The sequence below is a fragment of the Chamaea fasciata genome, unplaced genomic scaffold (assembly GCF_029207755.1).
Source record: "Chamaea fasciata isolate MVZ Bird 193981 ecotype frontalis unplaced genomic scaffold, bChaFas1.0.hap1 SCAF_4, whole genome shotgun sequence".
NCBI classification, from domain to species: Eukaryota; Metazoa; Chordata; class Aves; order Passeriformes; family Sylviidae; genus Chamaea; species Chamaea fasciata.
The window spans coordinates 50722451-51010808 of record NW_027094089.1 but is presented as its reverse complement, the minus strand read 5'-3'; the positions used below and the strand labels follow the sequence as shown (position 1 = coordinate 51010808).

Genomic DNA, 288358 nt, shown 5'->3' with positions numbered 1-288358 from the left:
AAGACCTGATAAAGGGGAGGAAGGGAGCTGACATGTGACCACACAGTCACAAGAACAGTTCTTTGCCATATTAAATGGCATTAGTCATGCTAACCATATTTCCAAGTGTCAGGAGCACAGAAGTGGGGCACCAGAAAGTGTGTAGGGAAAAAACAGACCCCTAGATTCAATAATGAGGGAAATTTTTGATACAGCACAGGAAAAGATGCAAGATCCTGCTGGCAGTGATACTGTTGCATTGCTTTAGTTGTGTTGTTCAGGAACCATAATTTCAAAATCATTACAGTTAAATTCCACAGTCTTCTGACAACAAAAAATTAAATGAATTTATTTTAAAAATCCCTTTCTTTCTGAACTTATTTCTAGTTTCTGTGGACTAAATAGGTTTTCTTATTGGTTTAAAGGGTTTCACATCATATTTTTGGAATGTGTGGAAGCAGCAATTTGGAGATTCACAGAGAGGTCCCAGATTTGCTGGAATATTGGAAAAAATTTCTCTCTTCCTTTCAACTCTTGTTCACATCAGGCTCGGAATACCTAATTACTTTTTCAATATGATAATGAAGAAGAAAGAATAAGAAATAATAGGGAAAAGAATATAAATAATAATTTACAGGCATCAACTTGTGTACTTCTCAAGAATATTATCAGAATAATATCAGAACATCAAGATAATTCCTCTTCATCATTTATTAATGACCAACTTCCACTGGTCAGAGATTGGAAAGATTTCTTCATAATGAGCGTCTTAGTAGAGAATTAGAACCGAAGCATAGACAATTCTGCACTAAAACACATTTAACTGCCTTGATCAATTGCAGGAAATTGAGGTATAGCTCAGTACAGAGGCTCCAGAAAATTAAAATATGCACCCATAAACATCCCTCTGAAAGGCTGAAACGGACACTGCAGCACAGTGAGTACAGCCTCAGCAACTGGGCAAGTAATCATACCTCTGAAATACATTAGTGGCAACTACTGGGACAAGAGATATGAGAAATTTCATAATCTTCTTTTCAAATTGGTCTGTATGAAGCAGGAAAGAAAAGTGATATTGAACTCAGGCTTCCAACAAGCAATCCATACAGCTGGTGCAGTAATTGGGACTGGATTCTATGAAAACACAAAACATAATTCTGTATTTAAAGGGTAAATCATAACAACTAAGTATGCTAAATCATGCAAGTAAGAAATTGAATTAAGTTTCTGCATGCCACTTTGACTCTAACATTTCCAAATCTACAGTACAGAGTATTTATTATGTTATTTGTTATTTTTTAAACATTTCCCTAGTTCAAGCAGAACAATGAATTAATGACTCTCAGAAGACTTGTCCTACCTCATTTTCATGAAGTTACCACAGAAAGAGGAGCAGTTCTGCAGTTCAATTTTTCAGATTGGCCGTACATGTACCCTCATATTACTATTGGAAGATGGGCCTGCAGATTTTGCTGTTGATTTCTTGCTCTTTGTGGATCTAATGAAGAAGAATGCTGCAGATAATCTGTGTCAAGTGTTGCTTCATGCCTCTGAGAGTCAGCAACAGCCATTTATAATGTGTTTCTTTATCTGTCTTGATGCTCTTCTGTGCAGTAAACAGCCCCTATGCTCCCTGTCTGGTTCACAAGTTCCCTGGTTCACAACTTTCCTGACAGGTTCTGAATATCCATCAGGAACGCAAACTGTGTTTGTAGCTCCTGATTGCACTCTGTTGACAAAAAAGATTTTGCCTCTCAAGATTTGCATTTTCCTACAGGTACATTTTGAAGGTAATTTTTCTTCTGTAGCTTGTACAAAAGAGGAGAATAATCTGTAAATCACATCAAATACTGAGGAATTTCATAATAATCAAGCTCCTACAATGGAAACATACACACAATAGTTGCTGAAGCCTGAAATTCTGATTCTATGGAGGGTGATAGTTTGGTGACTTGTGCACTGGCACATGCTGCAAGGCAATCAAGACAGCTCTGATTCTTTAATAAATTACTCCCGTGCCTAGAGTCACTGTTGTCTCTGACATTTCATTCCACTGGACTCAGTATAAGGTTAATTGCTCCCATTTAGTGTCTACTAGCTTATGGATGTCCAAATGTGGCCATTTTACATAATGCGAGATTTTGCAACTGCCATGCAAGTAGTCTAGATGCAGATTTTCATTTTAGCATGGTTGGAAACCATAAAAGGAGCTTTAAACAGAATCAGACTGTTCAAATGCAGTCAAACAGCTGACTTCTCAGTTAGGCTAGTGTAACACACAAAAAATATAACTCATCCAAATGCCAGGGATTTTTCTGCACACACATATTACAGCCTTTACACTTGAATTTGGTCTGTCTGAGGTGGAGTTCATTTTCCCACAGCAGCCTTCCCCGTGCTGTGCTTTGCATTAGTAGCTAGAAAGTTGCTGACAACACAGCAGTGCCTTGGCTGCTGCTGAAAAGCCACAGCTGCTCACAGAGGCTGGCACAGCACCAGCCTCTCTCTCCTGCACTCTAACCCACACAGGCCAGGAGGCTGGGCTGGGCACCATCCTGGGAGGGCACACATCTGGGACAGAAAACCCAAACTGACCAAAGGGGCTTTCCACATCCTAGGATGTCTGTCCACGTACAAAACCTAAGAGAAAGAGGAGGAAGGCGTGGCCTTCATTGCTTATGGTGTTTGCCTTTTGGACCATCTCCTCTGTGTGTTGAAGCCCTACTTCCCAGGAAGTGTCTGGATATCATTCACTAGTGGGAAATAAAGAATAAAATCTTTCAGGTTTTTTTTCCTCCTTTGCTTGCACACATGCAACATTCTCTTTTGCTTTATTAAACTGACTTTATTTCAACCCATGAGAGTTTGTTTCCCATCTTATTTTCTTTCTGCTCCCACTGTGCTGAGGAGAATCATAGAGAAGTTTGTTGGGCTCCTGGGTCCCAGAGGAAGTCAACCCACCATATCACTGTCCTCTTGATGCCCCCAGACTTCACCAAGTTTTTGAAGCATATTCATAGTTTGAGCCACAAAGAGACAAGCGGCTGCTGATTATCCGCTGAGGACTTCTTAACAGTTCATCTTTGGCAAAGAAACCTGCCGTTTTTGTGAGAAAAAGTGCTAGTGACCCTTGCTATCTCGCTTTAAAACATTCATGCAATTTCAAATGGAGGATGTCTGTGATCTCTTTTAATAAAGAATGGTGAAATGCAGTGGCCTTTTAAATATAGAACAGTATTTTTAGGGTGTTGTATACTTTTCCCCTGAAACATAAATGATACTTTGGAAGAATTCAGGTTAGACTTTCTTGTTCAACAACACAACAGGAGGTACTGAGTCATTTGAATAGTTTAGGTTTGAAGGAACATTAAAGGTCATCTAGTTCAATTCAGCCCTGCAACACACCTGAACAGGGACATTTTTCAACTAGATCAAGCTGCTCAGAGCTCTGTCCAACCTGATCACTTCTGGAATGGACCCAAGTTAAAAAACCGCAGCATTTGCAAAATTTTCCTGATGACTTCATCTCTTTAAACCATCCCAATCCCCTATAAAATATTATGTGTGGAACAGTAAGCAATGATAATTACATCAAATATTATAACTTGGCAAAATTCCATCTGTCAATGCCAGCAGTCACCTGCTTTGAAGGAACAGACCTACCAAAACTAGAGTTCTATCTACCTGTTGTTAGCCATGAGATATAATGTTCTGTGGAGAGAAACAATGGGATAACAGTATACATGCACTCTGCATTGCTCTAAAACAGCAAATAATTTTCTCATTCTTAGTTTCTCAAACAATTGGTCATTCATCTTCTTGAAATGGGGAGTAGGTGCAACAGAAAGTTTTGAAGTGAACCGACAGAGAAACTTTCTCTGCAGACTGTGAATCTCATGGAGTCTTTCCTGTGCCACTGGTTCTGACATTACTAGATGTCTGCTGGGAAAAAGAAATAAAGATTAGACTTTTCTACTATTCCCACATGAACAGACATGAGAAATGTGCCATTTGTCGCCCAGAAGAGACAATGTCACAACTGTGGCCATAAAGCAGCTGTCTGGAAGAGGGAATCTCATGCATATACAGATGCTTCCTCACTTTTCGGTAGGCAGTGTAGTGGGCTGACCCTGACTGGATGCCAGGCGCCCATCAAAGCCACTCTATCACTTCCCAACTTCTCAACTGAAAAGAGGAGAGAAAACAGAACCAAGGGTTCATGTGTCAACATAAGGACAGGGAGAGATCACTCACTAACTACCGTCAGAGATAAAATAGAATTGAATTGGGGAAATTAGTTTAATTGATTGCCAATCAGAGTAAGATAAAGACAAATAAACTCAAAATTTAAAACACCTTCCCTCATCCCTCCTTTCTTCCTGAGTTTAATTTCACTCCCTATTTTCTCCATCTCCTCCATTTCCTAGAAGCACAAAAGGATGAGGAATGTGGGCTGAGGTCAGTTTTTAACATATCTCTTATGCTTCCTCCTCCTCACAGGAAGGACTCCTCAGAGTCCTTCACTGCTCCAGTGTAGGATCCTTTGCAGAGGAGACTGTTTTTCATGAATGTCTCACACGCTACAGTTCATCATGAACTGTTCCAGCATGGGTTCTTTCCATGGGATGCAGTCCTTAAGGAACAGACTGCCCCAGCATAGTTCCAGCATGGGCTCCTCTCACATTCTTCCAGCCAACCTGCTCCAGCATAGGCTCCTCTCTCCACAGGGCCACAGGTCCTGCCTGGAGCCTGCTCCACTGCAGATTTTCTGCAGGGTCACAGCCTGCTTCAGATATATCCACCTGCTCCAGCATAGATCTGCTGTACTCCAGCACCAAAGTGAACCAGCACTGCTAAAGGGAAGGCATGTTCTGCATCCACACTGCACCTTTCTTCTCCTTAACCACACTTCTACCACAGGAAAGGTGGCTGACCACATGCGCAGCAGCACAACAGTAGTGGCTGAGATTATGAATCTGCTTTCTGTAGGTTACAAAGAAGATTTTGGTAGGATTTTAGAGTGTGTCTGGATTGTGGACCACCACAGAGTTCCTGGTACAGACTTTCCGGCTGCTGAAAAAAGCATCATATGTGCAAGTCTCCAATGACTGAACCAGCTTTGAGGAATAATTCTTGCCATAAAAATGAACTAGAAAGTATAGATATATTTCTTTTTCAATACTCAGCTTGTAAACTTCTTTAACATGTTGAGCAATTTGTTAATCACTCACTCATGAAATTACATTCCTTTACGAACTGCCAGTCTGCCTTTAACCCAGACTCAGTAAAACATTATTATTTTGGGTGCCAAAGCTTAATATCCTTTTAATTCCTGGCCCCAGGTCCAGATGGTTGTTTTCCAGGAGTTATTCAGTTATGACCATAAATTTACTTGACTCAAGGCATGTAATAGCCATTATGTCTTTAATTAACATTATTTTCCAGTAATTCTAATGGAGTTTGAATATTTTTTTAATTGAATTAAAAAAACCAAAGAAAACTTTTCTCATTGTAATCTCATATGGTCACGTGCTGCTTTCCCAAATTGATGTGTGGTATTATGAGGGGAGAAGTATCCTTATATAATTATAAAACTGCAATATGGATTGTTGCAGTGAACTGCTGACTTTCTAGTAATAGAAGAATGGTGAAAAAAGAGAAGAATCTTTTCATAAGAAACACTGACATTTCCTAATTGTATTATTGGTGAATCATCATGGAAAGCCAAAGCATTCCTGAAATATCAAAGGTGAAAGGTAGGTTATTTATTTTGCAGTGCACGGTCCTACACCTGGGTCATAGCAATACCAGCCACAGCTACAGACTGGGTGGAGAAGTGATTGAGAGCAGCTCTAAAAGGACTTGGGGTGATGGTTGACAAAAAAAGCAACATGACCAGCCATGTGTATTCACAGCCCAGAAGGGCAACAGGATCCTGGGCTGAATCCAAATTAGTGTGGACAGCAGAGCGAGGGAGGGGATTCTGATTCTCTGCACTGCTCTGCTCTGGTGAGACCCCAGCAGAAACACTGCATTTAGCTCTGGGATAAGTCCAGAGGAGGGCCATCAAGTTGATAAGAGGAGTGAAGCACCTCCCTCAGAAAGACAGGCTGAGAAATATGCATAAGTTCATCCTGGAGAAGGCTTTGTAGACACCTCATGACAACTTTCCATTATCTCAAGTGTCCTACACAGAAGCTGGAGTGGGATTCCTCATGTAGTAGTATAGTGATAAGACAAGAAGTAATGGGTTCAAACTGAAAGAGGGGAAATTTAAGTTAAGATATTAGAAAGAAATTCTTTATTTTCCAAAGAGGAAGTAAAGGAGGAGATGAGGCACTGGAACAGGTTGCTCAGGGAGGTTATGGTTAGATAAGACCTGGACTAAACTGGTATATGGAAAGTGTCCCTCCCCATGACAGCAGGAGTTGGAACTAGATGATCTTTAAGGTCGCTTTCAACCTTAACATTCCAACATTAACATAACTAGTAAATTAAGTAAGTAAATATATTTCATATGGCATAGCTAGTATAAAAATTATTTTCAAAGAGTAATAATATTAATTGAAATAAAATTACAGAGAAAAGAAACAAACTTAATCCATATTTTCCTGCAGAAAATTTTTCTTCATAGAAATGGAAGTAATTCTGTAGCATGATTGCCTTTTTTAGCTGAGAACTAGACTTTGGTGACCCCAGGAACTTTATATGTATCTGTCTTAATACCACATCTGGCTGGACAACAGTCTTGCCTGGGAGACTGGTAAGAATGAGAAGGTCTAAATGTTAATAGTATTCATTTGAAATTTTCTTGTAATGAGTTGACCCTAGCTCAATGCCAGCCACCCACCAAAGCTGCTCACTCACTCCCCTCTGCAGTTGGACAGGGAAGAGAAGATATAACAAAGGGTTTAGGAGTTAAGGACTGGGAGAGTTTGTTCATCAAATTCTGTCACAAGTAAAACAGACATGAATTACAGATATTAATTGAATTTATTACTAACAAATTCACAGCACAATAATGAGAAATAAAAAAATACCTTAGAAACACCTTTCCTCCCTCCCAGCCTTACCTCCTCCCACTCAGTAGCACAAGGAGACAGGGAATGGGTGTTGTGGTCAGTTCATTACATATTTATGCTGCTGCTCAGGGATAAGCATTTTTCCCCTGCTCCACTCTGGTGTCTCTCCTACAGAAGCCACCTCTCCATGAGCTTCTCCAATAAGAGTCCAGCCCATAGGCAACCATTCTCCACATACCACTGCAACGTGGGTCACTCTTCTACAGGATGCAGTCCCTCAGGCACAGCCTACGACAACGTGGGTCCCCCATGGGATCACAAGTCCTGCCAGGAAACCTACTCAAGCATGAGATTTTCTCTCCACAGGTCTATAGGTCCTTGCCAGGACCCTGCTCCAGCATGGGCATCCCACAGAGTCACAACCTCCTCTCAGGCATCTACCTGCTCCAGCGTGGGCCTTCTCCACAGGGTGCAGGTGGATCTCTATATCCTCATGGATCTCCATGGGCTGCATGGGAACAGCTGCTTCACCATGGTCTGCACCATGGGTTGCAGGAGAATGTCAGCTCCAGTGTCTGAAGCACCTTCCACCCTTCCACCTCCACTGACTTTGGCGCCTTCAGAATGGTTCCTCTCACATATTCTCACTCCTCTTTCCTCTGTCCACAATTACATCTGCACAATAACATTTTTTTTCCTTCTTAAATATGTTACCACAGAGGCATTACCACCATTTTTTTTTGTCAAGGCCTTGGCCAGCAGTGGGTCTGTCTTGGAGACACAGGGCATTGGATCTGCTAGACGCAGGGGAAATTTCCAGCAGATTCTCACAGAAGTGGCTGTACCTCCCCACTACCAAGGCTTGGCCACACAAACCCAGTACACAAGCACTGACTCGTGAATCAAAACCAATGCAAGTCTTCTCGCATCTCATACCATAGAGGCTTGGCGACACACAGTCTCATGAAGGTTTGCTTGGACCATTCTCAAGCCATTCAGCCCAGCCAAACTGATTTTGAGCTCTTGTCTTTCTCGATGACAGGCTTTCTGGGTCACAATATCTTTTAGCATATGATCAGTTTCTGGGTGTGCTGCACCTCCACCCTTTCCCTCACTCTCTTCCTCTCCCCCCACCTTGCATTCTTCCTGTCCCCTCGCCCCCCTCTCCTCCTCTTTCTCATTCTTTTTTTTTAATTAAAAAGTTGTTTTTTCAGTAAGTGGACTGGAAATTGTGTGAAATAAGGTCTTCTACTAGGTGGTTTACTTTTCAAGCAGTCAAAGAGGTGTGTTAGTAGGAAACCAATGAGAACTATTTTTGTATATGTGTCTTAATTATAATTAGATCAAAATATCATATATTATCATCAAAAACTTTTTAGCAATTTCTTTTTAGCATTCATAATTTTTCTTCCTGCTTTCCAGTGTTCTGGAGTACTTTTCCAGATTATTTGGAGTACTTGACTGGAGAGTACACAGATATCACATATAACTCTTTGGGGTTGAACCAAGACCTGCTACCTCAGCCCTGTATCTGTAAACTGCAGCTGCATCTTAAAAGTCATGCATTCTTGTATTTCTCCTCTTAAGTATTTTTCCTATGGCTTGTGGATTTTTCTGTTAAGGTAAAGTACATAGATTTTAACCATGTAACTACTCTTCTCATTAGTACACTATGAATTATGTAACAGATGCCTGGAAAAATTATGACAAAGGCAAAGCAAGTAGAAAATTACTTTTTAGGAAGAAATTTAAAAGAGAAAAGAGAAAAATTAACATCTGGTTAGCTAGGCAAGGAAATAACTGGCCTTCTGTTAGAAGGTAAGCTGAATTTGCCAAAGTGGTTACAGTGCAAAAACTGACATTTTGGTTAATATTTAATTACAGCTTGTCCTTAGGTATAGTCTTATTTTCTCCCATCTCTTGCTTGTCAGCTGTAATAATATCAAACAAGGCTACTTCCAGTGTCACATATCTCTCTGATTTGCAGTTCTTATGCTTGCCATGTAACTTAGGAATGCAAATGCCTTCGTTGACCTTTCTTATTCCTTGATTCTGCCAGCTGGTACATTTATATAGTAAAGTGTAGCAGTTCTGCTCCTTGGTGAGTGATGAAAACTTCTCAGGTATTTTCTTCTGTCCACCACTCTGTTTATGGACCAGAACACTTCTTGCCTCTGTGATTTCATGTACTGAGAGGCTTTAGCTTGTGTGTTAATATGAGCTAGCCCAGCTCAGCAGTGAGTGCCATAGTTGGTTAACAATTAGCTTGCTCAGGAAGGACAGACTGTCAGAAAGGCAGAGTGATAAATAGCCAGTGAAATCATCTCTGTCTTGTATATTGGACAGATTTCCAGCTGCTTGAAATAATGCAGTATGCATGTTCATTCAGCTGTTAACTTGAACTAGAATCATTAGCTTCTAAAATGAAAACTTGGCTGCCTTTTGTATTAGCCAAGTGTAAATCCATTGGAGGATTAATTATGAGTGAAAATACGATCTCGTTATATACATGTGACATATTTACATTGCAGATTTAAAATTCTGAGTATTTTCTTTAGTTTTTATAAAACCCATATTATTTTCATGAAAAAATTCCACAAAATCATAGACAGTCATCTCACTGCAAGCTATTTTCTGAATGAAAACATGGACTTTTATAATCCTTCACCACTGAGTCAATATGAGAGAAAAATATCAAGTACATTAAAGTGCATTAAATAAAATCACAGCAAATATTATGTAAGATGGTTGTCACAGACACAGTTGACGACCACCCATGCCTTTGTTCAGACTAAGGAGCAACAAGCCTCATGCCCTGTGGTGAACTTCCATGCTGTCAAGCTCCTGGCTCGTGTATAAAGGAGTGAAAATGCCTCATAAAAATATTTCCAGAGACAGTTTCAAACCCCAAAAGTACAAGATAACTAAAGCACAGAACAAGATGGCACAGCCGAAATGGAGACATCTGTCTTGTCTTTATTATTGAGTAGGAGCCAACTACTTCACTCTGTAAATCAGGATGGGCCCAATTCGAGCTGTCCCTGAACTGCAGCTGAACTGCATGCCAGGTGACTCCCCTCTTCAGCAGGGGTGCCTCATGAGGACTTACCTGAGACTAGGATAGTCTTTCTTACCCAAGGTGGACAGATCCCTTACATTTGACAGATCCTTGGTTAGTGATTGAAATAATGCTGATTTAATAGTAATGAAATTTTACTAATCCATGTAGCTACCTATTATTATTATTATTATTGTTATTATTATTAGCATTGCATAGGTTATTTCATTGCACATAAACCCAACTCTAAGACTGGATTTAGCCCTTCCTAGGATTTCTAATGAATTTAGAAAGGAAGGTGGCCTGTTCTGAACTTTGAGACTTAAAAAGGGGGTCTCCCTTGTTCTTTGTCTTTCTGGTCTCTGTGTGGCTTGTTCTAAGTCAATTCACTTATATTTTAGTAAAAACATTTTTTTGCTTCCTCTAATACTGTATGCTTCTTGTTCCTTTAGCTCAGCAGTTAAAAAATCTGGAGATGACTAGTACCAGCAAGAACCTGTACTCTGAACTGCTCAGTAAGTAGTCCTCAATTGCATCTGTTCTTACCTGATTTAAGTGATTTGCAGCTCTTTGAACCTTCAAAGGAAAACTACACTTGCAAATACAGGTTTCTAAAATGATGTCAAATCTCTAAAATCCTGTCAACATAAGAATCCTCTGATTATCACAGATGCTGTTCATGTCTCCAATAAAACTCACAGGAAGGTGTAGGTGTTTCTCTTCTCCTTATATCACCTCTCAGAAGCAATCTAGTGTTATCCAAGATGCATCAACCTTCTGGGACAGCCAGATAGCTACTGAGCTAGCTACAAGCCAGATTTACTACTGAGATATGCTTCTCAATGTGATTCTAGCTTTATTTTTTTTGTCATAAGTCAGGTTTTAATAAACTGTATTTTCTAATCTTTTTTCTTTTGCACTTTTTAAAGTATCAGTTATTCATAATGTAAATAGCTGTCATGACCAAGGAACTGTCTCTATCACAGAGGCAGAGAGAAATAAAATACAAAATATGGGTGATTATCTACTGCAACTGCAGAAGAAACGTAAGCATTAAGTCCACACATTTTTGGGGGAAATGAACGAAGAACAAGATAAAGGCAACAGTTTTAACTTAATTTACAGGGAGACTAAATTAGTATAGAGTCATTCTTCTAATAGCAACAAACAGATAAATTTTACAAAAAGTTTTTCTAACAAGTCCCTCTTACTGGCTGTCACAGTAAAAAAGTGCTTCTAAATGAAATTATGTTGCTGTACATAAAAGGAAATTTAAAAGAAATTCAATTATGAGAAACACTGCAAGGATACAGTTCCAATATTATAATTATTGCTGAAAAATATTTATATTCATCTTCACACATTTGAATCAGCTTTTTTCTCTGTTAGAACTAATTTTTCTGGGAGTGCATTTTACTTTTTCTGGGGGTGAGTTAGTAGATGTTTAGACATACCAACAAACTAAAAGCATAGAATACCATGAATAATCCCATTAAACTTTTGTCTTAGAGTACTGGAGCATGACAGGATGATTAGAGGAAAGAAGATGAGGTAAAGTTTGGATATTTAGCTAATCAAGGGTAACAGTTTAACCCAATGTCTGTGTTAGTTCAGTCTTCATCCATACAATATGATATGAGCTAGTGTCCTCCAAATGCATTGCCATAGCCAATATTTCCTACTACGGCAGTATGTGTAGCCCTTCTTAAATTTTACAGAAAGAGATTTCATCTTCTGGTAACTGTGTTTGTGTTCAGGCTTTACTTTGGAAAACATACACAGCTCACAAAACAGACATGCATATGACCAATAATTACTGTCTCACACAAGTTTTCCAGAAGATGAAAAGTTGTGTTTGTATTTATTCCTCTGTTTCCTATACTTATTTATTAAGCACTGGCAATGGGCTACCTTTAGAGACAACATATTGTGCCAAAGGATTTAAACCAAATGCAATTTTAACACTAGTAAGCTCTTATTAAAATCAAAGTGATTTTTTTTACTGAGAAAACTGCCCTAGAAAGAGTTATTTTAATCACTATTAAAAAGTTCTACAAAATTCAGTTAGTGCTCTATTCCATGATAGGATAACTTCCTCTGTTCCTTGATATAAAACCTGTCTCAAGAAAGATGTAGTTAAAAGACATGAGCAGAACTTATTATAAATTAGAGCCATAACGGGCTGGAGCATTGCTTTGCAGAAAAACAAACTCATCCTACTCCTGTGATTTTACGGATTTTCACAAGTCACTAGTTAGGAAGATGCAGCCTCTCCTCATGCACAGCCTTACAAGTCAGGATAAGGAAAACCCACAACTCACTAGTGTGGTTACATATTTTAAAGTCATATTTTACCTAGTGTACTGTGTTTGACAGGAAATGTTCTTCTGGTAGAGGTGCTCGACTAAAGCTGACCCAGATCAGGCACTGATTAACATGTCTATATTTAGTACTCTGTAAGCCCCAGGAGAACCATGGACTGTGGCTGTAAACCAGTGGGATTGTGTCAGTGTCCTAAGTTGTAGTATAGGATTTGCACAAAGTATTCTATCACCATCTTCATGAACTGTTGAATCCAGGTGGGGCAGTGTTTTCCCAGACCCCCTCCCTCTGGGCCCTTATCTTCTGTTAATGGCCCATCAAATGCCTTGCCCATGACTCATAGATAACTCCCTCCAGGAGCTATCTCTGTTTAATGGGCCATCAAGGACCCCCTTGCATGACCCATCATCCCATTGTGAGATGCTCCGCCCAGAGGGAGGAACCAAGCATTCTCACCTAGATATAATCTGGGGTTTGGGACAGTACAAGCAGCCCTTATCCACTGGATTCCCAGAGGACCAGAGCTACCAGACCTTTCTACAGGATCACTGCTTCAGGAAGACCACCTCATCTGGACTGCTTCCATCACTCTGCCCAAGTTGTATTCTGACTCTGTCAGTGGTCTTTTGTATTATTGCATCTATTTTATTTTACTTTTTTTTTTCCCTTTCTTCCTATTAAATTGTATCTCTGACTTGGAGCCTCTCATTTGTTTTGCTTTCAAACTGCTACAGTCAGATATCATCATTAGAAGAATCACACAGCTGGGCAAAAATCTGAATCCAGGTTGAAAATGATTGATATGATGTCTGATATATATGATCTAAGTGAGAAATGATGTAAGTGCTTCTCTTTTCCAATGGTGGTCATGATTTGGGTATAGTGTTCCCTCAGAAAGAAACTCTTGGGGCAAATAGTCAAACCTGGTGAACCTGGCAACAGCAAAGGTACACAAGCAAACTGGCAGGAATCTTGAGAAGTTTTCCCTGTTTCAAAACTGGCCAATATATTTGGAAAAAGCATGGGCAGTAAAAAACACAAAGGGCTGTGAAGATATTAGAGTGTTTTCATGATACAGTACTATAAATATTGGCCTGGAGATATACTGCTTAAAAGTAGAAAAATGAGTAGATATTTTTTCCTATTTGCTTTTATTCCTCTCTCCAGTTATTACTTTTGTCTTTTACAGTTTTGGTAACAGAAAAAATGAGTGTGGTATTGCTAAAAGCTTTTGGGTACAGGCTGAATCGACTCAACTGGAAGGATGTAGGACTGAGAAAATAGATTTATTAGGTATTCATTAAATTTCTTTATTTCTTTTCTGGAAGCACCTTTAAAGGTGCTTCCAGAACTTGCCACAGGGAATTAGTCCAGTAGAAAATACATGATAATGGGTCAGAGGATTTAATTCTACTTTTGGCTGTCAGTGAGCTGCTATCTGACTTTATATCAAATTATTTCAATTTTTCTCACTCCAAATTCTCTCATCTCCTTCTGTTAAGATTGTACACTTCACTGAAACTTTCTACTGAAAGCTTTCTTTGCAACAGCGGTCTAAAATGGAGTCTCCTTTCAGTGAGTCTCCTCTCAGTGCTAGTCTGAAAAATTCTCTAGAATAAAGTCAGAAACCTGGGAGAAGAGTGTCTTGGTTTCATCTCTCTTCCTAAATGTCAAGTTCTTGATTTGGTTTCTCCCCTAGCTGAAATTGCATTTCTTTACTTTGTTATTTTAGAGTATCCAAAATGGCTAAGGCACTAATAGGTGAAATAAATGGTGTACAATATCACAGCCTGTTTTCCCCCATTTCTATGTCCCCCAGATCAGTGAGCAACATGTTAAAGCACAAAAAGACAGGAAGCTCGTTTAAGAAACTATAACACAGCATTTTAGAGGGAGTTTATTGGTATTTTGTTTTAAAAGCATTTAGTGAACAAAATACCCTATACAAGCCATTCAAGTTAGTCAGCAGTCACAATGCTTTGACTCAGATTACTTCTAAGATTGCAAAAAAAAATTTTATTTACATTTTGGATGGAAAAAACCTCATTTATTCCTGTGAAAGCAGACTCCCAGGAAGCATCTAGCTGTCTCACCCAACGGGAAGGTAAGACTGTGTAGCTAGGTTTCCACTGTGACTTGTAAGAATTTTACAAGACTTGGATAATCAACTTGAAACGTACTCTGGCCCGAGCCCTGAAAACTACATCCCAGTCTGGGGTTTCTGGGAGCTGAGAGATTCTGTACCTGGCAACTGATCACACATTATCTCTAGCTGGTTTTTACACCATTATATATAGTTCATCTTTCATATTCACTTTTGCTAAAGGCATTACTTCTCTGAGGCCTTGTTTTAGCCACATCCAACATAGAAACAGTGTTCTTTAGGTGCTTTCCAAGTTCATCTGCCTTTAGCTTACCTGAAATTTCCAGCATTGGGTAGAAAGGGGTGAGAATCAGCTACTCTTCAGTGGTTACACATGATCACAGTCCCTCTCCTTCCTTGGAGAACTGCTTTGCCACTAGAAAGTAGAGGTATGTAACTAATGTAAACCCTTACACCTAGTTATTGTATCTAGAATTCATCTGAATGCCCCAGAGAAAGCAAATGGATGAATAAAGTGAAGAACTGCTCCCTGAGAGTATGCGATATCTCCCTTTCCTACAAAGGTCAGGGTCCCAGATTATGAGAAACTGTATACAGTGAGATTTTTCTTTACATTTAATAAGATGAAAATTCTACAACAAATTAAATTCTGCTAATACTCCTAGTAATTATCTGTGAAAGAACTAGAAAATACATTATTCAGTGCCTATACAAATTGGCTTGTTGGGAGCTGTTCTTTCTGCACAACCACTACTACCTTGGCCTAGCAATTCTTTCAAAATGAGAGGGCTTGTTATTGGGAAGCGCCAGCCATTGTTAGTTAGGTAATTTACCTTAATTTTCTGTATTTGCTTTGTTTCATGATATACTCCATGTTTTCCTTGTGTTATTTTGCACAAAATAACTGTAGAACGATGTATTTGAAGATGATGAACTCAGTTTCAGAAGAAAATACTTTCACAGACAATTGTACACCTGGCTAATCTGAAGTCGTAGAGAAAAGAGATCAAACATGAGATAAAGTTACAATCGTGTAATGAACTACTGTTGGAATCATTGAGTACAGTACAAATGACTACATGCAGACACAGTCTGATGAATAAAATTTATTATGTGAACCTTGTCTGCAGGTAGATTGTTACGCTACTCTGACATTTCTGATTTAATTGCATTACTACTGATGAATTTTTCCCATCCACTTTCTTTCCAGCAAATTAATAAGGAATTTTTACTAAATGTGTAATGCAGGACTAAAAGGAGAGAAATTGGAATGACTGCTTATCTGAAAACGGTACTGGGGTTTATGTAAAAATGAATTTAGGAATGTTTAAAACAATTTTCTGCCTGCAGAAAAGCAAGCCAACAAAAATTACCAAAACAAAACAAAAAAACCCCAAACCTCAAACCAACCAAGCAAAAACCAGACCAAACAAAAACCAACCAAACAAAAAAGTTGTAAATGAAACAACAAAAAGTGTCCACAAAAAAAATCAAAACACAAAAGAACTCCAAAACAAAGTCAACAAGACAAAATTTTATATTGTTCAGTTGCTAGTAGTCAGGACACTTGCCTAAGGCTTTATTATTGAGATTACAGTTCTCACTTTACCTGTCCTAGAGGTGACAGTTGCTCAGGCCTGCAGAATCACACCATCTGTCTCACCAGTGACCTTAGCAACTCATCTGCTAGGGAGAGATTTTGACCTTAACACTGTCTCAGCCATAATATGTACTATGTGTAAGATGAGAATTAGTATGTTTACTAGGACACAGAGACCTAAAATCAAGTCCTTGCTATCTTCAAGTTCACTCCAACATTTCAGGACATATAATTGAACTTCACTGTATCTCAGTAACCTCTTGATGAATCAGCTGACTCTCTAGATTTAGAATGAGCTATTTTCTTGTGAGTATTTTACAGGCATGTGCTAAGCCAGAGAATACAGCTGATCCAAGTTCTACAATTCTCTGTCTCCAGTCATCCTGCTCCCCAGTTTCTGCCTCTAGTGATATGACAGAAAGAGGAGCAGAGTGGAGCACCTAATGTGAACAGAACAAATCATTGGTACCTCTTACTCAGTACAGGCAAGGATTGCCTTCTTCAGGCTGAGTTGAAGATACAATGCAGATATATCCTAACACACCTGCATTTTTGAAGACTACTGTAACTCCTAAGTTACAGTATTCTAATTCATTAGATTAATTTCTCTTTAAATCCGTCTAGGAATTCCACATCTGACGTCAAAACACTTTGCCAACTAACAGTTAATTGCTAACAGCACATTTCTGGGGAAAAATTGCAGTTTGGCAAGCAATACTTTTCTAAACTGTATACTGTACTCTAAAAGCTCTCAACTGTTTCCAGGAAATGCCTGAGTTTTCCTTGAATATTTTGCTATTTATCACTCTCAGTATTTCCAAGCATAAATGTACAAGATGTATGTCAGTGTAACTACAATTTTTCAACAGCTGAAGCCTATATTTGTTCTGTAGCTTAAATACATTGTCCATAGGATGAAATATACCAAATAACTGCATCTCAAAAGTAGTCAGGGAAGTAGGAATATTTCACTATTATCAGGCACATGACACCTTAAATTTGTTCTAAGAATATTGTACTTCTGGCCTGTTATTCATCAGTCGGTGTTTGAAAGGGGGATATGAAAAAACCCGAATGTGACATCATATCATCTTGCTGGTATGACCTCAGGGTTTTGGGTTTTTTTTTAGTTTTTTTAAATCTAACTTCAAGCTGGTATCTTATCACAACTGAATGAAGAAAAAGTTCTTTTCCTTAGCTTGGCCTCTGTTTTTTGGCAGGATGGTATTTTCTGGTGCTTATAGCAACAGCAATTGAAGCAAAATTAAATAAAGCTAAGTATATTCAAATCTCAAACAAATATACACCTTGTAAAACCAACTAACATCACACAAAAAGAGTACATGTGTAAAATATCTCATCATACATAGAGAGTTTAGACCTTTCACGTGCCTAAGAACTTTTTGTCTTTCTATTTGATTTCTTTTCCACTTGGATTTGTAAGAAGCTAAGCACCTGCATTTGCAAGACACTTTTGAAGGGGAATCTGGATGCAAGAAAGTTCCTTTGCAGAAGACTCCATTATCTTCTGAGGAGTTTAGTCCAAATGTTAAATGCAGCTCAGGTGCCACATTAGTGCCATAAAGTTGACTGTCTTGGGGAGGCAGTATGCTCCTGCTGCTTCCCAGCCCCAGCCTGAATTATTTACGATTGGCTCAGATTTCTCCTCATGAGGGTGTGCCCAGAAACCTTTGCCATAGAAAGAGATTGTGTGAGGCAATGCTATTATTAGCTACCAGCATCCTTCAGGCATACACTCATCTCACACAATTTTTTGTTAAATATGGAAGTGACATCTAGTCGGCTGCCTATGCAGATTTTTTTTCTCTTAATAGCCTCCTCATATTAATGTGACTGGTTTTGTTTGCAGTTTGTCTTCTCATTTGGCAGTTGTTGGATGTTCAGCTGACTATCCCTGACATTGTTATGTGTTGATTATATTGCGTATTCCTAGTATTATATCCCCTCACAGAACACTGGTGTTTCAAAATGCACGCTCTTCATTCCAGACAGACATCCTATCAAGCATCATTCTGTTCTAATACTGTGTGCATCTCCTGGTATTCATGAGGGTTTTGTAAGATTCCCTCCAGACATGAAAAGTACTTTGAAAGTTTCACCTCCAGAATACCCCTATAAGCCTTCTTATAGCTTCTACACAGTTCTCTTCCTTCAAGACACTGGTATTTTTCCAAGGTAGCACTGATGAGTGCTAAACTTCTCAGAACAGTGATCACAAACAGGCTGCTGCACACACAATCCAAGTAGTGAATTCCTCAGAAACAGGACTGCAAGACTCTTGGATCTTATTCACAACCATCTGTTTTATTTTCAATAGATATGCCCTTCCTAAGACTGTTGAAGTAACTATAACCCCTATTTGGTCACTCTTGTTCTGTGTCACTGTGGATGACTTGGGGTGAGTACGAAAAAGTTCAAAATTGCAGGCTTCAAGTGAGCTGGTCTCCATACTCCATTCATAGGAGCTTGGTCCAACGTTTCTGAACAGTAGCTTAAGTTTTCTGCTTAGGTTTCCTATCCTATTGAGGTTAATGAAGTGGGTGGAGAGAGTAGGATAGAAAGAATGGCATTTTAATGATGATAGCAACTGGTAAGTGCAGACACGCTGTGGGTATTTTGGAAAATAAGCTAGGATGTTGCAACATCAGGCCAGTAATTGCATAAGCATACTCGCAGTTAGCTCTAGAGAATTATTGCCTTGCCTTGCCTTCTTCTAGTTGGAAATGTACTGGTGCAATGGAGTATCCTAGTTCACCAAATTGTAATTAAAACTACTGTGAAATGCAGAGCTCTGTTTCGCCTCTTCCTGGCAGGCAACTATGCCAGAGACATGCTATTGCATCCTAGTGGTGACGATTCTACACTTGCACAGAAGTCATCTGAGTGAGAACTGAGCATATTCTTTCAACTAGTGTGCAGGTATTATGTTTCATGTCCATGGTTTCATTTTCAGGAAAGATAGCAACATTTTTGCTTTCTCATACCAGTCTATGGGAAAGCTAGTCATCAGTCTGGAAATTATGGAGTTAAATCATCAGCTTTTGTAATTAATTGTGAAACTACTGAAGGCAAATTGATTTACGTCAGTCTACCCATTCATATCAGCAGTGTAACCCATTAACACTACAGTATACACACAGTCTTGAGAACTTGCGTCTATCTAAAAAGTTTTCAAAAATTGATGTATTTAAATTATTGCATGAAGGAATAAAAGTAGACAGGACTAGTTAACTCCGATTCCATAGGCTAACATTGAATGTTATTTGATTCTTAAGTAAGTTTCCTTTTTCTCTCTTTTGGGTTTTTTTCCCCCTCTGTGACAATATCTTTTTTTATTGTATGACTCAGTCTCAAAGGAACTACTACAGTGAAAGGTGTCAAGAAAATAAAGGGAGCACCAGCCACTTTCTAGGAGCATAAGAACTTCAGAAAAACCCCCTCAAGAAAGCTGAACTACATAATTACTTGTTTTTTTAGTTCAAGGGCTTGTCAATACTTGAAAGGTATTCCAGATAAAATGTGATTATTCAGTACTATGTCCTATGCCCAGAAACAGTTTTGTACATTAATGGTGTTTTCATTACTGGTAATTATTCCCTATATTTGGAGCCAGAAGTGGGATTATGAATTTCTAATCCATACCAAGTTTTGCTAAGTGATAGTGATACCTGTCCAGTAAATGATGTTGCTTTTCAGCTATTTGGATTCTCTATCAGTTCACATCAATATCATCTACTGGGTCAAAGTTAGCCTGACCAAATGGCCAGTTGATTTTAAATTAATGTTTTTGTACACCACCCAGAACTATCTTTCCTATCTGCCATCAGCTGCAAATTTCACATACCTGTGTGTACATGATCATATTTCTTAATCATGAGTATTCACACCACTATTTTGTGACTCAGACTGCATTTACTTTCTCTGCAGAAATCTTGTAAATATACTGCTGCTCTAATAAGAAGAATCACATGAAATCAGTATTTCTTAATGTGGTTGTGGACTAAATGTATGAACAGAGACTTTTCAAAGGACAGACATGGACTATAATTTTAATATCAGCAACAATTCTATAACTAGTTTCTCACAATAGCACATAGCTAGCATCAAGCAGCAGCACAAATGCCCCATTAAGTTCAATCTACTGCTTAGAATGGATAACAGGAATAAAAAGGGGCTAAAAGCATTAAGATTTAAGCATTAGCATTAGCATTTAGCATTAAAGCATTACCATTTAAGCATTATTCCTTAAAAGAAAGAAAAAAAAAGGATTGTATTAATACCTGAAATTGTTTTTAATTCAATTTCAATCAGAAGCAAGGATATGTCTCTTCAACACAGTGTTATCAAGTAATTTGCTACCTGCCTTTCTCAAAGATTTGTTTTTAAAGGAACACTGCCAACATCTGGATAGACTTTCAGTGAAATAAATACACCACTGAAAAATTCACCACAGGCAAGTGGAAAGAACTTTAGTTTCTGAATATGTACTTGAACTAGAACTCAAACACATTAGCCAGACTTTATGCTTCCTTGTCTTGAGATGTCGTAAGTCAGAGGACCGTGGCTTAACAGATGTCACTGCCATGTGCACCTTGTTTAGCGTATGGTATGTTCTCTATCCTTTAACATATGCTATCTGACTGAAGGCTATACTTTTGTTGCAAGTAAAAGCTCTACAGTTTACTAAATAATTTAAGACTATGAGAGAGCATCAGCAAAGTACACTATTTTGCTACACAAGTATTCGTCATGCTGTTTTCACACAATTTTCTTTCACAATCTTTTTCATGGGTGCAAGCGGTTTTGCCCTCATTTCCCTGTGCAAATAGAATCAGTCTACGGGTGTCTAAACTGAACACTTCAGAGAAGTATGTGTAGTAATATGGATGTGGTACACTGACCATTCCACAACACCTTGTGCTTACTTCTGCTTTATGGAAGATCAAGAACATATCAACCATCTTAGTACCTTATGGTAGGCATGATCACAGAACTCAGCATATCAGGAGCAAAGTTACTTTGGATAGTTCATATTTCTCATATTCAATACTTGCCTGATTCACATCACTTAACTTTGTAGTACTAGACAAAGATTAACAAATAGATTAATAAGAACACTTTAAATGAATAGTGCTAGTTTTTCACTGCACCTGATAGGCAGCTGATAATTTCAGATTACAGCTCTTTAGCAGCTCTCCAGTTTGAAAAGGAGAAAGTAATACTATTCAGTTGCTTAATGTGGTACTTCTATGCCATAAGCATAGATGACTTCTTAAATTCCAACATTATTCTGGCTATAAAAAATAGGATACTTATGCTTGTATCTTATTTATTAAGCATCCTGGTTTTATCTTATTTATTAAGCACAGTAATTGAAGTTCTAAAAATCCATAACCATTATTGCTTTATTAATGTTGATGTCAGTGTTGATTTCAAGATTAAATAAGTCTTGTCAATACTAAGTGCTTTTAAAATGCCCACTGTGGATTTATTCTGGGCAGACTTCCTACTTTATAAAACTTCTGCCTTAGTGAATCAATATATTACCATTTTTTTCTCAGTATTTAAGAATGGTAATTTTCAATGCTATTTAGCTTCAATTTATGGTGGAGAAGAGGAAGTGACTGCTTCCTGAGCTGAGCTGAGCTGAGAATGAAATCACTGGAAAGAGAGACAAATCTAGGGATGGTCTATGGATCAGCTGAAGAACAGAACCTAAGGGGCAGACTGGCATAGACAGTTTATTATTGGAAGCAGAGGAGAATTCTGAGTTGAGGTTGCTTAGCTGCAAGTTTATGAACCCTCTTGCTGTTGTAGCTACTGTGATCCACATACTTGCAGATTCTGATAAAACTCTGAAACCCAAAATTAAATTATCCACTATTTTGGTGAACTAGTTTTCTCCCAGATTAGGCAGCTGAAGAGATGAAATCAGCCTTTGGAGCAATACAACAAGCATTAGAGTTGGTGTAAGGTAAGCAGTGAAACATGAGGCAAGAACTGAGCAGGGAAAAGGACACAGCCATTTTGGAAAGTGCCAAGCTGTTAAATCTGCCTAAATCATCACACTTAACTGTATCCTAATTTCTCCTATGGAAAAAAGGAACTTTTGAATCATGCCCAAAGCATTCCAGCTATAAAAACTGGCAAATTACTTCTGTGCTACCTGGTGAATATATTTATAGTTCATGATAGTTTCTAGCTAGTACATGCTCTTTTAAAGAAATGAAACACTAGATGTAGATCTTTAGAACTGAGATAAAAACATACTAGCAATATTCCAAGAGAAAGAGAAAAATACACTGGCTTAATTTTAGGACCTGAAAGTTCTTACAGTAGCTTATTTATTTTTCTAAATTAAACAAAATCAGCAAAGCAAGAAAAGCATTTGAAAAGCATTTATGGTGAAGTGACTATACTACAATAAAATTTTCCAGTGTTCTAATCCTGTTATGACTTTTTCTTACAATAGCTTGGGGGTTTTTATCTGTAATGTAGCACTGTAATCCACCCAAAGGTTCACGTGCCACAGGTGTTTATTACTACATGACTATTGAGAATGGGACTGCAGCTGAGGCTGGGCACCATGTCAAACCCTTGCTCTAGGCCACAGAGAATAAAAAGGCTTTCTGGATTCTAAGAAAACACACAGAGGTCTTAAAGTTTCTGAAAAAGACATGGCAAGAGGCAAGGTAAGTAACAGTGTGACCTTAATCACACTCTATTTAAAAGAGGAATGTATATCTAGGAAGTATTGCTGAAATGTGGGTTGTGGACAACACAAAGCAGATAGAAATGACACTTACACAGAAGCAGCTGCTTCTCCTAGCAAGAACCTGCAATGAGTTAAGATATGCAAAACCGGCCATGCCTCATTTAGCTCCACCGTTCACAAAATTATTTACTTTAATTATTTAACTGGTTACACCTGTAGAATAAGAGACAAATAGATAAGGATATTTATTTTGCAAACATAGTGCTATGAATTGCTTGGGACAGTACTCTGTGCAAAAAGTGGTTACAAGTGGCTGTAGTTCCTGCTGGCAGGGGATGAGGGTGTCAGATTTGTTCAGAGTAGTGTGCACACCAAAGAAACAATTTTGGCTTTAAATACAAAACCTCACATTCAGGAAGAAGTTAACATATTAATCAGTAGTATTAACCACTTCAGTCAATGAATAAAAAGAACTTCCTTATTCCTTATCTCTCAGCTCAAACTTCAGGCACAAGTATTTGTTGGGACAATTTTTTCGTCTTATTTTAAGGTTGTCAGCCAAATGATTCACCAGTTCCACACCTGCATCTGGGCTACTTCTGACATGTTTTAGCAAGACTGATGAACCCTCACCTTCCAGCCCCTGGAGGCCTGGCAACTTCTCAGCTACAAAGCTTCACTGTGTGTAGTTGCTTCTTACGTGCAGATCTGATTGAAAACAATTGAAGACTTTCCACTGGGTCAAAAGCACCTATGTGTCTACTGACACTTGTACTGTTCATGAAATCTCTGTGCCTTTCATGAGAAAAATAAACCAGAAAAAGATAGTCTGAGTCATGTTTCCAGGTGTCTAAAAGCTGGAAGATCTAAAGCGTTCTTTACAGATGGCGTGTCTTCAAACTTAAAAAAGGGGCAGGGTTGCTGGCATACATATTTTAACCCATGAAAAGGTCTCAGTTAAGATATTGCTGAATGGATGCTATCAAACTATGGCACAATAGAGGTTATTGCAGATATTCTAAGGATATATTTAGGGCTTTGAGCAATCACAGAAATGTTTTATTCTGCATCTTAAAAAAAATCTGTGGTAAAACTTGACTAAAAATCTGAAAAAAGAAACAATTTAAAATTCTTCACTTCTACAAATCACTCACAAACTATAACTAAAACCGTGTTTGTTTTACAGTGGAAAGGACCTGCAATGTCTAGGACCTTTTTAAAAAAAATTTTGTAGAAATTCTAGCTTTTTACCAACATGAGTAAAGATGGACCTTCAAATTCACTCAATTTTTTTTCTAAATGATGTTATGCAAAAATACAGTGAAAGCCTTATTCTTCTACAAACAGTACAAACAGTGCTACTGTGAAATGAGCTCTATACCTGACTTTTACTGTTTGACTAATTCCTATTGTATTATCTTAAAACTTGATGCTAATAGGAAAATCTGGATATGGAAATCTCTGCACATAAAATGGAGCTTGATCTTATTTTATCTTTTAACTTCCCAAAGATGTATTATAATAATTAAGGATTTTTGATTGGCAGAAATAAAGAATAGTGAAAGCAAGTGGTGAGGTGCTCAAAAACCACCATTCAGGCCTCCCTTCAGACTCTGTATGACACTGTGTAGAATCCCAGCACAGTTAGTTACATAGGCATTGTTTCTTTAATATATTTAAATTCAGGCCAGACATGGTTAGTGCTTTGAAAAGAAAACTCTAGAGACCTGTCATCCTAGTCAAAGAACTGATTTGATGATTTAATAATTTAAATAAGTTTTTCTTTTGAGGATGGGCTGTTGTGATATGTTAAGAGGTGTCTGAGAAAATGTAAATGGTTATTAAAACTCAGTTAGCTCTGTGCCAACATTAGGGCCAGTGTTAAACTCCAAGGACTTAGTGTGAAACATGACTTCAGCCTAGATTGTGCTACAAGGTTGTCACCATAACTAAGTCTGTGAAACATGATCATGTGTGGAAAAGCACCCTTCTAGGTTTATGAAACACAGAGAAGAGGTACAGAGCTGCACTTGTGCCTGGGCTCTTGCGGACTCCTGGCCCTTATACCTTTCTTTACCCAAAGAACAATTAGCCTCAGATTTTTTTTTTAATTTTTAAAATAAGTATGGGGCATTAAATTTGTGTTCTTTGGGAGTAATCAATTTCCATTTTCTTCTTTCCCAAAAATCAGTGTTTAAAAATCTCCTGTGTTAAGAAAAAAGGTTAGCCAGTCAATCAGATGATGGCAGAAGTGTATCTATCGGGGAGCAGAGGGCAGGCAAGTCAATAATGAGGCTAGATATTGAACACATATAATTTATATATGTTCCTTTTCCAGGTTAACTATAGATGGCTTGGCCACCTTGATCAACATCACGAAAATTTTATCCCATATTGATGGTATGTGACATATCACACACAATTCTTTTGTCATCTCTACATACAATCCCTTCCTAATGCCAAGAGGATTGCAGTGGCTTTAGGTTCACCTTCAATCTTATGGCCCTTTGTTGATGTTCAGCCATAATCACAAGCTTTTGTCTATCGTGTCCACACTTCTCTGGGGGTAAAGGGGTTGGAAGGAGGTGTTACTGACACCTATCAATACTTCATTATAGGGATTAACACATAATAAACACAGTAGTACAAGATGTAATGTAAATATTAAATATTACAGAGTTTAAGATGATGCAATACTATGTGTTTTATTAGCAAACATACACAATATCCACAGAAGTAAAAAGTGCCCTGAAAACCAAATCATGGGCAGTCCTCTCTCCTCAAGGGTCTTCGAAAGCTCCCAGTTGCCATGATGCCACTTCCCTCGTATGCCAAGTGGAAAATCCATAAATACAATATTTGTAGCAATTTTTAGTTCTCAAATTTGTTCTTGAAGATGTTTATAGTTCTCTACTTTTCCCACAGCAGCCACTTCTAATATGTTTCAATACTTTGATATTTCATGATGACATCCACCATGGATGCCTGGTTCCCTTTCACAAATACCAGCTCCGGTTCGTATAATTAATTGTTTGGATCTCCTGTGTTTGGCTGGAAACCAAACACGATCTAGTCTTTCTTTGTAGCATAATTTGATCGCATTTCATACAGTCGGTTGTGCCTTTGATTCTTGCGTCTCGCACAGTATAACGCTACCGGATGGTAAGGGAATTGTTTAGTTGTTTAACTGAAAAGGTTAAATTGCGACGGAAAGGACACGGCAGGGAGATGCAGGCGAAGCCGGCCCGACGGCACCACCACGGCCTGCGCGTCCGGTGCGCAGCGGGACCGGGAGCCACCACGGCCGGGCCACCCCGCTCGGACCAGCCGCCCACGGGCCGGCACATTCCAACACCCGTCCCTCGGCCTCCGGAACCCGCGCCGGCATCCCCGGCTTGAGGCGGGCCCATGTGCGGAGGAGGCGGTGCCGCGGGGCCCAGCCAGGGGTGAGGGGGAAGCGAGCGCTGAGGTAGCGGCGGGCGGTGGTTAGCAGCAGCCGCCTCTCCTGAAAAAGCGGCCGGGCAGAGGGGGAGCCGCGGGCTGATATCGCTGCGGCCCCGGCGGGGCGGTGCTGGCGGTGGGCAGGGACTGAGCTTGTCCTGGGAGCATGCGGCGGCAGGAGGAGGAGGAGTGAAGAGCTGTGGGAGCGCCTCCGCTGAGAGGGGACTCCTGGAGGAAGATGGAGCCGTTTCCCAGCGGTGAGTAGTCGGGCGGCCGCTTGAGCCCGGGACGGGGCCGCGGGGCCTCCCGGCGGAGCCGCGTCCAGTGGGAGCTGCTTGCCCAGAGGAAAACGAGAGGTTGCGTAGTCTTGCTGCCGCTGTGGGCCGCGGCTTGAAAATTCTCTCAGGTTAATTAGGACTAGGTGTCTTGAACGACAGAGGTGTCAGGAACTCCCTCGCTTTTTCGGCGTTGTTGCGCTTCTCACTGCCCGGCCGAGGTCTTACTGACGCTGGGAAGCCGGGGCCGCTTGTACTGCGAGTGTACACTCGCCGTGTGTGGCACCATTGAAGGAGCCTTATAGGTGTCTGGAGTTCCAAAACCATCATGATTCTGATGGGAAATAGGAACCAGATCCTCTGTTCATGGCATGTTCCGGATTGAAGCGTTCTCGCCAGAGCGTCCCCCCCCCCCCCCCCCCTTCCCCTTAGCGAAAGGAGAAATAAAATACAGAATTGTCAGCCGTGTGCGAAATAGTGTTTCGGGGTGTTCATGAAAGCTAGAAAGCTTTCAGAGCTGTCCGTGCATTGACAGAAGTGCTTGGAATACCGACGTGATTGCATATGCTTAGAGATAAGCATACGGGAGCATTTGCTGGCATCGTGATACACCCGTGTGTATGCATCCTGTGCTTGTGCCTGAAGTGAAGCCATGAAAAGTCCGTGTTGCTACTGCCTCTACTAATAGTAACACATTTTACCCGTCCAGGACAGACAAGGAAATGAAGCTCTCCGATCAAACTGAAACTAAAGTATGTTTGGTTAGATTCACGACCATGACCAAATATGGAATTAGACAGTGTGTAAAGCAACAGCCTTCCTGCTGAAAACGTAGCACTTTTGTTACAGGTGGGATTTGGTCTGTTAAATGATAAGCGTGTTGGATAGCCATCGCTAAAGTACCAGGTAGAGTTTGCTGCATCATGTTCAGTGACCTGCCAAGTCAGAGTATGAAACTTACGTCAAATTTAGAAAATACACCCATGCACTAGAAAATAAATTTTCTGTCTCATGGCAAGGGATTTGGGACTAGATGATCTTTAAGGTTCGTTCCTTCTAATCCATTCTGTGGTTCTATGAACCATGTTACGAATCTATAAATATGTCTTTGTTACGTTGCACTTTCCTTTTTTCAAACACTTGGAATATCTTCTATCATTCGATGCTGCTGTTTAGAATCCGAAAGAAACTGAAAGTTATGAGCTCTGAGCATATTTTGGTGGCATAACTAGTAAGGGAGACCTCCCTATTCTTTTTCTTTCTCTTTGAATTTTCATGTTAAAATTACAGTTTGTACAAGCAGTTGATGTTTTGGTTCTCTAGTTAATCCTGGTCTTAGTAGAAGGTCTTTTAACTACAGCCTATTTCAGTCACATGGTTGTATTCTTCACTCTTGTACGCATGGTAAAAAGAGCTTGTCTTTAATAGTAATGCAGTTTGGGGGAGAATTTTATTTAAAAGTCATCTTGCTAAGGCCATTCCCTTTGAAAGATATGAAATGTTGTTTTAAAGGTCTGCTTGACATAATACTATTGCTATACTGTGCAACAGAATATTTAAAAAATCCTGCTCCATGCAACTGGAAGAAATGGACCTGTGGGCTTGAGCATGTAGCTTAAGGTACTGAAAAGCAATATTCATGCACTGACCTTCCTAATTTTGTTCCTGAAATTAAAAGCCTGCAGGTGGTGATAGGACTGGAAGAAAATTTGGAGCTGAAGTTGGTCAGTAAGTTTCTTCCTGAGAGCTTGCTCTGCTGGAATGAACACCACAGAGAATATGCAAATATTAGGGCAGAGATGTTGTACCTTATTTCTCATGATCTTGAGGCATGTTTGGTGCTCAGTAGCAGCTTCTAAAATCTGAAGAGGCTTTTTGAAAAGAACTTTTTTTTTCATAGCTGGTGGTCTGGAACCCTTTGTAGGCATCAAATTTTTCAAAATAAACTATGTTTTTGTTTAGTCTTAAGCAATAGTTATGAGTTCCGTTTGAGTCTGTGTTGACTTCCCATGTGAAGTGCTGTTTAAATTCAGAAGAAAGGATGCCTGTCACAGGAAGCTTACAATATTAAACTTGAAGGTCTCGCAGTTGTTTGGGGCTTTTAACCTTGTGAAACACGGGAAAGAGGGAACACTGTGGATGAAGATTTTGCAAAAGCATTTTAGCTAGATTCATAACTCTGATGCCCATTGGGCAAACTAGCAATGAGACAATTTCTTGTTTCACTTTAGGGAAGTAGAACTGTGTCAGAATGAGTATGTATCTTAAAATAGACTTTAAGGCAGCAAGTGCACTAAAGTGGGTATAAATCCTGGTTTTTCTAGTTCAGTATTTGGTGAGATTTTTTTTTTCTTTTCCTTAAATAAAAGAAAAAAACCACAGCCATAATGCATTTCAAAAGTCAAAGAAACTCTTACCCTTTCCTTGAAATCCTAGTGGGTGTTACTGTTTGAATAGCTTCTCCAGTGGAAATTCTCAGATAAACTAAAGGGGTTTTTTTACTTTACCCCTCACCCCTGTACTGCAAACCTTAGTTTTGAATCTCTTTGAAGAGATCTAGGCTGTGTCTTCTCCTCTGTCTAGGCATTTAGGTGGAGATAATACATGATGTCTGTAGCTCTGGGAGAACAGTTAATTGCATATTTATTTTTAGTGCCTGGAATAGCTGAGTTAATCATGGAATATCTCAAGTTGGAAGGAAACTATAAGGATCATAAAGTCCAACTCCCTGATCCTCTTAGAACTACCTAAAACTAAACCATATAACTGAGAGTGGCATCTAGACATTCCGTGATCTCTGGCAGGCTTGATGTCATAACCACATCCCTGTGCTAGTGACCAACCACCCTCTCAATGAGGAACATTTTCCTGATGTCCCATCTGCTCTTCCCCTTGAAAGTTATGAATGCTATAAATTAGTAAATGTTCTAGAAATGGTTACTGGTAGGATTTTTTTTGAGATGGATTCCTCTATTTTGCATGAGTGTTGTTAATTTGAGATTTTTCCCCAAGAATGAATAACCAAGTTTAATTAAAAGTTTGTGGAAGTCTTCCTTATTGTTGCATATATTTTTTTCCCCCTAAGTTGTATGATCGCATATTCCTTTGAATTCTGCTCTGAATCAATGAGCAGAATTTGTTTATTTTTACTAGTCATTTGTAACCTAAACAGTTTCACTAAAATTTAAAGAAACAAACAAACAAAAAAAAAACAAATGAAAGAAGTGAAATACAGACTAAAGGGAGTATGTAATGTAATTTTGGACATCTCTATTTTGGATATCAGTACAAATTGTTTTGCAAGTCTTGCTTATTTTTTAGATTGTATGTGTTTCTGAAAGGTCTTTTCATCATTTCCTGGTTACATTAAATATGTAACTTCTCTACTTGAGATGGAAAAAAGAGGTAGAAGTGAGCTATTACAGAGCTTCTCATTTAAGACACGTGACATGCATGAACTTGGGACTGCAGATGGGATAACTTGTGATGATCTGCTGAAGTGCAAGTAACACTCACTTTCACCTAAACTACACGTTCCTGAATTATTTTTATCCTTTTCCTACACAACAGATGCAATCTTTGATATCAATTTCATTACTAAATTTATGAACAAAATAAAAAGACTCTCATGGGAAGAAGTGGGATTTTTTTTGGAAAGTAGAAATAAATCAAATTAGGTAATTTCTTTACAAAATGAAAATGTTCTTTGCAAAGTCTAGTTATTTCAGGTAGTTCCTGTCAATTCTAAAATGTTTTTGTTCTTTTTGTTAGTTTTGTTCGATACTGAAATGTACTGGAGGTTGCAGGAGCATGTTCCTGTGTGCATAGCTTTAATTCTATTGGGGACAGCAGTCATAGCCTTGACTGCCAATGTTTTACACGGTTCTGGCATGAAGCAGAAGGGTTCCTGTGTGTCTTAAACTGCTAGTCAGTCCTAAACAACAGATTGAGTAATCTTTTTTTGGTAAGATGGTAAATAGAAAACATCAACGAGGTCTGTTCTTAATGTCTTTTTTTCTGCCCTGTGTTTTGCCTATCCCATCAATAATTACTGAAAAAAAAGCTGATTAATCTGTTCCTAAGTGTGAGTTTTATGTTGTCTGAGTGCATGGTGCTGGGTAGTAGTTTTCCACAAAGCCATGTTGTAGTATCTGCACTTGTGTTCCTACGTCAGCTCAGCTGAACAGGAACCTGTCTTTTCAATGTGCTGGGTCTGTGTTTACTTTTACTGCTTCACTGTGAACTCTCTGCCAAGCAATGGATATTCGAAAGGGGAATTCAGTAACTTAAAGAATGTTTAAAGATGAGAGTATAGGTGCTCACTATTGATCATTTGTTTGTATTTTTCCACTAAGCAGTTAGTCTTCCACTTTCAGAATGAAACCATGGAGTATCTGTGTGTTTGTCTCATAAGTAAAAAATTATGAAAGTTTACGCTGACCTCAGTGTCTATCTGCAAAAGTATTCCAAGATTGTCTTGTCATCTCTTTCAGGAAGATGATGTAAAGTTGAGCAACCATGTTTCACATTGTTAAGGCTATGTGAACGTGTTGATAAAGCCCTGTAATGACTGCCATAAAAAATGGTAGAAACAAATAAAAACAAGGATAAAAACGCCTCTGTTTGTTTCACAAGTTAGAATACTTTTTTCTTATAGATGGGCATTGGTGTAACAATTACATACAAAAAACCTGAATTTGTCTTTAATGCATCCTCTGATTTCCGTTGTGATGAATTCAGGGAATTCAGGTTTTTCTTTTCATCCTTTACTCAGTGGTTTAAGAAAGTTCAGTGAATTTCCATGTCTCCTGTGCAGTGTTTTTTTTCATGAAGTACAAAAGCAAAGATTGTGTAGAAGAGTGAAAACATTAAGATTTCTTTATGATTGGGAGCAGTATTATTCCTTTGTCTATCAGAGAGATATATGCATGGCAGCTGCTGCTTAGACTTCTGTTCAACAGTACCTTAAAATAAGATCATATTAACTTCTAAAATAAACCAGGATTTTGTGTCATCTGGGTTTTCATTGCCTCAAAGTATTTTGAAGAGTACATACGTACCTTTTGAAGTTGTCCTTTGACTACTTATGATACTGCTTTAAATAGTGAAAGTACATTTGCCTTAAATAGTAACAATCACAAAAAGATTGTGTGCCTTCTTGCACACAAAAAGATGGATACTCCTAAAGGAAACTTGGACTAAGAAGGGAAGGGAACATGTCTGGAAAAGGCATCCTATTGATCAAAGAAACAGGAATTTCAGGGTAATACGGTGTGTTTGGTTCTGCGCAGTGTCCCTAGGTCGCAGCAGGTCTTTTATTGCTTCATGAGTGTTGTCTTAAAATAGATGTTCAAGGAAGACCTCAGAGCCCAGCTCTTCTTCTGGATTATTCACAGCCTGTAGTAGTTGGTTAAAGCAGTATTCTTCTTTACTACATCTGGTGGAGAGTGAAGAAGTGGAATCCTAATTCCACTGAAGCACAAGATGCTTTCAATCAGCTGTTTGTTCCTGTAGAAATAAGGTGAGTTTTGATTTTGGGATTTGTTTTTTTAATTCCAGTCAAAACTCCCACCAAGATACTTGGAGGAGTGTTTCAGTGTGCTTTACTAAGCATAACTGTGTGCAGAGAGCTTTCTTTCAGTTGTAATCACTCTGACATTGAAGGAATATATTCTGTTCACTGGAGTTCTTATGTTACAATACTTCTAACACTTTTATGGAGAATCGATTGTGTTCAAAACTAAGACTGTCCCTAATTCACCTACTGTTCTGGGGCCTAATGGTGGTTTTTATTTAAGCCTTTCTTTGTATAAAAACTGACAGTTTCTTCAGTAATGAGTTAGTAGCACATTAGTAGAACCACTTTTACTATTTTTCATGCATGAAAAGCAAAAGTTCTGGACATAGCAAGACTTGTGTTAGTGGGAGACCAAAATGCTTTGATATGTTTTAGAGTCTCAAGAATAGACTGGCTCTTTACATATAAATCTAATTGGTAAATGGTGAAATGTAATTTATCCATGTAGTTCTTCGGCCTGAGGTCCTGCCAGAGAAAATGCAATGGTACTTTGAGGTCCTGCCAAAGAAAATGCAATGGTACTTTGCTTAAAAATCAGGAAGAGATTTTTAGAGAACCTTTTAGAAGCACCCAAGACTAATAAACGGTGACTTCCTTGAAACTACACTCCTTGCTCATGTTTCTTACAGCAACTTCAGATAAGAGAGTCTTAAAATATCTAATCACACATTGTTTTAATTTCCATGATACAGTGGATTGGCAGGGTTTTACTCCAGTCTGTGTGCAGAAGCTTGTCATTGCAGTATTTATCTCACATTCATTTAAAAAACCCACATAAACAAGTAAACACCAAAAGCAGACACTGCAGTATAGCTTGAAGGGGTGAGTGACATTGTAAGGCTTGGAATTTGAGTTCCCTTACGTATTTTGGAGTGGAAAGCAAAATTTGTCCTCCTTTGCAATACAGGAAAATCTATTAATTTTCAAGGTAGCTGGTTTTTTTGAGAAAGGAGTTTTTTTGTTTTTTCCCAAAACCAGCATCTGTTTTGAAGACCTTTTGTCTGTCCAGTGGAAGCTGTGATGTATGCTTAACTATACAGATTCCTGTAGACTTCTACCAGTTGTTTGTATCTTGAAATCAAACCCTTGGAGAGTGGCATATGTGCTTCAAGTTGTGAACTGATGTTAGGTACTGTCTGTCTTTTGATAAGAGTATTTATTAAAATCATATGGAGCCATCATTACTGTTCACATCTAGATGTTGACACTACAAAAAGCAAGATTCCCTCTTCTGTTTTACTGGAGTCTGTGTACCTTTTTTAATTAATTTTTTTTTAGTTGTGTTCAGCATATAAAAGTGTATATATAAGCATGTATATGTCCAGTTTTGGTCTATTAAAAATATGCAGTGCTTATGTAATCTTACTGCATAGTGGGAATTAAGAACATGTTCTTAGCCTACCTGTTGCTTCTGTTCTGTCTCTAAAAAGCAGGTAAATCCTATGGATGATTCAGATTCTTAAAGCAATCCTTCATATTGCCTAATACTTCATTTGTTGTTGTTGTGGTTGGTGGGGTGGGGTTTTTTTGTTGTGTTTTTTGGGGGTTTTTTTGGGGAGGGGGGTTGTTGTTGTTGGTTTTGTTTGTTTGTTTGTTTGTTTGTTTGGGTTTTTTTTTCCCCATTGGATTATTTCTTTTTTTAGTCTGAATTCAATAATTTGAGAGAGAAAAATGGTGACATCTATCTTGTTGCAGCCTATACATTTTTCCCCCAGTAATGTTGTTTGTCTGTCAAGGTTTTTTAAGTAAGGTTTAACACATTTAAAATAACTGCAGGCATTAAAGTTTTTGTTCCAAAATGGAAAGACTTTTGCTTTCCTGTAAGAAACTGTATATGAACCCTTTACACTGACTATACCAGTAAGTAAAAATTCTGCTTAACTGTTCTTCTTGTAGGTAAACCCTGATAGGCAGCTAGTCCCTGCATACTTAATTCCATGCAGCAGGGTGGTGGAGAGAATCAGAAGGGTAAGAAAGGGGAAGAGTCAGGAGCTGAGATGAAGATATTCTATAGGGAAAGCAAAAACTGTGTATGCATATGGAAAGAAAAGCCCCAGCTCCAGAGTGGTAGGTGAAACAATGGTGAAATGAAGGCAAAGGGCTTTCCAGTAGGACTTGTGATTTCCTTGACCTTCCAGTGGCTTGTTGTATCTTTGTTAGCTGAGTAAAGGTTATAACTGTTTTCTTACTGCAGATAGAAGCAGATTTGAAATTACATGAATGACATTGTGTACTGTCCTGCTTCAGTAAGAGCAAATAATTTTTCTTTGTAGTATTGAATTATTTTCTTGCTCAGAAGGAACTTAAAATGTATGGAATGTTTAGGGAGACACTGTAGAGAAAAAGGAAACATTTAGTCAGAGTCTTAACATAACTAACGTGTTTGTGGACATGGGCTTTGTTTGCTGAACAACCTTGTTGGAAAAGATAAGATAAGATCTTCATTCCCTCCAAACACAGAATTTTTAATGGATGAGTTGGAGACAGCCCAGAGCATAACAGTGCAGTAAGTAATTTGCATTGTAGAAGGAAGAGCTAAATTGATATGACAGAGAATAATAATCCTAAACAAACAAGTTTTTAGAGCATGCTGAAAAAATTATAAAGTTAAAATGCAGCCTTGTAAAAAAATCACTGCTTTCTTCAATTCAGTAATTTTTAATGTCTGATGTGATGTATCTGTTGATACTTACGCACAAGAAGAAATAGTGTAATTCAGTATTTAAGAATTAATACGGTGACCTTAATCACTGCTTCTACAAGACACAATTTTGCAGAAAGAATTTTGAAAATATGAAGATTTTTACTTTTTTTACTCTTTACTTATGTTTTACATACACACTGTTCCACTAGCAAAAATATCTTTCAAAAATTAGATTTCATAAGTAAATCTTCAGGGAGTTTGGGGGTTTTTTTGTCTGTAAATACGTGAACTCAAATTTGAGCATGTCTTAAATTTAATGACTTGTGGTTGTTGTCTATAAGATCCATGCAGCCAATCTTCAGAGTTTTTATGTTAAGTTCTGGGTCCAGAAATGCCATAAGGTGTGTAATTTGTCTTCATGAAGACTTGGAATAAGTATAACTCTTTGGTTGACTTTCCTCCTCACACTTCCTTTCCTCTGGGGGTGGGAGGATAGAACCAGAAACATCACTGCTTGCCTGACCCACAAAAGCTTGAGGTTTTAGTTAGGATTTTGGATAGGTTTCTTAATATATTCAGACATTTGGCATGTCATCATGAGGAGTCTGTGCCAGTACCCTTATACTTTTTCTGCAAGTGAATTTCCGTGTTCCAAAGAGCAAGCAGATGGCAAAAGGGATTATTTACTGACTATGCTGTATATCAATTTTCTATGAGCAAAATTCAACAAAACTGATATAACTTCTGTTGGGTGATATTTTAGAAGAACAGAAAAGCAATTTTTAAAATTAGTGTTTGTTAGGTAAGCATTTTTTCCACTTCAAAGTTTTTTTATATTGCTTCCTCCAAAATTTTGAGGTATTTCTTTTCAAGCTGAGACCAGACAAGACATATAGTGACAGAGCAGGAAGGGCTGGCAGTCAGAAAAGCTAAGTGAGTCCTATACCTTTGAGTGGAAACCAAGGTCAGGAAGGAGGTAGTTAAGAGTTTGTGACTGTCCCAAAGTTTCAGAATCAGGAACTACACTAATTCCGTGTTAACTGCTTCTCAAAATACGTGTACAATCCTACAGGGAATCAGTGAATGCAGGGCTCAGGGGAGAAGTAGGAAAAGCTTGCTCACATTTTTAATTATTTAATCTTCTGCTGGATAGCAGCAGCTGGGTGTCCAGAACTCTTATTCTGAAAGGAGAAAAAGAACAAAGGAGAGGATGGAAAACAAAGCACTGTGTGCAGTATCCTGAGCACAGGATGTCTGTCTGGGATAAAGATGGTGGGATGTGAGAAGCAGGTGATGTACTTTCTGTTAGAGGAAGTGGTGATTTAGGTGAGGGAATAGGCCCAATAGTATTAGGTGATGTTCTACCAATTCTAACAGCTAGAAATACAGTATGACATTAGCAAATAAATTGGGATGGTCTAGAAATTGTGCAATTTACTTAATTAGATCAGATTTATAGAATTTAAGCTAATATTAGAAGTCCCCATGCTAAGCAATTATTTATCAAATCATAGAATCATTTAGTTTGGAAAAAACCTTTAGAATCATGGAGTGCAACCATTAACCTAATGCTGGCAAGTCGACCACTAAACCATGTTTCTTAGTGCCACATCCATGTATCCTTAAATACCTCCAAGGATGGTGACTTCATTCCTTCCCTGGCCAGCCTGTTCCAAATCTTGATAACCCTTTTGGTGAAGAAATTTTTCCTAGTGTCCAATCTAAACCACCCTTGGTGAACTTGAGGCCATTTCCTCTTGTCGTGTCATTTAACTACCTAAGAGAAGAGACCAACATCCACCACACTAACCTCCTTTCAGGTAGTTGGGGAGAAACTAAGTAACTTGGGAAAATTCTTGTCCTACTTAAATGTGATTTGTTTTTGTGTTTTGATGTGGTTTTTGTTTTTCTCCAGATTTTGTAATTGAAATTTGGTGTAAAAATGGGAATTCTCTGTCTTGTATTGGAACTGGCGTACAGTTAAGTAACTTAACTCAGTATTTTGGCTCTAAATTTTTCCTTGTTATTTCAACTCACTTAGATTTAGACTAATTTACCCATTGATAGAGCAAGTGAAAAAGAAATCTCTCAAACCAGATTTAACCAAGTAAGAATTAAATTTCTGGATGGAAGACATTAAATCTGTATACTGACCTGAGTTCCTTCATGATAAACATCATTAAGCAATGGCTCTGTGAGTTGATGAGGTAATAACTTTAACCACAGTTCTGCTTTGTTTTAATCCCTATGAAGAGAAACTGCTTACTGATCATCCTTTTTTTTTTCCAGAAGACTTTTCATGACAGTAACTGGATGTTTTAAGTTACACTTGTTTAGGTGTTTTGACCCCAAGCCCATACATTAACTCAGACTGTCTGAGAACTAGGTATGGTAATGCAAATGGCCGTTGCCTGTCAAGCCTCCAAACTGTGGCTTCTGTTTTTCAGCAAGAAATTAATTTTAGACTTCTGTTTGTTTTTTCTTTTTAATAACCCATTCTTTACCCATATTTGATGTATTTGAACTGCAGAAATCTTTATGAACACAGCCTAGGTACTTTCATACAAGTTTTAAATTGAATAGCTACAAAAGAACAGCTGAAAAGTGGAAATGTCAGTAACAAATAATTTTCTGAGTATTTTTGTTGATGTTAGTTGGAGTTTACATATAATGAAATCGAAAAAATGGCTCTGTAGGCCAGGAAGAAAGGATCCACAAACATAAGACATTGCATGACTGTTTTGGAAGAAATCTGAGGACATCAAAATATCTGCTGCATAGAGGAGAGTGCAGATGAGATGCTGTTTTCACTTGGACTGCTGAGATTCAAAATAATTTATCCCAGAAAAGATTATTAATGAACTATCAAGTAACATCTTTATCTCTTTTTTAAACCTCTGTTTTATAAGAGGAGAGTGGCCTATGGTGAGAAAGCCTGGCTTTCCTTTCATAGCTGGTGATTGTTCATCCACACTGAATTACAGTTGAAAGGTTAAATACTATTATGGTTGCTTTTAGCCAGTTGATTTAAATGTCTCTTGTATAATTTTTGTTCAGATTTTGAAATGCTTGCCTGAGCAAGCAAGCTGTCATAAGCCTTACTGCAGAGCTGAGGTTATTTCTGATTTGACCAGTAGGTTTTGAAATTGCAGTAACACAGAAAGCAGCTCTGAATGTGCATCCAAATGTAACAGAAGGTTTTTGATAGTAGAAGGTTTTTTTGTCTTAAGCACTTACTTGTAGACTGAGGATTTGCTGGCATAAACTGCCAGGGATCAATCAGTGCTGGTTATTTGTATTCTTTGAGAATTTTGTGGGAAAAAAATAGAGGTCACCTAGTGATGAGATAACGTCATCTATGTGTTCAAATCCTGTGCCAAATATCTTTTAATACAGCATATAAATAGGACATAGTAGATCTATATGGATTTGAATGATGCCTAAATGAATAGAGTAGTGGGACTGTGAAAAACAAAAAAGCCTATTGCCTCAGTATTCTGCTGAAGGTTTTATTCTTAAAATATTTATCTTCCACAAAACTGTTGGTATAAAATACTGTCAGTTTTCAACGTTGTCCCTTCTCTTTTTTGATCTTTGTTTTTTTCTAAGTTGTCCCTTCTCCTTCTTGATCTTTGTTTTTTTTCTCATTTAATTTGCTGAAGTGGTTAAGTAGGGTAGATTGTGGCTTCCTTCTCTGCTGGATTTTTGAAACTCATTTCTGTCACTATTAGGTTATGCAATTCATAAACAGCATTAGCTAAAGTTTCCAGACTTACTTCATCTTTAGATTTAGAAAAAAATTAGGTTTATATCTAAGACAATGTTAACAGTGAATGTTTCAAGTGTGCATATTCAAAGTCTACCAATTCAGATATTTAACTGTCAATTAAACCTCTTCTTTGCAGGCCATTTTATTCCTCATCTGTTGAAAAAAAACCAACTGATAGACAATTCTATTTTATCTATGCCCCTGGCAGTTCTTATTTCTCTTTACTCTAACTCTAATGCTGATTTGCAGTAATAAAACCCCTTAACCCTCCCCCTATTTGAGGTTGAAGATGCATATTTGCATCAGACAATTAAGGAAGAAAAGTGTAAACCTTTAATAGTGTTTCCCGATCCTTAAGGCCTCAGACATTCTTAAACACATTTTAGATGACTCTTTAATATGAAAAATCACAGTTCTGTTTCTACAGTCAAGTCTAGCCTTTCTAGGAGAGAAAGGAGCATTAAGATTTTTTTTTTTTATAATGACAGCCTTAGTGGTTTGTGCATTTAAAATGTTATTTTAAATTTAAATAGAAGCTAATAATAGAAACACATAACATTTCTGAAAGCTTGCTGAATATTTGTTACACTGTTCACCTGTAGCTTGTTTTGTTCCTTCTTGCATGCAAAACTACACAATGCAAGTACCTCTGGTTTAGTTGTGTCTCATATTTCATCTCATTCTGGTCACTGGCTTGGGCTGACTGGAGATGTAAGACGTGAGAAATTTTTGGTTTCTTCTCTCATAAATATATATGAGTACTGTTCTGTGAGTACAGTAATAATGTGTTCATCTTTTCTCTAAAATAACAGATTCTATAGCAGGTACACCTATTATTTGCAAACTTTCTAGAGCCATGTCTGCACAAATCATATTACCTCTTAAAGACAGTGCAATTGTAGCAGAAAACTTCAATACGTTTGTCATGGCTAATAGGTTCTTTTTAATTTGTGCAGTGTTTCTAATTTTGTATTCTTTCAGATATGAGAAATTATTATTTCACTAGGCAAAATATAAATTCTAAGTTACAGCGAAAACATTTCTTTGATATCTAATTTTCAATCTTTTTTTTTTTCTTCTTTTTCTGGGAAGTAGTTATACTGAATTTAGTACTTTCAATATGAGAGAGGGCAGTGACTCCATATGAATTGTTATTTCTGCAGAATTCCTTCATTGACTTTTCCATGTGACATAATGTTAGTTACTAACAAGGACTAAATAAGTTAAAGAGCAGTAGCATTTGTACGCTTTTGTATCCATGGCTGTGTGTCAGTGACCTGCTTTAGTAGTAACTACCGCATTCCTTTCCTTTACTGCTTGTCCTGAAGGCCAAGTAAAGGAGAGAAGGTCATGTTCCATGTACTCTTACCAGTCTTACTATTTTTACAGTTGAGTTAGACATACATACAAGCATGCATCTCTGCTTGGAGCGTGCTTACATGCCATACACAAAGTATTTGCAAGTGCTAGTAAGGGCTTCAAATATTTTGTCAGAGTCCTGGGTACAAGGAATTTTATGCTGTTTGCTAAACCTTAAGAGTGTACAACTGGTTCTCCAATTCTTAAGTAATAGTGGAGCCTTTGTTCTTTTAGACTGTGTGACACAGTATTTGTGCCCAATAGCATCTTCTTCTCAAATTCACTTTGCCATCCTGGTAACAAGCTCATTCATGTGTTAGGTATAGCATACTCTGATCTTAGTTCCTGTGCTGAGATCTTGCCAGTGTTTCACCACTACCTCTAGCTGAGGTGGCATTTACACAGGTGCATGAAGATATAAAATATCTTTAAAGGGAAAAAATCCATCTCAGAGTTGCTTTTTGCCCTGTGGGATGGCCTTAGCCAGAGTAACCAGGCTTTTAATAGGAGCAAATTTATCTGGTTTGTTTTTGGAATTTACTGTTTTGTCAGCAACTGCTGCCGAAAAGGGGCCAATGCTTTCAAATTTGGACGTAAAAGTTAGGTATGCAAAAAAGTATTATGATTCTTAATAGCTAATGGTATTGTTAAACATCTGTTCGTGAAATCATTGGACAAAATTATTCTTTGACATAATATCAGTGAGTTGCTTGATAGCAAACTTGGCTCAGTTTTTCAGTGCTCTTTCCTGACCCACCAGGCACGGATGTCTGGTTTTGGGTAGGCCTAACTCTGCGCCTTCTCTCCCATTATTTATATGCTGCTGAAGTAGTTTACATTCAGTGAGAATCAGTTTTTATTCCAGTTGTTTGCCACACTTTATACCCGTGGCCTTGAGTTTTGGTCTGGCCTTGAGTTCTGCTACTTCTGCTATATGCTACCCAATAGTTGTTTTATGCCTAGGTTATTACAGAAAGGTTCTCACTTATCTGTAGTGGGAGTTTGGTTGCTAGAATGTGTTGGGTGTTACTGTAATTCCTCTAACATTTCAGCTAAAATATTGTATGTTATCTACTTACTATTTAAAGGTAGTGTTGTGCTGAATTTCAGTCTCAGAAAGCAGCAACAGTCTGAATTGGAGTGAATAGGATTTTTAAGTTTTTTAGTTTTAGCCTCTTAATCAGAATTGAGAAATTGCAAAATAAAATGCCTTTGAGCATTTTTTGCATATCTTTAAAAAAAAAATTAACTCAATGAATGGGTCACTTAGATTCATATAAGAATTTTGAGCATTGAGATATCTGCTCTGAGGTAGAATACCTAGACATGATAGGCAGAGACTACTGATTTTGTTTTGCAAGGGAAAAGTACCTACTTCTAGAACTAAAACGAGATATCAATAGCATTACAGGAAGATACTGTCTCTGGAAAATAAAGGAAGAATTTCTTTTTGTATTGTGCAGAATATTTATAATGGATTCCACAAACTAAACATCATGAGATACTTTGTTGTTGTACACAGTAAGTTTCAAAATAATTGTGTTGCCTGTTAAATTTCAGAGAAAAGCTTACATTTTCCTCATTAATGAGACTGGACCTCTTCAAACAAAGTAAATACCTGAAGTAAATGCTAGAGTACTGTTTTGCTCCAACACTTGATTGTTCAGTAGGATCATGTTTCATACTGAACTTGACTATTGTGGTAAAGTTGCTTTTTAAGTTTAAAGACTAATTTGTGAAAGGGTGTAGAAGTGCAGAATGTATGTCTTGTAGGAAGAAACTGTGTGGCTAATTAATCACTTGCCTTTGTGTCCTTAAGTCATGCCACTCTATACCAGCTAGGTCACATTATCAAAACCTGTGGGGATTACATTGTCAAAGACTGCAGTACATAATAGCAAGATCATTGAATTGTTGTCTTGGTGCAAACTGCACCAAGTTTGAAGTTCATGTCTAAGCATTCTGTCCTCTTCACAGAAAATAATAGACCCAGCTTGTTATGATCCCTGAGTATTGTGATGAGGAGATACTTTGCAATGGGTTCTTGGGAATCTGTGCTACAGGAGGCAGCTATAAAGAAACTTTCAGAACCATCAGTTTAAAGAAAATGTCTGCTTTCCTTCAGTTTTTCAGTATAAGGAAGATTAGTTTTCTGGATTTGTGGATCATATAGTAGTTAATCTCACATCTTTTCTCAGGATTGTTTCTAACTCTGAGTATTCATATTATTCACCATTTCATGTGATAATAGGTCATGTATTGGGGAAGATGTTTAAAATCTTTTGTTTTCAGAATAAAAATTTGTAGAACAATTGTGAAAAAACACTTTTATTTGGGTGTGTTTAAGCTTTTAGCTAATGTAGCTAAAAACTTAAGCTTTAACCTTTAGGCCCTTAACATTTCATTAGAGCTATTTAGAATGCAAGAAGACTCACCTCAAGACTTTTTTCTTTTACCTCTTGTTTACTCTCACACTGAACTTGTGTTTAGCAAATATTTAGATTTAAATACCCATGCTTAATGGCAGATAGCTTTTGTAGCGCATTTTAGCAGCTGAAATCAGTACTTCCATTATTGTGGGCTGGTGTGACAAATGTCTATACTGCACTTGCAACCTCTGGCATGACAGTGGTAGTTAACTAGAGCCATTCTTTCCAGATTAATTTTCCTACTTCTGCATTTATACTAGTTTGTCATGTGATATATTTGGAATCTGAAATAATCTGCTTTGAATGTGTTTTAAAATGGGAATCTTTGCTGGTTGGCTATACGTGGTGTAAGAGATGTCAGTGAAAAGTGATGCTTGCAACCATGCTCCTCAAGCTGCTTCTTACTCCTTGTGGCGTATTTCAGTTTAAGAAAACTGGGGGGTTTTTGTGGCTGCTTAGCTCACATTGTAGCAGCGCATGAGTTAAAACTGAAACGTCATAGAAGTTCAGTTCACTCACACTATCATGTTATCAATGTCAGTGAACCAGGAGGAAGCAAGGAGTTCAGAGTTTATCTGAGTGTTAAAGTTTTAAACAAATTTTCCATGGTTCATCCCCAAAAAATGTATTCTGTGACTAAAGAAAATGATAAAAATGCATTTTTGTTGGCATAAATAGCTCTAGTAACCTTTTAATACTTGGTCTATGTTCTTTCCAGTAAAGAGTTGTAGTCTGATGATGCTTTTGATATGCAGTAAAGTTTTGATCTTACAGATTTTGATTATTTCCAATTTATGCGAATATTTCTGTAGAAATTGTCTGTAGCTGTTGTTTTCCTAGAAATTAATGTCTCTAGGTGTTAAAACTGAATTGTCTTGAAGCTGACTTCTAGCTTAACTTTTCTGTCTTAGTTTGAGATTTTTTAGTATAATTCTTTTTGACTGAAAAATTTGTTAGTACCTGCATGCGACTTTGAAAATACTGTCTTTAGAAGAAACTTGTTGGAAAATAAGCTCTTCAATGAGCAAATTGTTCTCTAAGCATCAGAGCTGATGAAACCTACTTACTGCTAGATTCATGCACTTTATCTTTCTCCTCCTTCCCTCTGCAGTGCCTCCCCTGTCTTCTACCTCTTTTGCTGGCCATGCAGCTGCACATGCCATGGCTGGGGTTGGAGCTGTGTACTGATTGACTGCTACCTTTTGGAGTGGTTAAGATGTGAGTCTTAATACCTGCCTTTTCTACATAGCAGATATGGATTTGGGTGTCTTCCACCAGCAGCTGGTTCTTTTGGGGTGGGATTACATTGTGACTTGAAGAAATTTGGTCTTGAGTCTGTTTTTAAATTTGAAAGGCGCTAGTCAGCAGATTTCAAAAGCAGTCAGCAGAGGGGAGTAATCAAGAACTTCTGTTAGAAGTAGAATAGTGAATTCTTGATAAACTGTTCTTTGGGAGAGGAATTGTAAAAGAGTTTCTGCTGCACAATACTTCTTTCCATGTTTTTTTCTCCACTAGTTTGCCTATGTATTTTCACTTGTAATTTAGCTTAGCTCTCTGTCCTCTCTGTTCTGTGTGGCCCCCAATCTGACAAGTGCACATGCTCCAGGGTAGAGATCATAGTGCTAGACCACTGAATGCAACCACAGCCTGAAGGCTGGCATGTGAGCACTGTACTGGGAAATACCATAAGAATAGAAAATTCTGGAAGCTGCTTTTGCCTGGAGGTTGGTGCAGATGACCTGAAGTCCCTTCCAACATCAGATATCTTGTGACCCTCTGATCCTATTCCTTCTTAGAGCAGATTGATCCAAATTTCACCAAACTTCCTGCTTTCATACATCACTGTATCTCCTGTTCAGGTTGACTAGTGCACCTTTCTCTTACTGAAGTGTCTGGGGGAGGATTTTGTATTTTCTTTTTACCTTATTTTAAGGCCATTTCGTTGCTACAGCTACTGACATACCAATTTTTTTTAAGTTTGTGGCCTTGAAACTGGAAGTCTTGATAAACTTAGGAGTGAATGTTGAGGAAGTTACTATATCTGCTTTGAAAATATTCTTGCCATTTTTTCTTTAAAATGTTTTAAATTCACTTTTGAGGTTTTCAGCCATATAGAAACATGACTTTAATAAAACTAAAAATAAAATAAATAATACATTGGAGGAATAGTTATATTGCAGGTTGTTTATAGATTGGCAAAATGTACATTCTTGCCAGGAATTAATAAAAGTTAGCCTACTTTACAGTAAGTTTACATCCAGAGCAAAAATAAGCTTTCTTCCTCTGGAAGCAAATAATATGGAAGATAGAGGTGTGATGTGATATTGTTCAGTTGACAGTAGATATGCGTGCCTGAAAGAGATTAGTTTCATTTCTGAACCCTTGAAGTTGGCCAAAAGTACTGTCTAGTCCCTTGGATAGAACCTGTGATGGGAGACTAATTAACTAAAAGATAATCTTTTACATAATAAGCGATAGATATGATCAGAAGTTTAATTAAAGTATAACTGCATGTTATAAAAATGATTTTAAAATTTGCTATGAATTTCAATTCCTCATTTATATTCACTGGTTCATTATCTGTAAAGGACCAATTTTATTGAGGCAAACAGTCTGACTGGAACTGATTTGACTTCTTAGATGTGTGGATTGTTTCAACAATTGTATGAGCTAGATCTTAAATAAAGATGTCAATTGGAATTACGATTTTTATAGTGCTATTTTTATGTGAAAAAAATTTTTTGCAATGTTTGTGAAAAATCAAGTTTAAAAATGTCAAATGGACGTCTTGTTTGTGTGGCTGCCATCTCATTGGCAGATTTTTCTCCACTGCTAAAGAACTCAAAAAGTTGCATATTTGACACACTTCTAGAACTTTATTGGCTGCTGTGCTTTACTGTGCAATCTAAGAAATAATCCAACTTAAAGAATTTAGTTGAGTACAAATACAGTTTACTGGGGTAGAGGAAATGCAGCCAAGCCTGTGACATCAGTGGACTGGGAGAGCAGTGCAGTGGTATAACTGGCTTCCAGTTATGGTGTAAGATGCTTTTGATTATGCACAAGGGAAGCATCCTTTTGAAGATACTGAAAGCAGAATTACGGTAGGCAGAAAAGCAAAAATAAAAGCCAGGAAACAAACTCAGGAGAGGAAATGGGAGAGATCTTGATGTATATAATGTAAAGATGTTTCCCATTCTGTAATTCAGAGAAATATCTTTGAGGTGTCACAGTCAAGCCTGTTTTTTATGATGTAATATATGGTCACCTCTTTTTCAGATCGAATCCAGTTACCCAGGAATATGATTGAAAACAGTATGTTTGAAGAGGAGCCTGATGTGGTTGACTTGGCAAAAGAGCCTTGTTTACATCCACTAGAGCCTGATGAAGCGGAATATGAACCAAGAAGCTCCCGTCTCTTGGTGCGTGGCCTTGGAGAGCATGAAATGGATGATGACGAAGAGGATTATGAGTCATCAGCAAAATTGTTGGGGATGTCCTTCATGAACAGAAGCTCGGGTCTGCAGAATAACATGTCTGTATATAGGCAAAATCCAAATGGATCATGCTCATTGCCCTCTACGAGGACCATGGTGGTTTGCACAGTTGTTTTTGTGATTGCATTTTCATTAATAATAGTGATTTATCTTCTTCCCAAGTGTACATTTACCAAAGAAGGCTGCCATAAAAAAAACCATACAATGGAACTAATATACCCTTTGGCAACCAATGGAAAACTATTTCCATGGGCAAAAATTAGGCTTCCTCCTGATGTTGTACCACTGCATTATGATCTTGTCTTGCAGCCAGATTTAACTACTCTGAAATTTTCAGGCTCTGTAAAAATAATGGTCAACATCCTCCATGTAACTCAGAAGATTGTACTTCACAGCTCAGGACTTAATATCACCAAGGCAACAATTACTTCAGCACAAGGGCATCAAGCAAAGCCAGTTGAATTCCTGGAATATCCATTGCATGACCAGATTGCACTTATGGCTCCGGATGCTCTCCTTGTAGGACAGAATTATACTGTCAACATGGAATATTCATCTAACTTATCAGACACCTACTATGGATTCTACAAAATTTCTTACAAGGATGAGAACTCTAAGCAAAGGTATGCCCACTAATACAGCTGCTCTGTTTTGTCACTTCTGGATTATTTTTTGATAATAGAAGTAAAAAGGTTGCTTCTTTATTGGACATTTTATGCAACTTATTCCTGTTGAGAAAGATCAGTCTTTAATCTCTTGATTAATCTACCTGAAAAATGTCTTTCATGGATGAGTTTCTTAAGTCAGGGCAGCCTCTCATATGGTGAAATATACTTCAGTGTGGAGGTTGTAGGTAGTTGTAGTGTGGCTTTTTTGGTTTGTTAAATTTTTAGTTTCTCACTTTGGAAATTCTTCCCACATTTTTTGAGACTTTGAGCCTCAGGACAGGGACTGAGGATAGTCCTGTCATCATATGAAGAGGCCAGGTTCAGGACCAGAGGAACCCAGTGGGGTCCAAAGGGATGCATCACACAATCCTATGGCAGCTGGGAGATGTCATTGCCAAGACACTCTCAGTCATATGTGAAAAAGTCATGGCAGTCAGGCAAAGTCTCAGGTGACTGGAGAAAGGGGAAGCATCACACATTTTTTACAAAGAGTAAATTAGTGCTTTTTATCAAGAAGATTATTGAAAATTGGCCCTTGCTCTCTGCTTCAAATGGGCCTTATGCTGGTCATGTAGTTAAGAGTGTTCTTGCCTTTGTGGGCAAGTAACTATCCATGCAGATCTTCTAGAAACAGTATGGTGCAATAAAAAAGAGACAGAAAAAGCAGTGTAGGTCGGCTAAGCAACTTATTGCAAGCATTAAAAAAACATGCATTCCAGTGAAGTTAGCAGGCATAAGAGTGGAGTGGGTGTAGAAGGCAAAAATCACCTAAATGACTGAAACTCAGTGGGTTTTTTTGCTATTCTGATGTAGCTGCAGCTTTCTTTTCTTTTTGCATTTACTGTAGTAGAAAGAGAATGCATAATTGTTCACAGAGAAAAAATATGATCTGTGAGTTATTTTTTGAGGTTTTGTCCCCCTCCAGTCCAGTGCTACCTGCTTTTGTTCAGGAACAGGATGTAACACGTTTTAACCTGTATGTTTTTCAGTTAGTACTTTTCAGATAACTCTCCAGTGATTTCATCATTTCCGTTGCCTTGTCTGCCTCTTCTTTTTGCAGGGGCATTGTCTCTGTGTGCCTGTTGTCTGTGGTTTTATGAATGCAGACTACTCTGATTACCTCTTTTGTTACTGCACTATATGTATAAAACGCAAACTATCCAGCTGATTTTGCAAGAAAATATTTTTTCTTTAGTTTAGTTTTACTTTGTTTCGGATATTTTTTTATATCGTCACAAAAGTGTAGAATTACCAAATGGCAAAATAACTCACTTAAGTGGTTGCCAAGAGCAAAATAAAAAATAAATAAATCGGGCTTTATTTCTATTTTTATGCGGAATGGTTTTTTATTCTTTGGTTTCTTCTGAACAATCTTGGGGTGAAACTGCATTGATTTATCAAGGGGAAGGAAAGACTAAGACATTGAAAGCAGGCATGGCAGTTTAATCTTGTGATTTGTCAGCACTGTGGCTTCTCAGAAAAGCTGTATATCTGAAAATGTTCGAATCGTGGTGCAGAAGAAATAAACCCAAACACTTGTGGGTAGCTTTGCAGTACGTTATAAAGAAAAGCAAGGGAAAAAAAGCACAGTTTGTACCATCTTCTCTGTTTTGCTCCAGTAAATATTTCAGTTAATAGACCTGTTGAACTCTGTGTTGTCTTGCAGGTGCAGAAGTCAGGGATGCTCTCCATCAAAAACCATAATTTCCATGGCTAGTTAGTATAAAAACAGTGGAGAAGGAACGTAGACTCCTGAGAAGTCTTCCTGTGATACGAATAGCTGTTGGATTAGAGACAAAAGAGTGCATTAACTTGGACGGAATCTATCTACTAGCCAGCACAGGGAGCAGGCAAGCAGTTAGATGAACTGTGGAACATCTGCAGGAAATGGCCTGGCAATTAGATGAAAATGCTTCCTTGCAGTCCTATCTACTGCAGAGGTTTCCAAACCCTTACTTAGTAGGCATGCTCACTAATTTAATTTTTCAATCTTTTTCTTCTCTCTCTCTGGAAACTGACTGGCTTACATTTTGGCAATTGTTTTGTAAGTGTGTTATTCCAGGTGCATTCTTCTTTGTTCAGAAAGCAAAAAATAGCCAAGAAGATTGCTCCTCAAATAAGTACGTTACTGAATTTTAAAGAAAAAATTGTGAATTAAACATTTATTCTGAATAGCACAGCCTTGTCATCCACCGTTCAGAAAAACTGATTTAATGTTTGTGAGGGAAATAATTGTTCTATCCTAAATAAACTGACATTTGTGCTTTTAATAATTCTTATTTTGCTCTTCTCCGCTCTTCCCATTAGGTGGTTTGCAGCAACTCAGTTTGAGCCTCTGGCAGCAAGGTCTGTTTTTCCATGCTTTGATGAACCAGCACTTAAAGCTACTTTTTTAATCAAGATCGCAAGGGATGAGAAGCTTATCACTCTGTCAAATATGCCAAAGGTACCTGCTTTTTTGGGGGAATTTGAGTAAAGCTGCTGCCTAGGTAGTCTGTTTCAGTGGTTTTGACTGTGTTTTTATTGCAATAATGTCCAGGGGATTGACCTGAGTGGGTAAGCCATAAACTATATGATTTTATCAACTGTTTTGTTCTCAAAGACAGGAACTTTGTAGAGAAAACAACTGCTTAATGCATTGCGCAGTGTACCATGTTACTGACAGACAGTTGAATAACTCAAGGATTCCTGTTGAAATTAAATGAGCCATTATTTTGCAAAGGTTATGTTGTTGGTGACATTGGTCTCAGCAGCCCTTAAAATTTGCTTTTAAGTTTTCTGCGTTTGCTACTGCTGCACTTGTGCAGAGTACTTGAGTACCTTCAGCAGTAGTTTGTGTAACTAGCACCAGTGTATGTGAAAGATATGCCTGGTCTTGAGGGATGTGCTTCTGTGGCTAAATGAGGGGAGGTATATGAATACAGACAGAGTCTGCTCCAGAATGTGAATGAGGGATCTGACATTCCTTCAGCTAGAATTTTTCGGACAAAATCTTCTAAGAGCTTTGAGTATCTGAATTTCATGGTGGTATTTTATGCTATTACGCCTTTGGACAAACCTTTATGGAAGCCTAATTCATTTAGATACATGAGAAAGACAAACAGTACCTAGTCTGTATCTGAACTAGGTATTCTCTCATCAAAACATTACCACCATTTATCACCCAGCAGAAACTCAGTACTGACAATAGTCTAATCAGTAATGAGAAAATTACACCTTTGGTGTTGCTGGTACATTTATGGACACTGTACAGCTTGGGTTCCCAAAGCTGTCTGAAGCTCAGGTGCTAATGCAGATGCCTTGCTTTTGGAAACCAAGCTAATAATTTTCACAGTGTACGAACATTTATTTGGATTTGTAGTGATTCTTAGCAATTACAAGAAGAAATGGATTCTAGTGGACCGCTCTTCTGTTCTATGTAAACAGGAAACTCACTCACTCTCCTCTGCTAGGAGCTGGGCCAGTGGCTAAGGCATCTTTCAACAGCTTCTCAAGTTCTTGGTGTACAAAAAGTAGATGATGGTTTAGCACTGCTGCATACACCTACAATTAGCTCTGTTGGTCAGAGCAGGGTGCTAATAATGCCAAGGTTGTGTGTTAGAGCCCTGTTTGGGCCATTCACTTGGACTTTGATTCCATGGTCCTTGTAGGTTCCTTCCAAAGCAGAATGTTTTGTGATGTGTGCTGCAGACTTTGCTGTAATAATCATCTATACCTACATAAGCAAGAGATTTCAGAAGTCAGCCTTGTCAGCTAGTGTATGCATCACTAACTTGGCAATATGCAGTGTCTGATGTGGATTAAGGCTAGAAATAAACTGCGTATTTTGGGTCTGTGGAGCTACCTTTTGTCCTGTTCTTGGGGTGTTTTTTTTATTATTATTTGTCTGTTTTTAATGAGGGTAACTAATTTTTAAAGTAGTTTATCTGCAGCTGCAGAAGATTTCTTAAATAGACTGTCACCTCCTTATAAAACAAAAGCTGTAATATAGGCATAAATTTATGAATTCACTGGAGGAGTACAAAGATGGCATTCTGCTCATATGTAGCGGTCAGATTAAATTATTATAGTGATTATGCCTTCAGGTTTAAAAATCCATTTTCTCTTTAAGGCTGACAGTTACATTTTGTAGTGGTTTGAAAGCAAAACAAATGAGGGGCTCCAAGTCAGAGATACAATTTAATAGGAAAAAAAGGAAAGAAAGTAAAATAAAATAGACGCAATAATACAAAAGACCACTGACAGAGTCAGAATACAACCTGAGCAGAGTGATGGAAGCAGTCCAGATGAGGTGGTCTTCCTGAAGCAGTGATCCTGTAGAAAGGTCTGGTAGCTCGGGTCCTCTGGGAATCCGGTGGGTAAGCGCCCCTCTGGTGTTCAGAGTCTCAGCTTATATCCAGGCTGGAATGCTTGGTTCCTCCCTCTGGGCGGAGCATCTCACAATGGGATGGTGAGTCATGTGATAAGGCCTCATGGGCCCATTAATAGGAGGTAGTCCAGGAGGGGGTTATCTGTGAGCTGTGTAGCAAAGGTGCTGATGGGCCCATTAACAGAAGATAATCCAGAGTGGAGGAGGCAGGGAGCACTGCCTCACCTGGTTTCAACAGTTCATGAAGATGGTGATAGAATATACTTCAATCCAGGACACATTTTCAGTGACAGTTAAATGTCAAAACATTGTTTGGTTTCAAATGATCTTGTCTAAAACTAAGGTTATTGTTGTTGGTTTTTAAATGCTTGTGGGTTTGTCATATATGAAGTTCAGAATTTATAGACTGCCATCTCTCTCTCCAGACCTTTAGTATTCTGCACTATAGTCGTTTTAAACGTTTTTCTTTGTTCTTTTTGTATTTTATGTTTGCGAAGGAATACATAGAAAAGTACTTTAGGGCGTATAGCATGCTTTTCTAGGATTATTATTAAAGAAAACTGCACTAAAAGTAATTTGAGGTACAATATCTTCTTTCTGCATGGTATCTTACTGTATGCTCAGGAAACTGGGCAGACAGTTGCTTTTGTCAGTGTATGTTTAAGCTGGGCATGCTTTTGCTTTGAAGTAACTGAGATCTTAGGTTTTCCTGAGTTTTTAAAATGCATTCTCTTTTGATTAGTAAAAGCGCATTTGAGGAATATTTTGTTTGGTTTTGAAATAGTAAGGCTGTCTGGTTACCTAGTATTGCCGAGACTTACGGAAAGAGACAAATATTTAGTTCATGTAGCACCAGTATTTTTAGTAGGCTATACTGAACTACTGGTGTAGTTAGGTCTAGCCTAACACTCCCTTGAATTAATGCTGATCTCTGTTGACTTTGGATCATACTGGGACTTTAAATGCTAACAAAATTAGATTCATTTCTCCAACAGAGTTGTTGTTTGGTAATACTACATAATAAAACTGGAAAAATAATTTTTGTGTAAATAAGTGTAAATGTCTCTCATCTTCTTAAGTTTGTTTCATTGTTGTAAGTATCATCAATCCCACTGACATATAACAACAATGTAAAGATATTATATAAGATTGCCTATAAATTGTTCATAGCATAAAATAATTTTTTAAATGTTGATTTATTTTATGTCTTAGTGTTCTTTTGTCTGCATAAATAATACTTCGTTTCCCCTGTAGAAAGCTACTACACCTGTGACAAATGGAATTGTTCAGGATGAGTTTTTTGTGAGTTTGAAGATGAGCACCTATCTAGTAGCTTTTGTTGTTGCAGACTTGAAAAACATCAGCAGGGAAACTAATGGGACTCTGGTATGTGTTTCTTTCACTTTAATTCTACTTCACTTTTCCCAAGCTGACCAGGCTACTAAACAAACCAAAAAGATGCCCAAACCAACAAGCAAACTCTGTCTCTTTTAAATTTATTTATCTTCTTAGTTTCATTATACTCATCTTAGGTAGGGGACAAAAGCCATATGTTATAAAGTGGCTGAGGTGATACCAGGTTGAATATGCTTTTACAGCAAGGGGCTCTGCATCAGGTCTTGTTAACAGCAGAAGTTTACAAAATGTAAAATTCCTAAGAGCTTTCAGAGCTTAAAGCTTTAAACTCTCATTTTCACTGCTTCATCTGTGACTAGTAATGCCATGCAAACCAGGAGTTGTTCTGAGGATGTGAAGAAATGCGACAAGTTTCCAGGAACACCTACACATGGTTTCAAGCAATGCCACAAAAATTTTCTGTACCTGCCAAGGTAACACATCTAAAATCTCATGCCCTACAGTAAAGCAAATTTAGGCTGACTTTAAAACTGCATTTAATCACTTAAATACAATTATTTAATTTTGTTTTTCCAAAGGTTCCAAGCATGAAACAGTGGGTCCTGCTTGAGCTTTGTCCTTTACAAGGGTGTGGCATGTTTCTACAATGTGTGCAGTTAGAGAAACTAAAGAATAAACGTGGTAATATTAGTAGATGCTCCTTAATCTTATTTTAGAAAGTGCAGAAGTTTCATGTAAGGAACAACTTTCATAACTATAGCAGAAACTGCCCCCTTGTGGTGAAATGTCGGGAGTGCCCATGTATCTAGAAAAAGCCAGAGGGAATAGTGCTAGTGACATTGTAGAAGGAGAAGCCCACTCTTTAATCCAGTAAACAAACACATGTAAAGATACTAGACAGGCTTTGATTCTGACGTAGACAAGTATTTCTAGTGAAAGCTGAATAGAACATATTGTTACACTTTTTTTTTCAACCTTTTTTTATTCAGGTCTATGTTTGAACTGTACTCTGGTAAAACCATAGTCATTTCCTTGAGACAGATAACTTTTTAACTTAATAGGAATACTTCTTCCTTTTATTTATTATTTTTAATTTCTTTTTTCTCTTTAATTTATCAATATTTTAATATTACTATGAATACTTGCTACCTTGAAGGGAGAAAGCATAAGATTACCAAGTAAGACCAGAGTTTTAGTAAGTCCGAAGTAGTCTCATCAGTGTCTAGCAGGCCAAGAAAGTCAGTAAAAAGGAAGCATATATTGACGTTTCTCAGGAAATACAGACTTAGACGGCTTCCAGCAGTTTGTGGCTGGGAGATCCAAAGAATTTGAGCTTGACACAGATGTAGTTTATTGTCATGAAAGCTTTAAGATAGTGTAGAGTTGAAGTAAAGTTGCTTCATTGTTCATAATGCAATGAGATTTTTCTCAACTCCAGATGATCCTGGGAGGCTCTTATGTTTTGCTTTTGAGGTTAGAATTTGCAGCAAATAATGCTTTTGTACTCCAGGATCACTAGACCAGATTCTGATTTCAAACTCAAAAATTAAGAGGTGACTTTTCCACCTGTTTAAAATGTCGTTTGTTGAACTAATTTACAGCACAAGAAGAGGGACTCCTTTTTTATAGAACCGGAATGTGGCTCTCCATGTATTTATTTGTTTGTATAGGAATAGGTGTCCTAAACATGAATCTGCCTGTAACCGAATTGAAGATGTTTCCTTGATACAGACATTTAACATGAATAGGGGGAGACTACAACCTCTCAATTTTTGTAAATGCTTCTTACATCATGTCTAATGTGGCCATACCTTAGGTAAGGAGGAGCTTTATGCCAATTACTTTTGCATATGCCAATTTTTTGAGAGAATTTCTTGCAGATTATACTACTGTTATGACACTGTTAATGCTATCATAGCCTGAAGATTTGCTGAGGGTCCCTTAATAACTAATGAGGGATTTTAATATTTGTGTCATGTAGATCTTTCTTGAACAGGTTCCTAAAAGCAGTCATTCTTGAATTGTTCTTGCATGCACAGAGGACAGTGTCCCTGTATTTTGACTAGTTAATAAGCTCTAGTAAGAAAAATCAGCTTTTTATGAGCAGCTTCGTAACTACTGTACGTAATTTGTATATGTACTCACAAAAGTGTGTCTTATCTGTTTCAGGAATTCCTGCTAGCTCCTTCAATTCTAAATCTTTTGTAGCTATAAGTCTCAAAATATTTTCTCTTCTTTGTTTGGACTAGGTATCTGTCTATGCCATACCCAAGCATCTAAACCAAGTTGGGTATGCCCTAGACACAGCAGTGAAGCTTCTGGAATTTTACCAAAAGTACTTTTTAATGAAATACCCTCTTGAAAAATTAGGTAAGTTCTTTAGGGCTTTAAAAAAAAAAAAAAAAAGAAAGAAAAAAAGAAGTTTTTATCCGAAAAATGCATGGGAATTTTCATTTTTTAAAAAGTATTACAATTATTAAATTAATAAATAATTTTTAAAACTAATTACATGTTTGTCTGAGTGCAAATATTAAGTGAGTCCCATGTTGGAAAGCTTTTTTGAGCTTTTTGAACCAAATGGTTTACATTTTAATGTAAATTTACACAGAATAATTTCTTTGGTGTTGCTCAGCTTGGTAGTGAGGAAATTCTTAGTCTGTGAACCATGTTCACAACTGCAAGATCTGCAGCCTGACTCCTCTACATGCATTAGTTTGACTGGGAAGATAGTGAAATGCAGTCTTCTAAGACACTACCTTTCAGCAGTGTACTTTTCAGGGCATCTAATTTCCATGTTACTTTTGTTCATGCAGGATCCATAGGCAGGGTCTCTTTAAGTTGTTTGTGTCAGCATACTGCTAGAGAAACATTGCTGTAAATCTGTGTGGCTTCTGTACTTGAGATTTGAGTGTATGTCTGCACCAGAGGGTTTAAATCATGAATTTTTCAATGATTATATCAAATAATAGGTAAACTTTAAAGAGAGGATTGCTTTAAATAGCAATTTTCAAAACCTTCTTCCAAATCTTTTCCAGATCTGGTGGCAATTCCTGATTTTCAGTCTGGTGCGATGGAAAACTGGGGCTTGATCACCTTCCGAGAAACAGCACTGTTATTTGACAATAATACTTCTTCAGCAAGGGATAAAAAACTAGTAACTGCAGTCATAGCGCATGAACTTGCCCATCAGGTACTAGTCTGGCAAGGTTATTGTTTTCTTTTTTAATGTCTTTGGTCTTTAAGTGCAGTTCTGTCCTTAAATTCACGCCTCACCTCACTGTGACTGGTTTGTCCATTGTGTCTTTTCAGAAAACCTGCAGGTGTATTTTCTACAGCACAACAGGCAGAGTGCAACTCTCATGCCATGCTTGAGGAGTTGTTGCTGCAAAGGCTTTGTTGTGGTTTTGACTGACTTTCATTTTACCACAAGATAAGGCAGAGAATGGATGGTGTACTTCTCATTTGATTTTGATTTTAAGAAAATAATTGTGGCTTTGGTCTGTTGTAGTGGTTTGGAAATCTAGTAACGATGGAATGGTGGAATGATCTCTGGCTGAATGAAGGATTTGCCACATTCATGGAATACTTTGCCATGGAGGAGGTTTTTCCAGAATTACATTCAGTAAGTAATTTCTGTAATTACATTTACTGTACTTTCACTATTACCTCATTTTAGTGCTGCCTGTAAATGATTATAAACTGATACCGAAATTAATTCTGGGAACCACTGAGATCCTGCTGCATCTCTTCTTTGGCATTTTATTATATTGCAAGTGGCTTTGAGAAGTTTATGTTGTTTCTGTGGGTTTAAAATTTTTTTTGCTTTATTTTGGTAGTAATCTACATGCAGTCTACTCTGTTTTGTGAAGGTTAAAATATTCTGTGCAAAATAGCAGGTGTTAAAACATGTAGATGTCTATATATCAAATTATAACTTAAAATCTTTCTAGAACCAATCCAGATGTGTTGTTGAACAAGTTTGTCTACTTCTGCTTTTCCTAATAGACCTAGGAAGATTTAGGTTATTAAATATGCCTGAGGTTGCAAACGCATGAAAGAAACATGGTCCCCAGTTGCAGTATAACCAGAGATGTTTATTAAATTGTACACAGCTTTTATAGTATTTTCACCATTGGGTTAGAATAGTGTGAGCCTGGAAAGCCAATAGTATAATTGTTGATAAGCTTGCTAACCAACAATATTTGTGATCAATTCCCTAATAGCAACATCAGACTTTTCTCTTAAATGGTTATATAACAGTTCTTTCTGCAAACTACTGTGTACCTGTTAATTGTTATATTTTTTAAAACTTTGTTACATGCCTGCTGCCTGGACTGAATAGTCTTTTCTTTCTAACTAAATGCATTTTGTTCTCTCAATACAAGTGCCCTTCATTTTCTTTCCCTATATCTCCCCCTTTGTTTTTTACTAAGTATTGCAAAACCAGTACTGTGTGTCTGCACAAGCATTACCTGCTTTACATTCTGATGAATAAGCTGTTGAATACAAGAAAATACACGTTATAAACATAACATAATTATCAAAAATGATGTGAACTCTACTACAATGAAACTAACTACATGTTTGACCCAAGGTCTGAAATTAAATCTTCCCAGCCAGGAGAATAGGCTGAAAGGATCCCATCCCTGATTTTGCTGCAGTTCTCCAGAGAGCTCCTTCAATTCCTGGATGTTTTTGTGAATGGATTCGGGGTGGTCACTGAGGTTCATACAGCACATTATCTTGAAGTCTTCACATCCATGTCCTTGGGCTAACAGTAAAAAGTCTATTGCTACACTTTCTGCAGTGTTGCATGAGGTACTGAGTCAACGTATATTAACAATCCTGTTAATGCATTACTAGGAGCATTACTTTCTTTTGCAAGCCAACACCTAGTTTATAAATTTTTTTCAAGGCATGTGCAGTATCAATAGAGGCAACTAACCAAAGGAACTGAAAAGTCTTTTTTGCTCTATTCCAGAATTTAGCCTCAGAGTTACAGTCAGGGTCAAATGACTTGGCATCACATTTATTTTGCCCGTGTCATAGTTTCCAGTTGGTTAGAGTTTTGAGACTGGGATGAAACACAGTCAAACAACCGAAAGTACGTGAACCTTCCACTGTTACTTGGAATGCCTTTCCATGCTCTGTTGCCCCATATTAAAAATATGTTATCAGGCAGGCTTATTGCGCTTATTGCACAATCTGTTGTGATTTGTGAGGGAGTAGTAAAATTATACTAGGCAGAAACATTACGATAAATGCCAGTGCCACTTATGTCAACTCCTGTGTTGTATGGTTTTGGATCATTAGCATAATAAAGCTAAAAGCACACAGGAACTTCTATAGAGCCTAGCATATCCAGCTCTTGAGGCTGCAGTGAGAGAGCAGGGAAGTTACTTGCTTTTCTTGTGCCTCCATCAGTATTGCCCAGGTGCCATTCCACAGACTGGCCAGCACTAGACTGCTGTGATCCAAACGCCACAATGATCTACTCTTACCTGGAGCTGTACAATCACGTGTAGCTGTTTGATTGTATAACTTGTTCCATTCATCCTTTGTCAAAGGAATGCCAACCAGACATGTCTGAAATGGATCAGTAGGACTGTCCATGGGTATACAAAGGGTAGATTGGTTAATTGCTTTAGCTAACGTCGGCCAAACACTGGCTTATTGGTTGTGGGACCCATGTTTCATTCACATTTGTTGAGAAAACGCTGAGGATGATAAAAAGGGTTACATATGTTGTGCCTAAACCCATAGTAGCTGATTACCAAACTAAAATTGTGATGCCTTCAAGTCTTCATCCCTTCTGTAGTGGGTTTGTTGTTCTTTGCAGGTAACCATTGAGCACCTGTGGACAGAGTAACAGAACCATAACCACACCCCCATATTAGCAAAGGCACAGGGTGTAGCCATTGTCCACTCTGCAAATCCTTATAATAAACAAGTCATTGGGAATCTCTTAAAGCATCACAGGAAAACCTTTCTTCACTTGTTGCTTTGTTATCAAATCTGAAAATATTCAATAAATTCAAAACAAATGTTGCTTTGTCCAATTGTTCCTGAGGTGTTACAGCAAGAGGATCCTCCCTCTTTTGTTTAAGAAGGATATTCTTTAAAAGGGCATGTGTTCATTCCACAACTTGACCTGTTGAGGAATGAGGTATACCAGTTAAGTGATGTATACCCCAACAATGAAAAAAGGTTTTCATTGGTTGTGAAATATTTGCTGCACTATTATCAGGGACTTTTGGGACTCGTAAAATATCAATAGCTCACAACGTGTTTAATGACATCTCTTGCCTTTCCCCCTTTATGAGTGGAGGCAACAGAATATTTGGAATGTGTTTCAACTGATACATGCACATATTTTAGGGTGCCAAAAGAGGAAACGTGTGTAAACATGAATTTGCAAGACTTCATTGGCACCAGAAACAACTGACATCCAAACCTGCTGGATCTGTACCTACTGTGGTACATACGGGTGTTAAATGAGCACAGTTAGGGCAAGAACGAACAATTTGTCTGGCTTGAGAAAGGGGAAGATCAAATTGTTTACTCAAAGCTTTTGCATTCTGGTGATAAAAGTCATGTGACTGCTTTGCTTGTGTAATTTGATTCAGAACTGTTTCCATCATCATCAGAGCATCAGCAGCTGCATTGCTTCCACCAGAGGTCCAGGCAATGATGAGTGAGACCTGAGATGCATAACACAAAACCAGTGAGATCTGCATTGAACAAAACCATACAAAGTAGATAACAGCATAAACAAACCTGTGTTGAGTACCTGCTTTAAAAAGTACTGTTCAATACAGTTTAAAATGTCTACTACTTACAAGGAATCTGATATTAAGTTGAAAGGCTCATTTTGAAACAATCAAAAAGCTTCTACAGTGGCTGCTAACCCTACTAGCTGTGTTGACCTTGGCTGAAAAAAAGAATCACAGTTTTCCCAATCCCCTGTGGAGTTTTCCCGGAATCATTGATGGAAACTCTCTTTGCTCCGGACAGGGACTGTGACAATGTTAGAAAACATGGCTGTAAAGAAAGATCTTTTAAAGACTGCAAAAGTTTATTTTTCAACAAAGAATGAACAGTGCTTCCCAGGAAGTCTGTCAGAGCAGTCTGTAAAGGTAATGATTCTTGGAACAGATCCTGAAAAGCATTTGCAGGCAAAGGAATGTGGATTTGCCCACTTAGGGTCTGGCGTAATTCTCATACTATGGAAACAAGTCTAGCAATCATGCCAAGCAATGTAGTTACTGTTTTTGAAAATGTGTGAGTTAAAAATATCCACTCTATTATCCACAATTGTTGCTTATACACCACTGTGCTATTAGTGCATATGGTTGGAATTCAGACAGGATAAGAAAAAGCCTTGGTGGTAACTGCTTGTGGTCTGGATACAAGAGAGGTCTGAATTTTATTTGTTACAAGTTGCGATGCTTCAGGGGCTTCTGCATGCAGCTTGTGAGGAGATGAGATAGTAAATCTGTGTCTCCCTTAAGTAAGTTAAGCAAACGTGATAATTCCTCAGTGGAGATACTGAGGGTAGGTCTGAGCCAATTAATACTTCCTAATAATTTTTGCAAATCATTTAATGTTTTAATAGAGGTCTACAGCATAATGGGCTGAAGAACAATTTTCTGTTCAAATAATAGAAACCTTAGGTATTTCCGTGGTGGGACGGTTTGAACCTTGTCTGCTGCAATACAAAGACCAAATCTATCAAGAGAAAACACAGAAAAAGCAAAACAGTTTTGTAATACTACAGGGTCGTCTTCTGCTAGCAGTATATCGTCCATATAATGATGCAACGAAATGTTTGAAAAGTGCTGTTGCACTGGTTGTAAAGCACTTGCTACCACAAACTGACATTGTAGGACCATTTTCCAGTTCTTGTGGTAACACAATCCAGTGATGCCTTTGCATAGGTTCACTGCTGTTCAAGGATGGTAATGAAAAAACAAAACAAGGTGCAGCATCAGGGTGTAATGCAGTTGTGGAACAACAATCTTGTAAGTCACTGATTAACAATTCCCATGTTTCAGGGATCATTGCTGGATTAGGAATTCTGGGTGCTGAGTCCTTTTAAAAATTTGTTGTCAAAATTAATCCCCACTGTGGTAACAGATCTCTTCCCACAGTGTGTGTGTAGCAGAAAGTACATATGGGTTGAGCTGTGCTTGTTTCCCTTCTGGCCCATATACTATGAGTTCCTCAGCTGACTGCTGTGGCATCTGCTGACCTCTGATGCCTGTGACGATCACTCATGGCATTGTCAAGGGCCAGGTAGGTGGCCATTCATGTTCACTGATGATGGTTTTGTTGGCTCTGGTATCTGTTAATCCTGTAAAAGACTTGCCATGTACAACACAGGTTAGAAAAGGTTGCTGCACTGAAATATGTTCAGACCAATACATGTGAGGAGTGCTTGTGCTCCCTAAACTTCCAGTGCCTCTGTCAGCACTGGCAGATGGTATCAATTACGTGTTAGGTAGTATAGGGAGTGGTATCAGTTGAGCAATGCATGATCCTGCTGGAATAGTACAATGTGGATTGGGAGTCCAAGTCATTATTTTTATTTCACCCCTAGAATCAGATTGATGATTCCTGGTAAAATAGAAAGTCGACTTTAGATGATGCTGGTGATCTCCCAAGTAACAATGCATGACATTTAAAAGGAAGGGGTCCATTTAAACCTGTAGGTGTAAGGTGAACCAATATGTAATTTATTGTGGTTGTGGTGGAAACTGCCAAGTCAATCCCGGCACAGCCTGGGGTCCCCCGATGTTCCTGAGCTTGAGCCATGTGGGATTGCTGCAGCTGGATCCTGTTTCATTGCAGGGCACAGGATTTCCGAGCCCGTCTTCAAGTTTCCCTGCTGTGGCAGAGTTTTGCCATTTTGTCATACTTAAGAGTGGCATTCATTCCTCCAATGGTAACCTTTCTTGCATCTAGGGCATGGTTTACTAGGTTTTTTTCTTCCCTTGCTTATTCTTTGAGCAGTGCTTTTTCACATGACCTTCTTCACAGTCAAAACACTTGCCTGTTGCCCTCGCAACCTGTAGCTGTTGAGCTAAGGCGGTTGCTAGTAAATCTGCTTTGTATATTGTTCTGTACCAACATGTGCACAAACTTTGATAAAAGTCATGTAAGGAAACATCAGGTTTGTATTTAACTAGATCAAGTCCCTTGCGACAGACAGGATTAGCATTTTCATAAGCTAAGGATTTGAATAAAACTTCTGCTGCATCTGGTAGATCATTTTGCCTTGTCAGTTTGCAGACAATCAATAAAAGTAATGTAGGGCTCTTAAGGTCTCTGCCTTATAGTAGAGAAGCCAGGTTCAGTTCTGTTCATGTCCAGCACTCTTTTCGGAGCTCTTACAGCCGGCTCCCTTGCTTGGTTATGTGTTTCTGCTGGCATCCTTAACTGTTCTCTTATCATCGATGATCTTATCTCCAGTCCCTGTCAAATGATCCATTGTAATCGCAGCATTAGTACTGTTTATGTTAGCCTGTGCTTGATCTTCACAAAGCCAGTTGTACTCTGTCCACCATATAGAATATTGTGCTGCTGTCATAATCAATTTAAATAAAGCTTTCCAGTCAGCAGGTAGCATAACATAGCTCTCTTTGATAGCTTCTGTAAGTCTCAACGTATAGGAAGATTGCAAATCGTTTTCTTTCATAGATTTTCTTAATTCTTTAACCATTTCATAGGAAAGTTGCTCATTTCAAGGCTAATTGCCTTGATAAACCTCAGGCAAAGGATGGAGCAATTCAACATCCTCTTGAAGCAAAACTGTTTTTCTTTAGATACCTAAAAAGTCTTTTGGCTCTGGGAGCAGCAAAAATTCACTGTCAGTCACAGAACGCTGTTTTGGCACCTTTGCGTCAGTAGATGGTGCAGCAGCCATAATTTTCAGCTGTTGCGATGCTATTTTAGAATATGAATCACAGATTTTTTTTTTGTACCAGCTTGCTTTCTTTTTCCTCCCCAGTGGTCCCCTCCACATGCAAAGCAAGCGAAGTAAAGCATGAAAGCACTGCTCTGGGGGTGGGGGAAGTGTCTGCAGGAGAATTTGTGGCTGGGAGTACTATGTCTTCAAAATTATGAAAAGCTTGCAATGCAGAATATATAATTTTCCATGTCATAAATTCATCTGAGTTAATCTCAGGCATATGTGTTTGACGTGCTTTTAAAGCATCCCCCACTCACTTCCAGTGATTGAGGTCATAGGAGCCTTTAGGGGGGTACCAGGAACAGCTAGCTTTCACCCATAGAAAGAGTCGTATTAGTTTTGTTTTCCTGAATTTTAAGATTTTGCACCTTTGCTATACATAACAAGCAGTCTTTATGGCAGACTTTTAGTTTAGAGATACTGTGGCCCATTTTATGTGGGAATTACCCTGTTGGGATGCATCCCTCGACATTACCCAACCACATCACTAACCTGTTCATTAGCCAGCGATGAAAGGATGCCTTTGGTCATCCTTGAAGCTCACTGTTGGTACAGTCAAGATGCACTGCCAGTCCAGGATTGCCTTAGGAGATTGTTTGTCCCGTTCAAGGAGCCATTTGCAAGCGCAGGAAGGAAACACTGTCCCCAGTCACAGTATAACCAGAGACATTTTTTTTTAAAAGTGTACACAGCTTTTATAATATTTTCACAATCGGGTTAGAATAGCATGAGCCTGAGTAACCCATCGTATAATTGTTAATAAGCTTGCTAACCAATAATTTTCGTGATCAATTCCCTAATAGCAACATCAGAGTTTTTATCTCAAAGATAAATGCTTATATAATAGTTCTATCTGCAAACTGTTCTGTGCCTGCTACTTGTTAACATTTTTTAAAACTTTGTTGCATGTCTGCTGCCTGGACTGAATAGTCTTTTCTTTCTAACTAAATGCTCTTTGTTCTCTCAGTTACAAGTTCCCGTTATTTTCTTTCCCTACATGAGGTAACTGTCTTCCCATCATCATGGTACTTGCGTGTGTCTGAATCAGTTTGGGTTTCACAAATGAGCGGACCTGGCATAAAAGTGTCAAATAGTCCACCACAAGGGATTCTGATAGCATTGAGTAACGCGTAATACAAAGCACTGTTCCCACAGGCACATATATGTGGCTGAAGGATAGAATTTTTTTGATACAATAATGTAGTTATTGTTTACAAACTCACTCAGGTACTAAATGACCTAGCTTTTCAGACACTGGAAAACATGGTGGATTCAAATTTACTCTCTCTTCTCCAAGGAAAGGATATAATCTGCTGCTATAAAACTTTCTTGTTGCTAAGAATGACAGGCAGATAAACAAAGGTGAATGGAATTAAGTGTGGAGGATGGAGGCGAGACTAATTTTGCATTCTGGATAAAGGTATCTCCAAGGAGAAGACATACCTGAGCCCTGAAATCAATTTCTAGGAGTGTTTAGGTGATTTGCCTTAGTCATGGGATAAAACACCTGATTTGTACTGACTCTTTCTGACTTTATAGATTGTGTTCTTCTCAGCATTCTGGAGAAGTGTGAGTTTTGAGTTCTTAAATCACTCTTACTAGTATTAAGAAACTTGAGTTCCTAATGTGGTCCAGTAAAATTCTTTTACAGGACTGGATGTTTCAAAACTTCTTCATTTGGCCTAACTTCGTTGTTCAGTTGGATTGTCACCAAAAGTACATAGCCATTCTGCTTGTTGGGTGCATATGTGCTGAGGGTGGGACACAAAAGTAGTGTCCCTTTTTAACAAGGTATCTGTGTACTTCATTCCAAAAGCTGTCTGACAAGCTGCCTTAACCGATATATCATTTCATTGTTTGATGATGCCAGAATGTGTTTTGGTAAAAATTAAAGACATCATCCAGAACTTCTCCATTCAGGAGTAACAGCTGTAACATATTAAACTTTAACAGTTATTTTTATTGTATTTCACAGAGGGTTTTTGTGGGTTTGTTTTGTTGTTGTTATTGGGGTTTTTGGGGGTTTTTAAACTCTCTACTGTATAGACAACTGTTTGCTTGCCTTGATAAAATGAAATGAACAAATACTGATATGATCAGCTTTTTTTCAGTGTTTGGGGTTCTCTTGTTCTGGTACCGATGTACTAAATTCAAGTATCCTCATTCTAGAAGAAAATAAGTAAGAGACTTTGGTAATCACTACATAAGGTGCTGTTTACATTTTCCCAAACATTACAGGAGTGAATAATTTTTCTAGACTTCATGCTTTAAGCACATGAAAGTCATATTTTTGTATTCCATGCCTCCTGTGAATGAACTGAAAACAGTGGTGAACCAAATGGAAAATTTGACACACACTTACTTAGAAGGTGCATTTTTGTCTAGTGCCATTGACACACTTGCCTGAGACAGGGGCTTAAGGGTGTGTATAATGATGCAAACTCAAAAGTGAGATTCCTCTGCTGAAATGTGGCAGGGAAATAGTAGCTTTTATTAAAGATACTCTGACAATTTTTTTGCTGTCAAGAGCAGTGGGGGAGCAAAGCAGAGACAACTTTCACTTTTCTGCTTAATATGTATGTTTCAGCCTCCTAAACAGTTAAAAGTGTTTCTCTTCTAGGATGAAGATTTCCTTACTTTAATTTTCAAGGCTATGATGAAGGATACCTTGAATTCTTCACATCCAGTCTCTTCTGCTGTTCAGTCTTCAGAGCAAATCGAAGAAATGTTTGATACTCTTTCTTATATCAAGGTAACTGTAAAAATACTGCAAAATATTTGGGAAGTGATACATTAGCTGTTGAAAATATGAATGTGGAATCACAAGTAAACAGGCATGCTTGGCAAACCACGGTAGTGATGTGCTTCCATGTATTTTGGACTCTGTTTTCTCAACTGCAAGAACAGATATTTGTGATTTTCAGGTTACCTTGGTTGCCAAATGAATTTGGATTTTCTCCTTTTATCAAAAGGCATGGCTGTTGTTTCATGCTTCAGAGATGCTGTCTCAAGTAATTCCCTTTTTTGTGAACTTCTGGAAGCTATGCATATGGCACAGTCATATCTGTAGCCAACTAACTTTAGAGATGCAAATTCTGTCTGTCTTTGATTGAAACTTGTCTATGTAATTTTAATGGTAAAGTCCCCTAAGTGATTGGATTGGAGTTTCAATCAATTAGTATTAACATTTTATTCAGAGAATCACTTTATTATGTCATTGCTACTAATAAGTATGTGCACATTTCGAATAGAATTGTTCCAGACTACACCTTTAAGGGCTGCCCATTTTTTTTGCACATTGTCAGAAAAATGTTTTAATGGCTGCTTTCTGTGTTTCAGAGGATTTCGTTGCATATCTTTTCATTCATGCATGAGTATTCCACTACTCTGTCCCTGTAGCCTAGGTAGAATTCTTGGCAGTTCATGTGAGAAGACACATGTAATGTAGTCCCTAATAAGCAAAGGGTTGTCTGTTACTGAATTGTAAAACATAATTTGTTTTAATGGACTGCCAACTGACACAGATTAGTAGGTGACCTCTACATTGTACTGTCTGGAATAGAAATAATTTTACAATATTATTTTTAGTCTGACTGTTGTGCAGACTGTCAGTAAACCTAACACCTGTGGGTGGGACAAGATCCACCTGCAACAACAGAGTGTATGAAAGGATGTGACAGTAGGAAAAACAAAGGAGCAGAGCTATAGGTTAAGTATGGATGCATACAGGAGAGGAAATTGTGGCCATATTATTAAAAACTGTAGTAAGGGCTATTCCTGTTGAATAGTGAATAACCAGGCATCCTTCTGTTTCAGATAAGATGTTACTCAAATTCCAGAACCTGAATTTGGAATGCATAAGAACAATGCATTTTCTCTCCAAAATCTTCTCCTTTACTTCTTGTTTCTTTCCTAGAAATAGTTCAAGAAATATAAAGTGCACCTTTAAACTATTCTTGACCTATGGCTGTTCATCTGTGTTTAGTTCTACAGTATGCAAGTCCTCAGGCAATTTACTTATTGGTGTCTTTGACACAGAAACATTCATGGCCCTGTTGATACTAAAACTACTCAGTTACTACTTTTTTTCTTTACAAGACATGGCTGTATTTAAACACATCAAAATGTACGTGTTCTTCTGCAGTCAATTCCAGCCTACCAGGTCTATCTCATTTTTCCTGTATTTTTAGGTTTTTGATATAACTGCACACCATATGGCTGTTAAATACTGACTCACAAGTGCAGTTCTGTACCATATAGATGAATGTTGGTAATGAAAAATGGTAGCCAGTAGAGACATATCAGTAAGAAGACACATCAGAGTATTTTTCAGATTATATTAATTGGAAAAAAATGTCAAAATCTACTAGAACATTTTGTCACTGTACTTTTAGCCTTTAAAATACTTTTTTCCAAAGCAGCTGGGAAGAATTTTCTGTAACTGTATTTGGAGTTTATGAAATAGTAAAAGAATATTTTTTTCCCAAGGCAACTGAGTTGAAAGATTATTTGAAGGATATTATTTGGAATTAAATCTGCTAGCTTCTTACACCTGTACTGTGAAAGAGCTGTAATATGCATATGCTTTAAAAAGTTCTGTAACTTCAATATACTGATTCATTTTCTTTTTTCTCCATAAAGGGGGCTTCACTTCTTTTGATGCTGAAGCATTATCTCACTAAGGATGTTTTCCAAGCTGGCATTGAGGTATACTTGCATAATCACAACTATGGAACTGCTCAGAGTGATGACCTGTGGGACAGCATGAATGAGGTATCCATCTTTGACAGACTGTTCCTCTTTTTTTTTTTCTCCACTTCTTTAAGCCTATCATAAGTTTCTATTTATTTCTTTTTTAATGAAAAAAGTAGGATAATGGAATGCAGGTAAATACTCTGAATTTTTGCTCATCCTATTCCAAAGTTCTCTCATTGAGATAGGGAGATTACTGAAGCTTCTAGAGCTACGTTGAGTATCATCCCAAAAAAAGCACTGTCAGTGGGTGTGTACCACCATGCATGTCCATCCAGTATGGACATATCCTCTCTAGAATTACACGGGTTGTGTGTTAGGACTAGAATGAAAGTAATAAAATGGAGGATAAAATTTACTTTCAAGGAATAGCTAAATACAGCCTCACAGATGTCTTGGGTTACTCTCTACTAGTGAAACTCTGTTTGTGATAACTTCTGTTTTAACGAGTGTGTTGAAATTTTAGGAAAGCAGACTGTACAGGTAGCTCTCAAATTATAAGGCAGGCATAAGGCTGTGTCTAATTTCAAAATGAGTTTGAAGGGCTCAAGAAAGCAAGGGCTTGGGCAGAAGAGAGCAGGTGCTAGAGTCAGCAAGGCTGTGGGAGTCAGAGAGGCCAGGGAAAAGAGGGTGGAGAGACAGCAGGAAGAACAGGGGAGTGACTGAGGGTCTAGGGAACTACGGGCATATCAGTCTGAAGTGAGTGCCTGGGAAGGTCATGCAGCAGATAATCTTCAGTACCTTTACACAGCACACACAGGATAACCAGGGAATGAGGCCCAGCCAGCACAGATATAGGAGGGACAGGTCCTGCCTGACCAGCCTGGTCTCCTTTTATGACCGGGTGATCCACCTGGTGGATGATGGAAAGGCTGTGGATGTCGATGTCTGCCTGACCTTCAGTAAAGCCTTTGACACTGTCTTCCATGGTATTTTCCTGGAAAAGCTGGTAGTGCAGGCAGCTGATGGCCTGGACAGGTGCACTCTTTGCTGAGTTAGAAACTGGCTGCACGGGCAGGTCCAGAGAGTGGAGGGAAACTTGCTACCACTTAATTGGTAACTTAAGAAGAAAGTTAAGTATTCTCCATTTGCTATTTTATTGATATGTGATGATTGTTTTTACAGATTACCAATGGAACACTAGATGTAAAAAAAATGATGAAGACTTGGATTGTGCATAAAGGATTTCCTTTAGTCACTGTTGTCCGAAAGGGAAAGATTATTTCAGTGCAACAAGAGAAATTTTTGTATCGTGTGGAACCAGAAAATTGGACATCAGATGCAAGGTTATTACCTTCTTAATAATACCTTTTATCCATTAATAGCAAGCTGCTGTCTTAAACCATGTACATCTTTCTCACTTGTATTCAGTCCTTTTAGTGTTTCCTTTGAAGGCAGGTAGTAGAGAATAGAGAATTCAGCACAGAAATTCTCACATCTAGTATCTGCCTGAAGGTCCATGTCCTGCTCCACTGAAGCAACTGATAAAAATTCGGTGACACCCTTTCTAATGTGAATTTCTTACATGCATCATTTTCCTGAAGCTTTTAAACTTGACATTGAGTTGGTTTTCAGTACCAAAAGGCAGATCCCATAAATAAAGGTTTCTTTAGATTTGAGAAAGTTTTGTTCGTTTAACAAGACTCTGAAGAAAGGTAGGTTGCAGAAGTTACAGATTCATGTATCGTACTTTAGAGCCTCTGCTTCTTACTTCCAAAATTCAGTATCTACCTTGGACTTTGCTACAAGAAGGTAGAGAAACTAGAATCAATGCCTTCTTGACTCCGAAATTTTAAGATGACACTACTGCATGACAACAAAGGACTGCATATATAACAGAGGCAATATACGTTGTGCCAGAATCTAAAAGGAGGTACTGAAGAAGCAAAGATGTGGCAGTTGATAATTTTTAAGTTTCGTTTACTGGTAATGGAATTTACCTTATCACCCTCAACAGTGTCTTTTATCAAATACTTATAAGTGTGATTTCTTTTGAGATTTTTCTGGTTTTATTGAGTTGTTTGAAGTTTCAACAGGAGCTGAGTCCGTTGCATCATCTTGCAGAAAATTAGGTCTGTGAAAGAAATTTGTCTCTTGAAATGTAGAGAGCTCTGTTTTATGTTTGTTATGTGGAGAAAGAAAAGCAGGGTGGGGTTAAAAGGTAAGGGAAGAAGGGAAGGATTTTAAGCTAAGTAGTTTCTGTTTCTGTTGATGTAAATTTGAGGCATGCATGAAAAGGTTTTGAAAAAGAGCACTCTGTGTGAGTCTTTTATAGATGGGGGTCCCTGTCAAAATCAGATTATTATGCGCAGCTTCTTTCATCCCACTCAGATGAGTGTTTTTCTCTAAATAGCCAAGTCCTTATCATCATTATGAGCCTCCTTAGCATTTATCCTTCCAGTTTGCAGTTCACTTAAGAAAGTCTTTGTGGTATGCTATTAATTATGGTTTCTATACCATGATTTGGAATTTGAGTCTGGTACTTGGATAATTTTTTAATTTTAGTTAAAGCTTGTAGAACATCAGAAAAGCAATGTTGGACTTGGGTAAAAATGATACTGGATGACTTTCTGATGCAGAGATTTACTGTCTGTATGATTTTGGACAAGCTGGAACTGGGAAAGAAGTACTAGGAAAAGTGGAGTCCATCAGGGAGTAGTGTGGTGTAAGATCTTCATTGGTGACATATACAGTGGTATCAAATGCCCCTGAAGAGAATTTGTAGGTGACACCAAGCTGAGTGGTGCAGTTGGTGTGCCTGGGGAAAGGGATGTTATTCAGAGAAATCTGGACAAACTGAAGCAGTGGACCCTTGGTCAGGGCAAACCTCTGGTATCAGCACAGGCTGGGGGATGAACAAATCCAAGAGCAGCCTTGCAAAGAAGTACTTGTGGGGAGTGGTAGTACTGGGCATAGGCCAGCAGTGTGTATTCACAGCCCAGAACTCCAGTTATATCTTGGGCTGCCTCCAAAGCAGCTTGGGCAGCAGGGCAAGAGAGGGGATTCTGCCACTCTGTTCTGCTCTGGAGAGACTTGCAACCCTGCATCCAGCTCTGGGGTCCCAGCACAGGAAGGACATGGACCTCTTGGAGTGAGTCCAGAGTAGGTTCACAAAAACAATCAGATGGACAGAACACCTCTCCTATACAAGGACAGTCAGACAGTTTGGGCTGTTCACCCTGGAGAACAAAAGGCTCTGGGGTGACCTCACTGTGTTCATTAAAGTACTTAAAGATGGGGACAGACTTTTGAGCAGGTCCTGTTGTGATCAGGCAAGGAATAATGGTTTTAAAATAAAAGAGGATAGATTTAGACTAGATATAAGGAATAGCATTTTTACGATAAGGGTGGTAAAACCGTGACACTGGTGGCCCAGAGAGGTGGTCAATGCTCCATCCCTGAGAACATTCAGGGCCAGGTTGAATGGGACTCTGAGCAACATGATCTAGTTGAAGATACCCCTGCTCATTGCCGCGGATCTGAACTAGATGACCTTGAAAGGTCTCTTTGAACCCAGTCTTTTCTATGAAATTTACCCATTTCTCAACATGGTGGGATAGAAAAAAAATTTCGTTGGATGCTGTGCACATTTCTGTGCATTCTTTCATCATATTCTGATTATATGAATGATATTTATACTTCATTATTTAACGCAGCATTCAGTGATTTTAGTATTATTAGTATACAAAAATTCTTAAGCCATTCAAGGGAGAAAATATGTATATAACATGCCAATAAACATTTGTTTTCCTTTGCAGTTACCTGTGGCATATTCCTCTCACTTACATAACAAATAGGTGCAACTTTACATATTGTATTAATGCATATTTACTGGATCAGAAGTCAGGTACGTGACCAAAAACTTTGGTAGCAAGTTACGTGAGTGTTACAGATATATGATTTTTCTGAGAAGACCCTTGAGTAAGGTGCGAAGCTGATGACATACAGGGTAAAAAATAATTTCAGAGATCTGGAGCAAATCACTGCTGGTGTTGTCATCATCAGAGAGTTGGTTCCCTGTAGCATTGTCTGTATAAATACACGACAGCTACTGGAACAGAAGCACAAGTTTGAAATTTGTAGTAGCCTGTGCTTTTCATCACAGTGCAACACAGTCTCTCAAGCTGCATGTTCTTTAGAGAGCAAGTTATGTGAAAGTTGATCTGCCAGTTTGCTGAAATGTTAGGAAGTAACTTTCCACTGAAATGATTATTTTATTTAATTGTGTAGGAAAATACTGTATTTGGAACAGTGGATGGGGCTGTTTGAAAGAACAACTGGACGAAAGGAAAAAAAATTAACTGATGCAACCTGGGGCAAACTGTGACTATGTTCATTCAATCAGATACAGGAAAAAGGATGAGGAAGTAAACCTGGAATTTTTGAGCTGTCTTTCAAAACCTTTGTTCTGCCTTTTCCTTGTTCATTGTAGGGGGAAATAGTGTGAAAGAATTTACTGTCTCTCTGGTACTAGTCTGCTTCATAGACTTTGATTTGAACAAACACTTGTTAAATGTTTGTTTCTGCTGATAACATACTGTCTGTCCACTAGCTGTCATTGAACTTTCAGAAGAGGTGGAGTGGATAAAATTCAATGTGGACATGAATGGCTATTACATAGTACACTATGCTGAAGACTGGAAAACACTGATTGATCTGTTGAAAAAAAACCACACTGCTCTGAGTCCTAAAGACAGAGCCAATTTGATCAACAATATCTTCAACCTTGCACGGTAAGACTTCTATATTAGAAAAGGTATTTAATATGTGTTTCAAGTTGTTTCCAAGTCAGAGAAGATTAGGCTTAGCTTCTAGAGACAGTTGCTTTAGAGAAAGTTTAATTCAGTCTTCAATAGCCTTGTTGGAACTGTTCACTTATGCTCTAGATGTTATCTCCCTTTTCTTTATAGCATCATCTATTTATTTGGATCACAGAGAGCCCTGTGATAGTTTCCATTATTGGAAGACTCCTTTTTTATAGTGTCCAATAATCTGCCTGCTAGACTGTTTTCCTCTACTCTAGTGCTCCACTTTAGAAAAGTAAGCTATTTCCCTCTTAAATTATCACTGGTGCCCTCTCATGTGTTTCACCAAGCAGGCAAGGCAGAACATTATGGGCAGTCTGTTTGGAAGCTGCTATTCCATCTGAGTACCCTTATTTATGATAAATATTTTCAGACATCCTTGTCAAACTTACCCATTTCCAGTTTCTGTTAACTGAAGGCATGTTAGTGGCCATTGTTGCTGTGTTGTAATCTTACTGAAGTTAAAATATGAAGATTTCTACATGTAAATTGTTTTCCTTCTATTCACTTATCTCTCTGTTAGTGTAATGGAAAGCATCAGTTCTGATTTGTTTCAGGGAGTGCTTTTTGTAATCCATTTTAATGTTTGTGTTCATTGACCCATAGCCTAGGAAGAGAGTCTCTGGAAAAGGCCTTTGAGTTGATTGTTTACCTTAACAAAGAGAACAGCACTGCACCACTTACTGAAACTTTGTTCCAGCTGAGTCTTATATACAGCCTTTTAGACAAAAAGGGTGAGCAACAACTGGCAGCACGAGTCATGGTATGTCTTAGTTTTTCAAAAATTATGATTTTAAATAATTAGCTGTAATGTTCTTTATAGTTACATTCTCTTTTTACATGTAGACTGCTGAACATATTCACTAATTTCACTGAGTTGGATGGGAATTCTGGAGAGTTGCCGGTCTTGACAGCTTTTTCTAATGATCTCTTACCAAAATGCTACATTTTTTGGACCAGTTTGTTCCCCTCTCCTTCCCCTGTTCCCATACCATACCTATGTACCCCAGAATGTTTTCTAGGGAGCTTGGTGCAGTGGGAACACCATGATGCCTGGGGCTACCTAAAGGTGCCCATACAGGTCAGTTTAGTACAAATATGTAATTAAACAGATTCTATGTGCTTTCCTTGTACAGAAAAGTTATTTTCAAAAGTTAGAGTGACTAGAGATCATAGATCTTGCTTTGTAGAGAGACAAGAGAAAAACCTATAACTGTTTCCTGTAGAAATAGAAACACAAGGATGCTTGTCACTGTCCTGTTCCAGTTGTGTAGTAGAGTAATACAATATAGTTCTACAGACTTGACAATGAAATCAATATTGTACGTTCAGTTCTTGATAAGCATATGTCTTTGATTTCTCTGTTCACCTTCTTATTATGGAGCTTGTTCTCCATATTCATTTACTGGTTTGAAATGACCTTTGCTGCTTTACAATGTAAAACGTCAGTAAAGGGATTTAGTCTCTAAGAAAATGAATAAATGATTAGGTAAAATACCAGAAGATTTTTCTTTATGCTAGGTAGGGATAATTATTGAGTGCTTAAGGAAACACAGGGGAAAAAAAAGCACTATTTTAATTTACCCGAAGTTGTTTTGTATCTGCTGTAAACAGCCCAAGGTCTGGTTTGCAATGCAGTGTCTATGCAGTTTTATTTAAGTTCAAAAGTTTCAGCTGAGATGTGGTAGCTGATCAGGCATCCGGCTTTGGTTGTGGCAAGCTACAGAACTACAAAAGTGAAGGTGTTCAGCCTATAGACATACAAAAGTTGTTTCTTAGTGCTAAACTGTAGTGGTTTGAAAGCAAAACAAATGAGAGGCTCCAAGTCAGAGATACAATTTAATAGGAAGAAAGGAAAGAAAGTAAAATAAAATAGATGCAATAGTACAAAAGACCACTGACAGAGTCAGAATACAACCTGAGCAGGGTGATGGAAGCAACCCAGATGAGGTGGTCTTCCTGAAGCAGTGATCCTGTAGAAAGGTCTGGTAGCTCTGGTTCTCTGGGAATCCAGTGGGTAAAGGCCCCCTGTACTGTCTCAAACCCCAGATTATATTCAGGTGAGAATGCTTGGTTCCTCCCCCTGGGCGGAGCATCTCACAATGGGATGATGAGTCATACAGGGGGTCCTTGATGGCCCATTAAACAGAGATAGCTCCTGGAGGGTGTTATCTATGAGTCATGGGCAAGGCATCTGATGGGCCATTAACAGAAGATAATGGCCCAGAGGGAGGGGGTCTGGGAAAACACTGCCCCACCTGGATTCAACAGTTCATGAAGATGGTGATAGAATACTTTGTGCACATCCTATACTACAACCCAAGACATAAACAAAGGTGTATTTACTGTGACTTGGTGAAGTTGAAAACAGTTAAACATACAGAAGTTGTAGTACCTTGGGATTGTAAGCTGGTTACAAGCAGCTCTGAGCCATGGCTCAAGGAGTAGTCTTCAGTTTCCATGCGCAATTTAAGATGTACCTGGCCCATCTTTCAGATTTATGTGGCATCTGATACTTACTCCTACAGTTAAGAAATAGCACATGTAAGTTGCAATAAATAGATGAAAAACTACTGTGTTTAGCTGCCACAGTTCAAAAGCTCAACCTTTTCTTTTGCTTATTTTAAACTAATTTTATATATAGAAAATCCTCTTAGGCGGAATTAGCTATTGCTAGTAACTTCTTCCTCCTTTAGCATAGGATAGAGCACTTGTTTGGAGATAAAATTGATCAGCAGCACTGGACAGATGATGGGACCCTCTCTGAACGAGAGCTCCGGTCAACATTGCTGGCTTTTGCCTGCACTCATGATCTAAGAAACTGTAGAACAACTGCTGCTGAGATGTTTGAGACATGGATGAAGTCTAATGGAACAGTAAGGTACCACAAAAACTGAACTTCCACTTCCTTTACACTTTTGTTTTCCTGTTACATTGCCACCTTTGTGTTTGGGGAAAACACCCCAACAACAAACGGAACAAGAAAAAAAAAAACAAAACAAAACCAAAAAAACCCAATGCTGCACGCGGGCAGATTACTTAGTGGCAAAGCTGAAGCACACCCTCTGGAATGGAATTCATTCTGCTCTGGATTCATGTGCATTTTGAGCCATAGAAAATTCTTAATTTTGTGTACAATTTACTTTGTTTTCATGTGACTGAATGATTTGCTTTTTCTTAGGGACTGAAAATATTAGGTTGGCATTAATCCAGTCATGCCAAATCTTAACAATTGCTACAGAATCCAATTGCTTCAAAGAGAGGCATCTCCTTCAAGTTAATCTTTTGTGACTGCTTTCTTCTTTCGTCAGGTGACCATTTTTGTGCCCCCTATGTTTATTTGTTTTGTTGCTTTTGTTTTTCATTGCAGTCTGCCTAGTGATGTAATGAAAGCCATATTTGCAGTTGGAGCCAAGTCTAATGATGGCTGGGAATTCCTCCTGAAGATGTACTTCTCTTCAGTTTCTGAAGCAGAGAAAAACAAAATGATCAAAGCCTTGGCCAGCACAGAAGATGCCAGAAAGTTGATCTGGTATGAAGGAGCCAAAAAAGTTGTGTGCTGTATAAATAACAAGTGATAAAATCTTCTTGGAAAAGTGCATTGCCTTTTTTCTGTTGTTGAAAAAATATCTGATTGCTAAAAAAATTCTATCCAAATGTTGTGCACAGGCTTCCATACACACAAAGAACCTGATATTTTCCACTTAAAAATAACTTATGTAGCAGAGTAGCACAAAGAAACAAATTCTGAGTATGCATAAAGAGGCAATTGAACTTGAAGGCTTTGCACTACTGGTAACACAAAATTTCAGATTTTGCAGTGCAGGTAACAAAATTGCAGGCCGTTCTATAGAACCTTAAAAGACTGATATATTTTTATTATCAAAATAATAACTAGTTGAGGTATATTTTTTGTTTGGGTTTTTTTCCTCTTCTTTTTTCCATTTCTTTCTTTGGGTGAAAATTTGACTTTGCATTATGTTCCTCTCTGTAGACCATATCTTAATACTGCATGGGGAACACAAACTTGTCCTGCTAATTTTGTCTTAAGCTTTCCTCTCTTACCTCTTCAATGTATTGTTGTTCTTTTACAAGTTATTAGAATTTACTTCATCTTTTCCAACACCTGGGAAAATTCAGGTACTTGGATTAGAACTAAAGTCACTCTGATTGGAAATTGAAACTAAGAAAATACAGTTGCTGTAATAAAATGTACTGTTGATTTCTTCCAGATGCCAGAAGTTGCTTGCTTGATGTATTATATCATCTTTTGCAACTAATTGAGTACTTTCAGGAAACCCATGTGAACATACGAATAGATTTTTTTCCTGTCTCTTTGCACGTGCTTTATCTCCTAGGCTAATGCAGAACAGTCTAGAAGGAGAAATCATCAGGTCACAGGAGCTTTCACATATCATAGCAACTGTTAGCCAGAGTTTGCCTGGATATTTGCTGGCCTGGGACTTCGTCAAAGAGAACTGGGAAAAGCTTACACGAAAGTAAGGCTTTTGATGCAGCTGAAACTTCAGTCTCACAGTGGCAAAAGCACCTGTTTGTTTCTTTCAAACAAGACAATAAATAGTAGCATTCATATTAGAAGATTGATATCAAAATTCTAAATAATGTTTTATAATCAGAGTCTACAAATATAACTTGCTACATAAAATTTGAAATGTCAACAATCATTCTAGTGCCTCAGAGTAATTCTAAACCATCTTGATCTTAATTTCTCTTGCGAGGTTGCTGTCTCTAAGGTGATTGGTTCAGTTGCAAGATATTTATGTGGATCAAATGGATTCAAAAGGACACCTAGGGAATTAATTCAGCCTTTATTTTCTCTGAATTGTCACAGCATTCCTAAAACCAAGTAACCAATATTTTCCAACTACTAAACAAAAAGTAGAAATAGTAGCAAAGAATGCATGCATATACCAAAATTCATCTTAAAGTGTCTGCTAGCTGAAAATATTTATTTGTCTTTCAGGTTTCACCTAGGCTCATATACTATCCAGAATATCATTAGCTGGTCAACTTCTCAGTTTGCCACAAAGGCACATCTACTTGAGGTTGGTGACTCAATCTACCAGAAAGGGGTATTTTCTAATGCCAGTACTATTTTTCATTTAATTTAAGGATGAGGAAAACATATGTTCACATGTTATTTATATCCTTGACACGATGTTGCAAGTGTATATATAGTGTGTATATATATATATGTGTATATATATATATATATATATATATATATATATATTAGTTGCTTTCACTATCTCACACATGACAAATATATACATAGACAGTGGGAGATTATATACTGAGTCTGTGACAGAGATGTGTTGCAGAATTGAACCCAGTTATTGGTTAATGCTGTTGTGTTTTCCTGTGCACCACTGGAACACCCTGTCTCACAAAATAATGATTTGATGTATATGTAATTTTGGCTAGATTTTGTAAACAAGCAATGCTTTCTGTATCTCTGAAATGTTTATGAAATGTGCCATAAAAATTGCTTTATGCTGATTCTTTCCTTCAGCCATCCCAAAGAATTATTGCAGAAGTTGAGTATCAGCCCAGAGTTGTTTAATAGCTTTTAGAAAACTCCGTTGTCTTCCCTAACAAGGCCTCGAAGTTAATGTAGCAAGAATTGTTTACGGTTTAGTCTAATGTTTTCATTCAGATAATTTGGTAGAGATAGGTGTTAATGGTTTGGTCGATAGTATTTTAAATGTTAGCATTGACAGTTATTATGAGGATTGGGTGTGGGGGCTGTTCCAGAACGATGAAGTGGGTTGCTTGCAACAAGCAATTCTTTGTCACAGAATAGGACTCCTTTTCCAGAACTCCGCATATTCTCTGTTGGCTTTGTGATATGGTAAATTAATATCTGTTTATTGGTGAAATGATATATTGAAACCAAATGAGTTATTGCTGCTGAATCCATGAAAGATGCTTTCCTTGCATTTTCGGAACTCCTTTGAGAGGTTTGCTTACTGCATAGATACAAACAATTCTCAAAAATGGATTTCCTGTAACATGTGTATAGCCTTTGCTGCTGAACCTATTTACCTGGCTAGTGTTGATTTTAGTTAAGATTTCCTTCTTCTTTCTTTATTCTTGTTATGCAGGTCAAGTCATTTTTTGAGTCAAAATCAGAGGAGAGTTCTCAACTGCGTTGCGTAAAAGAGGCAATTGACACAATTCAGCTCAATATCCAGTGGATGGATAGAAACTTGGCAAAGCTACAAGAACTGTTGTAGTACATATAATACTGTGCTGTGTTGGCCATTTAGGAGCTCTGTGAGCAGTTACTGTGTTTCATTTGCAAAAGCCAGGGTGAAACCAGGCATCACTGCAACATTGCACTATTAAAGAATCTAGATAGCTCAGGGCATGTCTCAGATGAATTTTTATTTTCATTGAAGCTTTTTGAGCAATATGTAAGTATTTACCCTGAAACTGTTTTCATCTATAGACCAAACATCTGCACGAACAAACAAATATAATTTTATATGTGAAACTTACGCCCTTTCCTTTGGAGTTGTTATAGTGTCTTGTCAGTGTGTTAATACTGACAGGTAAGAAAGAAAGAGTTACCATGAACTGTTACTTCTTTGCAGACTGCTCACTGAGCAGTAGATTTTTTCTTAATGCAAAACTGTATGCGGTTTCCACATTTGTAGATACAGAAGCTGTTGTGAAACAATTATATTTCAGATATGTAAGTAGTAGTGAATGTTATAAAGTTCAAGAGGCAAAATAAATGCAATTCCAATTCTGTTTAAGTTTGGAGTTTTTATTTTCACAGTGTTCTTTAGGAATTACACATTAAAAAATAAATCTTATGCTAATAGTATACAATTTGATATATAAAAGTGGCTGGATGGTAGAATGGAAAAGAAGAAACAGATAGCAAAACCAAGAGTTTTAGAGATGGGATTTCCAGAAATACTGGTGTGACTGTGGAACTTCTACTCTGAGTTTATCAGATAGGTTTGAGAATCTCATCATTAATCGTCAAACTTTAACTGATTTTGCTGTATTGGTGTCTTGGTTTGGGAAGGCAGGTATCTGCCAGGTAATTAAAAAAAAACAACTGCAGTTTCCTTTGGGATGGAGAGTGTAAACTCCCCCCCCCCCTCCACCCCTTTTTTTCTTTTTCAATTATAAATTACAATCAGAGGCTCTTTGGCAAAGATTTGGGAAATAAGAATAGCAGTTCTTTACTAGTATGTATTACAAAGCAAACAAACACAAAAAAAAAACCCCACCAAACAACTACAGCATTAATAACAAACGAAAACAGTACCAAGAACCTTGAGGGCTTTGTTTCACAAAACCCAGGGCAGTTTGGTTTCGGTGTCCCTGCAGAATCCTCAGAGCACCAAGCTGAAACAGTGGAAAAGTCTCGGGCCGGTAGCTGGGATGGCAGGGTGTCCCAGCAGGCAGGGGCAGGATGCCCCGGCAGCGTAGGGGGTGCAGGGTCACACTGTAGCAAGAGGAGCAGTGCCAAAGAAGCCGAAGGCAAGGCAGTGCCTGGCCCAGCTCCCGCGGGTGGCAGGGAAAACTCAGGATTCAGGCTGAACCGGTGATAGTAGATTTCTCAGGACTGGATCTCTTTGGCCACAGTGAAACTCTTCCAGCCAGCAACAGCCATTCTCTCTCTCCCCTAACACCGGAAAAAGAAGAGCCCACAGCTGCCTCAAGCTCTGTCTTTTACCTGCATTATCTCCCCCTTCCACTTTTGTCCCTCTCTTTGTTTTGGTTAAGTACTCTCAAGTATCCAACACTTGGTCTCCTTGGTAACTTATGGGGAAAAAATTCTTTAGAGAAAGAAAGAACAAACTTAACCCCCAACAATTGGTGTCTGACCATCAGCACAAAATTGTATTATTTCAGGTTGGTTTACCTGTTAGACTGATACTGATTTGTGCCCTTTTGACTACTGACTTTCAATTTCACCACTTGTTGCAGAGGGTTTGTAGTTGATAGATTAGTCAGTCACTTCATTTTGTAAACTTCTGGGCTTTCATTGCCTGATAATTTGCAAATCACAGTGTAATATGTCATCATTGCTCACTCTTTATGGCATTAGTTTTAGGAAAGTTTGTAATTTAGATTTTAATGATTTGCTTTTCTACTGCTGTAAAAAATCTTGTGAGACAAATCCTCAGTCTTTTGAAGAGTAGGAGCTAAAACCCTAATGTGCAACACTAGAAAGATTAAATACAGCAGTGCAGTCTGTGTCTTTCAGAAGTGGTGAAAAAAGCCATTTTGGAGGTATAGTATATATATATATATGTATACAAACCATGAAAGAGGAAGCACACCTTTTTATCTTTTCATTTCACTACCAATGTGTCTTTTGTGAATTCATGCAAGCAGATTTAGAACTGTTGTTAAATCATGGAATGAGAATTGCAATTAAGCATATTCTTGGAGTTTTTATACTGTCATGTTATTACTTTGATTCCTCCTTTATTTTAAATCTTTGAAATTCTACAGAAATACTGTTTCCATCTTTGAATATTAATGTGTGTATGTATATCTATGTGCGTGTGTATATGTACACATATATATGCCATCATTTTCTTCCTAGTCACCTCTTAAATTAAATGAGAAGCCAGTTGCAAACTTCCACTTTCTATCCCTGCTGTCCCCTCACATGTATTTTATTTCTTCCCTGGCCACAGTATCGAGTCTTTAAAAACCTAAAATCAAAACTGTGAAAGAGGATTCCATCTTCCTCCTGATTTCCACTCTGGAATTTCAAAATTTCACTGTTCTATTAAAATGCTTTAGTAACAACTATGAAGCAATAACATAGAGCTGAATTTGAGACGGGAAAGTGTACCAAGAAAATCTGGAAAGTTGGGGAGTTTTTGTGCATTTTACCATTTGTTGCATATGCATACTTCTGTTATGTCAGTAGTAGAGGTTTTAAAATTGTTTTTCTGTTAGGGAGTCTCCACCCCTATTAATAAGTTATACTGGAGTTATCTCCTTCTTCCATGAGAAATGCGTAAATACAATTCTCCTTTTTTTTGAATGTCTTGGGAATTGATGAAGACTGAAATGGCTAAGACCTGGTGCAAGGTAGACAGCCTTGGCTGGCAAGGCTCACGCTGGACATGGGCTTAAGGCAGGGTGAGGGTCAAAAAAAGGATGAGGTGTCAGTGCAAGACAAAGAGCAGAAACCCCAGTGTTAGGGCTATGAGAAAGCCTCCAAGGGAAGGTGAGGACTGCCACTCCAGCATGAGAGACAGAAAATGTTGGGTGTCGCTAGTGTGAGTATGGCTAGCTATTCTGGCTAGTTAAGCTTAGCCATAGGTGCAGGACAAAAACTTGAACTGTTCAAACTAACCCAGGTAATGCAGAATTATTGAATTCTTTGTATAACTAAGTGATACTTCGTAAATGAGACTACCAACTGTAGGACACCAAGTGTTAGGGACTGTACAAAATGCAGACTAATAGGCTGAAGTGTGGTAAGCAAATGTTTCCTTGGATGCCTTAGGAATTGACTTAATGAGCCAGCCTTCGCAATACTAGAGAGATGACTACAGAATTTAAAGATATAATGGGACTTCTGAGAAAGGATGCATCTTCGGGGCAGGGTTGATTTGGGAGTGAAGGGCCATATGACAAACCAAGCTTGGCCACTCCCAGAGGGATGTGGCTCCCACATTACCTTCAGTGTCTTTGATGCTGTTGGCACAATTGTCCAGCAGCACCCTTTCATTTGTGGTGCAGCTCCTCAGTTCAGAGGCTGTGCAAGGAGAGAGTAGCCACATAGGGCATGATCCTTCACTTGATACTGTCTTTCATCTCCTCTTCAGCTCCAGGTCTCCAATTCCATTGCTAAAGCTCTGGGGTGGCAAGAGGAGAAGGCTGCTTACATCAGCAGCTGCAGAAAGTGTTCCAGACAGCAGAAGGCAGAGCCCGAGGGTATTGCCAGCATGGTTACTTCTCTCCCATTGCAGCCGGCAGCAGGGATTTACCTTGCCATTTCTTTGCACTCAGCATCTTCAGCCTCTTTCATACAGATCTCATCTGGCTCAGAGAATGACTCATGAAGGATGTGTTGGTCATCCTACTTGGTCCTGCGGATGAGCTGTACCCACCTGGGATTAGAAGACAAAACTCCATCCTGTTACTGTGACTATCATGTTCACATTCAAGGTGGGCATCAGGGGTGTACCAGTTCAGCCATAATTATTGGGCTAGGCCCTTACCCTTAGGTCTGTGCAGGCTTGCCCAGAGCCATGAAAGAGAAACATCTGTTTCACCTCTGCATAGGGATAGACTGCTTTCTTCTCCCACACTTCCATTTTTAAAGGCAGGATCCCTCTAAGGAAGATGCATTTAGCTAAATTATGCGCTTAAATGGCCTTAAATTTAAAAAAAAAAAAAAGTCTGGATAAAGGCGGTCTTGCTAAACAATGCCACTTTCCCTCAGAACAGCTAGCACACCTAACCTGCAGAAGATCTTATGCAGTGCCCATGTAGCCCCAAGGAGATTAGTGAGTGATGTGGATTGTTACAGTAGTAGTCCTGCAATGTCACAAACTTTTTAAAAATCAGAATGTGTGTTGCTTTTAATTGTTTTTACTGCAAATTCTGTAGTTTTGGATGTTAAGCAAAATCTTGTATCATTAGCACAACACTGGCACAGGTTTCCCAGAGAAGCTGTGGATGCCCCATTCCTTTTACCGTTTGAGGCCAGCTTGGATGGGACTCTGAGCAACCTGGTGTAGTGGAAGGCATCCGTGTGCATGGTTGGGGTTTGAAACTAGTCAATCCTTAAGGTACCTTCCAATCCAGACCTTTCTGTGGTTTTAGGCCTCTAAATTGTCCTTCCCCCCTGCCTGCAGAGGCCAGCACCATGTCTGGAACATGGAGCCAGTCCCTCTGTGACATCAGCCCTAGGGCCAAGGGCACTGCGGCAATGCAAATTCTGTTGGCATTACGTTGGCACCTGCCCTGGAGGTGTCAAGCTCTCTCTCCTTGCAGCTGACTTGCAGCTCTGACAGCAATGATTTTGTTGTGCATCCTCATCCTACTGGCTCTGTGCGGGCCCGCACATGGCACCTGTGGGTAAGTAGCCTCAGGCTCTTAGGGGGCCCAGGCAAAGGCTTAGAGGCTTCCCTGTGGGTGCCCGCTTGCCACCTGTGGCCATACCAGTTTCCAAACTAGGTGGGAGTCTCAGTTTATCACCACTGCCCAGGCTGCTGGCACCAGTTGTCTAAGGGGCTAAAGCAGAAATGGGCAAACATGTGGACATCCCAGGCAGTTTCCTGGCCCTGCTCACTTTGCAAACCAGAGCCTTGTGAGGAGGGAAGCTGGCTGACCTTCAGCACAGCAGCAGGCCTTCTCATGGGACACTAATGACTTTCTGCTTACAGACAGACTTGTGGGCTCCGGCCCATAGGTACTAGCTTCAGCTCATCACGCGTTGTGGGTGGCACAGATGTCATGTCAGGGTCTGGGGCCTGGGCTAGGATTGCCAGTATCCGCTGCGTCTGGAAACCACCGGTATCTGTGTATATCTGTGGAGGGACCCTCATCAGCGCCAAGTGGCTGCTCTCAGCTGCCCACTGCTTTGTCAACATCACAAAGTAAGGAGGACCTGGGCACAGGGATATTCCCACACCACCAGTGCATGCTATTCCCATCCCATTTCCTTGCATGTGCCTAGTGCCAGGACATTGCAGGGCCCAGCTCAGGGACTGCTCAGGGAGAAGACTGGGTTCATGCCACCGCTTCCTAGCAGCCTCCAGCTTAATATATCTCAAGCCTACTTTCACTCAGTGTAGTGCTGTTTTCCTCTCTGCCTCAGGAAGCAGAAGGCAGGAAGGGCTGGGGTGTTACAGCACATGATTCTAGCCCCCCTCACCCCTCTCTCCATCTGCCTTCCAGTCCCATCAGCGAGTGCGCCATCATTCTTGGGGCCACCTCATTGGACCAGTCAGGCCATGGTGTGGAAGTGCGCTGGATTAAGCGTCTGATTATTCATGAAAAATACATCCCTGACCTTGAGTATAACGACATCGCCTTGCTGGAACTGGATTGGCCAGTCCAGTGCAGCTCCACCATTCAGACCGCCTGCCTGCCTGGTCCTGCAGTGAAAGTGTCGGTGCTGAAAAACTGTTACGTTGCTGGCTGGGGTGACAGAATTGTGAAATGTGAGTTCCCATAAAGGATCTGTACCCTGAGGGCAAGCTTGGCCCACCAGGGAGAGATGGCTGGGGCTTCCTGACAGCAGAGTTAGGCTGTGGGACATATGCCTCTGGCCCGGCCTGCTGCCCAATGCCAGACAGCAGTGACACAGCACTCCCAACACCTCTCTAGAGGCAACCAAGCCTCTAGGGAAAAACTTCAACACATGGGCAAAGAGCTGCTGGGAGCTCATTCCTTTCTCTGCTCACAGCTTCAGGTAGAGATATCCTGCAGCAGGCCAAGGTCCAAGTCGTCCCTAACCAGCTCTGCAACAGTAGTGAGTGGCTGCATGGGTACATCTATGACTTCCACGTGTGTGCTGGCCAGGGCGGCGTTGGCACCTGCCAGGTAGGAGCATGCTGAGTCCCCCAGCCCCCAGCAGTGTAGGCAGCCCCATCCCACCACCCAAGCACAGCCCAGCGTGTGCTTTCCCTGACCAGTTGATCTCCCAGCCCCCGCTCTGCACTGCCACTGTAGCTTCTGCCCCCTTTCCCATCCATGGGTCCTTGCTCTGTGGGGTCCAGATGCTAACCCTGAAACATCCAAGCACAGGGGAGACAGAGAGCCTCACCTTACAGGCCCCCAACCTGCTCCCAAGGGTATTGAGGTTCTGCAGGTTCCAGCACTTGAGCAGGGCCTTGCTCAGCCAGGAGTCCAGTTCTTCTGGCAGGGGCTGAGAGAGTAAAGCAATCAACTCTGACTGCTGACAGGGGCACACAAAGGCACCTTAATCCTCTCTGCTCTGCTCCAGGGTGACAGCGGGGGGCCTCTTGCCTGCCAAGATAAGCGTGCTGGTTTCTTCTGGCAAATTGGTGTGACGGGCTGGGGAGTAGGCTGTGCTAGACCTAAACGGCCTGCAGTCTCCAGCTCCACTCAGTACTACTACAACTGGATCCGGACTACAATGGGAATAAGGCCAGTACCAGGAATTACACCAGCACCAGCCTACACCTCAAACCCCCTGCAGACACTACCTCCAAGACCAACTCAACCCTGTCTAGTTCCACATGCAAAGCTGCTCCAATTCTTCAATCTGCTGAAGGAGATCTTGCTGTACCTAAAGGGAAAAATTTTTTGAACAGCAAAATGGACCAACTGCAGTTCAAGCTATAGCAGACCACAACCCTTTCCTTCTGAGTTATATTAATTTGAATTTCATTAAATGGAATTAAATTGTAAGAAAAAGGAGATCTGTATTTTCTGCTCTGTGACAAATTTACATCCAAATTCTCTAAAATCCCGCTGCTTGATTTTGCCCAAGCAGCCCTGAACTCAGGGATCCCTTCATACTCATCTAGGAAGAATTTGGCTTCACACTCCCTTCTGTACAGATCAATGCCTTCCCCACAGATATTGATACATCTACAGCGGAAAAGTAGCTTCTGGCACCTTAAGTTTGCGAAAACAACAAGTTCAAGAAACACAACACTAGGAAAACAAGAGAAGAGAAAAAAAGGGTGCAGATGTTGCCCTGTCATAAAAAAATGTGAAGCCCTTCATTCTCCTCTGTGCCCTAAGGATGATTTTGTTCCTATCAGATGGCAACTGGGTTTTTTGGCCAATGTAGAAACCTAAGCAGTAAAGAGTTAATGCACTGCTATGCCCTGAACACCAACAGCCATCAAGCAAATAAGTTATAACAGCATGTGCCTGGAAAGGGGAGCTGTATTGAACGTAAACCAGCACCATTCTGGAGCTGAAGTTCCTGTTCCAGTCTGTAGTGACCACACAACATAAAGAACAGCTTAAGTGCAGGAGTGGGGTCAAGGAGCAAGCAAGACCAATAGATGGAGAATCAAGACCACAAAAAAAAAAGAAAACAAACCCAAAGCCCCCCAGCCCATTTCCAGAAAAGTCTAGAATACAAGGCTGCACATGCTAACTCATTTGTATGAAGAGTGAGGAACCTAATCCCAGAATGGAGAAAACTTACATATAAAAATGTACCACAACAAGAGGCCAGATGGCATTCTCTCAGGACCCTGGACACCTGTTGGCTGGACCAGTGCTGGACCCAGGACTTTAATCTTCTTTCCTCTCCTACCTGATTCCTCTTTCCCTTCTTCTTCCCTCTTTTCTTTTAGTCTTCTGTCTTATTATCAGAAGGTAATGGCAAAACATATACCAATTGCCGTGCTGAGTGTGTAGTTTGTTAATAAAAATTTGTGAGGTTTTTTTGGACCCTTTTGCTTTTTGCCATTCTTTTCCATCTGTGAACATCTACGAATCTCTGTTGCTCCCTTCCACATAGGAGTGGGATGTAAGACCAATGCACAAACACTCCAGGGAAGGTAAGAGCTGCATCTGCCTTCTCCAGTGCCAATCTCTGGGCCAAGGATCAATTACACATCTCACCCTCTCACAGCAGCAGTCTGTTGTACCAGCACATCTTTTATGATCCGATTATTGACACATGCCTCTACCTGAAGGTAAGAGGCATGTGCCGAAGTCAATAGTATGGATTTTATTTAACAGTAAACATGAGGTACAGAGATAGAAATAGGAAAGAGAGGAGGGCCAGAGGGAGAGAAAGAGTGAAACAGTTTAAGTAGAAAGCTATCACTGCACTTGGATCCAGAAAGCTTCCTCTTGCATCATTTCTTCACCCTGGTCTTCTTGCTGGTGTGGTTCCCCAAGGTATTCAAAACTTTTTGCTATTTATACATTTTAGCAAACAAAGGAATCAATGCTCATTGGCTACAGTTACCCACTCAGAGTTGCTTTTCAACAGAGTGGCTTTGTTGGCTTTAAGTGTGGATTCTTTCTGTCCAGTATCAGTGCTCCTCCAGTATCTGTTTTCCTCCTGCTAGTCTGAGATAACATCCAGTCCTACCTCACATTCCTCTCAGGTGGGTTAACTCACAGCCCAAGTTTCCCAGAGGCATGTTCAGGGAGGGGGAGCTTCAGTTGTTGCAGATGAGCAGTTGCTTCTTTGGAGAGTTTGTCACAGTGGGCAAAGCCTTTCAATAATCTTAATGCATCTTGGAGGGGCAAGAACCTCTAATCTTTATTGGATAAGGGAGGGAATATAGTTATCAAAGATGAGGAAAAGGCTGAGGTCCCTAGCATCTTCTTTGCTTCAGTTTTCAACAATAAGACAGGTTGTCCTCAGGACAACTGGCCTCCTGAACTGGTAGATGGGGAACAGGGAACAGAACAGCCTCTCCTGTTATCCAGGAGAAAGTAGTTAGTGACCATCTGAGCCACTTAGATGCTCACAAGTCTATGAGACCAGACAGGATTCATCCTAGGGTGGTGCAGAAGATGGCAGAAGACCTCACCAAGATGCTTTCCATCATTTACCATCAGTCCTGGGTAACAAGATGACTAGGCTGGCCAACGTGATGCTCATCCATAAGAAGGGCCATAAGGAGCCCATGGGAAACTACAGGCCTGTCAGCCTGACCTCGGTACCCAGTAAGGTTAAACAACAGATCATCTTAAGTGCGATTACACAGCACCTACAGGACAGCTGAGGGATCAGACCCAGCCAGCAGGGATTTAGGAGGGGCAGGTTGTGCTTTAACCAACCTGATCTCCCTTTGTTACCAGCTGACCCGCCAGGTGGAGGAAGGGAAGGCTGTGGATGTTGTATACCTGGCCTTCAGCAAAGCCTCTTACACCATCTCCCATAGCTCACTCCTGGAAAAGCTGGTAGCCCACAGCTTGGACAGGAGCTGTGCTAAGAACTGGCTGGATGGCCGGGCCCAGAGACTGGAGGTGAACGGTCCTGCATCCAGATGGGGGTTAGTCACTTAGTGCAGCCCCCCAGGGGTCTGTGTTGGGACCAGTCTTGTTTAATATCTTCATTGATGATCCAGACAAGGGGATCACCTTGCAGATGACACCAAACTGGGAGCAAGCACTGCTCTGTTAGAGGGTAGGAGGGCTCTGCAGAGGGACCTGGACAGGCTGGATAGGTGTGCTGAATCCAACAATGTGAGGTTTAACAAGTCCAGGTGCCAGGTCCTGCCTTTGAATCACAGCAACCCCCTGCAGCACCACAGGCTGGGGATGGTGTGGCTGGACAGTGCTCAGGCAGAAAGGGACCTGGGGGTACTGGTGACAGCAGCTGACCATGAGCCAGCAGTGTGCTCTGGTGGCCAAGAAGGCCAATGGCATCCTGGCCTGGATTGGGAATGGTGTGGCCAGCAGGAGCAGGGAGGTCATTCTTCCCTTGTACTCAGCACTGGTGAGGCTGCACCATGAGTGCTGTGTCCAGTTCTGGGCCCCTCAATTTAGGAAGGATGTTGAGATGCTCAAATGGGTCCAGAGTAGGGCAACAAGGATAGTGAATGGTCTGGGACACATGTCTTATGAGGAGCAGCTGAGGGAGCTGGGGTTGCTTAGCTTGGAGAAGAGAAGGCTCAGGGGTGACCGTACCAACTTCTATAACTCCCTGAAAGGAGGGTATAGCCCAGTGGGGGTCAGTCTCTTCTCCCAGGCAACCAGCAACAGAAGATGACAAAGTCTTAAGCTGTACCAGAGGAAGTTGGGACTGGACATTAAGAAGAAGATTCTTCACAGAAAGGATGATATTGGGCATTGGAATAGGCTTCCCAGGGAGGTGGTGGAGTCACCTGGAGGTGTTTAAGCAAAGATAGCACATGGCTTTTAGTGCTGTGGTCTGGTTGACAAGGTGGTGTTCAGTCATAGGTTTGACTCAAAGATCTCAGACTTTTTTTTCCAACCTAGTTGATTCTGTGGTTCTGTGATTGGTGTTTAAGGCAATTCTGCTCTTTAAGTGTCTCAAAATATCTTATGCAGCTCTGGCCATCAAGGGTGCATAGGTCCTTAGAGCCCCTAAGAGTCATCAGTGAGGAGCAAAGCCACACATCTACTCTTCCCTAGAGATCACCTGCACAGGTGATGCTTGACCAGCATACCCAGCTGATGTGCGCAGTGCCTGCTAAGGCCATATTAATTTTTTGCCCACAGAGTTTACTTTGTAAGAGAACCCCCCCTTATAAAAACTGCATTCAATTAATAATATTTTCTGATTCAAGAGTGAACTTAAAAAAGATAGAAAGAAAGGAAAAATCCAGCCTCCAGAGATTTAATTAAAAATTCAGGACCTCAAAATTGTTGAACCACTTAATCCCAATACCTGTTTTACACAGACAGGAGTCTCAACCCTACATGATTTCAGCTGCCAGAGACCATCTTTCAATGCTCTCAGAAAAGTCACAGCCTGTCAAGCATGCCTGTAAGACCTTGAAGGCTGAGTCTCCCCAGGGTGGTAGTGAGAAGGTCATTAGGGCTTGAGGAGTCAGGAGGATATTCTTCTCCAGGGGTTTGGGCATTTTTTCATCTGCTCCTTGGGACAGGAAGAGACCAAGGCTTCTCCATTTTGTTGCAGTGTGTGAGATTCTTTGGTAGTGCCAGTGATGGGGAGCAGCTTCTCAGGACTCCCTGAATTGCCATGGAGAACAGACAGAGCCATGGGGACAGAGTGGAGCTGCCCCATTTGCCATGATGAGCAAGAGGGTGTTGCTTATGTGATACCCTGTGGCCATGAGTTCTGCATGGGCTGCATCCTGCGTTGGGCAGAGAAGAAACCAGAGTGCCCACTCTGCAGAAGATTGATAGAGTCTGTCAGGTTTTCTCTGCAGGAACAAAAATACCTCGAGTGTGTCATCACACCCCGGGGAGAATCCCCAGAGACCAACAGACAGGCAGAAAGATCTCTTGGCCTCCTGGACTGGAAACAGCTGCCAGCGCCCAGGAGCGGTTCCTGTTCAAGGGACACCTTCCCCAGCTGAGCAGGGGCCTGCAGGGGCAGAGGCTGTGGGTAGCCTGCTGCCAAGGTCTGGGCAGAACTTTTCCAAAAAGAAGAGCATGTTCTTGACCCTATGCTGCCCTGGCTGCGCCAGAGGCTGGAGGCAATCTATGGGTCCCAGCGGTGGCTGGCAGTGAGAGCAGAGAACAGCATCTTGTATGCCCTGTGCCTCTGCGGTCCAGATGTGGAGGTCATGGTCCAGGTGCTACAGCCTCTCCTGGAGGAATATACAGAACAGCTGGTTGATGGCACTGTAAATTCCATTGTTGGCCAATGCAGTGAGTAGGCCCAGAGGCTGCTGTGCTCCCATGCTGCTAGGTAGGAGGCCAGTTCCCACTCTACCAGCTCCTCCAGCTCCCAGGGAGGGACTCCCACCTGGCATCCACCCCCTGCCAGCAGCCCTGCAGGCTCTGACATGGAGGACCAACCCAGCAGCTCAGAAGCTGCCCTCTGTGCACTCCGCATCCTCCAGCCATCTGTGCTGATTGGTACAGAGCAGGTGCAGGCCCTGAAAGAGGGAAGTGGTGGCAAGTTCCTCTGCCCAGGACAACAGCCACAATCCTTCTGTGCCTTGCCAGGGCTGGGAACACTCACACAGGGCGCCGCAGCACCCCACAGAAAGGTCAGCCCCCAGCCTCCAGGACTCACCGTGGAGTACAGAAAGGCCCACAGAGTGAGAGTGGAGCTGCCCCATCTGCCATGATGCTCATGAGGATGCTGCTTATGCAATGCCCTGTGGCCACCAGTTCTGCCTGGGATGCATCATGCATTGGACAGACAGGAAACCAGCATGCCCAGTCTGCAGCAGAACAATTTTGATGGTCAAATTTTCTGTGCATGGAGAAGATGACTATCTACAGTGTCTTGCCACAACCTCTGGAGAGTTGCCAGAGATCTGAAGCCTAGCAGGAAGAGCTCCCAGCCACCTGTCTGAAAACAGCCCCCATTGCCCTGTGCCATCCCTGCCATCTTCTCCACAGGGGACACTATCCCCAACAGAGAAGGGGGTTATGAGGCCAGAGGCTGTGGGGGGCATCCTGCCCAAGGTGTGGGCAGAACTCTTCCAAGGTCAAAAGCATCTCCTAGACCCCATGCTGCCCTGGTTGTGTCAACGACTGGAAGCAATATATGGGTCCCAGTGGTGGCTGGCAAAGAATGCAGAAGAACACATCCTGCAGGCCCTATGCCTCTGCCTCTGTAGTCTGGATGGGAACAGGTTGTACCAGATGCTGCAGCCTGACCTTGAGGGATATACAGCACCACTGGTCTATGGCCTTTATTAATGTCATTGTGCATGAATGCAGCATGGAGGCCCAGAGGCTACTACAGTCTCACACTCCTGGGGAGAAGACCCTACTAGCCAGCTCCACTAGCTCCTGGGAGCAAAATCCTGCCTCCCCTACAAGCAGCCCTGAAGGTTCTGACATGGAGGACCAAGTCAGCACCTCACAAACTGCCTTCTGCATGGATTCTGACTGTCCCTTATCTGTGTCCTTGCCCGCAGAGCAGGTGCAGGCCCAAGAGGAGCTGAGAGAAGTGGAAGAGTCAGGTTCTGCCCAGGGCAGAAAATGCAGACCCATCCAAGCCAGGAACTCCTCAGGCAGGGGGTCCCAGCAACCCCAGAAGAGGAGGGCCCCCAGCCCCCAGAGCTCTCCCAGCCCTACAAGAGGCCACTCTGGTTGTGGCATAATCAAGGCTCCAGCAAGTCTTTATTCAAAAGACAGAAAATAAATTGTTATTTCCCTGACACAGTCACTGAGTTCTGCTTTGTCTCCCTTCACCTGGGGCCTGTCCCTGATCCCACGTCCCTCCACAGTGCTGTAGGGCCCTGTTGGTGGTACCTCCTCCTGCAGGAAATCCTGCTGCAGCTATGACAGTGGAAGAGGTTCTGAATGAAAAGGGAGCAGTGCATTTATGTTGGAGAATGTGCCAAATAAAGGCCAATGGTGCCTATGCACAGATGGAATGAACATGGTGCTCCATACAATGCCTTTCTCTGTGGCCAAGGGGACAGGACGGACCCAAGGTCCCTTGGTCAGAAGGGTGTCTGGCAAGCCATGACAGGCTGTGACAGAAAGGATGATGTTCCTTCCAGGGTACAGGGCACTGGGGCTTCAGAGCAGCTTCTCTAAATCCAAACACCAATTTGTAGGGATAACCAGAGTACTGTGACGGATCACAGCACTCAGAACAGATTGGATCTGGCAAAAGAAAACAGTGGCCTTCATGCTGCTTGTAAAGCTACACTTGGTTGAAGAAATAGGCTTCAAGGAGGACACTCCTTAGCTGACCCCTTGGCTGACCCTCAAAATCAGGAAGTGTCTGGCTGATGGAGTGACTCTTCTTCCCTTCTTTACTTCCTCTCTCCTTCCCTACCTCCTTCTCTCTCTCCTCTCTCTCTCCCTTTCCTTTCTCACTTCCTTCCTTTCTGTGTCCCTTCCTCCCTTTCTTTTCCACTTTCCCTTCCCTGTCTCTCCTCTGCCTGTCTCACTGAAGAGAACAATTGATGGGACAGCACATCCCACGAAGACCAGGATCTTGGTCTTCCTGGAGTAGAAAGAAGGTTGTCCCTTGTAACTTATTCTGGAGAGACAATTATAGCTCCTTCCTGTATCTATGGGATGAGGTCCCATTGCTGGTGTTTTTGAGGAGCACCAATAAAACAGCTGGCCAGGCGTTCAAGCTTCCAGAAGCATTGCAGACAGAGTAAGCAGAGAGGGACCTGGCACTGTGGGCAAGTGCCAGTGGCAGTGGATGAGAAGGTGTTGTGATTTAACCCAAGTCATCAACCAAGCACCATGCAGCCACTCTCTCACTCCACTACCAGGGATAAAGAACTGGAAGAGTAAAAGTTACAGAACTCCTGGGGTGACATAAAACAGGTAATAGGTAAAGCAAAAACTGGACACAGAAGGAAAACAAAACAAGGGATTCATTCACTGCTTCCCATGGGCAGGCATGTGTCCAGCTATTCCCAGGAAAGCAGGACTCCATCATGTGTAACATTTACTTGGGAAGACAAACATGACAAATCTACATGTCCTCCCAGTCCTCCTTCCTCACTCTACTACATCATGCTGAGCATGATGCCATTTTGCAGTTACTGCATCAGAATTCATCCATTCCATCATTGCTTCTGTGTAGCTGAGTGCTCCTGATCACCCAGAATTGTTCTTCCTGTGTAGTGCCATACAATAATGAAATATTCTCCAGCAGAACCTCCAAACCTGCCTGCCAGCTACTGAGAGCATTGTCCAAACACTTCTTGAACTCAGACAGGCTTGGTACTTTAACCACTTCTCTGGGAACCTGTTCCAACCCTCAACCACTCTCTGGGTGTAGAAACTTCTCCAGAAATCTAACATAAACCTCCCCTCATACAACTCTATGCCATTTCCTTGGTTCTGTCACTGGTCACCAGAAAGAAGAGATCAGTGCCTGCCCCTCCACTTTTCATGAGGAAGCTGTAGGCTGCTAATGTTTCCAGCACTTCTTCTTTTGCTTTTTCTTATTAGGAGACCTCATTGTGTCCATCACTTTTCCTTCATAGATTGTATCCACACTTGGAGTTCTAGTCCTTTTTTACTTTTTGTCACACTTTGTCTCACTGCATGCTAGATACCCTGAAAGGCTGTACTCAGCAGTTTAGCAGTCACTGAATTATAATAGTTTTGATGAGGTCATTTTCTCTCACTAGACTTCTGAGTTCCTCAACTGTGCTTTCCATAGCAAGTTTTGTATGTCCTTTATCAAGCAGATTATTTACTTTTCATCCTGCTCTTTTCTCCAGAAGTGGCCCAGCGATCTGTTGTTTTATCAGTTTCTTAAACTGCTTCTTTTGTCAGAGCGGTAGCATCTGCTGTAATGTCCCCTCTGGCTCTACAGACCTCTCCATTCAGTAAAGCATTTTATTCTGTTCAATAGATTGCCATAAACTGTGAACAGTAGTCTGCGCCCTCCTCTGCAGAACGGCTAACAGTAATTTTCAACAATCTTACGAAAAGCAGAACCTCTCCAATATTTACTATGCTTACTGTCTCTTCTGTAATATTGATTGCTGTGTCTGCTTCTTTATCTCCTTTTGCCTTTTTCTTTACTACAAAATCCTGGTCTGCTTACTGCTTTGAATGTAGTGTTCTTAGGACTCATAGAGCCAGAGCCTCTCTGGCTCTTATGTAGAGAACACAGAATCACAGCGTGGTTGAGGTTGGAAGGGATTTAGCATTGGTGCAAGAGGATTAGGTCAGGGAATACTTTAGCAAACTAGAAATAATTAAGTCCATGGCCCCTGATGGGATGTACCCTTCAAATGCTGGTTGTTGAGGGAGTTGGCAGATGTAACTGTGAGGCCCCTCTCAGCAACCTTTGACCAATCACAGCAACTGTGGGCACTGCCCAAAAACCGGAGAAAGAAAATGTCACTTCTGTCTCCTATCTAGAAGGGTAAGATCCCTCTCCTACCTTTTCCTGTTACTTGGGATGTTGTAAACTATTCCTTGTAGAATAGAGTTATGTTCACTCAAGAAGCTCTCTTAATGTGATTTGAAAGGTTTTTCAGGTGGCGAAATAAACAATTTCCCATTTTCTTATGTGACAGATAAAGGCATATGATTCTGGTGAAAGTTAAATGACAATTTGACCAGTTCTGCTATACCATTATGTACCTTTCCCTGTTGAAATTCAGTAAAGAGAGCTGTGCAAAACATTTTTGATGTATTGATCTGGAGCACGAATAATATTTTTTGATAGTGAATATGTAAAAGGGTTATGTCTGTAATGCAAAACCTCAAAATTAGTTAGCCCAAATCCAATATTAGATATCTGAAATGTAAATATTGATGTAATTTAATGCAATACCCTGTATTCTTGATAGTTTTTTTTATCACTGTGACTTTACAAACCAAAGCTATTATGATGTAACTTTTATTTAGAGGAGATATTTTCACTGTTGTGTTCTGTATACTTATTTAGGTTGTTACCTCCAGACTTGCAGCATTTATGAAATAGCCCATTGATTTTGTATGGCACTTCTGAAATTATTCATTTTGCTTTGAAGCGGCAACAGCTGCTGGTAAATTGAAGAGCTGGGATTATACTTCGGATGTATTACCTGTATGTCAGAGAAGAGAAAGTTGTGTTTCTAGGTTTAACTTGTACACATGAAAATAAATTTATTCTGGTGATAACATTCTAAGTTTATGTTGTTTTGTGTGTATTAGTAGAAGATGACACATAACTCTCATTAAAAATTGGTATTTTGGAGTTCATGCCATTATATGGGTAAATGGATGAGCATATCCAAGAGAAGTTCACTGTAGCTTACTAAAGAGCTTAAATATAGTGTAGAAAAACTAAATAGTCCTAAAGTAACCTTAAATTTTAAATAAACTATCTTGAACCATAAAAACCAGAGTTAAAAAGAAAACTTCAGAAAACAAAGGTAACAGTTTTATAACTTGTACACATGATGTGTCAGAATTAGATACTCAAATCGTACTCCACTGAACACTGCTGTCCAGCAGTTTATTTAATGGAGACTAATGAGAAGAGATGATTGTGTCAAATGAAAACTGCTCAGTTGTTCAGATGTTTCACTTAGATAACAAATTTGTACTCAGTCATATTTTGTAAATTTTGGGGAGACCTCACCTTGATGCTGATCTGAGTGCTGTCAGAATATAGTATTACTTTTTACGCACATCATTTTTGTTCTGCATTTCTGTATGTGTAGCACAAGCAATACATTCACTTTGGCAGTATTAATGGAACCATGGTAATCACGGGAAAAGAGGCAGATAAATATTAAAGGTTAAGTTCCCTTAGTTCAATAAAGAGCTTTCACCTGCCACTAAATCCAACTATGGGTTTAAAATATGAGTATTAAGTTAAAGAAGGTGTTTATTCCTTGTAGTTCATATCATTCTAAGAAGGGTTCTTAGAAAAATAACTTAAATGAAAGGTTATTCAATTTCTTTGCCTTCTTATATTTCAGTGAGGAAATTATGCAGGTGATGCAACTAGATGAAAAATTAATAATTGGAGCGAATACAACCGAAAGACGATTTATGTATGTTTGTATTTCCGTTTTATTTATAAAGAAGAAATTCAAAAGAGAGGCAAGTTGTACACTCACCAGAGCTAGAATGATTAACCAATAATGCTGTGTTCTCTTTTAGAGCAATTATTCACTATTCAAAAAATACTCCGCACCATGTATTTGGCTTAAGGCACAAAAGTGGAATGGAGCTTGCTAGTTTTGGTGACTAAGTTGCCTTCCTAATATTTTTTTTTCTTTTAGTGCTTCTATTTATAAAACCTTTTCTGTTCATTATATTTCTTAATTATTTTCCAATTTAGAACATTATCAGTAGCAATGTAATAATTAGAGAGCTTAAAAAAATTGAATCATGCTCTTTATCCTGATTAAATTATTGCTTTGCTATATCATTGGAAAATCACTATTGGTCAAAGAGGAAAGGGACCTCACCTCAAACATGAAGTGACAGCAGTATCTGGAACAAGGAAAGCATATTTGATATTTCAGAAGAGTAGGAGATGCCAGGTGGCAAAGATGCTTTCATCTGTATTTTGCACTTCAGGGGGAAATTATTTCCTGCAAAACTTAGAAGGCTTTGATTCATTCTTCATTCTCAGTGAGAAAAAAATGTCAGCTTCTAGTAGCTATGGTTGATAAAGTGAGGCCTAGGTTCCCCTCTAATTCATACTTGGACATAATAACAGTATAAAAACAGTAATAAATGTTTGTGGTAACTTCAATTGCAGCTGTCTAAATCTATTAGCTAAATAGTTCATGCTTTAATTAAGATTTACTGCATGTATGTGATAAAACTGGATAACTCTAATTGCAGCATGTTCATGTGCTATCACACAGAGCAAGCCAGGTAAATAGCCATGATATTTGTTGCCTTGTGTAAAAGCAAAATTTCCTTTTTGTACAGAATTTATAGTGTTGTGGTTAGTTTTTGTATTCTTCAAAGACTGCAAAACAGTGCTGCAGCCCCTCAGCTACTGCTTCACTTATTTGTGCATATGGGTGTGATTCCTTCTGCTGTTTTATCCTCTCTCCTTTTTCTCTCACCTCCTTTATGTCTGTTCTGAGAGAGAAATATGTGTGAACCCCTTTCTGACCTGGAAGGTTCTTCTGCCTCTCTTCCCTGTCTCCCTTTCCACCTCTCTATAACGCTTTCCACTTTCCTACTATTGAAAATTCAACATTTTATACACTCAGGTTATGTGAATTTACTTCCTGTCTGGTCCTTGTATGGGGCCACAGTGTGGGTTTTTAACATCTAAAAACTGTGGTTCATAAGAATTTTATACTTATTATACCGCAAAACTATCTGCACTCAGCTAAATTGGGATCTATGATGCCATTGGCTGTCCATGTTTGGGTAACAATGCATAGTTCCAAAATCATTTGAGGACAAATAAGGAGAGGAGGGGATATGAAAATAATTTAATAAAGCATAATGTAACTGATTAGATGTCGACTATGTAACACTGACTATACAATTAAGTACTTATGCCTGCATCAAGAATGTCCTGGGAACTGAAAACGATGTAACATATTGGTCAATGAAGTCAGTAGTTGCTAAAAATCTTGTTCAATATACATGTTAAGTTGCTATTCATGCAGTTTCACATCTCTGTTCTTGCTGCTCCTCATCTGTATTCTAATTTTGACAGACATTGCCTCTCTTTCTCTCTGACCAGCTCATGATAGGGATGGAACTTACTTTGCTGCAGCCTTTCACAGCTGCCTTTGATCCTTCTGCTCCGTGGTGTCAGGAGGAATCCGAACTCACCTTTCTCTAATCACCAGAGCTAAGGCAGCAAAGTCTTCTGTCCCATCACCTCACCATTAGCTTTTGCTGTTAAGAAAACACTCTTCCTCCTCTATATGAGCACCGCTTCTCAGGTCATGAATGCTAGCTCCCTAACCATCTAAAGGTATTATTATTTTTTTTTAAATAAGATAGTGTAAAAAAATCACGTGTCTGCAAAAATGTACAACCTATACCTTCACCACAGCTATGCAGACTTTTTTTCTGACATAGATGATGTCAGAGAGACAAAGAATACTTGAGTACTGCTGTTGTCCTTTTGTTGGGGGTTATGTTTGTTCCTTCTTTCTCTAAAGAATTTTTTCCCCACAAGTTACCAAGGAGACCAAGTGTTGGATACTTGAGAGTACTTAACCGAAACAAAGAGGCAGACAAAGGTGGAAGGGGGAGATAACACAAGTAAAAGACAAAGCTTGAGGCAGCTGCGGGTTTTTCGGGTTTTTCTTTTTCCGTCGTTCAGTCGTTCAAGGAAAGAGAGAGGAAAGAAAGAACAGCTGTTGCTGGCTAGAAGAGTTTCACTGTGGCCAAAGGAATCCAGTCCTAGGAAATCTACTATCACCGGTTCGGCCTGAATTCTAAGTTTTCCCTGCTACCTGCGGGAGCTGGTCCAGGCTCTGCCTCGCCGTCGGCTTCTTCGGCGCTGCTCCTCTTGCTACAGTGTGACCCTGCACCCCCTGCGCTGCCGGAACATCCTGCCCCTGCCTGCCGGGACACTCTGCCATCCCAGCTACCAGCCCGGGACTTTTCCACTGTTTCAGCTTGGTGCTCTGAAAATCCTGCAGAGACACCGAAACCAAACTGCCCTGGGTTTTGTGAAACAAAGCCCTCAAGGTTCTTGGTACTGTTGTCGTTTATTATTAATGCTGTAGTTGTTTGGTGGGGGTCTTTTTGGTGTTTGTTTGCTTTGTAATACATACTAGTAAAGAACTGCTATTCCTATTTCCCAAATCTTTGCCAAAGAGCCTCTGATTGTAATTTTACCTGGCAGATACCTGTCTTCCCAAACCAAGACACCTTTGTAAGAATAATGTCTAGAAATGTGAATGTAATTTCTTATATGCATTTTTTATACCCTGAAATTGAACTTCTAGATTCTTCCCTAACTGTTAATGAAGGGCAGAAGACAATTATTTTCTTACAAGCTACATTGCTTCATATGTCTAGTTTAGTATAGATGACAGAGAATTCTTAATGACTGTTGAACTACATCAAAAGTATGGGGTTCTAGTCTATATCTGAGCCCCAGAGGTTCCTTATTAGTAAAAAGGTAAATGCTTGTTGCTTTGAGGCAGATATTACACATAAATCTGTTAGATAATAAATAGTGCCAATAAGATTTCCATTCAAGGTTAAACTTGTCACATATTTTACTAAAAGCTACTTTTATGAAAATACTTGCTTGAAGAGGTACCTTTGTATTTTTCCTTACATGGAAAAATAAACAGAGGGCCTCTGACAATTCTATTCTCTGTGTCCAAGTTAGTGTCTATCTGTATTTCTGAGAGAGTAATTCCCTGTCCATGGAGACAAAAGTAATGTAGAAATACCACAAAATATTCCTAATGTTAAGTTTAGACTTGTGCAGTTTCAGCCACATTAAACTATCATGTAAATATAAATTTTTAAGTGCTTATCAAAAATAGCTTATTCATGAGATACTAAAGCACTTGTCAATTTTTTACATTTCAACCAATACTTTTGTAGAGTGTAACAAAAAAAAGTGTTGGTCTGTACTCATGGCAAAATTTATGACTGAAGGATAAAAATTATAATTTTAATAGCCAATGAAGGCAGAAATTGGGGAATTCACCATATTTGTGATCTGTATATATTAACTCCAATTGCATATATATTTTCTAGATTAATTCTTCAGCAGCTTATGTGTAGCTATCATTAAAGCCATCTTGCACTTTTTCCTTCATAGAGTGTATACATTAATTGTGGCATAGCATGTTTTTCACTCCTGCTTTGGTGTTGTGTTCCTCCTTTACAGTATCAAGAGAACTGTCTTGCTCCAAAATATCTTTTCAAGCTGCACTTTACAACCAAAGCATATTTAGATGGAGCTACTGCCTTAAAATGCTATGTCAGCAAACCCACTGAGTGTAATTCTTACCCTTAGTTGTGAGGTAGTTGTTTGTTCATTGATTTTTGGTTTTGTTTTTTTAATCAGCAGGCATACTGATACATTTTTTGTAACCCCAAATGTCAATACTACCTCTCCTTTTGCCTAACTAAAACACCACACACGGTGTATAGAAATAGTGGGTTAACAAATATGTTTCTGGTCACACAGCCACATAGCCAAGATTGAAGCTATCCTGTTAGGCTTATGTTGGGAGGAATGGGTTAAAGCTTGGAGGACTGTTGAGAAGGATTGTAAATCACTCAAGTGACCTTGCAGTTGGAAATAACTCTTGATAAGCCTCTGAGAACCACAGTCCAGTGATCCTCTAGCAGGAATCACCCCTGCTTGTGTACCTCTGTGTCCTGGGTTGTAGTATAGGATGTGCACAAAGTATTCTATCACCATCTTCATGAACTGTTGAATCCAGGTGGGGCAGTGTTTTCCCAGACCCCCTCCCTCCGGGCCATTATCTTCTGTTAATGGCCCATCAAATGCCTTGCCCATGACTCATAGATAACTCCCTCCGGGAGCTATCTCTGTTTAATGGGCCATCAAGGACCCCCTGCATGACTCATCATCCCATTGTGAGATGCTCCGCCCAGGGGGAGGAATCAAGCATTCTCACCTGGATATAATCTGAGGTTTGGGACCATACAGGGGGCCTTTACCCACTGGATTCCCAGAGAACCAGAGCTACCAGACCTTTCTACAGGATCACTGCTTCAGGAAGACCACCTCATCTAGACTGCTTCCATCACTCCGCTCAGGTTGTATTCTGACTCTGTCAGTGGTCTTTTGTATTATTGCATCTATTTTATTTTACTTTCTTTCCTTTCTTCCTATTAAATTGTATCTCTGACTTGGAGCCTCTCATTTGTTTTGCTTTCAAACCACTACACTCTGCGTGGTGCTGCTTTGGGGATCCCCTCTTTAGCAAGGTAAATGGAAATAAATTTATTGGTTTTGTTCTAACTGCAAGTAGCTTTTCTGGCTGCCTGCCTGTGTCAACTCACAGTTTGAAATAACACCTGTAACATCTTTAAATCTTAAGTAACTTCATACAATTAAATAAGTATCTGTCCCATCAGAAGTGCGGCATATGTCATGCTTTATAAATACATGAGTCAGGGTCCTCATGTTGCAGTATTTTAAATCCTTCATCTCATTTTTACTGCATGAATTTCAGGTGTTTGTGTGTTGAATTTGTGATGTTATTTTCCGTTCAGTCTCAAAAAGTCCTGGCACAATTCTTCGGGCAGACCACATCCTTACTGACCTGTTTAACTTAGCATCAGCAGCAAAGTTGCTCATCTCAGTCTTTACAGGGTTCCCTTTTTTTTTTTTTCCCTAGGGTTATATTTAGGAATGTACTAGATAGCCCAGGTCCCAGCACTGATCTCTGAAGAACTGTAGTGGCAAGTCTCCTCCATTCCAGGAGTTAACCATTAACTCATACTCTCTTCTCCCATTTCCTTCCCATCTGTTAATTATTTATCAAGCCTAAGAGTGAAGTTCTGATTTTAGGCTTAAGCCTTCTTTTAAGGCTTAAAATTTCTTTCAAAATAGGTCTGCTTTAGGAGACTTGGTGAGAAGCCTTTTGAAAATCCCATAGACTCTATTAACGAGATCCTCATTGCTTAGTGATCCTTTTAAAGGCTTTAAAAGGTTTCCCTGTGCTAATAAACAAAGCCAAAGTTTGCAGTACATTTTAAAAATGTGTATGATGAGGCAAGTACCAGGTGATTACTGTGCATGGTATGTAATCCAAAAACAGTGTTTAGACATTTGGGTCACTAAGCTATGTTAATTACTCCTAATAAAAGGCTTTATGTCTCAACTAAGGCTCTACCATCTGGATTAATTAATTTTTCAAGGTATGTAGTGATAACTGTGTGACAAATACATAGCTTATGAACTGTAGGGGCTTATTATTATTTGGAGGCATTCTGAAAATATGTTATGAAAATATGAGAAACACTTCAAATACATATAAACTTCGGTATCCAAAATAATGCAAACAGGACCATTTAACTAAATATATGAATTAATTATTTTCCAGTGTCTTTAATTCTAAAAGCACTTTGATCTATCCAATTGTGCTGGTGATTATTTTTCTTAGGTCAAAATTCTTTTACTCAAGATATTAGGAAGACACTACTGTAAAGGCATTTTGGGAGATAAGCTTAGAACTTATTTTTTTTAAGAACACCTTTTTATTGAATTAAGGAATAACCCTTTATTTTAAACCCATTTTTATTTACATTGCATTTGTACAGTTCATTTCCAGAGTCCACAATTAATAACTTGTGAGCATTTGAAGGTTTTATTAAAATTTATACCTTAAAAACATTCACTGTTTGGAGTTTTAAACGTTGTAAAAGAAGAGACTGAAACATTACCATAAACAAGTTGATCGCTTATACTGACAATGTAAATAAAACTCTTACTGCATTAATGCTGTTTTGTACTGCAGATTTTGTGGTGAATATAGTAAGTCTACATTTTCAATTCATTCTTTGCAGAAGACAATGTTGCAGCACACCAGATTTCTCCTTCAGCTTCTGAACCTGATAAATGATGGGAGAAGTGTTGGTTTGTCCAAACAGACTGCTCAGTACCTTGGGTTTCCCCATCACTGGGCTGGCTCTGTGCCTGGCACTGCCCAAGCACCAGCATAGGCTGGGACTGAAGCACCGCTCTGTGGAGAAGGACCTGGGCGTGGACAACAAGCTGTTCATGAACCAGCAGTTCAACTTGGCCTCCTGTGACCAAGAAGGCATACGGAATTCTGCAGTGTGTTAGGAAGAGCATTTCCAGCAGGCTGAGGGAGGTCATCCTGCCCCTCTACTCAGCCCTGGTAGGGTCACACCCTGGAGTGCTGTGTCCAGTTCTGGGGTCCACAGTACAAGAGAGGCATGGAGCTCCTGAAGGAGGTGCACTGGAGGGCAACAAGGATGATTAGGGGACTGAAGCATCCCTCTTAACAGAAATGGCTGAGGAAGCTGCACCTGTTCCACCGCGAGAAGAGATGGCTGAGAGGGGACCTTATCAATGTCTGTAAGTACCTAAAGGGAAGGTGTCAAGAGGATGGAGCCAGGCTCTCCTCAGTGGTGCCGAGCAATAGGACAAGGGGCAATGGGCAGAAACTGATGCAAAGTGAGTTCCACCTGAATATGAAGAATACCTTTCTTTCTGTGCGAGTCACGACGCATTGGAACAGATTGTGGAGTCTCCCTCACCAGAGATATTCAAGAACTGTCTGGATGCAATCCTATGCGATGTGCTCTAGAATGACTGTCCCTAAGCACCTGAGCAGGAAGGTTGGAACAAATGAATGACCCTCTGCGGTCCCTTCCAACCTGACCCATTCTGTCATGCTGTGAGTCACGGCGCCCAGCTCTCCTGCGAGGCCCAGGCGCGCCCTGCCGGCACCCGCACCTCTGGCGCACCGCGATTTCGGGAAAGCTCCCGCCGCTCCTGGCCGGGGCGGTCCCGCCACTCCCGGCTGGCCGGTCGGCCGGAAGCTCCCGCCTCCCCGGACGAAGGCCGTCGGCCCGCCGCAGGTGAGGCCACCGGGGCGCTGCAGGTGTTGGGCGGCTGCTCCCGGGCCAGTGGGTGCTCTCCGCCCGGCTCGTCCTTCTCCGGCGCCGGCTGCCCTTGGGACCCCGCGGCAGTTCTCTCCCGTCGGGTGAGCCAAGCGGGGCCGGGGAGCGCCCGGGCCCGGGCTGAGCGCCGGCCATGTCGCGGAGCTCGCAGGGCGGGCGGCCCGGCGGGTCCCTGCTGCCCCGCGGGGCCAGCTCCGGCTCCACCGCCGCCCCGCTGCCGCCGCCCCCGCTGCCCCTGCAGCCCCCCTTCGGCCCCGGCGGGGCCAGTCCGGGCCCCAGCGGGCTGGCAGAGCTCAAGCCAGTTCGGCGGTTCATTCCGGACTCGTGGAAGAACTTCTTCAAAGGGAGACGCCACCCCGGCTCCAGCTGGGAGAGCACGGCCTCAGACATCAGGTACATCTCGGACGGGGTCGAGTGCTCGCCGCCTGCCTCTCCCGCCCCGCTGCAGCCGGGGACCAAAGTGGTGCCTGGCTCCTACACGGACCCATTCGGGGGGTCGGGCGGGAGCTACAACTCTCGGAAGGAGGCCGAGGCCATGCTGCCGTCCGGAGACCCGTTGGACTCGCTGGAGCGCCGCGCCGGCACTGGGCAGACGTACAGCGAGCGGGTGGAGGAGTACCACCAGCGGTACGCCTACATGAAGTCCTGGGCAGGGCTGCTCAGGATCCTCGGCGTGGCCGAACTGCTTCTCGGTGCCGCCGTCTTCGCCTGTGTCACCGCCTACGTGCACAAGGACAACGAGTGGTACAACATGTTCGGGTTCTCGCAGCCCTATGGTTACGGGGCGGGCAGCGCCTATGGGGGATACTCCTACAGCGGGCCCAAAACGCCTTTCATCCTGGTGGTGGCGGGAATGGCGTGGATCGTCACCATAGTGCTGCTCGTGCTGGGCATGTCCATGTACTACCGAACTATCCTCCTCGATTCCAGCTGGTGGCCTCTGACCGAGTTTGGGATCAATGTGGCCTTATTCTTCCTGTACATTTCGGCTGCCATAGTGTACGTAAACGATACCAACCGAGGTGGGCTCTGCTATTATCAGTTGTTTAAGACGCCGATAAATGCGGCTTTTTGCCGTGTGGAGGGCGGTCAGACTGCAGCAATCATCTTCTTGTTTGTCACGGTGATCATCTATCTGATTAGTGCAATGGTTTCCCTAAAGTTGTGGAGGCACGAAGCGGCCAGGAGGCGCAGGGAATTAATGGAACAGGAGGTAAGTCATTAGTTATCGTTTTCTGTCTAGCGGGTACCACACGATGGGGAGCAGCTGTAAGATGGTACCATGGCGTAGACAGTCAAATCAAGTGTCTTCTCTGTAGCAGCAGATCCATAGCCCCGAGGCTGGATTTTACCCAGTCTTACAGTATTAGAAACTGCCAAATGAAAGGCCTTTTTTAGGTGTCAGATCCAAAGTTCTGGACCCTTTTTTTTTTAATGTTCACCCTGGGTAAGGACCTGGCTCTGTTCCCTTCGTAATACTGGGCTCTCTTCTTGAGTCAGCTGATGAACTACTTCCTAGTGTGTATTTTTCAAACAAAGGAGGAAACGAACAATGTTCATCTGTTCAGCAGGGTTAGGTGGCTTAAGGCCACCTAGCATTTATTTGAAAACTGTGGGTTCAGCACTTCAAGTGCTAGTGTGAATAAACCTAAGAATGTGAAATACTTATTTTTACTTTGCAAGCAAAACTCCAAGCAACTTCTTTAGGCCTTTTCAGCATTCCTCACAATAGTTATCAGCAAATATTAGTAGGAACAGCCTTGGCTAGATTTTGATGTCTCAAATTTCAGTCAGCCACATCTTTTTCATGTCAGATATTTTGCCTGTCTACTGGCCTTGCCCATACTAGAAGCATTCAGTATTTGCCTCGTTAATGATAAACTAGAACAGTAGAAATTTAACACTCTAACCTAGAGAGTTCAAAGTAATTTGTGTAAAACTTCCTCCATTTGAAAATACCACCAAAAAGCCCTTTAAAAATGATTAAGACTTAATATAGCATGAAATTTAATACATGTGAAACGTATATAAACCTAACTTAGAGAGGGGTCAGCCTTTTAAGTGATTTTGGAAGGAGAGAGTTTAAAGTTGCATTTCCTCTGCTCTGTGACTGCAGTTTGATTTGCAGGATTTTCATTTAATAGTGGTTTCCAGTACACCATCTGGCATAAAATTGAGACTTTTGAAAACTAATTATACTTTTTCAATAAAAGTTTTTTAACCAACTGATACTATGTCCTGCAAGGATGAGGTGATTGCTGGAGTTACACACAAGGTGTTCATTCTTCCCTGTTACTATCAAGTTCTTTTAGTCTAGTTACTAAACATATCTAAAGGGAATACTTTAATGATAGAGGTTAGACTCTGGAGAGTGCTGTGCAAAACAGCTGCAGGTTGAGCTACCAGTTAGTGCACTGTTGTGTGTTCTAGGCAATGAATTAGGTACATCTCAGACTGTTAGTAGTTAACATGGGCTGGAATGTGAAATAATAATAAAGGAGCTTGAGAAATGGATGGAGTATTTCCTGCAAGCTGTTCCCTACAGCTGTGCTCTCGGAAATCCTGTTGTTGTGGGGTTTGGGTGGTGGTTTTCCTTAAACAGCAAGTCTTTACATTAGTGGATCTGAAAATATTCCTTATCCTAAATTTCATCGTAGCTAAATATAAATGTAATTTTCTGTACAGTGTGATTTTGAAAATGTTTAAATTTTTTGGAGTCTGTGTTTTTGCATACTATTTTTGCTGAACGTGAAACTTAGCTCTTTCCCCCCTTTTTTTTTTTGATAGATGAAAACACAATCCTCTTTTCCAGAAAAGAAGGTAGGAAATAGGTATTTATTTTTCTATTTACTGGTAATTCTAAATGGTTTTCTTTTCCTTGTGACTATTTTTTTTTTTTTTTACCTCGAAGAGATTAGGTTTAGTTCTTTAAATTAGTTTGGGCAGCAGTCTCCCGCCTAGAAGATTCAAAAGGAGCTTGTAAAAGAACTTACTCCTAGTTAGGCTAGGTTATAAAATCTATAAAACTGTAATATAGCAGATGTGATGGCTGCTTCTCTGTGCGCTCTTACCCTTTCCTATGAGGTGGCAAGTTCTGTGGTATTCATCACAGAGTTTGGCAGACATGACTAAAACAGCAGGTTGTCTTATGCATGATAGGTTTGGGACTTGCTTTCTTCCTGACTGTGTGCGTAATTTGCAGGAGAGCCAGCAGAAGCACAGTGTAGGTGTCCTGTGGGTTGAGCTGCTTCCTTGGTTTCTGAGACTGCTCCAAAGACCCCCCTGCCAGTTTTAAAGCATCAGCAATGTTAGTGTTTCAGCCATGCAAAGTGTCATTGCATACACTGCAAAGATTGTATAGGGTTTCCAGAGAAACTATAATGTATTAATTTTGGTCTTAAATGTCTCCTGTTAGACACTCTGAATTTTTCTACCACTGTTTTCTCTGTTGATTCAGTACTGGATCAACAGTTTGTTTGTGTTCTAACAAGATCCACATGTTTTTACTTCTGGATCAAGGGATGAATTGTGCAGTAGGAAACAAGGAGAAAAGGGAGCTCCAAAGAACTGAATGATTCCAGTTCATTCACAAATTAAATGAATACTGAAGGAAACTTCCTTGCACTGTTTTTTTAAGATATGCAAACAAATCTTTCCAAACCTCCAGAAGTATTTATCTGTACTGCTGTTAGGACAAACTGAAGAAAAATGCTGTGTGAGAAGCATTACTGTAACCCATTAAACTGCTTTTCTAATTACAATAAGAATTGTAAGAAATGCCTGTGATTTACTTCTACTGCTGCTCAATACATGTATCTCCATCTTGAAGTTGCGTATTTTGTGATTTATCTACAAGTGATTTCATTAAGAAAAAAAATCTTTCCTTTATAAAACAGTATGAAGGTGATGACAGACCAAGAGAAGAAGTCACTTACAGGCAGCTCAAATCACTGGAAGGAAAACCAGAGCTACTTAATGGTCATATACCTGCAGGCCACATTCCTAAACCTATAGTGATGCCAGACTACTTAGTGTAAGTGACTTGATTTTGATGGACCAGCTTACTGGAGGATACTTGAATAATGTTTTTCACTCTGCATTTCTCCTATATACACTTCACTTGTGGTTTCTCTTCCATTCCACGTGCTATGGGAATTCATCATTGTGTGTTAAGTTAACATTAAATAGTAGAGAAGATGGGGCTGGTATCAGTGGCATAAGACCAGTAATTATAAATAAGGAGTCTTAATTAAAAAATCAAACACACACAAACTTCAAATGTTGAAGCAGAATGTTATAACCTAGCAAGCACAATAACTGCCAAAGGAACAGAAGACCACTATGGAGATATTAGAGGAGAAAACCAAAATACATGGGAAATTGCCTTTTTAGGGCCTGAAATTTTACTACTCTTGTACTTTCTAAGGGCTGAATTTGTAACGTGCTCCCTTTTAAAGGGTAGACCTTTCCAAGTCTGATACAATAAGTTAATTTTTATACCATTGGCTATGGGCATAATAGAAACAAGGAGGTTTCACCTGAATATTAGGAAAATATTTTTCTCTGTGAGAGTTTGCACAGGTTTCTATGAGTGACTGAGTCTCCATGCTTGGAGATATCAAAAGATGTCTGGACACAGCCCTGGTTTAAGTGTTCCTGATTGTGCAGGAGGTCAGACCAGATAACCTCCAGATGTCTCTTACAACCTCAACTATACTGTGATTCTCGATTTCAATGCTTTACAGACATGCAGGTTATGAGATTAGGAAAACTTACAGAAATACACTGTCAAGGTGAAGAGGCTTAATGTTGTTATTAAGTTGTATCTCTAAAACTAATTTTTAACTTCCCCCCCCCCCCCCCCCCCAGGAAATACCCTGTAATTCAAACAAATGAAATGAGAGACCGGTACAAAGCGGTATTCAATGATCAGTTTGCTGAGTATAAAGAACTGTCTCTGGAAGTTCATGCTGTATTAAAAAAGTTTGATGAGCTGGATGCATTGCTGAAACAGCTTCCACACCATCCTGAAAGCATATATGTAAGTACCTGTGAAATGGGCTCACGTAAAAGAGTTGTATTAGGTGGTATTACGCAGTTTCCAACTGTCTTCAGCTAGGGCACAAGGTTTTCTAATGCTGGCTTGTGACCTGGTGTGAGAGGAAGTTTCCCCATATGTTACATCATCTCTGGGCATTAATTAGGGGTACCAGGCTCCAGTTAAGAGGTATACATGGTTTTCTGGGGGTTTTTGTTCCTTTGTTTCATTCTAGTAGCTTTTAAGTTCTAGTCAGTCACAGTTGATGTATTTTCATTATTTCTCAAATACAAGATTTACATCCAAAATATTGTAATGATCACATGAGAATTCTGATGAGTATTTTGTAGAATTTACATTTGGAGCACACTCAAAGCTTAAAAATTTGTGGTTTCTCATTAGGAGCAGGAAAGGATATCAAAAGTTCTGCAAGAATACAAGAAGAAGAAAAACGTAAGTGGTTTTAGATTTACATTACTATTGAATCTAATGACTAGCAAGGAGGGTGTAAATAGCCAGTACTTCTGACACTAGGCAGATTTCAGTATGTTGGGGAACCTCAGGTATCTGTAGTGCTTTGTGTATTTTGTCATCTAAAACTTTGGCAAAGTTAGGACACAACCCATACACTCATGCCAACAAGCATTTTTAAGAATAATGATACTAGTAGCCACATGTCAGAAAAAACCCCAAACCACAACCCAAGAGTTGAGCATTTCTATCTTCTGAGAGTATACTTCATCTCTAAACATTCTGCACTCAGAAGATCAGTTCAGTTACATTCACTGACTGACACAGCCAATGGATAAAAACAGAAAACATCGTCTTACCCTTGAAAAGAAGTTTTGTATTTTTTGAGGCATGGAATGTAGACAGTCTCTAAAAGTAATTTTCAGTGTAATCCAAGAGGTTTCTCTTTGTAATTTATAAATGCAGGCAGCAAATGTGTATCGGTGTTCCATTAAAAACATTATGCATTACAAATACAGTTTTTTTCTTCCATGGAATTCAGAGTTTGTGCCCATTTTAGTTTAACTTCATTGCGGTTTTTCTGGTGGGGGGGGGAAGGATTTATTGCACAAACAACAAATACATGTATTAAATCTAAATTATGTTGAAGGATGTAATTTATGCAGATTTCTGTTTTTAAACACCTCTTTTTACTAACTACAGCATATAAAGGCTGAACATTTTCTTCTGGCCTTTTATGAAGGAAGGGGAAACAGGAAATAAAAAAGGGCCAGGGAAAAAGAATGTGATTTTTTGAGAATATTTACATACTGTCCTTTTAGTCAAGAACAAAATCGGTAATAGACTATATTTGGAAGAGTCTGAAAGCCTAATATATTAATGTAAAGGTTTTTGTATTTTTGGCAGGATCCTGCATTTCTCGAGAAAAAGGAGCGTTGTGAATATCTGAAGAATAAGCTTTCTCACATAAAACAACGAATTCAGGACTATGATAAAGTTATGAATTGGAATGTAGAAACTTAGCAATGCCTTCACTTCATGGATACTACTTTCTGTTTTTAAAATAGATACATGTATTTTAACCTATTTATTTATCCTTTAGACAGTACACTTATGGGGATTACTTAATCACTATCATGTATTTGGATGTTGTACATTACTGATAGGCTTTGTATACAGATTCAATTGTAATTGAAGTTGTAAGTTAGGAAAACTCTGCCAACATTCTGCTTTCATTAGTGCAAATCCTGGCCTCCTAAATATGAGTACTTTATTTGAAAATACTTCATTTGCAAACTTGAAAAGCCTACCAGCGAAAGCAGTTTCCAAATACCTTGTGGAAACTTTGCACAGAAATGCTGTTAACAATTTTGGATTTTATTTATATGTGACATCTTAATAATATCAGAAAGACCTGAGCAGTTCTTTCTTTGTGGGGTTTGATGCACTGCCTAAGTGTATTGAATAATTTGAGCAATTCAGAAGCTAGTTTAATAAGATTTTTTCTTTTTGTATTGTATTTCCAAATGCTGTACGTTATACCAGAAATCATCTTGAATTTTGCCTAACAAGAAAGAAAAATAGTTTCTTACTTAAGCAGCTGGGCGAGGGGGACTTGGGTTTGGTTTTTGTATTGCCCTCTTCAGAGATGATGCAACAAATCTATACTTGGTCTTAAAGGAATAGAGGTAGAGGAGGAGACACACTAATGTTCCATTAGTGTTGCTGTAGGTCAGTGTGATGTGCCTACCTTCTGGATCGTGGTATTAGGGGTACATGTGTTTAAGGACTTCACTCTTCATCAGCAAGTAACAGGACTTTTTGTCTGTGCAGCAGCTGTTAGTGAACTTGGCATTCGGAGAGTAAGTACAGCAAAATGAATTCTCATTCAAAGCATAAATTGTTAGTATCCTCTTCTGAGGCCAGGTAAAATGTATTAAAAGATGTACTTTCCAGAGCATATTTGCATAAATTCTTTATATATTTTTATATTTTCTTGGGGATATTTTGCTGGGGATAGGTTTGTACATGCAAGTATTTTCATAAGCCAGTAAATTTTCTCTTTGTATCCTTCTTCATATCTTCATTTACTTTTTAAACTTTTTTTTACTTACTAGAATTGTTGGAAGCATTGATAGTTTTTTTACAGTTTTCTCAGACTGCAATTTGTCTGTTCTGAAATATGTTTTTTAATATAAAAAAACTTCACCAATGCAACCTCTTGCTTATAAAGACAATTTGTTTGAAAAAGGTGCTCTGATTATAGTTATTGCAAATATTTGTTAGTGATTTGGCTTTTTTCTTTGAAAGAAAGTTTTTAACTTCTGCATCAATTAAAAGGATCAACATCAGGAAAGTAATTTCCAGTTTAGTATTGGTCATGGTACTCTGCTTTTTACTGCTGGAAATATATTAATATACCTCACTCTGACCATTGTAGCCCTTCTGGTTTTTCAGCCCTTATCATTCACACTGCAATCCTGATGACCATGCCCCCCACCTTCATATTTGTAAAACTGGCATTCCAGTTTCATCAGCCACTTAATTCCAAGAGCTTCAGTGGATGAAGTAAATAGCACAAGATGCCATGGGAACACTAGGAGAATTTGAAAATTTAGCACCTCTTCATTTCAAAGCCTTCAGCTGCATCTATCTGGAAGGTGCCTCAGTATTTTCATTATTCTGAGAACAGGTGACCGTCAGCGCTATGCCTTGTACTCTCTTTTCAGTGCCTTTCTCTCTAGTTCTGGTTTGTATTAATTTCAGAGGAGAAACCTCTCTTCCTTACAAAGGAGGTGGGCCAGTTTTTTGTACTTGTGCTGAATACTTGTTGTTCTTTGTAAGAGAAGTACTTGTCCAAATCTCCACAGTCTAAATGACCTCCCACTGTACACCCAGGTTTCTCGTTTTTTCTCAGTGAGAGTTCTGGGCATTGCATCAGTAACAGAAGATTTGTGCAAGTTTGAGGATCAACTGGTGTTGATGAAGTGCTAACAGTAACCTGATGTTTTCTTTGGAAGATTCAGTCTGCACACTTAATAGGTCTTCTTTCTGTAGAAAGTGAGATCCACCTCCAGGCTCCTTTTGACAGTGTTCTGAGTTTCAGTCTTTGAGAAACTGGCTCCTGGTCCCTTAGACAGTGTCTGCATAGCCTGTGGAGAACCATCGTGCTGCTTCTTTCCTGCAAAGTTTCCAACAAATGGATTAGGAAAAGGAAACACCATACCTGTGCCTGGAACAAGGAGATTAAGTGGCAACATCTGTATGTGGATTCTTTTGTTTCCTGGCAAGATGTCACAGGTGTGGCCAAGCAGATTTTCCAAATGTTGGGAAGAGAAGCTGGGAGAGAAATCCTCCCTTCTGCCTGCATTTTGGGTTCCACACAGGATTGGTGTAGGGCACAACAGAAGTAAGCGATCATCCTAAGGTGCCCAGGCCATCCTATGGTTGCAGCAATGTGTTGCAACCATTAAATTACTTGCTCAGTCCTGTGTCTGTTACAGGCTTCAGGGCTGCTCAACCACTTCTGGTGTGCACAATCTGTGTGGTGGTTTTGCTCTAACCTGCCCGTGGATGACCAAAAAGGGTCTTGTCCACAATGCTGCACAAATGCTGGAGAAAAACTGTTAGTCTAACATGTTCATCTCTCAGAGAAACTGAGATTAATGAAATAAGAAATAATGGCCAGAAGATGAAGCAATTTGGAGCAAGGCAAAAATTAGGAGGAAAGTGATGGGAGAATCCCTCAATCTAAGTTACCGTAAGAACTATCAAGGAAAATGGCCTCTTGATATTCTTAAAGAATAGAAGACATACTCCAGAGAAAACTGAATTTTTTAGATGATTATTACCTCAGTCTCTCTGTGCAGTCCTTCTAGGCTCAGCTCTGAATCTACACTTATGCATGTATGTGTAAACAGTGTGCTGTGTGGTTTTATCCATGTGACTGGGTTTTTGCAGAAGGTAGTTAACCCATAAATGAATCACCAAGGAACATTGCCTTACATCAGTGGGCTTGCTTTTAATTACAGCCTGTCCTCAAACCCTGAGTGTATACAGCAAGTTTTATCCTCCAGTCTTTCTCTTGGAAAATGCTTGCCTGGCTCCACAGATCTACAAATCGAGATGCTTAAGATTCTTAGTGTTTCTAAAAATGTTATCGTTTCTAAACTGGATTGGTATTTCTTGTCTTTTTAAGCATTTGAGTATCCTAGATCAAAACAACTGTGGCAAGACTGGCATACTTTTTACTAAATTCTACTTTTTTTTTCAGGCCAAATAAAGCAGCGACTAACAAACATACCTAAAATTTTGTCATGCACAATAGCCTGACCAGCTTTCATGACAGCATATTGACTACCAATGCTCATGGCAGTAAAAAACCTAATTGCTTTGAAATTGTAAAAAAAGGTATCCGGTATGTTATTCATTAATTTCAAAATCGTGGTGGGATTTCAAGCACTTGTACAATCAAGTTTTACAAAACTTTATATCTTTATAACTTTACTGTATATCCTGTGTCCCAGTCCAGCACCAAAATTCTCATTCTGAAGAATAATAATTAAAAAAAACTGTTCTGAAAGAAGTCTCATTTCTCACTTCTTTTATTCACCTGCTAGCTTATAAGACATTTAATTTCAGTGTTTTGTAGACTGGACTTCTTCCTTCTAAAGAAAAGATGGTCTATGTTCTAATACTACAGCTATTTCAGTTCCAAGAAGCAGATAAGAAAAAAAAAAATCCCAGGTATGGTTTAACTGAAAGCTAATTAATTTCTCCTCTCTTTCTGTGGTAATTATACATTGCACCTGATCAATGCAATAAGTGGAAGGGTACAGAAGTGGTTAGTTTTGTCCCACTTCTGTTTCAAGAATTATTACTACTGTTTACACGTTTTCTTCCTCATGTATTGTCTTACGTGGATGCAGCGTGAGACTCCTTAGAAACGGATGTTCAGTAACTTTCCTGTAATTCAAGAGGTGAAGCCCAGTCTTGGCATACTTCCACTGTATCCAGTAAAGTTTTAGTTGCTCTGCAGAGCAATCAGCAATTAGTTCAGCTAGTTTTGAGCTAATCCTCTCTTGTGGTGCTTATGAAGTGGAAACACTTCGTGACATGAATACTCAGAATTATTTTAGGAAGATGGAAAACATGATTACTTAACATCAAAATAACTGAAACTTCTTGTTTTTGCTGGCGGGCTGATAGATGGCTGCCTTCATTAACCGGCGTACGAGCACAGTAAAGTGTACAAATCCAATGCTTTTCCCAGGCTCCTGCGTTCTTCTATTTATTACTGAAATTGCCTCGCCTAATTGCCGAAGTGACACAGAGACCCAGGCAGTGGCATGAGCCTGGCGGCTGTGTCCGGAGGCTCGAGCGAGGGGGTTCCTCACGGCGACGCTATCGCGGGCTCCGAGCGATGTCTCCGTGAGGCGGCTTCCCCAGGCGGTAGTCCTCTCCACGACCGCTCTCGGAGGATTTCGATGATGATGTGGAAAACACAACGGAACCTTCCCGGAACGGTCGTTCTGCGGCCCGGGCGGCGACCGGGGCGCTTTGGCGGCGCACCGAGGCGGAAGAGGACGGGCGGCAACGTGTTGGGGACGGCAGGGCCTGGCGGCTGCCGCGGCCCGGGGGTTCTTCGTGTTCCGCGGTTCTACTCAGCCTTCCTCGGCTGCCCTTAACCCCTCTCGGCCCTCCTCGCCCCCCTTCAGCGTCCCTCGGCCCCTCTCTCCGACCCCCTCTCACCCCCATCTTCTTCCCGCAGTCCCCCTCGTCACCCCTGAACCCTCTCGTTTCCCCGGAACTGTCCTGATACTCCCTAAGCACCCCGCGTCTCCCTCGGTCTCCGCTCAGCCCCCCACAGCGCCCCTTAGGCCCTGCAGAGATGGATGACGAACCCGAGCGGACCAAGCGCTGGGAGGGAGGCTACGAGAGAACATGGTATGTTCTTCCCCCGTCACCTTTCGCTCCTTTCTGGCGAAGGAGGAGGAAAATTCTCCTCTCTGCCCACTCTAACAGTCTGTTTTGCGTAGGGAAATTCTTAAGGAAGACGAGTCCGGGTCGCTGAGAGCAACCATCGAGGACATTCTCTTCAAGGCAAAGAGGAAGAGGTACTTGGTGTGGCCACGAGCTTGCTAATAGGACTGGGTTGGTCAGTTATAAGGGCTCGATCATCCTGAAAGTGGGTCATGTGCCATTAAGCATTAATGAATTAAGCATAAGGCATGCCTGCAAGATGTTTTTATGACCTTTCTCCTTCAGAGGAGCAGGTGCATGCCAGAAGAAAATGGTGAAAAATTAATTTTTATATTTAAACACTGAATGTGTACAGGCTGTGTATCACATGTGTGTGCAAGGTACAGGTCTTGGTCTGATGAAACTTTGCAGAGCACTGCAGTTGCAATCTGCACAGCTTAGAGAAATCTTCCATAATTTTTTAAAAAATATACAAAATCAGAGAATCACGGGATAGTTTGGGTTGGAAGGGACCTTGAAGACCATCTGACTCCAACCTGCCAGGAGCAGGGCCACCTTTCATTGCACCAGATTGGTCAGACCCCCATCCAGCTTGGTCTTGAACTCTCCCAGGGATAGGGCAGCTACAGCTTCTCAGGGCAACCTGCTCCAGTGTCCCACCACCCTCATGGTAAAAACATGTTTATCTTTAATCTAAATTGATCCTCTTTTAGTTAAAAACATTGCCCCTTGTCCAATCACAACAGAATCTAGCTTCTGGTATCATGGCTACAGACTTCTGTTCCAAATTTCAGAAAAATTGCTAGAAAAAATACTAAGTTTTGCGTTATTTCATATTATGTTAGAACTTGATTTGTCAAATTTGGATAAAATTTTAAAGTTGCGTTAAACCTGGTAGTAAGAAATATTTATTTTCTGAGAGTTGTGAAATCTGTGATTGAGTTGTGGGGTTTTTCAGCGTGAATAAGTGTCTGCAGTTTGTTGCTTCTACATTTTTGCCAGAAGTCTAGTATTGGATTTGTTTGGAATTTTGTTTTAAGAGCCATTCACTCATTTGAATTTAACTTAAATCCTTCTGTGTTTTGTTAGACTATATGAACACCATGGACAAGTTCGTCTTGGAATGGTATGTTAGTACCTTAACCCTCTTCTGTCCTTAGTCCAAAACACTTGCCTAAAGGTGGTATTCTGCATCTGAAATACATTTCTGCTGGCCTAACATGCTTCATACCAAACCTTGCAGTTTCCACCATTTTTTATTATTTATTTTTAAACATTCTTTGTTCGTTGGCAGTGTGGATGTGAAGCATGGCTATTCAGGGTTGGAGTTTGACACACAGGATGTGTTTGGCAGCAGAAGTCAGAACACACGTGCTCACACTGTCCTTGTCTCTTCATGTGAAAAATGGACATAATAGAAATGTGTTGCAAATAACCACATTGCTTTGTACAACACTGAAGTCTTCAGATGAGGATGTGAATGTTCAAACTGTGCATGTTTTGTAGCTTGTCATGAGAGGAGAAGAACAGTGTGCAATTTTCAAGAGAGGGCTTTTTTTTGTTTTAAGAGAAAAAGTGGAAGAATGCGTTACTAAGTTGACATTAATTGCGCCACTCAATCTACTGAATTTTCCCCCTTAGAGGGAGGAAGTAGTGGCTTTTTAAAGTAAATGGAATAATGAATTCATTTCAATATGTATTCTGTGAGTGATTTTCGTATATGGTGGATATGCAGATGCGTCACCTTTACGTGATTGTTGATGGATCAAGAACAATGGAGGACCAAGACTTAAAACCGAACAGACTTACTTGCACTCTGAAGGTATTCCTACACTCAAAATTTTTTTCTTACTGAGCCACCATTTCTGTAAACTGGTTGCATTTTGCATTTCAAAGAATTGCAGTCTCCTGTATGTGCATAGCCTCATCTCTCATCCCTGCATTTGTCTCCTTGCTTCTGTTGCTAGTCTGTCACTTTGTTTTTTGAATAGTAAAATCTGTGTGGCATTATTTTGTCTTGCACGTGTGCTTCTGTACAGTAAAAGCACTTTGTATGGGCATATTATGGGAAGACACATTTGGAAACTATGTGGAAATTAAGTGTTGCGCATAATAAGGGGATGACCTGTTTTCATTACACATCTGGAGTTGGTTTATATTTTTTTCTTACAGTTGGGTTTCTTTTAGGAATTCTTATTTGAAAGGGTGCTAGATGAGTGTTGAACTGGATTGCTGTTTCAGATTGTGGAGGACTTGATCTCTGTATATCATGTTCTTTATGGTCTTCTCCAACAATATTAAAGCAAGAAATCCTGGATTTTGATGGTTTTCTACAGATAAGTGCTTTCTGGTGTATTGAAAACCTCCATTTGAAACAGCAGGAATTTAGAACTTCAACACAGGATGTGAATAAGGGGGGGTGTAGTTTCTGAAATCTGCATTTCATTGGTTACATGGGATGAAAGGAGAGAGGTAAGGTGAAAGAAGAATAGAAGGGAAAGGCTCATTCCCCCTTTTTGTGTTACCCAACTACTTTGTTTTCCTTTTTAGTGATACTAGATGTTTTGCATCGGCTTAATGTATGTGTAATAAAAGTGTAATTAATTTTTAACTGTCTTAACTTTTCTTTATAGTTACTGGAATATTTTGTTGAAGAGTACTTTGACCAGAATCCTATTAGTCAGGTATGTACAACCATGCAAGAAACAAGTAACAGAAAACCATTTCAAAATGAAGTTTTGGTTATAACACTACCCAGTAAACTGTCTTCAGTTTATGTATACCTTCCCATTCTTTATTCATCAGTCTAGTGAAAGTCTTGTTTCTGTCTGTTTCTGCCAGGCATTTTGAATTTTAGAAGATTTCTTTTTGTACCTTTTGGTGGTAGTAATGAAAATACAGGAGTGTTTGTAAACTGATGGATCATGTTGTGCTGCTGTTGTTACACTTGAAGTAAAACTTGTATAGACTTGTATGCTTTAATAATTCCGGTCCATAAATACGTAAATACAATTTTAAAAATACAGTAAAATTCTAAATAAACTCATAGTAAAACTTTCTAAGAAAAGTTTTGTCTTCTTTTTTCCCTTTTTCAGATTGGCCTAATTGTCACCAAAAGTAAAAGAGCAGAAAAAATGACAGAACTCTCAGGTAGGGAAGTAATATTCTTTTCTTAAATTGCAGATGTTTTTATCCTTTTCATTGGTGTTACAAGTTCTGCCTGAGACACTGCTGAAAATGAAGTTATGTTATCATCATTAGTTTTAATTTAAAGGATAAATTATTGCAAGTTGTCTGAAACCATAATCTGCGTTTGATCCAGAACTGTCATTGTGTGCTTGTTTGCGATCAAATCTTGACCAGAATGCAACTCAGACATGTTCTGTTTCCCCTACAGTTAATTTTCTACCGTTTGCTAATTTTGTGTGTTACGACACCTCTCTTTTTTGTGAGATCTGATCAGATGTTAAGAAGTCAAGGTTTGTTTGGTTCCTGCCTGCTGTTACACCAGTCTCTGTGGCTTCAGCAGGTTCCATTGAGGAAATTGAGGATCAATCAATCTTTGAACCATACTTTGAGGATAACAGAGGAAACAAAATTCTTTTTCTGTTAGTGAGAGACATTGCACTCATGTTGAGTGCTTAATGATACCAAACAGTGATTTTATTCTTTTTCGCTTCTAAACTTTCTCGCATCTGAGTGCCTGCAGAGTAAAAGTCTATTTTACTGTTTTCTGCATTCTGATCAAAATACCAACTTCTAAGAAAAAATACAAACCCATTTGACTTTGAAACCAGTCCATGTTGTTGTACAAGTACACTTCATTACATGTGCAGTTTAAATATTTCTGTTCTTTAAGTTGTTGTATCAGTTAAATTGATTGCATTTTTTTCACTTGCAGGAAACTCAAAAAAGCATGTAACTGCTCTGAAGAAAGCAGTGGATATGAACTGCAGCGGAGAGCCTTCTCTATATAATTCCCTAAATTTGGCCATGCAGACTTTAAAGTTAGTATATAAATGGAGTTTTTTTGTTTTCTTCGTGATTGTGACATTTTTGAGAGGCAGGGACAGATTTTTTTCTAAGTAGCGTCTTGCATCATGCTGACTTGAGTCTTTAAAAGGTGACTTTATCTCCTCTTAAAATACAAATCATTAAGTTAAATACTTTAGTAGTGCAGAAGTTTATTTTCTACCACTACATGCTTGTATTTAGGGATGTGTTTCTTATAGAAATGAAATTTGAAAACCAAGTTGATCATGGTATGTAGATATTGTGATGAAAGACACTGCAGTTCTTTTTTACTGAAGGGCTGAGGTACGAGAGAGGACAGAGTTAGGGGTTAATAATGTAAGAGAACAGAAAACAAACAGCCTTGTGTCCACAATAATCTTGTGAGAGTTTTAGCATACTTTAGAAAGATCAATTTTCAGGTAGGATAGATTCAGAACACTTGTTTGCTATGTGAGGTATTGAGATGTATCCCAGTTTGTAGAAGACTGAATAAAGAATTACAGCTAAAGACATGGACTTAACACAGGTAATAATCAGTGTCATGAAAAGCTATTTAATTACTAGCGGGAAGAGAGTTTTCAACTAAGAACTAGAAGTAATTAAAAGTAATGGATTTACACTTAAAAACTGATGAGAGCTTTTTAAGAAGTCAGGAAGACTTAAGACAGTGTGCTAGTTTGACGATGAATTTTACCTGTGAGTATGGCTAAGGTACAAAGCATTCATTACAGCAAATAATCAGGTAACAACTGTACAATTAAATACTGTATTTTAGATATCAGAAAGGTTTGGCTTTTAGAAGATGAAAATCTGGTGCTCAGACAAAGATTTATTTTGTAGAGGACTTCATATCATGTCATCTTCTGACTTCAATACATTAAGGTCCTTGGAGATGCTATCATACAAATAGCTTAGTGTGCAGAAGTAAATTAACTGTGTGCTTTCCTTAGGCATATGCCAGGACATACAAGCAGAGAGGTTTTGGTAGTCCTCAGCAGCCTGACGACATGTGATCCAGCCAACATCTATGATCTAATTAAGGTACAGAACTGAAGTTTGACTACTGCATTGAACATCCAAGCTACTGGGGGAAAAGCAGGCAGTTACAGTATCATCACCAATTAATTTTCATTTAAGACTTTTAACCTTTTTACTGTTTCTTATTCTGCACATGAATTTAAGTATGCTTTTTTTCTCTATTCTAAGTGTTTAAAAGCAGTAAAGATCAGAGTTTCTGTCATCGGCCTAAGTGCTGAAGTTCGAGTTTGTACAGTACTTGCCCGAGAAACTGGCGGTATGTATCTGAAGTTCAGTAGTTATATTACCAACACAGGTTTAAAATCAAAATTAAGTAAGTACTTTGTTATATATTTATTACTGCATTTTGATATTTTAAGGATAAATATTTTCCATTGTGCTGGCAGAAAATTAAAGAGTTGCCCAAATCTACAAAATATACAGTTGTAAGTGAAATCATTATCAGCTGGTAGCTGCAGCTGTAGAGAGAAGAAATACACATCTTTTCAAACCTTTTGTTCCACATATGAAGCTGTGTGATGTGGAACTTCATCAATGTAACATGTAATATTCATTGCTACAGTCGTAGCTCTTACAGTGTCATTAGTGCAGTGTAATGTTGCAGAAAAAGCTCTGTGCCTACGTATCTAATTTAACATTCTGTTATTCCTAGTTTTAAAACTTGTCATTTACTGTAGCATTAACAGGGCTGCTTTTTAGCAACAGGTTGGGATAAATTGTGTTTTCTACTGAAGTTGTTTTCTGTCATTTGGAGTATATGTTTGTGTTCTTTTTTGCTTACAACCGACTGTAAGGCATTTCTTTGTTTGTTACAGGAACGTACCACGTTATTTTAGATGAAGGTCATTATAAGGAACTGCTGATGCACCATGTTAGTCCTCCACCTGCCAGTTCAACTTCTGAGTGCTCCCTTATTCGAATGGGTAGGACGTGGTTTTGTCAAACTCATACCACGAGATTTTCTTTATTTGCCTCTTCTCTGTTAAGGTTATACAAACAGTAAGAAGCGTAATAAAGACATTGTGCAATTTTTTTTAACTTTTAGTTTGCTAGATAAGTATCAGCTTTGTAATATTACTCCTGCAAAGTAGCCAGCTTCTAAATAAAGCTTATTAAGTAAGACAAATTACTGAACAGAATTTGGAAAGAACAAAGTGGAACGATATTGATGATGCAGTAATTGTTATAAATTTAGTACTTAGAAATGAAGAATGAAAAACTATTTTATTTCTCCCTCTGCTTTTTTCCCTGCAGAAGGCAACTGTTACAACTATTAATAAAGAGCCATAGGTAGTACATGTTTATTAGCAGCTTCTGGAGTGTTCTTTCAACAAGTAGATTAGGTACCTTTTCTTTTCCTGATTTGTTTCTCAATAAATTTAAACTTGGAGTTAAACCAGAATAGCAGCTCTAATGCTGCAAAGCGGAGCACTGAGTTCTCGCTTTCATCCACCCTTTTCATAGATAAGAATGTATGTATTTTTATGTCTAGACAAAAATAGCACACCGATAATGAAAAGATTTACTTCTCACAGGTGAAGCCTGAGCAGCAATTGGAAAAACCAACTTCTCACCTGTCATGAACTGTAAAAAATAAATGATAGAGAGAAAGATATCAGTCTCCAAAAAGTCCTGTAGTCTCATCTGTCATATACTGCACTTGGAAGGTGAATATAGGCTGGACAGATGCATATAAAAGTATTTCCGCCTTGATTAGAAACTGTTGATTAAGTGAACATTTGAATGCTGCTCATTCTGCTTTCCTACCATTTCACATATTTATCTTTTTAACTGTTCTTCAAAATTGGGGTTCCAGTGTGCTTCTGTTAACACAAAGTCTATGGCAAAGACATTTTTTCAGTTGGGGGCAAGTCAGGAAGGTGTTGATGTAGGTAGAGACCTTTGGGAAGAATTTGATACCTGGCAAGAATGTATCAGTTCTCCTGTAATAACAAATGGGAAAGGGATAGGCTTGAATGGTTGGAATAATCTTTGAATTTCTGCATTGAAGTAAGAAACTGACACATTATTGCATGTTTAAAATTGTTACTATGGGATGTTTTCAGGTTTTCCTCAGCATACTATCGCTTCTCTATCTGATCAAGATGCAAAGCCCTCCTTTAGCATGGCGTAAGTAACATTGATTGGAATTCAATGAGCTGATAAGAATACAGTATTAATTAATCGTATTTTGAAAATCTGCTCAACGGTGAAAGTATTGAAAAATAATATTAAAAGAACAGTAAGCCATGTCTTGTGACTTCTCAGTAGACATTTTATTTCCATTGCTAGCTCTACTATGTGGCCATAATTACCTCTGTTAAATATGTGTTTTAAAATTTCCATTTAAGTTTTTTTAAGGTAGTAAATGGTACTTAGTTCTGTTACAGTGATTGGAACACACAGGTGCTACAAGGTATTAAAGTAATTACTTGCAGTTCTTGATTTAATTATTACTATCCTCATAAAAGATAATTATGAAGATGGAAGGATGTTATCTGAATACTTTTTATGTATTTCTTACCATGAAGGGAAGAAATTTCTTTCCTTTAAAGGGAAGTTGAAAATAGAGGCCTCATTGATGACTGTACCAGTGCATTTCTCAATGAAAAGAATCATTGTTTTTCAGGGTGATAAGAGAGTCTGAATTTCAGAATGAAACAGTGTCTAACAGCATGTGCTACTTGCAAGAATTAAGTACTACATGTGTCTTAAAGGCAATATAGAATATTTTTGTGTTTGAAGAGAAACAAACATGCAGTTATTGTTCATATCCTTATTTTTAAAGATTGGCTCCTTTACATGGAAATATTTGTTTTTGTTCCTGTGGGAAAATATGGTCACTGATATCTCACCATATGTATTGTTTTCTGACACTTATGCATTAAACTGTTACATGCAATCTAGTGAAACTTTTAAAATTATTTGATGTGAAAACAACATTATTTGGAGCGTGGTATTGTTCTTAAGTACTGAATTGTTTCTTTCTACTGTAGGCAGTTGGAAAATAACAGTGAGCCAGGTCTTACACTGGGTGGATATTTTTGTCCTCAGTGCAGAGCCAAATACTGTGAGCTTCCTGTGGAATGCAAAATCTGTGGTAAGTGGCAAGAAAAGGTAAGCAGATGAATCTGGAGTTCATGGTAAGAGAATTAAGGGGTAGAAAAATTCAGCTGTACTTAGTAATTAAAAAACAGCTCTGCTTTAAGAGTCCTGCATTTCTGTGACCTGAGGTGTTAACTTCGTACAAGTGTCTCTCAGGACTATACCTGTAACATTAAAGCTGTATCATATTCCTTGGTATAAGGAATATACCCAAGGCAAAGTAGGGAAGAGGGGTGATGCACATGGTAATGGTAACTTCTCAAGAATCCTCATTTAACTGAACACACCCATGTTTCAGAGTCCTCATTACAAGGCCATGAAAACAGAGCTTCGGAGTAAGAGGTGAAGTACTCTCACCTCCAAGAGTATGTGGGTGAAAGTTTTCCAAGTTGAACCCAAGGGCAGGCTACATAGTGACACATAACAGACTGTAGAGTTGTAAATAGAAGCCCTTTTGGTCTTGCAAATGTTAATGGACTGTGCAACCAATGATGCCTCCCTCCATTGCTCTTAGTAAGAGTGGGAGGGAGGATTAGCATGGTTTATAATAATAATATTGCGAGGGGGTGCTGTTCTCCTAGATTCTACAGGCATATGACTAAAACACAATAGGTATTATCAGGATGTGTGTATTTGGCAAGAGGATGAAATAGTTTTGTGTGACTTTATCCTAGTTTAATTTCCAGTTTTTCCTACCAGCGTGAGTTTCATTCCAGCAAGGGAATAGTGTAACTGTACAAATCCTGTGTATCTGTAGTGGATTCTCCACAGCCACAGGGATCAGCAGAACAAGAGTTTGGACATTTACACTACATGTGAGTGAGTGAGTGAGTGAGTGAGTGAGTGAGTGAGTGATGGAGATGTTTGTGCCAGCCCGTGCCCCAGCTAACCTGTTCTCACGGTCTAACCCCAGCTGGCAACTCAGCCCCAGACACCCACACACTCCCCACTGCTGAGAAGGGGGAGAGAATCAGAAGAATAAAAGTGAAAAAACTCAGGCGTTGTGTTAAAGGCAATTGCATATTTACAGCAAAAGCTGTATGCAGGCCAAGTCTAGTAAGTAATTAATTCACCACTTCCCATCAGCAGAATCTCTGGGAAAGCAGGACTCTGTCATGGGTAACAGTTACTTGAGAAAGTAAATGCCATCACTCTGAACATTCTCCCCTTTCCACCTTCTCCACCCAGCTTTATAGGCTGAGCATGATGCCACATAGTACAGAATGTCCCTTTGTTCTCTTGGTGCACTGTTGACTGCAATCCTGACTGTATCCCCTCCCAATGCCTTGTGCACCCCCAAGCCTACTCACTAGTGGAGTAGGAAACAGAAAGGGCCTTGAGTGTGTGTAAGTACTACTCAGCAGTAAAGAAAACATTCCTGCCTTATCAGCCCTGTTGCCAGCATAGATCCAAAACACAGCTACATGCCAGTTAGTGTGACAAAAATTAACTGTTTTAAAAACAGCAGACCTGTGTTAGCTGAAATGGGGCTGTGGCATGGTTTTGGCAGTAATATAGCAGTAATACAGGTTTTGGCAGTAACATAGGCTGTAGTAGAGCTTTGTAACAGGGCTTCATTTTAAGTGGTGGTGTGATACAGCAGAACCATCATTGCCAAAAGGTGCTTCTTAACTTCTCCACTGTGTGTTGTAAATGTATTTCTAAAGGTTGAGTTAATCCTTTCCAGTAGAAATTTGAGCAATTTGCTTGTTCTTTGTATTTGGATTTAAAACTGGACAGGATTACAGGTCTGGCTAATGGAACAAGTAATTTTACTTTTTAAAATTCTTAGAAGCTCTCAATTACTGAGTAGTTTAAAATACTATTTTTCCTTTTTACTTTATTTGATACAGAAGAGCTTTTCAGTAAATCCTGCCTGGTAACAATTTTGGTGTCTCTTTATTTGCAGGTCTTACATTAGTGTCTGCACCTCACCTGGCTCGGTCTTACCATCACTTGTTTCCTTTAGATGCCTTTCAGGAAGTTCCGCTGGAAGAATACAAGGGGGAACGGTATGCAAATCTGACTTGTGATGATTAGTGTACCTGTGGATCCTGTAACTTTTTTGTCACAAAAGTAAGAATAGCTGGCAACAGCTTCTTTGCTGCTGGAGATCCTGAGTATTTGGGTGGTGTGGGGCACCTCTGACATTAAGAAATACTTGCAGTTTCCATGATCTGTGAGGTCAGTTGAATAGCTGAAATAATTGCCAAAGTTGTTACTATGTATGAGATCTTTTTTTAAACACTGATTTGAGTCTTTTTTCAGTTAAAATATACAATTTTGCTTTTAGGTATTGTCTAGGCTGCCAGGGAGAAATAAAAGATCAAAATGTAAGTATGTTGAATGTCATTGTAATTTGCATTGAGGGATGTGAGAAATAAAGATGATCCTTTAGCATTATGTTCTAAAGACCAGAAAAATACTTGTGAAAGTTAATGTCGTGGTTAACTAGAGTTCTGTGTTAAAGAGTCACACTTTCTAGACTGGAAAGCCTGTAGAAGTATAGGAAGGGATTTCCTGGGGAGCTTCATAAAAAAGCTTCCACTCTCAGCCATTTGGAAGCATTTACAGTGACCTGAGCTCAAGCCTGTGAATATTATTGCTGTCAGCTTTAATTCAATTGAGTTTCTGTGATACTAGCAGTATAGTCTGTTTACATTCTCTTGATGACATAACTGTTGCATTACCATAGTGCTATGATGATGATATTTTTTGCTAATTTGATTTGTCTTTCTATCCTTCCTACACAGGTGTATATATGCAAAGTGTGTCAGAACACATTTTGTGTGGAATGCGATCTGTTTGTTCATGATTCGCTGCACTGCTGTCCTGGCTGTATTCACAAGCACCCTGCTCCTGTATCTCTATGATCTCGTATCTTTTCAAAAATTGCTATATCTTTGTTATTCTTGCATGAATCTAATTTGTTTATTCAGCTGTCGCTTTAACTGACACCCCTCTGAAAAAGAAGATGATTACAGAGGGATGAACAGTGGAGTAGATGCAAATTTTAATGTTTTAATGATTTTGTTACTGTTAATATATACTTGAATCATCTGTATCTATTTTTTTTTTCTTGTCTAAAGAGCTGGCTTTTTCCAGCTGTTATTATACATGTATATTTGTAAATGTGAAAGTGATAAAACTGGTCTTTATGATAATGTGATCGTTCATCTTGGTTTCATTACCTGTTCAAAAAGAAGCCCTGAAAATACATTTTACACATCTATTGCTAAAAACTTCTGGTTTTGGTGGATGGTGGATTTCTGTAGATCAAAATATTCTTCTGCAAGAATTTTACTAAGATGTTTTGAGCAATTAATTGGTAGACATTTCATGTATTAATTTCGAGTATAATGCATATTCACCTTGGCATTTGGTAAGGCAGCTCAAATACAGCTGTTATAAATGTGCTTAAAACACATTCTAGGTTTTAATGGTGCTACTCAAAGCCAACCGAATTCTATTACTCCTGTGACTGCAGCTGTCTGGTTCAAATTTCAGTTTCTTGTAGGAGGGTAAGATTGCTGAAAGGCAAGGAACTTGCAAAAAGGCAGGCCCTGAGTTAATAAAAACTATTGTCTGATGGACTCAGTACTGAAGATGAAAAGAGCTGCTGTTTGGTTCTGAGGCTACACTGGGTTGACAGAACTGCACATCATCTTCTCTCCTTGGCTAAACGTCTAGAGCAACAGACAGTAAGGTGGGTGCAGGAGGGGAAGTGTCCATCCTTACCTGAACTTTGAAGAATAGAAATTGAGACAAATGCAAGACTGCCATTTTGCAGTGTCTGTTCAAAGTGTGTTTGCAGCTCGAACCTGTGAGAATTGTAATGTGCTGCACCTCAGTAAAAGGAGGTTACAGGTGTAGTGTCTGAAGCAATTCATTACAATGGGTTTTCTAGAGTCACCTTATGATGTTTATAAATACATCAGTGATTGATTCGCTCTAGGTGCATAGGGCTTAATTTTTGAGCTTTGTTTTTTGTCAGATTAGAAATGGCAGTATAACAGCTGAATCTTAACACAGAAGCAAGCAAAAAACCCAACCCCCTCCTCATACATTAGTTCAATTTTTCATGCTCACCACATATAAACAATACATGCTACTTTTCAGTTCTTACAGGCAGCTTTCATTTAATTGTTAGAATAGCTCTTTCTGTGCTTTTTTTACTGATAATGCCTGCATGCTGGGTAGAGTGCAGTCATTCTCCTGTGTTGTCAAAAAAATTACTGTTGACCATCTGCATCTCGTTTTGTGCTCACTCAAACAATCCCTATAAATCCTTTGTGCTGTCAGGTGGTTGTAGGGGTTATTACTAAAAACTAGCAGAAAAAGGACATAGAGTGTTTGTTCTGGTCTAGCAGGCCATTCCAAGCCAAACTAATGCTCTGAGCATCTGGTTCTTACATAATCTGATGCTAGTGACAGCCTCTTGGGACAGCAATTTTCTGGTAATATTTTCATCTTTGCAGTCAGTATTTTCTAATGGAAATAAAAGGGGGTTGTCAGGACATTCCACATCTTTCTTCCCTTGCTAGATACCAAATGAACATACTCCTACCCAGCTTGCATTTCTGAAAGTAAAAAGTGTAGAAGTTGCAACCATAATACCCCATTATCAGCTTGTGGTCACAGCAATAATTTGGTTTGTACTTTCCTACCATTCTCATTGGTAGAACAGTTCAAACTAGCTCCTGAAAAATCCCTACTAAGGCAGTATTTCTCTGTTGTATAAAGACTTTCATCTGTGTCCTGTCTATTTAAAGCAGCATGGAGGAAATCTTTCCTCACCTGTTTTCTTTGACTGGGATTCACTGGCTCTCAAGTCTCCCTTGCTTGTGGGAAGCTCCAACCTTTTTAATTCTTATTTCCTTATTTACTGTATCTGCCATAAGATCAGTCAATCAGTGAGGTTATTAGCAGGCCTGAAATTCTTGTAGGTCTTGAAGATGTTGTGTAAAAGGTTTCAGACTTGCTGAAGGAAGAGATAAAAAGACCAAAGTACCCTGTGGTGCGGTAGAGGATGCAGCTGTGGCAAGATGTTTGAGACTAGAGAGTACTGCCATGTGGAAGGGAGAGTATTTCAAAAAAGGTGAGAGCCCTCACTTTCCTTCCAGTTTAATTTTCTTTGTAGGAATAAAAGTTTCCATTCTGTAATAACACTCATAGCTAATTTCCAAGAGTGGAAATGCTGAATATATTCATTAAAATACGAGTGAAAGAGCACCCCACACTGGAGCAGGTGGATGCCTGAAGGAGGCTATGACTGTGTGGAAGGTCCACACTGTAGCAGGCTCTGTGGCCCTGTGGAGAGAGGAGTCCACCCTGGAGCAGGTTTGCTGGCAGAACTTGTGACCCTGTGGAGGATCATGCTGGAGCAGCCCGATCCTAAAGGGCTGCACCCTGTGTGGACATGACCCACACCGGAGTTCTTTAAGAACAGCAAGCCTTGAGAAGGACCCACATGGGAGAAGTTTGTGGAGGACTGTCTCCCATGGGAGGGACCATCCTGGAGTAGGAGAAATTGTGAGGAGTCCTTCCTGATGGAGAAGAAGCAGTTAGAGTTGTGCAATGAATTGGCCACAGCCTCCATTTCTCTGCATTGCTGGGGGATGCAGGTAGAGCAAATTGTAGGTGAAGTTAAGTCTATAAAAAAAGGAAGGGTGGGAGGAAAGTGTTTCAAGATTTGGGATTATTGCTCAAATTAATTTCCCCTGTTTAAGTCTGTTTTGCCCAACAGTAACTGGTTAATAATTATTTTCCTGTCCTTATCTTGACCCACAAGCCTTACACTGTGTTTCCTCTCCCCTGCGCAGCTAAGGAGGGTAGGGTAGAATGGCTTTGTTGGGCACCTCTTGTCCAGCCAGGATCAACCCGCTACAGTAGTTTTTCAAAATATAGTAGGACTAGAAGACTTTTATAGCACTTTTTGGCTTGGGATTTGAATGAGAGAGGAATGTAACTTTTATAGCCAGTAAAAAAAAAAATAAAAAAATCCTGGATTTAGAATCACTTTCTTAAGGATGAATTTGTTTGGTAAATGTCATAAATCTTTAAGATCCCTCAATTATTTGAGAAAACAAAACTCTTTAGACTTAGAGGGAGTAGAATTTGAATACATACAGCTCACCTGCAGACATGTCTGCTACTTTCTGAACCATTGCAGACCAAAGTATTTTCTGTTGTCTTACCACAGTACTAGTAACAACATGACAGAATTGTATGTTTTGCCACCTGATTTTTTTTCTTAATCTAAGCAGAAATTCCAAATGCGCTATCAACATTCATTCAAAATTATTCCATTCTCAAATGGCTTTGAGATGGAAGAACTGAGAGCTTCACTGAGGCCACTAGGTTTTTAAGCTACAGGATGAAGTTCTTTGGATCTGCTAATTGCCTGTGTCATCTTGCTCAAATCTCATGTCTCTTCTTTCCCTCTATTTTGGTTGTAACACCTTCTGAATACTTGTTATTGTCATTGTAAAGGCAGTAGTCAATTGGAATTCACAGAAATTTCAATTTGGCTAGTCAAATATAATAATACACCTGTTTATACCATCTGTGCAGTTACCTTATCGCTTCTTAGTAAGCTAAAATTAACTTTTTATAACCTGTAGAAACCATGTTATTATGGAAAGAGAAGGGATGTTGAATGTTGGTTTAAAGATGTGCATGTGCATAATATAATTTATAATTTTATCATTAAGTAGTCTTGTTTTTTTTTAAAAAAAAGTCAAAACAGATCCTGTAGCAGAGACAAATAACAATTAAATATGTGAGCTGAATCTTTCTGCTTTGCACTGACTCCCAAATGTAGTCTGATTTTCTCAAGTTTGTCAAATACATGGAGACAGAATTCCAGGAAGTCCATGAACAACTGCAGAAGAGTTAAAACCCTACTATAAGAAATGAGTGTGATAGATTAAAGTCCTTTTTGTCCTGTGCGTCTCATTCATCATGTTCTTTGACAGAAATGGCAACTGCTGTTTTTCTCACATCCTTGTTCAATCCAGTGTGCAGTGTTTTTGCTGTGGGTGAGTTGTATTTACCATGATGGTTAGATGTACCCCATGCAAACAGCACAAGTAATTCTGTCCCCCTTGTGAATTTGCCCTGGGCAAAAGTGTGGGTAATATTTCCAAGTATGACATCTGTGTTCAGAAGTTGAAGAACCCAGCAGAAGCACTTACAGGTACAGTGTGCACGATGCAGTCCTTTGATAGATAGCTGTTGTATGCCAGAGGAACAAACCCTGGTTTACTTGTCAGAGCCGGGTTTTTCTTTACAGATAATTGAAAGCAAAGCTGGGAAGGATTGTTGGTTTGATTTATAGAATGGCACAAGTCTACTTACAGTACTTGAATGAGCATACATTTTCATGCATCATTTGGCAATGCTCTGTAGCCTCCATAAATGCTGTCATCCACATGATGGATACAGGCAACTCCCTCAATCCTTGAGCAAAAACTGTTCTACTTTTTTATCATTCTTGCTGTGTTCCCTGTACCTTTTCTTGTTCTAACTCAGTATTTTTTTGAGTTGACGGGAATTCTTTCAAATGCACTGTTTAAGATGTGGATGAACTGTGGGTTTTTACAGTGACATAGTTTTTTTTCTGCTTATTACTTTGTAACAGATGCCAGGCTTACAGATACAAGTCTCTTCCTCTACCCCAGAGGTGCAGACTGCTCTTTAAAAATTGGCAATGTTTTTCCCACATAATTGCTTTGATTTTGTATCTCTCTTCTGCTATATGCCCTCCCCTTTCCTGATTTAGACAATGGGAATCTCCCTGAATTCATCTGCAGTAGACATTAATAATATTCCAGAGCGTCACTTCATATTCTCTGCAATTGTATTGTCCCTTTGGGAAGGTTCCTTTTCAGCCTGGTTAGCAGATGGCTCTGCCAGGTCTCTTCACTGGCTTTTTGTTCCTGCTGTCTGGAAGAAGGTTTAAATTAGTTTAGCTATTCTCAGACATTTTATTTTTTATCCAGCCTGCCTGATTTTATTTTACCCACTTCATTTGCCAGAAGTTTTGAGCCTTTTGTTTTCTTTGTTAAAACTTCAGTTTTTGAATGATGCCATCATGGGCAGAATGGGAGCTTCAGATGAAGTTTATCAGGGAGACCCTCCCACTGAGACATGAAGTGCAGAAAGGACCTGCTTACCTCCTAAACTGCTTCTGAGAAAAGAGTTCAGGTGTGGCTGGATCCACTCTCAGCCCCAGATTTTGTTTTGTTTTCCTGTAAGCCCAAGATGCTGGCAATTCAGTTCTGTCCCTGCTTTGGAGAATGTGATAGCAGGCCAATGCTTTCCTAACTGTCTATCTTTGATTGCAAAGGTGACCTCACCTTGAGCATCTCTGAGGATGGAGTAGTCTGACTTCTTTCAAAAAACTTGGCTTGCAGAAGTCCATAAATTTCTTATGTTTTACATAAGCTTAAACTGAGCTGGTTAGCTATATAAACACAGGACAAGTAAAAGATCCATTTTCCAATGCAGGTGGGACAGAGGTTCAATATAGTCCTGATGCCTAGCTAAAATCCTGTCTTGGCTTTCCATTAGGAGAGTAATGTAGCTGAGTTATGAGAATGGCTTTTGCAAAAGTTGTGACAAGGAAATTGAAATGAAATGTCCCTAGCACTGTCTGAGGTGAAAGCCAGAGCAAAGAATGGCAAGGAGGGTATGTTTTTAGAAAGGAGAAAGCATTTATCTGGACACTTATTTGTCTGGTGTTACTAGGAGAGTAACATTGAATCAGGTCTCACAAAGCAATTGTGATGAAGGCTGTGGGTTCGGGTCCTTCTGAGGAGGATGAGCCGAATGAGATGAATGGCTGTCCTCAACTAGCATCAGGTGTTCAGCACCTCTGAAAGCCCAACACTGTCCTTCTGCAAAAACCAGGTTTATAGGGAATAGGGGAAGATTGAAAATGATCACATTTTGAGAAGGAAGGATTACCTCTTATTTCTGCCTTGTCCCCCCTCCCCTTCCTTTCTTGTGTGTGACTTGAGTTTGTCAATGGAAAATTCCTTGTATCTCTAGCGCACTTATGAGACCTCTTACACCCTCTCTGGAGATGTAGTTTGACTTTTTTGTTGATTACCTTTATAAGCTATTGAGTTACAGAATGAACACCAACAGCAGGGCCAAACCTGGGAAAGGAAAGCAGATAGTAACCTATTGCCCAGAATCTAAATTTTAATAGATTTTTTTACTTGGATCTGCTGCTGTCACCTCTTGGCACAATATTCAGGAAATACATAGTTGTTTAATCTTTAACAGGGAAGGTCATCTTCTCTCTGCAGCATAAAATTTAGTTGTTTTTCCTAATCTGAATGAGCTCATTCTTCCTGCAGGGTAAAAGAATAAAGTCTGCAGCCAAACTGTCTACAGTGCTGTACCTCAGATTCTTCCCATTTATCCCATGACTGCAGGATGACAGCCTGTTACAAGTAGGTGAGTTTAAAGGAGAGAATTTCAAATGAAGTAAAGAGTCTGAGTAGAAAAGACACTGCTTCAGGATAAATTAATCTTCTCTTGGTATACTTTGCAACAATTGCAAATTGTCATTTTTAATGGGTATTATTTCTTCCTGTTTATTCTATTCACAGCCCAAAATATGTCTTGCTTTTCAAAATGTATTCAGCGTGCTTACATACAACACTTTGCTGAGACCTTTATTGAAATGCCATCTCAGTTACCCTTCTACAAAGCAATGGAAATTACAAGAATAAGCAGTGGGAAAATAGACTGACTTAAAAGAGAGCTTCATAACTTTGTTGCTAGTTATATTAGCTTTTATGCCAGCTGTTAAAACTCTGTATTTCCAAAATGGTTTTTGAATGTAATTCTAGTATAGTCTTAAAACTACCATATTATACATAGGCCAGGAAATATTTTTTTTCTGTAAACAAATACCCAGTCTGTCATATTATATGCCTTTATTTTTGACATACATTTCAGTATATATAGTGACTTAATTACAGGAGTCACATCTTTTAAGCAGGACTACCATAAGGCAAGGCTGGAAAAGCTCATGTGATGGTTCTCAGGCCTGAAAGAGATTGTTAAGTTTGGTATCTCGATCTCTGCAGAGCTGATCTGATGTCTGACCTCCAGTGGCTGCCCAACTGGGGGTTTTATTTGCTTTGTTCTGTAAGAGTGGTATTTGAACACTTGTAAACACACCAGTATCTTACTCTACTAGGCATTGATATGCCTGTTTGAGTATCCTTTATCAGTCTTCTCAGTCTCAGTATCACAATGCTCAAATGTGTACAGTTCAAAATTCTACTATTTTTTCAACCTAGCAGCAACCAAATTATTTTTAATGTATCATTCCTCTCAGCTTCACTGTTTATTTGTTCACGTTTCATATGGCATTGGAGCATCTTTAAATCCTTATTGACGCCTGTTTGATTTTGCAGTGAAAGTAGCAAACTACAGAGGTTTCCAGAAGCTCAGAAAGCTCCATTAGCAAATCGCTATGTTAGAGAAATTTCTTTAGAATACTTGATAATGTGTCTGCTTTGAAAGGAGTGCCATTATCTGCATATTTACACATCGGATCACAGCCAGAGCAGCAGCAATGGTGGATTTCATCACTGTTTCTTTGTCTGGTCCTGTGACAATAACAACGGGGTGCTGGCTCCTTGGTACAGAGGCCCTTAAAATCCCGATGAAGTATCCGTAGCGTAGGAATTTAAAATTACCTTAGCAATGAGTTTTGCCCCTTTCACCAGTTTTTCAAGCCTAGAAAAGTTTTAAAGTGTTAGGGTTTGGGTTTTTTCTTCCTTGTCTTCTTGTATTATTAAGTACACACCCCCATTGCAAATAAACATTGTCCTGGTTCCAGCCAGGATAGGGTTAATTTCTCCAGCAGCCAGGAGAGGGCATGACTAGGAGTCCCAGATTATTCTGTACCACCGTCTTCCATGGGGATGGGAGAAGGGACCTTTCCAGGTGATACATCCTGGCAGTGGTCAGCTGTTGTTGGGAGTTCTCAGTATGGTGAGCACTCATGTATGAATCATTTGCCTCTTTCTTGTACACCGTTTTATTAATATTCTATTCAGCTGTTTTGCTTGCAATTAAATCAGTTACACGAATCATTTGTTTAAAACGTAAACCACTTTACTGAAGTCAGAACTCCAGTAAAATTGTTGTATGCTAGATTTTACTAGTGTTAAAAACTGATGAAGATCACTTTCTGTAACAATGCCAGACACCAACACAACTAACTGAAGCAGACGACAGGCCTGCCTCTCCAGCAATCTGAAAAGATGATTTAGAAGCAATTTTAAAAAAAATCCTTCAAAGTAGCTTAGGTAAGTTATGAGTAAGTCTTTTTTTGCTCAATTACTTGTGGGAAAACTGATTTTTTGACACATGACCACAGTAGGAAAAGGAAGTGAATGCGGTAAAGTTCACACCTGTATTTCCCTGAAAAGCAAACCACTGGCATTAACTAAATTACTGCCTAGTTTTGTGGCTACAGCCTCTATTAAGAGTAGAGAAGAATTCAGCCCTACATTGTACGGGCTGAAACCTATGTCCATACTTACCTTTCCACAGGCTTTCCCTAACTTGCTTTCAGTAACTGTAATCAGAAAAAGGCAACATACGAAGGCTTTCTCCTGTTGTTTCAGCCATTCATCCAACCAAGACATGCCTACGGAAGCTCAAAATAAAAACCACCCCAAAACAAATTACATCCCTAAACTCAAAGTTTAAAAAGTAGAATTTTATTCACACATATGAAACAAGACAATAGCCTTCCTGAAACCAGCTCTCGTATTTCATGATTCTAATCAGACCTGTAAGATGTTCCTCCTACTAAGACAGTACATTGTTTTCCATGTCAGTGCCACCAGTGGCCACTGTAACACACACTGCTGCCGTAACTCCCTCCTAAGAGAGGATACCATAATTAATCATTCTGGTGCTGCCATTCAGACAGAAAGTCTGAGAAATGCAAGACATGTTGAGAGATAAGTGAAATCTATCACATGGGGTCAAAAGAGTTACATCTATCATGTCCTAAGAAGTCTAGAAATTGCCTCAGGGAAGTAAAAAGTATTTTGTTGCTGCGGTGCTTTTGAAATACATTTGACTAGAGGTCTTTAAGAAATAGCTCATTTCAATGCACATTTAATTAGTCTGAAGTTATGTATTTGTTAACAGGGACAGCTCAGTGTTAAGAACATGTTACGACTAATTGTCTTGATTCAGTTCTTCACCATCAACCACCAATGCATAAGTGATACACACCTCTCAGTGGAAAAAAAAAAATTGTACCTGCCTTTAAAAAAGCAGCAAGAATTAGTATAAAAGAGTGTTTTGGTTTTAAACACATGAAGAATTACTCAATAGCACAGAAATTATATGTTGTCACAGAAAATCAGAAAATTATTCCCCAGAAGAATATAGTTTTGTTTTATAAGGAAGTGAACAATACAGTGGAGAATTCTGGACAAAGCATTTCAAATAAAAGGATAGGTACTGAAGTACTGAGAACTGAACTGTTCAACATTACCAAACAGAATTTATCCTGGAAAGAATGTTTAGCTACAGCCTACCATTCCATCTGAGTAAGGAAACACATGAAAAAACTGCATTTCAGTTAAAACCTTTTGTTCCCAAAACAGCTCACTATGAACCATTAATAATTCAAATAAGCTGCACTGTTAATCCTGATGTACACAGATGCTGTAGTTAAAATTCTTACCAGAGGAATGAATACTTTCCTTCATTCTAGCCACAAATATGAAATTCTACAGCTACTCAGCAAAGCAGGGATTACAACTGGCAGAAGTAGTCTTTATGGAGCCATAAGGATGGATGGAAGTCCCAAAGCCAAGAGGTTTTTGATGGGAGTTCAAAACTTGACTGTATCTTCATTTACCACAAAGCTGGAATACTTACAGTCCTTCAGAAGAATGATGGATATTCGGTTCCTTTGCATGTGTTTGTCTCTCCAGTGCTGCTTCCATTCGGCTTTGTTTTAAACCCTACAGGATACAATTTAGTAAAATCTCAGTTTGCCAACATGCAGATAAAAGCTTTAGTTGCAGAATGAAAACTTTTCTGAAAAATCTTTTTCAGTCCTCTACAAATCACAGTTTTTAACTTTCTTTGGAAATTAGAATGGGCAGTTTAAAAACAATAAAAGCCAAACTACATGTCTTCTTTATAATTAGAGGCTATACAAAATAATTTCAAATATATAATTCTTGTTCATTTGAAAGTAAATCCACAATTATGTATAATCTGAAACACCAAATCCTCCCTTTACAGCTTCCTCAGTGCAAAGAGTTCATTGCATCATTTTCTTTCTTCATAAGTGCACAGATGAATATATGAATCAGTAACACAAGTCACAGATTTTCACAACTATGCTGACAGTCTCTACTGGACCTTCACAATGACATGAAACAATTACTGATGAACAATCTCTGCAAAAGTGCCAAATCTGATCTCAAATGTGATACTACCATTCATACTGAAAGAAAATACATAGAAGAGTACTGAAAAATAAACATATTTACTCTACCTGTCTACAAAGACAGAACTGATTGGTTTAGAATGGCTGTAAAACAGTGGCTATAAACATGCCTGACAGTCAAACAAGGTACAAAAACATTAACTAAATATATATATATATGATATATACACTGGCTCACGTGAATTCTACTGAACCCACGACAATACTTATACAATACAAAACACCCTTAAATGTAGCAGCTGTAAATTAGAATAAGACACCTAAAAACCAGCCCCCCCTGTAGGGCTTTTTGCTGCAAACAGGAGCACCAACAGCAGTGCAAAATTACCACGACACTTCAAAACCACAGCAGCACATACCAGGTAATATCCAGTGTGGTAACCACTCATGTACCAGGCTATCAACATGCTCCCCAATGCTTCATCGTCCTCGGCAGTGTCTGGCCTCATGGGTGGTGGAGGAGGAATCAACTAAGAAATCACAAAGGAAATATCTGTGTTTCAATAGTTTCCCAGATTAGAGAGCACCTAATTCTAAAAGATTAAAACATAAAACTGAAAAATAGGAACGCATCCTCAGTTTGTTCTCTGAAAAGGATTCAAAGCTGATGTTTTATTACATGAATACATGTAATTTCCAGAGGCTACGAAAAAGAAGACTCTCCCAGCTTAACTGTACACAAAAGTATTACTAGCAGAAAATACCATCTTCAGTGAAATGCTGTTAATACAAAGTGCAGTTTCTTCAAATAATTTACGCCTTGATACTCTTACCAACAGCTTCACTGTCACAGAAATGAGTGCAAATCAGACTTTGTACGTCAGATTATCATAATATTCACAACTGAATGCATTGAAAAACACGTGAAAAATACAGGAAAACAGAACATATGTGTTCTGAAAACACAGTGAGCAAACCTGAGAACACCAATACTCATCTTCCCCATTTTTCTGTCACTTACTGGTGGTCCTGCTGGGAATGGTGGGGGCCAGCAAGATAAAAATGGCAGAGGTACCTTGAGTTTTGATCCAGACTACATGGAAAAAAAAAGTAGAACAGTACAAATTAAAAGAGAATTTGAGGTATTAGGATTTGACTTAAAAGAATTATGTGAAACAATTCACGTACCTTAAACAACAGACAACAAACCCCAGCCGTTTAATGAAAATACAGACAGTAGCAATTTCTGAGGCACATTCCATAACTTGAGAAGTATAACTTAAGATGACTCATGTCACTGAGGTAAACACTACTGGAACAGGCCTCTGATTAATACAAGCATTTTTTAGTTTTCCTAAGTGGAAGTCAGTGGTCACACTCTCAACAGGAGGAAACAGATCAAATAGTCACATGGGCAAACAGATAATTTCTCTGCTCCCAGGCAGATGGGGCTAAAGTTGACTAAATTACATTCTGTCAGTGAATGTCCTTACAGAAAGATCCAGATACAAATCAACTGATAGAAAAGAAGAGAAAATAAAACCTTATAAAGAAATGTTGCACAAACAGTAATATTTAGAAAACAAAATGCCGCGTTTTAGAAAACAACTGCACTGTTACTTAGACTCCTACACAATAGGAAAACTGAAGGGTGTATCAATACCCCATTCACTCCTAATTCAAGAGAGCAGCTACAGCTCTATGACATGCGGACATCACCTTTAAAGCCTTCAACGTCCTGTGAAGTGAAACATACCAATTGGCTAGAAAAAGCAAAATCTTAAAACATCAACAGCACTGTCATTAATCACATCACCAGAATCCAGGGAACAATATCCCTCGTTTAAGTTAAAAGATGATTGGAAAGCACGTGTTAGCTAAAGACCAGAAGGTTTTCCTCACTAGACAACAGCACTGCAGAATGACTATAGTGTGGCCAGATTATTATAAAATAGCAAACCAACAGATATTGACATGCATATCTGTACATCCATTCTCAAAATGCTGCTAATTGAATTCTAGACAATGATAAATATCATAATATTGTCTCAGGATTTACAATAATAGCAGGCTTAACAATTGTACATACATTATTTTAATTTAGGTTGAGCTTACCTTTCCTAGGCCTGGGACTGGCGGTGGTGGTGTGGGAAATCTCAAGTTTTGAGGGGAAAATCTTGCTTTTGTGTAGTTGTTCTTGTTTCGAGATGACTGGGAAGATTTTTCACTTTCATCTGTTGAATATGGAGTCTCATTTTCATTCTAGAAGACACAGACATTTTTATGAAATGCACTAAACAAGAATTTACAACAATCAATTTTAGTGTGAAAAAGCTTGGAAAGTCCCATTCACATCCTTCCCTCTCTCCAGCCCTCCCAGTGCCACTCAGGAATAACTTCAACTGCTCACCATTTTAGCTATGTTATCTTTCACTGGTGAATCTCTTGTTGTCCCCTTTCTTACATGCTGAGTTCAAGAAGTAAAGGGATGCTTTCATTCCCTCCATCGGTTTGTGTCTGTTTGCAACAGAATTGCACATCGCTTCTCACTTTGAACACAAGCAGTGCACCAAACATACTAAAAGAAGTTGATTCTCCTGCTTTCCCATTTCTTTACAGAAGAATGAAAAAGTCTCTCACCTCCCCAGAATGCCCCATCTCATTTACTGTTTCATCCCTGGCTGGAGGAAGTAGATCAGACAGGTTCTGCTCCTCCTGATTTCCATATCCCGTGTAAGTGACCACACACGTGCCTCTCTTCTGGTTGATGGAAGCAATAGTTGCTAGATACAAATTACCATCCTCAGACCAAACAGCACTGCAGCTGTCACCAACCTTCCACTGCAACAGAAACAAGAGAAGCCTGTTAATACCTGCATCAACGGCTGGACAGAAGGTGCATTTTTCTAAAATACTTTTTGTCCGGAAAGATGGATCCCACCTACAGTGTTTCCTTTGTATTTACTGAAATTCCTGTACGTCACCTAAAAATAAAGTTTTTAACGTTATCACTCCACACCACCCCCCCAAATGTTACTCTCAAGGTAATGAAGCAGCTACTTCGGAATACAGAAGTACAACATGCAGTAGGAGCACCACTGGCATTTACAAGTGAGACGACCTGTTTCAAAGGCACTGTATTGCTCTTGTTTCTATTTCTGTTCTTTTTATGTTTTTTTCTCTTTATCATCAGGCGCTGCTCCTGCTTGTCTGAAGGCTCCGAGCACTCCCCATTCTTTAAGGCATTCTTTGGGAAGAGAAAAGACAAAGGAGAAACAAATAAACGCCAATCCAGCGGCCTCAACCCCAGGTTCCAGCCACGGCCGCGCCGACCTCTTACCTTGAAGGAAGCCACCGCCTTGTCGTACGCCTTGATGAGGGCCGTGTCGTCCCAGATGTCCGAGTCGTCGCTCTGGGGAGGCCACACACCCTTTAGCGCCATCGCAAGGCCCCGCTCCCGGCCCCGCTCCCGGCCCGCCCCGCCGTTCCCACCTGCCCAGTGCCGCGCCGGTACAGCACGGCGTCCGCCATGGCCGCGCGCCCGCCGCGCACGCACCGAGCCCCGAACCCGCCCCGCTGCCGGAAGCTGCGCGAGCCTGCCCGGGCCTGCCGGGGTGCGCCGCCGCCGCCGCCGCCGCCTACTTCCCTGGGCCTGGTCAGCCGCGAAACCCGCCCTGGCCAGCTGCAGAGCGGGAGCCAGGACCGAGCCGACGACAAGGGAGCAACGGAGTTGCTGCTGTGTTCAGTGCTGAGCTCCTCAGCACAGGAAAGACAAAGAGAAAAAAGGAAAGACAAAGAAAGGGTGCAGCAAAGGGTCACAAAGATGATTTGGGGTCTGGAGGGTCTCTTAGGAGCAGAGGCTGCAAGAGCTGGGCCTGTTCAGTCTATAGAAGAGAAAATTGAGAGAGAATCTCATCAAAACATACAAATATGTTGAAGGCAGGTGCCCAGACGAGGGTGCCAGACTCTTTTCACTGGTGCTTAGCAACACGACAAGGAGTAATGGCCATAAACTAAAACACAGTAAGTTCAACCTCAATATGACAAAGAACTTACATTGAGGGTGGCAGAGCACTGGAATACGCTGCCTAGGGAGGTCATGGAGTCTCCCTCTCTGGAGACATTTAAACCTCATCTGGGCACGTTCCTGTGTCACCTGCTTCAGGTGACCCTTCCTTGACAGGGTGCTTGGACTGGATGATCCAACCCTAACAATTCTGATTCTGTGAATTTGCTTAGTTTCTTACCAACTGCAGGTGTTACGGTGCCAGCACCAGCTACATTTTCCTTCCAGCTCTCCTCAAGCTGTGCCAGGGGCCTGTCACCAAAAAATGAATGCACTTAGATGTAACGAATCTTAAGCAAATGCTTCAAAAGGTGTCTCTAGAGACTGAATCAGTTGCTGAGGAACACATTCAGTGTAGGCAGCCCCAGGGGCAGCTACAGTGGGAGCCCAAGGCAAGAGGCTGTAAATTGCCAACCTACTGCACAACAAAGGGCACAATGACCAATGCCACCAGCTAGGGAACTAAGACACAGCAGGAGCCAGGACCCCTAGACTGTAAGGTTATAAGGTTATAAAAGCCCAGGGGTTCCCTTGATCAGAGTCCTTCTGCAGAGGCACTAGGTTGAGCTGTTACTTTGATAGTTATTGCACCAAGATTAAATTTTATTAAAGATGAGGACGTATGACAGTCTGCTATGGGAAACCTGGGGTTGAGCTGGTAAGGAATCTTGGTCTGACTGAGTGTGAGGGGTGTAGCTGTGAAGGGGCTTCATAGCTGCTTTGAAACCCAGCTCAGGTGGTGCAAATGTGACCACCAGAGTGGCTTCTGGATGGGCAGATGGGGAAGTTTCCTCAACCCTTTTCTTCTGGTCAGTACACAATATACTGAAGCATGCCTGTGAAGCTAGGGCTGAGTTTTTCCACGCTTTTATTCCTGAGGCAGGTTTAAGCAGTAGTTTCAAACCATTTTAGGGGCGTGACAATTTCAAGATCTGCTTCCATTGGAACTCATTAACATCGAGCCTGCAGCTTCTTTAACTTAGTATCAGGACTCGACTGAGTCACTTTTGTACATGAACAAAGTCTGCAACTCGAGAGGTACCTTTTTCTATAGGGCAGACTTAAACTGCATGTGACAGTGCTTAAAATACACATTTCTTATAAACTTTACACTTTATATTACATTTACATTCTTATACTGCATTTCTCCACAAGATTACCCATTCCTTATGTTCTTGGTAACTTCTTAGAAATCAACTGATATTGAAGCATTACCATTTCAGATTAGACAGTATTTCATGCAATATTTTATTGTAAAAATATTTTGAGATTTACAGTTCAGACCTCTGCAAGGTTAAGCACATTTTACAGGTGTGTTCCATTCTGAATGCAGCTCTACTTTCAAGAATTCAGGCAACCAAATGTGGTCTAACTGTAGATTCAGAAATTCTGTTACTGGAACCACTAAGTAAAACTAACAAATTCAAAAGCTAGAATAAAGCTATTGCTCGGTACTCTTATTCATACACATGCAGAACAGTGTAGTCAGTTTTAAAAGAGCACTGTAGACAACTAGGCCTATAGTAACCAGAAAATACTCTAATGTTAGTTGAACATCTCTGCACAATAAATGTTTAATCATTTAATGGCCAGACACTTTCATGAATGATCTTCTAGGTCTTTCTGCTTCATCAGTGCACTCTTATCTTCTCCATAGCAGCAGCTCATTTTGCTCCTGCCTGCAGAGACTTCCTTTCATTAGCTGCTTTTTGCTTTTGCTGCATGATTTCAGAGTCCCTGTGAAGAAAAAACAGTTGGATATCAGAAACTGGCTCACAATCTTTCTAAGCAGAATTCCCTGCCTTTAATAACCCCCACCTGAAGAAGGAGAAAAGATCAGTATAAAATTTCTCAGTTAGCCACAGTGTTTTTATTACTCTGGTAGTGAAGTTTTTCAGTGCATGCAGTACTTCATGAGGCAGACAATTTATTTGATTAGTAGAACTCATGTAATTCTTTTGATTTTAGAAGTAAAGGTCATAAGGGATCAAACATATTTAATAAAGCATTACACAATCTTTTACTGTTTGCCGTAGGCAAAAAATCTCAAAAAAAAAAAACAAACAAAAGCTTTACAGGACCTAATAATTTTAAATCTTTTTAACAGCAGATACAGCAAAATTTCATCCACAGTTTATGCACTGGCAAGTGATTTAGCTAATGAATAAAAACAAAGTATTCAAATGCTGTGTCAGTCAGGACACTGGATTCTTTCTAACCCATTTCCCCCTCCTTTTTCTGCATCAACATTTACTCAGTTTTACTAGATCTTACCTCTGTTTCCTCTGCGAAGCAGACAAGCTATCTTCTTTCCTTTTGCCTTTGTGGATCTCCTGAGTTTTCTTCAGGTTCTTTTGGCGGGCAAGTTCACGCTGATTCCCACCTGCAAGATAATATACAGTTAAACAAGTACTACCACTTGCTTTTTCCACACAGTCTACCTGTGAAAACATCTGTTATAAATGCAGTACAGTTTAGCACAATGTATAGAGCTGATATGGTCATATCTTCTATCTCAGTGTCCTCTCCCAGTGTACAACAGGAGAAATTAAAGGCTCACAGTTCTTACTTTTTCAATTCTATACTTCATGTTCAAGAGATTAACAAAATTCTAATATTCCTTACAGGAACAAAATGTAGTTTGCCAAAAAAGACTGAAGGAAAACTATCACAACAATAGGCTGGGCAAAATCATGTCAGTAACTCATCCAAAGAGGAGTCATCCACTCTCTAAACGGATTCCAGCATTTAATATAGCTTACAAATTAATTTTAGACTGAAAGAACAGCATTGAAATTGATTACACTCAAATACTATTGAAGAGGTAACCTCAAAATATTTTTTTATTTGAAATCAAGTGCAGAACTTAAGCCTGGACCTTAGCAACTGGGTGGCATTACTTCCAACAAAAGTGGGAAGAGTAACATCTGTAAGTATATGAAGACCCACATCACTGTCAGTAGAGAGGACACTTCTTCAGGGAATAGACAGCTTTCCCCAAGACTACCAATGTAACAAACTGCCAACAAGATAGTAATGCAGTCTCTGATCCCACAAAGTTCCTGAGGGCACAACATCAAAGCTATCCATCTAAATACTCAGGGTCTTCCACACACTGGTCACAGACTGCAAACTCTTCTGCATTAGCTGGCAATGTCTCCTCAGTATTCTCTTCTTTAGTTTTGTTTTGCTCCAATCTGCCAGACCTGGTTCACTGGTTTGGTACTTCTTCTGGACTGACAGTGTTCCAGATATGCTGTGCATAATCATTTGTGATATTGAACTAACATGATCATATTTTTTTATACTCAAAAATGACAATTTCATCTCTCCATAATTTCTGTTGTGTCTCTTTTCAGTCTCTCTAAATTCTTAAGACTGCCTATGCCATCTTTCAGTCTCAAAGCCAGAGATATCCATCTTCAGTGCTTGTAATTTCTGGTCTATGAAAGCATCTTAGGACCAGGTCACTTTTAAACAACAACCTGCTGGTAAGATCCATCACTTTGTACCCACACAATTTCTGAGCAGACAAAGGTACCCGCCATGTCAACAAGTAGACAAGAGCCACCCCGCAGAAGCAGGAGTTTGTGCAATCTTCACAACAGCCTATGGACTGCCTGGTAAGAGATGCCAGAAGATCAAGTAAAAACATCCCTGTATAACTGCTGCTTCCCAAGGGCTGCTCCTGTCTTGGAAGATATTTTTTGTCAGTGACAGGACATTAAGTACCACCTTTTGGAAAAGCTAAGAAAACTTTTACTCATCATCCTCACTGGCAACCTGTCCCCAAAGTCCATCTATTAGAAGGGCAGCTGTTTGTTCAGAGACTGAAGCAAACCAGCTGTCTCTGGCAGTACTAGTGTTGATTAGAACTTGATGACTCATGAGCAGATGACACATTCCAGCCCATAAATGGTTCCTGAGTTTTGTGGTGCTCAAGAGGCAAGAACATTATATGAATGACTGGGCAGCAATAAAAGAGCTCTTCTGCAGTGCTTTAAAAAAAAAAAAAAAAAAAAAAAAAAAGGAAAAAAAAAGTTATCTTCTTTTATCATGAAGAAAACAGAGAGGAAGTCAAAACAAAGGCTAAAGGCAGAATTAACCTCCACCCCAAACCTCACATACTTCCTTATGAGCAGTTACTCTCCACCCTTAACCTCTGGTTCTTCCTTTTCTCCCAAGCAAACACTGAGCACGGGCTCTGCAGAGTTTTTCCATACACACGGTGGGTTTTTAAATATAGGAACAGAACTCAGTTGTGTCACTGAAAAGCAGCTGGCACAGCAAAGCAGAGACAGTAGAAGAGCAGAGCAATACAGAATGCACACAAAGCATAGAGTACCAAACAACTGTCTGAAGAGAAACTCACTTTTATCATCAATGCTTCCAAGTATACATTGCTAAGAATTATTTGGCACCATTACATCACCTGCACTGAGTAAGTATCCCTACCTTCAGGGGAACCACTAGTGTTTACTCATTTCAACCTAATCTTCCATGAAATTGTCTCAACAGAAGACAATTCAGCTTCCTGAAATTCAAACATGAATGCCACAAAACTCGGCCACAAGTACACTTTTCCTGCTTATACACTTTTATATATTCCTCCTCAAGCATCCCCATCCTGACCTGCTTGTGCAAGACATAACCCTTAGTTCAACCTGTCCTTGCTCTTTCAGCTCCAGGAGAAGAAAAACGCAAGCAAAATCCCCAAAAGTGCCTCTTTATTATGTTCTGTGCATAAACTGTTTATGTTCCAGGTCTTCAGCTACACTTCAGCAGCAGTGTACTTTCGTAACTGTATTTTCGAGATGAATGTGAAAGCACGACCTCAGTTAAACACAAGGAGTTTCTGCATTGCCAAACATAACAGGCAGAAGGCTCAGGAGCACTCCCAGCAGTCTGGGCAGCCGGAGCATCCTGGGTCCGGTTCACGGTTCTCCGCCATTTTAGAGCCGGTGTACGAACGCTGCTGCTCGTCAGCACTGAACACGGTGATGATTTACCGAGTGCTCTTGCCCTTTAACAACAGCCTCAAAAACGTCAAGTTAACCAGCATAGTATCCAATGTTCAGCACTGATATGAAAGTCCTTTATTTGCAGTCTGGGCGGCAGGCGGGACTGAAATCGAGCGCTGTTTCAGCCCATTATCACCTTGACTTCTCTCCCTGGTCCCGCCACCACTGCTCCGCCAGAAGGCGGAGAAGGATGTTTTCGCCTCCAGCTTCGGACGACGGCAGGACGTGGAAAAAGCCTCCTCTGCACGCACTCACCAGCGGGGAGATATCGCTGGTGGGATGCCAAGTCCGCAACGAGCCAGACGCGGCAGCGACCTCACACAGCGGCCGACTCCCGGACCCCAGCCCAGGCGTGACTCCCAGCCAGACTGCCCTCCGTGTCGCGCCCGTGCCTAGAACCGACCACGACGGCGGCCCAAGTCCCACCGTCCACTTCGCTACCCGACAGGCCCTAAGCAGCCCCCGGTACTTACGGGTCATGGCGAGACCCTCAGGCCGCGCAGTACCGCTTACCACCGCTACCTGAGCAGTAACGTTCGCCTCTGCCCACGCCGCCAGAGCCCTCAGAGGCGCCGCTCGGCGCTGCTGCCCCTTATAGCACCTCGCTGGTTGCCGATGTCACGGCGCCGCGCGGACCCGGACCAATCAGCAGGACGTGCGCCGCTGCCTGCCGCCCCGTGGGTGGGAGCCCTGCGAGGTTTTTGCGGTGCGTCCGCCCCGTGCCCGGGAGTGAGGGAAAGGTGTGGGGGTTTGTTGTGACAGCGTGGGCTCAGGGGCAAAGCGGGCGCCTGGAGAGCTGCTGAGAGCCGGCTGAACCAAGAGCTACGCGGCTGAGGAGCTGCTGGGGCGTTACAGGCGGTTACGGCGCCGTTACTGGTTGCCCCTTACAGCCTCCCCCCTCGTGCCCCTCCGCTCCCGGTCTGCGCACGCTGATGACGTGTCGGGGCGCGCCGCCGGGGCGGCACGCCATGAGCCGGCCGGGCTCGCGGCATCACCGGGCCGCTGCCGCGCGCTGCTGACGCCGCCGAGCTCGCTGGCCGGGCGCGGGCGCGCGCCTCTCTTGGCGCCACCGCCATGTTCCGGCGGGCCCGTCTCACCGTGCGGCCCAATGTGCGGCCCCCGGGCAGGGCCGTCGCCACCGACTCTGGCGGGCTGGACCCGGTGCCGTCGGATACAACGGCGGCGGATAGAGCGGGGACCGCGGCGGGATCGGCGGACGCGTGGCGTGCAGAGAGGTGAGTCCCGCCGAGCTTGCCCTGGCGGGGCAACGTCGGGCCGCCAGCGGCCTTTGGCCGCGGATCCCCGGGAGCTGGACTGGCCTGTGTGGGGCGGGACCCGGCGGATCCCGGGGGGTAGCCGTGGTTTTCTGTAGCGTTGGTTGTCTTGGGCTGTCACCGTCTGGTTATCAGTGCTATGACTGGAGGCTGGCTCGTCCTGAGGACCTCGTGAAAGACGCGTGCGATCGGTGCCCGGTGACTGCGCGTCCAGGATTGTCAGACAAGGACTTCTGGGTGCTGGACGCGTTCGCAGCCTAAGCTGAACCCGCGTTTCTTCACTGCCGTTGTGCAGCTTGGCATAACATGGGAATGGGCTGCTCAGGGAGGTGGTGGAGTCACCGTCCTTGGAGGTGTTTAGGGAAAGACTGGAGATGACATTTAGTGCCATTGTCTGGTTGGCAAGGTGGTATTGGGTCGTAGGTTAGACTCAACGATCTCGAGGTGTTTTCCAGCCTAATTGATTCTGTGATTCTGTAAGTTAAAAATGCAAAGGAGTGGCCCAGTGTGGTATGACACTCGTGTTTTTTTTTTTTTTTTTGGCTTCACAGCAGCCAGGAGTCCTGGTTTGCTATGTGCAGCAATTCTTTGTGCTCTGCAACCAGATGAGCTTTATTTTGCATTCCCACAGCATTTTCTCTTTTGTATTAATTTCTTTATGCATTGGCAACAGAGGACTTTCTGTCTTTTTGCAGGATTTTTTGTGTATTCTGGTTTTTAAATGCTTTTTATTATAATGGAAGCATATGGTAACGTTGGCTTTAGGACTGATCCTCCCTGAGGACCTCCCTGTTGTGGGTTAAGCCTGGCTGGTTGCTAAACCCCGTGCAGTTTATTGCTTGCTCCCCCACATCCCTGCCCCTTCTAGCCTCCTGGGATGGGCAGAAAATCAAAATGGCAAAAGTGCAAGAAAAGGTGTGTCAAGATAGAGACAGTTCAATAGATAAAGTATTAGCTGTGCACATAAGCAAAGTAAAATTAGGAATTCCTAAACCACCGCTACCCACAGGTGTTTTACTGTTTCCAGGAAAAAAGAGATCCATCACTCAAAACAGTTAGTTGGGAAGACAAACACCTTAACTCCAAATGTCCTCCTTTCATTTTTCTTCCCTCAGCTTTTACTGAGGAGCATGATCCCAGATGGAGTGGGATATCCCTTCAGTCATTTGAGATCAGCTGTCCTGGCTTGTCCCCTCCCAGCTTCTTGCCCATCCCCAGCGTGGTCAGCCATGGGGCAGTGTGCTGCATAATCATTGCTCAGCATTACCTGAAAGCATGGGTGTGCCGTCAGCACTGTTGTGTCACAAATCTGAAACAGCACTATGTGAGCTACTGTGAAGGAAGTTAACTCTGTTCCCATCAAAGGCAGTACAGATCAATGTTTCGGGACATTTCCTCAGTCTGATAATTGTTCATCAGAACAACATTCACACTCCTTTTGTACAGTTGGGTTTGAGTCTTTCATATGTACCTCTGTTCTTTTAGTTGAAGCTTGTCCCTTATGACAATATGGTGAAACAGTGTTATAGTCTTCTGTTTCAGTGGCTGGAAATTCAGTTATGAGACTAGTAGCATGGCATGTCTTTAGAAAACCCATGCTGCTTTTCATTCAACTTGTATCTTACACCTTTACTTTTTTTGTGTTGTGCTTCAAGGATGTCATTCCTTTGAGTTTTATTTAGAAAATTTTTATGCTACAGGGATCAACTTACTGAATCTTTTGCTATTTAATTCTTTTGAAATGAAGAAATTTTTAATATTTTTCACTTAGGTATTACTGTTGCTGTTTCAGCAGATTTGTTAAAGACTTTTTTGTTTGTAATTTAACGGGTGCATCAGTGTAATATAATTTTAAATTTCAAAACTAGATACCGGTGCAACTCTGAAAGGCACTCTGATCTATTCTCATGGCCTAAAAATAGGCCTTTGCCATATAATTTTCTGATAGGGTAGCCCACCTAGCTGACCAAGGGAAGCCTGTTCATGTAATCTTGTTGGATTTCAGTAAAACTTTTGAGACTGGCTCTCACAGTATCTTTCCTTCTGGACAGACCATCTGGTGCACACCTGGATGAACGCATCATGTTGGGCACAAAGGGTTACAGTGAATCGGGTGACATCTGACTGGAGACCCGTCACTCATTAGGTTCCACAGGGCTCCATCTTGAGCCCTGTGCTCTTCAACATTTTAATAAATGACCTGGACACAGGATTCAAAGGTATATTAAGTAAGTTTGTAGGTGATACAGAATGGAAGGACCTGTTGACTCCCTCAAGAACAGGGAGACCCTTCAGAGAGACCTCAGCAAATTGGAGGACTGGGCAAACACCAGGCATATGAAGTTCAGAAGGGCAAAGTGCCACATTCTGCATATGGGATGGGGCAACCCTGGATGTATGGATGGACTGGGGGGCAAGAGACTGTAGGAAAATGACCAGGGGGTCCTGGTCAATGGCAAGTTGAACATAAGCCAGCAATGCCACCTGTGTCCTGGGGGACATCAGGCACAGCATCACTGCTGGGCAAGGGAGGGGATTGTCCTGCTCTGCTCTGCACTGGGGTGGCCTCACCTCCAGTGCTGGGGGCAGTTCTGTGTACCACAGTTTAAGAGATTGAGCTGTTAGAGACTGTCCAAAGGAGAGCAACAAAGATGGTGAAAGGCCTTGAGGTGAAGCTGTGTGAGGAGTGGCTGAGGTCACTTGTCTGTTCAGTCTGGAGGAGACTGAGAGGAGACCTCATTGCAGTTACAACTTCTTCATGAGGGGCAGAGAGGGGCAGGCACTGATCTCTTCTCTCACAGCTGCTCAAGTCTATGTCTGTAGCATAGGGGATCTCATTCAAAACACATAAGTAGGCACCATGTAATAAACCCTCTAAACTCTTCACCCAGGGGTGTTCTGTACTAAAAATGTGTATGAACTCACAGTGTGGGACAAATTGATTCAGCTATTTAAAAGAGCCTGCTAAATGCCAACACATCATCTGCAGCATTTGCCTGAATCACAGACAGTAGCTGGAGAGAATTTTGAAAAATTCATTGTATGTTTATACTTTTTTATATTTCTTGGAAAGCATCTTCTTCTCCCATTTTTAAAAATGTGTTAGTGAACCATGGGTGTGGTTGTCCTAATATACAGAAACAAGGCATAGTTCCAACATTATATTTAAAACCCCCTGTCTTTATGACTTAGTTATAATTATACTGCACTCTTATTATGAGCAACAGCCATAAAGCTGAATACAGATGGAGTCAGCAGATTTGGGATGATCATAATGGTTGGCACTTGGAAAATTACTCCTGCATAAGTGATAGAAAAATACTTACATGCAAAGTCTTTCCAGGGAAGTTAAGAGTTATTGATGTGTTAAGTGTGAGCAGCAGTATGACTGCTGAAGTTTTTCTGGAGGTCACGGTTTATTAACATCTGCTGACAAATGTGTTAAGAGGAATGTTCACTTTTACTGTAATAAAAGTCATAAAACCACTGTTACATACAGCTTTGTTGATGTATTTTTAGGATGTCACCTGTGTTATGTGGGTAATTTTTTATAAGGCTTTGTGGTTCTGGTATTTTCAGCTGAAAGGAGACAGTCTTCCAAAAAGATAGGTGGGGTGTGGGAATGTGTTAGTCTTGCAAGTTTGTTGATCAGTGATACTATTAGAAAATAATATGCCAGTTCTTAGAGCTGATTCCTAGCATGGCTTCTTGGGTATAACTGCTCTCCTGTAGCCTAGTGGTTATACTGATTGGCTGATAAACACATCTTGAAAGTAAGAGTAACAAATCTATCACTGTAAAGAGCTTCAGAATACTCTTAAATTTTCCAGTGGTGACAAGGCGGATAAAGCAAGTGCCACTGGGGAAGCTAGTAAACCTGCAGAGATGCTTACACAGAGAAGAAAACGTATCTCCACCATGCCAAATCTTGTCAAACCCAGAGCTGGACCGTTGTCTGCTCAGCGTTCTGCACCAAAACTGCAGAGGCGAACATCACAGGCATCTGATGGCAGTGCTTCACTTCAGAAGGATCCCTCCCCATCAGAAAAGTGTAATGTTGAAAGCTCTGTAAAGTCTCCCATGCTTCCTGAGAAGAAAACACCTGTGCCACAAGTGCCACAGTTTTCACCCCTAAAAAAATCTGTGAACAAAGAGCAGACTGTTGGTGTAGCTGCTCCAAAAAATGATGATACCTTGCAGAAGAATGTACCCTCTCCTCTCAAGGAGAGACCAACACAGGAAAGATCATGCACCCAAGAGGAAAAGCTACCTGTGAAATCTTCTCCTGAGAAAGTCAAACGAACGTGTTCTGACCGCGAAAGGATCCTCAAAGCTCGGAAATTAAGAGAAATGCTTAAAGAAGAGCTGAAGAAAGAGCGGATGGTAAGACCTGTGTGTTGAGCAGTGCTTATCTGTGAAGGGCAAGACATGTGATTCACCCTGCGTACATAATCTCTTTGCTTTAGTGTTTGCTGATGATTGTCAGCTGCTTACTGCTAGTCATAGTCTATCATACCTCATAACTCCCTATGTGTTTATTCTGTTCATAAGGAGTAGTAGCACTTTGTTCCCTAATAATACAGACTGTAATACAGCAGGGAAGTGTGCTGCAAGAAGCTTGGATTTGGGATGTCTCTTATTTTTTCAAGCCTATCATTGTCAGAATTCTGTAATTTTGAATGACTTTTAATTTATTTGTGCCAGCTATTGAATGCTTTTGAAAGGGTCAGTGGCTTAAGGGTCTGTAATGCCCTATCTGAGAAAGGGACATTTTTAAGATAATCTTGCTTTGGTTCTTGGGAGTGGTCTGTGTGTGGATGTGTGAACAACAAAATCCCATGAATGGGGTACTTTGTAAACAAACAAAAGTAATGATAATTTGTGAAATATAAAATACTTTTAGAGTGGATCTAAGTGTTTTTTGTTTTCTTTTGTTTCATTTTGGTTTATGTGGAAGAAGTTGAAACACAGGCCTCCAGTAATTGAAGGGCGTTCTCCACCAGATCGTTCTAAAATGACCATGAGAGACTTAATATACTATCTGCCAGAAAACAATCCCATGAAGTAAGTATGACTTTTTTTCTCTCTTCTTAGGTTAAATTACTTTTCAACCTCTATAATACTTAAATATGGAGAATTAGCACAGATACAGTACTGTTGCAATGGCAAGAAAAGCTTCTAGACTACCTTCTAGTTTTCATGTCTGCTGAATTCTAGTACAGAAGTAAGAATGGAGCTTGGTGTACTTGTTGAAATACACAAACATGAATCTGTCCCTAGTGTTCATTTATCTCTGTAGAATTACAGAATAGTAGAATTTTTTTTTCCAACTGCCTGCTGTAAAATTTTTAGTTGTGGCTGTTAGGGATGTTATAATTGCCCATCAGATCAGTGGGCTTAGGAAGCTAAGCATTTCTCCTTCTAGGTGCTGAAGTGCAAAATGCACTGCAAGACCCTTGAAGTCTTTACCTTATGTGTGGATGACTGTAGCTGCTGCTGCTCCACTGACATGTTTCACCAGTAGCAAGGCTGAGGTGCATAAGGGGAACACTAATGCATCTGGCTGCACAAACTGCCACGGACAGAGCAGAGCAGGGCCTTTTTCCTGCAACTACCAAAAGCAGTCACATGAATAGAAGTACAGTTATCCAAGTCCTGTTGTTTCAGTAGTAGATGAGTTTTCTGGTGTTGTCTGTTATCTGCTTGTTAATGTCTGTGTGCTTGCGTGTTTTATTTATCACTTCCCTTATTTTTTCTTTTACACTGAATAGTCCCTGAGGAGGTAAAAAGCAAGGTGCTCTCCCATTCCCTGTATCCTTACAATGGATTTGTGCTTGAAATATGTTTTTTGTCCTTCCTTGTACAAAAAAGAGCAAAATTTACTAGGCAGTGGTGGTTGTGTAATTCAGTCTAGATGCGATATGAGTAATTGAAAGAAAAAAAGCTTTGTGTTTCTTTGTCGATTGTCCATTAAAAGCCAGTTTCGTGGAAGAAAGCAGAAATGTATCTGTACAAACAATCATCTCTAGCTTTTTATGACATTCTAGGTCTTCATTGGTAGAAGAAAAGAGAACAGAAAAAAGCTCTGCACTGAGTCAAATGAAAGAGTAAGTCTTGATGGGGAAGGATACTCAAAAAGTTTTCTGATGTAAAAAAATCTACGTTTCTGTGATAATACTAACAATGTAGGTATATGTTTTTATCATTTCAATATCACAGCCTAATTTATAAAAATTGTAATTTGGGCAGCTGCGGTGATTAAAGAACATGTTGCTTTCAATGTTAAGTTTTGCATATTTCCATTACACAGTAGAATGAAAAGCAGGTTTCAAAGTTCACATATTGACTGATTTCTTGATGTGTTGCATTGCAGGGTGGTTCATCAAAATTGTTGAATGTCTGACATACTCAGCAGCAATTCAAGACACTTAACAGTATTTTTTGCTTCCTACCTTAAAAATTGTAGACAGGAAGAGAAAAGTACTCCTGATCATGAAGATGACGAAGAGGAAGAAGAAGAGAATGGAGAAGAAAGTCAGGATGGCCCACTTCTTGTTCCTCGTGTGAAAGTAGCAGAAGATGGTTCAATCATTCTGGATGAAGAAAGGTGACAAATTCTGTGCCTGACTCATGGATAGTACTGCATTGCAGCTCAGTTAGTAAATGGAGGTCTACTTTGGACTGGGACAAGTATGGGTGTATTTATGTTTGAGAGTTGAGCTACACTGACTTAGGAAACAGTGTAAGGATGTGACAAGATACAAGCAGCAGTAATCTGCATCTCTGTAGTGGCATACTTTATGAGAAATGTTTTTGGGGAAGGAGTTGGAGTGGAAGATGACATATTTTATTACTGTGAATGGACACTGGAGATTTGTCAAACTTCCAAATGTCTTCTGTTTAGCTGACTTTTTTGCTTCTCTGTGTCTGCTTACTGTTACTTGATTATAAGTACAATTTGCTCCAGCTTTGCATCTTGCATGTTGCTGCTTTATTCTTCTGTCGGTGTTTTTGGTAACTTTGCTTAGAATATGACGTTTAAAAAGTAGATTATCAAGTTTCTGAGTTCCCCAAAGGTATTAACACAAGATTTATGCTAAGGTTTAAGCATAAAGAGAGCCTGGTAAAAAAACTTGAAAGTATTGTAGAAGGATATTGAGAGGTCTTATCATAGTTTTACAAAACAGATTTCTCAAATGTTAAGAAGTCTTCTTTTTTTTTAAAAAAAAAAAAGCTCCTTAATTATGTCTGTCTGTATTATATCTTACAAAACAGATAAAGCAAATCTACTCACAGAGAGTGAATAGGGTAGTGTTTTCTTGCTGCATTCTCCCATTAAACTATATATTAGTGTAATTATTAAAATTAATTACACAGTAGAAATGCTCATTTATGGAAAAAAAATTGAATAGCTGTCTTATAAACATCTACTATGTGTTTTCTTAGTAATATTTTGAAGTGAGTATTCTTGTGTGTCTTCTTTCCTAGCTTAACCGTGGAAGTTCTAAGAACAAAAGGTCCATGTGTTGTAGAAGAAAATGATCCCATCTTTGAGCGTGGCTCTACAACTACATATTCTAGCTTCAGGAAAAGTTTTTACACAAAACCATGGTCAAACAAAGGTAAGTATATTTTTGGTTTTAAGTTTTGAGTCTACAGAAAAGTCCTAGTTTTCCCTTTTCACCTGTCGTGCTTTATACTGGACAGTTGTCATCCACTGTGGAGTAAGTGGATATACTTACATGTCATCTCACGGCATATCAATCCTTCACACTCTTACAACAAGCAGAGCTGTGGCATTTACTGTGAAAACTATTTTTAAAAAATCTGGTACCTTTTAATATGTAGGCTACTTGTGCTTTTTTTTCTGCCATGGATGTTTAGATGCTGAGGAAGTGCTAGTCTGCTTTATCAAGAGCATAATTTTGCATTCTGGTTTACAGATATTTGCGTTCTTTGTGGTACTTAGCTAGGTTCTCCCAGCATGGGCAGGAATAGATTGTATCAGGTATAGTGCAAAGGGGGCAGCTGTGTTCTTATGAGCAGGTGGGTTGGGTTCTTCATTACTCCTGCTGTGAATTGACTGTTATGTCTAGGCTTACAGCACTCTGCAAGACTTTTTACAATTGGAACTTACTTTTTACAGCTATAGGCAGAGAAATTAGCTTCAGAATTCACTGTGCTCTCTTTGGAATGCACTCTTTTCCTGTTAATAATGGAGGCAGTAGATTTATATGATGTTTTTCTGATTTCTCTTTGTGCTTGGGTTCATAATAAAAATGGACCTGGACAATTTGAGGTTGGTTAGCTTAGATTTACTAGCTTTAGAAAGCACATTTCACATTCTGTAGTTTTCTAATAGATCAGACAATTCTTTCTGTTGGTAGTTCATTCAGAAAATTGCATTAGAGGACCTAGGTAAAATAATGAACAGACTCCATATATACTCCCCTGGACTTGCAGCTGCAGTAGACAGCCTCAAAGTTACTGATCTTATGACGTTAAGTTTGCAAGGCATTTTTATTTCTTTTTAATTCTTTATTAATTTTTAATTAATAGCAAGAAGGATGGTTTAGTAAATATTCAAGTTTGTGTAATATTTTCTTTCCTTTCCCTTCTAGAAACAGATATGTTCTTTTTAGCTATCAGTATGGTAGGAACAGACTTCTCCTTGATTGGGCGGCTGTTTCCTCACAGAGCCAGAGCAGAAATTAAGGTAAAAATTAAAGCACTCAATAAAACAGTTAAACATCTGGTTTTACTTTTCTTTTTCTTATTTGCATTCCCATGCTTCCTCTACTGGTGTTGATAATTTTGGTGTGAATTTTCTCCACAGTAGTGCTTGTTTTCTAATACCTGTTTCAAGAGGTTGTAAGTATCTGAAACACAAAATGCTGGTTGAATTTCAGTGAATGTATCTAGTAAACGTAGCGTACTTAAACACACTTCGTTTTAGATAAAGAATGCTGATATGCCTAAATGGCTGTTCAGTGAGGGTCTTCCATGTTATGCTTTAAGTTGTATGCTGTTGGGAAAGTCTTTGCTATTTCAAACCTTGGTCAGATTAAAAGTCAGGAAAAGGTGTAGAAAATAATACAAAGTGTAGCTGGCAATAGCTATGGTAACAGATTTTGTATTTAAAACTTAATTACAAACTTGTGTTCTGTGGATATGCTTGTGAATTGCAACAACTTTAGTTGGCTTGTTGCACTGAAGGCTTACTTTGAGCTGCCATTTTGTACAACATATTGTTGCATTTCTTGCTTAATGATAAGCACAACTATGCATTTGCTTTTAGAACAAGTTCAAACGTGAGGAAAAAGCTAATGCATGGAGAATAGACAAAGCTTTCAGTAAGTAAATATTCCTTACCCTACAATGAGTCATTAATTGGTAGCCATCTATCTCCGTGTAATTTCTGTGCTTTGCCTTGTTTGAATTACTTAGAAGAAAGTTTTTGCTCGTAGATGAATCCAGAAACTGTGGAATCTTAGGTTTTCATAACAAGCACAGTTCACAGTAATGATCTTTAAGTTTTTTTTCTATCTTTCCTAGATGTCTGCTAAGTGAGATTAATTTAAACTTCCTTCTCTTTATTCAGTTGAAGATAATTCTTCTTGTTCATGAGAATTTCTAGCACAGTTATTTATTGTAAACTGCTTTGAGACTCCTTAAAGCCTTTCTTTGTTAGTTGAATGAGGTTCATATGTCCTGCAGCAGCATGTTAATGCATTATTTGGTACTATGATGCAGCTTATATATTTGTCAGTTCTTAAATTTTCTGAATGACTTAGTTTTATAGTTGTTTTTTAAAACCAAACTACCATAATCCAGTCACTTTTATGTCCACTTCAGCCCCTGCTCAAATGATACTGCAAATAGTTTCAAGAACTCTTGTTTAAACGTATTTAACCTTTGCTTTTAATAATATGTTATGTATCACTAGTTATTTTACAAAGATGAAACTTGAAAAAATAATCAACTTTGGAATCTGTTCTATTTCTTTGCTTTAATCTGATAGAAGAAAAACGACCCTTTGATTTTGAATTCTTTGCCCAGCTGCTTCAGAAGGTTTTAGCAGATGAGGAAAAGAGGAAGCAAAAGACTGTTAAAAGCCCGAGGCCAAAAGAAAAAAAGGCGACAAGGCCACAGAAGAAGTCAAAAGGTATTTTAAAAGAGTGCTTGAGAAGGCATTACAGAGCAGTGGTCAGTAATGTATTTCTAACAGAGGAAAAATCACATAAGGCATCACGTTTTCCTTCACTTTTGTGAACAGGACTAGAAGACCTTAGTTTCATAGTTTAACTTTTTCAGGTGTAGTTTACTGATGTATAGGATGGTAATAATTAGTAACAGAGCAAAAACATGATACCACAGTGAAAATGGTGCTCTTCCACAATCTGAAACGCTGATATTCTAATTTACCAGTTGTTAAATATCTCCATGAGTTGCTAATGAATACACTTCTACAATTTTTGGGCCAAAACCATGTTTTTGGCAAACTCTTCTCTGTTTGAAGTTTTCTTGCATTTTAAATCCTCTTGTTTTGAGGGTTTTGTTTCTCCTTTAATAGTAGTTTAACTTCCTGAGTCAGAGGGGTATGATTCTTTTCAGAGAATCGTGTAAAAGTTATTTTGTCTTCCTGGTCTGTTAAAAATAAAGATTATGCTTAATTACTGTTGATCACCACTGTTCTCGCTGTCTCAGTACCTGAGAAAGGACCTTTGATAGATGTGCTTTAATTAAAAACAGTTACACTGACACCACTTAATGCATTTCATGCTAATTCTGTGGCGGTGTTTGCTTGTTTGTTCCAAAAGGACCCATTCTTTTATAAGTGGTATTGTGAAACAAACAAGTGAACATCTTTTTAAAGGGGGTGCTAGCTAGGAAGCAACATCTCTTAAAATTGGAATAGTTGCTGCTTTTCTATAGCCTTGTTATGGATTTGATTAAGTAAAATATCCCATGTATCAGGACTTAAAACCATGTAGAGAAAGCTTGTCTCTACACTTAAGGATTGAAGGTATGTCATGCATAAAGCAATGTGAGTATACTTTTCTGCTTCTTTTGCATTTTGGACTTCTTAATTACAGGGAAAGAAGTTCATTTAAGACGAATAAGAAGGAAAGGAAAAGTTCTTTGTGGTTAAATACAGGATCAAGACAAAATGTCCTTAAAATAGTGGGGAGGAAAATTTTAGAAACTCATTAAACCCAAAAAAATAACTTGTTAATTATTAGCTAGATAATATTTCAGCTTTCTCATGTAAGCTAGAATGATCAACTGTTATACATTTCTTGATGAAAAATTGCTTTTGCACAGCGTACATTCTGTAACCATCATCACCAGTTTCTGCAGACTTACAAAAATTCTTTATAGGAGTAGCAATGTCTCTTTTCCCTGAATCCAAATGTGACTGTATAAACTGCAAAAAAGCACAGGCACAATAACATTTACTAAATTGGTTTTACATCCCATATTGACTTTCCCCCTGTGAAGTATTGTCCCATGTACAGAATGTGTTTTGTATTAAATGCTGAAGTTAATTATGCTGAAGCTTTTCTGGCAGGTCAATGACTGATGTTCCCCAGTCCTGCTCATACACCTGGCAGTGTATTGGCAGTGATACACGAGTATACAAATGTTTTTCATAGAAATGCCTTTGCTGTTTGTTGCTCCTAGTACTCCACCTGTCTATTAACCAAGAACCATATTGTCTCAACAGCAAAATCTGCTAGCACAGAAGCTGCTAATGATCAAGATGAACTTCAGGAAGCTGGAATTTCTGATGCAGAAACAGATGGTGTGACAGCTGAGAAAGAAAATGAGGAATCTTTGGGCATTTCAGAACAGGCAGAAGAGCAGGTTGCATTAGAGCCAGCATTAGCAAAAAAGAAGAGAAAGAAGAAGAGAAAAGATGATCTGGAACAGGAAGTAGAGAATATTCCAGAGGAAATGCCTGTTCCTTCAAAAACTGCTGAAGACGGGAAGTCTTCTAATAAAAGTAAGAGGAAAAAATGCTCACTTTCATGTTCAAATAGAAATTTTGTATAAAGTCTTTGGAACCTTAATAGTCAGAATTTGGTCTTTGATTTATATTGCTAATCTGCCTTGTAGGAGGTTGTTGAACAATGTCTTTTAAAATGAGCCTTTTTTCTAAATCTAAATGTACTTTGTTTTAGATGAGAACAGTTCTCTTAAATCTTAATACTTTTTCTACTAGGATTTTTAGTTTTATATTAAGTCGTCTTCACTGTAGCTAGGATTTGATTACTGGAATTCTAAGATGTTTCCCTGAATGTCCAAACTGATTTATTTCTTGTTAATTATCAGGGAAAAATGTGGTATATGATGCAAGCAGTGATGGTCATACTACCTGTGGAGAAGAAATGAGTTGTGCTATTGAAGGAAAACAAAATGAGACTGCTGTAACAGAAGAAGAGAGATCAGAGTCCTATTCACCAGTGAATAACCAAAAGGAAAGGGAACGTAGTGTCAATTTATGCAGGTAATGTTCATAATGGAAAGCTCAGGCAAAACAAAAAAAAATTGTTTAAATTTTTAATATTGGTTTTATTTATTCATGATTACCACCATGTAACTGCCAAAGAATGTGCAGATTTCTGAGAACTGTCCTGGGGTTTAGTACACTATTTATGATTTACATTCTCATAGTATTCTCTGCCCTAATGGGCTGCCCTTGCATAATAAATGTACATAATTACTACAGTCACTTCCAAAAGTTATTTCATGTTTTAAGAGTGTTTAGGAAGACCATTATTTATCCTAACTTCTAATATTTCTCTTGAAGCACTGCTTGATAATGGATCTAAGTTGAGTTACTATATGCTTGGAATTTTTATCTGTAATAAAATTACTCTTCCAGAAAAGGAAGGTTGCTTAGATTTTATTTTTGCAGAATTTGGTGAGAGGCGAGCTTTTGTGTTCAGTTTTGGGCATACTTTTACTAAAAAGAAAGTGAATGCTGGTTTATTAAACTCGTTATATGTGAAAGTGGTAAATCTAAAAATTCATTATGATACTCTGAGTGCTGCTTCAGAATTTTGTTTGATAATTTGTTGTATTTAGCTGTATTTTAAGTGTTTGTTATTTTATACAGATTCTGAGAAACTTCAATTGTCTTAAATAGCTCATTACAAGTATATGAAGAGACAGTTATTTGCCTGTGGATTCAACCTAGCTTGTTATAAAAGATCAGAGGAAAAAACATCGGTATACAGTTGTCTGTGTTAAAGTTTATTTTCTTAAAAGTAATCAGTCTGGAATAATAAGATTTTAACATCATCCTATAATTGCAGTGCAAAAGTACAAAAGTTGTTTCAAAGCTCATAGTCTGCAAATATTACTAAAACTTTGGGAGATTCTCTGAAACATGCGTAGTTATTTAGTGTCAAAATTGCATTGTTTTTCTGTGCAACTTCCTCTGTCTATAAGCAGAAGTAGCTTTTTTTCTACTGGTACACTAATGTTCCTGTATGCTTTTATTTATTTCAGCCTTGAAGATAGCAATGACGTTATATTAGAAGAAGAACCTGCTAAATTGAGAACCAGAGATACTAGAGATGATACATCACAGGAAAGCCAGATTCCAGAGTTACCAGTTTCAAATATTAAAAGCAAGGAAACACAATCTGTAGAAACTACAGAATCAAAGGTATTACCATTTTTTAATGTAGTTCTTCTCAAGATCTTGCCTTTGATCATTAAAAGTGGTTTGTAAGTGAAAGCCTTTTTTTTGGTTGTTTTTGTGATGTTTTCACCACCAGGTAGAAAACAATCAAAAGACATAAGAACATCACGAAAAGTGAAATACTGTCAACTCTCCCGGGCTTCATAGGGTGCCTGTTAATGTGAATGCATTCAGAGATTATACTGTGCAAGCCTGACTTACCTCATAGACAATTTAAACAGCTCAACAATTTAATTATTCAAAAGTGGAGGACTGCAATAGCAACAGCTAGACGTTGGAGCAGGATTTTGCTGGCATATGCTTACTGGCACAGTGTTGGAAACTGATTTGAGTGAAATGCACATTGGGTAGTTTCTGCTGCTCCATGAATGACTTGAATGATGGAGCAGGGTGTAACCTCAGCAAGTTTACAGGTTAGGCAGATCTAGAAGGAATTGCTTCCCAAAGACAGAGACACCCAACGGTTGTACTGGGCTCCTAAGGAACCTGGAGAAGTGGGCTGACGGGAACCTCAGGAAGTTCAGCAAGGGGAGATGCAAAGTCCTGCAGCAGGGGAGGAACAACCCAAGGCACCAGCGCGTGCTGCAAGCCACCCACATGGAAAGCAGCTTTGCACAAAAGAACCCGGCTGTCCTGGTGGTCTCCGCGTTGAACATGAACCACGAAGGTGCTGTGGCTGCACAAACAGCTCACGGTGACCTGGGCTGCAGCAGAAGCGTTGCTGGCAGGCCGAAGGAGGTGATCCTTGCCCCTTGTTCAGCTTCACTGAAGAAGCCACACCTGGAGGACTGAGCAGTTCTGGGCTCCCTGGTAGGAGACACCTGGACACACTGGAACAAAGGGTCACACAGATGGTAAAGGGGTAGAAGCATCTCTCCTGTGACAAAAAGCTGAAGGAGCAGGAACTGTTCAACCTGGAGAGAAACCTCGGGAGGATCTCTTCAACAGTTCCACAAAAACTCAAGGGGAGGGTGCAAACAGGACACGCCAGGCTCTTTCGGGAGGTGCCCAGGGACAGGACAAGAGACAATGGGCAAACAGTGCAAGACAGGAGGCTCCTTCTGAGCACCAGGAAATCCTGTTTCACTGTGAGGGTTACCAAGCACTTGCACAGGCTGCCCAGAGAGACTGTGGAGTCTCCATCCTTGGCAAGATTCAGAAGCTGTCTGGACACAGTATTGGGCAATGAGCTCCAGGTGCCTTGACTGGGGGGTCGGACCAGAAGACTTCTAGCAGGCCCTTCCACCCTCAATTATTCTGTGATTCTGCAGAAGTCCACCATCACAGAAGACAAGAAGACTGTCAAGTAAGACCCTCGTCTTGTTAGCACAAAGACTCTGGGACATGATTTCAACATAATTCACGTAAGAGATTTTAAACAGTTTTAGAGTTTCAGAGAAAGATGCAAACTGAAGTTAATTTCAGAACACAGCAAAATTGTAAAATACATTGATTTGTGGCTGCCTAGAGAGGCTGTGGAGTCTCCATCCTCAGCAAGATTCACAAGCTGTCTGGACACAATCCTGGGCAACCAGCTCCAGGTGCCTTGATGTATTGGTTTTGCATGGCTGGTTTTGCTAACAAGGGGCTAGAGGGGTGAGTTCTATGAGAAGCTGCTGGAAGCTTCTTCCATGCCCAGCAGAGCCAGTCCCTGGTTGGTCCAAAGATGGATGTGCTGCTGGCCAAGACATGGCCAATTAGAAATTATTGTAACTCCTCTGTGGTAACATATTTAAGAAGAATTCAAAACATAAAGGGGTTGCAGAGTTTTAATTGCAACCAGAGAAGAGCAGAGGGAACAAGTGAGAAGAGCAAGTCTGCAAACACCAAAGTCGGTGGAGGAGGGACAGGAGGTGCTCCAGGCACTGGTGCTGAGATTCCCGTGCAGCCTGTGGTGCAGCCCATGGTGCAGCAGCTGTGCCCCTGTAGCCCATGGGGATCCACGGGGGATGCAGAGATCCACCTGCAGCCCATGGACGTGCCCATGCTGGAGCACGTGGGTGCCTGGAGGAGGCTGTGACCCCATGAGAAACCTGTGGAGAGAAGGGCCCTGCTCCCAGGCTGGAGCAGCCTGTCCTTGGAAGACTGCACCCCGTGGAAGAGTGACCCACACTGCAGCAGTTTGAGGGGGACTGGTGAGATGGAGCCACATCAGAGAAGCTCATGGAGAACTGTCTCTTGTGGGAGGGACCCCAGGGTGCAGCAGGAGAGGGACTCCTCTCCCTGAGCAGTGGGAGCATCCTCAGGTGATGAAATGACTGTAACCCCCATTCCCTGCCTTCCTACACTGTTGGGGTAGGAGACAGAGCTGGAAGGAGGGAGAGGTGTGGGGAAGGTATTCTTAAGGGTTTATTATACTTCTCATTATCCTCTGATTTTGTTAGTAATAAATTCATTTCGTATTTCTAAGTTGAGCCTGTTTCGCCTGGGATGCTATTTAGTGAGTGATCTCTCTCCTGGTCCTTATCTCCAGCCATAAACCCTGTGTTAGATTTTCTCTCTTCTGTCCAGCTACAGAGAGGAGGGAGTGAGCAGCTTTGGTGGGTGCCTGGTATCTGGCCCAGGTTAACCCACTACGCTTGCTCAGAGGGTAGGACCAGAAGACCCCTAGCAGACCCTTCTGCTCTCAACCACTGTGGCAATCTTGTTTCTGCTTTTCTTTACATTACAGTAGAAGATCATCTAAGTTTATTTTTTCTTTTCTACAACATTTTTTTTCTTCCTCAGAATGAAGATACACATCACTCACAAGAAACAGATGGAAAGCGGAGTGCATCAGAAGGTAGTTCACAGTCTGAAATCATGTGAGTAGAATTATTTTACTTCACAGTGGCACTTGAACTAAACCTGTATCTACTCAATTTGGATATAATTTCAATTGACCGTAGCAGATTGAGCCAGTCAGGAGATCATGATAGCTTGTTTTCTATATTCAGTGAAGCTTTTTGGTAGAAATTTTGGTTACTGAGTAGCAGTGCATTAGCTAAGATCAAAATGGTAGGTAGGAATAGGAAGAAAGACTTAGCTAAACTTTGAGGGAAAAAACCTAGTCTTTCTACAAGACCAAGAGAATGAAGAAATTCTGCTCATTCTGGGTAAAGCTTGGCTGTGAAATTTGATTTTTGTTTTTTTAATAGAAGGGCCTCACTGAATTCCTTGACATTCATAGTTGTCCGTCAGAGCTTATTAGCAGTACACATCATGTGTATGGTGTATTTTTGCTTTCGTATTTGGAAACTGTTCCTCTTTGGAACTTGGTGCAAGCTTCTAAGATAGAAGATACTCCAAAATGTCTCAGTCTTATCTGTACCCCTTTATGAACTTAATTTTGGTGACTGTTTCTTACATTGAGAAATGGTATTGAAAGAAGTCTATGCCCAAGACTGTGCATTTTTGCATGATCATTGACTTCTTATTTCAAGATACAGTTTTTTAAAGGTGATTTAGAGGTGGGGTACTAGTTAATGCTAAGTTGGTTTTCATACGTCTGTCTTTCCCTTTCTGAATGGCAGCTTACTCTTAGGATAAAGATTGTCAAAGCTTTATTTGCCCTGTTCTAGGGAGAATATAAGAAAATGTAGTAGCCCCCAATCTGAAGATTATTGGTAAGATGTAGGGCTGTGTCAGTGTGTGAATCCCAGGACATGCCATTGCAATGGTTAAGGACACAGAGAACGATGTACATACCCCATTCTTCAGTAGGATGTGGATACTGGCAGTAGGACAAGGTATTTGAAAGAAGTTCGGTTTTCCATGACTGAGATAGCTTTGAAAGGGGATGGGGGGACAGGAGAGGTGGATGCAAAACATCTGCAGATTTATATTGTTTCTATATAAAATTATTCACGCTGATATGAATTGTGGATCTCTAGGAGAAGAAATATTCCTATTTACTTAACAGCAGGAAATACTTCCTTCAAGTATTTTGAAGTAGATTCCACTGAAAGCCAGCAAAGTTGTTAAGGTTTATTTGATGCTCTTTTCATAACTTTGTAGCATGTCTTTTCATATCAAAAAGATGCAGTGGGGTTTTTTTTCTGATTATTATCTTGCTGCATGCAATATCTTGACCCATCCAGTCTGTGATGCTCTGAAAGTACATCTTGAACCATATGAGACTTTAGGTTTCTCTTTGGTAATAATGTATACCACCTTTCTTTATATCTTAAGGAGAACTGAAAAGTCAGCAGATAGAAGGCGCTTGCAAAGGCCTAAACCCAATTTAATGAGATCATCGGGAAGGAGGGAGATGGCAACACAAGACAAAATGAAGGCCAAAACTTCTCCAACCCTTGCAAACGCAGGTGAAAAGGTCAGAAAGAGGAATGTTATTTAGTATGTTGTTCTTGATGCTGCATCTGTTTTGCTCAGTGAAGATACTGTGGGCCAGTGACAGTCTTAGAAATAACATTTTGGGAGCTGCAACTACAATACCAGCACATGTGTCAAAGAGTAATATTCCTTGCCTCAATTCCAGTGCTCTGAAGAGGACAGTAGAAGAAGCAGTAATGAAGCCACAGAAGTAGAGAACAGGGATTTGAATACTGCATCTCAGTAAGTATTGAGATCACTTTTCCAGTCTCCTGGTATTAACTTAGTATAATTGTTAATTTGTTCCATCTTGTCCTCTTAGAAAAAGATAATAATAAGTGTGAAGCTTTAATATAAATTTCAAAATTGACTTTAGCATTTTTTTTTGGATGATATCAGGTGGTACTTAGGTAGAAGGTATGTACATCTTTTCTGGAAAGTTGATGAAAGCATTGCTTTATGAAGTAACAACAAGGCATGTAATTTGTGAGGCGGAGAGTGATAACTATGACTTTGCTTTTCTCCCAGCCTCAGTTATCAGGTGATGGTTCTGCTTCTGGCACTTGCAGAAGTAGCTGTGATATGCAATCTAGTTAGGTTTCTCCCATATGTGACAAATTAATCTCTTTTTAATACATAGATAAATTGAGTTTTCCTGTGTTGTAAGACTAAACTAAGTCTTGTTTCTTGTGTGAAGCAACTTGCATAAGTTTGAGCAAATCTTTCTGAAGACAACACATTTCCAGGAAAGAAATCTGTGCAAAACATTGTGTGGTTAGATAGGCTTGAATATTATGGAGTAAATGTCGCTGTTGTGGATCCTTTGTGCAGAGAACCTGAAAAAACTGCAATTGCAAAGACAATAGTTAGAGGATATCGACAGAGATTTAAACCTAATGTTACCAGAGCATCTGGAAGGAAAGAAGAGCCTGACAAAGATGCAGGAAATGATAAAATGTCCCATCTACGGCCTAAGGGGGAAACTGAGAAGGTATTTAATGAAGTAACATAACTGAAGATAATGTGTTAGCTAAAAAGCTGCTGGATGCAACAGTAATGTTATCTTTTTTTTCTTTACTGTTTTTGCTCCTAAGTATGACCAGGAATTAGCCACTTACTTACCTGCTTTCAGTGACAGTGTGGTATTGCTTAGTAACCTCAGCTGCAGTGAGAGGTTGTTACAACACAGTAGATACCAATAGTGTTTCATGTCCTGCAGCAAATACAACTTCAGGTGTTTGCTCTAGTTTTTACTGCACGTGTCTGTGAAATTTACCCTGTAATTTTTGTGTGTCATACACAATCTATTTTGTCTCCTCTTATGAACACTTACTTGGGTCAGTTAGGTGATGCTGTACTTTATGAATGTAAGACAGTTCATGTCATAATACTCTGTTTCTATTCAGAATAACAACCAAGGTAATAGATCTGATGTTACCAGTGAAGATGGTGCAGAAAGAGATGACAAAGTCCTGGAGACAATGTCTCAGTAAGTATGATAAAAATAAGAAGATACGTGCTGCTGTCCTGCAATTTACTGTTCTTGTCACTTCTGGTAGTATTTTGTAGTGTGGTAATTATAGAAGTTTTTGTAAAAACTTTTGTAGTACAGAAATTGAGGTCAGAATAGGAATCTTCATTAACTTATGAAACATACATGAAGCATTTTCATTTTTGAAGTGGTACGTTTTAAATTATAAGTCAGTCATGGTAAATGTAAAAAAGTTGAAAACTTAGTCCCCTGAAAGCTAAAACAAGCCTTAGCTACTCGCTTTTAATACTAAAATACATCCATTTTAGCAGTGGTTAAGTATTTAAACAATAGGAGTAAGTGTTTTTAAAGTGTAGTTAACTGTTAAGTGTCAAATAAGAGGAAGAAAAAAATGCAGTATATGGGCAATGTAATGCACATATTTATTAAGTGTTGCATTTTTCTTCAGTGAAGTGGCAGCTGTAGTGTAAAAGGAATATGTTTTAGAGAAGAGATTGTAAAAAATAAAACTTAAAAAGCCAACTTTCCCCCAAATACTCTGTCACAAAAAATCCCCCAAACAACCTAAACCAAGACAGAAATAAAAAACCAAAAACTCAAGCTTTTCTTTTAAAGGTAGGTAGTTGAAGAAGATGGATGGAGATGAACTGGGTGTGATACTCTGCCAGAAAATATTTTCAGTTATTTCTTTCATTCATCTAATCTGTAACTTGATGCTCAGTATAAAAAGGTGTTGAATAATCTGACAGTTCTAATAATGCACTACTGATATTTTTACATTATTAAGATAAAAAAGTTATTTGTGTATTTTCTAAATACACTAAAGAAAAACTCTGAATATTTGCATATTTTTTAATCTCTTTGTTAAATTAGGTCCATCTGCCTCTAGACTAGATACGAATACAAAGAGATTACAAATCCATTATGGATCAGTAAAAAGTCTCTAGTGTGGTATCCTGTCATCAATGGGAAGAAAATAACAGGGCAAACATAAGTTTAAACTCTCAGTCCCTAGTAGATATACTTCCAATTCTATTATTTCAGGAAGCTAGTAATACATTTTAGGTAAGTGTATCTTAATGATTTAAAAGAGGGGAAAATAAAAAATCACTTCTCCAAGTCTCCTCCCAGTTTCAGGTGTGGTATGCACTTCATGCATCATAAATGTTTTTCCAGGTCTAATGAAACAGCTGGTTTAAAAGATGGCAAAGAGATCATGTTGAATCAAACACCTTTAAAGAGAGGTAGAATAAAGAGACCAACACCAAATCTAGGAAGAACTGTTGCAAGGCAAAAAAACCAGATAGATGAAAAAGATTCTGAAGAAGAGACAGCTGAAGGTGGAGAAGCAGGAAAATGCCATCAAGATAAAAACAGTGATCCCTGCGTCAAAAGTGTAAGTTTCTGGAGCAGTTGTTTATATATGCTGTTTTGTTGGGTCCTTAGTAAAAGCCTTGGTAACAAAGATCTAGGTACATACCACATAATTTGTAGGGATAGGTTTTGCATGCTTTATTTATTATTTCAGAATAAACTAAATTGTCATAAAATTTCCTCATTTTTGCACTTGGGTTCTGTTTTCCGTGGTATCAGGTTTAACCCCAGTCAGCAATCAAGTACCAGCTCGCTTGCTCACTGCCCCACCAGCAGCAGTGGAGGCAGAACTGGAAGGGTAAAAGCTGGAAAACAGGCTGGATGTAAGTTTTAATGGGGAAATATAAGGTTTAATAGGGAAAGCAGAAGCTACACTCACATGCAGAGCCTGGGCAGAAACTCTTCTACTACTTCCCATGAACAGGTAGGTGTTTAGCCACATCCAGGAAAGCTGGGCTTCATCACATAGAATGGTTACTTGGCAAGACAAAAGCCTTTCCCCCCACTTTATATACTGAGCTGCATGTCAGCAGGACATGGAATATCCCTTTGGTTAGTTGAGGTCACGGGTCCTGATTGTGTCCCCTCCCATCCTTCCATGCTCCCCCAACTTCCTCTCCAGCTTGCCTATATGAAAAGCAGAAAAGGCCTTGGCTCTGTGTAAGCCCTGCTCAACAATAATTAAAACTTCTCTGTATTATGAAACCTGCGTGCAACACAAACCCAAAACACAGCCCCATACTTGACACTGAAAAAGGCTAACTCTACCCTAGTCAAAACCAACATACATGGAAATGGAATATATCTCACTTTGTCGTATTGTGATACCAGATCTGAAAAGAGAAATGCAAAGAAAAAATGTCTCAGAAGATGTTGTAATGAATAAGCAGATGGTACTCAGCTTTCTGACACAGAAAAGCCAATTCTTTATTCACAAAGCTCATATTTATAGGAAATATCAGAAGACACTGCGTTAAACCTATTTGGTCAGCAATACAGCGAAACTCAGTTCGTTGGTCAGTAAGGGCTATTGTATATGTTGTCAAATTTTCTCTCTAGATATATTTACATACTTTCTTCACTGATTCTCATGGAACAGATTCATTGTTTATATAGGTACAAACTTACTTTTCTCTGTAAGAATAGGTTGTTGTGTTCACTCTTAAAATTTTTCTTTATGGGAACTTCCAAGCTACTTCTAGCTTAGCTAGGTCTTTCTTTTATAATACCTCTAATAACAGGAAAATGAACAACTTAAAAGAGAAAATATAAGAAAAATAACTTTTTACTTTTATAGTAGACACTAATATTAGTTGGATGCACAAGAAGCAAGAGAAATTGTAGTGTTTCTGTGGAAAATATTAAAACTTTATTTTCCTTCTGGTCTCCTAGAAGAGAGATTGAGCAAATGTTTCATCTTAACAGAGTGGAACTTATATTTGTTTTAGGATTTAACAGTTCATGAAGACACTCAGCCATCCAGTGTGACATTAGAAGATGTTTCTACAGATTCTGAGATGAACTCAGTATATACAAGACAGTGTTTCCAAGAAAAGTCCTCAGAAGCAGAAAGCTATGAAAGTGAAAAGGAATTGTCAGATGTCTCAAAACAGGTTTCAGATTCCAATACAGGGTAAGGTTATTTCTCTTTAATGGAGAGAAGGGATGGTTCAAAGCTGTCAGTATCTCTAGATATTATACCATTTTACATTCAACTCCAGCATTAAAAACAAGTTTTATTTGAAGACATATTTAATCAAGACAGTACTAGACTTAAACAAAACCCCAAGAGCTTGAAAGCATTAAATTTAAGTGCTGTTGCATGTTAATTTCATCTTTAGACTATTGGCCTAATTTTCTAAAAAATCCACTTTTCTCATGCTCAGTCCCTGTGATTGTCTTCATGTTGATCTCCACGGTGCATCCCAGTGTGCTTCTATAAACCCTTGAGTACAGGGTCTGGTTTCCTATTAAAGTGTCTCTTAAAAAATGGTCAGCCACAGGTATCCTTTAAGTCTGCTGGGTAGCTTTAAACATGATTAGAGGAAGGTATTTGTAAAATATATATATAGTGTTAAAATGTCTCATCTTGTCTTCTGGGTCTCGAGTAGAAGTTGCAGTTAACTTACCTTTGCTTACCTATTCATAAGGTACAGAGGCTTTTGGTGATGATCACTGTGTTGTTATTGGATCTTTTTCATGTCACTGATAGTGTTATTGCTCTGAGAGCTGTATACAAGTATGGCATATTGTCCCATGCCTGTTTGTTGTTGTAGGGAATCTCATCCTCAGAAGGAAGATGAGAAAACTGTTGTATCATCAACTCGGCTCCTAAGGATGGGATTTCGGAGACAGAAGCCAAATTTAAGAACGACTAGTAGAAAGGAAGTTCTGGATGTAAATAGTAAAGGTGCATCACAGAAAGATACCAACAAGGAAGAAAATTTGTGTGATTGTGAATATAGCATCCCTCCTGAGACAGATGTAAGGCTTTTGTTTTTTTTCTTTAGTTATATTTGAGCTTTGGATCTTGTGAAATGAAATTCTGATGATTTAAAAAAACACAAAGTTAACTTTTTGAAACAAAGTTTTCAAAGGCTAAAATTTTCTTCATTAAAACTTGTGTACTTTTCACTTGGTCATATGTAAGGAGAAAAAGATGACTGAATCTCTTGTTACATGTCCAGATGTCTTTCTGACCCAAGGTGGCATTACAGAGTTGACAGGAAAGAAAAAAAAAAAGGTATTAACAGAGGATGGCACAGAAGAAATACAGATTTCAAGCTATTTTGTCTTAAATAAAAAGTGTGTATTTGTCCTGGAAAGACTAGGAAATCATTAGTTAGCAGTTACAGAGAAGTTTTGTAGGAGAGTGCAAAAAGCTGTCTGAGTTTTTCAGAGAGTGCTAAGTAACAAGCTTCATAGAGTCTCCTTTTGGTTTTTCTGGTTATTGTTTTTACTTTTTTCAGACGGCAGGAAAATATGAAGTCTTAAATGCACTAGAATCCTTGGTAAAGGAGAAGTCACTTTGCTCTCAGGAGGTTTCTGAGACCCGAAGTTGTAAGTCCCAAAAAACATTTTCAAGGTCAGAGGATGGTGAACTGGAGTTCTGTCTACCTGAAATTAGCCAAGATGACATTTCTACTACTGTTGCAGGGTAAGGGCTTAGCTACTTTTGATTCTTGACTGTAACAATGAGAGAATTTTACAAGGAAATCAGTGTGCCTGTGGATTGCCATCTGGCAACCATAGTCTGATGAAAATACTGCACAAAATTTCCGTTCTCATAGTTTAGCACTAGTGATACTACAATTTTAGTAGCTTCTGTACTAAGCATGACTTTAATGAGCATTCACTTTATAACTGTTTCATCATCTGAAAGACTGGATTCATTTTATGTAAAATGAAATGCTAGTTTGCTTATCACAGAAACCATGTGAAAATTGCTTTGGTTTTATAGCAACAAGTAGTCAGTAAGTTAATACCTTCAGTGAGTTAGTTAATTCTGTTGAAGTATTCAGAAGACTGATGCTTTGAAATTTTTCTGGAAAAAATTGTCATTTGTAATTTAAACTCAGCTGAATTTAGTTCACAAGATTTCTCTTAAAAACTCAGAGTTTTTTGCATGTAATACTAATCAACCTGTGTTTGTGTTTGTAACATGCATTTGTACTAAGTTTTGGATTATTTTTTCTGTCTTAACTTTGCACTGATGACAAAAACAGCACTCAAGAAGAGCGTCAACAAACACCTCTTCCACATATACAGCTGGCACAGAGTAAGGAATACAAGCCAAACTTGGTAAGAACTTTTGGAAAGAAGGAGTTACAAATACCAGAAAATAAGAGGAAGAAAAAGCCTGAAGCAGAGCAGAAAGATGAGTTTGACAATACTGACGTAGTAAGTCTTAATAAGAGTAAGGCTTTGCCGTCAAAGTTGGTTTGAAGTGCATGTTTACTTTTATGAAGTTATATGAAAACACTGAAGTTGCATTGCCTGAAGCTGAGACAATATATTAAATGAAAAAAAAATACCCAAGCCCTGGTAAGCTGAGCTATTGTAGATATGAAATCGCTGAGGTCTACAACTTGAAGTATTATTTTTTTACAAAGGATCTGCTTTTGATTGGATTGCATGATAGGAAAAAAATACGCACATTTATACAAACTCTAGAATAAAAATGCATAAAAATTAGCTTTTTTCTCATTTCATCTTTCTTGTTTGGATGAATCAAATGTTGAGCAATCTAGTATAATGTCTTGGCAGAGGCAGAGGACAGCTATTTTTATGAAAAAAGGAGTTTTAAAATTTGATAAGCTCTAACTGGGGTCATCACTACAGTAAGTGATGCTCTTCTATTTCATACAAGTAACTGACACTGTGTATCCGCTCAGACACTTCACTAGGGATGGTAAAAGGTGGGGAAATCCTTGAAAGCCGTTTACACTATGATGTGTTCTTTGTAACCATTTTGTGGGTTGCACATGAATCATAGAATGGAAGTCAGGGTATCTGTGTAGAGTGCCCTTAGATTTGGAATACAGCTAAACTTTTCAAGAGTGACTGATGTTTTGGAGTGGTTAAAGCTGGTTTTGTTCTTGAGCCTATGAAAAGTACTTGTGTCCTGCATTCATCTCTCATCTCCCTTCAGTGCCACGGTTCGCTCACCCCTGGCTGAGATAGTTCCTTGGGGTTCAGCTTTGGCTGCTCTAGACCTGTGGCCTGTGAACCATGCACATGTGTCTGCTCTGTACTGGGCAAATATGTAGAACCAGAGCAGGTCTGATGCTCCTCTTTACTAATCAAGCTGTCACAGGCCTGAAGTGGTAAAGGATATGTTTGAGTGGCTTCTTTGTGGAACCATTGTGGGAAATGCAATCATTAAGCTTATTAGGCCCTCTAGATCTTGAGGCTATGTTATTGTGGCGTGGGTGTATCTGTGCTGCCCTCTGCAGTGTCCAGTTTTCTATGGTTTTCCATTGGCTGAATCAACTTGTTTCCCCAGTGCTTCATGTATTAGGGAGTTGATTGAAAACTAAATAAATGAGTGCTTCCCACAATGCTTGGGTGCACATAGTATTTAAGAGCTTAACTCTGGGTATCCCAGGAGTACAAAGACTTCTGTTCCTTTTTTGCATATAAATTGAATTATGATAAGATGATTCTTACCGTCATTCCAATTGGGAAAATAGCATAGTTTCTAGTTTTGTATATAAAATATATGTTTGTTTTAGAAGCTTACATACTTCTATTTTTCTTCATTCTTCTTTTATTGTAAATTAAAGGGTGAAAATGAAGCTGTATTGTGTCAAGAAGATGTATTGAGCAAAGAGGAACAGGAACAGCAAGAGGTTCCTCAGGTGCTCTCTGTCTCTGAAACCTTATTGTCTGAACAAAGCAGGTGAGATTTGAGTTTAGCAAAATTGCATTTGAAAAGCTTTTGCCTGTGCATAATGATAAAACTTTTGCAAATGACGATTCTTCTCTTCCTTGTCTTTTGTCTTCCTACAGTATTTCATTTTCAGTGCCTACAAACAGCTTCTTCCAGTGTTTTTAGAGCACTTTTTAGCTGCACTCCTTGTCTTCGTTTATCTGGTACATACTTGACCTGTATGAGCTCATTGCTCTTCTTGACCAAGTTTTTTTATTACTCAGTCTGTATTTGCTTAAGTAGCAATCACACGTGTAAAATATGTAACATACAAATTTTGCAAAATGTCAGAGACTTAACTTTCATTGATCATCCATGTGCTGTTCTAGTTTACTGCCACTGTTGTCAGAATAAGATCTTAAGTGTGTGTTAGACTGCCAGTACTTTGATGTTGGTATGGTTAGCATCGCAACTTGTTTTTTATGTTAAAAATGCCTTGACAAAGACATTTTGGTATTTCTGCTCCAAAGTTAACCATAAATGAGAAATATATATAAAAATATAATTTTATTGATCTTAAACAAAGCAGTCTGTTAGTCTCTTGTGTAAGTGTTGATTTAAAATTTAAGCGCAGAAGTGCTTTTTTTCTCTCCCAGCCAAAGTCAAGTGTAGTTTTTCTGTTTCTTTTTGTTTTAAATTCAGCAGTACTGAAAAAAATACCTCCAAAGAAGGCAAACTGAGTGCTCTGAAGCCAGGACAATTCATAAGGACTGAGTCTCCAAGAACTGAACCAAACCTAGAAAGAACATACAGCGAAAAAGGATCTCCAGTAGTACAAAATCTTGCTGCCCCAGATGAAGAAGAAATGAATCAAGGAAAGAATCTGCCTGTGGCAGAAGAATCTGAAAGCCCTCTCTCCTCAAAAGTGAGATTTTCTTCATTTATTTCTGACTACACTTTCTGATGCTTGATTCCACACTAGCTGTTTTTAAGGCATCTAAATAAGCTGTTGTAAATGCATTAATTAATTTCAGCCTAGTAAGAATTCTTGTTCAGTATTTGCATGCTATTACAGGGTTTTCCAAAATCCTGTTAGTGACACATTGATAAGACATATAAAGACTTCACTTGAACTTTGACATTTCAGTCGTATTCATGATACATTATTAGTTACTTGCGTGCTGTATTTCTGATGCTGTGTTTCTTCTGAGCTCCTTGGTGGCTTCTCATGAAGGACTAAATTGGTTGCAGTGTCTGTTTTTATTAGCTAAATGCCTTTGTAGCGGAACAAGGAACAGTGATGGTGCCATAAACCACTTGGAAGTTTTCAAATTAAGTTTCATCTCAGATTAACAACTTGATCATAAATTGCACTACTTTATTTTAAAGGTGATATATTTTGTGCCAATATTGTTGTTCTTTTTTTCTCAAATCAAAGGATGACGTGGAGGTGTTGCTTTCGGGAAATCTGGCCAAGAATGACAGTCTAGATGTAAATTCAAGAAGCATGACGTCAGGAACACTTTGTTCTTCTAAAAAATCATCAAATTGCAACAGCAGAAGAGAGCTGGAGGAGTGTCTATCTACAGATGCTGTAGGAAGCATTCAGGATACCACAGAAAGGTAAGGTAACCTGTTGGCAAAGTAAAAAATCTCTCATTTTGTTTTCAGCTGGGGTAGAGTTTATCTTCCCCCTAGTGGCTGGTACATTGCTGCGTTTTGGATTCAATATGAGAATAGCATTGATAACACAGTGGCATTTTAGTTGTCATTCAGCAGTGCTTACCTTGAGTTGAGGACTTTTCAGTGTCTCAGGGTCTGCCAGTGAGCAGGTGCACAAGCAGCTGAGAGGGAGCACAGCCAGGACAGCTGATCTGAGCTGGCCAAAAGGATATTCCATACCATGGAACGTCATGCTCAGTCTATAAACTGGAGGGACCTGGCCAGGGGCTGCTGAACACTGCTTGGGGACAAACTGAGCATCAGTTAGCAAGCAGTGAGCAGTTGTATATCACTTGTTTCCCATGTGTTTTTATTCCTCTCTGTCTGTGTGTCTGCCTCTCCTTTCCATTATTTTATATTTTACTTTGTTTTGGTTATTATACTGTTTTTATCTAAACCCACAAGGTTTACTATTTCTTTCCAATTCTCCTGCTGCCTGGGGTTTGAGGGCTGACTGTCTGACTGCATGGCACTTACTTATCAGTTGGGGTTAAGCCGTGACAGTACTTCAAAAATTTTGTACATTTGTCCGGTTGTTTTTATACAGCACTTGCTTTTGGAAGCACAGGCTCTGAGCTGTACTAGTACTGTTACCTACTGTGCGCTGTGAAAGTCACTAGGTGGCATTCTTAAGAAATATAAGAGTTTTTAACAGAATTAGGTGATTTTTTTCAAGGCTGTTTTACTTTTTAGAAGGTACTTCATGGGTGAGAGTAGAAACAAGTAATCAGGGTTTAGCTGTCCAAATTTCTCACTAATAAATTCCTGGGGTACAATGCACCATGAATGTGGACCAGAGACTGAGCAGTGCCATTTGCACTTCCTTATAATTGAGAAGTGGCAAGAAAACAGCAAGCTCATTTAATGTTTCTGTAGGATATATTCTGAGTCTCTTCAATTTTCTTTTCCAGTAGGAGAACTTCCTACAATGTACACGCGGTATGAGGCAGATGGTGCTACTTATATGGGACAGCTCTGCATTATGTTATAAGCTATCTTTGCTCAGTCTTAGCTTACAAAGAGCAGCCGCAAATCAATGTATTTTACAATTTTGCTGTGTTCTGAAATTAACTTCAGTTTGCATCTTTCTCTGAAACTCTAAAACTGTTTAAAATCTCTTACGTGAATTATGTTGAAATCATGTCCCAGAGTCTTTGTGCTAACAAGACGAGGGTCTTACTTGACAGTCTTCTTGTCTTCTGTGATGGTGGACTTCTGCAGAATCACAGAATAATTGAGGGTGGAAGGGCCTGCTAGAAGTCTTCTGGTCCGACCCCCCAGTCAAGGCACCTGGAGCTCATTGCCCAATACTGTGTCCAGACAGCTTCTGAATCTTGCCAAGGATGGAGACTCCACAGTCTCTCTGGGCAGCCTGTGCAAGTGCTTGGTAACCCTCACAGTGAAACAGGATTTCCTGGTGCTCAGAAGGAGCCTCCTGTCTTGCACTGTTTGCCCATTGTCTCTTGTCCTGTCCCTGGGCACCTCCCGAAAGAGCCTGGCGTGTCCTGTTTGCACCCTCCCCTTGAGTTTTTGTGGAACTGTTGAAGAGATCCTCCCGAGGTTTCTCTCCAGGTTGAACAGTTCCTGCTCCTTCAGCTTTTTGTCACAGGAGAGATGCTTCTACCCCTTTACCATCTGTGTGACCCTTTGTTCCAGTGTGTCCAGGTGTCTCCTACCAGGGAGCCCAGAACTGCTCAGTCCTCCAGGTGTGGCTTCTTCAGTGAAGCTGAACAAGGGGCAAGGATCACCTCCTTCGGCCTGCCAGCAACGCTTCTGCTGCAGCCCAGGTCACCGTGAGCTGTTTGTGCAGCCACAGCACCTTCGTGGTTCATGTTCAACGCGGAGACCACCAGGACAGCCGGGTTCTTTTGTGCAAAGCTGCTTTCCATGTGGGTGGCTTGCAGCACGCGCTGGTGCCTTGGGTTGTTCCTCCCCTGCTGCAGGACTTTGCATCTCCCCTTGCTGAACTTCCTGAGGTTCCCGTCAACCCACTTCTCCAGGTTCCTTTGGAGCCCAGTACAACCGTTGGGTGTCTCTGTCTTTGGGAAGCAATTCCTTCTAGATCTGCCTAACCTGTAAATTTGCATCATTCAGATCATTTGTGGAGATGCTGGACAGTAGTTGATACAGTATTGACGCACGGGGCACACTGTTGGTTGTTGGTCTCTAACTGGTCACTGACTACAAACCTCAGAACCTGACAACTCAGTGTTTAGTGTACTTCCACTCCGTACTTCATCAGCTCCCTTATCATCATGTTAGAAGAGACAGTGTTATAAGCCTTACTGGAGTCCAGGCAGACACCATTTACTGCCCTCCCTTCATTTATCAAGCCAGTCGTTTCATTGGAAGATATTACCAAGTTGATTAAACGTAACTTCTCCATTACGGATCCATGCTGACTACTCCAAGTTAGGTTGTTTTTCATGTGTCTGAAAGAAGTTTCCAGCTTTAGTTGCTCCAACAGTTTCCCAGGGACTGTGATGAGGCTGACTAAACTGTATTTTTCTATATCACTCTTACTCCCTTTTTGTCAAGTCTTGAGTTTGGAAGGCCAGGATTTCTGTCTTACTGATCTGAATGTGTTTAAACAGATGTAAGAATTGTATCCTTTTGGAAAGCAGTAGAACCTTGAGCACTGCAATTGGTGAATATAATGTTCCCATGGCTTCTTAATTTTGGAGACCTCTGTTGGTATAACTGACTCTTTCCAGTCACTCTGACTTCATGTTGTTTTCCTTCCAAAAATCTTTCCCAAAAGTAATCAGGAATGTCCACTGCTGCAGATGAATTAGCTCCTTTATGCAGTGTTTTTTTTTTTTTTTTTTCTTGCTTTATGTTTTTTTTTTACATGTAGCCAACAAAGCAAATAAAAATTCAAAACACAGATTAATTTCTAGTTAGAAGTACTAAATATCTGATAGTAAACCAGGCTTATACAGTGTACTCTGTAGTTCTTCAGAGGTAAAAGTTGAAACATATTTTTGTAGGTCAAATGATAAATTAAATTCTGGAGAAGAAAGTGAACAGAGAGCAAGGGAACCCCATTGGAACCCAAGGCCAGACCTAATGAGACTTACTAGGAAAAGAGATTATCCTGAAGAGTGTGAAAACAGAGAAGAAGACACCACTGAGAGAAATGAAGAAGAGTTTTTGGTGTTACTAAAAACAGGTGTATCAGGGGTAAGTGCTGATCATGTATTTTGAGCCAGTTATACCTCAGTCCTGTTGCCCAAGTTCTTAGAAAGCTGGCACAGAAATCCAGTATATGGTTGGAAAGGTTAATGTGATTATTTGATTTTTTTAAAAAATTCACTATTGGAAACTATGCTGAATAAATGGACTTAGATTTAAAAACTGTGGAAATAACTTAATATACACTGTTGTCTTAAGTTCTGTGGTTTCTATGATGAGAAATTTGAATTATAATAAATACATGCTAACATAGTTAAAAAAGAATTTACTGTTTGTTATTCATTGAACAACAGAAAATAAGACAGCTAGTTAACTTCAGATACTACCTAAAATCTGTGTTAATATACTTAGAAATTAAAATGATAATGAACAAAGTTCAGACCTTCTTAAATTTGCTCAGTAGGCCTAACTTAGTCCAGTCTACTTCCATCTGTGTCTGATGCTGTGATAACTGAGTCAAGTTTATCTGGTGTTCCCTATTTTCTATATGGATGACTAAAACCTTCTAGTTAAAATATTATTTTAGCCAAGTATGCATAGTTGACAGAACTGTGGTTGCTGATATTTGTCTGTATATATGTTTAATAAAATTTAAATGCTTTTATATAAAATATGATAGTTTTTTCTTGTTCCCAAGGTAGAAAAAAAAATTCGTTCCTGCAAATTTTCTTTAAATTAATAGGTAATTTTAGAAAATTATTCATCCTTCAGCTTCTAAAGAGTTGTTGGTCTTGATAAATTGAGCATGGTGTTGTTCTGTTAACTACCAGCAGCATTGGGAATTCAACCATCACAAATAATAGCAGTTAATGAGACCTCTGCTATAGAGCCCAAAGTTAAAGACAGTGAGGAAGAATGTGCTAAGTTATCAGAGATGACAGCTGGGCATGTTCTCAAGATCCTCAAATGAAGTTCTTTAAGTCACCAAAACCAGTTACAAATGTTTGGCACTCATTTTGGTAATAATTATCTCCTCTGTTCAGCAAAACTCCAGTAATACAGTGGAAGCTAGATCCTTCTCAGAAGCTATAAGGAAATACAATTTTGCAGAGAATGTTGAAGAAACATCTTGTAAGAGAATCAGACAGGACATTACACTCCAGTCTTCAGGTATAACATCAGAGAGTCAAGTAGAACAAGATAATGATTCTCAGCTTTCTACCTCACAGGAAAAGCATTCAGGCAATCTCACAAGGTAAAACAACTGTTCTGCTTTGTAAACCAAGCTCAGTTGATTGATAATTATTGGCTGTAGTTCTGCCATATGTTATGTGAGTGCATGTAGCATGTCAGTTTTTGTGTCTTAAATCTGAACTTAGCAGATGTGTGCAGATACTCCTTTGTCTCTTACTCTGCCTGTATTCTCATAAAATGAGCACAGCTAGCACTCTCACCAATTCATCCCATGGTTTCAACAGAAATTCCTGATTTTATAGAGGAGGACTTGAGAGTACTCATATTTGGGGGCACAGGGAAGAGGGAACCTAAAGAGAAGCTTTGTGCTAGAAGTGCCCTCTGCTGCTATTTGCTTCCACTCCCCACCAGTTTACCAAGGAGGATGTTTTGGGGGGAAGTTTGTTATTACTTTTGATAGTCAAAGTGGTTGTGCCCATGATTTTGAGGAAGAAAACTGTAGGTAACTTATTATTGAAGAGAATGCTGTCTGAGAAACCAAAGCAGATAAGTAGTTATCAACTAACACCTTTAGTTTATAAACAGTAGTCTGATCAATTAAGTATCATAGTTTGGGGCTTCTAGCGTAGCTTTAGCAAAAGACAACTGAAGTGTTCCCATGGCTTACAAAGTATGTGACTTCCACATCCCTCAAAATTAAAATGACTTCATTCTTTTCTAATCAAAGAATTGTGTATCTTGCAAGTTTAATTGTGAAGATTTCTAGCATTTTGAAACTGCTGAATACATATTTGCAGTCAGTACCTTATGTACATAGGAAGAAATTAAATTTCTGCTTAAATGCTTATTTGTTCCAATTAAGTAAATAGTTTGCATTGTTGGTCACAATGATAACTTTTTTTTTAATTGAGGTCATTTTGATTTGTAGTATCCCTCTCTTTGGAAGGTCTTGGATTTCATTGTTTTTGTTCTCTACTTTAGAAGGCAGTTCAAAAGATCATCAAAACAGACAGCACTGCCAGAACATGTGTTGGAGCCAAAAACTGCTACTTCTTCTGCCTCTGAATGTGAGGCTGATTGCAGTGAGAAGGGGAGTCAAAGGCAAGAAGCTAAACTGAGAGTTAACAGAGAAAAAAGTTTGAAAACTATACAGGGAAGAAAATCTGGGAAGGAACCCAGAAGTTCAAAGATAACCTTTGTCACCCTTCGGGCTTCTCAAGAGGAGGAGGACGAGGAGCCAGATGACTTTGAGCTTGATGATGAAGAAGAATGCTTTGCATCAGAGGAAGTAAACAAGGCTCCAGTGTTCGTTCCTATAGGTCTTCGATCTCCAAAACCAATTCCTGTGCAGATACAGGAAACCGTGGAGGAGGTATTGTGTAGCTGGGTTCTGCATATGCAATTTTGTTCTGTCTGTTTTAAAAATATTTTATTCCAATTGTATCTATGAGTATTTGGGTTTTATCTGAGTTCAAGTTAAGAATGATGTTGAGAGTAGTAGGGATGTTGCTTGGCACATACACTTGGTTTTGAACTTGATACTGTGTCAGCCCAAGATCCAGTGATGTAGTTATGTTTACAGACTGTATGTAGGTCTGCAGGGTACTCACCAGTTTGCTTATTGGGATTAAATATAGGCCCAGACTCGATGCTCATCCATGTGTTTTGAGGCTCAAGATGGATCAAATGGAGCACTTTAATTTCATATTTGAATGTTAGGAAATGAGGGTGTGAGGAAAATGTTTCTGTATGTCATGTCCCCCTTGCCAAGAAACTTAACTGTCAGGTAGGCTGACCTGACCAGCAGCCAGACACACACATCTGCTTGCTCATTCTCTTTTCCTGTGGGACAAGGAGAGATTAGAAGGAAGGCAAGATTTCTCTATTGATATAAAGACAGTTACATACGTTAAGGAAAATCTGTGTGTAAATGAAAAGCAAAATAAGGAATTTGTTTGCTGCTTTCTATTGTTAGGTTACTTCCTGGAAATCAGGGTCTCAGTCTGTGTAAGAGTAACTTTGGAAGAAAAATGCCCTAACCACAAATGGCTTCCTCCCTCCTTTCCCTGAGCTTTTATTGCTGAACGTGTCATCATATGGTAGTGAATTCTCCTTTGATCAGTTTGGGTCAGCTGTCCTAGCTTTGTGCTCTCCTGACCTCTTGCTTACCCCTGGCCTCCTTGCTGGGTAAAAGAATAGGAAAAAAAGCTTTGACATTTTGCAGGAATAGCAAAAACACTGGTGTGTTACCAACACTGTTGTAGTTATAAATCCAAGAGACAGCACTGTGTGGGTTGGTATGAAGAAAGTTAACTTCATGCCAGCCATGCCCAGTACAATCTTCACCCTTTATTTCATACCATTTGTATCATGTCAAGGTCTTATACCATCCAGTACAAGACATTTTTCTGTTTTTTCTCTGTCATCGCTACTTTCCATTTACTTCAATGCTTTTTGCTTTCTACTGCTTTTTTGCTTACTAGTACTGCTAGTCCTCTTCCTCTCTTTGCCCACTGAAATCTTGCTTTTTATTGTCTCCTGAATTAATCTCACTGTTTCTTTCTCCGGGTGAAACAGCAGAGTAATTTATAACTCAGTCAAAATACCAAGGGATCTCTAGAACAATAATGGGCGGCAAAGTTGCTGCATGGAAACTTTTGCTAAATCCCTGATTTCAGTGATGTGGAATACATATTATGTGTGGGCGTTACAATCAAGTTGCCTAGTTTAATACTTAGGAGAAATGAGTTCTAGTGAGGGATGCGCTTAGGTACCTGAGAACCCAGCTGTTATAAAATTTAAAATAGGTGAGTCGTAAGTCTGTAAAGTGCAAAAGCCTTTGAGAGCAGCCCAGACTGAGCAGTGTTTTCCGTGAGAACTTCCCTGGAAATATCATAAACTTTCTGTCAAATTTCAAGTCCTCATTTCTGAAAATGACAAATGTTTGCAGTTCTCAGTGAAAGTACAGTGCTGAAGAAGATAAAAAAATAGGTAAAATGGTGAGTGGGTGTGTTTCTGTGTCTCCGTGTCTGTTCCCTATCTTGCTTTGGAAATAAGTCTGAACTGTTTTTCCATCCTGAAGACTTTGAGGTAAACCGTCACTATAAAAGATCTCAGCTGCATAACTTAGTTTGGTGGAGAAATGAGTGACTAGAAACAAGGCTGTAGGTTGTCTCATGCTTTCACTTAGCTACAGGTAGCAGTACCTGTTTTTCTTTCTGTTGATACCACTGCTTCCTTCTCAAATCAGAATGTAGGATTTTCACGAAGAATCCCTCTAGATGCTGAACATCTGTTAAATATATGAGGTTTATAAAAAATTGCACTTGACAAATTTTCTTTTGCATCTGAACTAAAATACCTGTATAATTACTTCTACAGCTCGAGATATCTGTAGATATCCCAGATGTGCAGGTGGCTGCTGATGCTGAAAGTCTTTCTTGTGCTTCTATCCAACCAGTCGTACAGAGGCAAGAAAAAGTAAGCACCTCAACAGCTGTAAGAATGTTTTTTGTTTGTTTTCATTGGTCATACAAAGCTATTTCAGCAGTCTTTTGTTGTCATATGTGAACGTAACTGTAGCTTATTAGACTGCTACCTCTCCCACACAGATGTGAGGCACACTATGTTAGTAAATATTGTTAGCCTTAAAACCGGGGTAACTTGTGGGCACAGAATTTACATGTAAGCATTATATAAAAATTATAGAGTAATTTTATATAGAACTTTGATACTGTTTTTCTTTGTATTCAAGGAAGCAGCCATACATGAGAATCCAGATGTGGACAAAGGTAGATATGAAATGTATTTCTGGATACTGGTATATACATTTCCCCCTTTCTTAAAATATGCTTCCAAAGGTGTGACACCATCTTGGCTGACAGGCTCAGCTGTGTCCTGCAGTTTGTCAGCTGGAGCTGGCTGTGTCCAAGGCAGGCCCCTGCTGCCAACACCTTGCCACTGTATCCAATACACCATTAAAGGCAGTCATGTTGCTGCTTAGTGTTTTAACAATAGTTTGAACTTGGTGGATGAGAATGGTTGCTTGTTTACAAGTATTTTTATCCATAAATAAGGTCAATTTAAAAAATGAATACTTTATTGGTGGTAGTGTCAAATACTTTTTGAATATGGGTAAGTGGATTTCTGGTTAATGTGCTTGTGACTTCTAATATGTGTGAACAACTTCACAGGAATTAACGATGGAAGCACTGAAGCTGCTATGACTTTACTTGCAATGGGTGATCCAAATTTTCAGTTAAAAACAAGCACTGAAGGTATGATCTGATTTATGGAACAAAGCCTTGCTCTCGTGCTTTCTGGGTCCGCCTAAGGAGGGATGGAGCAGTGACTGCAGAGCTCTTCCACATGCTGCTGCATAGCAGGAAGTCAAGAATCTTATGCTTTTAGTCCTGTTGGATGATAACACATAGTGAGTTAAAGCAATGCAGGTTGGCTGGAAAGAGGCAGGCACCTTAGTGAATACTGCGAAGTCTCCATCACTGCTAGAAAGTTGTTTCTGTGATCTGTTTTAGGAAGCATATGTTTGAATTGATCTGGGCACATAAACTGGATGAAAGAAAGAGATCAAGCTTAAATGACTGTAGCTTTCAGTGATCTTTTCAGACCTTTAATATGAAGCACAGCCGTTCCATTCAATTTAACTACAACCTGAAATTACCTGGATTTTTTATAGATTTTGTGTAGTATTTATTATCTGCTTTCATTCGCTGAATGTTAGTTTTTGTGTTCTTACTACAAAAAGTGTTCTCTTAGGATTGTATTTATCTGGGATTTGAAGTGTATAGCTTTATATACATGCCAAACCTGAGTGTTTTAAATGAAGTTTTCCCATTCTGTTTATTGCTATAACCAGAACAGACACATATGTCACCTGCTCAGGATGACTTGGAGACAGCTGATAGCCATGTAATTCACACCTACTCCAAAGAAAATAGAACTTCTAGTCAGTATTTGCTTGCTTCACACACTTCTATCAAGGAATTGCTGCCTTCTGAGGATGGAAACAAGATGAATGTAGAGCATCAAATCACTGGCACAAGAATAGGTGTAGAAGAATATCCAGAGATGGATGCTCCTGATACCAGGTTAAATTACTACTTCATTTTCATTAGTGAGAGAGACCCTCTGACACTGCTTACTTTTGCTAGGTTCTTTCTGACATTTTTATTGATTTGCAAGCATTCTTGTTTTAGTTAAGGTTTCTCAGTTTACGTAATTTAGTATGTAATCTGCAAAAACTCCTCTCATCTCTTTCTTACTACTTTCATGAAGTGTTTGTATGAAATTTTGAGTATCTACAACTAGTTTTTCTCTCAAGAAATAAGGTTTACCAGGAGAAGGGGGGAGAAAAAAATGCTAACTAATGATATACTGGATCACTGTTAATTATCAAGCTCTTTTTTGCAAAGTTCTCTGCAACTAATCAGACCAAAGCAAATTGCTTAAATGTCACTGCTGCTGTGGGGTGTAGATCAAAGATTTAGAGCAAAGGGATGGCAAGAAACCAGTTGATCTTCCATCATTATGGTGTTTAGTGATTGATCTTTTATAATTTTGCATTTGTGAATTACAGGACAGCTTATTGGGACACTTTTCCAGAGAAACATCTGCTGGTGATCATGTATTACTTGAAAGACCTTTTAACTTGTTGATTGCTTGAACAAACGATGAGATTATACTCTCTGAAAAATCAAAATCCAAGATAATCTATTTTGCATCCATTAAATTATATTATTAAACCAGGACTTACTGCCATTTCATGTGTATTAGATATTCTCCTGTTATTCAAACATTTCAAATTTTAAAAAAATTCCTTTACATTAGAAACCTACCTAGGTTACAGTATACCTGTCTGTTTGAAGTCACAAATGATTTTTATGGTTTTTTATCCTGCCAGGTAGTTTTCTGTCTTCTCTGCCAGTCACACCTGCATTTCAGGTCTTCATTGTCTGATCTAACCCATATTTCTCATATCTTCTCGTCACTAACTGTTAAAAATCAAGGACTCTATTGAAAACATTTTTCCTTTTATTTGCAGTAGTAGCTCTCTCACTGTGGTGAACAGTATGAGACTGACAGGAGGCGGACACCTGGAGCCTGAGCCAACCTCTGGAATATCAAGGTCCAATGAAAACTTAATGCAGGAGATACTTAACGCAAATTTACTTGTGGAACAACTAGACCAAATTCAAACTGGTAAGCCTGTTTCTTATCCTAGGGCTCTAAAATGGTTATTTGGTAGATTCACATCTATTCGTTAAATCAAACAAAGCTGAAAGTCTTCACTTTCTATTCATGTTCACAGATGATACATCGCCGTTGTGACGTAGGGTACCCATTTGTGATATAATTTTATAATAAGTATTCCTGTCAGCATAAAAACAAATGAAATTTGAAGAGCATTTTTTTCCTGCAGGTATTAAATTACCTGGAAAGCACTTAAATTACTGGACTGTCAATTACAGAAATACAGTCTAATATAATGTATTTTTTTTCTATTATTACTGTCTTTTCCTTCCATTAAAAGTAGAAGAAGAGATAGAAAGAAGTGGTTTTCTATTCTTAAAGCAGTTGCAGAAAAGGTAGTCTTCAAACTCTTAATTGTCTTCATACCACTGGCAAAATAGGAAAGGCAAGATGAGATACATGTATGTGCCTTAATTATACAAGACACAAGTATACATGCGCACATTCATGTGTATTTGTCTATATAAACATACTACAAAACTTTAATACATACAAGATCATATGTGAAAGGAAATACAAATATGTATATACACCCACAGACTGAAAAGATAGTATTTTAATTTTTATTCTGATAAAACTAAGATCCTTCAACCCTGGGTGGTAATGCAGAAATACAGAAGGTGGATCCACAACCAGTCAGACCAGCTACAGTTGATTCTTCAGTTCTTCATGACTTTGCAACTGGAAGTATGGAACTTACCAAGCAAGTAGACAAAACTGAGAGGTAGGAAGACTCATAATTTAATACTGACTTCATTTCTACTGTGTCTTAAAATATGCAGCTGAAGTTCAGGTGTGGTATGCAACTGTAATGGAAACTGTGTGCTCACAGATGCTGTATATGTTTACACAGATAGTGTACAGTTTAGACTTCAGGTTTGCTCCCTTGCATATCATGCTACAGCTTTTGAAGATGGAACATTAACTTTTGTTTGCTATTTCAGAACTCACTAATTACCTTGCTGCTTAACTGTCTTTCATGACAGTCCAAGGAAATGCTAACAGTTGATTCATTTAGAAATGTTAATCAGCTTAAAAGGCTTCCTGCTTGGTTGTACTTTCAGTAGGAATGTCTCCATTAGTGGAGTTACAGAGGCCTTTCCCTGAAATTCTTCATGTAGATTTGTTCAAAGGTTATGCATTCTTGTTTAGTACAATGATGTAGTTTTTAAACAGGTGTTTTTGTTTCCCAGTAATTACATACTGTTCATATTAAATACATTGTAACATGGAATTTCGTGTTTGCACAGGGCATCTTCATTTGGTTTCAAATTAACTAGGTATGTACCTTGCAGAACAGAAAAGCAGATCAGAGATCCTTGTGGAAATTCAGGAGATTTAAGACATCTAAGTGCATCACCAAAACCTGAAATATCACACCTTGGACTAGAAGACTGCCCAAGTCCAAGTTATGTGGATGAACTGTCTGAGCAAAGTCCTTATCCTCTTGAGCACCATATAGGTACAGTCAACTTTACTCAGGTAAATAACAAGAACTTAATTGCAGAAGTGTCCAGATTTTGAAATTCTGTAAAGAAAGAGGTTTTCAGTGCAAACGTACCCACCAGTTCTAAAGGCCTGGTACTTCAGCTGGTAAATGCAACTTGCTTTTTCTCAAGTGCATATCCAAACAATATTTCAGACAAACTTAATCTTTGCAAACTCTGTTTAGAACATTTCAGTAATAAGTGATACACATTAGCAAAATTGAGAGAAATATTTAAGTAGTCTTGATGGAAGAAGTTACTGAGAATTTGTGTATCCATTCACTGGACACTTTCTGTTTTGTTTGTTTATATTAAAATGAAGTTAAAATGTTACTGCTTGGATGGAGAATGTTCACTGTCACTTCCTTTGTTTTGTTTAAAACAAACTGCATCCTTTGTTATGGTCTTTCTCATTTATTAAAAAAACAGTTAAGAGCTTTGCATGCATATTATTGTATGACACATATTTTGCATATTTTTACATATATCTATATAATCTATATCATCATCTATGTTGTCATGGACAAACAATATGTCTTTTACATCCATTTCTCTGCAGTGGTTTGTGTGTCTGTGTTTTAGCATAAATGGGAGTTACCTTATTTGTTCATAAGAGAGAGGTTCATTTGCAGTTTCTTCAGGGTTTTTAGTGTTAAGTCAGTGAGCACATAGTTACAGCGGAACTGCTGATGCATAGAAGCTTGTTTCCTGAGTGCAGCAGGTTGCTGTGTCAAGGCTGATTTCATATTAGGACAACATGCAAGAATGATGTTGCTCTTACAGGTCTGGCAGAGAGTATGAAGAAAGGCAGCTTGCAGTAGATTATTCCTGGTTTTAACAAAGGGACAAGCCATAGAAGGGACAGGATAGGTGAACTGTAGAGCTTGGTGTTTTTCTTTGGCACTCAGTGGTTTGTTAAGAGTTGTAGGAATCTGCTTTCTTAGTGCCACTGAACAATTTATCATGTGAGTCATCTCTGACAGAGCTGTGCTGCAGGAAGTATAAATTTATTTTGACAAACCATAAATACAGACAAACTGCATATAAATTTTATATTTCCCCAGTGTTTCTTGTCCTTGTTTGGCTAATACTCTTCAGCCTAGAACAGCTAGAAGTGAAAACTAACAAATGAAATAATGATGATGTGATTGGATTTTTTGGCTCTTCAGCATTTGACATGCTTTGTTTCTTCCTGTTTCCTAGAGTAATTTCCCAGATTTATTAAGTTGTTTTATTTCAACTGTGTTGTTTCTAGAATGAAGCTTGTAATCAGGATGCTCAGCAACATTGCGTAAGCAGCACAGAAGAAACATCAGGTATAATGTGCTAATATTCAAAGTTTGCAAAAGCCCACATTTGTGTATCTTGCAGTTACTAAAAGCTGAATTAAAACCCTAAAATTTTCATTTAAAAGAAACCAAAAATTTTCATTGACATGATTAATAAATCTATTCCACTAACACAAATAATGATCCACAGCATAGTGACATTCCCCTCCCTAGCCTCCTGTCTTTACATTTCATTAACAGAAGTTAGACTTGGGAACTATTTGAATAGCCCTTCATTAAGTTTAAGTATCAGTGGATGGGAAACTTGTTCTCTTTGCCCTGTTGTGAGCTCCTGCTGCTTACCTTGTGATAGGTATAGCAGTTTTTAGAGCCCTTTATGCACCTCTGAGTCACCCTTCAAAAACTGAACACCACAAAGGGAGAGAAACTGTGTAGTTTTCCACTGGTTTAGTGAGCTGTAGTTGCTCATGACGTTATCGAGTGAATGCTGTTGTCAAAGTTGTGTGAGTAGGAAGGCTGTACTGTGTGGAGCAGGAGGAAAGGAAGAAGAGAAGTCTAAGACAATCAAACTTCCTTCTTTAGCTGCACTGAGTTGGGAGATTAATGCCTGTCTGATCACGTGTGATGAAAGTTAATATCATGATGAAGGTGGTGTCTGGTCTTCCCTATTGCAATGGTTGGTTTGGAACCACTGCTTGTCTAATATATGGGATAGTCAAAGTGATAGAAGCCCAGAATACTTTACATGGAAACTGCAGTCCAAACCTGTAATTCATGAGCTTGTGCAAAAGATTGGGCTAATACTTCTTCTTAGACATCTGTTGCTATGCTCTGTTACTGCAAGAATCTTGGGATGAAGCATCTTAAACCATGTTTAATTAGATGAAGAATCCAAGAAAGTTGAGGTTGGAATAAAAGCTTTACATCATTGACAGCTGTCTTAAATAATGGAATACCATTGTTGTTTTCATTTGTGAAAACTTTACAAATGCTTGTTCCTTAAATTCTAACAGAGGGCAGCTGGCAGTTATCTATTAATATCTGTTTCTTGATTAAATTATCTATATTTTTCATCAATTAAATTCAGGACTATGCTTCCCAAATCCTAATCTGCAGTGAGGGGGAAAATCCTGTGCTTACCTTCAAAACAGCAGACATCTGCCATTTTAAAAAGTAACTCTTAATACCTGACAGTTGCAATTAAAGACAGAGGGCCATTTGACTACTATGACGTGTTTAATTAAACCACAAATTGCTCTTTAAAGCTAGAACACCCATTTAAAATCATCATTACTAGACATTTTTAATATTCCTCATCTTGAATGGTAATCAGGATTTCTCTGCAGTGAATAAGCACCGAGGAGATGATGATGTGTACCTCATCTCAAAAGACAGGAAGCTTATTGTCTCAGGAATATGCCCAATGCCTTTTTCCATGGAGAAATGAGTGCCTAAAATTTCAGTACTCCATGCAGGGAGGACGTGAAGAGAACAGTATCATTTCGTATTTGATTAATAGTCTTTTGTTATTTATTTCCCTGAAAAAATTATAATAGTGAATGATGATCGTAGATGTGCAGAGGAAGAACAGACATTCATTTTAACATTGGTGGAAATCCCAGCTGACTCAAAAGCGTTTGATGCATCTGCTATGGTGGAACAAACTTCAGAACCAGTACTACCAGCTCCAATACTTATCAGCTCAGTAAATGCAAGTGAAACAACTGTGACTGAAGTGGAGAGGTAAATGGCTTTATTTTTTATCAAAGTGGAGCACTTTTTGTGTACCTGGATTGTTCTCTGAATGTGCAGTACAGATTAGAGCTTCTTAAAAGAAGAAATGCAAGAGGAAGGAATTTTGACGAACTGGTTTGAGAATTAGAAAGTATAAAGGACTCTAATCCAATTTGAGGAAGATTCTGTAGGTGTTTCAAATTAAGTGTTTCAGTTAGCTGGGGTTTTAGTGTCACCTTAATTCTCATTTACCCTTTAGAGTAAGTCTTCCTTTTTAGCAGAAGTCATTTATCCAGCTTGAGCCTTGTTTTGCCTTATGCATACTTAGTTCAAATGCAAAGCAATTGAAATGAAAAAATCTAAGCATGTGTGCATTTTTACAGTACTTTAACACTTTTGTAGAATAGCTGTTTATTAATTGCTCTTCCAGATTTTTCATGTAGATGGTCTTCTTGGAAAATATGATAAACATGTTTTACATGTAGATGTAAATTCTTATATCATTCTCTTGAGTTTGTTCTGTTCAAAAGGCAGACAAGATGAAAACACAAGCTAATTAATTACTCCAAAGAATAATAGCTGGTTTGTCTACTGCAATCCAAAAGGGTTTGAATTTCTTTTACAAAGAGTACCTCTGAATGCAGTGTAACAAAATTTTTGTGTCAGCATTACAGTTGAACTAAATCTCTTCATCAGTTTGGGAGAAAAAATAATTAAAGGAAAAAGACATAAGAAATGGAATTGTTGCGAAGTAGTAAAAAACTCTGTAAACCCTAATATTATACTAATGTAAGTCCTCAGATCATAAGCAGAGATGTGATGCAATTCCACATTATTGTGGAGAATCTTGCCCTGCAATATCAGATGCTAATATCATTCCTTTATTGAAAGGATAAATCTTTGAGTGAATGTTGGCTACACGTTGTAACAATTCTAACTCCTCTGGAACTACTGATAATAAATAGAATTGATGACAGGCAGAGTTAGAGTACATGTTCTGTCTTGCTGTTCCTGTACTGCTTTACCATATTTTCCTAGTCTCTGCTGCTTCTCTGTATGTCTTACATATGTCTGTATGTCTTTTGAGATCATACAGCATGTGGGGGTTCAACTGTGCAGATAAATAATACTGTACTTTAGCATTTTCTAGGGCAGTTATTAAGTTGCCATATTTTTACATTATATGAAAAGACCAAGTGGAGTTCAAATAGAACAACTAAGCCAGATTCAATATGACTAGAAAAACTAACTCTAGCTAGCACAACAAATTGTTTCTTGGTAGTAAATGGTAGATTTGAAGTTAATATTGACATTAAGCAAGAAAGAGTATCACCATAGATTCATGTGTAATTTCATCCAGAAACCTTATACAAAGTAAATTTTGGCTTATTGCACTGTCACAATAATGACTTTGTGTATATATATATGAACAGTATTGGATCCCTGACAACTGCAGCTGGTGAAGTTGCTGCAGCTTTAAAATGCAGTATGAAAATGAAACAACTAGAGAGTACAGTCGACTCTGTTCCGAAGTTGCAGACAGCTCAAAAACGGTTGGCTTCTGAGCTTGAAGAGAATGATTTTCCTCCTTCCAAGAAAACTCCTGTTGCAGTAGAAGATAACCTGGAAACCACTTACAAGGTGAGCTCATAATTTGGTGAGTTTGCATGCATGGGGTAGATGCATAACACATAATAGAGCATTTTAATTATCTTTATTTTTTAATGGTGTTACTTGCTAAATATGTACTGCCTATACAACTTAAAAGGAAAATCAAAACCTATAGATTTTTTAATTTTTAAATCTACAACAGGTGTTGGGTATTACCTTATTTATTATTGGGGTTTTTGAGAATCTGTAGGCTCTCAGGTTTTTTTAATTAGACATCCTAGTAGACAGACTGGTAGTGTGTCCTACTTGGTTCATTGCCTTTATGACAATGGCATTGCAAGAGAGGAAAGTCTGTAGGCATACTGGGTAACTGACAGGTCGTCTAGATTCACTGAATGATGTTTTGAATCTGCATTGTGTCTGTTACATCAAGAAGCTGTTATTAGATAGGTATGTTCCTATTGATTCTTAGCATAGTAGGTACTAGTTTAAAAGAGCAAGCTGCCAGTGAAAACAAGCCACCATCTTTCCAGCTGCCTCTGTGCTTTTTTACAACATGACCAGGCTTGTGGCAGCAACCACCATTGATCTTTGTAAGTGGGCTAAGATTGTATAGTGTGTATTGGTGTAGGAATGGGTGGTAATTCCCCACATGATTCAGAGAGCTTTTTTAGGAAGGGATGGATAACAATCTTTTTCCTTCTTTGATCTCTTATCTCAATATCCTTGTCTTGAGTAATTTGTCGTAAGAACACCTTGAAAAGCCTGCTCAGGAAATAAGTTAAGTGATGAATGATGCTGCACTGTCTTCTGTATCAGTCCTGCTCTTAGAACTGTGCATGTGTGATAGGAGTATCAACTTCATTGTCTCTTCTGTATTCAGAGCAGTGAAAAAATTTTTTTTTTTCTTTTTTAAATACAGGCTTATTCAATTAAATCCACAGATGTCCCCGTGGTAACTTCTGGTATGTACACTTAAACTTGTATACCAAAGTATAATGAATGTAAACACATCACAACTTAATACTGGTTGTCATGCTAAATAGTTCTGTATGAGGCCATGTAATACAAAAGCAGAAACAAATTTTCCTGGTACTACAGTAATACCACCATTCCATGATTATTGCTATAAACTAGGTGTGCTGAATTACATAAATGTTAATTTAATAATGGTTCTAAAAGCATTGCTGTAGCTAGTATATTGGTGAAATTTGAGAGGGTTTTTTGACTAAACATGTTATCTTCTCTTAAGCAAGTATTTCTATCTGTGAAGAGCACTAATAATCAAAAGTATTAACTGGCATTTTAACCACACTATGCCAAAATAGTTTATTTTTATTTTGTTTTGTTACTTTTACTAAAAATGTAATTATTTAGAACCTTAATCTGCCTCTGAAGACACAGAAAAAGCAAAACTGCTAACAATGCCATCTGCATTAATCTGAGCCTGTGAAGGGCTTGGTGAACTGTAATTTTCGCCCTGAAAAAGACTTCTAAGGGAAGTTGTAGAAGCTTAAACAGCTTGGTGACTAGACTAAGTTCTGTGGTGTGCTGTTAAGGATGAGAGGGGGAAAAGTGTGCTGTAAAATTTAAAACCACACTTCTACCAGCTTTTCCCCATAACATCCATATGATGTTAGAAGCCTTAAAAGTAGACCATGAACTTAAAAATCGTAGCAGTGGTGACTTATGAAAGTAAATGGACAAATGAGACTAAACAAAAAATCAGCCATTTTGTTGTAATGGTGGAAGCCATTTTAATATCATGCATTTTTTTGGCTCTTGTGTTATCACTGAAGTCTTTGACTCTCAACTCCTTTTACAGGGAATCCTTTTCAAAAAACAGAGTCTTCAGCAAAGGAAGAAGTACTTACTTCTGTATTGGTTTCTGAGTCTATCTTACAACTGGCTGAGAGAAGCCAGCTTGAGACTTTGGAGAGCTTAGAGAAACCATCACATGAGAATCCAGCATCCAAAAAGGAAGAGGAGGTTATGTCTAGATTAACCTCTTACAGGAAAGCAGAAATAAGTGGACAAGAAAAGCAGGAGAATGTGCATGAATCTGCACAGTTAGAACATACTGGAAACACAGCATCATCTTCAAAAACTCCATTACTCAGGTATGCAATAATTGCAGTAATGTTTTGTCAGCTTGTTCTGTAAAAAAAATCGTGTTTCTATGTTGACATCTTTTCAGTCCGCTTGTTTGTGACCTGCATGGCTAAGAGTTACAGTATCTATACTCCCCTGCAAATCAGAAAGGATCAAACTTTGGAATGCTTGGAAATTTGCATTATTTTACTCATTAAATGAGTAGATCAACTGGAGGGCACTATTGATGTATTATGTGTCTATTTAGATTTGATAGATGCCTCTTGCCAGGCAGACATCCATTGGCTGTGATAGGAACTTAGGGTAATTTGTGATTTTCCATAGTAAGTCTGTTGTTGTGAGATTTATTTTGGCGTTTGTCCTCCTAGTAAGATCTGTTACGGGTACAGTACTGAGCACACTGAATTTTTAGGACTAACTTAAGTCATTTCCCCAAAGGAGTTCCAATCTCGGCGGCTCAGAGTGTATTTCTCTTACCTATCTGTTGACTTGATCTGTACTATCTGTACTGTTTGGTTAAATGTTTTGAGTTCCTGCTATCTGTTGCTCCAGTGCTCAAATATTTTGATTGTAATACTCCACTGCCCTCTTCTAATCTGTCATTTACTTTTTCATTATGCTTGTGTGAGTACCAATACTGGCTATTTATACTTGGGACATCCACAGCAATTGGATAGTGATGCATTAACATCAGAATCCTTGCCTTAAAGTTTACTTTCTGATTTGTAAATTCTTAACAATATGAAAAGTTAATGCTTTGGGTATCTCCGTCAGTGCCGTGACTTCCATATGCTCACTGGTCTAGGTTTGCTGCTGTAAGTTGGCTAAAACCCTGCAGCATGTAGTCTGCTGTAGCCCTATCCTTGGTGATCAGGTTTTCCATTGATTACATGAAGGATGCTCAGAATTTTCAGTTTGTTCTTCAGGAGTGTGTCTCCATCCTTCTTGGAACCACTCTCTGAAAGTCTAGTAGCTTGTTATGGGCTGTGGATTAGCAGCAATTAGTAGGTTCCTGTTCTCAGGGTTAAAAATCGTCAACAATCTCTGTGACTGTTCAAAAAACCTTTTGTATCAAAACATTCAGTAATACAAAAGCCTTTCTCACAATGACTTTTTTTTTCCCGTAGAATTTTCAAATGTCCTGTAGGTGTGTTTGTTTCCTTTGTAATTGTTTGGACTCCCGCAATGCTATTTACATCTTTCTTTTATGGAGCAATCCTATGACATCCTGACTATATTTGTTTTGAACAGGGGTGGACGAAAACCATTGGGATTTTTATCTTTAATTTGCAAAAAACGTAATTCTGAATCTGCAGAAGACACCAAAGGGAATAGAGGGAAGATCCAAAAGCCTAGAATTGTGACTCCAAAACGAAGTCTAAAGAAACCCACTCTGTCAACTAAGGATGATAGGGAATCTTGTTCCTTTCCCTCTACTTCATCATCTGTGGAACATGAACATGTAGCTGCTGATGCTGCAGTTATGGTATGAGTTTACTTTTGAACACCCATGCATTTCTGGGGTGTGAAGAATAGAGAATTAGTTGTTTCAGGAGTGGGTAGATGGGTGTGTAGCGTTCATGTTTTGAGAGCAGTATCTGTTCTGGTTGACAAATTCTGACTTGTGCATGTGTAGGAAACCTGTAAGGGAACTAAGTTCATTTTCCTCTGCATGGATATCTATTTTCTTCTCATTTTCAGCAAACTATTTTTTTTCCTTTGGTCAAAACTTCCAACATAAATAATATACCCCCACAAAAAGCTCATGTGCATATATACATAAATATATTTACACATATGCACCAATGAAGACTGTTAAGAGGAACCTTTTCTTGTTTTATCAGGTTCCAAGTAACAGCTCATCTGAGAAGCCACCTCTCTGTGCTAAAGATGAAGAGAAGGAAGGAGAGCCCACCAAAATCTCTGAGTACTTTTTCAGTGACATCTTCATGGAAGTGGATGATTCAGAATAGCAAATGGATTTTATAAAAACCTAGAATCAGAATATACTGCAACAAGAAAAGAGTATTTTAAAAGTTCCAATTTGTTCTGATACTCATTATGCCACACTTACTGTCAGCCAGTAATAACAGTACTCTTGTTAATTAATGCTGTGAAGATGAAATGGATTCTTTCTGAAGCAACCCCAGGCACTTTCAAAATGCTGACATAGTCTAAACCACTACAGTGATGTCATTGGACCAGACTACCGACTGCTGGCTTATGGTTTCACTTGTTTAGACACTGATAGTGAGTGCATGACTATCCTACAGAAAAGTGCAATGAAATAATGTTTAATCCTGCAACAAGTATCCTTTTCCATTTTAATGCTACAGCTTTTTGGTACTTACTATTCAAGTTCTTTACTTCTTTTTGTGAAGTATGTTACATTAGAAGGAGGAATGAATCGTTTGGGTATAATATAATATCTGAAGATCAGAATGCAAATACCAGAAGTGGTGTAGTAAATACACACATATATACATATGTCAAGCATTGCAGGTATTTTTATTAGAATTTCCAAATTAAGTATTTTTGTAAGAGTTTTTTAACCACATAATTTAAAAGTTCCTAACCTGAAAAGCTCAATAGGATTGGTTCCTTAAAAATGTGTTGAAAACTTAAAAAAATGATTTGCTAAAAGATGATAACATAAGATTAATATTTGCAACCTTTTTTATCACTTGAAGGAAGAGACTGATGTTTCCTTCCTGGTATAAATGCTAATTTTCTTCTAAATTGTAAAACAAAGCTATAGATACAATTTCTTTTCTTTGTTTTTTCATGTAGTTGTTTGTATATTTGCTGACTTCCTCAGTTTCCCTTGTGCAAAGCAGCACAAAGGGATTGGATTTACACCATGATTATACAATGTCACTTTTGAAGATTTGCTGCTTTGAAGAAGTTGAATTAAAAGGATTTTCTCATGCTGCATGTCTGCTTGTACTGTAACTTGCTATAAAATTCTGGTGTAGCTTTAGATTTTCGTCTAAGTTTTTACTTACCTCATCAAGAAGTTTGTCTTGATGAGGTAATTAGGTTTATGCACTCTCAAATTCAGGTGGTCCCTGAAAGATTCAGTATTTAGTCTGAAACTTCTTCTTGCACGAGTGGAGTAGTCTTAAAATTTTTCCCATTACTTAATACTTCCAGGTACTTTTACAGAACGATTTATTATGAAGGTGAAACTGATGTTTAAATGGTATTGATAATGTTCTCAAGAAAGCTATCATCAGGTTTGTACTGGGTAATCCTTTACTGGCAGGTAAATAATATAAATAGTTAGTTAACTTTGAAATAGTTGATGAAGCCTGAGAATGTTTTTCTTTTCAGAAGTTATTGGCAAGGCTTCTGAAGGAGCCCTTAAAATTTTGTCAGAGAGGAGAAATACAGAAAAAAAGCTACTGTTACTGCAAACTGGTATGTTAGCTGGTCTCTGCCAACGAAATGTCACTAGCAGCAGTGTATTCCTTGAGGTGATGGAAAAGGGGCTCATGGTCCCAGTGTAGAGTAACTTACTTGAAAGCATCGGATCAACCCACCTCACCCCCCAAAAAACCCTTTAAAACACCAACAACAGTTTCTGTTCAGATGGTATCTTGTGCTTTGCCTAATCCATTTGACTTGAAATGTTAATCTAAGTATTGTTTTAGTGTAAACATTATGAAAGAGATTAATGTATACATGTAATTCTATGTATTGTATATCTTGTAGATATTAAGTATGCAGGTGTTTACTTCCTGATATGTGTGGCATGTTTATATCACTTGCACTCATAGAGCCTAAAAATAGATTCTTGGGGAGTGGCTATGAAATAATTGCTGTGAGTACCTTCTGAGTAAGTTCTGAGGGGATAATCATTCTACATTTAGTTGCATACATTTAAGCTTGCATTCATGTTACAAGGAGGAAAAAAAAATCAACTACTTCATTACTAAGATTTATGGTGCCTTATCTGCATTGCTAATTGGGGCTACACTTTCTTTTTCCTTGCAGCAAATTACATGCACTTTGTTAGAGGAATTTTTTTTTAAGAACAAACTCAATTTGAATAGGAAGACAATTTTGTGTTCTGTTTTGTGTATGGAAGTTTTATAATGATGAAGGAGGTAAGAAAATATAATTGAAATCTCAATATGTATGGGTAGCATTTTTACAAAGATGTGGCATAAAACTGCTTTGCTTAGAGTTGTATGACACCCTGTATCATCACATATAAGCTTTCTGTGTCAAAGGAAGTAGTCCTATTCTGTATGTAAATTATGTGAATAAATTATTTTCTTTTACCTGTGTTTCTATTTCTTAAAGTATCAGTTGCAGTTTCTAAATACTTATAAGTACAGGAAGCTAACAAGTGTGAACGAAAGGAAAGGCTGAATTTTGGGCTGCACCACTGCGGTGCACACAGACCTGCTGGTAACAGGCTGAGCCTGCTTTAACAGGGGCGTTGTCTTTGTTCCCTGCTTTTGTTTTAGAATAGAACTTAATTTACTTGGTATCAGACTTGCCAGTGTTAACTTTCTCTAAAGACAAGGGCCTTTTAAAGTAAAACTGGAATGTGGAAGAATAGTACGGGAGAAACTCGACCAAAGATAGTTTGGGTTTTAAAAAGATCTGTCTGTCCCTACTACTGCATGACAAGTTTCTAAGAACGGCAAGGGCTTTCCTAGGCTTTACAAACACGTGATCTTGCGTGAAAAGTGGGGCGTCCCTACACAATTCTTCCAAAGGGCGTTCTACAGCATTAGCTCGTCCCGGGGACCGGGCAAGGACTCCACGGCCGGGCCCGGCCCCACTGTGCCCATTGGCTGCGCCGGGGGGAGTGGCGGCGGCCTGGGACGGCTGCCTGGGCTCGGCTCCGCTCGGCTCGGCTCCGCTCGGCTCCGCTCGGCTCGGCCCGGCCCGTCACAGCGCAGCCATGCTGCTGGGCGCCCCGCGACTCCCAGGCCGCTGTCTGGGGCTGCTGCGCCCGCTGCTCGCCCGCGAGTACCGCGGCGAGGCCGTAGCGGCCGTGGGGTCGCGCCCCGACGCGGGTTCCGCGCTCTACCAGGTAGGGCGGCGGGGCGACGGGGCCCGGGCGGGCCGGGGGGCGCAGCGGCGCCACGGACGGGGCGGTGCCGCGGGGCAGGGTGGACGCGGCGAGCACGTGCCCACGCACAGGCCCGGGCCCGACCCCGCCCCGGCCACGCGCCCCGGGTGCCCGGGCCTGTCCGTGTCGGCGGGCTGAGCCTGCAGAGAGCGTGTGGAAACAGCGCCGGTCGGTGCCGTCGTCTGCCTCGTGATGGATGTTTTTGCACTTTTAAATCAGGATGCCAGCTCTTGCTGCATTTCAGGCTGGTCGATATCGTGCTAGTGAGGTGGAGGCGGGGTTTGTAGACAGTGGAAGATGGAGCCCAATTATTTCAAAGTTGGATGTTTCCTTGTGTTTGCAAATTCGTTCCCGAGTTGCAAACAGGTGGAATATTTGTACAGAGTCATGGGCTTGCCTCCAAAAACATAATCTTTGAGCAGGAGAGTTAGGTGTATTTCCAGTTTGCTTTACGAAGAGAGAGCAGTACGTCCATATGGTATAAACATCTAATTTTAATAGGGCATTATTAATGTCATCGCATTCAAAAATCGTGTTTACAGTTAGGCTGAGAAAAACATGGCTTTAGGTAGGAATCAAGACTGATAGAAGGGCAGTGTTTTCTTATTTGTTCACATAAAATATAAAGCAGTGTGTGAATCAACAACATGTATTCGTACTGAGATAGGTCCATGGGTTCTGTGTTTGGGTCTGTGCTTTGTTCTGCAGAAACTAAATTTGGGACAGAAATTAGGTGACTGAGGCTTCTGTGTAATCTCAGTATTTGTCCATATGTGTGTATGTGTTCATGTACATACAAAACTTGTGTATGTGAAGTGTGTGTATATACGTGTACACATTTATATTTTGTGTACCAAAAAATTGTAATACTTTGATAAGTTGTCCCCAGACTCACGGTTATGTCTGGATAAGTCTCAACCTCTAAAGAAAAACAGGGCTTGGTAAAATAGCTGTTAGTGTTAGTATTTGGTAGAAATAATTCAGACGCTGTTAAGTGCATGCATTGCTTACAAACACAAAGAGGTGGAAGTCCCTGCTGTGAGACACTTAGCCGTCTGAAAAACAGTAATACAGGGAATAAGGATGCGAACACAAGAAGTCATGATACATGATCAAGGTCTTGCCTTCTTTAGTCAATGTCTACCTTTCTGGCTGTGAATACAACTAGACAGGCTTGCCTTCATGAAGCAAACTGTCTCTTTTAGCTGTCTTTCAGGCAAAGAGGTAATTTAAAAGTGAGTGAGTCTAAATTCTGGAAAACGAAAGAAAGTCACTGAAGATTCCAGGGACTAGCTCTTACATCCTCTTTGATGATGTAGCAGTAATTCATATAGCTTGTGCTTAAGTAACTGTAGAATTAGTCTGTAGGGTTTGCCTCTTACTTCTGTAAAAAATTTGTAAAAATCCTCATGTTAACAGCAGAATTTTACACAACTTGCTGGTGTGAGGACCAGTTTCCAGAAAGAACTTAATGCCAGTTCACTGACTTTTTTCTTCATTATTTAATAACAATAATGAAGAGCCCACAAATACATGGTAGAACTAGCACATCTATTTCTGAGAGAAGTCTTTTCTGCGTGCATTCAGAATTATTTTAAAACATTTTTTCTTCTCATTGGTGAAGTATAACAGTGTTCTACTCTGGTTTAAGGCATGAAAGACCATGATAGAAGTTAAGGGAATTTAGGCGACTCACATGTTTCTATGCAGTATTTTTTATAGTTTATCTAAAAAGTCCTCTCACAGTTGTTTTTTTTTTTCATGTAGAGTAGCTAAACTAGCTACAGTGAATCAAAATCTAATGAAAGAGTCTATGACTGTGATTACTGTTCCTGTTAATATCTCCTGCCCTTTTAGCTGCTTTTTTTTTCCTATGTTAAAGGTGAGTATTTAAGCACAGTATTGTGTGCAAAAGGTAAGTGTTTTTAGAGAAAACAGACTGACTGAACAAGGAGAAACAGGGAAAATTTTTGATGTGTAAAGGTGCAAAATGACCCAGCCAGACAAGATGAACACTGATGCAGCGTAATACTGGATGTTGTGACAACTGCAGACTTTCAAAAGGATGGAATGACAAGATACATTTTTATCTTTCAAGAGAGTATTTTTAATCTATTCCTAGCAATTACAAAGGCAAAAAAATAGGTTCTTTTGAAAGTCACCATACAGCCAAAGCACTTCAAATGTGAGCTGAATCTGTACATGTTTTTGTTTTATTTCTGCTTTGCTTCTTTGCCTTTCAGTGCCTAAGTGAACAAACTCAACTGCAATATTTGCAGCTTCTTCTTAAGGGAAACATTAATTCTGAGTGTTCAATTATATATGAATGTAGAGTTACCAGGTGGATTTTTTCTGTCAAAATAGACTCTAACATCGTGTAAATGAGAATTAGACAAGGGAATAAGATCTTTTTGTGCAGCATGTTCTTTTATTGCAGTTGCACTTTTCAAAAAGGTAGTAAAGTTCTTAATGTGTCTGGAAAAAAGAAAACGCAATGAATTAAGCTTGACTAATACCTTTAAATTCCTAAGAAATTGTAAAAAAGCACCAACCTGCTGTAATGTACACTCAGAGTTTTGGATAATTCTTATAGAAATGGTGACCTCTGTACTGATTCACTCATATACAGAACATGAGTTTTTGTTTTTCTAGAGGTATAATGGGAAGAGCACCGGCTTTTAAAAAAAAAAAGACAAAAACGCAACCAAACCAAGACAAAACAAAACCAGCTTTTGTTTTATCTATTTGTTCAACCTAAACAGCAAGAATCCAAAAAGTGTTTACCAAAATCTATTTGACCTAGGTTATTCATCCTTTGATACAAGTCATAAGAGCACTTAATTTGAATCTGCATTTTTTAAAAGTGAATTGAAACTGCAAGCAAACTTAGGCCAAAAATAAATAAAATCTAAGAAACAGCACTCAACTCTGTAGCGACTAGTTCTATTTTGGTTTATTAAATTCAGAACTAGTTACTGTCATAACACAATAAGACTTTTGGTAAAGCATTCTTGTTAAGTGCTTTGGGATACTTGAGACAAGCATAGGTAGAAATGTTACTACTTTAATGACAATACAGAGACTATTTAGTAAGGTAAAATGAGATTTGGAAGAAAAATTAGTCTTGTACTTCTTATTTTTTGATTATTAAAAATTTTTATAGTCACCCTTGGTTGAATTTAAAATTCTGTTTTGTTCCCCTTTTAGGAGAACTATAAAAGAATGAAAGCACTGGTAACTGAACTACAAGAACAAGTGGAAAAAATCAGGTTAGGTAAGTATGATAGTCTATGAAAACATTTTAGAATAATAACCTGGCACTTGGCCTTGTTGACCCTCAGAGAGTTGGCCTTGGCCCCATTGATCCAGCCTGTCCAGAACTCTCTGCAGAGTCTTCTTGCCCTCCAGCAGAGCAACACGCCCTTCCAACTTGCTGTTTTCCAGGAACTCACTGAGGGTGCACTCAATCCTGTGTCCAGATTGTTGTTAAACTTATTAAACAGGACTGGCTCCAAAACTAAGCCCTGGGGAACCCCACTAGTGACCACCCATGAGCTGGATGTAACTCCAGCCACCTCCACTGTCTGGGCCCAGCTGTCCAGGCAGGGCCTTTTACCCAGCAAAGAGTGCACCAATCCAAGCCATGAACAGCTGGGTTCTCCAGGAGAGCACTGTGGCAGCATCAGATGCTTTGGCAAAGCATCAAATATTTTGCCAAAGTTCACGGAGACAACATCCACAGCCTTTCTCTCATCCTCTAAGTGTGTCATCCTGTTACAGGAAGAGATCAGGTTGGTTAAGCTGGACCTGCCTTTCCCAAGCCTTTGCTGACTGGGCCTGACCCCCTGGCTGTCCTCTATGTGTTGCATAGTGGCACTCAACGTGATCTGCTCCATGTCCTTCCCTGGCACCACTGTCAGGCTGACAGGTCTGTAGTTCCTTGGATTGTCTCTCCAGCCCTTCTTGTGGATGGGTGTCACACTGACTAACTTCCAGTCACCATGGTTAGTCAGGCCTGCTGATAAATGATGGAAAGTGCCTCTGTGGGCTCTTTCACCAGCTCCCTCACTGCCCTTGGATCTGTTCCCATAAACCTGTGTGTGTATAAGTAGTGTATAGTGGGTCACTAGCCAGTTTCCCTTGGATTAAGGGGGCTTCAGTTTGCTCCCTGTTGCATCCCTGCTCCTATCTTCCAGCTCAGTGGACTGGTATCCATTTAAAGACTGAATCAAAGAAGGTATTAAGTGCCTGTGCCTTTTCTTCATCCTCTTGTCACCATATTTCCCCATGCATCCAGTAAAGGATGGGGATTCTCCTTTGTTCTTCTTTCATTGGTTGTTCTTTTCCAAATTCCTTGCTGTAGTTGAGCTAGCAAAGAGAAAGCAGGTCTGTAGTAGTTTAAAAGATTGAAATCTGTGTTTCTTCTTTTTCACTTGCAAGGCTATCTGAATGAATTGCAGTTGAGTAGAATTAATGGAGACAATAAAATGAAAACATTTAATAAACGCTTATTATGCTGCTGGAGGCTGAGCATGTAGCTTTAATTCTGCTCTTTTAGTGACTATCATGATACTCGTTTTGTCATTTTATACACTGTTTCTTATATAATGCATTTTCTTTTACAACTTTGGAATGGAGCACAGTTAAGGTTTTGTGCTCAGTGTTTTTTCTCTCCTGTTGTGAAGCCGGGATCTAGAGTTCCTGAGGAGATGTTTAAACCCATGGACTGCCTCTGCCTTTTATGGGTATAGAGGCTGTTCAGCAATTCATGAACTAATGATGCATGTCTCAGGAGCTAATGATTATGGCCTTCTTCCTTGCTGCTTGTTTGCCTGTCTTTGCATGCCGCACAATGACAGGAGAGGACCACAGTGCTGGTCTTTCCTTCATCTGAGCAACCTCTATCAGGATGTTAATACACAGTTTTGAGTGGCATTGATTGAAATTGCTTTACATATCATTTAAGTACATAAGAAAAATTAGGTGCCTGTGTTGAGTACTTCTGAAGGATATGTGCAACATCTTTAGATTTCACTGTAAAAGCTGTCTGTCAGAGGATGAGTTCTTGTTTGAGGTCTTTGTAATGAATGCTTCATTTAGCATTCATTAGCTGTTATTCAGTGTGTAGGGTTTTCCTGAACTCATATCCCAGTCTACTAGGTAATCCAGAGCTGTGCAACAGGAAGTGGTCCCTGCCCCTTTCCTTTTCTGACAGGAAGCACGAGAAGTAGGTGAGATACCTTTAATATCCATGACTGATCATAGCACATCAGCAGTCCCAGTGGTGTAGGCATTGTTGTAAAGGAGAAATTAAGAAGAGGATTCAAATTAAATGTCTCAAAGTTTGTTTCATTGTTCAGGATGCTGCTTCTCAGAATGGAGGTTAGTGCAGGGTAGAGTGTCTGGATGTTTGGAAGAGGAATGTTCAATAGAATGGCTTCAGGGCCTGGTAAGCAAGCATTTGTGATGCACAGAGATGACAAAAGTCTCAGGATGGAAATTATTTTTACAGCATCATGCAGTGTAAACGAAAGATTTCAGAAGTCAGAGATAATGTAGTTATGATGTGAGATGTTGAGAACATGGATGAGAGTAGTATCTCTGTGGGTGGATATGAGAGGTTGTTTCTTAAGAAACTTGTACAGAAAGAATTTACAAGATTTAGACTTAGACTGGATATATAGACGTAATGAACTGGCTGAACTGAAAATAAATTGTGGGCTTTCTGACACACGTAAAAGATAGGAAATTATGTGTGTAGTTATCAAGGAGAAAGGTGGGAGAAAGAACTTCAGAGGTAGGCTTAGAAGCTCTGTTTCGGTGATGCGTAGCTGACAGAGAAATCCTGGAGTCTCAGGAGAAATGTTAGCAAAACAGCACCTTCTTTATTTTGGACAGGGAGACAATTTTAGAGTGATGAGGTGGATCAGTGGTTTGTCTACACAGAGAGACAATGTTTGTATAAGCTGTTGTTATAAAGAGGCTGAGGTGTGTCAACAAATCTTGAAGTGTTGAATGACACAAAGCTCTAGAGAGCAAAATATATGATTTAGGGTGACCTCTAGTGAGGGGTTGGAATGAAACAAATATGATCTTGATATTAAATGCTGTATGTCTGAATTCTGCTAACAGTTTTGGCGTAGTCCAAGGAAAATAATCCAGATGGTGCTGGGTCATTCAGCTTAGCTATTCTGAATGAGTTCTAGGGATTAGTATTTCCTGTAGTTCTACTGCTGTGTTTTCTGCCCTTGTGTTTATTGCCAAGTGGGGGGGAAGTTTCAGACAACTATGTTTATTAAAATCTTTCCCTCGAGACTAACTGTAAAAAATGAGGAGGGAAGTAAAGTAAGTTCTAAAAAACAAGCCTGTTTATCGGTACCTTAAATCTGTTTGAAGTAGAAACTATTATTTATTAAATTTATTATTAAGGTTCATACTTCAGAAAGAGGGAACTCATCAGCGTTTCCATTCAAAGTTTTAGTAAAACTGATGATTTATCTTGTCTTCATTCATAGAAAATGTGACAATTTACTGTTGTATCACAGGAGGCGGAGAAAAAGCTCGTAAGCTTCATACATCAAGAGGAAAGCTGTTACCTAGAGAAAGAATTGACAAGCTTATTGATCCTGGGTAGGTACTTCCTTTTTTTAAAAAACATTTCAGGTTGTCTTTTGCAGGTGAATATTGCAACAGGCTTCTTTTCTTTTCTCTTTAGCTTAATAAGCACAAGCAAATAACATGACTGAAATTTTACAGAAGCATTCTTTGAAATATTGATCTCTTTTTAAAAAATAATTTTTTAAAAAATTTAACCTTTTAAGTGAGATTAAATGGCTGATAGAACTAGTAATTTTTTACAGTTTCATTTCATTTGTCATTATTCAGATCTCCATTTCTGGAGTTCTCCCAGTTTGCTGGTTACCAGTTGTATGGTAATGAAGAGGTACCTGCAGGAGGTATTATCACTGGCATTGGACGAGTATCTGGGTGAGATACTCCAGTCATCTACATTACTTATGATATGAAAAGGAAGAAGGTATAATTTTATTCAGTTTCCAGTATTAGGCTGTTTGCATTTTTATTGTTTTGTTTCTGACACTCTAAAAATCAACAAAGTTGATGTCTCAATTTGTTCAGTCATAGCTAAAAAGAAGTGAGGGTTTTGGTTTTGTTTTTTGTTTGTTGGGGTTTTTTTAGCTAGTGTATCCCACTAACTAAACAAAACATACATGAAGTTTCAGGTGTCCTATGAAGGAAAGAGAGTAGTGCCTCTGAAAAGCATTTTTTAAAAATAGGGTGGTATTTTAGACTTAAAATTAGTTTTAGTTACTCAAAGTACCTCCAGGACTGTTCTTGAAATTAATTATGGTGCTGTGCAGCATTATTTTACTCCCCAAAATAATGGAACAGGGCATTATAGTGCAGAGGTTGCTGTCACAATGTGCCTTTGAGGGAATGCAAGTGAGAAGAGCTCTCTTAGAGCATCAGGGGCTTCAAGAGTCCTTGGCATGTTGCAGTTCTTAACCAACATACATACATACATACAAGTATTTCTCATTAGAAATACTTTTCTCTCTCATACATTTTTCTTATTTTTAGGACGGAATGCTTGATTGTTGCTAATGATGCAACTGTCAAAGGTGGTACCTATTATCCCATCACTGTTAAGAAACATTTACGTGCTCAAGAAATTGCAATGCAAAATCATCTCCCTTGCCTTTATTTGGGTAAGTCCTGTTGCAGAAATAGCCAAGGTTCTGTGTTGAGGGCAGCTGATGTGTCTGCAGATCTAACCATGAATGAATTTAAAGCATGCCTATTCAATTATATTTTCATCTATACTGTATTGTCTCTATAGAGGAGTGGCACATCTTAACGGGAGGGTGTGTACAGGTTCTCAGTGCTATCTACTGCTCTGCTGTTGGGCTGGATTCATAAAATACAGATGCAGCTGTTAACACTGTATCACTTTCTGTCATGGATAAGCAATGTTTCCTGTAGACTCATCCAGTCGATTCAAATTACAGTTAAAAAAAAAAAAATGTACATTCTGGTGGAGAATGTATCTGTATAAGAAAACATACTGGGGAAATAAAATTAGTAAGAGTTACAAAATTGTCAAAAACAGTTTGGATCAATAGATTTTTACGATTTGGTATGAATTTCTTTTGAAGCAGAAATTTAATGGTATTTTATTTTACATTTTGAGTTTAGTTTATTAGATCTGTATTTAGGCAAACCTTCATGTAAATTTTACTTATGTATGCTTTCATTGTAAAAGACGAAAAACAGAGATACAGGTATCTGTAATATATTACTGGTAGTGTTTTCTTAGCGTGGTTTTATGAAAATAAAGGAGGTTCTGCCTATGTCTTCCTTTCAGTCTGAATTCCCAGTCTAATGACTTCTGGACCTCTTAGCCAGTTTCAGTCAGCTTTGACAGAGAGTTGTAAGAAGGTGTATATTCCTGCGGGTGTTGTGTCTGTCAGCATCAGAGGAGAAAGACCTTCTACTCTATTTTAAAAAATAGGGCAGGTTATTCCTTGTCTGTTCAGCTTAGTTTAGCAACTTAAATATCATCTATGTTTGCCAGTCTGGATGCTTGTATTAATTAAATAGTCAACATAAATACAAGTCCTGACCATCACAAGTGTTTGTAGTTTCTTGCCCTGCTGAAAAGTCAAACGTGAATAAGGCTAATAGAGGGATTAGGAGAAGTGTGAACTTGAAACTGTTTGTGAGGTGGATATAAGGACAGCACCCTGTAGGTTTTGTGGGATTGCCATAGAAAGAGTCCTGGGGGGAAGGAGAGGGCTAAATTTTATCTTAGTTGTTAGAAAACAGAAGAAACTTAGCTTTGCTGTTTGCATAACTATTGTTTTACGGGGGTTTTTTTGTCTGAATTATCAGCAAATTCTGTGTGTTTAAAGAAGTCTTTTAGTGAGTATCAGTGAGCAACTGTGGGTGATTGTACTTTGTTTTAACATCTACTATGTTTTAAGATCTTACAGAATTAGGAAATGTGGGACAGCTGTGTCTTTAAAAGAAAATTTTAGGGGTTTTATTCCATTTTTGAGACATACAGTCCTTGAATGTACAATGTCATTCATACCTGGTGAGTTACTTTACCCTTGCAGTTTCTGTACCTGCACTTACTCTGGTTGTTTTGAGCTGTGTGATAAGAGTCTGCACTGTGCTGACCATGTAATTTTCATGTTGTTTGTACTGCCTTTTCCACCAGTGGTAACAACTGCCTAGGTGCTAATTCTCATGTGGACACCTGGTGCTGTTTGTCACTGAGTCAGTCACTGGCATGGATATTTTGTTTTGTCTGCAGTCATGTAAGATGAGAATGTGTGTACATACTGGTGGTTATAGGTAAAAATTAATTGCCAGGAGCCAGAGTAATCAGAGATGCTTTACTTCCCCAGGCATTTCCTTATAGTCTACTATCTTTCTTTGGATACTTCTCTTAACAGGTTGTATTTTCATTAATTGGGAGCAGAGGGGTAGCTGCCATTGGCAACCTGTAAGCAGGAGGGTGTATCCTGAGGCAGGGACATATAACAAATGAATCTTCCTAAAGATAGTTTAATGTTTTTGTTGTGAAGTTTAATCAAGCTATGAAAGTACACAGGCAGCACCTTTTGAACTCAGTGGTGATTAGCTCTGCCTTTTTCTGGAGCTTGTGACAGAATTGCAGTAGAATAGTTGAGTTAAAATTGTGCATTAAAAGTGTTCTTAGTTTAAATATTTTGCAGCAGGATCAGTTTAAAAGTTTGTTTAGGGATGTATGGTTGCATCTTTATGCGCGTCTGAGTTTGTTATGCATGAAAATCACAGGGATGGATGTTATTTTAGAGAGGGGTGTTTACCATTTTTCTTCTTTATTTTTCCAAAAAGAATGTGCTATTATACCTACACTTATGGAAATATATGCACTATTAGTGATAGTAATTGCTGTCTATTTTAGGTAACATGCAGATACTTTACCAACAAGTATATAATGCTGCTCAAAACATGTTAATATGATTTGGTTCATTTTAGTTGATTCAGGAGGAGCAAATTTACCTCGGCAAGCAGAAGTATTTCCAGATCGAGATCATTTTGGCCGTATTTTCTATAATCAAGCAGTCATGTCCTCACAAGGAATTCCACAGGTAATTTGGTTTTATCTCAGAGTTAAATGTACCAAATAGTTTTATATGCTTGGTTGTAAGAGCATCTGTGGACGGCAGGGAGAAGGAACTCTGCTGACCTGAGATATTCTAGAATAGGTGGTTTTATTGCAAGGGTCATGGGTAAAAAGGGCCTTGCCTTCAGCCACCAGCCTCGGCTGAAGGGAAGTCCCAAAGAGAGAGGGAGAAAGAACAAGAGGGTAAGAGTTAAGAGAGAAGGGAGCGAGGGAGCAAGGTGGCAGGGGTCAGAGAGCAGGGGGAAGAGAGCAGAGGTAAGAGCGCTAAGAGCGAGAGTAGGGGTAAGAGCGGAGAAGGGATAAGAGTAGGGGGAAGAGGAGAGGTGAAGATAGCGAGGTCCTTATTACAATACATTATATCTTCTTTTGTGATGAATATTCTAATTTACAGTGACCAACCAATACAAGACACCAAATCCTATAGAATCTACGTATAGCCTGTAAGAACTACTACATTACCATACTATATTTTAAACTCTAAATACTACTCTTTAGACTTTTCTGTTTTGCTACATTGACCTTTGGATTCTTAGCCAGCAGAAAGGTATTGTTCACTCAAAAAGGGATTCTCCTTCAGCTGGCTAGGCTATTGTTTTCAGGTTATATAGTAACTAAGACTCGGTATCCTACAACTCAAAGTAAGCTTCCATTTCTATTTCAATTATAGGTTTCATATTTTCAGAATCTTTTGCTAAGCAATCGTATTTATAAGGTTTCCCTGATTCATCTTCCCCAGCACTTGGTGCCATTGCCTTTTTTTCAAGGCTTGTGCCCATGGCTTTTTGGTTTTTTTTCTGACGGTGCTGTGTTGTGCTAACCTGATGGCCCAGTCTGGGGCTTGGAAGCACTGTAAACACAGTAACTGTCCACAAGAATTCATTATAGTTTTGAAGAAACTGTCTGCTTGCTTGGTCTTAGTGTTAATGATTTGACCTATCTGCTCCTGTCTGGGAGTAGGCGAGAAGTGCACTTGGGACATGGTATGTAGGGCCATTTGAGAAAGCACTAGAAAATCTTTTGGAACAGTTCTGCATCAGCACTGCAAAGGTGAGGACCCCCTTGAGGATGGCTATTAAATTAGATATTTTCCACTAACAGGGGTATGTGTGTGTTTATAAATCCTTTTTATACCCTGACGTGCTTTATGCTGAAATGGCCCTAATAATAGGATTATTTTCTAATGTGTTAATGATGCATGAAATTACTGTTAGTCACAGTTTGTGGATTTAGAAATGGTTTTGTGTCATGGTTCACTCAGTAATACATAGGGGTCTTGGTTTGGGAAGACAGGTATCTGCCAGGTAAAAGCTGGAGTTTCCCTTGGAATGGAGAGTGTAAACCACCCCCCTTTTTTTTCCAATTATAAATTTACAGTCAGAGGCTCTTAGGCAAAGATTTGGAAATAGGAATAGGAGTTCTTTACTAGTATGTATTACAAAGCAGACAAAAAAAAAAACAAAACCAAAAAACCCCCACAACTACGGCATTAATAACAAAAGAAATCAGTACCAAGAACCTTGAGGGCTTTGTTTCACAAAACCCAGGGCAGTTTGGTTTCGGTGTCCCTGCAGGATCCTCAGAGCACCAAGCTGAAACAGTGGAAAAGTCCTGGGCTGGTAGCTGGGATGGCAGGGTGTCTCGGAAGGCAGGGGCAGGATGTCCCGGCAGCGCAGGAGGTGCAGGGTCACTCTGTAGCAAGAGGAGCAGCGCCGAAGAAGCCGAAGGCAGGTCAGGGCTGGCCCAGCTCCTGCGGGTGGCAGAGAAAGCTCAGGATTCAGGCTGAACTGGTGATAGTAGATTTCCCAGGACTGGATCCCTTTGGCCACAGTGAAACTCCTCTAGCCAGCAACAGCCCAGCCGTTCTCTCTCCCCAAACGCTGAAATAAGAGCAGCCGAGCAGCCCGCAGCTGCCTCAAGCTCTGTCCTTTACCTGTGTTATCTCCCCTTTCAAACTTTGTCCACCTCTTTGTTTCAGCTAAGTACTCTCAAGTATCCAACACTTGGTCTCCTTGGTAACTTATGGGGAAAAAATTCTTTAGAGAAAGAAGGAACAAACCTAACCCCCAACAATAGGGCTCAGTTTTTTGATGCAGGTGCAAAATCAGTCTTTTGATGCAGTTTTTTGATGCTAGGGAAGCAAAATCACATGTTTTGCTGAATCTGTTATTCATGAAGAATGTAAAATATTTGAGGATTGCTGATGGGCAGCTATGGCTGCAGTGACAGTGAAGTGCAGGATGTACAGTCCCAATGGAGTTGAGAAGGACAGGTAACAGAATAAAGACTTGAAGGGAATTGTTAGCAGGGACATGTGAGAAGCTGCTGGGGTGGCTGGAAAAATCCATGATCTTTGAAGCTAACCTGCAGGTAAAGGATTGCTACAGAAAACCAAATTACCGAGTACTTCCTACAGAGTTGCTGACTACTCTGTCATCTCTCACCTCTTTGTATGGTTTTGTAGCCCTCTCTTATACCTGCCTGTACATTCCCTTTTCCAGACCAAAAAATTCAAGCTTACTTAGCTGTTCTTCCTGCAGTGTTTCATACCTTTGACGGTCCTAGTTCATCTTCTTTTCCTGATCTTACTGTATCTTTTTTAACATGAAAGAGGCAGACTGCACCAACAATCCTTAAAACAAGTTAAAAAAAGACAAATCGTGTGGAACTTCTTAGAATTACCAATTCTGAGCACCAGTTCTCAGAACTAGTCTTTTTTTTCTTCGATCCCAAGGGAGAGCAGACAGCTTCCTCATTTAGCACTGAGGCAAAGCAAAATTCATTTGATCCTGCAGAATTCTTTCTGTTTAGCAGGGGAAAGTATATACAACCTTCCAACAAAACAATAAACTAATAGAAGAAGTAAAGACATTGTTTGAAACCTGCATTCTTTGTGGACATCTGCTAGTGGTCAGAGCGAAAAGAAGTTATGATCTATGAATCCAGGTTCTCCATTAGGCCTGTGATGTATATGATACTGACAGCTTAATCTACAGCTAATTACAATAAGAGCTGAGGAATGCAGAACATTAAAAAATTATTCAACCTCTGTTTTCTATACAATAACAACAGTCAGATCTATTCTGAATGAGAAACAGGTCACACCCTACTGTGGAACTTGTGATGACAATATTTATTTTCAAGAAAAATAAGTTCTCTACCACACTTTGAAACCCTGAAAAAGCTGGTCATTATCCTGGCAAAGGAATGGGATACAGTTTAATTTGTGTGTGCCTGCAATGTGCCCTGAGGTTCTCCCAAGTTATATGTCACAGCAATTATTTCACCTGTGCTGTCCAAGGCTGTGCTATCACACAGCTAGACTTATGGCAGTGCTATGACACAAATCCCACCATAATACACTATCCGGTGTTCTTTTTCAGATGGAATAAAACCTTTGAGAGACCATCGTCACTGGATTCTCCTGCCCTGGGGCTCAGGGGGGCATGATTCCAACCACTCACACAAGAGACATTGCTGGGGCCTTGGGCCTTTCCCTTTTTCCTGGGGGAAGGATGTAGTAGAAGCCAGTATTTCTAGGGTGAAGCAGATGCACCTTTGAAGGGTGCATCCAGTCAAGAATACAGTATTCAGTCTGACTCCTTACATGACAGATACTGACTTTGGCAGAATTTTTGCGGAAACTGCCTGTGTTACTTTGATACCTTTTTGGCACATTTTGGAAGCAAGTCAGAGTCCAAATCTTAAACCATCTTTTACTTTTCCAAAGGGTCCTGATATCCATTGCCTCTGTAAAAATCCAAGGCTGAGGATTCCAACAACGCACTAAATCTCTTCAGGAAGTATGATGTAATTTATCTTCTGCAGTTCTTTCCAACAGTAGAAGTGGACCAATTGTAGTGATTAGGTTGGTTTCCAGAGAACAGCAGTGTTCAGTTAGAACAAAAATAGATAGGAGAAAAAGACAGTTTGTAAGCTGGTTGTCGTATAAGACTCCCTGATGGATCCAGATTGGTCCAGATGATTTTTTGTGGAACAGCAAGTGTCAAAGGAGTGATGTTTTGCTGAATTATATTTTTTGGAGATATTTTGGAAAACTTTATTTTTGCTAATGACTTCAGTTATGATCTGCTATGGGAGTGATGATTTTTAGATGTTATGTCAGAGGTAAGTATGTATACCCAGCTTGCAAGGCTAAAATTACTGATGTTGGGCAGGACCTTTCTAGAAACACTTGACCCTACAGAAATGCTCTTGTTTCCAGCATATCTTGAAATGTATTTTACATACTCGTAAAGTTGCATTAAAAAGTTGAATTTTTCTTTCAGTAACCATATGGTGTTGTATTAGGAGTAATTGTATTCATATACAATAAAACCTAAATATAAGAAAGATTTGTCTTTTAATAAAACACATTTCTGTTTGTTATGACACTGATGAAAGTTAAGTTTTCCAAGTATGACATTGATGAGTGTTTATCTTTCTTTAAATATTTATGGAAGACTGGGAAAAACGTTTTACTGAATCACTTCCTTTATTTAAAGGATGTAATAAGGGTGCAATTTTTGGGGGAGATGTATCTGTGCTTTGTTATATTTCAAAGAGGCACTGTTAACATTGTAAATCTGTTATTGGTCCTGTGCTAGCAGATTGTGGTAGCTAGAACCATATTCCCTGTCCGAGAACATGTTTCTTTAGAAAATGGAATTAGGAAATTGTTCTCTTTCTGATCTCCACACTGGTCAATTCTTCTGAGATGGGAGTCTGGATATTGTTAGTTTGCTACCTGATGTTCTATGCTGTGGCCTGCTTGAAGGTCTGCTCATCAGTTCATTAGCTCTTCTCAATTTGGCCCTTTAAAGTGATTGCTGTTTTCCCCCCTTTTTTATTTTCTAGTTGCTGATAGTGCTTTTAATTTCCCCTTCCACTTTTACCTGTGACTAATTTATTATTCACCCACTACATCTTAAATTACCTTGTTGCCTATATGGATGTGAATCAGAAAGCTGTGGTTAGCTCTTCATTAGCTGCTTCCTGAGCTCTCTCACCCTAATATGCTGCATGGATATGATGGGGGATGGATCAGTGGGTAAGAAATAGTCTATGTGCACTCAGGACTGTTGACTTTTTTTGAACACATCAAGAATTTCTTTGCAGCAATTTAAAAACTTAGGTCAGGATGTAGAGCATTTTTTGTGAATTTGACGAGTAGATTTTATTTTTCCAGTAGATACATATTCCAGTTTTTATGTTAAAAAAAATTAACACCTGAGTTGTAGTTTAAATGCAGGCACATTTTTTTTCAGTATGAGCATGGTGAAATTAAGAATAGGAAAAAAAATCACAAATTCTGGAGGGAAAAAAGAAATAAACTTACTTACACCAAGTTTCTCCCATTTCTAGAGGCTTATGTTATTTTTTAATTTGCCAGGAGTTACTTATTAAATGCACAAGAGAATACTGCAGATCAATCATGTGACTCTGAGTGTAGTTTAAGATCCTGAAAACTGTTTGCTGTTTGCTTTGATGATAGCAGATTGACATAGTTCATGTAGTCCTGCTTTAGATATGCATAATGTGATTTGGAAGTTTTGTTTTTCTGTGTGCTGTTTTCTTCTTCTAAATTATCATGTAACAGAGAACACTAATTGATGTCACCTTAGAAATACCTTGAAACAAACTTAACATAAAAAAATGTTGTTTTCCGCAGATTTTTAGGGGCTGTTTGTGTGCATATGTGCGGTTGTGAAATAAAGTGTTTGTCTTTTTCGTATGAATGTTCCTTTTCTTCTGCTCTGCAAGTGTCTTGAAAGGGTCTTTGAAGATGCACCTGTGAAGGAGAAATTGAGAAACTTCACTTCCATGATCTATCCATTATCTACGGTTACTGTATTCATCATATCTGGGGTCAAGTCAGTTTTATACAAGTATCACCAAGATATTAGTGGTAGAAAATGTTCACTGGGTAGGTGTTCATCTCAAAATTAGGCAAAAGGATGAAGCAGAGATTATTCATGTTGAAGCTTATAATGAGATGCTCAACACTTCTCAAAAGGGCAGAATTAATTAGTTGATCTATTGAAGACCTGAAGTAGCATACTAGGAGAAGGGAGAAATTTCCTTCAAAGGATGTTAACACTCGTGCAATTATGCCAATAAGCAGTAACTGAAGCCCTGACTTAAGCATAAATACCAGGAGAAACCTAGGTTTTTAGCCTTTACTGTTCATCAGTAAAACCAAATTCCATGTTAGAGTATGTCTTCAAACATATCACATGTGTAGCTCATGGAACTTCATGTATGAGTTTTCCAGCAGGGTAGTCTGAAGATCATAGTTCAAAAGACTGTTGAAAATGGAAGATTCCTTCTTTTTTAAAGAAATGCTAAAACATAAGAAGTTTGCTCTATTAGACAAAAATTGTCTTGCAGTGCTGTCCGATGACATTAATAAAAGGTATCTATTATGTATTAAAATACATAATAGCTTGTCTCTTTGCTATTTTTAAGGGTTTGGATAGTTCATTAACTTGTTCTTTTTGTTTTCCTGATAGATAGCAGTAGTCATGGGATCCTGTACAGCAGGAGGAGCATACGTACCTGCAATGGCTGATGAAAGTATTATTGTTGGCAAACAGGGAACAATATTCCTGGGAGGGCCACCATTGGTAAGGATACAGCAGTTTCTAGTGACATGGCCCCTCTCCTCCCCCTTTCCCCAAATCAGGCTTTGATAATTGTACACCTTAAACAATTGAGACATTTCTTGGTTTTATATTTCTAGATGCTCTGTAGATTAGTTTGTATTTTTAAGTATATCTGAGTGTTCCTATCCTAAATCAAATCTCTTCTGTTCATTAGAGGTGTATATGTATAAATCAGTGTCAAGGTGTTTTCATAGTACTGCTTTTAAATTACTGTGCACAATTTAGATTGTAAGAACCAACTCTATATTCAGTTATCTACTCTCTAGGTTTGATGCAAAATTTGAAAAAAATCACAACCATGTGTATTTTATCTCAAAGTCAAGATCAAAGATAAAAGAACTTCTGAAACAGGACTGATCTGCTGTGTTTTTATGTCACTTTACTGACAGAGGAGGCACACTTACAATGGAGTTTGACCTTTCTTTCTTCTGACCTGACCTGCAGAAGTCCTGTGAATTAAACCTTGCTTTATTGTGGAACTCATAGTGGGATTTGTGACTGCAAAGCACTGCAGTATAAGAGAGCTTTAAACTTACAGTAGCTTGGCACAACAAAAGGAATGCTTGAATGTGGTGTATTATTTTAGAAATAACTGTGTGTCCTAGTGTAGGCTCAGTTCTATACCAATACAAATAATAATACAATAATGTTGGTCTTTTCCTGACAAAGATTATTCTACTTAACACAAGCTTTATGAAATAAAAAGAATTTTTAGTATTAAATGTTAGTGCTAGAACTAACAGAGCATCATTCATCACAACTATTCAAGTCTCTATGAAACGTGGCTTGATAAACTTGCTTTTCTGACATAGTCAAATATTTGTCAAATTTATTGTTCAAATTGGTCTGAGGCAGCAGAGTGGCTCTGTTTTGATTACAGTCTTTTGGGAACTTTAAGGTGTGCTTCCTGTGACAAAGCCAAATGTAAATCAAATGTCTCTCAAGAGTCCTTCCAAATTGAGCATGCCGAAATGGAGAAATTTCTTTGTTAGGCATTGTTAATGAACATACTGCTTCATTGATTTCTCTAGTAACAGAGGAGGCAAAGTCTCTTGGAAGTCACTTCCTTCAACACTTAAAGTACTGGGAAAATGTGGCGTGTCCCATTAAACTATGGGAAAACAGCCACTGGCAGATTTATTTGTTGACTAGTTCCTAAGGCATGATTGTGTTACTCTCATTAAAAGTATGAAGGACTCATCCTTTAATATGATTTAGTGTTTACTTTTATAGCTTTGCTTTCATTTCCACAGCATATTTTTGTATTGCATTATTTTCCTTTAGAGTGGATTTTTCCCCATTGTGTCATCTTGTTGATAAAAGTAGATTTGGCATATATATCTCTTTCAAAGTTCAGTGTATAAATGGCTTTTAAATTCTTGTGCAGTTAAAAAAAAAGAAGAAAAATAGAAAAAAGGTCTTGAATTTGTACATCCTAAATAAATTCAGAATTTAACTGGCATATAGAAAGCAGAGGCATGGGACACACACCTGGAAGTAAAAGGATACTTTGTTGTCTACCCTAATAAAAAAAGGCATTTAGTTTGAAGAAATTTATTATTTTGTTGGAGGCTTTCCAAGTTGATAAGAAGAACAAAGCAATCAGGAAAAGAAGATGAAGTAATGAATAACAACTATGTAATGTAATGGTAATTTATTTACTGCTCATTAGGATTTTTTTGTTAGAATTTTCTTGACAGTGATTGTTTCAAATGTCCTGTCTAGGTTTCTGTTCCTTTTTATCTTGTATTAGTGTTTTTCCACTTATTCATAGGTAAACACAGACAAATCCTCCCCAGAATTAGAGTAATTCTCTATAAATTTATCACTGTAAATTAGATATTTGGAGTTTCTTGTTGAATAAACATGAATGAAGATACTGTTTGAGAATAATATTAGTTGAGTGAGTAACATGTGCTTTGTATATCTTTCCTTTGAGATAAGAAAACTAGTGTGATGAAAGACATGAACTTTGTACATCAGAGTGTTACAGATGTGTGTGCTGCCTAATTTCCAATCAAAAAAAAAAAAAAAAACTGAACAAAATGAAATATAGCGGCAATTTTAATTTGAGGAACTTAAAAGTTACAATGATTTGTTAATAGTAAATAATATATTTGTTCTAAAAATAATACATACGGAAATGGACCGCGGTGGGATACATACCACGGGGTATGATGCAGGACTTGATCTGCTGTCCGCCATATAACTAAGATGTTCCTAAATTAACCTTTTTATACTGTGTGTCACCTCCCCTCCCATTTTCGATTCATAAGATCTCCATCACCGCCCTCATCACCACCCATTTCCTCCTTTACTGTGCATACTCCACCATCCCCTTTTAGGGCGTCTCCGCATCTTCAGGAGTCATAGGGAGTAAGGCTCATTGTCTTCCTCCATGTCCTTCCAATAACCCCTTTGTTTACACATACGTATTAAGCCTATATTATGTCAGTAAATACCAGTTTTGTACATTAAGGCCATAAATTTCATATAATTAGCAGTTTTCCTGGAGTTCCCCCAAATGTCCTGTCTCCCAGGCAATAAATCTCATATTATTAACACTTTCCTGGAGTTTCCCCAGGTTTTCCCTGTCTCCCAGACAATTTTAGCTCTTCTTATCTTAGTTTCCTCCTGTCTTTCACTTTCTACAGAACATCTGCTGGAGAAGGGGGGGGGAACTTCCCCTCCCTCTCCTTCCTGAAAAAGTTACATTTTAACTACTGTTTTAAAATACTGATTACTGTTTCAATTTTGTCAGCACTAATTATACATATTTATCACAAATAGTGTTGGTGGGTTTGTTACTATAACTGAGAATAACTGCCCTGATTGCAGGAACACCTGAGCTGTCAAAGTACAAACCTTCTCAAAAGGTTTTCAGCAAGAGTTCTAATACCCAGTATGACTCAGAAAGCTGGCTTGGAAGGTGAAAAAAATAGAACCAGATGCTTGTTCTCTGGGAATGCTTATCATTTAACATCACAAGGCAATTTACATCATACGTGTACTGACACATAGCATGTGAGACTTTTGCCAGGGTAGACAAGGACAAAGGTGACCCAAGTCACCTCAAGGGAGGGGCTTGACTAGGCAAGTCAGTGACTGCAAGGGTGGTGTGAAATTGGAAAGTTTTAGAATCTTTTCCTGTTTTCAGAGGAAGATTTCACAACTATCCTCCAATTTAATTTGTTTCTTAGCAACCTGCAGATGTAATGATCCTTATCGTTGTGCGTATAGATCCAACTTTATTATCTCCACCTGTCAGCCTTTCTGTTCTGTAGAGTTTTTCAAATTCTCACTGAAAATATCCTACTTGCCTTCTTCCAAGTGTCAAAACTACTTCAGACTCTCCTAGAAACTCCTGTTCCATGCTGTAGCAGATATTGTAGCTGTTATTGAGTAAACTCTGTTCCCCAAAACGTCTTTCCTATATGAAGAAGATTGGATTGGACCTTATTGCTTACCTGCCTAAAACAAAACATCCTGAGGAAGTGAAAAAATAAAAATCCCTGGTGTTACTTATTATTAGACTTGAGATGTGTATGATCAAAAAATATGAATTGTAGGTACAGTCTACCATCTAAAATGGAAGATTTCTTGGCCTCCTTTTTTGGAAAGGTGAGGAGTAATGACTTCGTAAACAGATCTCGATAGAAGAGGGTAAGTGTCACAGTAACAGTAATATTCAGGGCCATTCTGTGTTTTCTTAAGTGGAGTATCTGTATCCTCATCTTCGGCAGTACTGCCTGCTAGTTCAGGATGTCATGTGCACCTCTAGGCTGTTGTTCCAGAAACTTCTGATTCTTCCTTCATGAGAGAAAATTTGCTACTTTCTGTGCTCAGAGGTGAAAAAAAGGTAAAAAGAGGGAACAAGTTTTTCAAATTCATGTGTATTTATGTACTGGAGACTTTCCTACATATTGGCCTCATCTATTGTAGAAAATGCATATTATAGCTAAAGTTTATGTTTATTTCTTTCAATAATTTCTTGCTGAAGTAGCTTGAACAGGTGTTTCTTAGAAAATACCCACATATCTTGTTGAGGCTCTTAATTGCAATCTGTTAGAATTTAATGAACTTAAAGGTTACTTCAACTAACTCTAAGTAACTTTAACTGTTACTTAAAACTGCATTTTGTAGAATGCTCTTTTCTACTGCTGTATCTGGAAAGGTGATGGAGCAAATACTCGTTCTCACCTCCTCTTAACAGAATAAGACACATTTGGGCTGCAGGGTGCAGTTCTGGGCACTCCAGAATAAGCCTGAGTGAGCCAATGAAATTCCATGAAGGTGAGGGAGTGGAGCATCTGTAAAATAAGGAGGGTGTGAGAGAGATGAGACTTTTCAATCTGGTGAAAACGTGTCTTATGGCAAACCTATCCATACCTTGAAAGGGGGAGTAAAGATGATAGAGCCAGGTGTCTTATTGGTACCCTGTGATAGGTCAAGAGGCTGCCAGGCACAAACTGGTAAGTACAGAAAGTTCTGTTTAGTCATTAGAAAACATTGGCTGCAAGAATGGTCATGCCAAGCCAGGTTGTCCAGAGAGTTTGTGGAGTCTGCATTCTTGGGTAATTCTCTCATGATAATAAATCATGGTAATAAATCTCTCAGGGTAATTATGTGGTCATTAGCAACCTTCTCTGGTTGACCCTGCTTTGAGCAGGGGAGTTAAACTTTGCAATCTCACATGGTGGCAGACAGAGTCCACAGCTCCAAAACTGTAATTTGAAGAAGGAAAACTTCAACTCTGTGGAACAATAAAAAAGCTGATTTTGTAAAATATTTTAAAATGAGTCTCTGGATTTCAATGCCAATGGAAATCATTGCGCTATTCAGCTTTGTGCCAAGTTCTGCAGTAGTTAATAGTATGTTATAACTGGTTGCATGACAGATGTATGTAATTATTTGATAGAAACATAGAATAGAATCAAATAATATAGTCAAATGGTAGAGTCACTTATAATACACCCTAAAGGTCACTGAGTCTGGCCATTAACCTTGCACTGCCAAATGCACCACTAAACTGTGCATTGAACCCTTAAATGCCACATCTGTAGGCATTTAAATAACCTCCAGGGATGGTGTCTCAACCACTGCCCTGGACAGGCTGTTCCAGTGCTACATAACCCTTCCAGCAAAGATATCTTCCTCACTTCCCTTACAAGTATTTTCTTATGTTCACTGTTTAGTGAAGACTCAGGTTAATTATGTCTCTGACACAGACGTTCCATTAATTAGTATGCCACACCTTCGTATATCATGGGTAATTCAAATTTCAAACCAAAATCCACTGTAGGAGCAATACCTACACCTAAATTTCAAACTTGACAGTTTGGAAGTGCATGTGTGTGAGAATATATTTTTTCATATTTTTATGTTTTATATATATATATATGTCTCTCTGTGTGTATATATATATTTATATAATTAGTGTGCTTCGTTTTTAAATATGAAACTTGGAGACTGAAATCTGTTTTGGAAATGGTGATGTTTTTCCCTTCCCTTGCTTGTACTTTGCCTCTATACTCTCTCTGGGTGATGAATAATGGTTTCTCCAGCTTTCAAGGAATCCTCTTCAAAGCACTTACTGTAGAGTAGAGATGCCTCAAGAAGTCTTCTGGGTTTTTTTTTTTACTCCAATAGTAAATGATACTGCTTTTTTCTAAGAAGGAGACTGTTCACTCGTAAATTACCCTTTCAGGTCTAAGATTACACAGATCTAGGCTTTGGATTGTGCAGTCCAGGTACTTTTATGGAGACATCGTACTTGATCCAAGCACTTACATGCCACTGATAGGCTCTTTTAAGGAAAATTATTATTACTAAATTGTTGTGTATTTACTGAAATGTTTAGAAAATAAAAACCTCTAGTGGTTGTTCTGTGGTTAATATTTAAATGAGTGAGTTGAAATTCACAGAAGTGTTCATGTAGAGAAAGCAAAATTGAAAAATCCTAGGTTTCAGCTGGGTATTGTCTGCTTGAAGCAATGCATGGAAATACCACATTTGAAATTTCATGTAAGTGCTGAGAAAATTTTTGTGAAAAAGCATGTTTATGAATCTGAAGGATGTGTAAATGTATGCACACAAATGATGAACATATCAGTAAGAAGAGGAGTGGGGAGTATCTTGGTGAAAAAACCTACATATTAACACTAGGATAATCATGCAAAGTCAGAGAAAGAAAGTAATTTTTACAAGATTCTGTGTTGTCATATTCTGATGCTCTGAGGGAAACAGGGAAATATGATCAATGAAGAAGCATTTTGCAAAGATTTCTGTCATTACTGTGCATAAGATAGTATAAATATTAATGCAAGACAAGTGTCAACTGTGAAGCTCATTTTCCTTTTGTCAGGTTAAAGCAGCAACAGGTGAACAGGTATCAGCAGAAGATCTTGGAGGGGCAGATCTTCACTGCAGGTATAAGAAATACTTTCCCAGAGTTAATTTCTTCCATATTTTAGGCTTGTCTTTCCCCTTCCCTTTCCCTTTCCCCTTCCCCTGCCCTTCTCTTCTTTTGTTTTGTTTTGGTTTTAGATCTTTCTTAAGACGTGTTTACCTTTTGAAAATTATTTCGGTGTTGTTGTCTGGTGCTGTCTGATTGTTTTATTGTTAGAATCTCACAGTTACATTGTGTAGCTCTAGTTAGCATTGTTTCCTTCATTTACTGCTCTAAAATACTCACATGTCTAGTTTACCGCAGTATCATGCAATATATGGAGGACTTTAATACTGAGTGTTAACAGAATAATATATATTGAGAAATATAATACATTTTGTAGGTTGTATCTTTCTTACTGCCACATAGAATTCACCACAAGCAACATCAAAATAGCCTGTGCTTTTTGTAAAAAAAATACTTCTTATCATACCCAAAAAATATGTGCACTTTCAAGTTCTGCAATTAATAATAAACAAAATTAGGCATTACTGCACAGTAAGTTTTGTATTGCTGTATAATAAATGCTTATTTGTCACTTCAATTTTAAGTGAATAAAGAATTATTTTAAAGGGCAGTTCATGCCATTTTTGCAAACATGTTTTTCTTTATAATTGAAATTAATTTTTGCTGCATATGAACAATGCTTTTTATATTTTATATAGTCATTTATATTTTTTTATTTCCTGCAGTTGCTATTTTATTTCGTGTCTGATAATTTGAACGTGCTGTTTTGAAGAAAAGGTCAGGCATGGGTTTTATTTTTAAAGTAATTTCATAATAGAACACAGAGAGCTGAATTGTTGCATCTGTATTTTTAAGGTCTTAGAAGCTTTAAAATTTCAAGTTTTCATTGCCTGATTTATGTTGATTTTTTCCCCAAAGTATTCATCTTGCTGTTGTTGTATATATACAGAAAATCTGGTGTAACAGATCATTATGCTTTGGATGACAATCATGCACTTCATCTGGCAAGGAAAGCTGTGAGAAGTTTGAATCTCCAGAAGAAAGTAGATGTGAGTGTATGGAGTCTGAAAACACTGCATTGGTGAAATTAGGAATGCTTTTCTCTGCCTGATTGATATAACACTTCTTTCACAGAACACATGTTTTTGTCTCTGACTTTTCTGATTTGAAAATGTAAGTTATAGTTCTTGTCCTTAAAGATTTCTCTGATGCTTCAGTTCTGCAATTACATTCCTGCTGTATTATTCCCAGTAAAACTACTGGGATTAAATGCAAGAGTGAAGCAACTAGAAGAGTGCTTCAGAGTCACAGAATTGCACTTTTAGATTAATCAAGTCTTACAAATTACTTAATTTCATTTTAAACCCACATGATCGTTTCCATGGACTTAAAATTAGCTCCCTTCTAAAGCATCTTTTTGAATAGACATTTTCTGGGATTGTTAAGGAGTTGAAAACTGAGAGGATAGACCTAATTCTTGGCAATTAATTGTATTGATTTAGGAATTCCTTGTAGTAAATAGGATGGCTAGCATATGGGTGTGGAATTGCCTTATTTTATTTTAGTAGGAGATATGAGAGGGTGAATGGAAGCTCAAGGACGGCAAGATGTTGTATTTAGCTGTGTGACAAAATCTTCACCCGTTTTTCAGAGTGCTGCCTGCCTTAGAGGGCATGGAGGGAAAGTAAGCAAATAGGAGGGCATACCTAATTTTTTAATAACATGGAGGAAGTGGAGCACATGTGGAGATACATGCAGGAGTAGGAAAAACGTAACAGTAGGTGACAAACTGTTATCAACCTTCAGTTTAGGAAACTTGACCTTTATGCAAAATGATGCCAAGCCAGTACAGGTGTCTTGATGTTGTTGGTGAAGAGAAGTCTGTGCTCAAATTGAAAAATTTATTTGTTGTTTGAATTTTTAAGTCATAATGTGAGCTGATGATTCCTTTTTTATTTAAATTGTTTTGTTAAATTGCTATAGGTGACTGTAGAACCATCAGAAGAGCCTTTATTTCCAGCTGATGAAATATATGGAATAGTTGGTGACCAGCTAAAAAGAAATTTTGATGTCAAAGAGGTACGAGTATTAATGCAAGATCCATATATGCCCATATATACCTGCACAAATTTTTGTGCAGGAAATCACTCTTTATATTGTCATTATTGATAATACCTGATTTGGGTACTTCTTCATTGCTTTGTCCAACAGACCCATTGTGATAGCAGTGACCTGTTGAAAATATAATAGTTTTTGGTTATACTTTTCAGAAGTATTAGCAAGGATGAGAGATTGGTAACATTCTGAAAAAGCTGACAGAAATGGGAACAACTCATTGGCAAAGCATTCTATAGACTTGCCCAGGGATATGATGGCTTTCTTTTTCTGTCAGTCCTGTGAAAGATGAATTTGTTTAAATATTTATGGAGTATAAATACACCAAAAAACTGAGCCTTCTCCCAACTGCATACGAAGACTATTGTACTCTACTGTAGGTGTGGTATAATTATCTGCCTTGGAACCTTCGTCTGAGCCAACATGCTTTCTCATACTTTGCACAAATCTCAAGTTTTGGAACATTTTCCACTACTAACCATGTATGTATTTTAGGAAAAGTCCTAATATGTACCTGTCTTAAAAATATTTGGCAGAAATTACTAGGATTTGCTTTGCATTAAGGGGAGAAAGAGATTAACAGTTTCGCTGAGTTTCATACTTCAGTCTCAGAAGTTGGAGTAGTTCGGATTTATGTTCTTCTAAAGTTGCAATAAATGTCTTCTGGCAAATGTCTTGCTAGTAGTGGATCTGTATTTATAAGAAATGGCTCCTTTGCATCACAGAGAAACCTCAAATCAGATCTTCATTGTTTTTGTATGTCACAAACTCAAGCAAGCCTAAAAATAATCATATCTCTTAAGAAAGTGACTTGTGAGCGTATATGTGTTTTTCTTCACAAATGAGAGGCTACTGATTAATATAAGCAGAGGTTTTTCTTTGAAATTCAACTAATGAGGAAAATGTTGTTCTGTGTAATTTAGCTATTTGGTTGGAACATCCTTAATCTTTAAATTCCATTGTTTACAAACATGTAGATGAATCACACATTAAAAACTAAATGGGCTTTGCCTGCCATCCAAACTGTTTATATGGTGGGCTGCTCAATGTTCTGTAAACAGAAAGGTTTTAAGTTATGTGTTCTCATGGCCTTCTTTTCTAAACAAATTAAAAACCTTGAAAGATTAGGAATTTAATGTTATTTTTCCATTTTTTCTTAAGGTCATCGCTAGAATTGTAGATGGAAGTAAATTTGATGAATTCAAAGCCTTGTATGGGGATACTTTAGTTACAGGTAAGTAGAAATATAATTATTCTGTATAAGTTCCCACTGGTTTTATAATTGGGTTTATTCTGGCTCACCCACTGATATTTTTAATGATGTTTATCTTCAGAAGAAAGCAGTTTCTGTTACTGGGAGAAAGTGTTACCTTTATGTACTGTGGAAAAATAAAGACGTGTGGAAATTTACAAATTAATCTCTCTCCTTTAGGATTTGCAAGAATTTTTGGTTACCCAGTAGGAATTATTGGAAACAATGGAGTTCTTTTCTCAGAGTCAGCAAAAAAGGTAAGTAGATAGATTATTAACTTCTTTGCCATTCTAAAACAAAACTCCTGGTGGACAACCTGCTCTTGAGATGAGGAACTTTTTTAAATAATGAAAGAGAGCTGTCCCCGCGCTTTTCACATGTAAATGTGAAACAGGTGTAAGCTGTTAATGAGCTGTAAAAAAAACCTGACCATATTTTAGAAACACTGTTTGATAGATTTTTCTGGTGTGAAGAAGATAGGCCAACAGCAGAACAGTGTTTGGATTTGTGTTAATACAGCATAGTTGAAATTGTATATCATGAAACTTAAATCTGTTGCAAGACAAGTCCATTCTGATTACATTAAATACCCTGCTGGGTATTTCTAACCTCTAAACCATTAAGAACTATAGAGAATCACATAATTGTTTTTGCAGTAACTGGAAAATCTAAAACCTGGATTGCAGTACTCAGTTCATTGGTTTACCAGATTTTTAATTTTCTGCAGCATCTCCTGGCTTAGAATAATGAGTGAATACCTATGCAGTCTCTCAAAATCTGTGAGCTAAATTATCTGTTTTGTGAATAAAAGGCTGTGTGTGAAGGAACATTGTGATTTTATTACAGTTAACAGTGCTCTACAGTTTGGACTTCAGGGAAGGATGGTGATAAAGGGTATCAGGATATTGTGAAGTATTTGCCTTGGTCTGTGTTGCTTGCTTTAGTTTTTTATTTTCTCAAGAAACAACTGTCAATTGAATTTTTTGTAACAGCAGTTATATATGCTAGTTTTGTTCTAACAGGCTTCTTGAGCTAACAGTGAGGAAATTGGTATTGAGAGTATACAGATAAAGGAAGAAGTGATGAGAGAGGTGGAGAAAGTAATTTTACTGGATTTATTGCTGCTATAAAATAATACACAAAATTGAGTTTCATGTGGTGAAGGAATACTTCCAACTTGGAGCACTGCAGTAAATGACATTTTTTTCATCTGACATTTGTTTTTAACACTTATTTCCAGGTAGAAAATAACTGTTTCAGTATTTCTAATACTTTCATTATTTTTCTAACAATTTAGTCCTACAGCTTTTTTTCTTAACAATGGAAAAAAAGTAAGGAATCTTCATTTTCTGGCTTTTACTGGCAAATCAGTACTGTTAAAGTGTAAAAGGAAATTCGCTTCTAGAGAAACCTTTGTACATGATACTGGTTTTATAAGCAACATACCTTAGCAATATTCCTTTTTTTTCCTTGCATTTTTGTAATGAGTTGTTTTACATTTTTCTTATAATCACCACTATGCTATTCATGTGTTTCTCTGAAGACAATTATATTTAATAATTTTTCTCTTTTTTTTCTCTTTGTAACTTTTGCAGTTTTTATATCCTGAAGAGGTTAGATGTTTTCTCAGTGTTGTGCTTCATAACGCCTTTTTGTTCTTTTACCAGCAAGTGAATAAATAGGCCGAGGAACTTTATTGATTTAGATTAGTTGAAATAGAGGGTTGCAATCTACTATTTGTACCTTTGCTAGGAAATTGGTCTTTTGCTAGTAAAAAGGAGAGGGCACCTGACTTCAGGAAAGGGAGAAAATGTTACAGCAATTGGCTGGGCCATGAGTAAGTAATGTGTATGGGCCTTTCCTGGTTTTAGAGAATACTTTTCTTTTGTACAGAAAATGGGGAGATAGGTTTTTCTGACCATCTTGATTTCTCTGACAGAGTCTTAGCAAACTTGATGTCCTATGCCACACTGGCGCTGTCCGTGGTTTAACTGCATCTTGGCTGAGTCACGGCAGTTGACTTGATTTCAGTATCAGTAGTAATGCTTTTTAAGGATATTATTTCTGTTTTACCTATGGTCTCACACATTTTTGGAAATCTCTTACTTTTACTACAGTGAATGCATGTTTTGCAGTTAACTTAGGGTGAAGGAGAAGTAGTGTAGCACTTCCTAATGGAAATACTGAAGTCAAGTGGTGTACTTCAGTGGAATGATTTAGCACAGATTTCAGAATGCTGGTAGTGATAGCACTTGTCCAGCTTTTAATGGCTCACTCCTTTCTTTTTTTCCTCTCTACAGGGTACACATTTCATCCAGTTGTGTTGCCAGAGAAATATTCCCATTGTGTTTTTGCAGAATATTACAGGTGAGTAAGATTAGGTTTTTGAGGTTTCAGTTTGTTATAGACTTTGCTGTTAGCTGTTGATGCTGTGTTGTAGACAGCCTCTTGTGTGCTTTGTAGTACCTACATCTCCAGCCTGTTTGGAAATCAGCCTGTGACCAGCTGGTGAAAGCCTTGCCTTATGATTTGCTTCTCAGTTCTTTCTGCATGTGAAGCACGTAGTATGACATATGGCACGGTATTATAATATAAAGCTGGTGAGCCTTTTGTTCATGTTGTGTTTCTTTAGGTTTCTGTTTTTGTTGTATTTCTTTAGGTTTCTGTTTATGTTGTACTTCTTTAGGTTTCATGGTTGGCAGGGAATATGAGGCTGGAGGGATAGCAAAAGATGGTGCCAAGATGGTAACTGCTGTAGCTTGTGCCAATGTGCCTAAAATAACCGTCATTATTGGTGGCTCTTATGGAGCTGGAAACTATGGGATGTGTGGAAGAGCATATAGGTAAGTGTTGCTTCAGATTACGAAATAATAGAGCAGCAGATAGAAACAATTTAAGAAAGCATAACCTTGAAGTAGCATTCTGAAAAATCATCTGGACTCCTGAAGAAGTTGTGCTGTTTGGAAAAGAAAAGAGTTCTTAATGAATATATTCATAAGTAAATAATAGCCTGAAATTTGTGGAGACTGATAAGGCTCATGATTCACCTTGAATTAGGTGACAGGGGAGACCTTCTAACAGTAAACCTGCTCACATCCTTTTCTCCCATTTCAGTTCTTGATGGAAAAATTGTTAAGTCTTAAACAATCATAAGCATTCATAGGCATTCATAGGAAGAGTATATCAGCTTGTGTAAAAACTCCTTATTCACTTCAATCAGCCTGTTTTTATGAGTAAGGTTTGTATAACCCCTGAAGATTTTTTTGTTGACCCTTTGGACGTGTGTTGTGTGATTTTTACATTTAATTTTTCAGGGTTCCTGATATTAATGAAGTTATTTGGGATGTTTAGGAAAAAAGTCCCTGTGGGTTAGAAATGTGAGCTGAAGAGACTCAAGAAAGAAAAATTTTTTTAAAAAGGTGTTTGAATAATGGAAATAAACAGAATTTTTACATTTTCAAACGTAATGCTGCATGCACTGAAGTATGTTACTGTACCTTTTAAAAAAAATGATACATTTTAAAATTATCATGCATAAAAATGTATTCTTAGTTGAATGAGAATTAGTTCTTCACTAGGAAATGTGACAATGTGACAAATGTGACCTTAATGTTTAATATATATTTTTTCAGTCCAAGATTTCTATATATGTGGCCAAATGCTCGCATATCGGTGATGGGAGGGGAACAAGCTGCAACTGTTCTAGCTACAATAGCTAAGGACCAAAAAGCAAGGGAGGGAAAACAGGTATATCTTTCTTCTTTCATTTCTAGTGAAGTCATTATCAGTTATTCTTTCACTGGAGTTGGTCACTTTGTGAGCTAGGAAAGGGTGGAAGGGAGTGCGACAACAGTGAACCTACCGAATGCCACCTAGTGCACTCAGAAACATGAAGCATTTGTGCAATGTTATTGCTTACTTCTTTGTAATGTGAAGATTATTCCTAACATTTCTTATCTTTTCTTAAAAAGAGGAGTATTTAATGTACCATTGTATTTTTGTACTTTATGCACCAAATTATTAGTTCTATCCAAGATGAGCAACCAGGAATCCTCCTTGTTTTGGGAGTATGAAGAGGAATATGTCAGGATGAAGTGTCTTTCCAGTTATTAGGAAGGTAGCAGTTTTAGAGAAAGTTGATCTCCAAATGATTCACTGGTTGAGAATTATGAAGCTTGTAATAGCAGAAGTCTAGAGAGGTTTGGAAAAGTTTTTTCTCATGTCAACATTTTAATTGAAAATTAGAGGTATATTGTTTGTATAGTAAACATACTTTATTAAATCTTATAATTTTATTTTATAGTTTCCTGCACACTCTTTACTGCTGAGTTGGGTTTTTTAAATTGCAAGGTTTATGGTTATACTGCTGCCTTCATCCCATAAGAAGTGGTTTTATTGTGATGTCTTAAACTTGTTCATATTTATCGTGAATAGTTAATCAGAATAGTGACGCAGTAAGAACATGTTATCTCACTGTCATTACTTTTCAAAGCTTGACTTGTTCTTTCTGTGGATAGAATCCCCCTTGTCTCTGTCTGTCTTAATTTCCCAAATCTATGACACCCAGAAAGAAGTTCAAGAAAAATAATTAGTAGTGGTTAAATGTCAGTCAAATGTGTTAGAAACTTGGAAGTTTTCTGAATTACTGTGACCAGTCTAGATCATAGAGAAACCCAGTGCTAGAATAGCACAGACTTATTTTATAAAAAAATCTTGCCACAGGCAACGCAATATTTTTTTCCAATACACTAGCTTCAGTAATTTTTCAAGTGCTAGTCACCAATTACTCTTACATTCAGTTAAGTATGTGTTTATTCTCCTTTTTCCACCCACTTGATTTGGAAAGTGCTATTTTGATTTCATTGTCAAACATCCAGAATTGCAAATCGTATGCTAAAAGAGTAAAAAAACTTTGGGCAGATAATTTAGGCATTTTCTTCAGGTTGATGCTGCCTATTAAGCTCTGTCATTGGGGAAGAAAATATTAAAGACTATTTTATGTGGTTTTTTAGTTGTCTGAGGCAGATGAAGCAGCTTTGAAAGAACCAATCATTAGGAGGTTCGAGGAGGAAGGAAACCCTTATTACTCCAGTGCAAGGTAACATACAAATAACTATTCTAAAACTTAATTGTAATCATGAGACTTGACATCTAACTTTTGGTATTAAAGAACAGCAGAACAGAGCAATCTGAAGCAAAGGTTGTTGTTTGTGTGCATTCAAACCAATGTCTTGTCTGTCTTATCTCTGGGACCTGGTACCACGAACTGTTTCAGAGGACAGCACGCACTTGCAGCAATTACTTCGCTGGTTCAGTAAGAAATTGTATGGTGGCATGGAGTTTCTATGTTATGTGTTTCATTCTGGATAAGTTTTATATCATTCTCTCCCATGTAGTGTCTGGTCACCTTTCTAAAGCCTGTTGAACAATATAATGAGTGGCTGCATGTGTATTAGGAGGAATTCATTTTAGTGGGGTCCTGGAAGAGGCCAGTGGAAAACGAGGGAGCAATTTCAAGAAGACATGAAGCCACTGGTAAATTTCAGGTCATGGTCATGGTAGGTAATTGTATTGGATGATAGCAATGATGGTGTAGGTCTTTAGCTGATGGGTGCAGCATATACTCATGTTTGCTGAGAAGTCCTTTGCAGCATTTTGTGCTCAAGCGGATGGAATATTAGTAAATGACTGGGAACTAGTTAGGCTAGAGAAACAAGGTGGCATCCTGAAGTGATCCTGATACATCTGGGAAGTAGCTTGGGGGCTTTCTTGGCCTTTGATGGTTATTCTGCATTAGTTTCATTCTGTCAGTGCTAAAGTTCCTGCATAAATTTCTGCTTGTGGTATCCAAAAGCTAGTTTTCCACAGGCTCTCAGCTGCTAATGATGGTAGAGGGTAGCATATTTCAGTGACTCAGATGTCAGCTGTGAAAGCAGCACAGCTGGCAGTGAACAACCCAGGAGACTCCTGGAGTAGAGAACTTCCTGGCCCAGGTATCAGACAAACCAGCCAGAGGTGAGGCATTCCAGGGCCTGGTGCTTACCTGTGCAGAGAGGCTCATTAAAGAGGTGATGATGGTTGGAAGCAGCTGGAGCTGTAGGGGACACACTATGACTGAGTTCAGGATCTCGAGGAATGCAGGGTGGCAAAGAGAAACTGTGGACCCTAAAATTTGGGAGAGTGAACTTTCAGGTGTTTAAAGTGGATGAGATCACCTGGGAAATTCCTTCAGAACAGAGGAGCTGATTAGGGATGGCAATTCTTTAAATGCACTTTTCCTAGAGCACAAGAGCTCTTTATTCCTGTGCATAGGAAATTGATCATGGCAGGCTGGAAACTGGCATGGCTGAACAAGGATTTTCTCCTCAAACTGAGGATTAAGAAGGAAATGTACACACTGTGGAGCAGGGACAGGTAACCTGGGAAGAGCTCCTTCTTCATGATCAGAAGTAAGATACAAAACTACTTTTAACTTTTACATCTTTCTGTAGGGATAGTGGAATATGCTTAACTGAGATATTTATACCAGGGAAATCAGCATTAGTTTTAATGTTTCATCAAATGAATACCTTCATCAAGCTTGATCTTAATGGGTAGTAAAAGAAATAGCACAAGAGTTTTTAACAGCTGACCTTGTGCTCTATGGCAAGAAGGAAAAATGAAAAAAATATGTATTATCATTTTTTATAACGGGATTTTAAGGAAACGGGTATTCCACTTATAACATTCAAAAAATGAGTCAAACTGTCTGTATTTAAAATTAATCCCTACCCTAGAGAACATGAATAATGTGATTTTTTTTTTACATTTGCTTTTTTTAATATGTTCACTGGAAACAGACTCTTTTACTCATGATTTATTTAACATTCAATATATTATATATATTCGCAGTATAAAAAGTTACCCTCTCCCCAAAACCAACAGATGATTGTCAGTATTTACAACAATAAGTTACTAACCTGTAAGAAAGCAGTTTTACATGTAAATTTAAGACCAGCATTAAAAAATACCACATTTAAAATCTTTGATAATGTCTGATTTTAAGACATGAAACTTGTTTAATATCAGCTTTGTGCTCTCTATTGAGCAACTTTAACCAGTTTATGTTTTCAGATTATCTGGCTATGTTGTGAAGTTCAGTTGCAAATCTACTAGTCGCCCCAGCAAATAGCTTTAATTTGCCCAGCCAAGGCATTAGAAAGTGCATTTAGTGTTAGGTGATGTGTCATTTATTTGAAAAAGCAAGGTAGTTATGCACTTCTTACTGTTTCCTCTTGGAAAGGAAATGTGACTAACACAGATGTGAGTTGGCTGAGAACTAGCGTGGGTCTGGATTGCATGTGGTTGGGTTCATGTGATGCTGCACTCAAGATAATAAGCCCAGCTGAAGTCAAATGTCAGAGCTGAAATCCCACTGAGGCTTATCTGGCTATAAGCAATGAAGGTGAAATGCCTCTTTTCACAAAGGAGTGCTTTTGATGACAGTGTGTGAGTGGCCCAGGTCGAAGCAGTCCTGGCTGGTTTCTCTTGCTTTTCAGTTCAAGTAGGTGCAGTCTGCATTGTCTGGGAGCTTTTAATTGCTCTCTTGTGGAATTAATTGGGTATTTCACTGGATATACTCATGTTTCCTGCCCTTTCATGCTTTGCATTTACTAGTTTCTAAGCAAGATCTCAGATCAGTAGTTCAGAAGTTTTCATTACTGTGGAGTAGGCTGTCCAAGCAGAAACAGTGAGATGAAGTGGATTACAGTCTTTGCAGCAAGTGTACTCAGGAGGAACGATGTACCACTCACCTTCCACCTTGTAGACAACCCTTTCCTCAGCCAACATCAGCAGCTGCTTATTAGCAAGCATTTGCTGTAATTCAGGGAGGACTAACCTGTCCCTTTTGCAACCCATTCCTGTTGGGCTCCAAGCATAGTAAAAACCCAGCTGGTTATCAACCAAATGTCAGGGTACTGTAACTGAAACTGAATCCAGACAGCCTTGGTTTTGTAAGATCCCTCCACCAAAAAGGTCAGCAAGGAAACTAGCAAACAGCTTTGCATTTCTGAGAGAACAAACCAATAGAAGGGCACAAAGATTGTTGTCCATATTGCTGTTTGCGTGCAGCTGGTTTGGAGGCTCCCCCTCATGCTGTCCTCCTGCCTAATGTCTGCCTCACCCTTAATAGCCATCGAGATTGATGTGACCCTTCCACTTGACTTCATTAGGCTTTGAATCAAGGTTTTAGCAGTAATAAGGAGAGAGAAGGAAAATGCCCTAACGATCTTAAAAGACAAGAAAATATCCCTGTTTATTTTGTTTGTGTCATTTTGCTTATAAGTGATAACTTGCTTTATGTACAGGATGTCAATACTGTTCCTTGTAGTTGTATTTTCTAATCAGACTTTAACCAATTTTTTGATTAGAACCTTTCACAATGAGCAGTCTTAATTAATGGCAGTCATTAGGCAGCACCCTTTTTAATGAGTTATATTAATCTGCTCACAGGTTTCTTAAAAGATTTCAGTGGTTTGCATCTTAACAAATCACACAAGCATTTTGCTTTAGGCAACTTCATTTCTTCTACTCACACTATCTCAGTTACTGGTATTTTATGAGTGTGGTGTGACTCATGTTCCTGCAATGGGGTTTTAATAGATAGTTCAATTATTAATGTAATATCCCTGGAGAGAATGCAGTTTTCTTTAAACAAAGAGAAGCAGAAGCCAGGGGTGATGGTATGAAAGCAACTTGACTTCCAGGCAACATAAAATCTCTCTGGTTGTCAATATAAATCAATTGCGTTGTTACAAAAAGAAGAAAAAAAAACCCCAGCCCAAAGTTTTGATATTTATTACAGCATTCATCACTATGAAGTTGCAGCTTGCAAGATACTGCTAATAAGTTGGTGATTTGTTTGGGGTCAGTTCATCCCTGCCCTTTCCAGGCCCTGAACAGATAGGTTGAACATTTTAAGTATTATGAATTCCCTCATTCTGTTTCAGTGTTTTTCATAAATAAGAAAGTTAATTGCAGGTATTTATTGGGAAAAAAATGTTTATATCCAGAGCAAACAAACCTGTAGCAGTCAAAAAAACCAAATTTGCTTAAAAATAGAAATTACTATATTCGAGATTGTTCATAAAGTTGGGGGTTTTTTCACAGTCTTAAGAAAGCAGAAGGTTTTGATTGATTTGACCTCACAAAACTACTTTTATTTTCACTATTAAGGAGGATCTTCTCCATTCTTGTGGCAGATTAATCTGATATGTTCATCATAACTAAATCAAAATACAGATGCAAGTTGAAGCAAAAAAAAAGCGTGTGCATTAAACTTCGGTAATGCACACTCTGTGAAGTCAAAAGTATAGAAAATACTGTCTTGGCCATTCATTCATGCTAAATTATCAAGAATTATAACCATTGTCTTGAGAAAAATCAAGAAAATTCAAACATCTCTTAAACAAGTCTTTGTAAAACCAAGTTACACTTCTCTTAGGCTATGTTGAAGAAAAAAAGGCTTCCAATTACTTTTGCTTTTCTATAGTAAAAAGCACTTCCTCTGAGTCTTTCCATTGGAGTATTGCCCAAATAAGCCCAAATATTTTAATGAGATGCTACTTAAAATTTAGTTACTAAAAATTTAGTTACTACTTAAAATTTAAAGATACAGTTAGGAAGGAAGATACTCACAGGAGTCAGACAGCAGGAGTTTTGACCATGCACTTAATCCAAGTTATGACACAGACAGCTCTTGTGTCATCTGAAACAGAACTTGCAATTAGTACCACTTCATGCAGGGACAAGTGTGGCTGTTAGAATATTCCAGTGCTTGGGTTTTAGAGCTGCAGTTTTCTTACAATTGTATATCAGGTTTCTAGCGGGGGTGGGGGTGGGGGGGTGGGGGGTGTTTTGCCATGCCATAAGTTTTTCTCCTTTTTCCATTTGAGGAAATTCTTTACTGCGAGGGTGGTGAGGCACTGGAACAGATTTCCCAGAGGAGCATTCCTCTGCCCCATCCCTGGAAGTGTTCAATGCCAGGTTGGATGGGGCTCTGAGCAACCTGGTCTGGTGGAAGGTGTCCTTGCCCATGATGGGGGGATTAGAACTAGATGATCTTTAAGGTCCCTTCCAACCCAAACCTTTCTATGATTCTGTCATTTTTCCAGAATTCGTTCTCTGCTTGTTAGGACCTGTCAGCCAGGTCAGTGACTGCCACAATTACTGTGGTGCAAGACTTCTTAAATCAAAATTTGGTCTTTACTCCAAAAAAGAAGGAGCCTGATTTTGCCCAATTAGCAGCAAAGTCTTCCCTTCTCCAAACCCTTTCTTCTTCTGTACTTCAGTTTTGCTCTTGTGCCCTATTTAGTTTAACAGTCTCCTGCTTGGGAAGCTGCACCATGATAAGATCTTCTTGTAGTAGAGTATTCTTTTTGAGCTGGGTATCCTTTTTCTTCTCTGTTTAATAGTTTGAAAACATGCTCCTAGAGCTGAGTCTGAACCCGTGTGCCTGGTCTTGTTAAAGGTGTCTTCAACTGCACTTCCATTTTGTGCATCATAGGATAGATACACCTTGTAAAATAAAAGCATATATTGTCAGTCTCTTACTATGTTTATCTGATATAATCAATATTACTTTCACAGAAAATGGCAAAATAAAGCAAATATAGAAAACACTCAGGTGTCTGCTGCTGCCTTGAGTTTATCAGCATGTATTTATGTACAGTTTGTAGTCGTCTTGGAGGTGAGGTTGGTTCATTTAGGATTGAAAGAGGAGTGCAAAATATCTTGTTTCCTGTCTACGAGATTTTGCTAAATTTATCTCCAAACAATATAAAATTTGCAGATGGAACTTCAGTTAGAATGGAAAGGCTGTGTCTTCTCTTGGTAAAGTCAGCCTTAGCTCCCTATTCGTGACTGTTTCTTGTATTTTTAAATTTTCCGCAAAGAATTAAGCATTAGCCAACACAGAAGTAAGTTCACAAAGAATGCAAAGTAAGTCTTTTTAGGGAAAGGTGGGATGAAGAAACATCCTTCTCCTAACCAAAGATACTGCGTATGTGTTCTGCAGATGCTGAAAAAGGTATGTGTTAACATACCACAATGAGCAGTGTGGTGTGTTGTTTAAATACCTTGCTGGGGAGATAGCAATATTTACAGGATAGTTTCATGGCCTGCTGGGAATTTCAACATGGATTTGAATTTAGGTAGGATGGAGCTCTCATTGAGAACTGATGCCACTAAGACCTTAAATTTTGGATAATATCAAAGAGACTATTTGCAAGTGTTGACAATTTTGTGGACTTGGGAATTTGACAATTGTTCATTTATAATTTAATTGCCATCAGGCCTGGGTTAAGAAGGATGGTATCTTCCAGTTGTTTAGAAATGAACTTAATGGTAAAATAAATGAAAGAAATTATATTGGGTCTTGCTGAGGTGGAGTTCATTTTCTCACACGAGCCCTCATGGTGCTGTGCTTTGCATTAGTACCTGGAAAGGTGTTGACAGCACAGCAGTGCCGTGGCTGAGCAGTGCCTTGCTGAGCAGTGCTGGCACAGCACCAGCCACTCTCTCCAACATTTTTCCCCCATCAGTATTCTGGGGTGGGCAAGAACCTGGGAGAGGACACAACTAGGCCTGCTGTCACAGATTAAGCAAAGGGATATTCCATAGCCTGTGACATCAGCTCAGTTCCAAAAACTAAGGAAAGGAGGAGGAAGGTGAAACATTGGTTATTTACAGTGTTTGCTTTCCCAAGCAAATGCCTACATACTGAAGCCGTGCTTCCCGGGAAGTGACTGAACATTGCTTGTTGATGGGAAGTAGAGAATTAGGTTGTTGACTTTTTTTTTCTTTTTGTGCACATGCAAAATTTCACCTTAGCTTAGTAAACTATCCTGTGTCAACCTATTGTTTTTCATCTTATTTTCTCTTCTCTGTCCAGCTGGGAAGGGGGAGAGATAGAGCAGCCTCCTGGGCACCTGGAGTCCAACAAATGCCAACCCACCACAGAAATTCTGAAAATACTTGAAATTTATTCTGGCTTTTTAATGATGAAAGAATAAACACTTGTATCATTCTCATCTGGCAGTTGCATTAACCTGAATAGTGTGAATAATGATGTGACATAATCCTTAAAGTGCAAGAATTCTTAATAGAATTAAATAGGTCATTGACAGATGGTCATTCTCCACATGAACATTAACAAGCAAAGAGGGCTTGTTTTCTTGAAGTAAATGATTAAGTATGAAGAATCTGTTTAAAATATGTAGGTTTGACATTCTTCACTTACGTAAAATGTATATGTTGTTCTATAAGACAAGTTCCATGGAGTAATGCACACCAGTCTGTTGCATTGATGAACAGCATGAATTGACTCCATCATTTAAGTATAAGTTAGCTCTTTACTCTTCTTTCTTTAATATGAAGCATTTCCAGTTTTATGAGTTTGAAAGTATACCAGCACTATATGTTGATTTCCTTTAATTATTAAAGTTTTTGTTTGTTGTGTTTTTGGTTTTTCTCTAGATTATGGGATGACGGAATTATTGATCCAGCTGACACAAGACTGGTTTTGGGTCTCAGTCTCAGCGCAGCACTAAATGCACCCACAAAGATGACAGAATTTGGAGTTTTCAGGATGTAAACTTAAGCATCTGATCATCAGAATTACTTCTGTATATTTTGTTTGGGGCTGGGCAGCACACTAACTACAATATTGTGGTGATCAAAAACAAAGATTCATAAGATGCTATTTTTAATGAAACTTTTATCATTATTTTCATTGACTGTTACTGTCACACAGTGCTTCAGTTTTTTGATAGTAATTTGAGATAAGTCACTTAAGTGCTTATATAACTGCTTTGCTTGAATAAATTGCAGGTTCTAGCAATATGCTTCATGTTTGACAAGAAACTATTGATACTATCTCTTATATAAATAAATGTGCAAAATAAGCTATATATTTGGTGCTTATCGGCTCCTGTGTTTCTTTTAATTCTTTTTTTTATGTCTCCTATAAATGCAAAATACTTTTGCAGTCCAACAAAGAAAAGCCCATGTGTGCTAATAAATAATTTTTGTGAAAGGGAAGTGCTGTAAGGGCACTGTAAGCTGTAAGCCAGGGATTTCAACACAGCATGAAATCACACATTTCATGCAGTTGTTGTCTATCTCTGGCTTTCATCCGAAAAACATTGTTTTTCTGTGTGGTTCCCTGAAGTCAAAACAACTATTGAACCTGTTGAATGCATAATGTTTTCTGGAAGAGATGGGAAGTGTGTGCTGATATCTGTGAAATCAACAAGTTGCTGAGAGCATGTGCAAGGACAGGAATTTACTGCAAAGGTGTTTAAACTTGGCCTGTGGTCCTTCTGGTAATTTTGTTTTCACAAAGACAGTGTTTTCTCCACAAGGATCAATGCTTTGCTTAGAGCAGAAGCCTTTAATTCACAGGCTTAAGGAGTTTTGAGATGCTGGAATGCTTTGGTTATTCTGATTTATTTAGGGTAGCTTGTTGGAGTGTAAAGTTTTTCAAGAATTCAGTGTCATTTAATTTGTTCTCTTTGGAAACCTTGTGCCTTATAGAAACTACATACTATTCTACCTGGGAACAGGAAGGTGATTTCATTTTATCTGTCTTTGCTCTACAAGTGCCCGGATAGCCATTGCCAGAAATATCTTAACTGAGAGTCAAATCCAAGAAGAGCCAGTGTACATGAACAGAGGTCCTATCCTGTGCTGGCCTGTGGGGAGAAGAAAGACTAAGAGGAGTGATCACCTGGGGTAAGGTGCTAGCTGTAATCTTCCTAGGCTTGTGTGGAGAGGAGTTCTCCTTGGATCCAGGAGAACGACGGAAGGTGTGATATCTACTAGCCTTTCCAGTTGTGTCTCCAACAGATGCAAAAGAGAAAATGAAATAATTCTTTGGAATGGGGATTTTCAATGTAGAATATTGACAATGGAGACAGTGTAGCTTATGTTGAACTGTGTGGTCTCTGGCACATTTCTATATTGCACTAAAAGAGCAATTTTCCCTCTCTTTTTACTGCGATGAAATGTGTCCAAAGCCTGGTGTGTTCTACACCACTAGAAAGGTTACTTCTTTAGGTCTGCACTCTCATACTTACTCTGAGTATATTAAATAATATTTAACATAAAGTAATAATTTTAAATACTGCCAGGTAGGCACAGAGCTGTGCAATTGTGCCATTTGCTTCATTGTACACATTTGTGAACATGTGTGGCATGGACCCAAGATTTCTTGATCCCAGAAGTAAAATGAAGTTAATTATGGTTGCTGGGCTTCTGAAAGGCATTTAAAAATACCTCACTTTTAAATACAGATTTATAAAATATATAAATATATATATTTATAAAAGATAAGCAAGGAGAAAAAGAGTTCCAGACCCTGAAATGCTATTAGTGGCTTCCAGTAAGAAGAAACGCACTGTATTTTCTCTTAACTCCAGCTGAATAATCAGGCACTTGACTTTCTATTCTTAATTATGGTGGTCACTTTTGGCTGTCACTTCGAAACCCATGAGGTCTACTGCCTGTTTCTGCTAAGAAATCTGATCTCCTGAATAATACTTTTATTTCGAATTTATTCTTCCAATTACTCTGGTAATTAAATCATGCCAAGTTGGAGACAGTAACAGATACTCCTGGGGTACAGATGATAGAAGCAGGTATGTTTGGAAAGATGCCTCTGAGTGACTCCTGTTGTTTGTTATATCTGAAAAGACAGTTCTTTACATTTCTCAAGATTTCTTTGAATATGTGTGCAAGCAAAGTCAAAACGTGTCTGATTAAATAGGAGTGTTCTGCCTTAATAGTACTTAGTTTCACAAACATGTTAAGCAAATAAAATTAATCATCACAGGCAAGATCATCCTATCAGTGTGGTCTGGTTAGCAGTCACTACTGAGCAGGATCTTCAGTGCAGAACAGCAGTTCAGAGAGCCACTAGTGGTTATCACTCCTCCACAAATATTTTGGAAAAGCTTTTGCATGTTACCATGCTGCATTCTGTATGGGGCACTGACTGTACGCAGTGCCCCTAGTGTGTGATGGTGTTCTGATCATTGAGAGTCTCTTGCTGCCCAGGGGTTTGCTGAAAAAAAAGTGTTTTATGTGAAGTCAGCAGGAGGGCGGGGTTGGACCCCATGCTTGTACCACGTTTGATGATGTTGGTAGATCAATTCATGCTGTCTCAAAATAATCACCCAGAGCTCTCACATTGCATCTGCCACCAGGGATTTCATGCTTTTGCAGTAGCAGCTCCTTTTGCCATTACAACAGTAATTTTCAGTTTTCATTGGCATTGTGCTACCAGTAGGATCTCTTTTGGAATGAAAGGAAATCTTAAATAAACCTAAATTAATGGTAACTGCCATTGTAAGGGCGTAATATCTATGATGGCAGAGGAATGTAAAAGCTGTGGGTAACTATTTCAAGACTTCTCCTACTTGTCTCTGGTACATGTAAACTCTTCATTGTGGTATTGAAACAGCTGACAACCACTAATCTCTTTCCTTACTCGAAAGGGTGGTACTTGGGATGACACTGACTTTTCAAATGGAGGTTGAGGAACAAGGGGAATTGCTGTGCTATATTAAGCACACAAACTGTGGTGGACCAGGACTTCGCACCAGGTGCTCTAGGGTTCCTGGGGACCTTTGCTTCTATCTATTCTTGCCTTGGGCATAGCTGTTCTGAGTTATGTGCTTCCCTCCAGCCCCTGAGAAGAGGGGAGGCCAAGAGGTTGCCTATTTCAGTTTCTATGTGATAGTTAGACATGGTCTCTTTAAGAGGTGAATACTTGACTGTAAGTTTAAAAGAGTCGATACTGTGACCTCGAGGGTGTTTTCAAACACCTCTACAGAAGGAAATGGGAAACCATGAATGAGGTGGGCTAAGCTTGTTTTCATGTCCCTAGAGACGTTGCAGTAACCAACGATTTCCTTCTCAAAACATCTGGGCTGAGATGGTAAATTCAGGGTGGATCTTAAAAATGTACCCATTGCCATTTTCCTTTTTATTTTCATGGGAGCTAGGAAGGTGCTGGAAACCTGGGAGCTAGGATTTGGTCTTCAATCAAAATTTGTGGCAGTTTGTTTAACAAACATCAAGGTAGAGCCTCTGGAACACAATCATTACAATTCTGCTTCCAGGGCTGAAATGAGATGTGGATAGTGCACAGCTTTTGCGATAACTCTGCTTGCAGAAATGGAGAAGCCACTGGGGACCTGTTCCCACTGCTCTTTCACCCATGTAGGGTTAGTTTACTGAGGAGTTTGTAGCCTCACCGTTTGTGTGGGCATTGGTATGTGTGCTATTGTTCTGAGAACCCATCTTTTATTTAAATGGCTTTTTTCCAATCTATTTTTCATCAAGATGAATTGCTGTCTCCTGCTGAAATAGACATCTTTCAGGTATGCCTCTGGACTCTTATTATTTCAAGTGTGGCAGAACTCTGACTTGTCTTAGATTTTTCTCACTGTTCAAGATTTCAGTTTTAAAAAAAAGTTGATTCAGAAAACCAATGATGCTGTACTATTTTTTTTAAACTGTGGTTTATAAATTAGGCAATTTAACAAGGCAGTTATAAAAGCCTGCTGCTTTTCTGCAAAGCCTTAAAGCATCCACTTAAAGCCAGATGTCCATTTTGGTGTCTCTGATTCAGTAGAGCACTTGTTCAAATGCTTGACACTAATTTCTACAGTCTAGTAGTCCTAAAATCCATCCAACACTATGTCTATGACAAGCCAAAACTGGAACACACATAAATGCCTCAAACTGCTCACCAGCATCAGCATAAACCTCTATTTAATTTTCCCACCTCTAGAAGTACACTTAATTAATTGATCATGATGGAAGAGTGTGATTATGAAAAGCATGTATGATTTTCAAAATTATCCACTTGATATACAGATGCTAATGCACATTGGTAGTGTTCTGTTTGTACTATATGTGCAATAACATTTGCAGGGAGAAAGTTAGCTTTAAGAAACTTGAATTAGTACTTAGGTACAACAGAGCTGTCCATCCCCAAGGTCTGATCACACTTCATGTGGATTACCCTGAGCTGAGCTCTGAAGTGCCACAGGCTCCCCTCATTCCATAGCCAGTTGTCTTATGACTGGCTACTGATGCTGTTGGAAGGTACTTGCCTTTTTGTAATTGTAAACAGTGTTTTTCCATTTTTGTATCTTGACCCTTTTCTGCTCCTTGACCTGGTCGCCTCTGACACTCTTACTTAATTATCAGCTATCCTCTTGATATTAATCCTACTGATTTTTTATCCCCTAGTGATGGAGAAAAAATGTACAAGATGGCTGAATGGGGAACAAGGGACAATGATGTCTGCAGAGACAGTGTGATACAAACAGTAACGGGTACATAAACTTGTACAGTTTTGTAGGTTTCTGTAGCCAGACAGATAAAATGGATTTTGGAAACAGAAATTTGTAATCGCCTCCACATTCAACAATAGTTTTACTGGAGTAGCTAACATTAATTCAGTTTTTTACTGTAAGTATAAATTGGAAAGAAAACAGTGATGTTTTCTGAGCATCTCTGGTGTGTTCAACACTGCATGAGTAATCATCATACTATAAAATATGGTCTGAATTTTTGGTCAGGCTTCACAGATGCTGCTTTTAAAGTTGAATAGGCCATATATCTGCCTCTCTGTATGAAGTGTTGCATTTTTCATAGCCTGGGTTATTTCTCTGTTCTAAGAAATTTCGTTTTGGCGCACCCATCATTTTCAGTACTGCATGTGGTTGTGGTATTTCTCCAGCCTCGGAACAAAGCCTGGACTTTGCTATGAGTGGTTTACTACTAGCATCACATCTGAAATCTTAGCCTTCCCTGTGGCTAAATGAAACTGGAGGATCCACGCAAGACAGGCAGAGGATCTCTACTCTGACCAGCTATTACGAATGAGACCGTTCATGGATGTGATGATCAATAGGAGTGTGTGGGAGGAGGTAACAGCAAGAGGTGAACACGCAGTACTGGAGGCAAGCAACGTGATAGAGAGATCAGAGCTTTTTTATTGCCTCAAACAAAAGGGTGCTGTTGAAAATTACATGTTAAACCACACTCCTTTTGTTCCCTTGAAAAAATGCCTGCCTGCTTGGAAAAATACATGCCTGGACCTGTTCGTCTTTAAACAACTTTGTGTGTGTGCTCACACTGTATTGGCTTTTCAAGCTGTTCCTAGCTCCCCTTCCTAGCTTCCCTACAAATGACCAGCTGTAAAGCTGGGAGAGTTCTGTTAGCAAGGTTTTCCAGTTTCCTCCTCCAAATGATCCTCCCTTAACCTAAGGAGACAGAGCCTGGTTCTTGCTGCCGTTGACTTGCAGGCAGTAACATCCCCATAGCCACTTCAGAGCCATGAGCTTGAAGTGAAGCCCCCTCACAGGCAGACCCAGCACACTGCCTCCTTGTCCCAACAACCAGGTGGCCAAATGTCTCATGCCAGAAAACTGCTGCCCAGCAACCCTGTTATACCCCAGCCTTGGCCCAGAGGAGGCTGGAGAAGGCTGAGCACTGTCCTTCATCTTGCACTCCCTTCTTGGCATGCCACTGTTTTTCTTAATATGAACAGCTGCCCCTGCCACCACCATGGCCGTGAAGGCTGGGCAGGTTTGACCTGTCAGGGATCTTTTCAGTCAGAGTATTCATGGACACGAGGCCACTGGGCTTGCAGAACCAAACGTCAGTGGGAAGGTCTGAATGACACGTGTTCACTGATGCTAGGTCTCCTTTTGGAGACTACGCTTTTTCTCTCCAAAAGGGAGGTGGCCTCATTTCACAACACGGGGTGTATGATGCTCCCCAAGAACCTGTTCAGTGGTATGATATTTGACCTCAAGCACCATTCACACCATTCACAGTTCTGCTTGATGTATATATAGATATATATGGATATAGTTTTATCCTGGGCCTTTTGATGCTGCTTACCTTGTTCTTGGTGGCCCTGAGCCTCCTCACACTGTTCCTTCCCACCTGTCCTTATTCAAGCATTCACATCCTCATCAGCTTGTTGCTCATCATCACTATCTACCACCGCCCCCCCACCATCCCCCCCACTCCTTCAGGCTAATCATCCCACATGGTTCTTCCTTCCAGCACATTGTGTTTTTTCTTAACCCACCGCATACTTACTCTCCCTCCTGTCAGATCCCTGTGTCGACTTCCAAGCCTAGTCTCCCTAGTCTGCAAGCCCAGCTTCCACTTTCATCCCCGTGTGTCCAATGCCCAGCCTCGCCCTCAACCATCCGGGGGCGAGGGAATAGTTTCCCACTCTCCTCATAGCCCTCGGCCACAGGGAGTTCCGGCAGCGTGCGGCTGGGCTGGCTGCCTTCCCCTCGGTCGCCCTCAGAGGCGGATCCGCTATTTGACCCGACGGCCAGGGACGGCCGGCGCTTTGGGGCGCCGATTGGAGCTGTCGGGAGGTGAGGGCGCGGAGCCCGGCCGTGCCGTGCCATGCCGAGCCGAGGCGAGGCGAGCCGAGGCGAGGCGAGCCGTGCCGACACTCGAGGGGCGGCGGCGGTGGCCGCTGACGCACGGCGGGGCGGGCACGGCGCTATAAAGGCGGCGGCGGCGGCGGCGGGGCGGCAGCACCATGGAGAGCTGCCGGGCGCTGGCGCTGTGCGCCGTGGCGGCCGCGCTGCTGCTGAGCGCCCGCGGGCAGGGAGCGACCCCGCCGCGCCGCGCCCGCGACCTGGGACCGCCCGGCAGCGGCGGCGGCGGCGCCTCCCGGGAGAAGGAGCTGGTGCGGCCGGGGCCGGGGCCGGGCGGGGGGCGCCGCCGGGGCGGGCGCGGTGTGACGGCGGCTCTGTGGTCTCTCGGCAGATCGAGGCGCTGCAGGAGGTGCTGGAGAAGCTCAAGAGCAAGAGGGGACCGCACTACGAGAAGAAGTTCGGGCAGGTGCCCATGGTGAGTGTCCCGACGGGACGAGTCGGGATGGGACCGGGAAGGGAATAAAAAGAAAGGGGAAGGGGACTGAGCAGAATGAGGCAGGGCGGGACGGAATGGTAAAGGTACGGGAAGGGACGGAACGGGAAAGGGTTAGAATGGGGACTGAATGGGGACGGGACAGGACGGGTCCGGAACGGAGACGGGACTGTAACTGGGATGGAATGGGGGCGAGAATAGAAGGGAAGGGAAGGGAAGGGAAGGGAAGGGAAGGGAAGGGAAGGGAAGGGAAGGGAAGGGAAGGGAAGGGAAGGGAAGGGAAGGGAAGGGACAGAATGGCACTGGTCTAGGGAATAGGCTAGACGGCACAGGACGGGACGGGACAGGTCTATGCGGCCGCTGGTGTCGGTCCCACTCACCGCCGGCCGCTGCCCGCAGTGCGACGCCGGGGAGCAGTGCGCCGTGAGGAAAGGGGCTCGCATCGGGAGGCTCTGCGACTGCCCTCGGGGGACGTCGTGCAATTCCTTCCTCCTCAAGTGCCTGTAAGCAGAGGCGCCCCGGGACAAGCCGCCGGGAGCGCAGGCACTGACGTCTGGCCGCGACGTCCCGGACACTTCCCGCAGCTCCTCAGCCCGAGAAACGCAGCGAGAAGCCCCCACGTCGCCCGTGTAACGCCGTCCGTGACATCCGACATCCATGGACCTGTTTTCTTTCTCTCCCCCGCCCCACCCCGTCGTCTCCCTCCCCTCCTCCCCCGCTTGTTTTTGTCCGTCCGGGAAAATCCCGGACCGTCCCTTGGGAGTGGACGTGCCGGTCTCGGGAGATGCAGTGCCGACCCAGTGCAAACCCGAGTAGTGCCAAGCCGTGTCGGGAAGCAGTACTGGCCCCGTGCCGTGCCCCGGGCTGTTCGGCTCCTTCCTCGGGCGGGGAACATCCACCCATTGCTGGCTGGAGGAGCCGGGGCCAGGGGATTCCCCTGGGGTGGTTGGGATAGCGAGGGAGGCGACATGCCGGTGTGTTCAAAGCACCCTTCTCTCTTGCCTCCCCGCTGAGAGGACGCAGCTGGGCACACCCCAGTGCAAGCAGCCTGCAGCCCTCGGTGGGGTTCACCCGCACCACTGGCCTCAGGCCAAATCCAGCTGTGCTCACCCTGTGCTGTAGGAAGGCCGGCATGAGACACTGATGGTGTGCAGGGGGTCCGGCACTGGCCTGGCTGGGGTGGGGCTGGGGGGAAATCGGTTGCTTTACCAGGGCCACCACGGAGAGAAGGCTGTCTGGATTCGTTGCAAACCACCTGGGGATATCCTAGTCACCTAGACCAAACTGCTCACGTTTCTACAATGAACTGATGTATATAAATATATCTGTCCTCCGTAGGCACACTGTGTATTTCAGCAAACTCATAACGTGTTTTAATCCTTTGTTTGTCTCTATTAATAAAGTCAGTGTTCTGATGACGGTATTTTGGGTGTTTTACTTCACACCTGAGAATCCCAAGCATTCAGAGGGAGAGGCTAAGGGTAGGTACCTCCAAAACTACTGCAAGTGTTACTGTGTGCTTTAGCCAGGCTATCAGCCAGGTCAGGACAGGACTAGAAACCAAGGCTCATGTGTTCTGGTGCTGCTCAGCTGACATCTGCTCCCTCCCCACAGACACCCAGAGGGACTGTGACGAACACAGAGGCTTAGGACCTCAGGTTTTCCTTTGGGAGAGGACAGGGTGCATCCCAGCTGCAGGGACTTGTCTGGGGGTGCAGTGTATGCAGGGTAACCACCATAATCTGGATCATCTGTGTTACTTTGTGTTCGATTCCTGTAAATGATGGATCCCTGAAGGAACTTCTTGCCTCTCCTTTGTCACAATTCATCTGTGGGTGTCCTTGTGAGAATCAGCGCTTAATTCTATCAGCATGAAGATGAGGAGCTGCATGGGCCAAGACACACACAGGGGAAAGACATACAAGGAATTTGCATATTTCATGCTGAAGAGAGCACAAATTTAGGTATTTTGTGAGAAAATGCTTCTGTAAGGCATAAAAGCAGTGCTTTTTGATTTATTCCTAAAGAGTAAGAGCACATAAGCAATTCTGACTGAAACAGGTATGGAGAAGCTGATTTCAAAAAGTGACCCACCACAGCTAATTTTGCTATCAGTATTACCACTGTTATTATTGCCAGTATTATAGTTGCTGGGGTTTATTGTTGTTATTAGTTATTATTTCTCAGGACTGGAATGACCTCTTCTTAACCTGGAGAACGGAGAAATAAAGGGTAGCTGAAAACATCCAGAGCATGAAGGCTGTTTTAAGAGGTGGGGGCACAAGACTGAGGTATGCCATTCATGGGCAAGGTAGTACTGGCCTGGGGGACTGTCTACGTGCGGGAGTCAGGAGGGGAGGGTTAAATTAAAGCAAGATCCAGGGTGCACTTGGTGGAAACACTGTTCAGAGAGAATTGACAGAAAGAAATGGATACGTAGTGAGCAGGGATAGAGAAGTCAGGAGTGGCAGCCAGCTCTGCCTGCAACTTTTGTCACCGTGGGTGAGTGAGGCCTGTGGGGGAGAGGTGTGACAATGCATTCACAGGACTGGAGCCAAGCGTCAGGTTTTGTAAACTTGTAACTGCTTGTGGATGTTTTTATGGTATTTCCAGAGATAATGTAGAAATTCTTAATTTCTTAAGGGGTAATGAAGTAATTTTTGTAGCTTCTCTGTTTTGTTCCTATACAAACAATAACAAGGACTTATATTTTGGTATTTTTTATACTCTGGCTGTTTGATGGTCTTGTCAGCGTTGTGTCCAGCCCCAAGTATCACAGTCATCTCAATGAACTGCTCATGTATATTGACTCTACATATAGGATTTACTGAAGGTGTATTTACAGACAATTGGACTGAAACATGAAATATTGGACTAAAATATATCAAGAAGTGTTCAACTTATATATTGATTTTATAGTTCTTGTATTGCCTGATTATAGTACTTGAAATTATAAATTTGGTTTACATAAAGACCAAAATTATAAATCTAAAACCTAACTTAAGGAATTAGGATTTCAGGTTTACTTTCATGATCCTGACATTATGACAATACTCTCTGCAATGTTGTGTGCACTAACCTGAGGGCTCTTAGCTTGCTGATCAAATACACGACCATTTACATGACATTACAGGTATTTCTATTGTAGAGATTTAAAAAAAAAAATAGGTGATGAGAGAAACTTGTGCTGTAAGAATCAGGATAGAATTGCCAATTGCTTATTTTTCACTCCTGAAATCAATTACATGAAATGACACAATTTTTTAGTTTAAAATATCTCCTGATTTCACCTTTACTAACATTTCCAAGGTGGACCCTACACACGATGTGTCCAAAACAAGAAGCACAGATTCTGAGGGTTCATCTTGGATTTAGACACCAGAGACAGTTGCAAGAAAGTCTGGATTCAATAAATCTGGTTCAGAATTAATGTGTTTACTGAGTAAGAAGTTGAAAAACTCAGCTGCTTCAAGTCCTGTTGTATTAGAAGTCAAGCACAGTAAATCTGCTTGCCTCCTGCCAATTCCATCTGAAGAACAAATTTTTCTTTTTGACTGGATGTTCCAGCTAGAAAGAGATGTGAAAACTGCACCTGGACTGATTGTCTGATTGTCTGATTGTCAGGTTATCGCTTTCTGTGTGGTGGGTTGACCAGCAGTTTGAGTTGACCCCACAGCCCAAGGGGTCAGGGCTGTGTGCCTGGGTTACTCACCAGTTTCAGAGACTTCTGGCTGCTCCCAGGCACTTAGGTTTGTCTAAAACATTTATACCTGTTTTCAGCTACTCTGCATATGAAGACTGAAACATAGGGAAACCTAATGAAAAAGTCTAGCAAAAAGACTTGTTAATTTAAGAGGGTATTATATCTAACTGCTATCTGAAATAAATAAAAATGAAATATAGTGCTAGAAATCAAGGAATCCATGCAGAAACCCCATCTCTGTCAGTAGTCCAACCCCAATCAAGCAACTGGACAAAGAGACCCAGCCAGTCTGTTCAGTTTGTCTCTTCTCCTTGCTGTCTGTGGGCTTGCCCCACGTTGTACCTGCTAGCACAGTGTGACCCTCCTAGAGCAAACCTCTTCCCAGAGACCACCTAGTCAAAACTCAAAGACAAAGATGATCAACTTACATCACTTATCTGCAGCCAAGTCTTCTTCATGGGGCTCTACATAATTCTTAGGCTTGGTGTTCCTCATGGAGGTAGGCACTGCTCTTCATAAACCAGCATTTGGAAAATGTATGCCCATGGGTGGCAGCCCCTGGGGTAACAAATTGCACAAGGACTGAGAGGAAAACTGAGGTTCACATCAGAAGTCACAGAGTTTGGAGGTAACATTTCATGGATAAAATGTATTTCACATATGCTGGGCAAATCCCATGACATTTTCTCCTGAGGTGGGTTTTGCTGCTTCTCAGATTCTGGGGTGGTTTTTGTTGTTGTGGTAGGTTTGGCTTGTACCTCCCTCTTTCCCCAGCCCATTTCTTTCAGTGCCTCCTTCTTTGAGTTAGCAGAGAAAATAGTTACACACTACTCAACACTGACTGATAGAATGTGGATGTTTTCAAGTGTTCTACTTTTTCGCGATTTGTATAGAAGTACATGACATTGCATTCAGCCCATTGCTCTTCTTTGTAAGGTTTCAGTTTAACAAAAGTAGTGGAGACTTTATGCCTTTCTGCTGGTGGTGGTTCCACCACAGTTTGGAGCTGGGCAAAAATGAAACCAGCAGAAGAACAAGAGGTGGCAGTGTTGTAATGGAATGACATTTTCAGCACACAGCTGTCTCTTGTCTAATTGAGTGTGTTAGCTTAACAGTGATGAACGAGATTTTGGGGAATGGATTTTTTTTTTTTTTTTAAACAGAGCAATAGAGCAATCTGGAACATTCACCCATACTTTGCCTGTCTAGACAATCTGTGACCCCTTACAACTCCCAGCCAAGTCACCCTTCTTCACCACCTAGATCTAGGTCTCTAGGAGATGTTGTAACGCCCCTTGCTGGGAAGGGAGGCTGTACAAAAAGAGACTCAGGAACCTGAGTAGCCTTCCTTCACCCCCCCCACCTCCCAGTCCCTCATCCTATCTGTGTGAGCCCTTTTTCAGCTCAGATCTGGGCCTTCAGATTTTGGCAAGATTGTGCAGATGGTGTGTGGGACCTGTCTGGAGCGCTTCCACGCAGTCTGTCTGCAGTAGCAGCTGTAATGAGATTGGAAATGAAAACATAAGGACTGATTAAACATTTAAGGGTGGCTCTTTTAATTCCTCCCAGGTAAACGGCAAATACTCTTTTGTATGTGGTAACTGACTTGTTTGCAACTTGGAGATCCTGCCTGTTTTGCTTGGGAGGCAGGCACTACTTTTCAGTTGCAGGCACTACTGTAACAGAATGACCACAACCACACAGGAGCCAGACTTTGTCCCAGAAGTATTTCCCTTCTTCCAGTCCCCTGTGGTTGTCTTGTGGGATCCTACAGGATTCACAGAAATGATGACACCAACTCAAAGAACCAGCTGCTGGATTCCAGCTGTGAACCACAAATTACATTTCAGGGTCGGCACAGAGAGAATGGTGGGGGCTCACTTCTATGCCTGGGAAGACAGATCCTCCTGGAAGCTGTGCCAAGGCACACAGAAAACAGCAAATTATTTGAAACAGCCAGCACAGCTTCACCAAGGGCAAGTCCTGTCCGACCAACCCAGTGTCTTTCTCTGGTGGTTACTCTGGTGGAGTGACAAGAGAAGAGCTACAGATATCTATCTGGACTTCTGTAAGGCCTTTGACAATTTCTCCCACCACATCCTCCTCTCTAAACTGGAGACAGATGGATTTGATGGCTGAACTGCTACATGGGTAAGAAATCAGTGGCATCCAGAGGGTAGTGGTTAACAAATCTGAGTCCCAATCAATGGGACATCAGGGAGCAGTGGTATCCCTCAGGGGTCCGTACTGGGACCAGTGTTATTTCATAGATGAAGCATACTCCTCATCAAATTTGCAGATGACACCAAACCAAGTGGTGATGTCAACATTCCCGAAGGACAGGATGCCAACCAGAAGCACCTGCACAAGCTTGAGAAGGGACCCATGGAAATGTCATGAGGATCAACAAGGCCAAGTTCAAGGTGCTGCACCTGGGTCAGGACAACCCCCAGCACAGCACAGGCTGGGCCTGCACAGATGGAGAGCAGCCCTGTGAGAAGGACTTGGGGGTGCTGCCGGGTGAGAGGCTGGGCCTGAGCCAGTCATGAGCACTCCCAGCCCAGAAAGCCAAATGTGTCCTGGGGCTGCATCCAAGGCAATGTGGGCAGCAGGGGAGGGAGGGGATTCTGCCCCTCTGCTCTGCTCTGGTGAGGCCCCACCTGGAACCCTGCATCCAGCTCTGGGGCCCCAGCACAACTGAATCCTGGTTGTGAATTTGGGAGGCATCACTGGCTGTTGTCTGCTTGTGTTTGTCCATAAAACAGGTAACACTTCAGACCAAAGTGCACATCCTTGCCAGACAGAGATCATAGAAATGAAACTAATGATGACAATAGGATGATGCGTTAAACAAAATGCAACTGAAAGTAAGAACATAATGAAAAGCATAAAGGCAAGTGAGAGATTATCACTTTTTAGGTGACATATCCATGGAGGATGCTGTACAAGTCATAGTTTTATTGTAACCTCACCTCTTATTTGTATTGATGGAATAATCAGCAATCTTTATGAATTACATCAGGGAGGATATTTTTCTGCATCTGAACACAGAATTTTTGGTCTTATTTAAATTGTGATACTAAACTCATGTGGGGATTAGTAGATGGTGAACCTGTCTTTTTAAACAGCAGAATCAAGGAGGGATTAACTAATTTATTTGTATCAAAAAACAAGGGGACATTTTCTTCCTGCCAATGTATTATAAACACTAGTGGAGGTACAGGATTTCATAATGAACCAATGGAGGACAGCATGTAAAAGGACACCACAAAGGATGGTGTACTGTTCCCTGACAAAACTGCAAGGGCTGAAATCCCTTCTCACTCACACTTTTTTGTATTCCTGATACACATTACATGACAGGAATTTAGAATATGTCATACCCTAACTTGAGGTGATCTAGTAGGTTTTCGCATGCAGTATTTCACCCTCATTATATACTATAGGGTACAATGTGGTTCAGGATACAAAGCTGGTTTTTTGAGTTGTTTTAATTACTCTTAATGGTAATCTTTTAAATCTACCTTCATGAGTGCATTCAGCACTCCTGTTCTCATGTTATACATGAGCATATTCCCTGCATCTTATGTTCTTTAGAATATACTTTACCTTCATTTAACTCACCTACTACAAGCTTATACATCTTTTTATGTCTGTAGTTTTGTGAATTCAAATTGGATTGCAATTCACATAGTTTTATTAGCATTCCTATGTGGAAAAGTTATTCAAGACTCAGTTTGCAAAGATGACAAAATTCCATGCAAGTAAGATACAAACCCAATAGAATATGTTTATAGTCATGTGCAAAATACTTGGACTGTCTTTTTTGTTCATAGAGGAAACCATAGAATTAAATGGTCATTGTACTGGAAGATTCTTGGAGAATGACTGCTGTGCCATAAGAGTATTATATAGACAACTGTATACAGAATTCTGTAGGAGGATTTTAAAAAGCTGCAAAAGTATGCAATTCTCTAAGAACAATAGAATATCCTAAGGTGGGAAAGACCCAAAAGGATTATTAAATCCAGCACCTGTCTCTGCACAAGGCACCCCAGGAGTCAAACCATGCGCCTGAGAGTATTTTCCCAACACTTCTTGAACTGTGTCAGATGCTGTGGCAGAGTTCAAGAAGTTCTGCAGAGCTTGTTCCAGTGCCTGAACCACTGCCCAGGTGAAAAACCTATTCCAAATATCTAACCTAAATGTCCTTGACACAGCTTTGTGCCATTCTCTCAGGGCTTAAACTCCACAGCTATTGAGTAGTTTCTACAGAGAACTGTGTGCAAACTATATGCAATTCTGACTTTCTGTACAAAGTAATCCAAACAGGAAAACAAGAACAACAACACACTTCAGGGACAGTTTATTGGCTGGAGAACTGATCCATTGATGGTTGCATCAGTTGTTCTTTTATTCAGATTCCAGTACTGTACCCTACCAAACTGCCTATTTGTTCTGATTTGGATTTACTTACATAATTTCATTGCTATTACACTATTTCTAGGGCCATTTCTACCTCATAAATCCTTAACTGAGTAAAGAATTGGAGGTCTGAAGAGCCATGGGAAACTTCCTGGTTTCTGTTGAAGACGTGGTGTAAACTCTATTTTGAGAAACACTCAAGCTTCTTGGAAAGGCAGTGGTAGCTCAGAAGAAAGACTTGGGGCAGAAGTTGTTCAGATTATTTGTTATCGGAATATTTCTGACTGTGTTAGAGAATATTAACATGTGAGGTACATATATAGCCGTGCTAATTACTGCTTTCCTGTCTGGGCAATAGCCAGCAGCTATTGGAGAAGCATGTATAAGACTTCAGGTTCCTGCTGTTATATTAGGTTTGGGGCTGTGGAAGGTGCTCCAGGATGAAGCTCCGGAGTCATCCAGAGTTTCTTGGCACGGGGTTTGGCTTTTGCGCTCCGCTGACACAAGAGGGTGCTAGTTACTGCACGGAGACTTTCCCTTAGGAAATAACTTTTTTCCCCTGGTCTAGAATGAAAAAGAGAGAGGGAAGTCTGCTGTCCTGAAGACCCGTATGTCGTGTACTGAAGAGACATGATCAAGGTCACCAGTATGCATGAAATCACATGTAAGTAAGCTTCCTTAACAGTATTGAAGTTACAGGTACTTATTGTTTGCGACGTTCTTCATCCATCCATCCTTTACTCTTCCTGAAGTCAAAGAAAGTAGTATTTAAAAAGCATGCAACCTCGTGGCATTTCAGCATGTCTGGACATTTGGATAAAGAAACTGTGTAGCTCTCCCACATGAAAGTTTAGCAATATCACCCTTGGGCTCAGAAGGTACACTGCACTGGAGACTTTTCATGCTACCCAAATTCTAGATGGGCTTTTAAAGTCAATTTTTACTTGCTCTTTGGCTCTATCATGAGAATATGCTCATCCAAGCACTGTTAAATATATACACAGATTAGTTCTTAAACCATGTTCTACAAATTCAGCAGAAGATGGAAGCAGAGAAGTGCGAACAGTGTTTGTTGGGATATTGCTGGAAAACTGTTTAGCAGTTAGTAGAGGAATTGTCACATCAGTTTGCTGGATTACGTATATTGTGCCTGGAAATGGGATATCTACATAAATGAGATACTTATGAAGAGCCCAATTTGACTGTCCAGCTAATGGTTACCTGAGTAAATCTGGTACATTGCCTGAGGAAATACCACTTGAACTAAAATTAGTTCACATACATACTTGGAGAAGAACAAGAGGCATTTGAAGATAGACATGAGAAAGGTCTTAAGCTTTGATTTACAATATCTTATGAATATTGTGAATTTATTAACCAGTTTCTTGACTGTAAGACAGGGGTTTAAGAAACATGGAATTTATTCAGAGAAATTGTAGTTTTGGTTGGAGTTGGGGGGGTTTGTGCTGTGTAAGAAAGACACTTACTTGCCCTTGTGTGCTTTTTTTGTCTTTATTGTGGTTCAGGAGAGACTGATGTAGATTCTTACCAATGGATTTTAGAATTGCTACTGCAGGCACACACACTTACCTATCTGTGAATCAACCAATAAATCTCCCTGTATGCACGCATGCATGCAGGTCAGCAGAAGATGTAAGCAAGTTTCATCATGTGATGGAAAAGGAGGAAAGAGCTTTGCAATAGTTTTCCTTTTGTATATGCCAACTTTTATCCAGTTCCTTCCTGCTCTTGAGCAAGCAGAACTACTTTTTTTAGTACCATTATTAACTTTGTATTGTCTTTCTTAAGTAAGCCTAACTTCTTCTCCTGCCTCATGGCAGTAAGTAAACAATTTCATTCAATTTCCTATTCAATTATAGGAATATAATTTTTCTTACTCTCCAGTCAGGCATGTACTTCAGCACTGGAAAACCTTTTAGTTCTGGAAGAATACAAATGCAGCAGTGAATAAAAAATGTGAGCTCCAGACTTAAATAGGTATCTCATCTTAATAATGATTTAATAGGTTAGAAATCAACTAACAAAAATAATGCAATTTACCCCTGAATTAATGAAGAAATTCTCTACAGAGATGGCAGAAGCCATGAATGAAACTGCTTCTAAGTACATCCAAAATACTTAACGCTAGGAACATTTGTCAATCTAAATCTATCAAAAACTGAGTAGTCCTCAAGTACTTGCTTGAGTATGGTCTTGGAAAATAACCTAAGAAGTTACCTGATTATGAAAGAGAATATTTTGAGGATTTTTTACCAGCAGTCAACCTAGATTCAAATTCATTTTTTCAATTGAGATTTAGGTTCGCCTTTTTGTGTTCTATCCTTCCAATTTCATTCTTTGTGGCAGATCAGCAAAGTCTTTGTCGTGTACTGAAAAAAATTCTGAGGTGAGAAGCAAACAGCTTTCAATACAGTGCATCATCTGAGGACTACCTCTTGTTTGGACTTATGCACTAGGATTGAGTGTACTGCGAGTGAGCAGTTATAATCTCCCTCTGGAAAAGATACATGCAGTCGGTCTGGATGAGGATAGGCCTTTGTCTTCCAGAAGAGTCCTGACTGCTACTCTCCAGACAAGTACACACTGAAACAAGTAGTTTGTTTTTACTTGTGCCATGATCACAAAAGTATGAAACAAAAGAAACATTTGTTTTGTGCTTTTCCTTGCCTCACTGCATGTCTCAATTGTGTTGGCAATTATCAGGTAGCAGGGCAAAGTCAGTGCTATACAGAACATGTAGTCACATGAAATGTGATAGAGATTTTAAGTGCCAGATCCACAGTAGAGAATAATGGAATCACTGGAAAAATCAAGTCTCTTTGCTTCCTCTTTTTCAGAAGACACTTTGTGTTACTACTTTTCAATTACCTTTGTCTCTCCCACCTCCCCCCTCCCCAGTTCACGGTATTTTGTTATTTTGGACATGTGTTATATTCACAGTATATTTCCATGGTCACAGGAGCCAAGCTGGCCAACTGCTGTTGAATGTTGATGACTAATGAAGAACATCCACTGGGCTGCCTGGTGGAGTACTTAAGAATTTCATTCCCCAGCTCCCTCCTGGAAAAATTCTCTTCTTTTTCTATCAACGCAAAGAGGCCTCCAAGTTCCCTCTACTCCTGTGTCACAAAGCAGGAGCAGAACCTGTAAGTAGTAGTGTTTGGATGATAAGTGAAGCACAACAACTGAGTACTGTTAAGGATTGAAGTTCATAGAAGATGTTCTAAACCAGACCTTGTTAACAATGAACTCAATTCCGTGGCTGTATCCTCATCCTAAATAAAGATGGAACAATAGTTGTGCTGACACCAGCAAGGTCAGAATCTCACCCCAGGCCCTTACCTTCCCCTTCCTTATAATTCTGCCCAGTCTTGTATTTGGCAAGAAAGATACGGATTATTTTCCTTGTTCTTTTTCTGCTCTTTCCTGCACCATTTATCATTCTTCTCAATGTACCAGATCACCTTTAACATAAATTTTAAGTTTATATGCACAAAACAAGTAAAGTGGTTATACTTTACTTGAAACACAACTATTATGTTTCTTATGATGTAGTAGACAGTTTGCAGTATCTATAGTAGACATTGTTCCTAAAGCACTGTTGTTTTCTACAGAAAGAGTAGTATTTTGCTGTAATTCCTGTCTAATCATAGAATATGCTTATGCTATGTAGCTTGTTGAGCATAAGGCCCAGTACTGTTTATGTTATACATGTGTACTACTAAAACACTCCCTATATAATGAAGATGCTAAAAAAGAAATTTCTTCACCCTAGGTTCCTCACAGCAGAGTTTCTGACTTCCAGCCACAGGAAAAAAAAAAATAATTGAATGGTACATCAATAGGACAGCTAGGGCCTGGTTAATCTATTGAGGGACCCCCTACAAAAACCCATGGACCTTTATTCCCTCAGAATTTATGCATTTGTTCCTCATGTGCCCTGCATGTGCCTCTTGGTGCAATGGCAACTTTTGGTCTGGGGCCTCCTAACACCTTTGTCTTGGTTTCGGAAGACAGGTATCTGCCAGGTAAAAGCTGGAGATTCCTTTGGAATGGAGAGTGTAAACCACCCCCACCCCCTTTTTTTTTTTTTCCCAATTATAAATTTACAATCAGAGGCTCTTAGGCAAAGATTTGGGAAATAGGAATAGCAGTTCTTTACTAGTATGTATTACAAAGCAAAAAACAAAAAAACCCAAAAAACCCAACCAAACAACTACAGCATTAATAACAAAAGAAAACAGTACCAAGAACCTTGAGGGCTTTGTTTCACAAAACCCAGGGCAGTTTGGTTTCGGTGTCCCTGCAGGATCCTCAGACCACCAAGCTGAAACAGTGGAAAAGTCCCGGGCTGGTAGCTGGGATGGCAGGGTGTCCCGGCAGGCAGGGGCAGGATGTCCCGGCAGCGCAGGGGGTGCAGGGTCACACTGTAGCAAGAGCAGCAGCGCCGAAGAAGCCGAAGGTGAGGTAGGGCTGGCCCAGCTCCCGCGGGTGCCAGGGGAAACTCAGGATTCAGGCTGAACCGGTGATAGATTTCCCAGGACTGGATCCCTTTGGCCACAGTGAAACTCCTCTAGCCAGCAACCGGCCAGCCGTTCTCCCCAAACACCAAAAAAAGAACAGCCCGCAGCTGCCTCAAGCTCTGTCCTTTACCTGCGTTATCTCCCCCTTCCAACTTTGTCCACCTCTTTGTTTCAGCTAAGTACTCTCAAGAATCTAACACTTGGTCTCCTTGGTAACTTATGGGGAAAAAATTCTTTAGAGAAAGAAGGAACAAACCTAACTCCCAACAACCTCACAGAATTCTTTCCCCATGACCCCTCAGGCAGGCCAGTAACCATTCTCATCTTATTGAGACTCACCTTCTGCTGAGGACTGCAGCCTTCTCATCTTCTGATTTGTGCTTCTGCACTGGTATAGTTGGTAGAAAATGGGAAATTAAGAAGTCTTGGGTTTAAAGTAAGGATTGCGAGGCAATAACTTAAACACTGGTTTGTAATCAGCATTATTCTCACTGTACATGCTAGTAGGAAAATCACTAAAATTAACTCTATTCCAGCCAGAAACATCTCTAGATGAAAGCCTGCAACTATTGGCACACAACTCCAGAAAATTCAGCTACTCATGCTAAAGCAAGTAAATTCAAGGCAAACAACATAGTATATCACACTGTGTTGTAACTCTAAGTTCTTTATTCTTACTTAAAGCTTGCGTATTAAGCCAAATATTAATATCTCCCCACAAGGACCAGACCATAATAATTGTTTTCCAGTATCAAATCCCTGTCTGCATTAGTCTTTAATTCATTCTAGCAGGTTAAGTGTCTTTCACCATTATTTTCCTTTCAGAAAACCAAGTAATACTTATTTTGCTTATTACAGCACTAGCACTATGTCCAGTATCACAGGCTAGGTGCTCAAATAAGGGGACACTACTTGTTTGAGAGCAAGATGTCACCTTGCCACAAGAAAGATGACAGCTGCTCTGTGGTAGGTTTGGCACAATAGGAGTGCTGAATTTTTGGTTCTGTCTGCATCCTGTTTTTAGAACAAAGGTAACATGTTTTAGCCTTCAGACCTTGTTATTTAAATATCAAATTAATGTCAGCATCAATCAGGAGAGAAGCATTCTCTACGTTTGCTAGAATGATAGAATTTTCTGCAACTGTATTTGGTGTGCTACTCCATGTTTGTCATCATGAGTGCATTAAAATACTAAAATGCGTTACATACAATAAACATATATATTAAAGTTAAGGCATCACTTGAATGACTTCCCACTGCAGATAAATACATAGTTTAAGTGTAGAGGCTATATAAAACTGAATATTACATAGCTGAAAATAATAAGAACATCTGATTATAATAATTTTGTTACAGTGGGTGCAGATAATAACACAAACCTAGGCTTGGCAATGACATAGCCTAATCATAATAAACATCTTTTTCCATACACAGATCAAATGCAGTACCTGAGTGACAGTAATGAGTTAGAAGTGTAAAAAGACTACTTTTATGTGTAGTTTACTATACTTTTGTGTATGCAATGTGGAATCAAGTTCTGCTTCATTATGTTTTTTTAAGTAGCACTACTACTTGTGATCCAGCCTTTAATTTGAGATTCTCAAAGCAAAATTCTAGTTGTGTGTAGTACCATCTTATGTAGAATAAGTACATGAATTATGAAATTGCTACATTGAATTTATATTTTTCTTGGGTTACTTGTACAGTAATCATGAGACCTTGTAGATCAAGTTTTACTGTTTTATTTTTCTTAATTAAGTATTGAAAACAAATCAGTGAAATGCAGATACAACATTTCATTAGTGGATGCTCATTCATTTTATGACTACCACTGCATTCTCATTGCCCAACACCCTTTATTAGACGGCTCTTAACAGAAAGTACAAACATGAAAAGTACACAGGGATGGAGAATACAATCAGAAAATAAATAAATTATGTAAACAGAAATAATAATATGTAGACAACTCATAACCTCTCTGCAAATGTGTAGAGGTCAGACAGAAAGACCACTCAATTCTTGTCCTGTCCCCCAATGGACCACTCAAATCCCTTTCCCTCTGTGTCTCCACACTAACTTTTCAGAGCACGTTAAGCTGTTTGTCGTTTCAGTAATAAAAAAAACCAAGTCAAATTCTGTCCCTCCTTTGGTTGTTAGGTAACTAATAAACACTTGCCTCATTGACTCAAAAGCAGGGTCAGAAAAATGACATTTCAAGTTATCTATAAAGACTAAAGCTGTTCCAAATGCCCATTACAATGTACAACTTCCCTCTGCCGCAAACAGAGAGGAAAGATGACAATATGTTGGCACAGCAGGTTTTTAGGTCAACAGCTATGCCAACATCTTGCCTCCTCTCCAACTCTGCATAAAGGAACTTCTTGGAAAGGTCTCTCTGGTAATTGTACAATCTTTAAGTGTGATTTGTTCAATCTAAAATAGAAAAACAAAATTTATGCAAAAGTTTCACACTGTTATGAAAAACATCTGAATATCAGTCTCACCATACAGTGTACAGTAATGGTAATGTGAGTGGGTTTTTACCCCTCAGGCTAGGAGATCTAAAAAAAATCTCTGACAAAAGCCAAGTGTGTAGTTCTGTGCCTGTAACAGCTGCAGAGCAGAGACAGTGTTTCTTAACTATTTTTCACAAAGCAATCATGTATTCAGGACTTTTCTTACCAAAGCATCAATAAAATCCAAGAGAGAGGGTGGATGATCTAGAGCTGTATCTTATACACTGCAGTGGAATCATATTCTCAAGTGGCTTCATTTTAAACTCATTTTATGTTTGGCTTCTCTTTTTTCCCCAGATTCACCTAAACAAAGTGATTACAAAGGAAGAGATTTAAACACACATTTGCTGTTATAAAAATACATCAGCAGCTTCATTCATACTTAGAAATCACACTGCCACTTTCTCATAATCTATTTCCATTTGCACAAACATTTGCAAGACAGTATTTTTGGGAGCAGTGGATTTGCCAAGGAGACAGATTTTCAGGAGAAAGTGGTAGTCATTATAAAACTGGAGACAGACTTCTCCAATTTACCTTGCTCACAGTGCACATTTCCACTGTTTGATGGTTGATTGGTGTTTTCTTTTCACTTGTTTTAAACAAAGGAGGAGAGATATTTTACTTTATTTCTCTAATCATGTACCCGGTTCTATAAAGCAGTCAGAATGGCAAGAGTGAAATGTTAAGAGTCTAAATAAGTGTAAAGGCAGTTGATAACCATCTGGAGCACATTGACTAGGTCCATCATTCACTACACCAAACATGCTTTACTGAACAGATGAAGTTGTCAGCTGTGGAAGTTGCCAACAGTAGCTTTAATTTACAAACTCTGTATTCAAACCCAACACCCTGAGTTTATATCAGCATTGTGGAGTCGTGGTAGTTCAGGGGTTTTTTTCCTCCAGATTTTTACGAATGAGGAGAGAAGCAAAGGAAAATTTGTTTCATTTGTTGCAACATCTTTGACCTAAGAGAAGTGCATTCATTGTCACCAGACACCCTGGTATTTTAAAATTTTGTAGGTAATCTTTGAAGAAGCTGGGGTTCAGTAAAATCTTTCAAAGCTGAGGTTGCACAATGTAGCCTCCTTCGGGTGTTACCTTGCTATCAATGATCAAGCCACTTTAAAATATACAACTTAGAACCCTCCAAAAAAAAGGGAGTGAAGATAGAATAGCACATTTTCCTATATTACATAAATAGAATGGAAAACATTCTGAAGCCAAGCACTTAATCACATTTCAAAATACTGCAGGAGAGCGCCTTTTGTTGTCCTTGTTAACACCTGTGTCTTTAATTAACATTACAATTAACATGTGGGATCACACAAATGAAAGTCTGTTTTTCACCAATTACTCTTTTATAAGTAAATTTCAGAGTTGAAGATGTGAACGACACTACATTTCAAAGAGTCCCTTTGGAATTATATTTAAGGAAAAGTTCTTAAATCTACCATTTGGGAATATTATCAATGAATTCCATTAGAATTTTTCATTTAGGTGTCTCAGGATGGGAAAAAAGTTTAAAATCTTCAAAATGGAAAGTAAATTGTAAGCTTTAAATGCTTATTTCATAAAAATTCGTGAATGTACAGAAAAAAACCCATATTTACTTGCCTATTTTGTGTTTGCTAAACCTTTCTTTCTGCCTTCAGAATTTAGTTTATAAATATGTATGAAGCTTGTCAGTTCATATATAACTTTTCATTACCGTTATCTTACAGATCTCTTAAAAGTAAGTGTGGTTATTCTAAAACTTTTGCAATAATATCTGAATTTGCTTAAAATAACAACTTTTCCAATTCTTTTTTTCTGAGCTGAAAACTGCTTATATTTGGGATCATATTCTGCAGAATGTTTGGGTACATGTGTACTCATATCAGTAGAGGGTTTTTATACTCTGACATGACATAAAATAAGCAAGATTTAAACTATACAGCTGCATCAGCAGACAAGATCAGGGTGTGTTAATATTGATGCTCTCTGACCTGCCAATCTGATGGCTCATACAATCACTTCTGTCCTAACAAAGCCTGTTTTTTTGGAGGGCAGTGTATGAAATGCAGCTTAATCTGGACTTAGGTCAAGGGAGGCATTATTTCAATGCTGGCTGTGCCACTGACCCAAAGAGTCTGGATTTGGCATGCTGTGATGACCCAAAATCTAATCAGTTCAAACACAGGCAAGACTATGCTTTGTATCAGTAACAAGCTGCTGCTGGAAGTTATCCCATTTGACCAATCCGCCTCTGAAACTGAAAGCAGAGATGTGTAGAGCTTGCAGAACTAACTCCAGGAGCTTGCAGAACAAGATTCTGACAATCTGCTGATAACGTACCTTTGATGCCACAGCTCATTTTAGACAAAGTTTACTGTGAAAGAAAAAAGGAAATTGTATATAATCTAATATAATTAATGGCTTTTGCATATATTGTAGACTTTTTCCACAGACCCTGTGAGCTACAAAAACCTACAGGTTAAGTATCCAGCAGTACGTCAAATGCTACCAAACACATAAAGCAAACCAGCTGTTGAAAGAACCATATTCTGACTAAGTAAAAGCATGTAATTATAATTGATAAAACCAGAGGTGGGATAGTGCATTTTTCTAAATAACTTGCCAACTTCATCTGTTCTCCCTGAAAAAAAAGCTCAGTAGCAGAACACAATTTATCTTCAGTACAGGCAGGTCAGAATATGAAAGAAAGCAGACTACAGGCTTATTCATTTGATGCATTAAACCATCACACAGAAGGAAGTGGGGGGATAACAGGAGAATGGAAGCTAGCAACAGCAAGGACCTGCAGAGAGAGGAGAATTCCCCAAAGCCTGTGATGCCCTTGCATAACCACTGTTTCTCTGCAGACTGAAGAGGAAAGACCTGTCACATCACGAGAAGCCCCATGGCTGAGTAAGGCAGCCCCATCTGCTCCCTATATAACAACCAGTAAGGCAGCCCCATCTGGTCCCACATCACAGCCAGTACAACTAAGAAAAGGCGAAGGGTGATAGCAGTAGGTGACTTCTGAGAGGTTCAGAGGCACCAAGAGACCTGACACACACTCTAGAGAGGTGCTGCTTACTGGAGAGTCGTAGCAGGAATGTCCCTAGTAGGCTACTGAGCCTTGTACAGTGCACTGACTATTACACACAGCTGTTGTTTCACAGGACACAGAAACCATGACACAGCCAGGAGAAGACTGAAGAGTATCCAGAAGGATTGCAAAGGCCTGACTGTGACAGTAAGGGATTCTGAAGGGCAGGTAGTTTTTTTCATCAATCCTTTTGGTCAAAGGAAAGGTATTTGAAAGGACAAGTGGAATCAGGCTAAAGGCGAGGCAGGGACAGGTGACATTATAGCAGGGTCTGCCGACCAGGAACACTGAGCAGATAAGTCCCTCTGTAGATGGCTAGGAGCAGCCTCACATTCACAAGTCTGGTCCAGAGAGGGGACTTGAACCATCCCAACAGCTGTTGGACATAAGCAGTCCAGGAGGTTCCTGAATGCCTTGATGACAACTTCTTTCTCCAAGTGACAGAGAAACCAACAGGGAAAGGTGCTATCCTGGACCTTGTTCTCACCAACAAGGAGCAGCTGGTGTGGAATGGGAAGCTCCAGGACAGCCTTGGCAGCAGTGACTATAAAATGGTGAATATCAAGTTCCTTCGGCCACAAGGAAGGGGCAGAGCAAGCTCACTACCTTCAAGAGAGCAGATTTTGCTGTTGAAGAATCTATTTGGGAGAGTACCATTGGATAAAACCCTGGGGGGAAAAGAGATTTGAAGATACCCCTTCTTCAGGCTGAGGAGGGATCCCAACAAAGATCACGTCAGACAAAATTGCCAGGAGGCCTCTATGGACAAACAAAGAGCACCTAGACAAACTCAAACACAAAAAGAAAGCCTAAACAGTGTGGAAACAAGGAGAGACAGACTCTGGGGACTATAGAGAGATTGTCTGAGCAGACACATTGCATGATTCTATGAAAATCCCTGATAGAATTAAATCTGGCCTACATTTAAAGGGATGTCAAGAGCTACAAGATAAGCTTCTGTAAATACATCAGTGATAAAAGGAAGACTAAGGAAAATATGGATCCTCTTCAGAAAGAAACAGAAGACCTGATTACCCAGGACATAGAGAAGGCTGAGGTACTCAATGGCTTTTTTGCCTCAGTCTTTACCTGCAAATGCTCCAGTCAAGTTGCAAAAGGTCAATGTGGGGACAGGGGAGAATGAAGAACCAGTCCCTGTGGAGAGGATCTAGTTTGAGACCATCTAAGGAAACTGAAGGTGCACAAGCCTATGGGACATGATGAGATGCACCTGCATGTCCTGAGGGAACTGGCAGATATAAGGACTACTACCCATGCAATTAGAGAAGTTGTTACAGTCTGAAGAAATTCCCACTGACTGAAAAACATGACCCTCATTTTTAAAAGGTGGGGTGGGGAGGGAAAGGAAGGCCTGGTGAACTACAGGCCAGCCAGTCTCACCTCTGTGTCACGCAAGATCGTGAAAAATGTTCTCCTGGAAACTGTGCAAAGGCAATGGAAAATAAAGAGGCAAACAACATGAAAAACAGAGAAAGAGCATGGCTTCACCAAGGACAAACTGTGAGTGACAGATTTGGTGGCCTTCTACAGTGGGGTTACAGCAGTGGTAGACAAGGGAAGGGCAACTGACACTAGCTGCCTGGACTTCAGCAGGGCATTTGACATTGTCACACATGGTATTCTTGTCCCTAAGTTAGAGAGGCATTGCTTTGATGGATGGACCACTCAGTCTATATGGAATGGGACAGTTGCACTCAGCAGTGGTCAGTGTCCAAATGGGGACAGTGACAAGTGCTGTCCCTCAGCATCAAAAGCAGAGTGGCCAGCAGGGCAAGGGAGGGGATTCCATCCCTCTACTTTGGTCTGGTGAGTCCCCACCAGGATTACTCTGTCCAGTTCCGTGGCCCCCAACATAAAAATAATGTGGACCTACTGGAGACTCCAGAGGAGTGCCAGAAATATTAAAGGACTGGAGAACCTCTCCTATGAAAACAGGTTGAGAGATTTGGGGTTGTTCATCTTGGAGAGAATGCTGCTCTGAGACCTTATAGCAGCCTTCTAGCACCTTTCAGGTGTTGGAGAGGGCCTTTTGACAAAGATATGTAGTGACAGGGCAAGGGGTAATGGCTTTAAGTTGAAATGGGGAAGGTTCAGATTAGCTGTCATGTAGAAATTCTTCACCATGAGAGTGGTGAGGCCCTGGCACAGGTTGCCCAGGGAGGCTGTGGCCATCCCATCCCTGGAAGTGTTCAGTGCCAGGTTGGATGGAGCTCTGAGCAACCTTGTCTAGTGGAAGATGTCTGTCTATGACAAGAGGGCCTGGAACTAGATGATCTTTAAGATCTCTTCCAACCCAACTTGTTCCATGATTCTCTGATTGTATGAGAAGTGCTTGAATCAGACACAGATCCAGCACCTCACCGAAGCAAAGCTGTAGCTTTTAAAGAATCTTGAGACAAAGGGAAATCTACACATGGACAATGGAGGTTAAGCTTTTGAGAGGGAAGAAAGGAATGACTGTTGATACTGATTCACTGAGATGAACCTTGCAGTAGAGAATGCAAAGTTACCTTCCAACCCCCAGCATTACCTGGTTATTGTGTATAGACCTGCTCAGAGCAGGTTTAGACAATCAGTATTCAAAGCACTGGCAGCTGCCTGGAGCTTCTTGTATTATAGGACTCCTACTATCAGAACCAGAAGCTGTACTGGCACTAGAAGTAGCAGAGTATGTGTGAGGGAAAGCACCAGGAGAAAACAGGCAGCCCTATGGGCATAGTTTAATCCCTGTAATTATGCAGACCTGGTAATGTAAAGATCTACAGACAAATTCTGAAGCTTTATAAAACTGGGAGTTTGGGACATTCCCCCAAGGATCTTTGTTTTTAAACCAAGTATTTTGGCAGCCTCTGACATGCGCAATCCATTTAAATGTATTTTTTCACTAATTATAGAGAGACTACACCTAATTTCCTCAGAATAATAGCCTGAATTTTTTAAAGATAAGAGTCTGTCATAAATTGACTTAATTGCATTTTAATTAATTTTCATTTATTGCACTGGCTAAAGTATTTTCTCCCATTAAATGCAGAGTAAGCACATACTAGAAGGAAAGAAATACTTCACTTCAAGGAGACCAATGCAACACATGCACGCACAACTCTGCTGAGGAGAACACTCTTAATCCTACAGGACTGGTGAACAATCAGGAGGGGCTCCAAGTTGTAGGGAGACTAAGGCCAAAGAGATGTCAACTCTACCACAGACTGGGTTCCCAAAGAACATTTACTAGATTTCTGAAAATCTGAAAGCATTCTGCACCAGGAAGAAGAGGGAAGGAATGAGCAGGCAAACAGTTTCTAGAAGATTCTGCAATCCTAGTTCCCATGCAAATTTTCAGCTGGGAATAAATCAACAATAGAAAAGCAGCAGCTGGAAATAGAAAAACATACAGCTGCTTGAAATACTCATTGAGGAAAACCTCATCATATTTCTTTTATAAAGGCTCACACGTATTCCTCCCTCACACCAAATTACTTGACAATGAAGAATTTATTAATCCAGAAATATTTATTCACTTACAACAGTATAAACCATTATTCATTCTAACTGCATTTGACTGAATAGGACTGTTCTCATCCTTCCAATTGAAGGAGTCTTCCACAATAAGTTTTTCATGGGCTATCTTCTAGTTAAATTAGAAAAAATTTTTCTTCCCTCCCTTGTTTCTAAACCCTATGAGATTATGCCACAGCCTAACACACATAAGGTTTCCAGCATGGTCTCAAAAGACACACCCTTATCAATAAAATTTCAGTCAATTTCTGTGGGTTTTTAATTGAGCCTATTTGGTATACATTTGCTGCTTTTTTTTTTCTTTTTCATTTTTTTTTCTTTTTCTTTTCAGGTATATCTTGTTTTGGCATTTAAAACATTTTTTAAAAAACGGTTGTGCAAATTTTTTTGAACCTTTGTATCTCCATGTTGAAGTTAGCTAAGGTATGACTGATCCTCATCTATCTTCATAAATTATGATTTATGGTTTAGGCTCAAGCTGAAAAACAATTTTAAATTACTTCAAATAAAATTAGCCTGTGAGCTCCTTTGACCTTTCCATTGGATATTATTTGAATCACTGAACCAATCTTCCTTAAACTGGGATTTCTGTCCTTTAAAAGAATCTAACTTTTTGCAGATGGCTGTGGGAATAATGGACATATAGGACAGACTATGTATTTTGATGAATGATGCATCATCTGTCTTTTTCTGGATGCTGAAATAAAGTGGAGTTTCAAAATGAAACATTATTGGGAAGATCCCAGAATTAATAATCCTGTGGAGGCCTAGTTTCTCAGATTTAGCTAAATTCCAAATCTCTGGAATACTCAGCAATCTTCAAGGTGGTCCCAGAGCCAAGGAACTGAGATGTGTGATTGAATGGGTTTGTCTCAGTATTTAACGATGCAACACCGAACCTTGATCCACTAACACCCCTGACCTCACCTGGTAATGGAAAAGCTGTCACCCTTATGCATGTTTGATTCTAGTAATTCACTTTCAAAAAATTCTGGCCTGTGAGTTTGTTTAAAGACAATGTAGCTTCAGTTTAATTTCATTTGCTTACATTTATGTTTATGCAGATATAAATAAAATACACATTTTATCAATATTTGAATCAAGCAATACTTTGCATGTTCCAGTGGTGAAGTCTGCAACATGAATAACAACTTCAAATCCTGTTGCTTATGAGTTAGTTGGAAACAAAAACAATTCACATAGAATCAGATAAAACCAGATAGCAACACATAAAACTTGCCAAGATATCTGATGCTACAGATCCACCAATACTCCTGTAGTTCTTATTTATGAAAGAAATTCCTGTGACTTTAAAGTCAGCCCCCGTATTAAAAAATCATCTGGACTAAAGACCCAGGTTTTAAACTTCACTGCAGGTGATGGATGCATTCCCTCAACTAACTCTTCAACTTACCTAAAAAGTCTGCTCATTATGTCAATTTGCAAAAGTTAAAAGTGATACTACACTTTCAGGAATTTAATTTTGATTAGCTAGAAAATCATCACATCTGTTTTTCAAAACTGAGTCCAAACTTGCATGAGATACCAGTAAAGTAAGACACATGACTAAGTGGGAAAGTTAGCATATTTTTCAAAAAATCAAACCAGTATTTTTTTAAGTTCAAACAGAACAATGACAGACATCAGTAAGTCTGATCAAGGTGCTTGTCACAATTACACTAAACCTCTTGCCTGTCTTTAAGATTAAAATATTTAGGAAGAAGTTTGGAATATGGGATTCTAAGATTTCTCAACCCTGCATTTGGATTCCAAATAGGTGTAAGACAAACACCTCTCATCCTTACTGGAAGTAAAAACTCCAAAAATCAAAATTAATTAACAGTGGACAGTTCAGTCTACTGACTAAATGGGATTTTGCCACTGACTTGGTGGAAGCATGGATAGACTAATGCTTATGTTTGGAAGTCAGAATGTGAATGAAACCAGAGTGAAGTTAATAGCATTTCCAGTCTCCTGTGTGAATTGTCCTTTGAAAACGCTCCATGAGGCACTAGTATGCCATGGGAAATAATAGGTTGCCAAGAAAAAAAAAAAAAGATAAAAGAAAAAAAAAAAGCAGTCTGGTCTTCTGAATAGTTCTCTTTCTCCAATGACAATTGATGAGGTCAGTTAGCTAATACGTAACAAATGCAAATGCAAAAAAAAAAAAACAAACCCAAAAAAACCAAACAAAAAAACCAACCAACCAACCAAACACCCCCCCCCCCCCCCAAAAAAAAAGAAAAACCCTTTAAAAATTGCTAGAATAGACATCAGTGATGATGGGAAATTCTGCAATCTTTAAATAGGAACAGGGCATTCTATAAGCTTACTTTATAATAAGCTTTAATTTTGTCCCTGGAAGACTTAATTTTAAAAGCATTTTAATAATTAAAATAATGGGTGTGATTTTTTTCAGGAGTATCTTGTATACTGCCGGTACATACCTCCACTTAAGGGGATGTAATGGATAGCACCTGAATGCATTGTTTGATCAAAAATTATCATCCTTGAGTTTGAGCAAAGTTTGATATAAATGACAGATAACACTCTTAAGTGGAACAACTAAGGTAAATGCTGTTTTGTGAAAATATAAGCCAACTAATATTTGTATATTCTCTATTGGTAAAGAAACAGCCTAGCTTTTACTTCCTTTATTTGTCCAAACAGGTTAAGAGAAGGAGAACTCAAGATACAATCAAAAATTTCAAATGTGCTGTAGAACACAGAAATGTTGTCCACATTATCCTGTTCATACAAATAACTTTTTAACTATTGCTATCCTAAAAGGAGATCCCCACTTTGTATGTGATGTTGTAGGATGCACATGCTGAATGGTCATGGGACATGGTAATGACAATTGCTTTGGTGTGTAAAATTGCATTTAAGTGCACTGTGATACACTGACCTAAGGGCCCAGCTGGGTCTGAACAAACCCTCTCTCTCATCAACAGGTCATGGTAATTAACAAAGGATGTATGGAGACAAAAGCAGAACACAGTAATTTGTTAAGAGTCTTTCAAGTCTTTTGTTATTTCTACCCTGTGTATTTCACTTGGACTGCAGAGACAGGCAGATATAAAGGACTTGCAGGCACATAGTGGTATTAGTTACTGATCTGCTGTTCCTCCCCAGTCTCCAAATGAGACATTAAGTCTAGAAAAATAAATCACAACAACATGAGGTATAAATTGTTCTGCAGCCTACAGGCTGTCAGTTGTCCAAATTATTCTACCCACTTTTTCCATTCAGTGTAGAAACCAGACACTGATCCTTCAACATAGGAAAGCTCAGATGTTGTAAGCCAAATTATTGCACTATGGTCCTCAGAGAGGTGTACAATATCCATCCTTACCTTTCCATTATGATTAGTTCCTATCAGCCAGAACATTAGGGAAATACATTTGTGTTATCCACAAACTGTTGTCTGTTACTGTTGTCACAACAACTTATTAGTTTAAAGGCTGGGATTTCCACAGCTACACCTGGTTACAAATTAGTAAAAAGTTGTTATAGACATCTGTCTTAAAAGTTGGAGAGTTGAAAATACATCATTATTCCTTCAAGATTTTGCAAAAACCCATTTTTAAAATTTATCTACTTAATCTAGTATTCTGTGCTATTTTCTGGTTCATTTTACTGTTCCTGACCCCATCTATCTGAAATTCTCTGTTGCACTTTAAAGCAAGGTGTTAATTACTATTCCTGGGTAACTTCTTACAGGGGCAGGTGTCTTGCAAATGTGTTCATGCAATTTAAAATGTTCTTAAAATAGCTTGCTGTGAGCAGCGTGCTCCTAAGTAGGTCTAAGAAACACTGATTAAGTAAAGCTCCCTACTGTGTCAAGAACATCTTTATTGGAAAAAAAATTTGCAAACTAACCATGGTTGATCTGGATTTCTGACTTTTCAGTATGGTTTAATTCTGCTTCAGGCCAAACGAAGAAAGTTTTGGTTTTCAGTTTTGGGCTCAGACATTTTCAGTTCACTGCATAGAAAGCTGTCCAATATCTACTACAGTGCTGTCTTTCTTCCCCTTCATGTCATGACCTACATTGCTGACACCGCCGGTAAAGACACAACTTGTTATTGGAAGTTAAGGTGCATCAGTGATGAAATGCTGGGGACACCGAAACTGTTGATGGAATTATTCATTTTCTTGTATTTTCTGGGGTGGGTTTTTTTTTTTTGTTTGTTTTTTTTTGTTTTTTTTTTTTTTTGTTTGTTTGTTTTTTTTTGTTTTGTTTTGTTTGTTTGTTTGTTTGTTTGTTTTTAATGTGGAGTTTTAAAAGGTAGTAGATTGGCAATTCTGAAGAAGAATCATAGGAAAAAGGAAGGGTTCACCATGATTAGCCAATAAAAGCTATGGAGATAGCACAGGTTAATTACTTAACCTCATGCAGAACAGGTAAAAGAACAGATCTCTCGGTAAAACTGGTTAAACCCAACAGCCTTTAGAGAACAGGTTTCCGGGGTCTTCAAGGGGAGTGGCTGGTAGGTATCTAAGGTTACAACAGGCATCACTACAGAAGACTCAGAGTGGCTGGTCACTTCTGATGGAGGATTCCTCGAACAGTCATTGCTGGAGAAGACCTGCTGAACTGGTCTCTGAGGGGTAACACAACAAGACCAACACAGTAACAGAGAAGTATTTTTTCCCTGTCCTGTTTATAAACATGAGAAGATTTTTATGCTCAGTAAGTGTTCTTCAATATCTGAGCATGAGTAATTTAGCCGGAAAAAATAATTGCATTATTTGTTACAACCAGTAACAGAAAGATTCCCCTGAAACAGTAGCAGACTGGAGAACATCTACACAGCTACTGCCAGGCAAGCTAACCTCTAAGTGGATTTTGAAAATAGTCCCATTATGTTTTATTGCTTATATGAAGCTACCTTCTCTTTTAAGGACTACTTGAGAAAATCTACAGAAAACATATTGACTTAGTCTTTGTTCAGTTTTGCAAGGTTTGTTGTTGTTGCTGTTGTTGTTTTTTAATAATTAAATGAGTTACCATTATTTGAATTCTTATATTCTAAGATAAAAGAATAAAACTTATAAAAGAGTTATTTTAAGCATAGATTATATATTTAAAAACTGCAGTGGATTGAAATTTTCTCATTAATTTTATCTTGTATTGAAGTGGGTTATGCACATGTACACAGTAAAAGGAAGAAATATCTTTTTTGGCCTTCCTAAACCATACTAGTAAATTAAAACAAGATTTTGTAGCCATAAGATCTCTGTCAACAGATTTCTAAACACACCTTTTGTGTTAAAGTAATGCATTCAACAAGAAAAAGGCTTCTTACTAATAGCAAATAATGTTGTAGCCTTTTAAAATAGTACAAATATTGAAATTGGACTCCAGCCTTATAAGTTTGATTTTTTTCTTTTTTTACACTAATTTTAAAGAAACCTTAAAATGTATTCAGAGCATAATACTTCACTGCTCATTTGCTCTGTTTTAAAACTCTTACATATTTTAGCCTCTAATTTTCATCTCCTGGCTATCTTGAAAACTTGTGAATACTATTTATAAGGACAACTGCTTCTTGTATTTTGCTGAAGGAATTACTGGCTCAATATCTCTGAATGTCAGGGTTAATTCTGTTAACCAAGTCTGTGGAAATGACTGGTGCATAGCACCCTACCAGATCAAATCTCAACAGATAATTATTTACTGCCAAACACAAATGTAGTTTTTTATTTCACAGATTTTGTTAAAGAAATTTGATTTCATATTAACAATATTTACTAGCTATAAGCTTGAAACCTAGAATATTTTAGAATATTCTACCTTCTACTGTCAATTTAAAACACTATGATCTGGGAAATCAGTAACTGTTGTACATGAAAGCATAGACTTTGAACTGCTTGTTGCAGACATTACAGGAGAAACATGAATTAGGAATAGGGGTGGGAGAAATGAAAGGAGTAATTTTGTGGAAAGACCTCCTAGAAAACTGAATTCCTTCTCAAGCCTACATTTCCTAGGCAAAGCAGGTACCGGACTTCTTTCAAAGTTTTTATAAATGCCTACTAGTTGTTAGCACTTTGTTTTCTGAATAACCAAAATGCAATGCACGAAGACAGAACAACAGGTGTGATGAGAAGCTCCCTGTTACGCTGCAGAAATAGTCACCAAAAAGATATCAGACTGAGCTGGGACATCCAGAACATGCATCTGACTGTATTTACCCTACTATTTACCTGAATCTTGCAGGTTTTGTGAAATTCAATTAGTTTGTTATGAGAAACACAGAAATCACATACAGAACTTGAACTAAATGCACACTTAGGAAAAATTGTAAGAAATGGTCTTTGGTCTGCAACAGATAAAATTAATAAAGTCAAAACCAGATTAAATAAATGAGGTGAAATGTATTTTAAAAAAATAAAAAAAGAGAGAGAATAATTATTTCACCAAATGAAGATGTGACTCTACTAAGCAAAAAATAGTCAGTAAATCTTCCTTCGCTGGATTTTGTTTTTTGCTGTCTGCTTTCATGTTTAGTAGATGTGTTGATACTAATTTTACAATAAAGTTAGTTTTTTAAAAGAAATTACATCACTCTGTTGTGGTCAAAAAAAAAAAGGGGGGGAAGGAAAAAAGAAGTGTAGAACTTGTGAAGGCCAGAAAACCTTGATAAGAAACACCAACACTGCTGTCACAGGCAGATTCATTTCATTGATGCCTTGGATCCATGGACATGCATTCTAAGCCTGTGTATGAGCAGACAAAATAGATGTTGCTACAAGCTGAGGGGTTTTTTGGTCAAAACAGAAAGACATAACTCCTTTTAAAAGACAACGGCTAACATTATTGTAAAATTTCTATCAACACATCTACTAACATTGAAAACAGACAGCAAAAGATGACATCCAGAGAAGGAAGATCTACAGACTGTACAATAGGATGGTACTATCCTATCACTTAGCATCTCTTTAAAAACAAATGTCAAATTTAAGAACTAATTCATCTGTCCTATTCTCAAACTTGTCATAGCTCGTTCTTATAAAGACATTCCTCCTACCACTAACCTTTCCTCTGATGGAAAGCTCTTGCAAATGTGTTCATCTGCCAACTGCACAGCATCACTAACAAGAGAGGGAAGACCAAGACACGGAAGAGACGGCCAGAGCTATTCTGAACTCAGCCCAAACTTAAGTTCACCCATACTGAAGAGGCAAATTCTTTTCCCTTCTGATCCCAACCTACTCAAAGAACAACCAAATAGCCAGTATTATTCTTCATTGAACTTTACTTTTATTGTGGGTTTTGAACTGCCAAGAATAAACCTGTGCTTGAATTCCTCAATTCTGCCATCCTTTAATTCTTCCCACCGTCTAGACATGTTACTTCTCATACCATGTGAGGGAACGCTATGCCTTCTTTTTCTAGACAGAACCTGACTGTCCTCCCTATTGATTTTTAAGGAGAAATAGTATTGCTTAACTAGCTGGTTCCTGAGGAGACACAACAGCCACATGGGTCACTGAAATAAATGGAAATGACACGAAGCTAAGACCACAAGTAAAATTTATACATGGATTCATTTTTTACTCATAACTTCCTCACTTTCTTCCAGCCCTGTGCTTTCTCCTTCTGTTCACAGCTCCTTCATGCAATACTCTTGCACTAAGAAATATATAACAACCCAAACAACTGCACATAGTAGAAATGTCATTCCCATATCTGAAATTTTAGAGTTCTAGGGTGTCCCCAGGAAGAGGACAGTTTGCTTCATTTCTTGGAATAACTTGGTCACACCAAAAGGAAGAGAAACTTCAAGATAAGGGACCACTCAAAACAAAGCAGGGAGTGGGATTCCTCCTGTAGCTATGGACAATATTGGCTTGTTCTTTTGCCAAGCATCCCAATACACTGACACACATCACCTCAAAGCAAAAATCCAATTCTATTCCCAGGACAGAAACTCCTCTGTAACTGCAGAATGTTCTGCGCAAATACTTAAAGCAGCCTGTTGGCTTTACAAAATCCAAAAAAAAGGTATAAACCTGCTGCCACCAGTACTCGCACAAAATCCAGAATTTGAGGTCAATCATAGGGCTAATGCATTCGTAATCAGCCTTTGCAGTTACACAGACACTTAGGAGACTTGTTTCTCTACAAACTGTCATGCTATTGCAACTCCTTGCAACTACAAGGAGTAGTTGCTACTGTCTACCTTGAAAACAACACTTACCTTGTATCACTCACTAGGAAAATTCTTGATTTTAAAGGTTTAAAACTCATTCCATATGAAGAAAAATTTCATTTACATTGAGAATTCAATCATATACTGAGCTAATCATAACTGCCAATTTAACTTTTCTTTCTACTCCTCCCCAAAACAGATGCAGGAAGCATTAAAAAAATAATGGCTAGACAAAACTGTGACACTTGTTATGGAATCCAGATGTCAAACACTGCAGAATAAAATAAAGGTTATGACTGTTCAGCATAGACGTGGGCTAGTCAGGTGGTGAAGAAGGATGATTTTTATTCTCCAGTTTTTAACCAACCCTACCACACGACTCAGAATCTTCTCAGTGTTAAAAGTTACACAAATCTTTTTACAGATTAGTTGAGAGGATATTTTACTTCTCATAGTAGAAGTTCTATCTTGAAATAATCTATTAAAAAATCCCCTCTTTAAACTATGTGTCTCTGAATACATGTGCACGGTAAATACTTTTGTCCTAGTTCTACTATATAAAGTTTTCTCAAAAACTAAGTTAAGTGGGCTTAAACTGAAGCAGTGCCAAAGAGAAACTTGACTTGTGTTGTAGCCTCACTGTGCTTAAGGGCTCCTTTTAAATACAAAAATTAAAATCAAGAGATTCCAGTAAACCATGGGGTGCAAGTCCATAGTCTCTGACACCCTTTTGCTGAATTAAAGATGAAGGCGTCAGTAGCAGCCTGTATCATAAATGTCTCAAACTCACTACCACAGAACAATTACTAGCTTGCAAAAAACCAACCAACCAACCAACCAACCAAAAAAAAAATTACTAAAGTAGCTCAGAGACAAAAAAAAAAAAAAAGGTAAAAAATTCAAAATGCTGTATTGTTTCTAAGTTTTTGCTCAGTGAGAGCATGGACTTTGGAAAATTTTTTTGTATGATGGCTCAACTCCTGTCATAGGAATGAAAGGATCCATTAAATATTGTGGAGGTGCCACTAGTGTGAGTAAAAAGCAGCATGTTTGAGAGTATCTGCAGGAAGAGATACTTCAGAGACCTGCAAAGGGCTAAACATAGCAAAGTATGTAACCAAACAGTACGTCTTACCAACGGCCAGCTGCAAAACGCGGTAATTGCCCTACGAAAGCATTCACTTTACACCGCACCTGAGCACCCCGGCAGGGTCTGCCTGTGGCTTTGTCCCTTTCCACATTATTTGCGTGAGAGAAATTTATTCTTTGGTCCTTACCGTTCACTCCTTAAGCACATTCCAGCTAACACGATACCTGTTTCGCGTTAGCCCAACTACTGTTTTAACAGGAAAGTGACTTTCAGGACTTCCACTCTCCGGCCGACGAGAACCACCTCTCGTCCGGGGACGGCTGCGGGAGGGAGCGGAACGCCGCTGAGCGCCGCCGGCGGGCCCGGGAGATCCGCGTTCCTCTCCACGTATCTGCGCCCCGCCGGAGACGCGGGTTCCGAGGCCCGGCCTGCAGCCGGCCCCGCGCCCGCTCCGGGGGCTGCGGGACACCCGAACCTGTACGCGCGTCGTCTGAGGCCACAGGTCTGGCGAGGGGCGCTCGGGTCCCTTCAGCCCGAGCTCGGCCGGGGCCTCCGCTCCTCCGGAGACACCGTGTTCCCCTTCATCCAAACCAAGCCCGTCCCGACGGCAGGACTCTCTGGGCGGCTCGCCTCCGGCCGCGGGAGGCGAGGGTGGTCTCGCCCGCGACGGCTTCGGGCTCCCCGTAGCCCCCGGCCCCCACAGGGGACCACGGGGGTCGACCTGCGCCGGCACATCCGCCAGCCACGGCTCCGCAGCGCGACTCCGTCCGTACCTGCAACGGCGGACGGGAGAGCCGGGAGAGCCGGGAGAGCTGCGGCTTAGCTGCGCCCGCTCCGTGCCCGTCCCCACCGCCGCACACCTGCCGCTGCCGCTACCACTGCCGCGCAGGAGCGGCCACGGCCGCCCCCGAGCGCCGGCCTCGCCCGCGGGGGACACGCCTTGCCCTGCCGGGGCGGGGAGGCCACGCTCAGCCGGGGCCAGCCCCGACGGCCGCCGCCTACAGCCTCCACTCTCCGACCGCCCCCGCTGCTCTCCCTCCGCGTCCCCCTGGGGCCCGCTCCCGGCGCGGCCGGGCCCGCGGGTGCGGTGTTTGCTCTGCGCTCCTGCGCCTCGTCCCGGGAGTCACCCCCGTGCGCGGTGCGCCGAGACCCGGGGGCTACCGCTGGTTCCGCGGGGCAGCCGCGCCCCATAGCCCTTCTCCGAGACACATTCGCCGAGTGGCAGCCGGCTCCTAGCCGGGAGCGTGTCCTCCCGCAGGTCCCGGCCGCAGACCGGCCCCTTGGCTGTCGGCAGGCCTCGGCGGGGCCGGCGCAGTGCGGTCCTGCCCGCCGATCGCTCCGGACAGCCAGCTGGGCAAAAACGCCGCAGCGTCGCTGGGGTCTCCGGGGTTGCACCCTGTCTCCGCAGCAGCCGGCGACAGGGGAGAGCTGATCTCCTGGTGTGGGTGTACAGACTGTCACATAGGCAGCGTACGGGTCTGGACGCAGAGAAATCTTCCAACCATTTCAAAATCATACATCTCAAACACCAGCCTTACAACGTTGAGTGTTCAGTAGCTTTTGCCACTTTCTGTTCATTTTAGAGCAACCAGCAAGATACCATAGCATACACAAAATGTCAATGCCACCTGATACTTTCTGCAGTGCTTATGGTAGTAGGCCAACCACATTTTATGTTTTTAAGTGTTTTTGTTGTTGTTGTTGTTGTTTTTGTTTTGTGGTTTTTTTTTTTTTTTTTTTTTTTTTTTTTTTTTAAATCAAATGTCTTATAATTTGTATGCATAGAGAAAATGTTCCTTATTTGACCTGACAGTACAGTTTGGAAGCACAATCAAGCTTTTGGACCTAATTCCTTGTGGCTGAAAAGAAGTAGCAAAATGCAAGATTGAAAGTAAAGTGAAGGTTAGATACAAATTTTTAAGTAATCTGTTGGCTTGGTTGGCAATAGAGGTAGAGAACATTATTGTAGCAGAGTAGGGCAATGGGTGGGTTTTGTATCCTGTTGGTCATGGAAGGTGAACCCTCACGATTTCTCTCCGGTGGTGTTTTACTCACAATCTGAGTTTATGCCAGAAGCTGTGATACAGAAAACTAAAAACACATTTAAAATGTGACCTTTAAAAAAACATTTCTGTATGAGATAGTCAACTCTGAACTTTTGTTCCAAAAAGTGCATAGGCATGCACTGTAGAGAAGCATGCTTCTAATTAAAAATTGTGCTAATTTCTAAATTTTGCTACATTTATTTCCAATACATTTTTAATAAAGCAGTGATTAGGCAAATATATTTTTCTTTATTCCTGTTCTGGTCTGTACTCTTATCAAAAATCTTTGTAGAGAGTAATTTTGAGTATTTCCTTCTGTGCTCTGTTAATTGCATAGCGCCATGTTCTTTTATGCAGTGTTCTGACAACAATTTGAAACATTCTTTTGAAATTAAAAGAAGGCAATTGTATACCCACAAAACTGATAGAGCAGCTAGTGAGATAAAATCTTCAGGTTCCTAGCTAAGAGAATTTTCAGTTATGCACATGTGGACTGTTTTTTCTTAGTGCGTTCCGTAAGACATGGCTCAACGGTGCTCCAGGAGAAGTTTACTGACTTGAGGTAGCCATTAGCTCCCTGTTTTTTGCACTACAAAATTGGCCGTAGATTTTTTTACCAGCTGCAAAATTATGTCAGTTTTAATCACCTTCCTCTTGATGAGAGAGGAAAGCAATATATGCTACAAAAGCAGTCCCTCACTAATTTTCTGCACGACCCAGCAAGGCTTGAATAGACCTCCCAGCACATGTGGAATCCCTTTCTGCTGATGCCAGTGCATTACAACTCAGTTCATTTCTGGTGGTGGGATCTGTTGGGTGTTTTTCATGGCATAGACAATATTCATGTGTTGAACAGGTTTCCTCTGCTTCCAGTCACAATTAATACAGCTCAACTTCGTGAAAAAACACAGAAATTGCTTGCTTAAAAAATTTCCTTAGGGGAGCAGTCTGTGAAATATCTGGGTCGTACATGCAGGGCTGTTGCTGTAGGGTCCCTTGGCAAGATCTTTAAAATGGATGAAAGAACCACTGAACCAGACTGGATTATTAGAAAAGCAGCAACAGCCACACAAGGCTGAAAGATGTGTGTATCAATCTGAACATATAATTTCCCAGAGATTTGTGTATGCTTAGTGAATTGATACATATCAGAAAGTGACTGCAGTTTCCCTGGATTTGTAAAGTATTGTGTGTTACTTTTATACTTTCTATTGTCCATGTGTGCTGTGATTCTAATATGTAGTCCAGTCAAACCTAATCCTTACCCTGTAGTAAAGTTGGAGCCGTATGTGCTTCTTGATTCCCTTGATATGTGATGTGTTAGGGATTATAAAGCACTTTGAATCACAGAATAATTAAGTTGGAAGAGACCTTCAAGATCATCGCGTCCAACCGAGCCCTAACACCTCAACTGAACCATGGCACCGAGTGCCACATCCAGTCTTTCTTTAAACACAGTCAGGGATGGTGACTCCACCACCTCTCTGGGAAGACAATTCCAGTACTTCATCACTCTTTCAGTGAAAAAGTTTTTCCTAATATCCAGCCTATATTTCCCTTGGCTCAGCTTATGACTGAAGATCATCAGCTAATTTTTTAATAATTTTTCTGATATTTCTGTTGACCAGGAGTACTTTTTTTTTCCCCCTGGGTCTAACCAGGAGTGCTTTTTTTTTTTCCCCTGGATTTTTTTCAGAAGCTCATGATAGCACAGCTTTCTCACCATTCAAATAATTTTAAGATATATCCTAGATGAAATCTCAAACTAAAACTATGCTCTGTTCTGTTGATTCTTTTTCCCCATCTGGTCAAAACCTGAAAGCTTTCAGACTACTTAAAACTGCAGATGAAATGGGAAAGAAAAAAAAAAATAAATTGAGAAAGGGAAAAAATTAGGAAGATATTATTTACTGTGAGGTTGTAAGACACCTGGACGGGTTGCCCAGGGAGGTCCTGAATGTCCCAAATCTGGCACTGTTCAATGCCAGGTTGGATAAGCTCTTGGGCAGCCTGGTCTGGTGGGAGGTGTCACTGCCCATGGCAGAGGAATTTGGAACTAGAGGGTCTTTAAGCTCCATTCCAACCCCTTTGCATCCTATGATTCTATGAATATACTAAAAGAGTAGCTGAATTCTTATGCTGAAAACCCTAATAGAACTTCAAGAAATGTCAATAAACTGAAGGGCATGTATGTCCACCTAATGTTTAAAGATGGGATTGTCCAAACCACGTTATTTTTAGATGCACCTACAAATCGACTGACAGAAGCTTTTATTTTGATATACATTGTGGGACTTGAAATACTGCACATAGTTCCTGCTGCCTTTTTCTGTTGAAAGTTAAAGCTCTAAAACCTAAATTCCAGTCTCTAGGTTTGCTAAGCATATATTAGTGCCACACTTCACATCCATGTAGCAGTTTTTACTCAAGGCACAACCACTGAAGCAAACAGTTCTTTGGAAATTCATCCAGTATGTGTTTTGTGCAGGTAAGAATCAGGGCTCAGTGAGCTGGCTAAAGTACTCTAATGAGTCAGGGTGTGACTGGTCAGGGAACTACAGAATGATCTTACAGTCCTCACTGGCCAGAAACAAGGAGCAGCCGGTGAGAAGGGGACTGCTCAGCTCCAACAGTGGCATTCCATGCATGCTGAGCTCCTTCGAAGTCTGAAAACTTCCCTGGTCAAGTTTGGAAACTTCTGGGTGGTGAAGACAGTGGAGGGGATGGCATTGTAAATTACAGTTGTTCCCTTGTTCCCCTGTTCCCCTGAATTCTCTGCATGCCACCTCCTGTGTGTGCATTGGGATCTGAGATGGTGAATGGGAAGCCACTGCTTCTTAAGAAAAACAGGGAGTTTTACACAGTTCTGGCTCTTCCCATCAACTTTGCAATGTGAGAGGAGAGGTAAGGACCTCACTCAGAATTCGTGTGTTCTAGTTATTGAGCCATGAGGAATGCAAACATAGAGGAAGTAGAAAAATTTCTTCAGTTGCTTTTCTGACAATGTGTAACTAGTGCTTTTACCTGCATATTATACAAAATGAACTTTTGCTCTGACTTTCTTATGTCTTCTTTGAAGGAGAGAAGGCAGTCTAGAATGGTATAGAAAGTTTTTAAGTGGTTCAAAAGTGCCATGACACTACCATCTCTCCCAGTTTCATCCTGTATGGTTAGAACTGACTTCCCCTTCAAATTTGATAGAAAATACAGTGTTAAATAATATATTATATTAAAATATATTATGATTAAATTATATTTTCCCTAAAATTAGCTCTTTGTCTGGAACAATTGGTTAGTTTTATCAGAGAATCAAAAATTCCTGTTGGTTTGGAGTTTTTCTTCTGTTTTTCAAGACCATCTGTCTCTTTTGATCTGAAAATTCTACCACTTTTCTAGCCAGCTGTGCTACTATTTTAAAGGATTTTAATAGCAGTAGTATCTGGAAATAAAAATTACTAAAAACTTTTTTTCATAATGAGGGCAGTGTTTCTTTAATCTTGTGTGAGCTCTTTTAACCCCTTGATTCTTCTAACCCCTTGATTTGGAGAGGGAAAAGAACACAGGCTTAAGATTTTTAAAGGCCTTGGGTTAGGAAAAAGGTGTAGAAGTCTAGTTTTAGAGTTCCTGTTTTATGGGAATAATCTTTTCTTGTACTTCCCTTTTTTTCTGTCTACTGGGAAGAATAGTAAGTGATAAAAAAATGTGGTATATACAGAACATTAATAAAATACAGAATCTCAAATTTATACAAGAATCCCTCAGTTCTGTGGCAATGCTAGTCCAATTTAAGGCAGTAGTGGGTGTTTTTGAGTGATCTGAGTGAAACAGCATGAGCTATCCTGTCTGCCAGCTTACCTGCCCTACTCTTTTGCTCCAACACACCTCACTTTTCCACTACCTTCATACAGACCACAGAGGCTACAAACAGGCCAAAAAGAAGTGAATTCAAGATAAAGTGTGTGCTTGCATACTCGCAGCTTTCGTCAGGAAAAATAGAAGATGCATGCAGAGGCCATGAAAGTGCTGCTTAACCCTGTACAGGCTGTTTTGGTAGAGTAGTTGTTTAGCTGTGGCTTTTTGATACTCTTTTGTCTTTCATTTCTAGGTAAAAAAGACATTGTGGAAATAATTAATTCACCTTTAAAACAAAGGCAGGGACAGAAGATCTCAGCTACTCCTCAATGGCCAGTTGGCTAAATCTATCAGAGACAATATTAAAACAATGAGAATGTGAACTGCACTTCCTGCCAGCCTGCAGGGTGGCAGGTGGCCTCTTAAGGGTGACTTTTCAATAATACCAAAGGACCTCTGACCTGAAGAACAGCTTCACATAAAACTTTCTAATACAGAACACTTCACTGCTGCTCTTCCCCTACTCTTTGAATGTGTGTAAGGCAGTTCTTTTGTCAGTAGCTAAGCACCATTTGGTCTGACTACCAAATTCTGCATGGCAGAAAAAGCGCGGTTAAGCTTTTTCTTTTTTACTGGATACCTGAAATAAAAAAAAATTTCTAGTGCCTTGAAGTATAACAAGACTTAGAAAGCTACATGGACAAAAGAAGAGAAGTTGCTCAAAATGAAAGAATTTCCTTCCTGTAGAAAACAAAATCCTCAAAGAAAACTCTCCAAACTTAATTAGCAACTTGTTGATTCTAAAATTCTGCTTCTCCTAAGTGTAGAGGCATTTAGCATTCATTTGGTTTACCTCTGCTTTACATTAAAAGTTGAACAACTTCAGTGAGATGAAAAGCAGTAGTTTTGAGTTCACAACTACTAGCAGATTTTTCATTAAGAGTTTAAACTCCTTATAAATACGTACCTTATTGTACTCCTACAGAAGCATTACGAGATACTGCAGACATGTCAAATGTAGTAACAGTGTGTTTGAGGTTGACCGCTACATAGGAAATTCTCCCACAAGCAAGACTAGAGTATATATTTGTATCCTCACACACTTCAGTGATGAGGAACTTGTGGGTTACCCTTTCCACAAGCTTAGTTAATTTGAAGCACACTCCATCTCTGTGCTTTCTCCTTTTTTCACACCATAGCTTGGCATATTCTTGGTGATTTGCTTGTAGAATAGATATATATATATATTACAACACATTTATCATGAAACAAAGACGCGTGTAAGATAGCGTGAAAGAAAGATATGTACATGTATATGCTTGTAAATATCTGTTCATATGGATTTGCCATGAATAGTTATCCAAGTGAAGTATTGTACTGATAATCAAATAGATCCAGCCACATAAGTTTTCATTACTCACATCTCTGTAAAATTCTGGTATTAGCTTTCTGCTGTTTCGAAGAATTAAGTTGCTGTAAGCTCCAGTGCCCAGAATATGCAGGTAGAAATCAGAAGGAACAGGATTTCTCATCCAGCTGTATTAGCCTTAGTACTTTTCACCCACAAAGTGCTAGCAGATAAATGACATCAAGCAGGAAGGTATTGTGGCCCCATTTTACTGGTGAGAAGGCTTGGGATCAGACAACACAGGTAATTTGTGTGAGAACATACAGTGCCATAAAAAGGCCTCTTTTGTTTTCTGTATTGAAACAGAGATCCCAAGAGAGCTGCTGTCTTAAGGGACAGAAGTTTTGTGGTGGGGTGAGCCAGAGAGTGCCTTTCACAGCTACTGTGAACTTGTATCTACACTTGATGACCACTGAAAATAAGCAAGAAGACAAAGAGTAAAAACTGAGTAGCACTGACAGGTCAATGATTTTTGGTACTGTATGGCACTGAAACTGAAGGTTAGAATCCATGTCCCTTACTTGGAGTGATATAGTTGTGCGGGTTACAGACATGCAGAGGCAGTTTTAGAAAAACCCTATTGATGTTAGGAAAACTGTAATACAGGAATTCTCTGATTTGAGAAAAAAAGAATGCTAGACTTTCAGCCAAGTCACTTGGTTTAGCTGCTTGAATTTTGTCAGCCTGTCAGCACCACTGATTTGGAAATTCCTGTTCACGTTTACTCGGGGAAAGTCTTCCTAGGAGCATATAATGCAAGATTCACGTGTTTCTTCAACCAAATCAGTTACAGGGCAAATTTACCATCTTCACTTAATGTTGGGCTTTGTCTGCTTGTAAAGGTCTGAGCACAGTATCCATGCTTTATTGGTCTCCTTTTCCCTCCAAACCTGCACAGTGAGTGTCTGACAGGTTAAAAACTGTTCATCTTTCTTTGGATGCCATGGCTGTCTCTCCTTGGGGGCTTTTTACAGATGCTGTTACAGGAAACAGTGAAGTCAGAAACAAATGAAGAGACCCAGGCTTTACAGCACAGCGGCTACTGATCTGCTGGAATGACGGATCTTGTCTTATATGGGGTCCACGTGTTGTAGAGAGAAAGGAGCAGAAAGGTAGAACAGCTGTTGGAAAAAGGGAACTGTTGCCCATGGGTGAAATGGTGCTCCCTTCTGGGGATCTCCATTGTTTGTACAGCTGTCAGTGCTGGTGCCTTGCTTCAGCTCTGTCCTCAAAGCAGCCATGAGAGGGGATACCCATTAAAAGTCACACACAGGGTTGCATTAGCCTCTGTGCTTTGTGGGTTGAAGGGAAGCAGGTGAGATACCATGGAAAAAAAACTTTGTTGCCTTTCTGTTGTGTTTGAGTAACTGTTGTGTTATGACAGGGTGTGTGCTTCTGGGGATAGCCTTTTTCAGTCTGGGATATCTCTTCTCTTGTTACCTCTGGTAGGGTAACCTTTTCATCCCTAAACTTTCTGTGGAGTGCTTGTATAGTTCTACCTAATTGTTTTAAAGCTTACATCTGTTTCCTTGAACTCTTGCTTTGAGACATGAATTTAAATCTTATATTTTGATAAGTATTTTCTTTGTCTAGTCAGGTACTAGCCACTTGTAGTGAAGCTAAGGTCTTTATTGTTGCATGGGAAAGTTGTGCAAACTGAAAGCATCCAATGAGAATGTATTCGGAAATTGTATTTACTCCCAATGATTGAAATAAATTTATGCAGAGATGGATATTTGAAGACCAGTTGCTACAATAACCAAAATCCTCATTTTGTATGTAGTTGGAGTGTGCTAAATTTATCTGTCTTATTTTTTTATTATACACTTTCACACTCAATTTATAAGGCTGCTTTTTAAAGTTTAGTCTAAATTATCTGTCTAACACAGGTGTTGCACCTGATAAAACATGTATAGATATGAAGTTTCTAATCAGAAATTGTTCTCAGAGCCTTTGAGAAGTAGCTAAACCACACTTTTTAAACAACAACACCCTGTAAGAGGCAAATAATTTAACAACAGTTAGAAAGTGGTTCTGATACACAATATCTCTAGGTGTAGAGGAGAGGGATTTTACTGTATGCTCTTGTCATGATGTGAAGCCAATATACCAGTAGCATTTAATTGAATGTGGATTAGGCTTTCTGGAAGTAATTAATGACTACTTATAAGTCATCATTTCAGTAAATGTTAAGCTGTCCTTTTTTGCCACAAGATTTTTTTCATTGTTGTTGATAAACGATTAAGGAATGATAATTTCCAAACAATGGAGGCATGTTTTCTTGGCCCTAAATGAAGAAAACACAGAAGCTCTGTGATGTTCCAGGTCTATATGTCAATAATAGACTGTTCAGCATCTAGACATCTCTTCTTAGGTAAAATCTGTCAGGCTGAAATGAAAGGAAGAAAACTTCCCATGTGACTGGAGATCTTCCTGGATAGTTTGTTTTGGTTTTTTTTTTAAAGAGAGGTCATATTTTTTATATTTTGAAACAACTTATTATCTTGTTTGCTGTGAACATTGCATGAAGAAACAAGAAAAGGATAAAGAACTTGTTTGATTGAGAAAATTATATTCACTTCCAGCTATTGACAGCCTGGTCTATAAGAATGAAAAAAGAAAAATAGAGTGAGTGCTTTGCACTGTGTCATCTGAGCAGTTCCTTTTTCGTCGGTGGCAAAATGTGGTGTGCATGAATGAACAGGATTAGTCACAAGAGCATCTCCATATGTCTGTAAATTACATAACATGTATGAGTATATATTACATATTATATGTATGAAGTATATCTATATATACATAATTTTTTTCTTGATTTAGCAGCACTGCAAAGGATCACAGAGGCAAAGCTCTCAAAATTCCATGGAATAAAATGCTGACTTTTTAAAATATGGTAGAATCATTTTCTTCAGGAGTGTTGTGTCAGATCACTTTACCTCATTTGCACTGCTTTAGGATTATTCCTTTACTTTTTCTACAGGGTGTTGTTATTGTTTGAGAGCTCAGGCTATCTCATATCTCATCTCATCTCATCTCATCTCATCTCATCTCATCTCATCTCATTCAGAATACTTTTGACCTGATGTATTATTGTTGTAGTCAACAGGTATTAAAAACAAAAAACAAAACAAAACAAAACAAAAACCCAGAACAAGCAAACAAATAAAACTAAAAAAAACCCAAAAAACAAACCCACAACAACAACAACAATAAAACCAGAGCAGTTAGGATTGCGTTTTTGAGGTAGAATTTCTCTTTTCTTTAACCCCTCTAAAGTTTTCTTCTTATAGCTGTGAATTTTTATGTGATTGTTTTCTATCTTATCTCTTGTATTTTTAATATAAATCCATGCGTCTTTAATGGAAACTTGTGAGGGATACTGACTGAAATGAGTTTGCAGATCTCATAGACTGGGTTTTAATTTGGATGTTTGGAACTTGGGGTTTAAAATTTTTATTATTGTTTCTAAGGAGTTCCTCATATTTGTTCATGATCCCTGGTCATAAATGACCTGATCTCAGGTGTCCCTCCTTTGAGGAGGGTATCATAATGAATGTCTCCAACCATTAGAGTTTTCTGTTTGTGCAGAAACAGGAGAAACCGCGTCTGGGAACAGCTTAGGGGCTGTGCATCCAAACCTGAGGTTCCTTGCAAAGGCTGAGGAGCCTAACTTAGCAGTTTGCTGTGCAGATGTGGCAATCTGAGGTGGCAGAATCAGCCCTATGACCATATTTACCCCTGAAGTAACCTCAAAGACTTCAACCATGGTGATGCTCAATCAGCTTTGCTAGTTGCTTGTGTTCACTCATAGACTTGCTGACAATGTATTTATCAAAATTGGGTGTGCATAACAGAACAGGTATTGGATGAGACCCTTTTGCTGCTTGGAGAGTCAGAGAATTCTGTTTTCTTCTTGTTTATGCTTTCTAATCTTCAATAGGGGCCCAATACTAAAAGTATGTTGCTTAAGAAAGCAACAAATCAGAAGGAAAGTTCAAAATTTTTCATTTATTCTTACAGAACAGAAGCCAGATTAATTCCCTCTTCTTCCTTTCACTTGAGGTTCTTGTCCTAAAATCTTTGGCTTCTGGAGCGGTAGACCTTTACTAGTTTTGATACATTTTCTGTGCATTTACTCTGCCTTTTGGAGAGGTAGGATTTTGACAAATACTGTGGAGTTTCTTACACTACAGCAGTTCAGTCATACATTTAAATTCTAAAATAGGACTTGAGATATTTGAATGCAGAAAGGCCTAGAGTATCAGCCCAAAGGTCCTACATAACTTTGCACTGTACGGGACAGAGCTGTCTAGTGCAGAAAGGCTTTTGAAATATAGGGTGGCATGAGATCCCTAGTAAGGCTATAAGAAATCACTAATGAGAGAAGTAGACATAAAAGGAATACTTTCATATAAAATACCTTTTTTTAATACTTGTATTATTTAATATTCTGTAGCTGCATGCTCAAGAACAGAAGTAGTGCTGCTGTGTCTATTCATGCTATTCAAGGGTTCCTTTTATGTATTGTCTTAACAGACATTTAATTTAATTGAACTACACACATAGGTATAGCTCGTCACATGTATAGAGCCTTTAAGAAAACATAAAAATAAGTTAATACAAATGACCAGAATAAGTGGTGGGTTTTTTCCTCCATTTTAGAGGGTAAGCTTTCACTATTATATG

At 39.5% G+C, this 288358-nt stretch overlaps 8 protein-coding genes across 14 annotated transcripts; 6 read left to right on the top strand and 2 right to left on the bottom strand.

The window, feature by feature from the left end:
* Positions 1-26316: 26316 nt before the first annotated feature.
* LNPEP (leucyl and cystinyl aminopeptidase) lies at positions 26317-78515 on the top strand. Of its 2 annotated transcripts, XM_066181545.1 has the most exons (19): positions 26317-26519; positions 43428-43534; positions 45596-46436; positions 48789-48927; positions 52105-52236; positions 54456-54576; positions 55242-55396; positions 55715-55828; positions 64797-64928; positions 66818-66949; positions 68054-68214; positions 70687-70775; positions 71481-71661; positions 72340-72496; positions 74430-74614; positions 75104-75265; positions 76092-76232; positions 76718-76799; positions 77859-78515. In XM_066181545.1, exons 3-19 carry the CDS (start codon positions 45619-45621, stop codon positions 77988-77990), a joined length of 3033 nt encoding a protein of 1010 aa, XP_066037642.1. In that variant the 5' UTR covers positions 26317-26519; positions 43428-43534; positions 45596-45618; the 3' UTR covers positions 77991-78515. The 2 variants fall into 2 exon arrangements, with proteins under 2 accessions (XP_066037642.1, XP_066037641.1); XM_066181544.1 differs by lacking the exon at positions 43428-43534 and having other exon boundaries at positions 26414-26519.
* A 24944-nt stretch (positions 78516-103459) lies between these two features.
* On the top strand, positions 103460-111195 carry MARVELD2 (MARVEL domain containing 2). The gene is made up of 6 exons (XM_066181525.1): positions 103460-104539; positions 106114-106146; positions 107223-107359; positions 108196-108367; positions 108767-108817; positions 109742-111195. Exons 1-6 carry the CDS (start codon positions 103460-103462, stop codon positions 109856-109858), a joined length of 1590 nt encoding a protein of 529 aa, XP_066037622.1. The 3' UTR covers positions 109859-111195.
* Positions 111196-114417: 3222 nt separating this feature from the next.
* GTF2H2 (general transcription factor IIH subunit 2) lies at positions 114418-126138 on the top strand. Its single transcript, XM_066181523.1, has 15 exons — positions 114418-114781; positions 114874-114951; positions 115907-115943; positions 116553-116639; positions 117451-117501; positions 117913-117967; positions 118719-118824; positions 119782-119872; positions 120038-120125; positions 120685-120792; positions 121936-121999; positions 122866-122969; positions 124884-124986; positions 125268-125307; positions 125728-126138. The coding sequence occupies exons 1-15, from the start codon at positions 114726-114728 to the stop codon at positions 125845-125847; spliced, it is 1188 nt and encodes a 395-aa protein (XP_066037620.1). The 5' UTR covers positions 114418-114725; the 3' UTR covers positions 125848-126138.
* Positions 126139-134714: 8576 nt separating this feature from the next.
* Positions 134715-140027, bottom strand: SMN1 (survival of motor neuron 1, telomeric). Its single transcript, XM_066181524.1, has 8 exons — positions 139923-140027; positions 139771-139842; positions 139552-139677; positions 139071-139271; positions 138546-138692; positions 137452-137523; positions 136850-136960; positions 134715-135996 (listed from the first exon to the last, which is right to left on the bottom strand). Exons 1-8 carry the CDS (start codon positions 139959-139961, stop codon positions 135907-135909), a joined length of 858 nt encoding a protein of 285 aa, XP_066037621.1. The 5' UTR covers positions 139962-140027; the 3' UTR covers positions 134715-135906.
* A 1703-nt stretch (positions 140028-141730) lies between these two features.
* Positions 141731-146389, bottom strand: SERF1A (small EDRK-rich factor 1A). The gene is made up of 3 exons (XM_066181520.1): positions 145991-146389; positions 142771-142879; positions 141731-142233 (listed from the first exon to the last, which is right to left on the bottom strand). The coding sequence occupies exons 1-3, from the start codon at positions 145995-145997 to the stop codon at positions 142161-142163; spliced, it is 189 nt and encodes a 62-aa protein (XP_066037617.1). The 5' UTR covers positions 145998-146389; the 3' UTR covers positions 141731-142160.
* A 202-nt stretch (positions 146390-146591) lies between these two features.
* BDP1 (B double prime 1, subunit of RNA polymerase III transcription initiation factor IIIB) lies at positions 146592-197887 on the top strand. 5 transcript variants are annotated; one of them, XM_066181519.1, is made up of 42 exons: positions 146592-146752; positions 150622-151174; positions 151749-151855; positions 152839-152898; positions 153258-153398; positions 154280-154413; positions 155413-155507; positions 156090-156144; positions 156813-156956; positions 158520-158798; positions 159128-159302; positions 160310-160469; positions 163233-163309; positions 164676-164817; positions 164983-165059; positions 165648-165807; positions 166223-166305; positions 167485-167704; positions 169131-169315; positions 169959-170166; positions 170652-170839; positions 171408-171483; positions 172968-173083; positions 173756-173978; positions 174492-174676; positions 177766-177958; positions 178954-179165; positions 180086-180476; positions 182486-182584; positions 182859-182895; positions 183298-183381; positions 183981-184212; positions 185166-185323; positions 185957-186098; positions 186625-186856; positions 188117-188177; positions 189707-189893; positions 191318-191525; positions 192418-192460; positions 193321-193615; positions 194859-195093; positions 195452-197887. In XM_066181519.1, exons 1-42 carry the CDS (start codon positions 146592-146594, stop codon positions 195578-195580), a joined length of 6942 nt encoding a protein of 2313 aa, XP_066037616.1. In that variant the 3' UTR covers positions 195581-197887. The 5 variants fall into 5 exon arrangements, with proteins under 5 accessions (XP_066037616.1, XP_066037615.1, XP_066037613.1 ...); XM_066181518.1 differs by having other exon boundaries at positions 171408-171582; positions 173759-173978; positions 186670-186856; XM_066181516.1 differs by having other exon boundaries at positions 171408-171582; positions 173759-173978.
* A 570-nt stretch (positions 197888-198457) lies between these two features.
* On the top strand, positions 198458-238274 carry MCCC2 (methylcrotonyl-CoA carboxylase subunit 2). 2 transcript variants are annotated; one of them, XM_066181513.1, is made up of 17 exons: positions 198458-198657; positions 201904-201970; positions 205242-205326; positions 205582-205683; positions 206296-206423; positions 208744-208856; positions 215401-215514; positions 221918-221982; positions 222918-223017; positions 223952-224047; positions 225245-225317; positions 225516-225592; positions 227636-227702; positions 228022-228178; positions 228968-229082; positions 230348-230433; positions 237852-238274. In XM_066181513.1, the coding sequence occupies exons 1-17, from the start codon at positions 198526-198528 to the stop codon at positions 237967-237969; spliced, it is 1695 nt and encodes a 564-aa protein (XP_066037610.1). In that variant the 5' UTR covers positions 198458-198525; the 3' UTR covers positions 237970-238274. The 2 variants fall into 2 exon arrangements, with proteins under 2 accessions (XP_066037610.1, XP_066037611.1); XM_066181514.1 differs by lacking the exon at positions 198458-198657 and having other exon boundaries at positions 205212-205326.
* A 6688-nt stretch (positions 238275-244962) lies between these two features.
* On the top strand, positions 244963-245814 carry CARTPT (CART prepropeptide). The gene is made up of 3 exons (XM_066182401.1): positions 244963-245112; positions 245193-245276; positions 245694-245814. Exons 1-3 carry the CDS (start codon positions 244963-244965, stop codon positions 245799-245801), a joined length of 342 nt encoding a protein of 113 aa, XP_066038498.1. The 3' UTR covers positions 245802-245814.
* Positions 245815-288358: the final 42544 nt, after the last annotated feature.

Bases quoted from the DNA above. Each gene is read 5' to 3' on its own strand.
- SERF1A (XM_066181520.1), bottom strand. The intron at 142,234-142,770 runs GTAAGATCTAGT...TTTTCTTCACAG, and splicing joins GCTTCGCAGAGGAAACAGAG to GGACTCTGAAATCATGCAGC.
- BDP1 (XM_066181515.1), top strand. From the start codon at position 146,592: ATGTTCCGGCGGGCCCGTCTCACCGTGCGGCCCAATGTGCGGCCCCCG. The intron at 154,414-155,412 runs GTAAGTATATTT...TTTCCCTTCTAG, and splicing joins AAAACCATGGTCAAACAAAG to AAACAGATATGTTCTTTTTA. The intron at 192,461-193,320 runs GTATGTACACTT...CTCCTTTTACAG, and splicing joins TGTCCCCGTGGTAACTTCTG to GGAATCCTTTTCAAAAAACA.
- MCCC2 (XM_066181513.1), top strand. From the start codon at position 198,526: ATGCTGCTGGGCGCCCCGCGACTCCCAGGCCGCTGTCTGGGGCTGCTG. The intron at 215,515-221,917 runs GTAAGGATACAG...TCCTTTTGTCAG, and splicing joins TCCTGGGAGGGCCACCATTG to GTTAAAGCAGCAACAGGTGA. The intron at 224,048-225,244 runs GTACGAGTATTA...TTTTTTCTTAAG, and splicing joins GAAATTTTGATGTCAAAGAG to GTCATCGCTAGAATTGTAGA.
- CARTPT (XM_066182401.1), top strand. From the start codon at position 244,963: ATGGAGAGCTGCCGGGCGCTGGCGCTGTGCGCCGTGGCGGCCGCGCTG. The intron at 245,113-245,192 runs GTGCGGCCGGGG...GTCTCTCGGCAG, and splicing joins CCTCCCGGGAGAAGGAGCTG to ATCGAGGCGCTGCAGGAGGT. The intron at 245,277-245,693 runs GTGAGTGTCCCG...CGCTGCCCGCAG, and splicing joins AGTTCGGGCAGGTGCCCATG to TGCGACGCCGGGGAGCAGTG.
- LNPEP (XM_066181544.1), top strand. The intron at 64,929-66,817 runs GTAACTGTAAAA...TTCTCCATAAAG, and splicing joins ATACTCTTTCTTATATCAAG to GGGGCTTCACTTCTTTTGAT. The intron at 71,662-72,339 runs GTAAGACTTCTA...ATTGACCCATAG, and splicing joins AATATCTTCAACCTTGCACG to CCTAGGAAGAGAGTCTCTGG.
- SMN1 (XM_066181524.1), bottom strand. From the start codon at position 139,961: ATGGCGGACGCCGTGCTGTACCGGCGCGGCACTGGGCAG. The intron at 139,843-139,922 runs GTGGGAACGGCG...TGGCCTCCCCAG, and splicing joins ACCGGCGCGGCACTGGGCAG to AGCGACGACTCGGACATCTG. The intron at 139,272-139,551 runs GTCGTCTCACTT...TTTCTGTTGCAG, and splicing joins ATACAGTGCCTTTGAAACAG to TGGAAGGTTGGTGACAGCTG.
- GTF2H2 (XM_066181523.1), top strand. From the start codon at position 114,726: ATGGATGACGAACCCGAGCGGACCAAGCGCTGGGAGGGAGGCTACGAG. The intron at 119,873-120,037 runs GTACAGAACTGA...CTCTATTCTAAG, and splicing joins ACATCTATGATCTAATTAAG to TGTTTAAAAGCAGTAAAGAT. The intron at 120,126-120,684 runs GTATGTATCTGA...TGTTTGTTACAG, and splicing joins ACTTGCCCGAGAAACTGGCG to GAACGTACCACGTTATTTTA.
- MARVELD2 (XM_066181525.1), top strand. From the start codon at position 103,460: ATGTCGCGGAGCTCGCAGGGCGGGCGGCCCGGCGGGTCCCTGCTGCCC. The intron at 104,540-106,113 runs GTAAGTCATTAG...TTTTTTTGATAG, and splicing joins GGGAATTAATGGAACAGGAG to ATGAAAACACAATCCTCTTT. The intron at 108,818-109,741 runs GTAAGTGGTTTT...TATTTTTGGCAG, and splicing joins AATACAAGAAGAAGAAAAAC to GATCCTGCATTTCTCGAGAA.